Here is a 288,358-nt window from a genome sequence, read left to right on the forward strand (position 1 = left end):
TTGGAATTTTGTCCCAGTTTAAGAAGTATTTGCTTACTCCACAGAGCTGAAGATAATCTCCTACGTTTTTCTCTAAAGGCTTTGTTTTGATACTTTTTACTTTTACTTTTGCAATCCATATCATTTTTATATGAATATTCAATTGACTCACTGTTGTTTATTGAAAAGATTTCAGTGTCATCTTTGATAGAAATTATTTATTCTCTGTTATATTCCACTGGTCAATTTGCTAATCTGTGTGCCGATACTACCTTGTCTTAAGGATTATACTTTTTAATAGATATTAATATCTGTTTTTATGACTTCTCTAATTTCATTCTTCTTCAAAATTGATTTCATATATTTAGCTCTTTGTACCTCTATATGAATTCTGAAACCAGCTTGTCAATTTTTTTTACAAAAAATATGCCTAAAATAAAAAATAGCCTGCTAGGTTTTTGATTCGAACTAAACTAAATGTATAGATTAATTTGAGGAGAATTGGCATCAACATCTTTTCACAATGTAGCTTTCCAATCCATATACATGGTTTATTACTTCTGTTACATATTTCTTCTTTAACTATTTTTAATAATGTTTTGCAGTTTTGAGTTTAGAAATCCTACCTGCTATCTACTAAATCTATTCCTAGACGTTTAGTTTTGATTATATTGTGAATCATGCTATTTTATTTTCTGTTTTTTGTTGCTGATATGTAGAAAAATAATTAAATTTTGTACATTGATCTTGTATCCAGCAACCATCTATATTCATTTATTGATTCTATTGTAGCAAGGATTAAATGAGATGGCGCCTGTAAACCACATAGTATTGTGCCTAGGCAGAGCAAGAGCTCAATAAATGTTAGTGTATTATAGGAAGATATTTGTTAATTAGATTGAGTGTTAGTTATAAGGTCCTTTCAAACTGTAAGACTTTATCATTCCATCACTGGATTAAACTATACTCAATTTATACTTTTCTGGCAGTATACATCATAAACTACTTCTAAGGACATGGTTGTAAGTGATGGGAGAATTGTGAGGATAGTAAATCATATTCTTCCTCAAAAGAATTAGGATATTTTAAAGAAAGAAATCAAGTTTGAATCTTACCAATGGACTATGTAGTCAAATAATATTAATTATAATGTAATTGATGCTAATAGCACTATATAACAGAGCTTAATTATTGGTATACTATTAATTAACCAAGCAATTTTAGTGAAATTACTCATTCTTTTAGATCTTCATGTCCTTCAATTATAAAATAATAATATAATACCTAGCTCAAAATTTGTGATAAAGATTAACTCTGTAATGAATATGACAGCATCTGGCAGAAAGCAGGTATTCTAAAAATATTGTCTTTATTATTTAATCCAAAATGTAAAGCTTGACAGAAAAAATATATGTATGTATATTTTAGAGCCAAAATGGAAATAAAACACATATATTCATTTATAAAGACTATTTTATAATTAGTCTGCATTATGTTATTTCATGCTATAATTTTATATATTCTTTTTATAGTTGGTAATATTTTAGAAAAATCATATTTGAAGAAAAATATTGGAGATTAATTGATAAGCAGAGACTGATAGTAAGGCTGTAATTTAATCAAGGAATTCTAACACAGTGTTATAAACAAAGGTATAAAATAGTTTAAGGTATCATTGGCAACTTGAATAAAATTATCACATAAGTAATCCATTATTTGTTATAAGACAAGGAGAAAGCATCACATTTTATAAAATGATTAATGTGATAATTAATGAAAAAGTTTAGCTGCAATTGTAACCTTCTGGGGAGATTGCATTTGGTATAATGTAGAAATAATAAAGAATTAAAATATTAAATAATTAATATTTTATAGTATAAATACCCATTAAGATGCAAAAGCATAGTTCCTGACACATTCTGTTTATTAGCTTTTATCTCTTAGCTTCAAACCCAGCCTTTTCTACTCTTCTCTATGATCCTGGGCCTGGAACTTTGCACACTGTGTTCTTTGTCACCTCGCTTCCTGCCAAAATGGCGCTCAGGAGCCAGAAGGCAGAACCAGAGGCTGAAAAGACAACTTGCTCCTTCCAGTTTTGTTCCCTGCTCCTGTAGTGTCACCTCGCCAATCGTTCTTCATCCTGGCAGCAGCAGTTTATTTCCTACACTTCCAGAGCCAGCCTCATTTGCCTGCATAGAGATAACAGCACCAGCTTGCAGCTGTCCTCCATGGCCTTCCTTAGACTCCTGAGTCTCAGCTATGCAGAGTCGCTCTTCCAAGCTCCTGAGATACCAGCACCAGCTGGTCAATTTTAATAACTTCAAGCTTTCCCTTTGTCCCTCCAGCCCTAGCGATAGGAGCTGCTTCCTGTAATTCCTGTATCCATTATTCAGTGTTTCCCTTTGCCTTGCCTGTTGTCCAAAAACTCTTTAACCTATTCCTTAAATTAAATTTACTCTGTTAAAATAACTGTGTGGTTTCTGTTTTCATGAATGGACTTTGACCAATAGATTAATTATTTTTATAAGGTAAAGAAAAAATGTACAAATTTTCTAAGTGTATCCATGTGACAGCATACACCAAATATCCAAAATAGAAAAAAAAAAAATGAATTGCAATCCTCAGTTTTGGAAATTGGGAGAGAAATTTACATTTGAAATAAAATAGACATAATAAAAAATTAAAGCATGAAATGGCTAAAATTTTTTTTTTTAGTATGAGTTTCCATTAAGGCATAAAAGCCTAATTACTGAAACTTTCTGTTTGTTTTTCATCCTTTTTGGCAAGCTATCCATGTTCTCAATTTAAATTCTTTGGAAAATCCTCTTGCTTGTAGCAATTATGCTTTACCTTACAGAACCTGTGTTTGTCATTTCTGTAGGTTTGCACGGCCCTCGGCTGTCACTGCAGGGCTGCCCTGGGGGGCTCCTCTTCTGCCTTCTCTCTGCTGATACTCTCCCAAGCCTGGCCCACCATAAACTTGTGGGATATAACCTAAGGGTCTGGCCTCAATTGCTTTTTTTTTCCTAATAAGTAATTTTTACTTTATAGAGCTCAAAAGTTCATGACAGACAGGAATTAGAAGTACACAAAATCATTGACATTCTGCAAAGAGAATGCTCTAATAGATGCCTCTGCATTCAAGTACAATTTGTTACAGCATACTGCTAAAGAAAGAACTAGACTAGATGTTCCCACCTACCCATTAATCCAAATAACATCTTCCTTTGTGAAATATCTATTCTCTCTGTAAAGCCACGTGATCTTTTCACAGTGTTATTATAATAATAGGACCATTCCTCCTTTTGTCACTGGAAACATCCTTCAGAAATTTGAACCATAGTTAAGTTTCAGCAGAAATGTTATCAGAAGACCTCAATGTTTATACATGAAATGCTAATATTTTTCCCTCTCAATTTCATTGGCATCTTTTTACATTGGAGATTTTATATAATATACATATATGTTATATATGTCAAGTTCAAGTCCAATTGATTTTAAGACTAGGTAGCTAATATTAATAGTAATATTGAAAATAACAATTATTTAATGTCCAAAATTTCCAGGAATACAGGCTTCTGGTGGATTATAGATTATTCATTCATTTGGTTAAGCAAAGCACGTAGTGGAGGGATAATCTTGCCCTCAAGGAATTTATGAGTTCCTATGACAAATTAAGTCATGTATATAAATAGCCGTAATGCAAAGTATTACATTAATAGAAAGGTTATGACAAAGAGAAATATATGTGCTTTAAAATAGTGCTATGGAAGTTCAGAATCTAAAGAAAATTACTGCCAATAAAGGCAACAAAGGAAGGCTTTCTGTTGGTACGGTGTTTGACTTGATCCTGGAACACCAACCATGGAGAAAGCACATTCCAGGCAGGGCGAATAGCACCTGAGTAAAGGCATGGGATGAAATTAGAAAGGATGAACGTTTTAGAAGGGACAAGGGAGAAAATAGATTAGCAGGGATGGTTGAAAAAAGAGAACAGAGAAGAAGAAATGAAAAGCAAATTCACAAAATTTTTTTGCCCAACAGTTGTGGATTAGTACTTAGCTGACATCCTGGTTTATATATAACTTTGGTATATAACCCAAAGGTAATCATAGCCATTACCATAGCTATTTATCACAATATAATCATAATCACAATTACACCCATATCCATATCTACTAAATGTTTAGGAAATCACATAGCTCTATGGCTCTCAACTCTATCAAACCAGATGCCCCATTAACTGTTCTTTAATTAAATTTAGAGATATTAAAACCTGAAAATAACATCTTTTAAAGTCAACATAATACCCTAACTCTAATAAAAATTGAAAATGGTTCATAAAATTATATATATTTTTGATATGTAAATATTAAATAAGACTACAATAAAAAATTTAAAGAGGAAGCTAGGTATTTGCACTTTTTTTATAATGAATAAATCTGGATTTTAAAGAAGTTGATCTGACACTTTTAGTACAGGAACACAGAAAAATCATAGAGCAGAGGCACAGGGAACACAAAAATAAAACCTACATAGGGATAAATAACAGCCAGGACTTATCTGTATACAATAAAAGTGAACTAACTTCAATTGATGTGGGGATGACATCAGACAATTATAGACAGTTACCTCTGTCTCCAATGCTGGGAGGCAGGGGAGGGAGGACAGACTGAAACAAACAGAAACACCAGGGGCCACAGAGAGGTTGTGTGGTTGACTCTGGGAACAGGAAACGAGTAAGAGCAACAGATAACCCCAAAATAAATAATTCTATTAATAATATTTAATTTTATAATCTAGATTTATCCTGTACTACAATTTAATATTACATAGGTTAATAATATGAAAATTAAAATAAAACTTTTATTAATAGCTCCAGTAAGATTTCCAAGTGTCATATGTCTCTGCTGATTTAAAAATATTTGGTTCCAAATCTGTTAGAAGGAGTCTCAATCTCCTCTGTTACATATTTGCATAAAAACTAAGCATGAGAATTCAGGCCAATAGAGATATATTGCTTTGTCAACTCCAAAATCCATAAGCAGCATTGCTATCCATAAAGTGATTTCCCAAAATGATTATCAACATCTCAGATGTGCTCTTGAAAAATATTAAAACCATGAGAAAATACTTGGTGACTATATTTTAAAGATTTTTTATATGTTTATATGTAAAATATTGTAAGCTCAGCTAATTATAAATTGTTCTTTCAATTGTGTAAACATCAGGAGAATGTTGAAAAGTTGTGCTCATGTGAGGCAACTCTTCAATGTGTATAACCGTACATTGCATTGCAAGACCCCTAACATTTCTCACTCTGTCCATTAAATGCAAACAGCAAATATTATTGTATTGTCTACTTCTATGAGTTCAGCAATTAGAGATACCTCAACTGCTGCACGCTTCCACTTACATGAGGTATCTATAATTGGCAAACCTATAGAAGCAAAGAATAAAAAAGTGGTGAGGGATGGGGGAAATGGGAAGTTGTTTCATGGGTATAAGCTTTCAGTTATGCTACATGAATAAGTTTTAGTGATCTACTGTACAACATAGTGCCCATAGTTAATGGGGTATTGTGCACTTCAAAATTTGTGAAGAGGGTGGATCTCGTGTTAAGCTTACTTACCACAAAGAACAAAACAACCAAAAACAAAGGGACACAAGGGAACTTTGAGAGGTATTGGGTATGTCTATTACCTTGATCACGAGAATGGTATCTGCATATGTCTGAACTCACCAGATTTTACACATTACATATGAACAGTTCTTTGCAAATCAATTATACTTTAATAAAGCTGTTAAAAATAGATAAATAAATGTAATTAGCACTCCCCAATCACTGTGATGATCCAAAGTGACCCTGCAGATCTACAGAATTCTCCCTAGGTTGTGATAAAAACTTCATTGATCTTATTTATTAGCTTGTCAGTGTCATACTCAAAGAATGAGAACTTTTAGCAATGATCAGAAAGATGGCTAAATGATCTTTAATGTTCAGCATTCACTGAACTTCAAGAAATAAGGCAATCAGGAGAGAATAAACACAAAATCTGAAATTCAGAGATGCAATTATATTCTCATGCAATTGAACACATCGTATTTTAAAAACAGTTTGCCTCTAATTGCTGTACTCATAGGTTTTTGTAAGTAATTTTGTGTATCTTTTTCATAAGCATCATTCTGTGTTGGCATTTTACAAAGGCAATCTTTCAAAAAAACCTGGATTATGTAATTCACAGTTCTGTTTTCTGTAAAATTCAAGGTGGCTTAATATGAACAACTACTCCAATAACTACTACATATTTGAATCACAATTGAGAGCTACAACAATAAATGCATCAGAATAAGCTCAGGAAAAAAACATGAAAATGAATAAATTTGGAAGAAAAATAGAGCATGGTTGGGAAGCTGTCAAATCGCTTGAGAAATTAAAGGAGCGGTGAATGAACCAAGTAAAGAAGTCAGTCTTGGGAGCCCTTGGGCACATGTCAGGCAAGCAGATCATTACAGCAGCAAAGGTAACTTATCAACACTCTCATCCTGGAACAGTGATTGTTTTACATGACCTGTGAACACCTGTTTTATTCACTCATAGAATGAGGAAAACATGATTAATTAGCTGAATGTTTTCCCCAGACATTTACTTCATTAAAAATATTTAATGAATGGTATCAATGATCTAAAAAAGGAATCACATTTTTTCCTATTTAGTAAAGTAATATATGTTATTGCAGATTATTTTGGTATTTGGGATTGGTTAAGGTATTTCCTTAAATGAGGAGAAACTTCAGAAACAGAAAGACTTGACCTTAAAGTATGTTCCAGAATGGAACTATGTGCCCTAATCATGAACTCCTACAGGGCAGAAACTATTGTTGTTTAACCTACTTTTTGACTGTGAACTCTGCTAGAAAAGAAATTGGGTTGGGGACAGCCTGTATTCATTTCTATCATAGCAATTATTTCCCTGTGTTATAATTGGCTGTCTCCTTGCCTGCTCCATTCCTCCATTCCCAGCAACTCTACTAGAAAATAAGCTTCTTTCCTACTAGATTGGACTAATTATTAAAATGGCATATTAAAATCTCCCTCTAAATTTTTTGAGATATTTTTATAGTTATAACAGTTATTACATAGTGTTTTTAGTCATCGTGTTGTTTCATCTTATTACATCTTCTTTGAAAATTGTGTCTTTTATTATTATATAATGGCCTTTTTGTCTCACTAGTGATTGTATTAGGTCAGTAAATATGAAATGTCTGATTTTGAATCAAAAGTTTAGTTTATCATATCTCAAACTAGAAGCAATACAATTAATCAAAGTATGCACCCAAACTGTTAACACAGTTTTGCCATTTTAATGGCAGCTTGTTTATGCCAGTAATGAAGAAGCCTGGAGAGCAAGTGGCTGTGAAATCACAAAAGGTGTTTTCTACAGCTTGTGGAGAATTGAATATTTTTCCTTGTAAAAAGTGGTCCAAAGCCTGGAAGATGTGGTAGTCAGTTGGTGCAAGTTCTGGTGAATACAGCGGATGACAGAGAGTTTCCAAGTCCAGCTGCAGTAGTTTGAGCAGTGTTGTTTGTGGGACATGTAGTTGAACGTTGTCTTGCAAGAGGATTGGCCTGTCTCTATTGACCAATCTCAGCTGCTTAATTGCAAGCATCCTCATCATTTCGCTCAACTGGTTGCAGTAGACATCTGCTGTAATCGATTGACCAGGTTTCATAAAGCTGTAGTAGATAATACCAGCGCTAGACCACCAACAGACACTATTAGCTTTGTTGATGAATATTCGGTTTTGGACTGTGTTTTGACACTTCATTTTTATCCAACCATTGTGCTGAACCCTTGCAATTGTCAAAAAGAATCCACTTTCATCACATATAACAATACAGTGTAGAAATAGTTCACCTTTATGGTATGACAGCAAAGAAAGGCAAGCTTCCAGATGATTTCTCTGCTGACATTCATTTAATTCATACAGTACCCATCTATCCAGCTTCTTTACCTTGCCAATTTGTTTCAAATGGTCCAATATTGTTGGAATAGTAATGTCAAAGTTTGCTGCTAATTCACGTGTAGGTTGACATGGATTCACTTCTACTACCTACAGCTTTCGACTCATCATTATCCACCTTCGTCTCAGGTCACCCGTGTGGCTCATTTTCAGACTAAAATCACCTGAACAAAACTTCTCAAATCATCCATGTACTGTGCGTTCATTAGCTACATCCTTCCCAAACACTTCGTTGGTATTTCGAGCTGTCTGCTCAGCATTGCTTCTAGGACAGAGCTCATATTAGAAAATAACACGAATTTTTGACTTATTTATGGTTTCACAAAAATTTCTCTACAAAAAAATTTAAAAGATAATCACAAGCTAAATTATGCATTTGAAAAAATGAGGATGTACCTACACAATAAAAATAAAACAAGAAGTGTCAAAGTGAAATGTCAGAGATTCAACTGTCTAACTTAGTACTTAAGGAAATTGTACATTTTACACTTAATAACTTTAAATTGCATCTTGTTCAATATATATATTTCCCTCTGATTCTTCCTTTTCACATTTGCCTGGTAATTATGTCTCTATATTTTAAATGTCATTTTTAGTTTGCCACTTTAGTTATATTTCTTATAAATAACATAGTTGGGTTTTGTTTTTTAAAAAAAAATGGGAACAATTTGGCCCATTCATATTTAAAGTAAAAAGTTACATACTTCCTGACATATTATTAAAGTTTATTCATTTTATTTTCTTGTTTCTCTTGGTATAATCAAATTGCTCTTTCTTTTCTTTCTTCCTCTTGTTAAAAGTTCTTTATTGAGCTTTATCCATTGCACTGGGGTTAACTTCTCATTTCAAACACAAATTCTCACTGGCAAAATAGTAACTGTTGCCACTGTGGACTCCTGATTCTCCCTTTCTTCTCTACTATTCAGAATACAGATATTTTTGGAGTCAGAAGGCATTGCAAATTTGCTTGCCCATGCTTCTTTTGATTAGGAGTGGTTAAGGGACCACTCCCTGACTAATGATATACAAGCAGAAATTTATTGGGTGGGGCTCTAGGGGACACTGTAAATGTAGCAGACCAGTCTGGCTTAACCTTTATGTAACAAAGCTGTGAGTTGTTTTCAGTTGCCATGGGCCCCCCAGGTTGACAGTCACATACCCTGACCATGCCCAGATGAACCAGATGTGCAACTACAGGTAGAACCTAAGGGCTTAGACTGAGGAGCAGGGACTGGATGAAGAAGAGGACACTGCATGGCAGGATCCAGGATCCAATCAGATTGAGCCCTGTCATCACCCCATGACAAAATCCAATCAGACTACATTTCCTGGCATCACCACATTGCAAGGTCCTATCAGATCACTTCTCATTGCCCTCTGACTATACAACCAGCCACCCCGCTTTGTTTGGGTACACACTGCTTTGGAAACTATCCATGGTGTGCTCCTTACTTGTGGTAAGTAATAACCCCCCCTTGCTATAACTAGCTTGGTTGTGTCTTTGACTTGATACCTGCCAAGCAAATGAACCCCTCCATCTGGGACGTAACAAAACGATTAATACTTAGCTGACATGTATTTTTGCCCTTTGTCCTTCCTCTCCTTCCCACTTAAAATGCAGATATCATGCCCAAAGTTGGAGTAGCCATCTTGTGATGATGATGACAAAAGCCATAAGAAAGGGGACTGATAGAAAGAAAATGCAGGAGGTTAGGCCCTTGTTGGCACTGTGGAATTGTGCGGGATGGTCTGCTTCCAGACTCCTGTTCTGTGAGAAACACAAGCCCCTCTGTTGAGTCGGATTTCTTGTTCTGTGTAGCTGAACGCAATCCTAATGGATACATTCCCTGCGACTAAAGCACCCCCCTAGTCCCCCACTGCTCCCAACCATCAGATGAATTAGCTGAATGCCCTAGTTCCCTGATCTCTCCAAGCTATGATTGGAATTCTTTTATTTTTCCCTCTTCCCCCTCCTTCTTAACACAGAAGTGTTGGTGAAATTATTTTGTACTTTAATTCTAAACTATTATTTTGTATTATTTTAGAGAATGTCATTTTATTTCAAAGCCCTTTATTATTTCAAGTCACTCCTAACATGTATAGGTATATATCGCAAAGTTCATTTTTTTACCCCCGGTTTCTTTCTTCTTCACCTTTCCTTATGTTAAGATTTCTGTTCTGATTCATTTCTTTGGCTAAAGTTCATTTTTGAGAATTGTCCTCAGATGAGATGTGTGTTGATACTGTCTGATTTCTTGTTTATTGGGTCATGGTTCTTTTCTCTGCCTAGCCTGTGGATGTTATTTAAATGTCATCCAGCTTCCAGGATCACAGATTAAAAAACCTGATGTCAGTCTGTTTCACTTTTCTTCTGTGACTAATTCTAATATTGTTTGTTATTTACCTTTGAGGTGTTGTCTTTTGCAAATCATGCCTGCTCAAATTCAGTGAGTACTTTTAATTTGCAGAACCAAATCCTTCTTGAAGCCACAGAATTTTTCTCTAGTATTCATTTCCTGTCTTCCCTTGTTTCTTTCTCTCTTCGGGATCTACTATCATTTGCTGATTTGGACTCCCAGATACATTTTCCAATTTGCTTTTTTCTTCCCTCAGGATTTCCATCTCTTTTTGTTTTTTGCTCCATATTTTGAAATATTTCTATACTTTGATTTTCTATGACAAAAATTCAATTCTCAGCAGTGCTCATTATGTCCTTCATTTCATCTGCTGCACTGCATTTTTTAAAAAATTAAAAACCATGCCTTTTATTTTCAAAAACTATATTTTAGTACTGTGACTAAATGCCCTAAGTGTTCTTATTATTTTGTTGTTGATGATGACGTTAAATGTGTGGCCTGTCTCCATCAGCAGTTCTTTGTTACTAGGAGCTATCTCTTTCCTAGGAGCTTATTCTTCCTCCATCTGGTTATGGGCCAGTCCCTTTGGACACTGGCTTTTATTGCCTTTAGGGCTTAGATTGACCCAGTTAGGTGCTATGAACACAAACTAACCAAAAAATGGTGGGAGACATGGCACTACGTGCTCTGTGAGTCAGTGATGGACAGACAGTACGGCTCCCTCCCAGTGAAGGCTCTCTTCTCCCCACTCACAACTGCGAGGGTCAGGCTGATGGAATAGAAAGTCAGAAATTTTTGAGCATATTATGTTCCCGGTCCTGTTCTAAGTAATATGTAAAAATCAAAATGTTTTATTATAATAACCCTTTGATCTAGAATCTATTATCCTCATTTTACAAAAGCGGAGTTAAGAAACTTGCTCAAGCTTCCAGTACTAGAAAGTAATAGAGCCAGGACTGAAATTCCAGCAGTCTTTGCTCATAATGCTGCTTCTCAAATACTATGCTATTCGGCCCACATGAGCATTCCAAATATGCAAATATCCAAAATTATTCCAGGGCCAACAAGACCAGCAGCTCCTTCGGTGGGACCAAGGCTCTCCAAGGGCCAGAATCTCATGGCTCACACCCTGTCCACTGACAGTCTTCAGGCTTTTTTGGCCAGAAAAGGAAAACATCCCGCACCCCATCACTACTTCAGCGCCCAGGGAGGGAAGAGGCTTTGCACACACCCCCTACAGACCCTCCATCCCTGGCCAGCCATTTTTCAACTCAGGGGAAAGTATAGTCGGAAGCTGGAGAGTTTGAATAAGCTGGATGCAGGCTTATTCATACTGTACAGTCCTCTGTATGTAATCTTCTTGAGGGTGGCGGCTATTTTCATTGACCTTTCATTCTCCAACACATAGTAGCAGCTCAATAAATATTAACTGAATGAATTATAACAAGGGCTTTGCCATCTGAGAGCCATCACCCCAAAGTATTAATAGTATGTAAGACCTAGGACTCCATCCCCAAACTCTAAACCCCAGGCCAATTCTCTTCTGAGTTTTTGGAAAGGATCTCTGAGGTTGCTATTCTCTTAGAAGAGAAAAAAGCAAACTTCTCTTCATTCTTTTGTTACGAGTTTACAACAGGAAAAAAGACAAGAATTTAAGTTCTTACAGAGAAAATAAATACCAAATACATAGAAGAGTTCTGGAAATTGTGTGTGTGTGTGTGTGTGTGTGTGTATGTGTGTATGATTAGGAGAAAAAGAAGAGAAAGATAAAACTGATGAAAAGTGAGTATAATATGGCACAGAGAATACTCCACAGAGAAGAAGGAAATGTTGCTTAGCAACTAGAAGTTTCAAGAAGGAAAATTCTCAATTCCGGGGGTAAAAAGGGTGGAAGGTAGGTAAATATGTATCTGAAATGAAGGCTTTTGATATGATTGTTGTGGTAAATAATTTGCTTTAAGTAATATGTTGCTCCTTTTCCTCTGTATCCATTGAAAATTTGGCCTTGTCTCAAAGTGTGACTAATAACTAATCAAAATCAACAGAGTGGCCAAACTAGGGGCCAGTTTGTCCGAAACAGACAGAAATGGCTGGCTAGGAACCCAAAAGGAAAATTCTTTGCACCTTCATTGCTGTAATTGCCTTGTCTTTTGATTTACTCTGCTAATGCACAGATATATTCTTTTTGTAAAAGATTTTTAAATGCAGAAGTATTAAAAGCAAACCCTGTAGTATGCCTCTCCTACTTTCCTTTCCCAGATGGTACCACTGTAGAGAGTCTGGTATACATCCTTCTATCCCTTCTCATGTATTTACATACGTTTACATATATGTTCTTAATTTTTAACACAAAGGGAATCATATTCTATTACTTAAACATATAAAAAGTAATATTGTTGGAAATTTTTCCATGTAATATATGTAGGTATAACTTGAACATGCCATATATCATATTTCACCTGCAACTTCCTTATTAATGAAAATTTCAGTGTTTCTAGTTTTATACTAATGCAAATAATAAAGTTCTGAATTGCTTTGAACATACATTATTGTGCACTTGTGAATGTATATCTTGAAAATGTACTGCTAGAGGCAGAATTCTTAGGCCAAAGAAATTTAAGATTTAAAATACATACTTACTATTGCCTTCCCAAAATACTTAACCAAAAAATACTCCTATCTGCTGTGCATGAAGGTGTTGATTTTCCCATATCTATCCAAAATCTGACAATTTATGCTATCTAATAAGTGAAAAATGACACACACACACACACACACACACACACGATTGCCAGTGAGAATAAATATCTTTTACATGTTTATTGCCCATTTTGTTTCTCTTTTTGAGAATTACCATCTGGCATCCCTTACTCATTTTAGTGTTGAGCTGTTTGCCTTTTCCTAAATTATTTATAGCAATCTTTATACATTCTGGTTATTAATACCTTGTCTGCTAAATGTGTTGCAGTAATTTATCTCTGCCACTTGCATTTTAACTTCTCTCTGTTTTCCTGCCCAATTATACAGAAGTTTTTAAGTTTCTTAGGTGAGGCCTGTCATTTATATCTTAATTGTTTCTGGACCGAGGTCTCACTTAAGAATATAATTAATACCCTGTGGCTTTAAAAAGTATTCTGTATTTTCCTTTAACACATTTACATATTTTCCTTCATGTTTATGCTTTGGACCATCTGGAATTTGTTTTGGTAAATGATGTAAGGCATAGATATTATCTTACTTTATTTTTTTATATTGATAACTACTTTTCCTAAAATTTAACGACTATACAACCTTTTCTCACTGATTAGAAGGCCAAATTAATCATAAATTAAAGTCTTACTTATACATGACTCTGCGTATGTACTCTATTCAATTTTACTGACATTTCCCTATTCCTGAACTCCCCGTATTTAATTAGTGTAGCCTCATAACATGTGTTCATATCTAAATAAAAGTCCTCTCTCATTAATAGTCTTTTTCAGATTCTTTGATTCTCTTGTGGTATCTTCTCTTTAAATGAAAGAGAAGATTATATGTAGATATATATAGATATAGGTGTGTAGTCTTTTGAGTTTTATTTTCTAGGTATTTCATATTTCTTAATGAGATCTATTTTCTCACTGGATATTGTTTATAAAAAGAAAAGTGTTAGCTTTGTCTGTTTGCTTCCCATATTGATGTCTCTTTTTTCTTTCTCCCATGGCTTCATTACACTGAGCACTAACATGGCCATAACAGGTATCCCTTTCTTGTTCTTGTCTTTAGTGAGAATGCTTCTCATATTTTGCCATTATCTATGGTATTTTCCATAGATTTCACGTAAGCATCCTTTATTAGAATGGAGATGTTTCCTTTTGGTCTCTGCTTGCTAATTTTTTTGAATAATGAAAGGGCATTGAAATCCAAATGGATTTTCTCCTTTAGTCCACTAAAAATGATATATGCATTTAATTTCTAATGTTCTGGAAAACTTTTTGTTCATTAGGCTCTTCCTTGTAAGTGTACATTTCAAGGTTTTTCCTGTCCGTTTCTTAACAAAGAACAGAGAAGAACTTGACTGTTTAACCAGTGCAAACAAGATAATGGAGCAATCACTGCCAACACAGCTGGATGAGGAGAGGTTAGACAAAGATCTGTTCACCTCTTATAAAGTAAGGTAGAAAGGGGTCGATTAGTTCAGATACATTAAAAAAAAAATCACATAAGCAAAAGGCTGAAACAGTGTAACACTTTCTGAATATTGTGTAATATAATATTGGGTATAAAATTAGTGGTCAGTGCAATAACACTCTATGTCCTGAAATTTCTGCCTATTTGTTTATCATATGTCTGCCCAGAGAAGAGGTCTTCTCTCTTCTTTGCAAATGTCTAAGACAGAGGTAACTTCAACTTGATTATGATGTACAGTATTCTTTAATTTTCTGCTTGGTTTAGTATGTTAATATTTACCTTAGGATTTTAATATTCATGCCCATGAGGAGAAATTTAATTATCTTTCTTTTTTTGTACACTTTTTGTCCTTTGTTGATAGCAGAGTTTTGCTATTCTCATAGAATAATTTAAAAGCTTTTCATATTTTTTTCTGCTCTGGAATAGTTTACGTATAATATTGAAAATATCTGCTGCTTGAAGTTTGATGGAATTCGTCTATGAAACTACCTGGACCTAAGGTCCTTTTAAAGAGTATATTTTTATTGCCTGCTCATTTCTTTATTAATAATACTTTAACTCCCATTTTTGCATTAACTTTTTTTTAGGAAGTGATATACTTCACCTAGTTTTCTAAGTTTGTGGCATAAATATAACCAAATATTTTCTTATAATTCTTGCTCTGTTTAATATAATTTAAATTTTCTTCCCCGCTTATAATGTTTATCCATGTCTTTTCTAATTTTATTTTCATTATAATTGCCAAATCTTGAATTTAATGGCATTTTCCAAGAACAAACTTTTGATTTTATTGCTTGGGGGATCCTGAGAGGGATGTGGGCTGTCCTGCAAAACAGAGGCCTCTCTAGCATCTTCGATCAAACGAGGTGCCACAACCTCTAACAGGGAGGGGTGGGCTGCTTCTTGCAGATGGTTTAAAGAAATCTGGGGTTTCAAGTTTCTCCAGCGCATCAACTGAGATGGTTCCATCCAAGACTCAGGTCCCACTCCTTCCAGTAAAGGCCCTGACCTTGGTATAGCAGATCATCCCAGATTGGATATTCAGTGTTTTTGGCAACTGGCTGTCTTTACAATTAAGTCCTGCACCTGATCCACAACTCCGTCTGCCGTCCAGCTGCAGGAGGCGATAGAGTCTTTGCTCTTCAAAAGTTGCCAAGGAGGCCCTCTGGTTTTCTCACTTTGTCTTAAATTGGTGATTAATCATCCTTAGCCTTTTGTTTTCTTTCTTCAGTGCCTTGGCTGTACTCAGCAAAATCCATCTGATTGCATTGTCTTTGCAATTGTTACTTTCTCCACACCTTTCAAACATTTGAGATATTCCACCCATCGGTGCTTTTCCTTCCACTATTATCCCCTCTGAGTTCACCACGAGGGAAATTTTAACAATTATACCGTGCAGTGGCCAGTCTCCTGGGGTGCCCCAATTTCATCCCACCCTCCCCCTACACGTCACACATCCTATTTCCTCTCCCTTTGAATCTGGCTTATGTTTTTGATTACTTTGATTAGTAGAATATGGTGTAAGTGGCGCTGTACTATGCCTGGTGTTGGCCTGGCCCTTAAATGATCTAGAAGTTTCCACTTCCTCTCTTTTAGAAAACTTGTTCTTGGGATGTCCCCTCTTGGAACCCAGCTGCCATGCTGTGAAAAGCGCACTTACCGGCACATTGGTCACCAGTCCTAGCCAAAACTGAAGCCAGCATCAACTTCCAAATACGTAAGTGAGCCCAGTTAAGTTCCCAAATGCCTGCAACCTCAGCCAACATCACTGAAACTGGAACACTGCCCTGCTGAACCTAATCAACCCGCAGAATCATTAGAGATAATAAAATAGTTGTTTTAAGCCACCAAGCTTTGTAGTCATGTGCCATGCAACAAAATGTAATCGGAATATGTTGCCACAGTATTGTAGGAGCTACCACACTCCATTCACTACCAGTGACCGGATCTTCACTGTTAGACAGCTGGTGGGTGATCCAGCTCCAAAATTCCATTCTTACAGTTCTGCTTTCTTGCATCACTTGGCACCAACTGTTTGAAATCAGGTCCCCTGAGAAATATTTTATTGAGATAGAGAAGGTAGAGATATGCATACGAAAAGATTTTTAAGGAGCAATCAGGAACAATACCTGTGAGGGAGTAAGGGAAAGATTGGGCAGAAAGAGGGGTAGAACTGAAATGCATTTGTCCCAGAGGTCTCAGCCAATCTCACGGGAGGTCTGAAGATGGGATGGACCTTCAGAGTTCCCCAGAATTGAGGCAAAGACGCTGGCATCAGTTATTGGATGCAGGCTGCCCCCGGGTCAGGGCTAACTTTGAATGAAATGTCCTGGACAATGTATCATAGCATCCCACATACTGCCATTTAAAATATTTTTTGATTGTTTTTGTTTGTTGTTTACCCTTCTACCTTTTGTCAATCAAACTTCTTTTGTCCTGTTTCCTCTCCCTTCACCTTATTGTTTGAAAGCTATAAACTCTTCCTATTCTTCTCATTTTTATCCTTACAGTTTTGAAATGTATATTTAGCTGTATAACTTTCTGTCAATGCCCACATTTAATCAGAATATCTCTTCTCTACATGGAAGGGACAGAATTTGTAGCCTACTGTTATGTGTTTTCTGTTCCTAACCTCTCTTGCCTGCTGCCTCTCATACTTCTAGACTGCTATGCTACATACATCCACTTTATCATAAATGCAGTAATAATTTTAAACTTTATTTTGTCTTCACCTAGTACTCTTTCATATTCCAGGTCACTCACTTTCTTGCATATAGGAAAGGTTTTATTGTAGTTCACCCTACAGTGATTATTTCCTAAGAAATAATCCTACCGTGATTATTTCTGAGACAGTGAATGGGTGATAAATTTTCTGAGTCTCTGAATACTTGAAAATGGCTGTTATTTTGCTTCATTTGAAACATCAGTTAACTTGGGCATGTTTCAAAGTTAGTTTTTCTTTTGTTCTTTAAAAGGCCATTGCTTAGTTGCCTTCAAGTATTGAGTGTTACTGATGAGAAGTGTGATAAAATTCTGACTCTTGTTTCTTAGTGGGTAACCTGGCTATTCTGAGAAACTTCAGTATTTTTAAATAGCACCAAAATATATCTCCATGTAGATCTTTTTGCCTTCACTTTGTTCTTCTTAAATGTCATATAAATGGAATCACACAATATGTACTCTTTGGATCTGGCTTTTTTTATTCAGCTTAATGTTTTTGAGACTCATGCATGTTTCTGTTTGCATTAGTAGATTATTTATTTATTTATTTATTTTTTAATTTTTTTTTTTTTGAGACAGAGTCTTGCTTTGTTGCCCGGACTAGAGTGAGTGCCGTGGCGTCAGCCTAGCTGACAGCAACCTCAAACTCCTGGGCTTAAGCGATCCTACTGCCTCAGCCTCCCGAGTAGCTGGGACTACAGGCATGCGCCACCATGCCCAGCTAATTTTTTCTATATATATTTTTAGTTGGCCAGATAATTTCTTTCTATTTTTAGTAGAGACGAGGTCTCGCTCTTGCTCAGGCTGGTCTCGAACTACTGCTTCGAGCGATCCACCCGCCTTGGCCTCCCAGAATGCTAGGATTACAGGCGTGAGCCACCGCGCCCAGCCAGTAGTTTATTTTTGGTTATTCCTGAGTAGTATAGTTTGAAAATTTTGTTCTCTAGTTGTTTGTTACTAATATATAGAAATATAATTTTTATATTGAATTTTGCATTTTGACTTTGTATTTAGTGACTATGAACACATTCATTTATAGATTCTTTTGGATTTTCAACATAAGCAATCATATCATCTGAATAATGGCAAGTTCTTTATTTCTTTTCAATACTATTCCTTTTAGGTTTTTATTTTTGTCTGTGTTTTTTATCTTGCCTATGGCATTGAATGAAACCTCTGTACAATATTGAGTAAAAGTGGAAGCAAAACTACACTTTTGATTCAAAACCAGACATTTCATATTTAATGACCTAATATTTGATCACAGTTTATATAGAGATTTTTGGAGTTCTCCACTGTTTTTCCTTCTTTCTGGAATTTCTTTCTCAATTTCTAACCTCTATGCCAGCCCTGAATTCTGTTTTCTGACACTTCAAGCTAATAAGACTGAAGTTTTCTGCTTGAGTTATAGCTGTCCTGGGCTATCCACAAAGCGAACTCACAGGAAAAGCCAAATAAATACAATCTCATTCGGAAGAGTTCCTTTCTGTCACGGGTTACATCATTTCCAGTTTTCTGATTTGGGTTGTTATTCTGCACATTTAAATAACTGTTTTTATATTTAGTCCAGAGATTATAATTTTTCTGTGCAGGAGGTTTAGTCATACCAGCTACCCTGCCATTACCAGAATGGAACCTTGTCCACTCATCCATGAGTGAGACGCTGAATAGCTCGTTAGAAACTTTGTGTCACTGAGCCTGTTTAATGGTGGGTTTCACTCTAAGGTGATTTATAGAAATTAGGATTTTTGTTGAGAGTATCCCAATTATCAGTATCCACAGGCTTCACCCCTTTTTGGGTTGTTTACTTTTCCAGTGAAGAATCCTCCAATTGCTGCATGGCTGGGAGTAGGACAGATACAAGCCTATTTCTCAGTATTCTAGAAACCTACCGGCCTATGAGTCTCACTGCTTATTGTGCAGTTTCACTTATCACTGTTTTCAATATGGCCTCAGCTCTATCTTCTAACCCAAGCTAAAACATATTTCATTCCCTTTTCAACATTTACAGAGTTAAATCTATTATCTTCTTATATGGTTTGGCAGAAATGTTTTTTAGCTGTGAATTGTTGGAAAAGGGAATCTAGGGGCCTAAGAACTGTTCATAAAAACTTCCAACCAATACCTTGTTCTCTGTTCTGTGTCCCGCCTTGAGAACTATCTAGTACTCTAAAACTCCTGAACATTCCTTGATTTGTAGTAAGAATTAGACTTCCTAGTACTGGCTTTTCCCATTGCAAATCTAGGTTTCAGGTCTATTCACTCTTCTGTGTCAGTTACTGTTTGTTCATGTATTCCAGGTTCAGTTGACACTACTTCTTTCTTTTTGTGGGTTTATGCCTCTGTTCATTTTCTGATCATTTTAGTTGAGGTTTGGTAAGGAGGTATGATAAATTTTATGCATTTAATTCCTATTTTATCTGTTTAAAAATACTATTTATTAATTTTGTCTATTTTTTAAATTAAGTAAGCTCCATGGATTATACAAAATACCCTCTTTTTAAACTTCAATTAATAGCAATTTTACAAAAGTCAGTTATGAAAAGTATAGGTGTCACATGGGTAAACTTATTGAATAAAAATATCAATTCTATAATCACCTCTGTACCATGAAACAGCTCTTTCTCCTGCCATTCTTCCGTAAAATAGCAGGGAAAAAAAGGCTTACCATTTTCTTCAGTGTAATATGGCTGCTTTGGACTTAGGTTGTAAAAGAATTGCTCACAACAGACAAGTATTTATATGCAGTGCTGCCACTGCTGGACTTGCCTCAAAGCAAAATGAATAAAAATGGCCTAGCAACTACTTCATGCCCATCTCTCCAACAGTCAATGCAAGCCAAGGGAAAGTTATTTACTGAGAACTATAATTTGTTTTAGAGAGCTTTATTATTCAGCTTTGCTTGTAAACTTGATTTTTCAACATGAATATTAATAAATTCATTCTCTAAAATGTAACAAGTCATATGAACATTTTCAGTCTTTCACCAAATAATCCAGTATATAAGTGAACTTGTATGAATCTACATATACTTGCTAATTTTCAGAGCATTAGTAAATGGAGCATGTGCTTATCATCATAAAATTACCTGTGAGGAATACTTTTGTACTATCATGTGTCATAAAACGACATTTTGTTCAATGATGGACAACATGTATGATGGTGGTCCCATAAAATTATGATGGAGCTAAAATATTTCTATTACCTAGTGACATCATAGCTGTTCTGACATCATAGCATAATACATTACTCATGTGTTTGTGATGATACTAATGTAAATGAACCTACTATGCTTCCAGTTATATAAAAGTATGCACAATTATGTACAGTGCATAATACTTGATAATAATAAATCACTATGTTACAGGTGTAGGTATTTACTGTACTTTTTATTGTTATCTTAGAGTGTACTCCTTCTACTTATTAAGAAAAAGTTAACTGTAAAACAGCCTCAGGCAGGTCCTTCAGGAAGTATTCCAGAAGAAGGCATTGTTATCATAGGAGGTGACAGTTTCATGCATGTTATTGCTCCTGAAGACCTTCCAGTGGGACAAGATGTGGAGTCGGAAGACAGTGATATTGACAATTCTGACCTTGCGGTGGCGTAGGCTAATGTGTGAGTTTGTGTATTAGTTTTTAACAAAAAAATTTAAAAAAAAATAAAAAATTTGAAAACAGAAAAAAAGCTTATAGAATAAGGATAAAAAGAAAAAATATTTTTGCACAGCTGTATAATGTGTTTTAAGCTAAATGCTATTACAAAACAGTCAAAACGAAAAAAATTTAAGTTTGTAAAGTAAAAAAGTTACATTAAGCTAAATGTATTTATTATTGAAGAAAGTAAGCTATTTTTTAAATAAACTTAGTGTAGCCTAAGTGTACAGTGTTCATAAAGTCTACAGCAGTGCACAGTAATGTCCTAGGCCTTCACATCCACTTACCTTTCACTCACTGACTCACCCAGAGCAACTTCCAGGCCTGCAAGCTCCATTCATGGTAAGTGTCCTATGCAGGTGTACTATTTTTTATTTTTCATACCCTGTTTTTACTGTGCGTTTTCTATGTTTAGATCCACAAATCCCCTTGTGCTATAATTGCCTACAGTATTCCATACAGCATCATGCTGTACAGGTTTTTAGCCTAGGAGCAATGGGCTGTATCATCTAGCCTCGCTGTGTAGTAAGATATAGCACCTATGTTCCTGTAAGTGCACTCTGTGATGTTGACACAATGACTAAATCGTCTAAGGAAGCATTTCTCAGGAAGTGTCCCCCTCATTAAGGGATATATGACTGTATTCATTTTCAATTTCCAATCAACTAGGAATCACATTCCTATAAATATTCGATTGTATTTTTTTTTTGCTTTAGCTCACCAATGAAGGAGAAAAGTTCTTAAAAATAAATCAATAAATTCGATGAAAATATAGGGCCATATTTATGACTGGTGTTATCAGGAATGGAGACTTAATAGGAAGAGTCTAGTGCATGTTGGAGGAAAGTCAGGGGAAAAACAGACTAAAAGTGTGATATTTACCTGCAGCCTTGGGGCCACATGTGGCCTTCTAGGTCCTTGAGTGTGGCCTTTTGACTGAATCCCAATAAACAGAACAAATCCTTTTAATAAAGGGACTAATACTATGAAGTTTGGGGCCACACTTAGGGATCTGGAGGGCCACATGTGGCTTTCAGGCCACAGGTTCCCCATCTCTTATGTAGCCAGAAATGAGCTGCGATGTAATAATTGTCACACATACGTATGTATATATCAGAATGCAATGAATAATTGTTCATCTTCGCTGAAATCTGAAAAGAAAAAAGTTCAAGGACAGAAGTATAAGTGATGTATATTTTACCAATACTTGGAAAAACAGTCATGACAGGTGACGGATGAACGTTAGAATGCTTATGATGGGATACATCCCTTGGGAAGAGAAAAGAGCTTTAAATGTAGCAATCTTCTCTGTCACGAATGATGACAGGTCCTGCCTCAAGGCAGAGGGTTTCACTAGTCGCTCCCAGAGGGCCCTTCCAGACCTGTAATTCTCAGAGCCACTTCTGCTGCCGGCCTTCCGATGCTGAGGCTGAACTCCACGCAGCCAAGTGTCTACCCTTCTAGGAGCTCCAGCAGCGCCAGAGGGGGCAGTGCCACCAGCAGCAGCAACAGCATCTACTCCAACTGAAGACTTCCCTCAAAGGTGAGTCAGGTCAGCGTGGAGCTCGGCGCCTCCTTTCTCTCCAGCTTTCACCGGTCCGGGCACCGGAGCCCTGGGGGATTGGCGACCACAGGACACACTCCCAGCCACCAGCATAAGCTTTGCCAGAGAGACGAGCAAGGCATGGCTGGGTAGCGGGTGCTAGATGGGAGGCACTCGCCGCCGAGACGCGCCCCAGCAGGGATGAGTTGCGGCGACACCACCGGGTCCCTTTCCACTCCCCGCCGGGCCGCCCGGGCTCGTGCGCTCCCCGCGTGCGCCCGGTGCCCGCCACTCCCGGAGCGAGCGTCGCACTGCGCGCGGTCCCCTTCCGGGCTCCCGCGGGAGGGCGCGGGGGACGATGCTCTGGTCCCGGTGTCTTCCCGGAGCTCCGGCATCCGGGGCCGCCCCAGCCCGCGCTGCCGCAGCCCCAGCCCGGGCGGGAGAAAGGGAAGAGGGAGGCGGCTGGGGAGGCCGGGCGCGCGGGGGGGAGGCGGCGGGGAGGGCGGGAGCGGAGGGGGAGGGCGGCTCTCCGCGCCGCGGCGCCTCCGCCTCGCCTCTCGGGCCGGCGGCGCCTCCGGGTCCCCCCACGCCCGCTCGCGGTGGCTCAGCCCCCGTCCGCCCACCGTCCCCCGGAGCCGGGCGCGGGAGCGGAGCCGCAGGCCGGGCGCGGCGGGGGGCGTGTGCGCGCGCGAAGGACGCCGCCTCTCCGGCTCCCGCGTTCGCAGGCGGCGGCGGGCGGCCGCGCTTCTAGCTCCGGCGGCGGCGGCGCACGAGGCGACAGCGGCGGCGGCTTCCGGAGTCCCGCTGCGAAGATGCTCAAAGTCACGGCGCCCTCCTGCTCCGCCTCGTCCTGCTCTTCGGTCACCGCCAGTGCGGCCCCGGGGGCCGGGAGCCTCGTCCCGGATTACTGGATCGACGGCTCCAACAGGGATGCTCTGAGCGACTTCTTCGAGGTGGAGTCGGAGCTGGGACGGTAAGGCGGGGGCGGCGGCGCCCCGGACCCGGGCTGGGGATGGACCCTCTCGCGGTGACAGCCCCCTAGGAGGTGGAAGCCGTCCTCCCTGCCCTTCTATTTCTCCCCGCCTAGTTGGCGCCTGGGAGAGAGCTCACCTCCATTCAGGTGCGACTTGGGTCCCCCCCGGGCGCCCAGGCCAGTGCAGCCACTAGGATCAGCCCGGCTCCCCCGCCCTCCCTCCTGCCCTCGGGCTGCCACTTCCCTCGGGTGGCAGCTCCCGCCGCACGTGGGCCCTGCTCTCCCCGTTGGTGTCTTCGCCCACGATTATAGCTTGCCAGAGGGTCCTGTTTGTCTAGTTATTTTTTGGGGTGGGGGCGGAAGGTGCCCCTCCGAATCATGACAGAATTATTAAATTAGATTCCTCCTCCTTCCCCTCATCAAGCTCTCCAAAGCAAGTGGCACTAGAAATTAAACTTAAATACTAGCTTCCCTGCAGAGTCTGCTCAGGAGGGAAGGGGGAAATGAATCATTTAAGAGAGTTGAAGGCAGAATAATGAACTAGTGTGGCTTTAAAGAGAAGCAGCATATGGATATGGAGTCCAGGCAGTGGTAATTAGTGAGAAGAGTTCTGCTGCTCTTCTTTCATGTGCTAGAGAGATTTATTTAAATTAGGTATGCACAAAACCATCTCCCTAGGGTTGCAGAAATGCCTCTCATCCCTCCTCTGAAGATCCAAACAGGTAGCAGTCTGGCCTTGTAAATGATTCCATATGTTCACATATTTTTATCCATTGAAAATTAGTTTTTTTCCCTTCCTTTTTTTCCTTCTTTTCTTTCTTTCTTTCTCTCATAGTAAAGAGACTTGTTTTCAACACTCATTTTAGATCTAGGCTGTTTCTTATAGGGAATTTGAAGATCTAATTTCAACTGTTGACAAGTTGGAGCTTCTGTACTTACTACTTCTTTGCTATTTCATTTTACATTCTCTTTTTGCTGGAAATAGTTTAACTAACAGCTATTCCTTTTATTGTTTAATACCACTGGAGATCACAGAGAAGGATTCTGGATGTTGGTACTTAGTGCAAAGGTATAAGGATCACTGCCCACCCTCCTCCCCAGTTCACTACTACCATTATAGGTTTGTTGAGTATAGAAGGAGTGTAAAAAAGGCAAAACTTCTGAATGAAAATTTAGTAATTTGTCGCTGTTTAAAAATGTTTCAAAATATTTGAGCATTGAATAATGTATACATAAACATCCATTTTTCATCAAGTTTTTCAATATTCGTTTGAAATCTGTGTTGTATATAGGTTGAAATGAAATGACAGTGATGTCTCCTTTTGTAAGATTCAAAACCTATTATAATTGTATGATGTGCTGCAGTGGAGCAGTGTGAATTTCTGATTAAAGAGATAATCTACTCAAAATCGTTTACTTGGTGTTTTAGAAACTGCCATACATTTGAGGAAGTGCCTGATGCTGCTGCAGAGACTGTCCCAGCAGCAAATCTGCTTTCTGAGTGACATTTACCCCAGATACCTCTAATAGGCTGATTTATCATCAACACATATTGTCTTTATGAATAAGCTTCACCATCAGGAAACTCAAGAATTTTTTTTTTTTAATTTGAGGAATGAGAAAGTGTATAGAAAAAAAATAAACTGCCAATTGTACACACATATGGGATGATAGACTTCATAGGATACAACCTAAGAAATGTGAAGTACTTCTTTAAGTTTGGCGTTACATATTGCAATAAATTTTTGAAGATAAATATGAATCAATTATATAGATGCTTCTCAACTTACGATGGGGGTACATCCCGATAAACCCATCGCAAGTTGAAAATACCATAAGTCAAATATGCGTTCAGTACACCTAACCTAACAAACATCGTGGCTTAGCCTAGCCTACCTTAAATATGCTCAGAACACTTACATTAGCCTACAGATGGACAAAATTATCTAACCAAAAGTTTATTTTTTAATGAAGTTTTAAATACTGTGCACACATAGGCATTTTTTAGACATGAAGAGATTTGAAAACACAAAACACAATATTCAAAAAACGCTGGCAACACAGTATGCTGTAGAGTACTGGTTTTTCACCCTTGCAATTGCATGACTGGGAGCTGAGGTTCACTGCTGCTTCCCAGCACTGGAGAGAGTATCCTACCCTGTATTTCTAGCCCAGGAAAAGATCAAAATTCAAAATGTGACGTGTGGTTTCTACTGAATGTGTATCACTTTTGCACTGGTGTCAAGTAGAAAAATCGTAAGTCGAACCATCCTGAATCGGGACTATTATTACACTACTAAGACTCTTGTTCTACTATCTAGTCTTTTGGTTACTTTAAAAGACCACACAATTAAAATACTTTGTGAAAAAAAAGCTAAAAATTCTTACTTCCACCCCGGTTTTCAGCAGTGATGTGTACTGTTAGGTAGGTTCTTTGTTGATGGCAGCACTGGTGAGGGGCATGCTTACTCTATTTGGCTGAGACTTAGAGAAATAGCATCACTTCATTATCAGAACTGTTTCAACAAAATAAACCTAGGACATAAAGCAACTAGTATTCCAGATATAATCGTTAAGAATTTATAAGGCCAGAGAATACAACAGAATTATCATTGTAGGTATTGACTGAGTGACGGAAGTCCTTTGCCTTCCTACACCAGTGATCAAGTTGAGTACAGTTAATTGGTTTCAAGTCTTTACTCTCAGCCTTGTGAAATCTGCCTGCCAGGGTGACTCTAGGGCTTCATCAGTCACATAGTTGTCATGAACATGCTACGAGAACAGTGCCTCTGGTGTGCCTCTGCTATTGTGGTTAGCTTTAGGGTGTGGACAGTCCCCACCAGATTTAGTGATTTGTTGGTGTCTGCATTACAATTATCTTTTGTAAACTAGTGACTACTGATGGCAAGAATATTGGACAGCCCACTGGGGTAGCGCACCTTGAGCATGTGTTTGGGAACTCGAGGGGAGCTAAATTTCCAAGGCTATACCCACCTGAAGGCCCTGGATGGTGCCCACAAAGGCAGGTGCTGGCAGCAGATGGACATGCTGTCATTCAGACCAGGGCAGATGTGATCACTTTGGGGTTTTTTTTGGGGGGGGAGGGGGAAGAGGTTAGGATGGAGGGACTGTTTAAGAGTATTAGGCAAACTTATGTTTCTAAAATCGCATTTGAAAATACTGTATTATTTACAGAATTTGTCAGAAAGTCTACAAAAATCATGATACACCAACAAGTTCAGCTTTACTTAAACATAGGAGTTGGCCATGATCCTATTCAGGGCTCCATATCCTGGAGAGCAGTTGGTCTTTTGCCCGGCGATTTGAGAAATTGGCATCGTGAAGCCCCTGGGGAGCTCACCTGCCATCCAGATTCTGTCCAGAGGTTTGGCACATGCAATGACAGGAATTGGCCTGGCCTGCTCTGTGGTGCAGATTTGACCCTGTGCCTGCAAACACATGCCCTTTTCTTTAGTTGTGTCCCACCTTTTGTTTCTGCCTATTACACCAGATATAAAGAAAGTTTATAACAAAGCCAGAAGTATCCTCAGACACACAAATCCAGGGAAACCAAGTGAAAGATAATTAGGACAAAAGAAGAGTGTGTTAAACTATTTTGGAATCACTTCTTAAAAAACTTCCACTTCATTTCCTGTAGTTTCTTTAGGCTGGTGACTTTGGGTACCACCCCCAATCTGATTCATAATTTAAAAAATATATTTATGTGGCAAATCAATTGGACCATAATTCTATAGGATCCTTTGCTATATATATTATTGCTTAGGAACCAAATAGATTTAGGTAGTGAGACATGTATGTGTATGTTTGTGTATAAAGCAGAAACAATTTCTTAAAACCATGTCTATTCTTATTACCAACAATATACTCTAATATTTTATGTTATGTTTTTTGACTTTATTCTATTTCATTAAAAAATATTGGCTAAGCCCATTTGATTTCACATCCCATTAACGGGTTGTGACTCAGTTTAAAAAGTGCTGTTTTAGGACATAAATCTGTGTATGACAGATTAAATTATGAGGCAGAGTCTTTTTAAAAAATGCCCTGCAGGCCAATTGGCAACATTGGGTGGTGTCCATTTGGCACAGCTCTGTAGAGGAAAATCCTCCTATCTTTGCCTCCAACTCATTATCGGTTTCCTCTTCTAAACAATCTGGAAAAACTCTGGTATCTCCCAAAAGTTTGCTTGCACACAGTAACCTGAATTGACTGAGGGGGCAATGGGCTCATACTGGGAGCACCTTCAGTGTACAGGGGAGGAACTCAGAGGCCTGAGAAGTGGTATATTCTACACAGTAATTCGTAACTCTGGCACTAGATGATTGTTGGCAATGCTTCCTATAAGGAAACATGAGCGGTGTGCATTTTCTAAGAGAAGGGCTTCAACCAGTGCTCTTGGCTTGTCTTAGTGCTCTTGGCTCTGGTTGATGTAATAAAGTATCACAGACTGGGTGGCTTAAACAAAAAACTTTTATTTCTCACAGCTCTGGAGGCCAGAAAGTCCAAGATCAAGGTACCAGCCAACTCATTCCCTCAGCGAGGGCTCTCTTCCTGTCTTGCAGATGACTGCTTCTTGCTGTGTCCTCACAAGACAGAGAGGGAGAGGAAGAGAGAGAAACCAAGCTATTAGGTTTCTCTTCTTATAAGGACACTAATCCCATCATGGGGCCCCCACCCGCATGACCTCATCCTAAATATATTAATAATTACCTCCCAATGTCCCCACCTACAAATATCATTGCATTTGGGGGTAGGGCTTCAAAATATAAATTTTGAGGGGACACAATTCAGCCCACAGCACAGCTGATGAAGAAGGAGATCCTCCCTTTTTCCTTCCCCCTTCCTTCTCTGTGGTCAACTCCCTTCTTAAGCCATTCTCTTGCACATTACTAAAATAACCTTGGTTTTTCCCTTACCCTGGGCATTAAGGCCCCACAGCTTATCCAGCTGTACTGCCGGCTACTGGTCTCCTACTACACACACTGCACTTAGCAGCTTGCACTCTTTGGGGATAGTATTTTTTTTTATCTGACTAGGAATTAAAAATACACCTGTTCAGTCCCTGTCTTGTTCTCTGTGCATCTGATTCATTTCTTAGGCAGTTGACTCAGGCACAGGGTGGGATTGCAAATGGGAGAATACAAACCCGGGCCGTGCAGGCTGGTCACAGGACCGCTGACTGTAACCTTCCAGAAGGCAGAGTCTGTGGGTTTGGCTTGTTCACTATTATGCGCTCATGCCTAGCACAATGCATAGTACCTCGCAGGTGCTCAACAAATGATTTGAAAGAGAATGAATCAGCAGTAGTTAAGGGGCCAGGCCCAGCAGGTGCACCCCTTCCTCTTCTTGGAGATCTTGGTCCCTCTTGATCTTGACATTGCAGTGATCTTGGTTCTAATGACCTCAGGCTAAGAGAAATATTATAATCTGTTTATCTTCTCCCTAAAACTTGTGTGACCAGAACCCTAATCTCACTCAGTATTGGTTTTCTTTCTTCACTGTGGGGGTATTGATAACTGCCACCTCTGTAGCTTGTAGGTGTTGAAAATAAAGCCACTTTTCTGTTGGCAGAGTGTTTTGTGGTTCTGAAATGAAAGGGATTCAGTTTCACCTTCACTATCACTTTACCACAGGCATCTCAGAATTAGGAGTTAAATCAAGTTGAATTTAAAGACATGAAATGCCTCCAAGCTATACCAACCCCTAAAGTTAACGCATAGTAAATGCTAAATTTGGAAATATTGTAAGGGACCTTAAAGTCAAGTGAAGACTGATATCATCATTGTTTTAAGAACACACAATTTTTCCATGTGAAATACTGTTACAAGGTTAAAAATAAATCCAGATTTTGGAAAAAAAAGCACACAGGTGCTGTCTGCTTCTAAACTGTTCTGGAGAACTTGAGTTGAAAAAAGAGAAGGGAGGGGGAGAGAGAGAGAGAAAGAGAAGAAAAACACTAACCACAAAATAGCTTCAAAGAATTTTCTTGTAAACACTTTACCCTCAGACATATATGTGTGGGTTATGTGTTTGCAGTAATACATTCAAGAACAAAGTACTGAATGTTAGCCAAGTAAACTGTTTCAACTACTGGTAGTTTTTTTTTTTTGTCCTGTCTAGCTGAAAAAATAGTTTGTTGGTTTTTTTTTAAAACTCCCTTTTGGTAAAACTACATATCTAATAAAAAGAATATTGATTTTTTTTAAATTTCAAGGTCAGATTCACTCTGCAAAATATGGTGTTTCATTGAGTCAAAGAACCATCTAACTCAGGCCAAAGAATAACTTTTCATGAAATCAATAGCAGCTAGAGTCAAGGTCTTACTCAAATTATATCAATCTTTACCTTAATTCTTCTTTCATCTATTTGTAGTTCAGGATCATCTGAAGATTTCATAACTCCAGTGGTTTAATTAGGAAGTTGGATCTAAATATTGCCGGCATAGTATTAGCACATAAAGGATGGAGACCCTTCAAAGCAGTTCATTTTCTTTATTCTAATTGCAAATAGAGGGCAGTGGTTGATTAGGTGATGTAAAATAGTGAAAGGTTTAGGTCAGAGGTTTTCCTCAGTCATTATCTTATTAGTGGCAAAGATCAAATAAGGAAAGGAACAGTGCCTGGAGAGAGGGTGACTTATAATGATGGGTAAAGGGTAGATCTTTCTCTTTTCTTAGAGCAGGGTTATTCAGCCTAGGCACTGTAGACATTCTGGGCTGGATAGTTCCTTGTTATGGGGGCTGTCCTGTGCTCTCTGCAGGATGGTTAGCAGTGTCCCTGATCTTTACCCACTAGACACCAGTAGCAAGCCCCCTCACCAAGTTGTGACAACCAAAACTGTCTCTCAACATTGTCAAATGTGGCCCTCCTCCCCTGCTGAGAACCATTCTCTTGAACTAGCCTTTTACATGATTTTCTTTCAGTTATGTAGACAGTGAACAACAGGGAGGTTGATAGATTAAGTTCATTTGGCTTTACTGAGTATCTGCTACAACCAAATGTTTCTCCCATTTCTATATAATGCCATATATGCATATATGATTTCTGTCATATATGCATACCACCTGTGCTATATAGTTTACTTAGTAGTTTTGTGTAAATCTCTTTATTTTTGTTAACATAAATTTACTTACAAAGAATACTTATTTTCACTAAATCGAAAACCACAAATAAAAGCAAATTGTATATGCCATAAATAGAAGCAAATGTAAAAATAAATTGCAATGAAACATAGCATTTTTATTAGACTGTAGCTAGAAATGTTTCCCTGCATAAGGCAGTACGTCTGAGGATTGTTCTCTTTGTTAAAAAGAGAGATTATCAAAGATTAGCAGGGTTAAAACCATAATAGCACAAACTGAGGTTTTCTTCTTGATGCAATCAGAATGATTGAAAGATAATCGAAAGAAGGATGTTCCCTTTTTTTTTATTTCTTGTTATTTAATTCCATGCCTTTGTGTCACATAAAGTCCTCTAGGTTATAGGTCTGACCTTTTAAATAATTATGACCTAGAGGATGTATGTTGGCAGAGTGTGTGTGGCAGGGTGAGGGGCTAGAGCATGGATGAATATGATGAATAAAATGCTCTTTTGCCTCCAACTGTATGGGGTACTGATAATAAGGCATCAACAATAAATCTAATATAAGATAAAGGAATAAATAAATAAAACTAACATGTGACAGAGATATAAGAACCACAGAAGTCTTTATGACAGATGATAATTCATACTGAGAGGACTGGATGTCTTCATGGGGGAGGGGTGGACCTTGAAGTATGGCAGGATTTTGGCAGGTAGGGCTCTGGTAAAGGGCATGCCAGCCAGAGAGTCCATTCTAAGGAGGGACAAAAAATGGCAGAAAAGTACAGGATGTACATTTTATTTTGCAAAATTTACAAATGCAATGGCAGAGAAGGTTAGCAGGGTAAGGTGATACTAGACCAAAGATGGCCTGTAAAAAAAAAAAAAAAAAAAAAAGACTACGTCTATGTCACTTGAAAACCTAAATTGTAGATAAAGTAATTATTGTGAGAGCGATAGGTGGCTACAGAAGCATCTGCATCTTGGGCAGAGTTTGTGGGACACAGAACTTGCCACTAATGTCTAATCTATATAAAACATGGGGCTGGGTAAGAGAAAACTTACTGTGTTGGTTTAAAAACAAAAGAAAGAAAAACCCTCCCATATCCTGTGACTAGATAAGAAAGGGGAAGTGTGGGATTGAGATCAGTTGCTTACACCAGGTAAAGAGCCAGTAAAAGGAGAGCCAGTAAATGTTTTAGGCTTTGGAGGCCACTTTGTCTCTGTTGAAACCCTCAACTCTTCCATGGTTGAGTGAAACCAGTCATATACAACACACGGACAAATGCACGTTGCTGTCTTCCAGTGGAGGATTATTTATGACAGTGAAATTTAAATTTTATATAATTTTTCCATCAAAAATGTTATTCTTCCTTTGATTTTTAAAAACTTTCAAAATTTAAAAATTGTTCTTAGATTGCAGACTGTACTAAATCAAGCAGCTGCTAGATTTGGCCCATAGTATGCTAACCTAGACCAATCGAGCTAAAATTCTATTCCTCCGCAGTTGCATGAGAATTTCAAGTTAAAATGACATCAAAACTTCAATTATTCAAGAAACTACCTTGAATCTCTCTTTCACTTTGAAAATGTCAACCTGATATTAGTTTTCCAGCTGAGCACATGCTTTAAATGCATACTCATTCTTTTTCTAGATCTACTGAAACTGCTACAGTTAACAGTTCTAACCTACGTAGCATGTTGACTAGTTCTGTTCCATTCATCTGTTTTCATTCTTCCTATTTTTTTTAACCTGGTATTGACTGCATGATTGATGTTTACCTCATACAATGTTTTTGAAAATGAAGAAGCTTTATTTGAAGTGTGTTTAAGTTAAATTTTCATACCGTGATCATTGTTCATGTCCAAAGACTATTTATGGGTGGGTAATTTGTTTTGTACATAATAATTAATTAAATAGGTTTCAAGTTGATCTTTATTATACTTGGGGTGAAAATAATATGCTAGATAAAAGATTTACCTCTAGTAAAGTTTAATTTTTCTGTATATTATCTTTGTGTTGAATAATCCTTCTATATGCTGTTCATACATCTCAGATGGACTAATTACGGTCCTTTAAAATGGGACCCTGTTCAAATAAGCAATCTTTTGAACAAATAGAATTATTCCTTTTTTATTGAATAGACTTTAGAGCTAAACAAAATCAGCCACTCATATTTTAACTAAAGCAGAGGTTTCTAAAGTGGGGAGGGTGTGTAATACAATGGGGTGCCAGAAGAAAGCATTATATGATCTATTTTTTTATTATTATTTGCTTTTTATTTTTATTTTTGGATGTTTTAAAAAACACATTATATATTGGTTCAGTAGCACATGTATAGCATTAATAGGTTAGTATACACAATTTAGGAGCATGCATCAAAGAATGGTAGTTATAAGTGGATACTGAATAAACTATTTATATTTAAGTAACATTGTACTTTATGAAAATGAACATAAAGCAGATACATACATCAGAATGCAAACGAAAAAGAAATCATATTGCAAGGTGTGTCTTTGTGCACAAAGGGGAAGTGGGTACATATGTGCACTTGTTATGCATTTCAAGACTGCTTGATGAAAAGTTTTGATAAGAACTTACTGCCGTTGTAACCAAAAAAGTCACACAGAAGAAAATAGAAAAAGAATAAAGGAATACAGCTTGCATGCATCAAGCAGAGGGTTAAATGAATTTCCGAGTTGAACAAGAAAGATCAGTGGTCATGGAGTTTAGAGGAGAACAAAAGAGACAAGTGGACTGTTTTAATATTTATTCACAAGAATCTCAATTTTAATATAACTAATGTACTTTATGACAAATTTTGCCAACTGCTTGCTTAGGCAGCTGGAGGCATTGACCTAAGTGTTTTGGGGGCAGTGCTTGAAGAGTTATGAGCATTAGTGCCAGGATGTTGAATTTAACCCTGTTAATAGATGCATTGTCACCACTTATTTGTTAAGTCATGCCTCAGGGTGATTTGGTTGAAAACTTCACCAGGTACAAAAAGTATTTCTTAGGAAAAAAAGAGACTTAGATTTGAGACCACTCTCTGATTAGAATAGCCTCTAAAAAAGGTAATAGATATGACATGTTCTTACTTGTTTTCTCTACTAGTTTGTGGTAGCGTTCTTTATTCAAAGTGCACTTTCTTTCATTTATGTCATGACTCTAGACAGAACATTACTAGTATTACAAACCAGAACATAGAAGAGGAGGGGATAGCGAATCTGTAAATGTGTTCGCACATTTATTGTTACCTACAATGCAGTATTTGAATGCTTTCTCCCCAGTTTACATCCTTGTAGTCTGTTGGATACAAACCTTTGCTTGCATTTTGCCTTTCATTGTGCAGAATCTTACACTTGTCAGCTTGATCCACCTTATTGTACTATCTTGAAGGGACAATTAGTGACTACTCTAGCTTACTAAGTGACTACCTTCCATTTGGGACATTAACAGACACACAAAGTTGTTCTTTAGTTGTGACGACTGTTCCATGTTTAGTCTTTACCAGGATTTAAATATACTGCTACCTATTCATTCGAGTGAATCTTATATTTTTGGAAAGCTCTCTATCAGGACAACCACTGAGAAAATAAGACTATGCTATTAAATGTGACCAAATTCAAAATATATAATTCAATAAATCAGCCTGGCCTAGAGTGTTTGGCTATAATAGGCCTCTAAAGATTTCTTCTGTGAGTGGAAACATTTTTAGTGGCTCCTTTGGGACTCTAGATCCTTCCTTTCCTTTTCCCCTCAACGTGAACATGTAAGCTAATAAAAATGTTCAATGAGACAAACTTGTGAGCTCTCCGGAGTGCAGCCTGTAACTAAGAACATAATAAACAGAGCTTGTCATATGCATGTGTGCCACGTTAGTGAAGTGGAAACCTGAGCAAATTACCAGGATAATCCCCAGCAAACCACTCCAGGTCTTTACAGTGTTGAGCTGCCAGGCAGTGCAATGTCAGGACCGAGCCGAGGCTGTTGGGGAGCCCAGGCCAGGTGAGGGCAGCAGAGTGCAGTGCCCGGCTGAGCGGGCAGGTGGAGGAGGAGCGTGCCCCTCAGGGAGCTGCCCTGCAAGGGCAGAGGTGGGCAAGACAGCTACTCAGGATGGCTGGGGGGAGGGGGGAGCACCAAGTAGGCTGTTCCGCACAGCTGAGTCAGTGGAGGGGAAGGACAGCTGAGCAGGGCAGGGACTGAGGCCGGAACAGGCAGGATAAAAGTGCTACTTGGCAGCTGGGCGTCTTTGGGCACACACTGAACCTCACTCAGCCTCGCTGGGAAAGCGAAGGCTGTGGTAGTGTGTTCCCCACAGGGTAGCTATGACCATGAAAGGAGATCACATTTGTAAAACACTTAGCTCCATACCTGGCACGTAAATTTAATGTCATTCCCCAGACAGGCCAGAAGGTGGGAGGTAGGGGATGGTGATTCTGAACTGGGTATTGATAGGGTAAATACCTGACTCAGTCCAGCTCATACAGCCTTGTTAGCGATCTGACCTCAACCGGCCTCATTCCCCACCCCTTCTCTCCCTGATCACCGTCCCGGGATGTTTACCAGGAGCTTGATGTGGTTCTACTGTCTTTATGTATATTGCTAATTATTTCAAGAATACTACTGCGTGTTTATCACCAGCACCGTTTCATGGATGAGGAACCTGAGGTTTGGAATGGTGAAGCAGCTTGTCCAAGCACTCCCAGCCAGGTGGAGGGGAGCAGAGCTGAGATTCAAGCCCAGGTTTTTCAGACTCCTGCATCCATGCACTTTCCACTCTCCCTGACCTTGGGCACACGGGGCCCTCAGGGCCCCTCATATCTCTATGGTGGTGTGCACGAAGCTCCCTCGGCCTCAAATGCTCCTTTCCTGCAATCCCTCTAGGGCAGTCTTCCTCTCTCACGTCCCTGCTCTCATATCATTTCATATATGCCCACCTCTAATGTTCATGATATTACAGGTAAATGCCTTGTGGTCTTCAGCACCAGAGCGTTTGCTACTTGGGCAAACCCATCTTTTATCCCCACTACTAAGCCCATCCTTCCAACAATGCCTGCCCCCAATAGGTGCTTAATAAATGTTTGTGGAATATCATGTGAACAAACAAACATCAGAGGTATTAGTTGCAGGATAACAAGCAGGACTTAAATCTCTCTTTTTTTAGGATGTTTTTCCCTATAGCAACCCCCTGCTAAACCAGCATACCGTGAAATTACCTGCTTATGCCTGCCTTCCTCTCACTAGAATGCAAGCTGTTGAGGGTCTGGCCTCTGTCCCTTTGTTCCCTGCTGTGTTCCCAGCACTGAAAGCAATGCCTAGTACATAGTGAGCACTCATTAAATATTTGTTGAGTAGTGAGTCGGCTGCACCAGTGAGGCTTCCACAACTGAGAGTCCTTTTGAACTCAGGGAGCTCTGGTCTTTTATCAGTCTACTCTGTCTTAAAGGGCCCCATCTCTGAATGATCGGGAATACTGTCACCTTCTGTGATTCGATCATCTACTTCTAAGGTCCCTTCTATCCTCAAGCACCTGCACATCTGTGTTTCCTTCCAGTTAAATTCTCTGGGTGGTTACCTTCTTTAGTTGTGTTCAGGAGACATAACAGCTTTTGGAGTGAGTAGGGCTCTAAGCTCCAAAGGCTTTTTTAAATGTGCTGGAGGATCCTTGAATAAATTTTATTCTTATTTTGTGCTTTTAAAATGCTTTTCCTTTTTTTAGAAACATGCACTCATTGTTATATTTGCTCATTTTTACTTCCTTTAGTGGACCATACAAATGCTGGCAATAATCGTGGATATCTAGGACAGAATTTAGCAAGAAGGTGTGTTTTCAGGCTTTCCCCACCCATTGAGTTTTGTTTTTAAAAGCAATCATTCTTTTTAAAATGCGTGACTTATGACCCCTTTGTGGCTGTGTAACCAATTAGCAATATCCTGTCATAGGGTTGTGCAACATCGTCCCAGCCTTGAGCACAGGTGGGGAAGGAGGAGCTAAAGAGAGGGTCATGAGTGAGATAAGAGCAGAAAAAGCCTGTTCTACATCTGTCTTTATTGGGGGGTATTAGTTAAAAGCCATCTACTGAGCTGTTTAATTCTTTGATCAAAAAACTAAATCCCTGCTTGACTTAACTTCCAAGTAGGGTTATTAACTTTATATTTGTGACTTTTATGCACTGTCACAATAATTATTCTGAAAAATTGTATGTTTCCATCTTTATTTTGACAACCAGAGGCCAGGGGAGTATAGTGAAAGGAAACGGTGGATGGGAAGAAGAGGAGCAGAGACAGGGCTAAGGGTGGAAGGAAGCCCACTCCTCACCAGCTCTGCTTCCTGTTTCCCAAGTCCAGTTTACAAGCGCGGCTGCCCCTTCCTGATTTCTTTGTTTCCTTTGTCCCATCAGAGCCTGTGTACCTTCTGTTTTCCTTGTATTGCCCCCTTCTTACGGAGTGAAGGTTTGTGTCTCCCTAAAATTCATATGTTGAAGCCCTAACCCCCAATATGATGATATTTGCAGATGAGCCTTTGGGAAATGATTAAGTTTAGATGAGGGGCCCTCATGATGGGATCAGTGCCCTTATAAGAAGAGATACCAGAGAGCTTGTGCATTCTCTCTCTCTCTCCCCCTGCCATGTAAGGACACAACGAGGCAGCCATCTGCAAGCCAGGAGGCAAGTTCTCACCAGAACCTGTCCATGCTGGCACCAGATCTCAGACTTCCAGCCTCCAGAACTGTAAGAAATAAATGTTTGCTGTCTAAGCCACCCAGTCTATGGCACTGTGATGGCTCTCTTCCCCTGTTTGGCACCTGTCTGACTTCGGAGTTTAAAGAAGGTGGTGTGTTCTTCTTTCCCAGGTGTCCACCATTGTTTTTCTCCCACGTGTTGGGGAATGTAGGGCAGAGACGCACTGCACAGGAGTGTCGCCCTCCCATTTGCTCTGTCTAGGATGGCTGGAGCTGACTCTGAGTTGCTCTTTTCTTTTTCCTTTTTTTAAACAAGAGTAGGGCTCCCTAGCATACTGCCACCTTGCTGGACCCTAGACTGGGACAGTTCTTCTGTGGTCACAGCCCCTCTTCCTGTCTGCCTCCCAGGCACTTGGTGTCTCACTGTGCGTCCATACCTGTTGGCTTTCCCCGGGCCAGCGCCTGCCAGCTCCCAGTGCATTATTTCCTCGGCAGCTGGCACAGGATTTTTTTTGTTGCCAACTCGAAGCTCAGCTATTAAAAAATGAAACTTGGCCCATCTTGAGTGTCATATGTTTGCATCAGGACTTGGATCTGCGTTCTGGCACAGCCCACACGATCATTTTGGGCACCTCTCTCAGGACCGAGAACCCAGTGTTCCTCTGGGTCTCTGACCACATTTTCACCTGCTCATTCCAAATGCAGTCTCCGACTTTGAAAAATGTGCGATGCTTACGATTAGTTGAGGGCTAATCTACCATTGTTTTGCTTGGTTTTATTGATTTTCTAAAAAATCTGTTCAGTGTTTCTTTAGCACTAGGTTGCCTTCTCTGACTGTTGGTGTCAGTTTCATCTCTTAAATTGTAAATTCCCAAGAATAAGTTTCATGTTTCTTAGATTAATGATAGCTAACACACAACACTGAAACGGGGATATTTGTTGCATGACTTTGCATAAGCATGAGCTGATTCAGGAAAGGAGAGTTTTAATTATGGAGATTTTAAAATATTAAATTAAAAGAACAGGCTTTGGGGTTAGAAAGACCTGGAGTAGAGTCCCAGCGCATCCACTTATGAACTGTATCATCTTAGACAAGTTTTCAATGAGCCGCAGCTTCTTCATCTGCAAGAGATGATAATAATAATTAAATGAGGTCAGTGCATTCATTATACATGGTAATTGTCCTGTGAGCATTAGATATTATTGATATTAATTCTGGATTGGCTGTCTGTAAGGAAGGAGAGAGTGTAGGTGATTGGATGTCACTATCTCTCAAAGATGTCTTCAGATTCCAAGACTCTGGACATGTGTTGGCAGTAGGCCTTAGTAATTTCTGCTATTACTATTGAGCAAGTTTTCTGAGATTCTAAGCTTCCCCTTTTCCAAAGGGTAGTAACATTGTGCAATATTTGTACATATTTGACTACTGTTCTTTGTAGTTCACATATTGAAAAGAATGTGTAATATAACCTTAAGATTTTTCACATTTGCTGACAAAAGGACAGTTGGGCTGGTTTAAAATAACTGCTGTAGGTGGCTCTTTCTGTAAAATTTTTACAGTTTTCTTTGCTTCCAAGAAGGGTGTTAAAATTAGAAAATATTAATCTTTTTGTTTGCTTTGAATTCTTATTTGCACTAACTTTAACTCCTTGTCCTAGACTCATTAATTTTTTATTCAGAATAATGCCATCTTCACTGGGAAGTTAAATAACCAGACCCTGAATTATTGTAACATGCCTATGATGCAGAAATAAAGAATAGAGCTCTGGAGATCATTTAAGGATCTGTTAGTCTGTGTACACTAATAAAGAAAAATATATCACATGGAAGAGGCTTCTTATATTTAAAATGTTGTCATTATCCATTAGCCATTCCTAGAAGATATATTTCTCTAACTTGGTACCTAAGTGGAAAAATAAAGTTTGATTTCCAGTTTTATCACACACTTCTTTAGTAGCTGCTTTTAATTGTTTTAGTCTCTCTTCTGGTAAAGGGATTTCTTTGTAGCACCTAAGAAAACAAATTAATAAACTTTGGGAAATCTGTTAATGAGATACCCAACACTAGGGAAAAAAGAGGGGAAAATAGAGACCAGATGATGTAGGAGATGCCTTACCTGAGTGTCATTCAGGGCAGGGGTATTCACTCTGGAATGGCTCTCAGGAAAAAGGAGGGATTGCAAGTGATTGGATATCCAACCTTCTCAAGAAGTCTTCTGATTCCAAGATGCAACACTGAGAATGAAAAGCAAGGCTGCAGCCTACGTAAAATAAACCTATGGGTTTAACAGATATTAATGGAGCCCCCAGTGGCAACCATGGTGTTGTAAAAGTGCATTCCAACCCTGGTACCTATTAGCTATTTATTGCTGATGAATATTTTAGATTGTCACAAACCTTACTTTTCTCATCTGTAAAATGAAATCTTTTTCACAGAATTATTGCAAAGACTGAAAAAAGATAAATTATGTGCTATCTTTGTTAAACAAAAGAGTCTGAACACATACAACATATTTTTAGATAATAATTATGATTTTTTTTTGCTATTAACTAAATTCCAGACTTTATTTGTATTTCACCAGCTTTTCATTAACATCTTCTTTCTCTTCCAGGGTCCGATCTAGGCAACTATGTTGCATTTAGTTGCCATGTCTTCCTTGGCCTGTGACAGTTTCTCAGTCTTTCCTTGCTTTTCCTGACCTTAAAAGTCTTGAACAATACTGGTCAAGTATCCTGTAGAATATCTCCCAATCTGTTTTTTTCTGTTGTTTTTAATGATTAACCAGGGTTCTGGCTTTTTGGTAGGAATACCACAGAAGTGCCCTCCTTGTGAGATCATATCGGAGAGTACATGATGCCATATGAGATTTCTGGTGATGTTAACCTCCATCACTTGTCAGATTTCTCCACCGTACGACTGCTATTTATCCCTTTCCTTACTCTGTATAGTCTCTTGAACTGGGTGACTAAGTCTAACCCACCCTTGGGAGGGAGAGGGCTTAAACTCCACTGCATGGAGTAGGGGATATCTTCATATATTATTTATTGTTTTCTGTTAAGGAAGATTGCTGAGGCATTATTTCATTACTAATAAATTCTTGTATGTATAGAAAATGATTGAATGTCCTAAGTCATTTTCCACAAATCTTGTAAAATAAACTACTGCCAATAAATCATGCAATTGGAAGTGTACTAACTGGTGAGAAGCTTTGAATCTGGTAGGAGAAGCTGTTCCTGGAACCTTGCACTCAGGCACTGGAGTATATTGGAGATGAGGGCTTAAAGAAAGAGCATGAAGTCAGAAAGTCTGTTTCATCTTGACAGAGGTAGATCAACTCTAGGCAATAACTGTGCCTGTGTGTGTCTTGTCAGTGCATGATTCATAGCTGGAATGGCTCTTATTTAAGATGGCCTGCTGGAACTCTCCACTGGAAGATCACACTGGCAACTTTGATGCAGGCTATTCAAAACTAGCTCCATCTTCCACTTACCCCCAAGCCTCAACAAAACCTGCCCTTCTACTTGTGTAGTCCATTTTAGTAAATGTTACCCCTATCCACTTTGGCTCCCTACTAGAATCACTGGAGGTATTCTGGACTTGTCCCTCATCCCCACTAATAAGACGTATTCTCCCCCTTGATGGGTGTATGACCCTGGACAAGTCACTTATCTTTTCTGAGCTTTGGAAGAGGTATAATAATCTAATAATGTTATTATGAGGATTCAGTGAGAGAGTGCATTATAAAGTTCTTGGCATAGTGCCTAATATATTGCACACATTCAATAAAGATTAATAGGTACAATTTCTATCTCTTAAATATATTTTAAATCAGTCCTCTCCTCTGTGTGGCCACTAGTCCTTTTAGTTTAAGTCATTTGGAACTCTTTCCTGGATTATTGCACTGGTATGTTAAATCTTGTCTCTAATCTCATCCATTTCCCATCTGTTCAGATGACCTTCCTAAGGCCAAATTTGATTATGTCACTCCTCTGTCTAAAGTCCTTTAACGTCTTCCATCCCATCCAGGATGTGGAACTCCTTTGCAGGGACAGTAAGTCTTTTCAGAACAGCTCCTGTTGCTTTTCCTATCTTAACCGTGACTATGCCTGCGTTCCCACCTGGGCTTCAGCCCCTCAGCTCTTTTTCCTCACTTGGATGTGTCGTGATGTCCCATATCTGTGTGCAGCACCTCCACAATCCTCCTCCCCAAACTTCATCCCCTTGCTCCACACCCCACTTGTCTACTTCATAAACAAGATGGCACAGGTGTCATCTCAGGGAAGCCCCTCCTGGCTCAAAGGCAGGCAACCTTCCACTCTGCCTTTACTGTTTGGTGCACTGCCGCTAGTGCCTCTCTGCCTCTACACACAGATTGGGAGCTTCTCTAGGATTTTTAAGTTCCCATGTGCTCCACAGTCCCTGGCAGATGTTAAAAATAAATTATTCAATGACATTTGTTAAACACAGTAAAGCAGATTCTTATGTAGGACCGTTGAAACAGGTATAGGAATCACTGCAATGAGGTCTTGCAGTGGAGAAGGGGGAGATTGGGTCCAATTCCAAAGACAGCATGATCAAGTGCAAATTTATAGCCAAGCAGCAGGGACAGTAGTTGGAAAATTACTAAGAGGAAGCATCAGGGTTAAGGGGGATTCTGGCTCAACCAACCTCACAGGATTCTTGCTGAAGGCAGCCAGGGTGATCTGATATTACTTGGGGAATGGTGGAGGGTAAGGAACCTGATCAGATTTCAAGTGTGATCAGATATTGAGGGTGGCGGGTTCTTGCTAAACTGACTTAGCAAGGTCCTTGCAAAAATATTTTATAAAGAAGTGCACAGATGGGCCTAGCAGAAGGTTCAGGAGCCTGACTAAAGTTTGTTCCAGCAAAGAATCTTTGTCACAAGGGGTAGATTTTTGTTTAACTGTTGACTGCCTGGTAGGTTGTAGGTTATATCATGACTGAGTTAACCTAAGTGGGAGTTTTAATAGTCCTGTGATGGTGATGTCTCCTATTCCCCTCTCTGCCAATATTTTTGTTGTTGTTGTTGTTGGTTTTGGGGGGAGTCTTTTTTTTTTCTTTTGGTTTTGGTTTTTGTTGTTGTTGTTTTTTGCACCTTTTGAAGCTTTTTCAGAGAATGAGGCAGGATTCAGGCAGATATCTGAGAGAGATGCACAGACAATATTTCTCTCCTATGTTTAAAACGGGATACTGCTGGGTGTGTCAAGCCTCAAAGTGTGAACACACTGAAGGTATCACGATTGTGTCTTGGGCCTCTATCTACAAGACTGAAGCATGTGTACATCTTCTTCATTCTTTGAGATTCTGACTTAGATTTTGCAGGAATTTAGAGCTGGACAGCTCCCTAGAAATCAACTGTTCCTGGCTCTTTCTCCTATAGGTTTCCTGAATTATATCAGAATACAAAATTTCTTACATCCAAGAAGCAGCTATTACACACTCAGATTTTAACATTTGCACTATTTTCTACCTTATATGTTATGTTTTTTTCTTTGCAGAGGATACATCTTAAAAATGAAAATGCAACAAAAAGTATTAAACATTGGATAATATTTTACACTTGACTTCTTTCCCATTTTGGACAGTGTTCACCTCGTAAAAAACCTTTGCTCCCAAATGTATTGGAATCACAGCTAAGAATTCCAGCCTGCATGTCAGTGTGCATTATGTTCCTGTCTATGAGTGATCTGGGGGCTGAGATACCCATTCTTATACATCTCACTGAAGAAACTAGTCAAATATGCAAGTGTACCATCCACTTTTAAAAGCCAGCCTATATTAAAATATAACATAAAATAAATCCCTTTTTGTTTGTTCTTCCCAACTCCAGGAAAATTGAATGCTTGAGCAGATGGACTGATTATATGTTAACAGAATATTCAGTAGAACTTAGGAGCTGGAAGAAATCACATGGAGATAGTACTTTAATGGGGCTTGCGCATGTCATGGAGCCAAGCTTATTTTCTTACAGTTGGAGACACTATTGATTCCATGAGTTATTTATAAGAGAAATATATTGGATATTTATCCTTAGTTTCAATTAATGCTGTCAGCACTCGATTTGAATTAAATACATATTCTTGTTTTTTCTTCCTTACCCCAGTAATTTTACTGACTACAGTGATAGGCTATCACGTGAAGTTTTAAATTGTTTTAACTGGTAAGAAAAATTATTTTAATTCATTATTGATAACAATGGCAGAAGTTGTTTATCATAATAGGAAAAATTGCAACAATGTCATATTTATTTTCTTCTCATGCCTATATCTAAGCTTGCGATGAAGAATGCACATACTAATATAGTTAATGCCAGATCTTTTCTTCATTTCTTGGTCTACCTTCTGCATCAGTCAGCACCGCCATGTTCTTATTTCTCTCAAACAACTTCTACTCTGACCCCTTCCATTTGGTTTTTATTGTCATAATTTTATTAAATACTGACGATTGAATTCCAGTTGATTTCCACCTCCCAAACTGATTCTTTGATCTAATTTTTTAAAGCTCTCAACTGCTTGTGAATCTGTTGATGACGAATACTCCCTTAGCTTTTTAAAAAGATGGCTGTGCTCTGTGTGCTGTGAAATGTTGAACATTCATAGTCAAAGTTACTGATGTAAATAAAACTTATACTCTGTTGGGTGAGTTTATCATAATCATGTGAGCAAAGTTATCAGACTCAGGAATATGGTTCTCACGAATGCCTATAATTTATATAACCTGTGTTCAGCCAAAGTTTCTATTTTTATCCTTTTATATCTATTTATAAAAAGCATCACTGTTAACAGTTTTTCCTGCCACCTTATAGAGCAGGGATTTCTAACTTTGATTCATAGACTTTTGTGCCTAGGTTTTAGGACTGCATGAAGCTCCTAAATTTTATGTGTGGAAGCATTTTTCTGAGGGAGTGACCACAACTTTTATTACATCCTCAAAGATGTTTAAGAAATGCTGATGTTTGAGGTTCATCCATATAAACATTTCTTACATATAATCAGAATAGCTGGGGAACACCAGACTTGTGTTGACAAACATCTTTTTTCCCTCTTCTGCTGCCCTGGCCAGTCCCTATTGCCAAGAAGTCTTTCTATATTCTTATATCCACAGTTTTTACCTCTTCCATGTTCGCTTTTATTAGTTAGGATTCTTTTCTGTTCACGTGTACTTTAATAGATACATACTGAAGCACCAAAAGAAACCTAGCTCAGGTCGTCTTAAACAGGGGAGTTTAAGATTTATTGGCTCAAATAACTAAAGTCCAGAAATTATTCAGGTTTTACATGTGGTTTGACTTGGACTACAGATTTCTTTCTCTACATTTCTTTCAGCTTTGCTCTCCTAGGTGTGTTCACTCTGCCTTTACACCAGCTTCCCTCGTGGTAGCAAGATGTAGCTGTTTGAGTCCTAATTCTGGCAACCAGCTATCATCATCCAGGACAACAGGGATCTTTACTTCCTTCTGTTATTTAATAAACCAGAACTAACCATCCTGGTCCAAGGGATGTCTGTGCATTAATTGACTTAGGCCTGGATTACCACCATACCTGAACAAATCAGAGATGGAGGGGGAAGGGGATGAGATTACGGCGCTTGATTTATGCCAGTTGAAGTCTACTTTTAGGATTTTGGCAATCCTAACTTTTGCATGTGTGGGAGGGGGTGGGGGGTACTGGTAGAATTATGCTGAGCAGCAACTAATAATATTTATTATATCCCTTAAATTAAGTGGGGTTCCAGCATATAGCTCCTGGTATCTCGTTATAGTTACGCTGTAGAAGATAGGATTTTATTGCTGTAGAAGATGGGAACTTATTGTGTTTCCTAAGGAAGGTTATATGAAACATTAGTTCCTTGGGATGTTTTATCAGAGTTCTACCAGAGAAAAACAGAACCAATTCTATGTATCTATCTGTCTATGTGTGCATGTATATATGATATATATAAAAATATTAGGATATATCCTAGATTTGATATATATGCACATATATACACACAGACACATGCACACACATTATTTAATTAATTTATTTTTATTTATAATATTTGTTATTTATTTAAATATAAAGTATTTGTTTATATTTTACATTTATGAATATGTAATTATATAAATAATCTTTATTATTTCAAAATTTATGAATATAATTTTAAATTTATAAATTTATTATTATAAATAAGTATTATTTTTATATTTATAAATAACATAGAAATAATGCTTATTTATATATTAAAATATAAATATATAAAAATATAAAAATAAATACTATATAAATTTAGAAGTTATATCTATATTTATTTAAAGAATTGGCCTATGTGACTGGGAGGCTGGCAAGCCTGACATCTGTAGAACAGGCCAGCAGACTGGAAAGTCTGGAGTAGAAACTAATGCTGGCATCTTGAGGTAGAATGTCTTCTTCCTCAGGTAAACCTCAGTTTTGTTTTTAATGCCTTTCAACTGATAGGATGAGGCCTACGGAGATTATGGAGGATAATCAATCTCCTTTACGTTACTGTCACCTAATTGTAGATGTCAACTGTATTTACAAACTACCTCCACAGCAATATCAAGACTAGTGTTTACTTGAATAACATGCTACTATGGCTTACCAAGTTGACATACAAAACTAACCAATCCAGACATTAATACTTGTAAGGCCAAAGAAGGGTTGTGAGGTTAAATAAATTTTAGAAATCTTAGACTAGGATTTTTCAGTCTTTAATGTGCTCAAGTACATTGTGGTTTTAAACTATTTCTCAAACTTATTGGATCAAGGACATTTTTTATTCCCCAGAAGAATATCTCACTGAACTGGTGTTTTACAGAATACATTTTGGAAAACACTGGATCAAACTATGATGAAGAAAAGAGAGCCTTTACTATAATTATCTGTTGCCCAGGCTAGAGTGCAGTGGCATCATCATAGCTCACTTCAACCTCAAACTCCTGGATTCAAGTGATCCTCTTGCCTCAGTCTCTCGAGTAGTTGGGACTACAAGCACACAGCACCACACCTGGCTAAGTTTTTTGCTATTTTTTGTAGAGAGAGGGCCTTGCTATGTTGCTCAGGCTGGTCTTGAACTCCTGGCTTCAAACGATCCTACTGCCTCGGCCTCCCAAAGTGCTAGGATTACAGGCGTGATCCACCATATCCAGCCTGTTGTTTGTGTTCTTAGTGTATTTATGTCCGTTTCTCTACCTCTGTTAAATTATAAGCACCTTTGGGATCATACTTTTGTGTCTTCACAAAGTGGAAATTTAATAAATATTGACTGAGAAATATTTTTAGATAAATAAATGGTTGTTAAGTCTTAAGTTAATGATCTTCATAAGCCATTGCTCAGAGCCATCGCTTTCCCTTGGCAGAAATTAAATTGTAATAGCTGTAAAATGTTTGCTGCTCTTTAGGGATTTTCTCACTGTGGGGAACCAGCCAGTAAAATTGAGCAGGTTCTGTGTCCTGGGCATAATAATCCTCATCTTATTACTTTTACTTTTTAATGTGACAGGCTATTAGTTTGTTCCACTTAAGAAATCATTTAAATCCAGAGAAAACAAGTAATGAAAGGAACAGGGCAGGTGAAATTCCTGAAAGTGAGTCTGGTTTTGTTTGTTTTGTTTTGTTTTGCTGTCTTCTCACAATACCCAGCACATTGCTTTACTCTCATTGGTGCTTTGTATATGTTGTGCTTGATTCTTAGAGGAGACAAGTATTTCCTATGGACTCTGCTGAAATCCCTTCTTGTTGTGATGACGTGTCATTAGATCAAATAAGGCTGAGGTTTGTTCTCCTGTAACCTATCAATAATGCCATATGGTCTAGATGTAGCTTAGAATCCTGGCTGAAGACTATAACCAGTAGTCAAATCATGCCGTGGGTAGATCCATTGCCTGGAAGGGAGTGGAGCATGAAAGACAGATGTGGTTGTCATCTGCAGGTCCCTGAGCTGTATCTTGGATCTTTGCCAAATGCGCTGAGCTGCTTCCTATTTGAGGGCCACCCTAATTTGTCTGCATGGATGTTGTAAACATGTTTTTAAAAACCAAATCAAAATGTAAAGTTCGATTTAATTAGAAAGGTACTGGTTGAATCTGAAAAGATTATTGCTTTTAAAGTAACCGTTTTGATTTAATTCAACCATATTATTTATAAGCCAGTTTGTGTGTGTAGGCATGAAAAAGTGGGCATGTTAGTTTTCTATTCCTTTCCTCACCATATAACACAAAGAGTCCTTAAAGCTGCCCTTGGCCAAGGAGTTGGGATAAAACCCAATCACGTAAAACTTGAAAGGTTCCTTCCTTCCAGGAACGCAGATGATCCTGAAATTATCTGCTCTCCTTGAAACAATGGCCTGAAAACTGAAAAAAGTGAGCCTTAAAAACGTTTTTCCTGGAAGACTATAAAATTAATCTAAATATTTTAAATATTATATTTTATGTATATTATATACAAATATATTTATTTTAAAGACATAGGTATAAATATATTAAATACCTAAATAATCTAAGTAATTATAAAATAATAAATTCCTTTTAGAAATTTTGGAAATGATAAATAAACAAAAGACAAATGATAAAAATTACTTTTAATCCAGTTACCTAGAAATACTCATTATTCACATTATTCTCGGCTCTTTTTGTATTTGTATATGTGTATATATATTTGTTTTCACCTAATTATTTATCTCCCCAAATATTTTATCGTAGGGCCTTAAGGTTAATGTTTTATAAATTTAAGAATATATTCATTGTTAATTGCCTTTTAAATATGCTTTTACATGCTTCATATAAAACAAAACATATTTAATATATTATTTCATGGAGTATACAAAATTGCATATAGTGATAGCAGCGGATGTGTACCACGAGCCGCGAGTGTTATTTTCATTGCTCTCAATTCTCACAATCACCTGCTAGATGGGTATCATTGACCTGAAGACGCAGAGGCCTGGGGAGAACAATAACCTGGCTTTGTCACACAGGCAGGAAGTGCCCCAGCCGTGGACTGTCTGATTATCTGACTGACTGCAAAGCCTATACTCTTAAAACTGTCATATTGCCTCTTCTGAAGTGAATTTCATGTTGAATTTACTATGTCCTGGCCAAAATGTCTAAGATATAATGAAATTAAATTTTGAGCAAATTGGCCAGGCACACAAATTTGATGTTCAGGACTTGACAGGCGGTTCAGAGTGCTTTTGCATCTCAGGGTATATGGATACGCCATCAGGCAGCTGCAGAGAGCCACGGGAGAGTCATGTTGCCTGGTCCTACCTGACTGAAGGCGTTGTGCACTTCTTCAAAGAAGGAAGATTTTCTTTGCAGGCTTTTCTTAACAATCAGGTTTGTTTCTGATAATGGGCTCAAAATAATATAAGAGGACTCAAATTGGGGACTTTGAGGTTAGTTGATAACATATTTTGTTATCCTCTGTTAACGTTTATGGGCTCATTATGTGCAGACTTTGTATTTCCAGCGGAATGCTCATGTACTGAAGGTACAACTCCATCGCCTAATATACCACTTCTCCTTCATATAGTGTCTTCATCTCTGCAATATTTGTTTTTCTTTCTCATACTTGCTTCATTCTTCATCCTTACTGCTCTTATCTCTTCTTCCTTTTCCCTTCAGTTTTCCATTCCCCATAACCATTATGTTCTGTCCAAACTTCCATTTTATCTTCTACCCTTCCTGTCAGGCAACACCTAACCCTGTGCCCCTACCCTTAAGTTTACTCAGATTTTTTTTATATATTCTGTATCTAGTACTTCTCAATCTTTCCATGAATATGACTTTTTTCTAGCCCAGCAGCTGCCTTGGCTTTGCAAATTCTTGGACCTTCTTTGCTATGGCCTGCTATGCATACTTAGATAAAACTGTAGATTCAAGAGTGGCAAGTGTTGCTGTATCTTTAAGGAAGGTAGTGTTGGGTTAGCTGTATCATATGTAATCCACTCCTGTTAGCTATTACACTTTCATGAAGTGATTGTTCTGTGACTAGTGGAAAGGCTCTTGGGTTATCAATAATCTAATTGCATTCTACTCTTCCACAATTTGTTGTGCTCCAAACAAATTGACCAAAAGAGTGACATGAAGTTCATTCTTCACTGACCAAGCCACTTTATTCCAGAGAAATGAGTGACTTTTTTTTTTTTAATTCTTTCTCTGTAATTTAGTCTAGAAGAGCCCTTGTCTTTGCGTGTGTCCAGGTAAGTCTTAGAAATATCAAGTGCACTGGTAGTAACAGCCTGGAAAACCTCCAAGACTACAACAGAAGGGAACTATCTGACAAGACATGTTCAGTGTGTTCACCATGCTCACTGCCTCACAAGACTGGATGGAAGGCAGGGCTGGGCCAATTACAGCCTTCTCCTCATTAAGTTTTTATTTTTTTAAAATAAAGAGCAAATAGAGCTGTATGATTCAATTTGAGAGGGCTTTTATTTCTTTCTGTGAGTCTTCTGATGTCTATGCTTGTCTTTACTCCTCTCCCTTTGCTTTTTATTTTCCTCTTTCTGCTTAGTCTTTCCTTTCCTTTAGAGGCTTCTAAATATTGAACCTAAATATGTAAGAATCTGCTATAGAGCTGTGATTGAAGGGAAATTTCAGTATGTATTCACTAATGAAGTTTCCTGCTATGTAAGATGCACTGAGGAAGCCCATGCTGTTCCAGTTCACAGTGTTATGTGTACGTGACTTTGCGGTATTGAGTTTAGGGTTCAATGACTTGTTCCTCAACAGCTCCTCGGTGTTGCTGTCTCATTACCACTAATGAACTCATATAGATTCAATGGAGGAGGGCAGGGAATAATTATGAGTTCAAACTCATGCATCTATGCACATTTTCTCTTTCTTACTAGTGTTATGTCTTGAGTCACGTTAGCATCACAGAAGGCATCTGGGCTAGGGCAGAGTTATGGAATGCCAAGGCATAGTCATAGTCACAGGATGCCAAGGCACTGTCATACTCGTGGCAACTCTGGGAATTACCCCCAAGTCTGCAGTCATACACTTTCCAAGAATGGATCTATTTGGAGAGGTATTTTAAAACTTGTCAAAGTCATTTGTCTTGGCTTCTTCAGCTGATGTATGTGGGGACTCTGACTGTTGGCTGCCGTAGTATAATCTGTGCCTAGAGATATGGGGCTCTTGCTGTAAATAGTATGGCACGCCACAAACCACAAGGAAGTGAGTGGCTTCTTATATATTTTTGTTCAGTGTGGAAAAGTGTGGAAGAGCACACATAAGACTGCCTCCTTATTTGGGCCTTTATGATATGATCAGGAATATATTTTCTTATTTTCTCTGGATCCTTCTATTTAACTAATTTTAAATTGAAATATACTTTTGGGGAACTTGTGGTTACTAGCAGAGTTAATATAATAAAATCCTATGAGTCTTACTTATAGGTCCCCCCAAAAATCTAAACGTAATATTCAATTTTTTAAAACCTATAATGACATTCTTAGCAATAGGCTAGTAACTAATAATAATTATTATTAGTAATAATTATGACTAGCAACCAGTAATAATAATGCTGCAATGGTAAGTTAATCGTAATGTAATGTTAACTAAAAGCCCTTGTAAGAAAAATTTTGACTAAATTATTTGTGATTCACTACACACTTTTTCTTGAGAAATTCTTTTATCTCTGAACCTACTGATTTTCAAAACAAGGCCTAGATAAGGAATTATCTCTAAAAAATGATAGTTATTGATAATGGCTAGATAAACATTGTATAGACTAGAAAAATAATTCCAGTAGTCTACACATTTTCACCAATCTGACAATTACTTAACAACAGCAAGTGATGCTACTTCTGTTGACGACAGTTCTGCATGGACAGTGCAGAAAGACAAATAGGGCTCAAGTTGTCAGTTGCATTTGCATTTGTCTTAGCTTTCTTATTTTCGTCAAGGCTGATTTCTTGTCTACAGAGACTTGTTTTTTTATAGGTCATTTGGCTTCTGCTGATTAATTAACTAATTGAGAGCAACATAGAATATGCACACACACATTCATGTTCTCATTAGAATGTCTTAGTCTTTGACGTGGAGGTGGATTTAATTTAACCAATTTCTACATGGATAGTACTTTGGTGCACCTCTCCTGTCTCACCATTCCCTCCTCTCATCTTCCAAAAGTACCTTTGGGTTCTGGCAGCTGCATATGGAGAAGCTTCAAAGCGCTGTGCTGTTTGCTCCTCTTCTGGGCAGACCTCTCAAACCAACAGCAGGTGCTAGCCGCCCTGCTTGACCTCAGAGCCTGGGAGGAGAGACATTTCCAGTTCTGGACAGGGTCAGGCTGTTCTGCTGCAACAGATGGTCAACATTTGGTCTTCTCAGTCATGTCATCTGGGGGACTCCAATACCACTTTATGTTATCTTTCCTACTTTTCATTTAAAAAGAAACAGGAAGAGAAACACAATGTCATATCAGAAGAGCCAACAGCTTCAATGTTGACAATAATGAAAGACAATATTAAAAAACCAGAAATGAACAAATGAACATGGCACATTTTCTAAAATGCTTAACTATAATTCCATGATCTTGATTTTATTCTATTTTATGGAAGATTAAAAAGATTTAGCTACTAAGAAGATATTAAGTAGATTATATAGAGTCATTTTTTTCATTTTTCAAAATATGACAGACATTTCCATTTTAATTTTCTAACTTGATATTCATATATGCACACTGATACTTCTTCATCTACAACAAGACTTTTGTCATTATCATTCCATCTTGTTACATAGTGGCAAGTCAACTCATTATTTAAATAATTTCCAAGTAAATTCCTGTTATTAATATTTAAATTATAAATTGCTTATTATGTTATATAGAAGCATTTCCTTTTCACCTGGAAAGCATTTCAGAAATCTTATTGTGCTCAGACATGGAACTGTGGTAAAACTGCCATTAGTTTAAGATGTGAACACTTAATCTGGCTCATGAAAAATAGAAGCCTAGAATAAATGATTTTCATCTAGATCAGTGGTCCCCAGCCTTTTTGGCACCATGGACTGGTTTCATGGAAGACAATTTTTCCATGGACCGGGATGGGGGAGACGGGGAGGGTGGTGGTGGAGGCGGAGCTCAGATGGTGATGTGAGTGATGAGGAGCGGCTATAAACACAGATGAAGGATTCCTTTGCTCTCTCACACACCACTGTGTGGCCCTCTTCCCCGATTCCTAAGTTTCAGGGAAAATAATATTTCCACGGATGGAGGGGAGCGGAGTGGGGGGGGTGCGGGCAGCAGAGCTCTGCTGCCTGGTCCCTAAACAGGGGTTAGGGACCTCAGATCTAGATTATTGCGCTGCAAATGGAGATGGCAGCAGGACTCAAATTTTGTTCTAAAACCTGGTCAAGGTCTGTTTTGGAACTTGAGGGCAAGGGCCTTAGTTCTGCCTATTAGGCTATAACTAGCTGTGCTGCTGCTTCATTAATGTCCTGAGTTTGATACAAAGAGAGAAGCTGATAGGAAATGGGGTTGGGGGGGCAATGAAGCCCAAAGGGGAGTCACAGTGAGCAAACCCTCCAGGAAGCTGGCAGAGGTTGCTGCCACATGGCCATGGCAGTGTGGGCTGTGAGATGATCTCAGTCTCTGCACAGAATCCTTTCTTGGCTGTAAGCAGGATTGACACCCTTGATAAAAGGCAGGGAACAGACCTGTTAACCTCATTTAATGCCTTCTCACTCTGCAATGACATGAACTGCCATTAGTATCCCAGTACAAATTTTAAAGTGTGTCAGATGACATTCATGGAAGATGTGAAGAAATTAACATATTGAGAAAGAAAATGAAGAATCAAGAGGTCATTTTCTTTCAGGATTCACAGAAACCCATTCACATAAATCCATCTGCTCATCCCACCTACTTTTCAGTGTGTGAATATTTCACCTATGATTGCCAGCACCTGCAGGCCAAGGCGTCGTCTCTGCTGATCCCTTCTCACTGCTTCTTGCACAGAGCCTTGCATCACTAGGCACCTACATATTTTTGGATGATGGTGGTAAAAGTGAAACTAACCAAGTATATGGATCATGGGGAAGAAAGGTACTACTCTTGAGTCCCTGGGCTTTACCTGGGGATTTTTGTAGTTTTGGGAGGCTATTTCTATACTCTGTGCAAATACTTGTGTTGGCCTTAATGAGGCCCATGTTAGATGCTGGGCAGAAACACAAAGCATCTCATGGCAACAGCATTGCAGTGAGCTCATTCATTTCAAAAGAATCCTACAAAATCCCAGTGCTCCTGAAGCTGAACTTTGTGCAACTTTTAGTTAGAACTATTTTTTTTTTTTTACAAATAGTGAGGTTTTATGTGGCATATAAACAGAGGCTAATTATTGAAATTCCCTGGTTTGATTGAAATACATTTCTGAAGGCCATTATTGAAGGTCTAATATCATAGTTTAATCTTGTCCACACTGCTATCTAACATCATAGTTGAATGTTGTCATTACTACTGTTGATATCCATGGAGCCGGGTTCCTAAGTCTTACAAATAGCCGTGGTCTGCCCATCTCATGTCATCATCACCCCCACAGGATCTGCTCACTTTGGTGAGCTATGAATGGAAAAACTCTTCCCAAGTATCAAGCAATTCTATTTCTCCTTATAAACAGAAAATGTTTGCAGCGGTCTTTATTATAATCTGAGTGGGTTTTCTTGGATTCATGCCCAGCAAGCTTATTTTTGTGTGTAGTAGGCTGATTTTCTAATTTTCTCTACATTTCTTAATAGAGTTTACCAAACTGTTTATCTTTGCTGACAACTTCAGCTAGGTCAGAGTTTGTATAAATGCAGTGGACCCTTAAAAAAAAAAAAAAAAACATTATCTAGACTTCCCTAAGATCTTTACTGCTGGATTTTAGAGTAATGATTTTTGCACGACCTTAGCTGAGCCTGTCTTCCGTGTGGAAACAACAGCTGAATTGTGCATTTGCATTCCCAAAGCCCCATACAGTTCTTGTAACGTCTCTATTATTTGTCTTTGTAGTCTCAAAGCTTTGCATTTATGAATTCAATGTATCATCATTTTATGATCATTTGGGGTCTCTGATGGTGTTCTAATTAAATGCCCATGTCTTAGTTACCACAGCACGGTTTTATAATGCTTAAAATGTCTACCTCCCCCAGTGTATTTTTGGATATGTGGGTAATGGGTTGGAATCACTAGTGTTATAGGAAATAAATTATTTTAAGATAAATTATATAAATATTAAAAACATTTCCCCAAGGTAGGTTTCTTCATACGTAGAACACACACAGACACGCAAATGTATATAACTGTATGCATTTTGATATTGACTAACTGATCACAGAATCCAACTAGATGTCTTACAGAAATGATCCTGTCTTACATCCATACCATGGTTACTGCTCGGTAATCAAAAGTAACAAACTATTGATACATGAAATAACTTGGATGGACCATATGCTAGTGAAAAACGTGAAAAAACCCAATTTCAAAAGGTATGATTCCATTTATATAACAATCTCAAAATGACAAAATTTATAGAAGTAGAGAATAGATTAGTGGTTGTCGGGGTTAGGGATGGTGGTTGTAGGGTGGGGTGGAGTTGGGTGTGATCATAAAGGGGAACATGAGTGGTACCCTTATGGAGACGTAATAATTTTGAATTTTGGTTGTGGTGGTGGTTAGATGAATCAACGCATATGATAAAAGGGCATAGAACTATACACACTCATCATTCCAATGTCAATTTCCTAATTTTAATATTACTACAATTATGTAAAATATAACCATTGGGGGAAACTGGGTGAAGGGTGTGCAGTATCTCTTTATATTATTTTTGCAACTTTCTGTGAATCTATAATTATTTCAAATTTTTTTTCAAATGAGCCAGTATTTATGAAGAGCTCTAAGGAAAACAAACCTTTCCTTTCCACTGTTGGTAATAAATGTAATAATTGACTCTCAGAGCTGGAAAAGACTTATGGTATTCACACATAAATGCCAGAATAATGTGGCAGTCTTAACCTTTTTTTAAAGCTGTTTGTAGTTTCTATTCTTGTCAGCAGTCTTATTATTTGTGAATATTTATTAACTAGCATGAGCACACTTGTAAAATGATGTTCATTGCCCACAACAGTATGTTTGCTCTTCCACATTTTGAAAGTCTACAGCCCATGTGGACAGCAAGAGTTGTGCTGGCAACACTCCAGTAGTCCTTAAGCCAAATCCATTTTTTTAAAAATAGACATGGCTTCACTGGACATTCCAATAGTGCCTAGTCTTGAAGGGGGATATCTTTTTAAGTTTTATTGAGATATCATTGAAATAAAAAAAATTATATATTTAAGATACACAACTTGATTTTTTTGATATAGGTATGCATTGTGAAATGATCACCACAATCAAGCCATTTAACATATCCATAACCTCTAGATAATTACCATTGTGTGTGTGTGTGTGTGTGTGTGTGTGTGTGTAGTCTAAGCCATTTTGTTGTGAAATGTTGTTATCATAATGAAATTTGTTTACTTTCTGATTAACACTTAAAAAAAAATCCAAAATGGGTACAGGCCTTTAAGCTGGCTAAGAAAAGCAAGTGTCTCAAACTATATATGTCAAGGAGAACCTAGGAAAAACACTTAAGGAAGTAAACCTCAACATATGGTATGAAATTATGTAAAACTTTCAGCCCCAAATCCAGGGAAGAAAGAGAAGAGATTTATTATACTTTATTGTTCATCATAATTTGTCTGGTGACAACTCATTTGTGAATTATGCTATTTGTATTTTTTCCAATTCTTCTCTTCCCTTTTCCCCAGTAAAGTAAATGTGCACACAATCATAGAACTAGAGCCCAAGGAAAGAGGCAGAAAGAGTTTGTTTTCTTCATCTTCTTTAAACATACAGAGTATATGCTTCTTGGAGGGTAATGCATTTAATATTAGTGTCTATCTCTCGCTTCTATACACTGGCTTTTGCCGTAGAGTTTACTATTTAGCTACTAACAAGTTAAGGGTCTCTAAATAAACAGAATATTTTTTAAAAACTGAGTGCAGTCCAGGGAAAAGTTGTAATGATAATTTTAAAAAAATGAATAGATTATCTTGGTGTAATTTGATTTGAAGAATAGAAAAGAGAAAAAATGATTTAACACAAGTTTCCTGAAAGATTTTCTTACTGAACTCATGTAAGCATAATCCACAAATGAGTTGGGTTTGAACTCATCATATTCATGGAAAAATTATCAAGAAAGGGTATTTGGGCAAGTTTCCAACAGTCCATTGGAAATGACAGGGATATTCTGTCTTTGGAGGATGGGACGTGGGTAAATGTGCAGTAGCCTGACTTCTCTTCTCCAGGATGTAACTGTGACCCCTCATGTGTTGTCCCCGATTGGAAGATGGCGTCCTTTTGAAAAACCGTATGTCTATATATGATCTCCTAATTGTTCTGGTTTGAACTAAGAAAATGTGACTTACAAAAGATTCCACTGTATAAAACTAATTAAAAGTATTACAAAGGACTCTTCACATTAACAAATGATTTCCTGTGACTCATTTAAAAGTGAACTCCTGTTGGGTTTAAAAATGGATTTTTATAGATCCATTAACAACCTGACAGGTTCTGAGAGTAGAAAAATATAAAACCTATGTGTTAGGAAAAATGCCAATTGAAGATCAATCAAAAATGACAGAGTATTCCTGAATGCCTCAGATGAATTAAGAAGAAAATAACTCAATTGACAAGACATTTTGCAAGAACGTGTCAATTATATGCACTTGTACAAATTCTTTTGTAAATGCCTTCATAAATAAAAGCAGAAAAGAACTTTGAAAGACAAACATTTCTACTCTTTCGTTTATGACTTGCTCTTCTGAAAGACAAGTCAGTCCACTTCCTTCCTCCCCATCTTCATCTCTCTTCATCTTCTCTGTCCAGGTCAATCTTGATTCTGTTTCACCAGGTCACTAAAGCTGCTAATACTAAGTAAGGTTAAATTTAACAAAAATATTTTTCTGTTCATATGTCAGTTGATTTCTTTCTGGCCTTCCATAGTCTTAATTATATAAAACATTTGAAAATTTTTCCTTTGGCTGCACCTCCACGATGTCTGCTGGTGCATACTTCACTGACCCTTCTCTGCCTTCTTCACTGGTGTCTCTCTCTTCATCTACCCTCTAAGTGTGGGCTGTCCCCAAGGCTCTAACCTCAGCCCCCTTGTCCCTTGTCTTCCTATGTTTTTAGTTACAACTCAGTATTCTTGTCTCAAATATATCTCAACAGTCCCCAACTCCCTTCTGAATTGGAGGCCTGATTTTCCAGTCTGAATATTTTATCTTCCTCAAGAAAACTCTGCTTCTCTCCCTTTCTACCTTCTCTTACACCAGCAGTCTCCCACATAGATAGTCTCAATCTCTCCTTTGGCTTTGTTCACTTCTTATTTACCAATTTACTCCCTCATTTCCCAACCCTAAATACCCCTCACATCTAGAACCTTTTCTATATCCCTATTGCCGCAGTCTTTGTTGAAGCCCCCAACATTTCTCACTTAGATTATTTCAGTTGTAACCTACTATGTGTCCTGGTCCCTAAATACTTCACCTTAAAATCCATTCTCCTCATTGATTGTCTTCTATTCTCAGAATTATCTTCCTAACTAAAATCTGAACATCTCACTCATAGTTCTTAAGATGTTTTACAATCTGATCTCACCCTATCTTTCTGAATATATAAAAGGTTTCCGTTCCAACACTCACCTTAATATTTGAGGACTCCATCTTGAGATGGATTGTCACTCTTCCTAGAATGCCCTTCCTCAGATCTTGTCCATCTGATAAGCCAGTTCATCCTGTAAGATACAGTTTGGATGTCATACATGGTGAAGTTTTCCCTGATTATTCCCAAACCCAATTATTGCTTTTTTTAGAGTACTTTTCATACTCCTGTTACCATTGATAATATTGCATTGTTTATTTGCATAATGATAGACCGCACTAGAATGCTGAGACTCTGTCTTCTTCCATCTCAGTAGCTCTAACACTTAGCACAATGTCTGGTACATATTGGGCACCAAATATTGTTTGGTAGGTGTAGCTCACATTACCCAGCCACACCATTCTGGGAATGTAGCTATCACACTATAGCAACTGGGCTCATCTCCTTTGGGTGTACCCCTTCTGAATCTCTAAGGTTTCAAGGGTCACCTCATGTAGCCACAAACAGTCCTAGCAATAATTGTCTTCATTTTCCTCACCTCAATATTCTTGTAATTTCCTCCTCTGACTCTAACAATTTCCTTTCAGGTCATCACAGTGAGGTTTTGTGTGTGTGTGTGTGTGTGTGTGTGTGTGCTTCCAACATTGGAAGAGAGCCATTCTTTCTATTTAATATCACATTTATCATACAAAAGTTAGAGAGAATGCCCTCCACTCCCACTTCTGTTGCATTATTTTCTACTTTGTGCATTGATCAATCACAATCAGAATTTACCTCTTATCCCTTCAAGAATAAGGTCTTGCTCATGATTCATTGTTCCGTACAGCACCTCACTCCTTGTGAACCAGCTTAGGGTTTTCGGGACTGGGACTGTGCTCCTCTTAAAAGCATTTTTTTCCCTTCACATGATTAACCATTGCCTGGAGGCAAAACTTATACAATGAGCCTTCTCCTTTTTTCAAGGTATACAGCCTGGGGCATTAAGGAGAAGTCCTTATCTCTGAGAGTTTAACAGTTTAGAGAGCTTAGATCTGCAGAGTCATCCTTGTGTTCATTCATTAGCACTTTACATGGGTCCCTGGGACCCCCCACCCTAGGCAGTAGAGACATGGTTTAGGTCCTCCTTTCACAACTTTGATGTGTGAAAGAAAAATTACACCACACCAGTTAAATAGGCAAGAAAAATTTTATTCAAGAAAATTGCAATCGGGAAGAGAGATTGAATTTAAACTCCACTGAAACAAAAGGCAGGAGAGTTTTTAAGCCCTGGGTGAGCTGATAGAAAAGTACTGGAGGATGTTAGTGGAGGTTTGATCAATGTGATTGGGCCGGCTGTCTGTGTTTGCTAATTAGTGCTTGTGGAAGTTAGGCCCCTGCCCTCCCACAGAGCCTGGGAGACAGGGGCACTATCTTTCTTGATGATTACCTTTCAAAAGGGATGGCTCCCAGGTCCTTGAGAAAGACATTCCTAGGTTGTAGAAGATTTACATCTCAAAGAACAAAGAAAGACTCTATAATGGCAAGGTTTCTAAAGTAAAAGTGTTAAAAAAAAAAAAAAAAGGGAGGTCAGGGGCTTCTGGTAGAAGCTTGTCTAATGTTTAGTCAAGCTGAGGAGGATTTTATGGACATCTTGTTCAGATGTGTAAGCATAAACTAAAAAGTAAATAATGACCCACTTCACTTGCTTTCATGTGGCTTGTTATATTCCATCAATAACAATGAAACGGGTCATGCAATAGGGCAGTTGCCATTATTAATACAATTTATACATAGACTATAATAATATGCTACAATTGTGAACAATTTCCCTCTCGTGTTATGTCCTTTTGAGGAAAAATGAAGGAAGGAACATTTCAAAATTAAAGCTTTGCAGTTATTACTGCTTCCTTCCTTCTGACTCACTATTTATTAAAGGAGGATGTACTTATGAAGGAAAATGCTTTGGTTTGATTGATATATGCTGTTGCTTTGTCTTTACTGTAGAAGCATTCCTTAGGGTGAGTCTTTTGGCAACATAGAAAATAATAATTTAGCCTCCTAGCTGAGCTGTTTCTAATATAATGAATCATACTTGCCAGAAGGCTTATAAGTTAGGAAGAAAAGGAGGTAGTCTGTAAGAGAGCAAAAAGAGATCATAGTCCATGTTGCCATCTTTCTGAACAGAACACCTTCCGTGGCAGATCTTGAATACATCAGGTGATTTTTCTTTTTTCACTTGGTGGAAAAGAGTTTTCTTTAGTTTTCTATACCTATTATGTAAGATAGATTTCATGAATACAGATAGCGATCTCAAGGCAGTACTGAAATTTTATTATATTACCTACATCATAATTATCATTGTCACTTGGCCTTTTAGATAAAGCAGCATGGAATGGGAAAATGAAGGAAAGATAAGCGTTGGGTCAGGACATTGAATGAGTGGGCAGTGAAGGCTGTTTGGAGACAATCAATAATTTGAGTTCTTTGAGAAATACCATTATTTACTTCTCCACTTTTATTTCCACATTTCTTTTCTGTGGTTATTACTCCCGCAGTATTCTACTTCTCTCAAACTCCATCATCATTGCCATATCCGTTTCCAGCTCTGCCTTAATGTAAGCCAGCATTCCACATCTCCAATGGCCTACTGAAATCATCTCTTTATTAGTCATCCTACTACAATCCCTTCTTTATACAGAGTAAGCTTTAAAAGTGTAAACCAGTCCACATTGCTCTGCTTAATAGCCATAAAACCCTCCCATAGGTTTCCAGTGTACTCAGAATAAATTCTAGACTCCTACCCGTGGCTCTCAAAACCCAATAGGCTCTAGGCTCTGCCTACCCTTCAGCCACCTCACCTCTTACCATTTTTCCCCTGGCTCACTACCTCCCAGGCACCCTGTCTTTTCTGTTTCTTGAAACTGCCAAGCTTACTTCTGCCTGGGGGTCTTTTCCCTTACTGTTCCCTCTTTCCAGACAGCTTTGCTACCAGATTTTTGTGTGACTGGCTTTCTTGGCATTCATATCTACATTAATGTCCCCTCATCAATGAGGATCCCCAGACTATCCATATAGTCTGGTCCCCTTCCCTGAGACATGCTCTAACACCATCTTCCAGGTTTTTTTTTTTTTTTTTTTTGAGTAATGCCTATAATTATAATTAGCTGAGAGTATCTTCTTCATTTGTTTTGCTTGCCCATTGTCATAAGAACATAAGCCCCAGGAGGGCAAGGATCTTGCCTATCATAGACTCCACTATAACCCAATCACTGAAAACACACCCTGGAACACTGATAAGCTTAGTAAATACTTCAATGAAGTAATTAATGAATATACTAAATAAATGTCATTTATTGATGTCCTACTATATCCAGTGCAACATTGCTTTGGGAACCAAAGATGAATGCGGCAAGGTTTCATACCTCTTACAGCTTACTGGCTGGCTGTTATCTTTATCTGGTCATCTGGTTACCAAACCATCTTTTAGGATTTAAATTTAACTTTTGTTTGGGGTATCAAGATAAGTTGATATTTTAACATATTCATGGGTAGTCAGATACTTTGATTCTCTAAGTGTACTCTATGTATACTTTCTAGGAACCTCTAAACATTTAGCTTCTCTCATTTTGCACATATTATTGTTTCACTTTAATGATGCCTTATCCAGCAGGTACCAGATTCAGATTCAAGGCTTTTTACTACTCATCATGAGGTATACACATGAGAGTAATAAGATATTTACCCTGTCTTCAGGGAATGTAAAATTTAGTAGACAGAGATAAACTCTGCATTCTGGTAAACATGAAATAAGATTGTATCTTGTACATTCCGTAAAAGAGGCAGAATGGATAATAGAGGGATTCAGAGAAGGGAGTTATCACAGAGGTGAGATGAATAGGAAATGCTTCATTAAGAGATTAGCTTTATTTTGGGCTTTACTAATCATTAAGATTTTGACCAACAGAGGAAATGTCAGATATAGAGGAAAGGGCAAGGGAAGAAAATGAGTTTTCCAGTTGAGCTGCAATATCAGCATAAAGTTTAGGAAAAGACCTCTATTATGGAGAGCCTTGAAATTTCTGTAATCTGTGGTGGGAGCCATTGTAGTTTTGTTAGCAGGACTGACATTAGCACAGCAAGCAGTGCTTTAGAGAGAATAATTTAGACATCTTTTGGCAGAATGAATTTGAGTGAGGACAAACTGGAAGCAAGGAGGTCAATCAATTAGCAATCTTTACTGATATGACAGTCCAGATACGACAGAATATGGGTTTGAAAAGTAGGGTACGTTTTCATAAAGAAATATTATAACCTGAGCTTTTGTATCCTCATAATAAGCTAAAATAAAAAAAAAAGAAACAATAATTGTTATGGAGACTACTAAAAAAAAAAAAAGGAAAAAAAGAAATATTCAAGACACGCATATATACACACAGAGAGACACAATTGTTTACCCCCAGTGAACTTTTCCCTTGCCATGTTTATCCTGAACTGCAATTACTTCCTTCAAACCCAGGCATTTTCACCTTCACACTCATAAACTCTCTCTTTATGTGGGCTACATTTTGGGGAATAGATTTTTGAGTATTTGTGTATTTTACTAGTCTCAGGTATTTAAAAGCATTTTTGAGATCACTGTGAATTCTCAAAAAGTCCACATGTCTAGCACAGTTGAAACATACAGACTCGAGTTTGGACACCAATGGTCTCTTTATTCTTATGGGTTACTACTTGCCATTTATTTGACTGTCTCAACATATTGACATAGTAGGCCTAATTTTCTTTGTAAACTTTGACTCCTACCTGTTCTTACTGTCACATGCGCACACACACACACACGCCCCAGAGTGAATCATACCTGTGTCAGAGATGTTTCGCCTTACAAATCATATGTCTAGGCCTATGACATTTGGTTTATATATCTCATTCAGATATTTTGGTTGATCCATATGCCATAGCTCCAGCTAAGGGTGCCAAAGTGCTAAATCTGTTGACTGTGTTTCAGTTCTGACCTTATTTTAACTGTCAGCAATATTTGATGTGAATGATCACTCCCTCCTGGAAACACTGGTTTCCATTGGTTTCCATGGTAGAACAGCCTCTCTGTTTTCTTTTCCCCTTGCTTCTCTGTTTTTTCTTTACTTGGCCACTGAAGATGGACATTTTCCAAAGTCCAGGTCTTCTTCTCTTCTAATTCTGCATGCTGTCCCAGCTGTTGCCCTCATTCCACATCTTTGGTTAGTAGGAGCCTCTTCCAGTTGCCTCCTGAATCCTTTTACCATGACCCTGGTAGTGTCTGATCGCTTCCTTATTACCTAGCTTGTTAAGATATTCTGGGCTTGTCTGTACATTTCCTGACCTAGACATAGAATCAGCCATTTCTGAAAGAAGTCTTGTTTCTTTTAGTGGGAAATGGTATTTAAAGATCATAATTTGGGGCCTAGAGGTGCTTACTGTGACAAGATTTGTCATTGTTTCCAGGCTTTTCGTATGTATAAATTCAAGACACGCATATATACACACAGAGAGACACAATTGTTTACCCCCAGTGTCGTATACGTATGTATACGTATTTATACGTATGTATAAATTAACACTAATACTTGTAACTCAAATTCAAGACTATGTGATTTTTATTTCATCTCTGGTATATTACATCTGTGTGTTCCTTCTACATTGAAAACTTTGGTTCCGAAGGACACAGGGGATGACAGAATTAGAACATCCCACATTATAAACCCAATAGCCTCAGAATAATAACACTAATACTGTCACCATCTGTATAATTTACATACTGCTTTTGATACAAGAAATATTAGTGAGAGTGCTGATGAACATGTATGCATATTCTAACTGATTGGAAAAGTTACAGACCTCTGTATTATTTATTTGTCTGGATAGCAAATGGTACTGCTTAGTTAAAATGATTTTTTTTTCAGTGTGCCCTTCTCTATACTTGAGGTCGTCAGTGTTTTCCAAGAGAAGCCTGTGGTCAATTCCACTCAATAGGCAGATTGGTATAATTGGGCCCAGTGCAGTTCACTGTGAGAGGTGCCTGGTGGCATCTTGAAGTAGATGTTCTTTGCCACTCATTATTTTTACTTCTCTTGCAGTAAAAGGAACTTTGAGACCCATGGAACATTAGGTCTATTGAGGATCAGCAATTCTTTTATATGTTTACTTCCAATGGATGTAGTACTGATTTGCTGTTTCCTGATAAAATATATGTTACTGGCTAATCCCTTGAAAGCCACTTTGAGTAGATCTTAATTATTATTCAAATAAGAATAGAGGTGTGGGGCCCAGCACGGTGGCTCACGCCTGTAATCCTAGCACTCTCGGAAGCTGAGGCAGGTGGATCGTTTGAGCTCAGGAATTCGAGACCAGCCTGAGCAAGAGTGAGACTCTGTCTCTACTAAAAAAAAAAAAAAAAAAAAAAAAAGAATAGAGGTGTGTTTGTGAGAAAACCAGGATAGAAAAGGGGTTTAATGAATTCATTTTGGAATAACACAAGTAGGTATTCATCTTTTTGGAAGAAAAGTGAAGCTGAAACAGATTTCGATGGGAATAATGGATACACTGGAGTTTTTACTTTGGCAAGCACCTTGGATTTCCACCCCGAGAATGATCCTTACTCAGTTTTAGTGTGTAAAGTATTACTTTGAACAAAGAGATCTAACATTTGTAAGTTAATGAGAAAAATTAAATGGAAGGTCTTTTGAACTTTTGTGTAGCAGGTTTTGGGGCAGCTAAACTCAAATCTAACTCTGGAAACCTTAAAGTGGAAAGAGAGAAATGATAGTGGAGATCATATTACACACATTGACGGTGTGATTTAATAGCTGAGAAGGTTAATGTGTGGTGTGTGATAGGCCAAGGATAATTTCTTTCTCCTCTATTTTAAAGAGACAGCACTCACCTAGCATTCTTTTCTAGCTACTTCTATACCTGAGAGGTATTAAAAATTTAAAAATGGCAAGTACAGCAAGAGAAAAATAGGATTAAGGGAACATGGGGGTTTATTGAAAAGAAAAGATTATAGAAGCTAAATACATACAACTTGAATTACATCAGTGTAAGAAAGGATTTAACCCACAGATAATGAAAAGCAGCAAAAAAAAAAAATCTGAAAACAGGGAACATTTATTTGATGATGTAGTGGTGTATGACTAGAAGGAATAAAATGAAATCAAGGCATGGGAAATTTGGTTTAAAAGTATTTTAATACTTACCAATAATGATAACTTGTAAAGAATGCTTTTATAGTTGTATGCATTAAAACTGTAAATTTGTACTTTGCATGCATATTTGCCAAGAAAATGGAGGTACTTAATGTTCTATATATGAGCCAATCTTCTGCAATGAGTAGTTGGGGAGGGGCGGAAATTGAGAAGGTAAACATTAAATTTGACATCATGGTATCACATTATCTTCTGATTTCAATAACCTATTTTGGATACTTTGGTCTATTTCAAATGAATATCCAATCTTTTATATTCCTTCCTTTCCCCCTTTTCTACTCCAAGCAGCGTCTGGTTGTATGGGAGAAAGAGGCTTCCATGAACTCTTGGTGGGACAAATGGGGACCATGTAACCAATCCACATCCTCTGGACCTTCCTGGGTGCCTGCTGTGCAGTGGCTGTTTCGTTTGCTTTCGGAACTGGTGACTGCTGAAGTCTTTCTGGCTGTGCAAGCACCTAACGGCTGATGCCCCTGGTGCCAGCTATTTGTCTGAACATCGCACTTATTTTTTCTCACCAGTCCTGTTAGCACCTCCTTACCTTCTGGAAGCTTCTGGATTCCCTGCATGCTCTAACAGAGAGCATGGGGAGCCAGGAGCTCCAGCTCAGTTCACCCATCGAGCTACCTTCTTGTATTTGTGCCTCTGCTGTGTGGCATACAGTGCTGCCCATGGGTGTGGGAAGCAGTTCAGACAATATACAGGGAAGTGTGCCATTACCCAGACTCTGCAGTGTGTTAGAGCTTCCCATATCTACCTGGATATTGCCATAATGCCCTGCTCCTCCTCAGAACCGGAGAGTAAAGGATATATGCACCTGGCCTTTCAGTCCTGCCTGGATCTCTCCTCTACTCCTGTAATCACCAGGACCAGATGTGGCAGCCTCTCGTTTCCTCCTCCAGTTCTACAAGTTTTCCCTCTCCTTTTCCATGATGTTGTACTGTCAAATATCTGCTAGAAAACATGCTTTTCTAGGAGGAGAAGTGAAAACGCATCTTGGCACTTTACAGTAATAAAAATTATCTGATGTAGGTTGTGTTGTAAAAGGTTGTGTAAGAACCCTTCTTCTTAAGGCTCTCATGATCCTATCCCATCTGCTACTCTTCCTCCTTCCATATCTGACTTCACCATAACTCCCCCTCATACATTGAATAATGAAGCATTTAGGTCACATTTTTTCTCTCCCTCTAGTTGCTGCCATCACCCTGGCCTCTGGAATCTTTAGCCTCCTTGCCCCAGTGACTTTCACTTAATTGCAGAATAGCTCCACTCCTAAAACTATTAACTCCTGCATCCCAACCTTGGACCACTGCCTCTCCTTTCAGCTTTTTGACATGATTACTGTCAAAACACTCTTTCTTCTTCAGCCTTTGGCTCCTCTATTCTATTCTTGCCTATCAGTTTCCTCCTGTCGCCTTCCATTTTCACTCCTGTTAATTTCCATGCACCATACCTTCTGTATTCTCTTGAAAGTATCCTCAATTCACCATTATTCTCCATTTCACAAGCTTGGCAAAAACCTGAGTTATGCATAAGTCTAGTTCAAATTCTTTACCCTGCAACCTAGATTTCTGAGTTCCAAGCACGGAGCCTAGCATGTAGTAATTAACCTAATATGTGCAGAATGAATAAAAGTCAGTGGAGTACATATCTGGTAATGTTTAAGATCATGGAATTTGGATAAGACATATATACCACATTTTAAACTGAGGGACCTTGGGCATGTTAAAAAAAACTTTCTCTGGTTTGTTTTTCTTCACTGTTAAGATAAAAGAAAGCAATAGCTTCTCTCTTACATAAGGATTCAAAAGCACATGAGTATAAATCACTTGGTGAGGGGCTGAAACATGATGCCCTTCAAGGCATGTTAGCCAATGTGTGCTTGCTGAAATAGAATGGACTAGACATCTACATCTTCACCATGGTTTATTTGAGTTCCTCTCCAACATGGTCTCACTAGTCCAGGTAGCTGCAGTGGGTTGGCTAGTGTGAAGATATGGGAGCAGGGAGCTGGAAGTCAGATGGATGTGAGCTTGCAGCAAGCAGTACATGGGAGCATCTCTCAGAGGTTAATAAAATGATCTTAGTATAACAATTCAGTGACAGTGTTTTTTGTTCAGTGCCATTTTTTGTGTATGAATTCTTATTCATTACACAAGTAAATTCATAGAAAAGTATAGAATTATTCTAATATTGGCAAGATTATATCTTAGATTTTGCATATTATTTTTTATATTTGCTTTACATTTGCTTCATTTTTTTCCCTTCTCTTAATCACCACATTTTTCTCTCTTGCTTAGTCCCCGAGTTTTCTTTCCAGGACACTTGTCCTCTAAGTGTGCCATAAAAGTTCATATAGGCTGGGCGCAGTGGCTCACGCCTGTAATCCTAGCCCTCTGGGAGGCCGAGGTGGGTGGATCGTTCGAGGTCAGGAGTTCGAGACCAGCCTGAGTGAGACCCCATCTCTACTAAAAATACAAATAAATTATCTGGACAACTAAAAATATGTATATAGAAAAAATTAGCTGGGCATGGTGGCGCATGCCTGTAGTCCCAGCTACTCGGGAGGCTGAGGCAGTAGGATTGCTTAAGCCCAGGAGTTTGAGGTTGCTGTGAGCTAGGCTGACACCACGGCACTCACTCTAGCCCGGGCAACAAAGCAAGACTCTGTCTCAAAAAAAAAAAAAAAGTTCATGTATGTTCTGTATTCAAGGCTTCAGAAAAGATAGAGAAAAAAATGGACACTACAGTCCACATGCCATTGGTGTCTCCGTCCTGCTCATTTTTTTTCCTTTTTTAAATTTCAGTGGATTTAGGGGGTACAAGTGGAATTTTGTCACATGGATATATTTTATAGTGGTGAAGTCTGGGCTTTTAGTGTACCTATCACCTGAACAATGTACATTGTACCCAATAGGTAATTTTCCATCCCTCACCTCCTTTTGAGCCTCCAATGTCCATTATACCATTTTGTATGACCTTGCATAGCCCTAGATTAACACCCACTTGTAAGTGAGAATATGTGGTATTTGTTTTTCTATTCCTGAGTTACATCACTTAGGTTAATAGTCTCCAGTTCCACCTGAGTTGCTGCAAAAGGCATTATTTTATTCTTTTTATACCCGAGTAGTATTCCATGATATATATATACATGTGTGTGTGTGTGTGTACCCCACGTTTTCTTTATCCACTCATCTATTGATGGGCCTGTTCCATTGATTCCATAACTTTGTGATTGTCAATTGTGCTGTGATAAACATGAGTACAGGTATCACTTGATATAATAATTCCTTTTCCTTTGGGTCGATTTCCAGTAGAGAGATCCAGTATCAGATGGTAGATGTACTTTTAGTTCTTTGAGAAATCTCCATACTGATTTCCATAGAGGTTGTACTAATTTACATTCCCACCAACAGTGTATAGGCATTTCCTTTTCATCATATCCATGCCACTATTTATAGTTTCTTGACTTTTTAATAATGGCTTTTCTGATTGGAGTAAGATTGAATCTTATTATGGTTTTAATTTGCATTTGTATGATGATTAGTGATGTTGAGCATCTCTTCATATATTTGTTGGACATTTGTATATCTTTTGAAAAATGCTGTTCATGTTGTTTGTCCACTTTTTTTTTTTTTTTGAGACAGGGTCTCACTCTGTAGCCCATGCTAGAGTGCAGTGTGTCATCATAGCTCACTACAACCTCAAATTGCTGAGCTCAAGTAATCCTCCTCCCTCAGCTTCCTGAGTAGCTGGGGCTACCAGCATGTGTCACCATGCCTGGCTATTTTTAAAATTTTTTTGTAGATACAGGGTCTCACTGTGTTGCCCAGGCTGGTCTCAAACTCCTGGCTTCAAGCAATCTTCCTGCCTCTGCCTCCCAAGTATTGGGATTATAGGCATGAGCCACCATGCCAGGCCTGTTTGTCCACTTTTTAATAGGGTTGTTTGTTTTTTTCTTGCTGAATTGTTTTAGTTCCTTGTAGATTCTGGATATTAGTTCTTTGTTGGATGCATAGTTTGTGAATATTTTCTTCCATTCTTTAGGTTGTCTATTTACTCTTTTGATTATTTCTTTTGCTGTGCAGAAGCTCTTTAGTTAAATTATGTCTTATTTATTTATTTATTTATTTATTTTTGAGACACAGTCTTGCTCTGTCTCCCAGGCTACAATGCAGTGGTGTCATCAGAGCTCTGCAACCTCAAACTCCTGGGATTGAGCAATCTTCCTGCCTCAACCTCCCAACTAGATTGGACTATAGGTATATGCTACCATACCCAGCTAATTTTTCTACTTTTTGTAGAGATGGGGGTCTCGCTCTTGCTCAGGCTGTTCTTAAACTCCTGGCCTCAAGTGATCCTCCTTAAGTGCTAGGATTATAGGTGTGAGCCACTGCACCTGGCCTATTTTTGTCTTTGCTGCATTTGCTTTTGGGGTCTTAGTCATAAATTCTTTGCCTAGGTCAATGTCCAGAAGAGTTTTTTCTAGGTTTTCTTCTAGAATTTTTATTGTTTTAGGTCTTACATTTAAGCCTTTAATCCATCTTGAGTTAATTTTTGTATATGGTGAGAGAAAAAGATGCAGTTAATTCTTCTGTATATGGCTATCCAATTTTCTTAGCACCATTTATTGAATAGAGTATCCTTTCCCCAGTGTATGTTTTTGTCTGCTTTGTTGAGGATCAGTTGGCTGTAGATATATGGCTTTATTTCTGGGTTCTCTATCCTGTTCCATTGATCTAGGTATGTACGTTTTGCCAGTATCATGCTGTTTTGTTTAATGTAGCCTCGTAGTATAATTTGAACTCAGGTAATGTGACCCTTTTATTTTTGTTATTTCTGCACAGGATTGCTTTGGCTATTTGAGCTCTTTTTTTATTACAGATGAATTGTAGGATCTTTTCTTAATGCTGTATAAAATGACATTGGTATTTTGATTGACACTGCATTGGCTCTGTAAATTGCTTTAGGTAATATGTTCATTTTAATAATATTGATTCTCCCAGTCCATGAGCATGGGATGTTTTATCATTTGTTTTTGTCATCTATTTCCTTCATCAATGCTTTGGAGTTTTCCTTGTAAAGATAGTTTACCTCCTTAGATATATTCCTAGTTGGTTATTTTTTGCAGCTATTATAAATGAGATTTGAGTTCTTGATTTGGTTCTCAGCTTGGCTGTTATTGGTGTACAGAATGCTACTGATTTTTGTGCGTTGATTTTATTAATGAGTTAATTTATCAAATCTAGGAGTCTTTTGGAGAAATCTTTTGGGTTTTCTAGGTATAAGATCATATCATCAGCAAATAGGGATAATTTGCCTTTTTTTGCAATTTGGATGCCCTTTCTTTCTCTTGACTGCCATGGCTGGGACTTTCAGTACTATGTTAAATAGAAGTGGCAAAAGTGAACATTCTTGTCTTGTTCCAGTTGTTATGCTTAGGGGGAAAGCTTTCAACTTTCCCCATTCCGTGTGATATTGGCTATATGTTTGTCATATATGGCTTCTATTATTTGGAGATACGGTCCTTCTATGCCAAGTTTGTTGAGGATTTTTATCATGAAAGAATTCTGGACTCTATTGAATGTTTTTTCTGCATCTATTGAGATGATCATATTTATTTGTTTTTAATTTTGTTTGTGTGGTGAATCACATTTATTGACTTGTGTTTGTTGAACCATCCTGGCATCCGTGGAATGCCCACTTGATCTTAGTAAATTATCTTTTTTATGTGCTGTTGGATTTGGTTTGCTCATATTTTTTTTGAGGAATTTTGCATCTGTGTTCATCAGTGATATTAGTCTTTAGTTTTCTTTTTCTGTCGCATCCTTTCCTGGTTTTGGTATCTGGGTGATACTGGCTTCATAGAATGAGTTAGGGAGGATTCCTTCCTTCTTGATCTTTTGGAACAGTTTCAGTAGGATTGGTACCAATTTGTCTTTGTATATCTGGTAGAGTTTGGCTGTTAATCTCTCTGGTCCTGGACTTTTTTTGTTGGGAGATTTTTTTTTTTATTACTGATTCAATCTCACTACTCGATATTGGTCTGTTCCAGATTTCTATTTCTTTATGATTCAAGCATAGGAGGTTATATATTTCCAGGAATTGATCCATTTATTTTAGATTTTCTAGTTTGTAGGAAAAGAGCTGTCTCAGATGATCTTTTGCATTTCTGTGGAATGAGTTGTAATGATTCCTTTTTCATTTCTGATTGACATTTCTCCTGCTTATTTAAAGGAATGTCATCTCTCTGCCCACATACTTCGTTAGTCTTTTTAGATGTCCTGAGAAGTAGTCTCTGGGTATCCCTCAACCCACCAACCCTTAGAAACCATAGGATATATTATTTTTTTTCTTTTTGGTATTGGTCTCAAGCATGGTGTCTGGCCCATAGACACCCCTTCCTTGGTGTGTGTGTGTGTGTGTGTGTGTGTGTGTGTGTGGTTATTGAGTGAACTTAAAAGATGGGTAATTTGCCATGAAGGTCAGATATTCAAAGAGGCATATTGGAAAATTTTGTTCTAACTTATGATTTCTGGATTTCTCTGCTTTAATTCTGCCAAAGAGTTCACTACCAAACCTTTCTTTGAGTCTTTTAAAAGCATTTTATGGATCAATGTTGTTTTCTCCTTTCAATTCCTTCCTTTCCATCTGTGTTGTGCTAAAGGAGAAGAAAACCAACATATAAGTACCATTAATGCTGTTAAGCATTTCATATATATATATATATATGTAAAGTGAATATTTCCCAAGGATGTATACTATTAAGTGGCAGGAACCTAGATTTGAACAATGTATTTTGGATCCATAATATTGAAAGACTACAGTTTAAACTTGATTCAACATATTCATATCATGTACTATGGCAGTGATTACAAATTAGAAATTAGGTAATGTTATGTATTTGGCTTGTAATTAAGATAATTGATTACTTGGAAGCATTATAAATAAAATTATTAAAATATTTCCACAAAGTTGCAAAATGTCTGAGTGCCAGTTTGGAGGAACTAAAATAATTCCTCTAATGGAAATGATATCATAGCTTTGTTAGAAATGGGGAGTCACCAGTATTTCTACAGAGTCTGTAGAAAACTTTTAAAGAAGCTATGGCTTTTAAAAGGTTTTATATCACTTCTATGTATGATCCTTGTCTCTACGCACAGTGTTTATGAACTACTTGGCAATAAGACAATTAATTTGCTAGGGCTATCTATACCCATTCATTAGATTATGTACATTGCCTTTCCCCACTCTGATACACTCAGATATAACTTAGGAGACTGTGATTTCAACTTAATTATCAGCATTCATCTAAAGAATTGCCCTTCCAGGAAGGTATATAAATACCATATCAATTTCTGTGCTTCCCTGAGTCAGGAGTCCTTAGAAAGGGCTGCCTCACTGTGACTCACTTTTCTATAAGTCTAGAAACTTTTGTCATGTTGGACACCTTATTGTGTAAATAAATTATAAAACATATATCCCTGTACCAATAGTCACTTATGATTTTAGTTATGATCTCTCATTCATCACTTTCATATTCATTACCATCTCTTGCTGATGGCCCAACCACAAACACCTTTGATGCAATATTTATTCTTTTATATATAAATACATTTATATGTTTCTGTATTTTTACATAAATGTAGAAATACATATGTATAGGCACATACACAGACACTCATAGAGGCAGATACAGTTGTCCAGAAAAAGTCAGTCTTTATGGTAATTATCATCCTCATGTACCATTTATATAGAAATTTACTTGTAAGATTTCAAAGCATTTACCTGGAGGAGAGTATAGTAACAATACCCAGGCTTTAGGTATATGAAAATTTATTAATCGTTAAAGATTATCTTTGTTTTCTATCTAATTTTAAATTTAATAATACATATATTCATTCTCTTCGTAAAGAAATTCAAAAGTATATGGACAGATTAACCAAAATCCCTCTTTACTTTTCCCCATTCCAGAGCTTTCTCCAGAGAAATTAGTGTTTTATCTTTGAAATGTATCCTTCAACTTTAAAAAAAATATGTTTGTATACGTATATACGCACATGGAACATTTTAGCTTTGTCTCATGTGTGTTTTTAATATAAAAGGTGTTAACAGGTATGTGTCATTCTGCAACTTTGTTAGTCTGTGTGTCCTGCAGACTTTTTATACCAGGGCATATATCCTTACATTATTAATTTTAATAGCTGTATGGTATCCAATAGACTTAGAATAAAATCCAAAATCCTTACCTGATGGAATCCATGGAGTATGGCCAACTCATCTCATGCTCCTCTTTGCTTACTCCTTTCCAGACACATGGGCTGTGCCTGGACGTTTCTAGAACACACTGAACACAATCCCACCTCTGTCTTCTTGACTGAAAAGCTCCACTCCTTGGTGTTTTCTTACCTCATTCCCTTACTTCATTCAAGTTTCCACCCAAATATATCATCATCAGAAGCTCCATGATGTTCCTCTCCATCTCCTGCATCCTCCCATCCATTCAGGATCTCTCTCTCTCTGTCTCACACTGTCTCTCTCTTTCTATTTTTCTCTCTCACCCCTTAACTTGCTTTATTTTTCTTTGTAACGTTTATTACTACCTGACATGTAATAGATATATTTCTTCATTAGAGCTTACTTTTGGAATTTTTTCAATAGTATAATATAGCCTCAGGACCTAGAACAGTGGATGGCACATGATTGATGTTCAATAAATATTTATGAATGAAGGAATGACTAATATCAAAGTTTATTTAATTTATTTAACCATCTACTTTCTGATAGACATTTAAGTTGTTCGCAAAGTTATGCTATGACAATGTAACAATCAATAATAATGTCCCCTTATATGTCTATATGTGTGTGTTTAGGGTGGATTCTGATTTTTAAAAATCCTTGCATAATTGTGAATGCACATTTGAAATTTTAATAGACAATAAAAAGTAGCCCTTCAAAAAGGTGATACCAATTTATACTCTCCAATATGGGAGTCCCTGTTTCCTCACATCCTTGCCAACATTATGTGTAACTTTTTAATGTTTGTCCATCTGTTGGGAAAAACTGAAGTTTGTTATAAGAGAAAAAGTAGGGAGTATGATTGGGTAGGCAACTACCAATTTCTGCCTTAAAATTTGTTCATTTCCTTTTAATTGTGATACCACTCTTTTCTTGTTTCTTGATATTGTTAAGTCAATTTGATAAAAAATGTCCAGTACATTATTGAATAATAGAAGAGATAGAGGTACCCTTTTCTTACATATAACTTTAGTTTTCACCAATAAATACAATGGTTGCTTTCAGTTTTTTTCTTTATTTTATTTTATTTTTAATTGACAAATAATAATTATATATATTTATAGGGCACAATGTGGTGTTATGATATATTATGGAGTGATTATATCAGGTTATTAACATATCCATCACCTCAAATACTCATCATTGCTTTGTAGTAAGAACATTTAAAATCTATCCTTTTAGCACTTTTGAAATATACACTATTATTAACTATAGTCACCATGCCATGAAATTCTTGCAGCTTCCATTTATTGAGTTAAGAATATTTTTTAGTTTGCTATGTATTCTTAGTATGCTATGAGCCATATTCCCCCCAGAACATGACCAGAATCTTAGGGCACTTTAATTTTGGTTTTCCTTCCTTTCCTTGATACTCCTTATGTTGAAAGCACCTGCCATTCAAATTCCAAATTGTTACTGGAATTTCTAAAAATTACAATTCATACTTATTTGCACTTAACCATATATTTTATTGTTTTCTTTGTTCATCCCTACATGTATGTTTGGTCTTCCTCTTTTATTCACTTTTCATTATGCTTCAGTACCTCCTGTAGTGATTCTTTCAGATTGCGTCTGAGAGTGATAAACTTAGAATCTCACATACCTGAAAATGCCTTTATTTTACTTTTAAATATGAATTATAGCTTGAGGGCATAGAGTTTTAAGTTCAGAGTGATGAAGAGAAGTTGGTTAATTGGTACAAAAATACAATTAGATAAAAGGAACAAGTCCTAGTATTTGATAGTACAGTAGGGAAATTATAATTAATAATTTGTTACATATTTCAAAATAGCTAGAAGAGAAGAACTGTAACATTCCAAACATAAAGAAAACATAAATGTTTGAAGTGATGGATATTCCATTTACCTTGACTTGATTATTACACATTCATGTATCAAAATATCACATTTTACCCCCAAAATATGTACACTATTTTATATCAGTTTAAAAAAGGAAAAAAAAAGAATTTTAAGTTCAAAGTAGTATATCTCTTAACTTTAAAGATATAATCCCACTGTCCTCTTATAACAAATATTATTGAGAATTCTAATTCTAATATTAATTGATCTGTGTCTGCTTATTTTCCTCTGAATTCTCTCATACCTTTGATTGTGAGGGCTATTGCTTTTATTTAGATTTGAGAAATAGTCTGTTGTAATTTATTGAAGCATTTTTTCCAGTCTGCTTTATCTATTTTCTGTTTCAGGAACCATTATTACATAAATGTTCATATCCATCCTATAGGTCTCTATATTTTTCTTTTAAGCTCTCTGTTTTTCCCCCATTTTGATGCATTCTGTTACATGACCACCCTTAGCCCCTGGACCACCCCTGGTCCTCTAATTGGCCATGTGTTCCCCTCCGCCTAAAGCTTGGAGCTCTCTTGGAGCTGTCTTCTACTTTTTTTTTTTTTTTTTTAGCATTTTACATTCTGTCATTTAAATATTTCTTGCTGGGCATGGTGGCATGCATGTTTGTAGTCCCAGCTACTTGGGAGGCTGAAGCAGAAGGATCACTTGGGCCCAGGAGTTCAAGTCCATCCTGGGCAACTTAGTGAGACCTCATCTCACTATATTGCCCATATTTATGCATACATATATGTTAACATAACCATCAAAATCTAAAACAATTATAAATTTCTTCTGCACTTAATCACTCCTTGTTTTCCACCAGCTTTGTGAATTTCTATATTTTTCATATATGTTTCTGTAATTTGTATGAGTTTGGGGTAGGAAGGAGGGCTTCGATGAGTTCTTATTCTGTCATCCTGATCTCATCCCTTGCTTAATGGGTTAGCAATAATAAATTTCTCTATTGTAAACATTGGTAAGCATTAGAGATGTTAAGACTGAAGAATCTTTACCAGAATTTTTTTAAAATATGATTCTTGGCCATCTTTCTGTTATCATTTATTTGAGATCCTTCTTGATCACAAAAGTTTAACTCCTTTTAACCTTCAAAGGCTATAAGCAATTTGATCTTAAAATTAAACTTATATGGTGCTATTTGCCATAGACAGTATTTTGCTAGATTGAAATTAGCCATTTTAAATGAAAACCTCTCCACTTGACTGAATTTTCATTTCTCAGGAGGTATGTTCACATAGCTCAAGTGTGCTATTGGAAAAGTTATCTCTTACCTAATTTTCATTAAGGTTTTAGCACATTGATGATAAGTTTTGAGAAACTAGATTTTACAAAGAGACACATGAAGCTCCATGAGTAATGGAGGTATTTGAATCCTAGCTATGTAAACTGTGGTTTTGGAGGCTGCAGGCTTGCAACTACTTAAACAGGAGTCTAGTAGAAGCTAGAATATGTCCTTGGCTTGATCTTGTAGCAGTTGGCTGAAAAATATCCGTTGAATTAAACAGAGGCGTGTGGGTACACTATGTCATAAAGCATTAGAAGCATAATACATCACAGAGACTCCCTGCAACTGATTTTCTGGGATTAAAAGTAATGTTTCACTCAGTCAGTTGCTTGTTGCAATTTCAATAAACTTGAAGCCATTTTATTTTATTTTCTTTTTCACCTCCCTCTCAAATTTTCCCATAATAAAAGTTACAGGGTCTTTAATTTTGAGAAGGGATCATAAATATCAGCAGGTCTGAAAGGGTGAGGATAGTCAATGTTACTTTGCAATCAGTTTAGTTTTTAGATGTTAAAAAATCTAAATTATGAATTTTAAAATGCTGATTATGAAACGAAGTCACATTTTTCTCCTCTGTGCTTGTTACGTAATTATTTGTGTGTCACAACAATAGCTTCTACACTGCATGTACCATTTTATACATTCTATAATGTCACTACTTTGTTTTTCCTTGTCTTCAGTATCCCTTGGATAATCTCACTACTTTTATTGATGCTTAGAGGACCAAATGATTTTAAACTGCTTCTTAGTGGTGAGAATTTAGAATGTGTTATAAGGAGAAATCAGCATATAAATATAAAAACTATGATCCTGGAAGAATGTTCAGTTCAATATTGTTAAAGGTAATGTCTGATCATTTCACAGGCATGAATAATACTTAATTTTAGGATGCAGTGTAACTTGGAGAAAGAGGAAAAGTTAATACGTGGTAAAACTCTGCCATTGTAGAACTTAATCAACTTATTTTGTTACTTTACATTTCAGTAGCTATTAAGTTTTTAGGGCATTCCTGTGTATGCTTTGTTTCTCCAGAGATTATGATGTCCATAAGGGTAGGGATTTTCCTTTTGCTTTCCTCCTATAGGTATAATTCTAGTGCTTTGAACAGTAGTGCTCAGTGGAGAGAATGCTTGGTAACTCTAGAGTCGTTTCATAGCCTTGGACACTTGGAGCGCCTGTCTTCATGTTGGAAGTAGACATTGACTCAAATCCATGTAACTCTTGCATTTCACAGATGGATGCAATAGTTAGTTTCAATATGAAATTAGGAGAACCAGCTTATTTGTTTACAGTTCAGCTTAAATAGTTCAAAATAATTTGAAAAAGGCCATGTACAATCACAAAAACCTTTAACTTAATGAAAAAATTTAAAAATGTGCTTTCACAACATTGAAATGTATGTATATATAAACACAATCTATATGTTGCATCATATTACATTATAAACAGAGATCCTGTTGGGTCTATGTAAATAAATGAATAGTTAAGAGAACTGTATATATAAACATTTATGGAGCAAATGCAATGCACTCTGTAGTGTGTGCAGTTCAAAAGTACCAGACGAGAAGAAATCCCTAATTTCAAGGAGTTCACAGTCTACTATGGTAGCTTTTATTTAGCAATTTAGTTTGTTACAGTGACTCTGAAGGGATTTTACAATTGCTTATTTTCTTAGCAAGGCTTACCAGGCACCTTAAACTGGGTCTTTGCCTCCTGCACACAAAAAACCCCACTCAGTTCTTTCTGAGTGGTTTCCTTTCCAAAGAAATGAGAGAGGGAGAAAAAGGGTGGTCTCAGTGATGACAGGAACTTTTAGAGTATATATAACATAATGGATCTCTCTTTATAGGAAAGGTGACCCTAGAGAGTTCTAGAAAGGATTGTGAAGTGCCTTAAGATTGGTTGACACTGCCGGGCGCGGTGGCTCACGCCTGTAATCCTAGCCCTCTGGGAGGCCGAGGCGGGTGGATCGCTCGAGGTCAGGAGTTCGAGACCAGCCTGAGCGAGACCCCATCTCTACTAAAAATAGATATAAAAATTTGGGGGGGGGAGGGGATGGAGGTATGACTACATGGTAAGTGCCAGGCGCACTGTCTGGAGAATGGACACGCTTGAGGCTCTGACTCAGGGGGATGGGCGGGACATGGTCAATGTATATAACCTGAGCTTTTGTACCCCCATGAAGAGCTGAAATAAAAAAAAAAAAAAAGAAAGGATTGGTTGACACTAACTCAGTGGCAGTAGGGTACCTCGGTGCAGCCTCTGGGGACAACCCTTGGGGAATGTGCTAGTGAACGGCGCCCTCTGGAGCACGGCCGAGGTGTCAATGGCCCCCCGTGGAGTTCTGCAAGACGGGCCTGCTCAGACAGGTGAACTTGTGCCATCTACTTGAAATGAGTCTAGTTTGCATCCTAAATTCCCTTTGTTTGAAGCAAATTTAGTTGTAGGCTTGAACCTATTGTGTATAGTGACCTGGGAAGTCAGGGCAGATAATATTATCATAAATAGGTACTACTGAGGGAAAGGAGTGAGGCCAAGGTAGGGTTCAGAGGAGCCCAGGTTCCCCGCCCAGTGACTGTAGTTCAACTTGAGAAACCCTGACTGAGCCACTTGGAAGAATGAGCTCTGTCACCATAGCAACCCTGGGACACCCCCCCCCTCCTGCAGATCTTAGCTGTTTCTGCCAATTAGCCCCGGCCTGAGCCATCAAATCCATTTACGATAAAGCCAGATGCTACACACTCAAGGATGCACAAACCAAGCGCAGATGTGTCAGAGGGAGAGGGGGAGGAAAATTTCCTCAGAAAGTGATCTCTTTCCTTCATATGACAGATGTAATTAACAATTATAGAACACAGCTATTTTGCTTTGTGTCAAAGTACAGTTAATTCAGCAAATCCTTACTCCCATTGCTAATTAATTGCTTATCTTTAAGAGCTTTTCAAGAACTTTATTTTTTATGTCCAAAGTACAGCACTCATATTTTTGTTTGCAGTGCGCCTACCCATGAGTGTGTGTACACGTGTGCATGTGTGTGGTGTATACGCATATTCCCCAATGGATTTTGAGTGCCCTGAGGGCAGGAATTGTATGATACTTATCCTTGTGTCCTCTGTGCCTGCCTCTGGGTTTGGTGCTTAGTGAGCTAATCCATAAATGCTATTTGCATTGTGCAATGTAATCAGGAATGGCTCAGTTTAATGAACGCTAGAACCACTCCTGACTAGCTTTCATGGGGCGGGTGGAGGGAGGTGGTCATTTGGAAGAAGGGAGTGTTATAGGGCAAGTATTCACAGCAGTATTGAGGACAGAGAGTATTGAAACACTTGTCAATTTTATGTGTGAAGTTTGTAAGCGAAAACATTAGAAGGAAGTTTTCAAAAAGAGCACAAGAATTCTCCCAAAATGTGTTTTAATATACCTGATTGTGATTTACTAATGGAATAAGAATGTTCCCCAGACATCACAGTAAGAGGAACTATTTTGAAACAGAACAATCTTTTAAATGATTCTTCTGATAGAAAAATATCAGGTAATAGTGATAACATCTTAGTTTTAAAAATCAGCTTTAGCAAATTACAGGATTGATATAAAGAAGTATTCTCATGGCACCAGACAAACATTATTGTGCCTTAGAAGGCAGGAAAAAAAATGCAACGGCTCAAATTCTTTAACTTTTTTGGAAACTCAAAATAAGTCTGCCAGTTACATAACCTAGTTATTAATCAGGTTTTAAGTGACCTACCGAAGGTCTTGTCTTTAATACCTATGTTTTCCCCTCTATCAGGCTGCTTTATTATAATTAAAATATATGCAGTTGATCGAGAATTTGGCACAAAAATGGAGCACTTCAAAATTCTAAACATAGTTATTTCTATAGGAAAGCCAACTGTTCGTTAAAAATCTAGGCTGACTGACCTAGATCTCCAAACTGAAAGGTTTGCAGAGACACGTGCAGCAGTGTAAATCTCTGAGATGTGGGTTATTTAAACAGATGGTAACTGTGACACAGTTAGCTCTAACATGCAAATTGGCAGAGACCAGGACCAGAAAGGAAGCAGGCTAGAGCAAGAGGAAGCATAATCTCATTGTGGACCTCTGAGAATTTTAATTAAAACACAGAACAAAATGCAGAGTTCTTGGATATACTTCTTCAGAATATTAATTGAATATTAGTGTTGGTTGAATTCTTGCTATGGTACCAACAGTGGGGAGGGCTGAGGAATTTGGGGAATCTTCTTTAGATTTTGCTAAGCTTTTGGATATGATTTGGCCCTGCCAGTTATATTCACTCAAATAAGATCTGAAAAGAGGAAGTAAGTTCCGGACAGTGTTTCTGCTGTGTTATTAATGTTGGAAAGGCAAGTTGTGGAGTTTTATTTCTTTCTTTGTTTTCTGTAACAATATTCTATAGCCAAGATACTAGTTTGGTAGGTGTGAAGAGACTATTAAAACAGAGGCATAGGTGGCTTCTAGATCCACGGATCTGGAAATCCCAGCATCCCTGATGGTGACAGGCTGGGCAATTCTGGGGTCTTGTCCTAGGACACATTCCTAGGGACTTAGCCTAAAGCCAGCGACTCCTGTCGTGCCAATGATTTTGCAAACTTCTACTTTCCTATATTAACTTTTTAGCTTAAAATGGCTAGAATAATTTTCCTTTCTTGCAACCCAACCTTAATTGATACAGTAGAATATAGTAGAATAAAATGTACCTATTTCCTGCTGCATCCCCTCTCCCCCAGTCTGGTATATCTTACGTAATTCCTATTTCCATGCTGAATTGTAAAGCACAAATCTCATTTATCTTTCTCCAGAAGGAAGAGGAGAATAACATTTCAGGAGAAAGGGGTTAAGCCTATTCATTACATAACCCAGAGAGACCATTTTGAAAAATGAGAAGATTATCAAGAGAGATAAGGATAAAACATTTGATCTGAGAAATCAAATTCATGAGCATTTAAAGCTATGTTTGTAATTCACATATATCAGGATAGAAGATCAAAGACTGGCTGCTTCTCACAAAAAGCTGTTACCTAAAATTGACAAGAAATTTCCTGGAATTGGGTCAGTGAAGTCCCAATTTATTGCATTTTTTTGTTCACTGCATTCTTTCTTCAAAGAGAGAGTCAAAGGACAAGGCAAACACAGGGCTGTTTGGCTAACACTGCTAGAGCACTCTGAATGATGCATAATCAAGTTTATGCTTGATTATTTTAACTGACATTTAAAATACAAGTGTATATGCAATTCCCCAATGTTATTTTTCTTTTGAGTTTGGGGTCTGATGTGGAAATTGAAAAAATTTCAACTAGAAGATACAAAAGACTGATAGACCCATTAACTACTAGTCATTAATCACTGGGTAATATTTGTATATACTTGCTTTTGGCCATCTTTTCTATTATACAGTGCTTGAAAAAATGTCAGTAATGTAAGATATAGTTCTCATTTTAAAAGTAGGAATCTATGAATGATTCAGTTAAATAACATTTTTCTATGGCCCTTAATTCTGATTCCCTTACCTCCTCTTGGCTCAAATTAGCTTCTATAATTAACTTTGTATGTTTCCTTTCAGTTCATTTTTTTATATTTTGACTTCTACGTATATGTATATATAGCCACAAAAATACAGGTTAATATTTTCTGTGGGTTCTTTCTATATGAATAGGATTATACTATGTGTATATTTTTGCAACCTATTTCTTTTTCCTTCAACAATATGATTTTGAGATCTATGCTTGTACAAATGCTCCTTGACTTACCATAGGGTTATACCCTGATAAACCCATCATAAGTTGAAAATATCCTAAGTCAAAAGTGCATTTAATGCATCTGACCTCCACCATACATCATAGCTTAGCCTAGCCTACCTTAAACGCACTCAGAGCAGTTACATTAGCCTATAGTTGGGCAAAATCTTCTGGCAACACAGTGCTCTACTGCAGAGTTAGCTGTTGTTTAGCACGTGGCCCACTGGTTGCTGTGGCTTGCTGTTGCTGCCCAGCATTGGGAGAGTATTGCTAGCCTGGGAAAAGATCAAACTTCAAAATTCAAAGTACAGTTTCTATTGAACGTATATTGCTTTAGCAACATCGCAACGTCAAAATGTAAGTTGAGAAACCGCTGAAAGTTAGAAACCGTCTGTGTTTGCCTATAGATCTACCATATTTGATTTATCAGTAGTTTTGTATCACTGAGATAGAAAAAAAAAACATTGCCAATTAGTGCATATAGAAAGTAAAATGTAACAAAAATTAATCAGTTAAGACATTCCTAAAACGACTTCACATTCAGTGTTAAATTCTTGAATCACTGCCTGATTCAGTTACTGATGCTTGTGTGGTTTCCATATAGTACCATTCTCTGTGCCATCAAAAGTGCTGATGAAAGAGCACTTCTTTAGAGAATGCTCTACTGTTATTTCCGGCAATCTCTTTCCAGCTGCTGATACCCATTGTATGAGTTTTGATGCTCACACTTTCTTGATCTGTCTAAAGGCGTGAATGGAAGGTTTTCATATAACAATCAGAATTCATATTCATTCTTCAAATAGTTCTTAAGTGGCTTGTTGAATGCAGTGTTACAGCGTTGTAGTTGTTCAAATATACCCTCAGGAATAACAGTTTTTTTGCATTTTTAATCAATGGCAACAGAAGCATACCTACTATCTATTTAACAGCAATTATATGATGTTATCAATTGTGAGAAGCAATTATATGATGTTATCAATTGCGAGAAGCAATTCTATTTCATATACAAAAATGTGAAAATATTTATCTTGGAATTGGTGCAATAAAGTAGTTCATTCATTTTAACAGATAAACAGTATTCTGTTTAAAATTATGCAATATTTTAATGAACTATTTCTATCCTTATGAGCATTTAGGTTATTTCCTTTTTTTGCTATTTCACTTGAAAAATCATTTTGTTTATGTGAATTATGTCATAAAGTTTAAAATGGATAATTTGTGAGGCTTTCATAAAATAGGCATAACATTTTAAATATGGTTAAACTTTAATATGTAATTAAACAAATCACTAAATTAAAATAAGGTGACTGTTAAATGAAAATTATAGTCTCTCTTCTTTAAACCTGTTGTTATCACAATAAATTATTAAATGATGAACTTTTTAATCTCTCTTATAACTGTATTAGCCAGAAGAGTTTCAATATTTACCTTGATAGAAGGTGATTGTGGGTAACAACACTTCCTATCAGGCTCTAATATATTTTTAACTTACATATCAAGGTGGATTTATCAAGTAAACATTAATATATTCAATCAAAAGGCCTTTATTGGTAGTCTGATATTGCAAGGCACTGTTTTGGGTAATATGAGAAATATAAAGATGAATTAATGAGAAACTAAAAAGTTATCTAGTCTCCCCATCATGGCTTTTCTCAGAAGCTTTTCCTGTTTCTCAGTTGTCACTTCATATTTGAATTCTGCTAACCTTGAGGGCCAATTTGTGCGAAATCTGTACCAGGTACAAGCAGAAGCCCTCTCTAGATCTGGGCAAAGCACCAACCTCAGTTAGTCTCTCTTGCTCTTCCTCCCCACCCCCACCCTGAGAGGATGCTTAGTTTAGAGCTGCAAGAGCTTCTCTGGAGCACCCCAGAACTGTTGAGGTTTATTAGGCAAAAGGATCCCAAGGAAGGGAGAGACATTCAAGGGCATTGTTGCTTTTTTTCTGATGTTATTTTTGCTAATTTGGAAGTTGAATGTGCTAGTGTCTTTCCAGTATTTCTGACCCCTGTGGGAAATAAGCAAGAGTGTAGTCAGATTTCTGTTGCCCACCTAACTTACATTTTCTTTTGTTCCTGACTTTTTCATATTTTTTAAGCCATGAAAAAGAGATCTCCCCCTAAAAAATTACAACAAAGTTGCTTTCTCACAAAATTGCATAACCTAACTGTATATCAGTAGAAGCTATTACTATGTCATATGCTACACAGCCTGGGAATATTGGATGACTTCTAATTTTTTAACATTTCATGCGTGGTACATATGGAATGTCTGCCACTAAAATAAGAACTGTATCACATACTGTTCTTTTGGCTGGAGCATAAAAATAAAGCCCTACTCCAAGGAATTGAAACAAATGAAAATTGTCTTAAAGTGATCATGATATACCAATAGGAAAAAATAGTACACTATGCAGAATAGGCAGAAAGAAATATACTAATGAATAGCTTATACATGATTTAGTAAATGAAGTATACACACACACATACACCTTGGAGATATCCATATATCTCTACATGCATTATACTGAATGCTACTAAATGTACACTTTTCACAGATTCTGATGTGCCTATTTGTATAAGCACAGTTTGCTAGTGTGATTTTAATGAAAACCAGAAGGCCCTGGTACTTTACTAACTTAATTGTTCCCTAACGTAATGTGTCCTGTGCTATTAGCAAGATGATACCTATTAGCTTTCCTAAATCTTTTGCTATAAACACACTTAAAAGTGTTGCCAAAATTAAGGTTCCTCTGCATATTGATGTCACCCACTGTGCTGTTAGCATAGCTACAATGGATGTAATTTCTTAATTCATTCAAAATCCATGTTTTTTTATGTAGATAATTCTTCATATCTTTTTCACTCATTATTGTAACTCTGCTATGCTCTTAGAATAAAGTGGCATATTTATCTGTTTTTATGGTCATCCTCTTGATGGTGGATTGCTTATGTTCCCTGTCAATGCTATTATGGTCAAATGATAAAATTAGTGTTTTTCATCAGCAGGTAAATCTCTGCTCTCTCGTTGTGTGCGTCCCTCGTGATAGCAAGGGCAGTCTCCGGGGGAATCGCCATTGGCATTTATATGTGGGCATCCATTTTTCTGATAAAGTAAACCCATGTAATGAGTTTCACCAGTCTGTTGAGGAGGACCTTTCATCGCTTACAGACTTGCTATTCGTAGCATTGCTATGATGCTGCCATCGCTCAAACTTGGGATAAATGGAACATTAACCAGGATCTGTCACAGCCTGTGTTGCCATGTGACCAAAATACAAAGTACATGTCATCAAGCTGGGGATAAACTTCTATAGGAAAAAAATGGAGGTATGTAAAATTCAGTGAAACCCATAGTCCAATAATGATAACAGCATTTAAGAGTTAGAGAATTCTAGGTTATGTACAGAGCAGCTTGCATAGCTCTTTTAATCATTATAGGCACCCTTTTGAGGTAATTCTTAGCATCTTCTCTTCTTAAAGATGAAGAAAAGGAGCGCCAGAGAGAGTAAAACCTTTGTCTAGTGTTGTACAACTGTGCCATTTGGGATCTCACAATACTACATAGAGAGTTTTTACTTGATAATGTGTAGTTGACTGATTTTTTTTAATTTCAGCTTATCATGGGGGTACAAAAGTTCAGGTTATATATATCGCCCATGTCCTGCCCATCCCCCCAAGTCAGAGCTTCAAGCGTGTCCATTCCCCAAACAGTACACATCGCACTCATCATGTAGCTATACCCCCATCCCCTCCCCCCACCCCCCAACGCTTGAATGTAGTTGACTGATTTTTGCTTATCTGAATACTTAATATAAAATTAACTTAGGATAATAATGGTGAATATTGATATAGTATTACTGTAAGTTATATAGAAGCTTTTACATACTTTATTCCGTTTAATAGCCCTTTGCTGCCCCTATTACAAATGATGCTCAGAATGTTCCAGAAGTCTGTCCAAGATCACATATCTGTGAAGTTTCAACGCTAGAACTCAAATCCAGTTCTTCTGGTCCCAGATTACATGCTATATGCTATGTATCTAACAGTGATCAAAAAGTTCATTTTATGTAAATTTTGCTGCCATAAAGATTTTGTTAAACCACTAAATTATATGTTTCCTTTTTTAGTAGTATTTCTGATAATCAAGTGTCTAAATATAGAACACTAAAATTTAATCTAATCCTGTTAGGAGCTTGTGAATTGATTCATATGAGAAAGAAAAAACAGAGAACTATCACTAATGCCACTGAAACAAGCTCTTTGATTCCTTAATGAGTGAACCTGTTTGAAGTAGAATTTCCCGTATGTTTAGGCAAGTTCATCCCTTCCTCATGTTTAGATTTCGTTATTCTGTTTTGAGTTTTAATACTGTCAATCCTGATGAAAAGCATTATTAGATATTAAGGCAAGTTTACTTTTCAAACATGTATAACGTTTACTAATATGACAACCATGTTGTTTTGACTTTTTTCGTCATAATGTGGAAATGTTTTTGCATTCTGTTTTGTATTTTAATACTGTTAAAAGTGGTGGAAAGAATGATTAGATGCTTATATAATAGTTGTCCAAACATCTATAACATTTATTGATGTGACTATCAGAGATGATGTATTATTTAAAAGGTGGCCACCTCTCATAAAAGGAAAATTAAAAATTGCACTTTAACCTTTTTATTGCAAAAAACCCATAGATGTAGAAAAGTGTGTAAAATATAGATATACTCTCTAACAAAATATTATAAAGCAAAACCATCATGCAGGAAGAGACATGGGAAATTGCCAGAACTCCAGAAGCCTCCAGCAGGCCCTTTCCTAATTATATCCCTGTCCTTTGCAGTAATCAACTTCCTTGCTTTGCTTTATACTTTTACCATGAAGTTTGCATTTCTAAATAATATAGTTTAGTTTTACCTGTTTTGAATTTTATATAAATGAAATTACACAGTGTGCAATATTTTGGGCTGTTTCTTTTGCACAAATTAAGTTTTTAAAATTTATTCATGTTTTAAGCATGGTTGTAGCTATTTACTTTCATTGCTATATAGTATTCTATTGTAAAAATATTTCACAATTTATTTTTCTGTACTGCTCATGGCCAGTTGGGTTGTGTCCAGGTTTCGGCTGTTACAAGTAATCATGCTCTAAATATCTTGTTTTATAACTTGGCACATGTGTATAAGAGTTTCTCTAGGGTGGGTAATCAGAAGTAGAACTGGTGCTCAGAGGGAATGAATAACTTTATTAGATAATGCATTTTTCTCAAAGAGGTTATACCTATTTACAGTCCCACCAATAGTTTATGAGTCTTCACATCTTTGCCAAATCATGCTATTTTGAGACTATGCCTGACTTATTTTAATTTACATTTTTGTGATTATTAACAGTTGGTCACTGTTTCATATATATACTGCCTATTTAGATTTCCTCTTTTCTGAAGTCTCTATTCAGACATTTTGCTCATATTTCTTTTATGTTGTCTATCTTTTTTGTGTTGATTTGTGAAAATACTTTACATGTTCTAGCCACATGCTCTTTTAGCTTCCTTTGCCCTTATAGCAGTGCATGGGGCGGAGAGTTTATACGCTACTACCCTATTAGGGAGTAAAATCCCAAGGAGCAGCGGTGATTAACAAGAAGAATAAAGCAGAGAGGAGGGAAAGCTGATAAAAGGATGAATTACTGAGCAGGCTGCTACTAGGTTCAACGGATTTTCCAGTCTCAGAGGCTTGTCTCACAGGGCAATAACCTGCCTCTCAAGTCCTTCCACTGTAGGATAGAAGGGAAATATTTATCTGCCAGCTTCTGCCTTTATTGGTCAAAGGCCCATCCACAGAGTACTAAGTGCTCCCCACTTCTGGCTGGCACATGTGTGGGTGCTGAGTAGGGTCTGGTGGTCCAGTGTCGGTGGCAAAACTCACAGTGGGAGAAGAGAGGTTGCAACACAGGCAGGGGCCACGTATGCAGCTTTCGTATGGGACCTTTATTTTTTGTGAACACCAGATGTCCTGCTCACCTCTTGTAATTATCACCGTAACCCCTTCAATGTATTGGGCTGTTGCTGTCTCTAAAAGATTTAAGGCAAGAAGGTTAGTGAAACAAGTAATAGTCTTCCTTGTTTCAGGTAATCTCAAGGCTGTCAGTGATGTTCACTATAAATTTCCCTCACCATCAATTCTAGATTTTTCTTACTCTTGAACAGCAATTGGACACTAATCTTGGTGGTTTGACTGCTGGATAGTTCCATATCTTTATGCCTGAGAGATCAAAACCTTTAGATACCTTATTTTTGTCAGCCTACTATAGCTGCTAAAATTGCCCATCCACCATTATCACAGATGCACCAAGAGATGCGCAGTGAATCACCCTACATTCATACTTTTCCCCACCCCCATTGTGTAGCAGAAACGCTAGCTCTTCTTGATGGTCAAAGTTGATACTCTCATAATAAAGTAAGTTGGCCAGGATTGGTGGCTCACAGCTGTAATCCCAGCACTTTGGGAGGCTGAGGTGGGAGGATCACTTGAAGCCAGGTGTTCATGACCAACCTGGGCAGCATAGTGAGACTCCATCTCTACAAAAATGAAAAAAATTAGCTGGGCATGGTGATGCATGCCTGTAGTCCCAGCTACTCAGGAGGGTGAGGCAGGAAGATCATCTGAGGCCAAGAGTTGGAGGTTGCAGTGAGCTATGATCACACCACTGCACTCTAATATAGATGCCAGAGCAAGACCTCGTCTCTTAAAAAAAAAAAAAAAAATTCCACAGGGGATCATTGTGAATATTGATTGGTAAGAAGCACCAATCCTGCCCCTATCCCTAGATTCCCAGATTTGTGCATTCTAGACCTGTACAGTATTATATATATGCCATTGGTTCAATATATAAACCTTGTTTTGAAGGATAGACACACACACTCAATCCCATAGAATTTTCCATGAGCTTGTACCAAAGATGTTACCCTAACTGGCCATTTTATTGTGCTACTGGGCTACCTGCTTCTGATCTTAGAAATTAGATTCCTATGATCATGCAAACATTTTTTCACCTTCTTGCCATAAACTGGTCCTAGCCTGAAAATCAGACCCTAAAATTTTTTTGAGCTATCACTTAATCAGAGAATTAAATCCCAAGCACTAGGAGTGAGGGACAAGAGAAATGGGCTAGAAAAGGAAGGAGAGCCAACACGTAGAGATGTATGAGCACTGAGTTTAACTGATTGATTGATTCCACGGCACTATCTCCTGAGGAGTCTTATACACTGCTCAGGACTATCCATCAGAGGCAGGGATGGAGGGCAGAGCAAAGGGGAAAACTTTGTCCAGTGACTCTTGAATTGGTCACAGACATGCATGAAGGAGTGTTAACTTTCCCACACTTGTGGGTTGCACTTGTGTGAGTTCCAGGAGGGGCCTAATGATGGTAAGAAGAGGGAGACGTGTTGGGCAGGCATGAGGTAAGGTGCCCAGAGTCCCCTGCTAAAATCACGCTTCTTTTGAAGATTTATGTAAAAGTGAATACATAAAATGTATGCAACTACATATGCAGATTTTGATTCTATCATGAAACTTAGGCTTATTTAGTCCAAATGTTATTTAAATTAAGAATAATCTTCCCTTGTGTTACCATGGGAAATTGTAGGGAAAGAATCTCAGAATCAACGCTCTTGTGATTTGTGTTTATATAAGATCGAAATTATAAGAGAGGTAAGCTCAAAACTTCTAAAGAATCATGAATTTTTTGACAGATTATCTAATATAAATATGCATTGGACTTAATTATTGAACATAGGAGATTAGTTTATTATGTGTTAAAAAAATAATGGCAGTTTGAAAAATCTTGATATTAACAGTGGTTGTCTCCAGTGGTTATATTATTTTCTCCTTTATAATTTCATGGATTTTCTGAGTATTAAGTAAGAAACATGTATTACATTTGTGATGAGAAAAAAATACAATAAATATTTTAGAAATTAAAAAAATGGCAAAAAGGATGAGAAATGGCTGTTGATTTTTTTCCCTGTAAACTCATGGGAACTAGCAGCACACAACACCATGTCTGGCTAATTTTTCTATGTTTTGTAAAGATGGGGTCTCACTCTTGCTCAGGCTGCTCTCAAACTCCTTATCTCAAGCAATCCTCCCATCTTGGCTTCCCAAAGTGCTAGGATTACAGGTGTGAGCCACTGCACCTGGCCAATTTTTGCAGAATTTAATGCTTGAAAGCAGCAATATGCCTTTAAAATTGGGCATTAATGATCTATAGGCTCCCTATATTTGAGATAATTTTATATTGAAAGAGCTGACAGAGGAAGGGCTCAGTTTTTGTTAAAGTCAATATAATCGATATTCAGAATAATATAACCAGTGATTTCTCTTCACCTGAAAAACAGTGAAAGAGACATCATTGACAACCACATTTATTCTTCCCTGCCACAAACACGTATGGGGAATTGGCATGTGTTGTACGTTGTTCTGCATTGTGAGACACACAGAAGACTAAAATACTAATCCTTGTTGACTGGCAGAACACCTTCAGTTAATTATTGAGTGGGTTTCCCTGGGAAAATATTAGTTTCAAGGTTTTTAGACCTTCTAATTTAAGCTTCTATATGCATTTAATTTTTGAAGGAAAACACTATATTTATGGAAGCTTAGATTATATTTGATGCTCTTGTGGTGGTGTTCTGAATTATTTTAATGACTCCCTTTCCTGAAAATGATGGCAAGTTTGTTTATGGGATTGTTAATATTTATTCATTTATTCACTCACTCATATATATGTTCATTCATGTATTCAAACAAATACAGAGAGCTCACCGTTATCTTGATATCATGAATAAAATAAAAATGATAGCCCCTTGCATTAGTAGGAAAGTTAAGAACTGCCCAGATGGTTGATTCAAGGGCCTGCAAAACTACATGTCTTCATGATCTTAAAAATGTTATTTATGTGGTTAAATTTGGAGAAAAAAAATCACCCCTAATCCATCACATTAGTTTTGAACAGGACCTTCTAATTACTTTACACATACATACATGTATAATTTTAAAATAGCTGCATTAGGATATGTAATTTTTGTATTTTGCTTTTTTTTGTTTGTTTTACTAGGCATTAAAGTAAAAGAAACAGCTTAAAAGGTTGAGTATGCTACAAATATTTTATTTCTTTTACTTTTACCCTAAAGTTTCCAGAGTCATGATTGAGACATATATTATTCAGGTCAAAAGCAAGATGGTGATATCTTATAAATACTAGCACTAGCTAAGCTACAGAAATGCAAAAATCCATGCACATGTTATATATTTTGTTGCAAACATTTCTGAATCCTAATTTTTTGTAGAAAATCCAGTGGGTACTGAGAAGAAACATGTATCTGAGTGTTACTGAATAAGCCCTGTAGCAAAGTCCCTTGGTGCTTGAATTCATGTCCTCAACTCAGGGTATTTTTCCTCCTTTTTTAAAAAGCAGTTGCATTTTTCTTAAATTATAAAATGTCAGCCATTATTATCTGAAATAATTATTAAATTGCTACAGATGCTACTAAGCTATGTGCGGTGCATGAAACGGTTGTATTTTCTACTTTAAATACAAAGCAATAAAAAGCTGATTGCCTTAAAGCTCAGATATCTACACAGGGAGGTAATTCTTATAAAACATCAAGAGGCAAATTTTATTTTAGAAATATGTGACTTTAAAAGTCTTACAGATTTAAATTTCAAATTAAATACGTATTGCCAGCTTCTGTGGTTTGGTAGGATTTATTTGCAGTTGTTCTGGCTTTCAAATTTAACTCTTCATGCTAATTCTCCCAAATTGCCTTTTCCCTTATCCTCCTATTTAAGAGCTTAAAATAGAAAAAGAAGTCAGAATATCTGCAGATAAGTAGAACTGTGTGAAAAGGAAATGGTGACAGTAGGGAGTACAACAATAAATATTTCTAAAGTTTGACTATTGTCCATGTCTCTCTATAGTCTTCAAACTTCTCATTTAGATGCAGCACCTGCTCACTTCCCAAACTAAAAATAATTGTCAATAGTCTATTACTGTAAAATCAAAAATGAAGCATATGGGAATTTTTGGCTCCAGTTAGGTTCAAGAACTCTAGACCTAAAATGATTCCTAAGAATTATCAGTTAATCCTTTAGCCTCCAGCTTGGTGTCAGTGAAAACCGTAGTTAGTGGTCGTCAAGCCAGTTCTGCATCTATAAAAGCTCTCTGTAATAAGGCAAATGCATTTTTAAAAGGCTATCATGGAATTGTGGTCCATGAAATGCATAAGAAATGATGCTGTCTTTATTTGCTCTTTAATTCCAAAATATGTTTTGGAATTTTCTTGCTGGAGGAAATCTGAAATATTCTAAAATAGTCAGATGCTGGGCTCATCATTCTTCTCCCTACTGTTGTCTGATGCTTAGGGGAGTAGAAGGAGCAGGAAATGAGAGAGGAGCAAATACAACTCAAACCAACAGGTTTTTTGTTTTCTGTTTTTGATGATATGGTTTTAAAAAAATGAGGTTGAAACATATGACTAAAATTAGTGTTTGGGGATTATCTATGAATTTTGATTCTGTTATCAGTCTTCATTTACTGTGTAGTTGAGCATAGGGACTTCCTTCAAAGAGGATTTATATTTTACTGTTTTAGTGATATAATAATGCTAGATGATGGTATGCCCTCATACTTGTTCTTTTTAATTTTTTTTTTATTTCAGGTAACTATGGGGGTACAAACATTTTGGTTACATGTTAGGACTTTGCCACATCCCAACCATGATTTGAGACGTGCCTTTTCCCCCTGCAATGCTCACTGCGTCCATTAGTTGTGAGTTTACCCATCCCCAACCCCCTACCCACAAAGAATATTACTACCATGTCAGCATCTTAGTGTTGATCAGTCAGTGCCAGTTTGATGGCAAGCACATGTGGTGCTTATTCTTCCATTCTTGTGATACCTCACTTCGGAGGATAGTTTTAAGCTCTATCCAGGAAAATATAAGAGGTGCTAGATCACCATCATTTCTTATAATTGAGTAGTATTCCATTGTATACACATACCACACTTTATTAATCCACTCATGGATTGACAGGCAATTGGATTGTTTCCACATCCTTGCTATAGTGAATTGTGCTCCCATAAACATTCGAATGCAGATGTCTTTATTATTGAATGACTTTTGTTCCTTTGGGTAAATGCCTAATAATGCTATTGCTGGATCAAATGGTAGTTCTACTTGTAGGTCTTTGAGGTATTTCCAAATTCTTTTTCACAAAGGTTGCACTAATTTGCAGTCCCACCAGCAATGTAAGAGTGTTCCTGTCTCTCCACATCCTCACCAGCATTTGTTGTTTTGGGATTTTTTGATAAAGGCCAATCTTACTAGAGTTAAGTGATATCTCATTGTGGTTTTGATTTGCATTTTCCTAATGATTAGAGATGTTGAGCATTTTTTCATATGTTTGCTGGCCATTATTCTGCCTTCTTTTGAAAAGTTTCTGTTCATGTCCTTTGCCCATTTGTTGATGGGGTTGTTTGATTTTTTCTTGTTGATCTTTTTGAGTTCTAGATAGATTCTTGTTATCAGCCCTTTCTTGGATGTGTAGAGAGCAAATATTTTCTCCCATTCTATAGGTTGTCTATTCACTCTAATGATAGTTTCCTTGGCTGTGCAAAAGCTTTTTAATTTGATCAGGTCCCATTTATTTATTTTTGTAGCTGCTGTGATTGCTTTGGGGGCCTTCTTCATAAATTCTTTGCCTAGGCCAATGTCTGAAAGAGTCTTCCCTACATTTTCTTCTAGGATTCTTAAGGTTTCATGCCTTAGGTTTAAGTCTGTTATCCATCTTGAATTTATTTTTATCAGAAGTGAGAGGTGGAGATCCAGTTTCAGTCTTCTGCATGTAGCTATCCAGTTTTCCCAGCACCATTTATTGAAAAGGGATTCTTTTACCCATTGTATATTTTTGTCTGCTTAAGATTAGATGACAATATGCAGATGGTTTCACCTCTCCATTCTCAGTCCTCTTCCAAAGGACTTTTTAAATATTTTATTTTTAATTATAATGGACGCTTAATAGTTGTATATATTTATAGGGTAAATGTGATATTTTGATACAGGCATGCAATATGAATTAATCAAATTAGGATAATTGGGGTGTCCATTACCTCAGGTATTTATCATTTCTTTGTGTTAGGAACATTCCAATTTCACCCTTTTAGTTATTTTAAAGTCTATCCTAACTTATTGTTGACTATGGTCACTTTGTTGTACTATCAAATATTGTTCAGTCTATCTAATTATCTAACTATATTTTTATACCCATTAACCATCCCCACTTTATCCCCCCTCTGCAGTACCCTTCCTATCCTCTGGTAACCATCATTCTACTCTCTGTCTCCGTGAGATCAATTGTTTTAATATTTAGCTCCCACATATGAGTGAGAATGTGGGAGATTTATCTTTCTATTAAGTGAAATAAGTCAGAGCTGTTTTTATTTGGAAAGATAAACCTTATATATTCTTTGAGGAAATTCACCTGCTAAAAGCAAAAATAAGTAACAGCCCACACACCTTCCTCTAGAAAATTAGCAGCTTTTTTGTTACCCTCTCAACATCCCACCTCCACCCCAGCAGGTACGGCAAGTATCAGTATGTGTTCATTGGCTGCGTTGGAGAAAGAAGCATCTGGTAGCTCAACATAAACTTCCTCTAAAAGAAGTGAAGCTTCCCGTCAGGAAATGTGTGGGAATATTTAAGCCTAAGGAAGACAGTTCCGTTAATATCACTCCTACAGTCTATCCCTCAGGAAAATAGTCAGGAAAGTTTCCATGGTTGGCTATTATATATAGAAGTCTTAATCAAGAATTCTCGGTTCAGTGAATCTTTTCTGTCAGTTGCTTTTTAAAAAATTTATTTAAATTTGCATTTGCATTCTGTGATTGTTTTATCAAATAAGTATCTTCTATCAAAAATAATTTGTAAAATAGAGATGTAAATAAGACAACTCTATAAATTATCATAGATAGACTATTAACCCATACATAGCTTTAAAGAAATTAAGCTAGAGTAAAAAGGTATCAGTAACTCACTGAGTGGGAGTTCAAACAAAAACAGAACAAAACCCTCTGAATATTGGTTCTGTTATATTATGCTATTACAAACTCTTGGGAGATTCTGTTGGGTGATGAGCCCAATGCCTGCGGAGCCAGACACTTCTGATTAGTAGCAGCAGTTCTGGGTCTGTGCATAGATTATAGGTCATTCAGTTTTAATCAATACAGTTGAGACACAAATATGGCATGAATCACTGATTTTATGCATTGAAATTGATGTTGATTCGAACCTTTATGAGGTTCTAAAAGGGAAAACCCTAACGAGCCCTTCTGTTCATAGTTATTCTAGGCTTGGCCAAAACCCTGCATTTGGTTGCTTTGACTGGCGGAGCACACAGCTTGCTCTTAACTTTCTTTACTATACAAAAGCTTCAGACACATTTATGACTAAAATACAAACTAGAATTTTGATTTCTTGACAATTTTCTTAGTTAGAATCCTATTGAAAAAAATCAGTTATTTCTAGTAACATTTAAAAATGAATAATAAAAAAAACTATAAAATCCGACTGAAAACAATGAAACATTCTCCTCTTTTCCCAGAAATATTCAACACCCTTATGGACACCATGCAACTTAATTATCAGTAGTACTTCATTGTGTGGACGACTTAATAGCTCATTTGCAGCTTCTAAAATCTTTCCTGGGGCAATGTAGTATTCCAAAGTTAGGCTAAACTGTGGAAAAATAGCTCAGTGCACTCTGTGAAACCCATGTGGAATTGATTTTAATTCTCCTTCAATTGTTACATGAGTGGTTCTCAGTGCCCTGCCAAGCCATATTAGAGCTTGAGGCAAAAGGGAAATTCAACTATACTGATTCTGTTTTTATTTAAAATTCTGATATTTTGTTCAGGATGGATGTTTTGCATTGACTATGATTTATTTAAATATTACATTAAAATATTATGAATCTTAATTATTAAGATTTTTGTGGCCCCTTTAAATTTTGCACCAGAGGTGAGTGCCTCACTCCTATCGCCTGGACCTTGGCCCTAGTGCTTCTAATAAACAGATCTCAGAGGAAGATCTCGTTTTTTCCACTTGTGCCAAAATAAACATCTGAACATTGCATTTGTCACACATCATCCTACTCGTACTAACTCTTCTAGGTTTGGAGCGGTTGTTCCCAGTGCCCTGAATACACTGCTGATTGAATGTGGGGTCTTTTATCTGTAGTTGTGCTAGCTTGTTTAAGAAATACTGTATTTCATTGATAATTATACACACAGGCTTTGTATATTTTAACATTTCGCTGAAATTGGGATATATTTAATGACAAATGGCATCTTATACTTGGCAGCTTTATTTTTTTTCTTTCTGGTGTGCTTTACAATTAGTGGTACCTCTAATTTGATGAAGTGCAGTGCTCACCATAGGATCTAATGTGGGAATATTGCTTAATTTTATCCTAAGCCTCTCTACACTGAGATCATGTTATGATTGCACAATGGTATATATTTCAGTAGACTTTCACTCTTAAAATTTATTATTGGCCATTTAGAAATTACATATATAAGTTCTAAATAAATATAGATTATAAATACGCATTATAAAATTGAGGCCCATATAAAATTAAGAAGAGTAAAAGAAAATAGTTTGTAATAAAACCAGTACACTTTTCATTGAAATACAATTAATGCACAATACACTTAATATATATTACTTCGAATGATCTCTTTTGCAGAATTTTAAGACTAGCTAGGAAGCTCAGCTCTGGTCATACTCTGTCCAGTGAGAGAATTAAACTATGTCTCTTTCTTCTTCCGTTCTGTCTTATTACCACTTACAGGTCCTGGTTAAGCAGGTAGAGCATTGCCATGGAAGCAGAGTGGGGAGAGAAGTTCCAAGGCTGTCCTGGATGGAAGTAGGGTTCACCTGAGGCACCTGAGTTAGCATAAGCAGGTTAAAAATTCCAAGTTATTGTCACAGTGAAGCCAAGGGTTTAAGCTAGGAAAGTCTTGCCAAACGAGAAATCTAAGGATGAGGCAAGAATAAAAATGGGATAATGAAGCCCAAGGTGGAGAGAAAGAGTCTGAGGTCAAGGGCAATCCCTGGGAGAACTGGGTTGCAGACTGCAGTCCAGAGTGAAGGAAACAGGAAACAAGCTTGTGCTAGACCCACCTTTAACACTGCACCCACTGTGCTTTGGCAGGGTGGTGGCTGGCAGGAGCCTTGACAACTAACTTGCTTAAACACTGTAGTTGCCATGTTGGCTCTATTTTTTCAACTTCCCTTTAATCCCCATTCACTTACAACCTTTTTTCCCCTCCCTCTGGGGAAACCATTCTCACTACTACAATCAGTGGTGACTTTGTAAGTGGACTGGTCAGTGAGCAGATTTTAGAGCATGACATTTGGCATTATTGACCCTTCCCTTCTTATATGTGACTAGATTTAAGATCAAATGTGTGTATGATCCTACCGTTGTTCGATGAGGACAAAAAAGTAGTATTGTGGATTGTGAAGAGAATCAGAACTAAGCCAGCTTTCATCACCTCAATCCCTAGTCAGTTCAGGCCTGTGGAAGACACAGTTCCATGTTTTGCTGCTGTCATTCATTTTGTGCAGCCCTTGTGTTTCTCTCTACTAGCAATATTTGAACATATGACAAAGGCAGCTGCAAGTTTTGTAACCAGTTCCATGAACCCCTATATGTTTTTTCCCTTAGCTAACTACTTGGCTCGTTGAGTTGTTTCCCAGAAATGATGGACTCGAACTCCTGGCCTCAAGCAGTCCTCCTGCCTAGGTGTCCCAAAGTGCTGGGATTATAGATGTGAGCTACCACACTTGGCCTGAAATGATGGATTTTATACAATACAAAGGAGTAGAGATCTGAAGGCCCTGGGGCAGACTTCCTGCTGCCAAGATTCACCATGCCCCACAACCTGCTCCCAATGCATGTAGCCCCTCCTGAGGTACACAGAGACCTGCCCCAAGGGACGTGCCCCTCCTTTAAAAGCCCATGATCTCCCTTAGTCTTGGAGATAGATTTGAGGCAGCTTCTCTCATTCTCCTTTCTTTCTTTCTTGGTAATTTCTTTTTTCCTTGGCAATCCTTGTTGTCTCAATAATTGAATCTTTGTGTGATGAGCAACTGGACCTAGACTGAAACCCCCTTGCAGTTTCAAAAATATACACTGTTGTAGTAAAAATGAAGTCACTGATGAAAAGTGTAAATAATCCTTGCATTGGTAGTCTTTTTTGTCCAAGCTTTCTTGCCAAAGAAAAGAAAATGTAAATAAATGTCTTATTTTCTTTGTTTTTGTTAAAATATTTAATTCTGTGTCTGCTTCTTGGTTGTTGATACTATATAGTGGCAGATATCATTGATAAATAGTTGAAGGAAATAATATAATTGACTTTTTCAATGAATAAATGGGTTTTTTCTTCTTTGAATATTTCATAGAAACTGCCATACTTCGACACATCACTTTAAGGAGTTGACCCATTTAAACTTTTGCAACCTATTTTAAATTGGCTGGAGAGAGACATTATGGAAAATATGGAATTGTAAATGTTGGAATCAGAAGGAAATGAATTTTTAATATCATTTTTTAACATGTCCTAAGAATTCTCCTAACAATAAGAATATTGATAATATATTTAAATTAGATTTAGTTGAATGAATATGCATAAAAATTAAGTTAATTTGGTAGGGAACCTTGAGAAACAAAGTGGATCAAAAACATCTCTATCTTTGTGTTAAAAAGTCAGTGACCATAATTTTAGATATGAGATTTTATTTACCATTAAGAAAATTTGCAATTTGAACTGACTCATAATTGAAGTCCACATATTGGAAACAGATTTAAAGGCTTTGTGGCTTACTATTTTTTTAATCAGCCCTATTCAGGTACCATTTATAAAAGCTATGGCTCATCTCCTTAGCCTACTAGGTCTGGCCCTTTTGACTACAAATGTGATTTGCTTCTATATATCTCAGGTAATATCTCTTCCAAGCCACAATTGAAAAGACTATTTACTAGGAAATGGGAACAAAAGACTTTTTGAGAATGACTCAACACACTCTATGGAATGATTTACAGTCACAGTGTATAAAAATATGTACATTTAATTCACTTAAAGATAGGGATGATTTAAAATGGTATTTTAAAATGATAAGAATTGACAACTAAAGAATGATTCTGGAGATGACTGCTGATGTGCTCCCCCATGGATGGTGGTGAGACACTTAGACTGGAATGACTGAGGAGCCGAGTCCTGATCTTCCTTGAAAATATGTCTAGGGTATGAAATGTCTGCAAGGGATCACTCAGTGCATTGACGGTCATATTTTCCTTTGAAGGGGGAATAGGAGAAGACCAAGATAGGAAGATGAATTTTTCTTAATAAATATAGCTCTCATAGGAGTACCTAGGTCTGGAGAACATAAAATAATCAAATAAATTGAGTTTACTCAATTCAGAGAGAATTGTTCCATTCAGGACAAACAACTGCCTTATTGCCCTCCCACCACTACCACCTTGAGAATTCTGTTTTAACTGGACTCTACAACTTACTAATAATAGATACTTTGTTCTGTTTATAGATTTAAATTCATTTTTAGGATTGGACTAAAGTATAAGGCTTTGTTTTTTTCGCATATTCATTCTTCTGTCATTTATTCTTTCTACAATTCTTTCTTGCAATAAGATCAAATTTAGTTGGTTTTGGGGGGAGAAGGAAAACTTCCCCTTCACTCCCAGAAGATTTGCTGAAAGATCAACTCACAATAGGGCAGATTCATAAGAGAAAGAGTTTACAAACTTATTTACTCTGCGCATGGGGAGAATCACAGAGTGATTACCCAATATCCCAGTGGGATCCAGAACTTTTTATACCCTCATTTTAGAGGGGAGGGGGGAATAAAGAATATATGTAATTCTGCTTAAGGCCAATAAATGATTACTAGAGAGGATGAATAGATATTTGGGAGAATGAATGGATGGGGGGAAAATATTGACTTGGAAATGATTCTCTTTGGAAATTAAATTAACCTGAGAGACAGGTATTATCTTTAAGATGGGTTGGGCCAAGTCTGGTTGCATTCTTGATCTTCTTTCCTGCAATATATTGAGATAACAGGGTGGGGGAAGAAAGGAAATTGTTCTTTTTGATAGGTCCCTCTGGTTTTATGCAGCTAGAGGAAAGCCCCTCCCAAGGCCTGTTGATCTCTAACAGTCTTTAATTCAAAATACTCTTTATACCAAGAAGTCATAGTTTGGGGTGAAATTCCCTGATCTCCCTCAGTTTTCATAAGAGAAAGACAGAAATCTCTTTGTTTAATTAAGGAGCATTTATTCTGAAGAGCTTTTGATTTAACTGGCATTTGAATTAGGTGAGGATGCTTACTGAAGGGTAAATATTCTTAAATTATAAAGCCCTGGAATCTTTAACTTTCTAATCTACCATTGAGTTTGAACTGAAAAGATATCTTAAAGATTTTATATTTATGGGCCATATTCTTTCAGTGTCCAAAGCTACTACTTAGCTATGTATTAAACATTTTTGGAAACTGCCTAAAATTCTCAGAGTTCCAAAGTTACCTTATAAATTATCAAAATCAGTTATTATTTCAAAATGTACCTTAATTACTAATAAAATATAGGTGTGCCTTAATTTTAAAAAGCCTAGTGTTTAAAAATCCAATATATAAGACAGAAGGTGATAATAAATATTACTAAAGAACCTTTTGCTTTATTAAGGAATTGATCAATGTTCTCTTTAAAAATATTAATTTCATTTACTGTACTTATTATCATTTATTTACAGATATTTGACTACAGGCCACAAAGTGTGCAGATAAAATTTAAAACTTAATTTTGGTAACAATCCTCTTTGAAAATCAATCCAAAATGATAGCTAAACATCACTGGAATTGATGTTTTGGGGAGGAGGAAAGAGATTACTTTACCAACAAAGGAGGAAGAAAAATGGCAGACCTTCTCATCTCCAAATCCAAATTTCCTTCACATAGGCAGAAACACAGAGCTTTTAAAGGGAGGGCCCCTCAGTTCTAGGCTAATGTGGTTAATTACTCTAATGTCCCATCTCTGCCAAAGACAAAGCCTATGAACTCTGCCAGCCACCCACCTGGGGGACTGGTGCCACCTGGGAGTTATTTCTTTTAATGAAAGACTTAACTTGCCTCAGGGATGCAGGCCAGGCTGCAGTTCCTAAAAAGATTTGGGGAAGTTTTAAAGAGATGGAAAATCTTTTTTTTTTTTTTTTTTCCTTCTTCAGGCCCTTCCCTCTGTTACAACAGCTGTTGATTCAGGGCTTTCTGAGGACATGTAGGTTAAAAATTCCAAGGCTTTGCAGCTGGAGAATATTCTGTTGTCAATAAGCATCCACACCAAATCAAATGCCATCTGAATGGTCTTATCGATTCTGTTTGGGCTGAGGATTGTAGGTAAGGAAAGCCTTTGATCTGGGTCTTAGGAATGTGGGGCCAGGGTGAATGTCAGAGAAGGCAGCTGATCAAAGTTGTGCATTTTGGTGGGTCTCTTCCAGGTCTGCGGTCAACACCTCACTGCCTCTTTGGGAGGCTTTGGGAAGAATATGTGCCTATTTTTTGCTACATTTAACCATCCCTATAAAGTCTTATTGAAGCCAAATCCAGGAGTGAGTTTCGATGTTTGGCCCCTCCTGCAATGACCATGGTTCTGAGCCATTGACGAGCCATTTTCTGCCTGCTTAGCCATGGTCCTTACTTTTCCTCTGAGTTGGCTGTGACATAGGCTATTTCTTCTATTCCAACTTGCTGACCCTACATTGAGTTTTTTAGGTCTGGATCATGGTAAAGTTGTTCCTCCAAAACCACCCTTTAACTTCCATCATCTCATTAAAATGTCTGTAAAACTTTGCTCATTTTTAAAAAGTGAGTTGAAATAAACGTGATTTGGATATGGGACTTGAAACTTGGAATTTATTTCATGTCTAGGACCAGTGGTGTTCTCAATGTCCTTTGGATGTGGGACAGACATTGATTAAGGGACACATGCTGGGCTGTTACCTTGACTTGTAAGAAAATAAATGTGCAATCTCACACATGCTTAGGAATAAATAGACAAATAGTTTCTTAGATTAAGGAAATAAGTAGAGCATGGGGTTGAGTCTTGTGTGTCCTGTTTTCTACAACCTGGGATTTTCTTGAGTATCACTGCATGATGCATAGATTTTATTTAGCCTAACAGGGCATTTCTGACACCATCGTTTTTGGTGCAAAGTTGAGATAACCGTGTTCCTCGGTCATGGCCATTCCATATTCCAGGTTGTAAAAGGTTTCTCTGGTTTTATTGCTTTTTGCCCCCTTTGTATTCCACCTCCCCACCCCAACTCTCCCCCCCAAATCCATTCTAACATGTTTGGTAATTTCTTTGGAAATAAGTGTATATTAATTATAAAATAAAGTGTTTCCTATGTAAATATGCTTTTATTATACATAAATATTATTGTGTTAACATAGTGAGTGGGGTGCTGGGGGCTGCCAGAAATTCAGTAAGGCTTGAAGTTGTTACAGGGATAATAGCAAAGTTGGCATGAGCCAATAGATAGATAGCCTTATAAGTCATGCTAAGGAATCCGGATTTTATCCATTGGGAATAGGAAGTTATTGAAAGGTTTTAAAAAGGGGATGATGACAAAATCAGCTTTAAGATTCAAGCTTCCTTTGACAGCAGCGTGGAAGATGGCTTGGAGGGGTCTCTCTATAAAAGCTAAGCCTGGCATTTAATGCATAGGAACTCCTCAACAATGATAGCTGCTATTGCTTTTCATGCTTCAGCAATCTCTGTCTTATTGAACACAATATAGCTCTAAGATTAAGAATATATTCTGAATATATTCCCTTAAGGAAAATTCTAGTAAATTATAGAAAGTGTATTGGCCTTTTTTCATACTAGGTGAACTATAATAAGCATTTTAAATATGTTTCTGTTCGGGTATGTAACACATTTGTGTTCATTTGAGATGCTTTGTCTAGTTTTCTGGGCTGTGAGTATGGTGAGTCCCCTTAGCTGTGTTCACCTGATGGCAGTGGGACCATGATTCTCAGAGGCACATGATGGATCCGGTACATTCTAAGAATTCCATTATAATACAGTTGAATTTAAATCGTGGAGTTTATGTACAAAGAGAATGTTAGTAAAGAATCTGATTATTGTCAGTCTTTCTACAGTCAGAGCATTACCTGGATAAAGGGAAAAACTTCAAGTCCACCTTCTCATACTCTCCTCCCACCTTCTCTTTTATTGCAAGAGGATGTGGCATCCGTGTAGAAGGCATCAGGTTATGATTATGTCCAAGGCAAAAAAAAAGAAAATATTCTAGTTTCTCTTCCTTAGATTTTCTAAAATTGGCTGGAGGAGGGGGCTACGTGCTGCCGTGTGGCAGTTACCAGGGCATAGCTGCTTGTTTTGAAAAAGACTTGCTGAGAGAGAGTGCTGCTATTAGCACACTATACAACTTGCCTTGGGCCTCTGGGATTTCTGTTTGAAGAATAATTGATCTTTGTATGAAAAACTCTAAATAGGTGGCATATTTATGGGCCCCATTCTCTCTTTGGAAGGAAAGTGGTTCAGGAGAGGGTGCAAAGGCTACCTAATGGACTTGAGGTCAGTTTGTCCTGGATAGTTTGTGACCTCCACAGGCGTATAGGGGAATATCCGGGCTGTACAGAGCTCGTATCGCACCCTCCGTTCATTTGCAGAGCTGTCATCCAAAGGAAAGTGGGGCGAGGGGTGCGGGGAGGATAAAGTGGGGATGGTTAATGGGTGCAAAAATATAGTTAGATAATTATATAGCATTAACAATATTTGATAGCACAACAAAGTTACTATAATCAACAATAAATTAGGGTATACTTTAAAATAACTAAAAGGGTAGAATTGGAATGTTCTCAACACAAAGAAATGATAAATGCCTGGGGTGATGGATACCCTGATTACCTGATTTGATGAATTCACACTGTATGCCTGTATCAAAGCATTACATGTACCCTATAAAGGTATACAACTATTATGGACCCATAATAATTTAAACAAAAAAGGAAAGTTGAAGGATTCTCTGCTTTCCATGGGAGGTTTTCTCAAGCCTTCAGAAATTTCTCAAAGACATTATTTTGCTCAAAGACACCAATTTTTCTCAAATTTCTCAATTTTCTTTTTTTTTTTTTTTTGAGACAGAGTGTCACTTTGTTGCCCGGGCTAGAGTGAGTGCCGTGGCATCAGCCTAGCTCACAGCAACCTCAGACTCCTGGGCTTAAGCGATCCTACTGCCTCAGCCTCCCTAGTAGCTGGGACTACAGGCATGAGCCACCATGCCCGGCTAATTTTTTTGTATATATATTTTTTAGTTGGCCAGATAATTTCTTTCTATTTTTAGTAGAGACGGGGTCTCACTCTTGCTCAGGCTGGTCTCGAACTCCTGACCTCGAGCGATCCACCCGCCTCGGCCTCCCAGAGCTAGGATTACAGGCGTGAGCCACCGCGCCCGGCCCTCAATTTTCTTTAGTTTTTCAAGGACAATCATAAATGTTACATAAAACTTGCTGTGTTTGCTGTGATCTTTGGTCTCATTCCAGCAGAGAATCAATATGGATAATTTGTCAGTCTTCTCAATCTTCAGTAGCAGTGAGATGGGTTTGCGTTGTTGCTGTTTGGTTTTGGGTTTTGTTTCTTTGGTGTTTTTTGGCTGCCAATTCTCTTGGTATATATAGAAAGCCAGATTAAAAGTTATATGCCATTTTTTAGAAAAGTCAAAGAACTAAAAATAGGAGCTGAATTTCTGTTCTAGAAATGTTAGTCCTTTTCTCTTTACAGGAAAGCAAATTTCTTCATTTCGTAGTTATGAGTTTCATATAAAGAACTTGTTTGTTCTAGGAAATACCTCTATTTATTTCATTTCAGGGTTATACACCCTGTAATCTGACACAAATGCTTCTTATGCAGCTGGGTGCTGGACCTTAAGACCATGGTGGAGGACTCTTCATAGATGCCCAGAGGATTTGCATTTGAGGGCTCACCAAATAAGCCACATATCATGGCGATTATAAGCATAGACTCTAATACTAGAGAGAAATGGGTTCAAGTTCCAGATTTACCTCTTAGTAATTATACAACCTTGAGCAAGTAAGTAACCTCACTGGGCTTTACATATTTATGTGGTAATTAAAATAGCTAGCTTATAAAGTTGTTCTGAGAATTAAATGAGATAACATGTAAAGAGCATAACACAATCCCTGGTCAAGAGTAACTGCTTATTAAGTGTTAGATATTGCTGTTTCCAAGAGACCTGGGTTTGTTTATGATTTTTATGATTCCAGTAGACTCAATCAGAATATCTAGAGGCTTCCTTGACTTCTCCTTATGAGATATTCTGGAATTTCTAGGGGCAGCCAGAAATTTCAGGACACAAATGGATGATACTTCAACCACAGATTAAATAGCATTCTTTGGGCTATGCTTTCTAAATCTTCTAGACCAGTCCAAGAAATTTAGAGATGTCTCTAAGTTTAAAATAGTGCAGGAATGAGCTGGGGGTCAGCAACCCATTGGTTAATGTGATTTGTCAGTGGAGGGCCCCCAAACTTATATTGGTGCCTTCAATGGGGCAATCTTTGGAACATTGGCTACAACATACATTTTGGAGACTTCATCTTGTAATGGGGTCTTCCTTTTTTCCCTCATTGAGCAAATATGATTAAAACAAACTTCTTTGCAAACTTAAAAGTTGACTTTAACTTAAAACGTAATTATGAAAGATTTGAGAACTTTCACTAAACCAAATGGATATTCCTTCTAATCTGGGTATTCTGTGTTTCTAAGCAATTTATGATTCTAAATTGGGTAGGTTTCACCTTAATCCGTGGTTTCTCAAACTCAGCAGTACTGACATTCTGGGCTAGTAATTCTTTGTTGTGATGGGGAGGGGGGTCATCCTGTGCATTGTAGGATGTTTAGCAACATCCCTGTCCTCTACTTATGAGATTCCAGTAGCACCGCCTCCCCAGCCCCAGATATGACAACAAAAATGTCTCTATCCCATGAAGCAGCCAAGCTAAGAGTTCACACTGTTCTTTGTGTGGGAATCTCTTCACTAATATAATTAAAACTTGAAATGTTTTTTGCATCTATGGAAAGGTCTGTTAGAAATTCTATCAAGTAGTATGTCATTATACTTAAAAATATGAATATCTATGAAACTTTTCTCAAAAATATCAGTAATGCAAATCAGGGTCTAGATGATAATGGGTAAAGCAGAGTGGCTGAAAACATAAGCAATGGAGCCAGACTGGACCTGAATTCAGGTGCTTCCTCCCCACTGCGTGTAAGCTCTGTGACCTTGCTCATGTTACTTTATTCCTAGAAACCTCAATCTTCCCATCTTCTCATGTAGGTTATTGTCATGAAATGATGTGTGCAAAGTGGTTAATATAGTGCCTAGAATATAAAACTCAATACTTATTGGCTAGCTGTGTTTTTTCATTTGAACCGTCCAAAAAGCCCTCTTTAAGTGAATTTCTTGTGTAAGGATTTCTACAAAATACCCTGAATACAGACATAATTACTTGCTGCTTGCATATTTTACTGTTGTGGAGTCCAAAAGGAAGACAATGAAATTGGACCTAACTTCAATATATACTCTTTTAAATGGTGTGTGAAGTCATGTGAATAAATTGTTCTTTTAGGAATTTCTTGCAGCAATTGTATGGGCATATAAAATGATAGGAGTAGAATCTTCATTGTAGTGAATATTAAAATTCTTAAGTGTGTGCCTTTTCTCCACATTAGGGCAATTTTTTTTTCTTATAGAAGACACTCCCCAAAAGTGTTATAGAAATTAGTGGAAAAGTAATTCATTATTAAACAGCTATGACATTTTTGGGAATGCATCTATTTAATATATAAGATATGGTTGGTGTTTAGAGTAGAATTTGTTTTAAATGTAGGATTTGGTTAGTCTTAGGCTGTGTAATTTTAAGGAGGAGTTAGTGAGATGTTTTGGTGCCCTCGAAACTACTCATGAAGACTCACTTTTCCATCTTTATGCAAATCTAGACAAGATTTGACCAACAGTGCCTCAAAATCCATATAATGGAAGGTCATGTTTTAATTCAGTTCTAACATTTTTACAATCAATCATAGATCTACAAATCCATTTATCAGTAAAAAGCATATCACAACCCAATTTCATAACAATAATGTAAAACACTGCTCTTTATTTGCTCCATAATCTACATTTTACATCCCAAAAGTTTGCTTTATAATTGGCCAATAAATTTAATAGTGCCTTTAATTCAGAAAAGGAAAAAACATATTCCATAATCTTTTATAATATTTTCCTGGTATTTTGAGAACTTTAAAAAGCTGGTAGTTAAAAATATACAGAAGCTAATAAACTAATTAATCAGTTCTTATCAATATAATGATATACCTTGATATAATTTAGTGTTTCATTTCTGTTCTTGAATACTACTGAAAACCATTAATACCATACAATAAGTACCTTGTTAATATATCGAAAATAGTATTTCCATCTTCATAATGAACAAAATACAAATGAACGAAGTTGACATTTACCATAATGGGAGGTTTTATTGTTGTTAAAAAATGATCTAGAAGCAACTACGAATGCTTTCTCAATGTTGACATTTTGAAGAGGATTTAATATCAATTTAGATAATATAATATAAATTTTGGAGATAGATGGATTTTATATCAAAGAAGTACTTTATCAAGGAAAAGATAATGCAACAGCAAAATGATATGAGAAATAGATAACCTATTATGGCTCCACCTGGCTATTTCTGTTTAAGACACTTGGTTTCCTGATAAATAATTTATCTTGTTTATTACTGGATCAACTGGGAAATTCTTCCCTTTATTTGAAATGTATATGCATTGGGGTGAACTTTTGGCCAGAGTTCCTCAAGATGAAAACTGTTAATTGAAAGGTTTCATTTCCTCCTTAAAATTGATCAGCAAAGGGAAAGGCCATTGTTTGCACAGATAATTAGAAACCCTTGCTAGCATTAGCTTTTCAATTGATGAGGGAGAAAATAGCTATTTTAATTTTATGTACTATTGGGCTGGTTTAGTTTAATGAATATTGATTCATTCAGATTAATTTGAAATACTAACATTGTACGTGGTGAACAGAACAGGGCCAAGCTCATTTATTAATGATTTTGTTGTCTATCTGATTAGGTTAGTCTTCACTTAGAACTCTGAAATCAGATAAAGTAAGGAAGAAAGGAGGAAATTAAAATTCATTTAGCTCCATTTATGTGCCTAGCACTGTGCTAGGACCTTTCATATAAAATATCTAATTTAATCATAATGACAATCTTTTTTTTTTTTTGAGATAGAATCTCTCTCTGTTGCCCCGGCAAGAGTGCAGTGGTGTCAGAACTCATGGCAACCTCAAACTCCTGGGCTTAAGTGATTCTCCTGCCTCGGCTTCCCAAAGTGCTAGGATTACAGGTGTGAGCCAGTATCTGGCCCATAATGACAATCTTAGTTGTTGAAAATTATGATCTCCAGTTTTTGCACCTTCTAAACTTCATTCTTAATCTCTTTTCCTTTAAGACTTAAACTCTCTAATTCTTTCCCCTCCCCTCCCCCGGTGTGTAGGAGGAGCTAAATAAATATTAGCTTGGAAAAAGTGATTTTCTGTTTGGCAATATTTAGACAAATGGTACCACGTTTTGTTGAAAAGGCTCATTCTCAGTTTTTCCCAGTCTGCAGCCAGTGGCAGCTTCTGGAACATAATTTTAATTGCCACCTGAATGATTATAAAGGGCTGCAGTGCCACAGCCAGAATCCTTTTTGTATACATTACACATGCCTCTGTTTTCTTCAGGAGGCAGACTGACAGTCTAAGATTACAGTGGGCACAAAAGAGTTTATCATTTTGTTTGGCCCATTAGGCAATAATCTGATGCCATTTCTAATTAATGCAAGAAGCAGAATAGACGTTTTAGCCATTAGAGATTGCATTTTAGGACAACTCAAATTATTTCATGACCTGAATCAAACATTACCGATAATAAAGAGGAAATTGACATTCTCCCAAGGTATTTCCAATAATTTCTAATCACATCAAAGCCCTGATGTGCGATCTCAGACTCCAGTCCTTTTTCCCCAACCTCCCTTGGCCATTCCAGTTCCACAGTAACAGGGCGGGAGGTGTCGCCAGTCCCCTAGGAAAGGCTTGTGACCAGCCTTTGCTGATGCAGTTCGGGGTACCTGTGTGATCACCACTGTCCCACTTAACTGTTCTCAACCATTTAGTCCCACACCACAGACATTTGCCCAGGAGCCTCAGTCTGACGTTTGGGAACACGCTTTGAGTTGTAACCTCCTTTTCCTTCTCTTTTTCTTTGAAGATGAGGACACCCGAGGTGACTTTTTCTTTTAACTCTGAGCTTCTGATAGATGTTGAGTGATTGATCTTCTTACAGCTCTGAGGACTAGACCCTTAGCTTTAAACGGAGGTTGAAGTCAGAGCATGAAGATGCACAGAGAAGTGTCCTCTGTAGCTACAGAGGATTCCATTATTTGTTCAAATTACGTGTTTTAAAAAACAGTTTTCTTATGTTATATTATGATTATATTATTACAATAAAAAAGGGATAGTGCTCATGGGGTCTCAACACTTTACTAGCGTTGACAAATCACTGGGAGCAAGGAATCTATAATTTCAATTAATATTACATTTTCAAGAATAGGAATAGCAATATTCTAATAAGTTTCACCCTATTTAAATATGCCCTGGAAGACTGGTTGAGGACCAAACCAGAACAAAGTGTGAGGACATTTTACCTCCTCACTAAAAACTGAATTTCTCTTGTAATTGAATCCTGATGTGTTTTGAGGATTAAGAACTTACAGGAATTCATTTTGAAATTTCTAGCTGATTCAAGCTTCTCTCCTTTGCTTTTTCTCCAAAAGCAAAATGCAGGAAAATTACTGAAGAGGCATTTAAAAGATAAACAAACAAACCCCTCTTCCCACAAGATAGGAAATCCTGCCAAAAAGACATGAGCTCAGAATTGAAGAGACCTTAGGCTTCACTCTTCATAAACTCCACTATCAGCAAGAAGAAATAAATATTAATGCATTTGATAAGAGAAAAGGCTAGAAGAATTTCTGCCCAGAAACTAGGGAGGGAGAGTTGTGAAATAGTGCAGGCCGATGCAGACACTCTGGATGTTCCAAAAATGAATGTAAAATTTCAGAGTCACATTATATAGTGATTTGAAGCAGGTTAGGTTAGTAAGGCACCCGTTTATGCTTAGGCAGGTGTATATAGTATACCTTGTTTCAAGGAGTATATTATTGTTAACTTCCCTAAGTATACAAATGGTATAAAATCATCATAAAGCTTGTTGTTTTAAGAAAGAATGTGGGTTTTCATAGGGGAATAAGCAATACTCGTTCATTTTAAGCTTTGCCTATAGGAAATGTTTTATAATACAGTATTTGTTAAATAAATGAAAAAAAATCATGTGCATCAGCCAATAATTGTAACACAAATGTCTATTTTTAAAGTGTTTTAGAGCCTACGAAGAGTTTGAACTTATGTGATCCTTGCAATGACTCCATGAGGTGGATACGGCAGATATGATGATGCCACTTTTGCAGAGGAGCAATCTGATGGTCAAGGAGGCCAAATGGTTTGCCTCTGGTCAGGGCTGGCCCCACGGGCAGGTGACCTGTGCAGTCCCACAGGGTCCTGTGCTTGAAAGGACTCCACGCTTGGTTTAATGCTCTGCCATAGCCATGTTGAAATTTTAATAATTCTTGAACCAGGGGCTCTCTATTGCCTAAATGTAAATATTACATTTCCTTTTCAAATAAATCCAGAATCTTAAAAGCAGTGGAATATCTTTTTAAAAAGTATAAAAATATTGAAAGGTTACCTTATAGTAGAGTGTATGAAGACAGATTGCTAAGAAAGAAAGGCAGATTTGTACTAAATGCAGAGAAAACTGAAATACTTGATTCAATTTACACAAGTTGTTTAATTCCTTTATACCTTAGCTTTTCATTTTACGGCAAGAAGGTAGTTATAAATAGTCATGGTTGGTTTATGGAAGTATATTGCATAATTTAGTAAATGCATTAGGAGAAGGTAAATTATTTATCTGTGACACAAATGGCTAAGTAATAGCCCCCAAAAGGTGATCGAACTTTCCATATTTGGATTTAAAGCTGGCAAAACATATGACTAGCTGAATCACGGTTCTTGATGATCCACAAGGCCATGCAATACCCCTGCCACTCCCAGAAATCATCAGATAACAAAACAGTTTTCTGGGATAAGTAAAGTGAGGCTCATTTAATACTGTTTATAAAACATAAAACTCTTCTAGGGCTGATCGCCTTAACATAACCATGCAGGACAATTGTTTTATTTCCATGTGAACTTTATTACCTAAGGGGTGGGAGAAAGAAGACATTATTTGGGGGGGGGGAGACAGCAACAAACTGGAAATACCAAGCTCTGCTTTCAGTTCAAGTCAACTCAACTTAGACAACAATGTCCAGAAAGGCTGTATCACTTAAAATTGTATGATTGACTCTTAAATTGGGATGAAATGTCACTAATGGAACAAATCTTCTGGCCTTAATGAAAGAAACAGATGATTGCATTAAGAAAGAAGGAGCTGGCTATGAGTTGGTGGAAACAAATACAAATATCTGAAAAAGTAAGTATGAGGATAATGTAGGTAGCACCTTAAATCATAAATAGATTAGAAATAGCATGATTTTATCAGTTTTATGATGCCAAATGCTGTAGATAAAGATGGGAAAGAAACAGTAACTAGGTGTGAGTAGAATCTTTCCTGTATTTTTATTTTTCTTCTTTTATAACAGTATTCTTCTTCATTCTCTCCTCCCCTTCCTCCTTTTCATTTCCTTTCATATACGGTTTAAGGCATTGTTCTGATAGAAGTGGTAAGAATTAGAGCGTTATTCATTCAATGTATTTTAATCCTTCAAGCCAATATTGCAAGTCTGCTGTATGAAAGGTACTGGCTGGTCAAAAGCCTTCACCCTCAAATCATCCTAGGGAGACACACGCACACAATTGACTGCAATTTGAGGCAATGTGCAATCAGCTCTGTAATGATGGGGATATAGAGGAGGTAGTGATTAATTTATCAGTTGAAAAATATTGAGGTTTCAAGACCTGTCTGGATAGTCACAAGACACTGGATGCCTTAGTGAGAAATCCTGAGACACAGAACAGAGATTTGGATTCAGTCTTAGCTCTGCCCCTTATCAACTATGTGTTTCTGAACAAGACATTAACTTCCCAAACTGTGGTTTCTTTATCAACTGTGTATCATGATACCTATCTTGCCTTTTTGCTGGACTGTTGTGATTGTCATATCAGATTATGCGATTCAATCTGTACAATATTTCTTCAAGTCCAGCTATAATGTCAGGCCCTGTGCTAGGCATCAGGAGACATAGAACAGTAAGATGCTCCCAGAATTTGAGCAGTTCCCAGTCTGTAATAAAAATGGCTAATTCTAATCCATACGGATTAGAATGAGGCCAGGCTTGTATTGTAAATGAGTTTAAAAAACATTTTAAAATCATGGAGACTGTTGGGTTCCCTGACACACTGTGGAAAGCAAGCCCAATCTTAATGGGGCAGCCTCTGCCACCTTCAGCTGATTGTGGTTATCTAGGAATTCTAGCTAGATTCCAAGATAAATTTTCTTAAAATTTAAAATGCAAAATGTGCCTATTTTTAATGTTGACATCAATTAAAAATTATCTAAACATTTTGTATGCAAATGTAACTGGAGAATGGAATCGACTTATGAGATGGCTATTTGCAAATTCTGGTCCAGATAGGCATGCATGTGAATAAATCACAAAGCAGACATTAGGTGTAGAAGTGGCCCAAGCTAGCTTCCAGTGAGTCTAGGGTGGAAGAAAAAGAATGTGATTCATATACTACAAAAGGTATTTCTTCAGAGGTGGTGATCGTGCTGAATTAAAAAATGACGAAAACTTTGTTCACCAGAAAATTAATTTGAACAAAAAAGGAAGCATGCTTAAAAACTCAGTGAATTTTCCTGGTGATGGACACACTGAAAGCCCTGACTTCAACATTATACAGTGTATCCATGTAATAAAAGCGTTTGTAGCCACTTAATAATTTGAAATAAAAAAAAACTCAGCAAATTTGATGCTGCTAGATACAAAAGGGAGGACAAGAGGAAGTAAGAGGAGAAAAAAGAAGAGCAAGATGGTATGTGGTCTCACGTGACATTCTGAGAAAACTGGATCCTTCTCACTGTCATGGGAATAGTGAGCACAGGGGAGAATCACAGTCAGATTTCTATCCTAGAAAGATCATTCCAATAGCAGAATGGAGGAGGACTGATGAGGAATAAGGCTGGAGGGCTGGAGCCCACTTAAGAGGCTATGGAATAGGAATGGAAACGATAGAAATTGAAATTGATCTGTAACTTAGAAAGCATTAACATGTGGTGCTATTATATTACCATTTTTAATTGATATTAAAATGTGCAGTCTTTCACATTTTAACATCTTTGCAATCAGGGTGCATCCTGCAGTCCATGAGATGTCATAGTTAAATCACTGGCAGTTTTTCTTTTTTTTAAGCGGTCATAGCATAATGACACCTCTGAATATCAACAGTGTCTTTGGTTCAGTGAAATGAAATAATAGTCATGGACTCCTCACCACTAACCTGAAGAAACATGGAATAAGTTCTAGTAAGTAAGAACCCACCTACACCTCTGGAAGGGAGGCTTTAGACATTTCTCTGCTTTGGCTACCAGCCACTCCCCCTTCCTGGGTGTCCATGCAGATGTGCAGTCCCACAGGAGCTGGGAGCTGGTGTAAATGCGTGAAGCTACTCAGGGGCCCACAGGCCCTCTCTACAACACAGTTGCTGTTCAGGTCTCACCCCTGCTGCTGGACACAAGTAAGGAGTTAGTTTTGCCAGACTCAAGGGAAAATGGAAATGTGACTTTTTGGTGAAATCTTTCAATTTTTAAATGTTGGCAAGACATTTAACATAAAAAAAAAAAGAAACAAACAACCCTGTTCAGGCCAAATGAAACACATTTGTGTGCTCAATAACCCACCAGCCTCATCTCTGCCAAGCTCCTTGTTGAAGGAGTGATCCTGCTGACATCTAATCCTTACAGTTTCTTACTATTAAATGCTAGATGTCATTGAATGCCAGTGACAAGCCTAAGTCATAGCTGGGACATATGAAATCTCTTCCTTGTCTGTACCAGCCATCTGGTATAGCTCTCAGACACATGAATCCTTTAGAAGCAGCAGTGGGGGTTATCTTAAGGCTTGTAATCTAAAATGGGTTAGTTATTTTGTCCTAACGTATGCCTGTTTGATCATCTATTCAACAGGAAAAATTCTTGAGCACAGTGTTTTGACATAATATAATTATATCTCATGCCGCAAAATTCTTTTCTTCTCCAGAAACAATAACAGATGCTGTTGATGTTTAGAAAACTGCCGGGAATGCTAAAGGGGAATTTCTTAATTTTGACCTTATAGATTTATCATTTGTTAATCTTATTGAATCATAAGTTTTGTCAACATTTGTAATTTACTCTTAGTAAATGCATAAAGAGTAAACATATTACTTTCCTCTTTCTTTTTTTTTTTTTTTTTTTTTTTGAGACAGGGTCTCACTCTGTCACCCAGGCTACAGTGAAGTGGCATAATCGTAGCTGCTCACTGCAGCCTTCAACTACTGCAGTCAAGCGATCCTACTGCCTCAGCCTCTCGAGTAGCTGGGACTACAGGCACATGCCACCATGCAGGCTTCTTCTTCTTCTTTTTTTCTTTTTAGACAGGGTCTTGCTCTGTTGCCTGGGCTAGGGTGCAGTGGTGTCATCATAGCTCACTGCAACCTCAAACTCCTGGGCTCAAGCGATCCTCCTGCCCCAGCCTCCAGAGTAGCTGGGACTACAGTTGCACACCACCGCACTCAGCTAAATTTATCTATTTTTTGTAGAGACAGGGGTCTCACCATGTTACTCAGGCTGGTCTCAAACTCCTGGCCTCAGGCAATCCTCCAGCCTCAGCCTCCCAAGTGTTGGGATTACAGACACAGGCCACTGTGCCTGGCCTACTTTTCTCTTTTGCAACAATAAAGTCCAATTCTCATTTAATAAGGTGATACAAATTAAGAAAAGAGTTTTGCTGCTGGCAGCGATGGAGTAACAGGTACTACACTCGCCCTTCTTTTATAAGCAGCCTCCACATAATGCATGAGAAAGTTGTTTTCAGGCACTGAACAGTGGGCAATACCGGGCTGTGATCATTGAGAGAAGGAGAACACAGGTGAGCACCACATTCACCTGGGCTCTCTAACTGGGGACAATGTATGGTGAGACTTTATGAGACTAAGCAGAGCAACTGTGGAGGGGCTGGGAGCTAACAGAGATCTCAGAGGGTAGGCAGGTATGCACAATTGGAAGACATTAGATCTCTAGCCAAGCCAGGGTGGAGAGACATAACTGACCACCTCAGAGTGAGACCTTGGGAAGATTATACCTCAGGAGGAAAGACCACATCCTAGAGCAAGGGCCAGTGACATAGGACCAATATCAAAATTCAGAAATCTACCCCAATAACAAATAAAACCAAGCTTGATAGGAACAAAAGAATTTGTCAGCAATTTAACAGTCTGCTACTAAAAAAAAATGCAACTGTATTTAAAAGAAGAAAACATAATCCAGACTCCCTAGTGTGTATCATTTAAAAATGTCTATCACAGAATTTAAAAATTGCTAGACATTCAAAGAAGCAAAAAATTGTGACCTATAATCAGGGAGTCAGGGGGAAGCAGTTAACAAAATAGACTTGGATATGATCTAGATGTTAGAATTAGCAGATAAGGACTATAAAACAACTATTGTAAATACATTCAAGAACATGAAGCAAAATATGACCATAATGAGTAAACATACAGAATATTTCAGCACAGAAATAGAAAATATAAAAAAGAGCCTAATAGAAATTTTCAAATTGAAAAATTCATTATATGAAATTAAAAATTCACAGGCTTAAGATTGGATTGAAGGCTGCAGAAGAAAGTATCAGTGAAGTTGAAGACAGATCAATAGAAATTATCCAATCTGAAGAATAGGACGGAAAACAATTGGTAAAAGTGAACAGAGCCTGAGTAACTTGTGGGAAAATATCAGGAGGCTACCATACATGGAATATATATCTCAGAGGGTGCAGAGATCCAGGTGCTAGGACCGAAGTTACAACTAGCTGCTGTCAGGCAACAATTTAAGGAAATTTTTTAGCAGTCACAATAAAGTTTTGAGAAACTGGAGCCACACAGTGGAGAATACAATGGTTCATGGTTAGACTTGATGAGCAGAGTTGAAATGGAAGTAGTTTGTAATGTAAGCCCTTGAAGAAGGAAATACTGGTCAAGAATTATACCTGCAAACCAGTGAATGTGGAGTAAGCTAACATTAAGGTGAAACAATAAACGAGGAATGTATCTGGAGACAGCCAAGGAGTCAATAGAAGGCACCAGGTAAGAAGGACATGAGGTAACATGAAATGAGGTGCTTATCCTTGCTTCCTGCAGGATTCAGCAAGTGAATGAACCCAAGAAGGGAGAGTGCAGTTATGGACAGATTTTGACCCTAAACTTATTAAATCCTTGGGCTTGGGCACTTCTTAAGATCTGGGGTTCAATATCTTTCCTTAACATGATATTTTTGAGATGTACTTTAGGACTGTAATATTTAACTGACTTGGGAAACTGCCAGGTCTAATGGCAATTTCTAAATTTCGAAGGTTAGCCATTCTTCCAGCTGTAGACTCAAAATGCCAAATCAGTAATTAAATAACCTGAGCAGTTTTCCTACTGTTCTTTGTTGATTTAAGGTTCAGATTTTTTTTTTTTTTTTTTTTTTTTTTGGTCTTTGATGACCACAGAACATCTTGAGGCACTCTAGCATTGAAGAGCATTGAGGAGTTGCAGGGTGACAGAAATGGAGAATGAAACAATGAAAAACTATCTTAGGATAGGGCAAGATGTGTGCTAACATTAAACACTTACAGACTTTGACTTTTTTCAGACATCTGTTCCTGAATATGACTCTACTTTCACCCCTAAGAAGAATCAATTTTGAGATTATAACCAGGCTTCTTTAATAATTCATCTAATCTAAAAATCAATGAAAAGAATAGGCTTCTTAAATAATAGCAAGGCAATTATGTAGGAGAAATGTGATGATATATAGAGTTGCATACTTATTTTCAACCTATGATTGACAGTTCTTTTAAATCACAGTTTTGCTTTTAGACATTTACATAATGAGCATTAGGAAGATTTTTACTGTAAGTACATACATTGAAAATAAAAACTTTAAAAATCAAATGCAGGCCAGGCACAGTGGCTCACGCCTGTAATCCTAGTACTCTGGGAGGCCGAAGCAGAGGATCACTTAAGTTCAGGGGTTCAAGAACAGCCTGAGCAAGAGCGAGACCTTGTCTCTACTATAAATAGAAAAAATTAGCCGGGCATGGCGGTGTGTGCCTATAGTCCCAGTTACTTGGGAGGCTGAGGCAGGAGGATCACTTGAGCCCAGGAGTTTGCGGTTTCAGTGAGCTATGATGATGCCACTACACTCTAGCCAGGGCAACAGAGTGAGACTCTGTCTTAAAAAAAAGAAAATCAAATGCAAAATAAATCAAAAGAACAAAATTAAGTATATTGAAATGTTTAAAAATAATTAATATTTTTACATAACTATATCTATTAACCAAGCACCTTCAAAATTAGAAGAAGATATAATAAGATTCTTTGGTTCCATTTCAAGACCCCTCCCATTTAAAAATTGAAATTATTTAAAGGCTGATGGGACAACCTTAGCAAAGACAATTTTACACGGCTATGAATCATATCATTGTAGAGACACAGCTGAAACCAAAAAACAGAGTAGTCAACAGTACCTCCAGACTTCTAAGTTTTAAGAGATTCAGTATCTGAAGTTCTCTTGCATTTCCAAAGAGCAAGGAAAGCCAAGCTCCATTGCTTTCCTCCAAATGATTGCAAATGTCCCACTAGGTCCTCCCCCAGAAAGGCAATCTCTGAGTTATAACCTCCATTATAGGAAAATGTCCTCGATGGTCAATTGTCTGAATATGGTGTAATCTCATCTTAATTCTGTGAAATATTATTCTGAACCCAGACTTCAGACTTCCTGTTTCCATTTTGAATCAGATTTTATCTCTACTTGGCCCTTTGCATGCATTTGGGTGTCAGTCTCTCAGCTAGTGAGTGACCAGTTATGTCAACATGCCTGGATTTCTTTTGGAGGAAAGAGTAAAGTTAAATCAATTTCTCTTTCTTTCAAACAAGAAGGGAGTGAAGATGGGAAGAGCAAAGGAGTGATATAAAAAAAAAAAAGCAAGAAGAAAAGTCTGTGTTAAGAGAGAGATGGAAAAAAATTGATAGTTGTTCCCTATATATTGGGAATGAGGAACGTGTTTAGGTGAACTGTAGGGTGAAGAGCTTCTTCCTATACTAGGTAGTCCTGAATGTGTTAGCAAAGGACTTTATACTTGAAACATCTTCGTCTTTTTGTTGAAGAATATGTTGTGAATGAATAGACATGAGCGGTGAAGCTTTATTTTTTTTCAGTTGAACAGCTCCCTAAATATAATATCCTCTGATCTATAATCTCCTTGCTTCCTTTGGATCTCAGGCAATTTTATGGTGATTCTCTCTTTATAGATCCTATTTTGAAATGAAGATGCAATGCTGTACAAAATATTCTTTCTGTGTTAGAAATTAACTGTTAATGTGCTTTATGCCAAAATAGTTTCTATTTCTATATAAACATCCTGAAAATATGATTCCTTTCTAAAATTATATTTGCATGCTTAAGTCAACCATATAATTTCAGCAAAGAATGTAGGTTATATTTTTGAGAAATACTGAATTGTTACTTTCACATAAATTTATTTAGGCTGTTCTGTTCTTTTAATTTACTCTTTCCAGCTGTTATAAAGTTATTTCTAGTATACTTGTGTTCTGAGGTTGAGCAATCAAAAATCTATTTTGTTAATTTTTTTAAAAAGCTTTGCTAGGACAGTGATTTATATTTTGAAATTATCAATAGGTTAATTTTTTTTTTTTTTTAGAGACACATTCTGTCACCCAGGCTGGAGTGCAGTGGTGTGTTCATAGCTCACTGCAACCTCAGACTTAATAGGTTAATTTAATGTGATGAGGAAATTAGGGAATGGATGCTACTTAATATATTTTCTTTTACATGCATTGTTGAATAATATCAGTTTTTCAATTTGTATAAAAAATGAAAATTAGATTTTGTTGTCTTCTGTTTGCAAATCACTTTCCTTTGCATTTCTTTTCTCTTTTTTAAAATTTCATCAGTTCCTATTACATGAAAATAGGATAGGTTGAATGCTATATACTACATTTTGATAATAGGGTTTTTAATCTTGTCTTTAAACAATATAGCTTTCCTGGAAAGTTTTTTTAACTGCATTTTTATTAAGGTATAATTTACATATAGTAAATTTCCCCTGTTTTATTGCACAGTTTTGCCTGTTTTGGCAAATATATAAAGTTATGCAAACATTACCACAATCAAGATATAGAACAGTTCCATCATGTGAAAAAATTCCCCCATACTCATTTGTAGTCCATCCTTCCCCAAGCTGTGGGCCTCTGACAACCACTGATACAAATATTCTCTGTCCCAGTAGTTTTGTCTTTGCAAAAATATTATATAAATGGAGTCATACAGGATAAGGCCTTTTGAGCCTGGCTTCTTTTACTTGAGATGTTGTATTAGAGATTCATCCAAGTTGTCATGTGCACCCTCATTCATTCCTTTTCATTTCTAGGTAGAATTTCACTGTATCCATGTATCACAAATTGTTAGTCTGTTTCACAGTTGAGGGATATTGAAACTGTTTCTAGTTTTTTGGCCATTATTAATAAAGATGATGTGAAGATTCATGTTCAAGTTTTTTAGTGAACATAGTTTTTATTTCATTTGAGTAAATTCCTAGAAGCGAGGTAGATGGGCTGTGTGACATGCCTAACTTCATAAGAAACTGCCAAGCTGCTTTCTAAAGTAGCTGTACTGTTAGGCATTCTCACCAGAAATGCATAAGAGTTTCAGCTGCTCTGCATCCTCACCAGACGTTTTTTTAGGGCATCCAAATAAATACTGTTTAAATTAAAATAAAAATGTAGCACTGAATCTCTAAATGAAACGTCTTATTTGGGAAGACAGAATTGCAATTTGGGGCACATACACAGACTGGGTGGTCTTGGTAGATCTGAAGAACTAAGAGGAGGTTGAAGGTTTCATAGAAAAGGAGAACTGTTATGCATTGTTCTTTGAGAAAGTTCATTTGCACTAGTAAAGGTCTGAAGAGCTGGCAAGCTCTGATTGGTGAGTGACTGCAGTGGGCACAATTAGTTCTAGAGTTGTAGCAAGTTATTTCAGCAGCTATAGATAAAACTGGTCTCAGGTTATAACAGGCAGTTTCAGCAGCCAGATTTGCAGCAAATTACATTTTTGGAGCAATGTTACGTGTCCTGAATGCCTTTTCCCTTGGCCTCTTGACTCTACATTGGTTGAGTATGACAATTATGACCTAATTCTAATGACCAGCTTTCACAGTGTGTAGTTCTATCCCCTTGCGATTTTAATTTGCATTTCTGTAATGATTAATGATGTTGCACATCTTTTGATATTATTTGCCATCCATATATTATCTTTGGTGAAGTGTATGTTCAAATATTTTTTAATTGAAAATAAAAATTATGTATTTTTATGGTATACAGCATAATGTTTTGAAATATGTATACATTGTGGAATGACTAAATTGAGCTAATTAACATATGCACTACCTCACATATCGTTTTTTTGTGGTGTGAATACTTAAAATCTACTGTCTTACCAATGTTGAAGTATACAATGCATTGGTATTAGCTATAGTCAACATGTTGTACAATAGGTCTTTTAAACTTATTCCTACTGGCTAACTGAAATTTTGTTTTCTTTGACCAACATCTCATCTCCCCATTCCCTCCACTCCTGAGCCTCTGGTAATCCTTATTCTACTCTCTGGCTTTCATGAGTTTGCCTTTGGAAGATTCCATATATTAGTGAGATCATGCAGTACTTGTCTTTCTGTGCCTGGCTTATTTCACTTGACATAAAGTTCCCCAAGTTCATCCACATTGTCATAACTGACAATATTTCCTTATTTTTAAAGGCTTACTAGTATTTCATTGTGTACATATACCACATTTTCTTTATCCATTCATCTATTGATGAACACCGTGGGTTGATTCCATAGCTTGGGCACTGTGAGCAGTGCTGCAGTGCACACGGGAGTGCAGTTATCTCTTTGACATGCTGATTTCATTCCCTTTGGCTATATATCCAGTAGCTAGATTGCTGGATCATACAGTAGTTTTATTTTTAAATTTTTGAGAAATATCCATACTGTTTTCCATAATGCGTATACTAACTTACATTCCCACCAACAGTGTACAAGGTCTCGTTTTTCCATATCCTCACCAAGACTTATCTTTCAGGTTTTTTTTTTTTTTTTTTTTTTTTGAGACAGAGTCTCACTCTGTTGCCCGGGCTAGAGTGAGTGCTGTAGCGTCAGCCTAGCTCACAGCAACCTCAAACTCCTGGGCTCAAGCAATCCTACTGCCTCAGCCTCCCGAGTAGCTGGGACTACAGGCGTGCACCACCATGCCCGGCTAATTTTTTTGTATATATTTTAGTTGTTTGGCTAATTTCTTTCTATTTTTAGTAGAGACGGGGTCTCGCCCTTGCTCAGGCTGGTCTCGAACTCCTGAGCTCAAACAATCTGCCCACCTCGGCCTCCCAGAGTGTTAGGATTACAGGCGTGAGCCACCGCGCCCGGCCATCTTTCAGTTTTTTAATAGTAGCCATTTTAACAGGTATGAAGTGATATCTCATCATTGTTTTAATTTGCATATTTCTGATGATTAGTGATGTTGAACACTTTTGCATATACCTATTGGCCATTTGTACATTGTCTTTTGAGAAATGGCTATTCAGGCCCTTTGCCGATTTTTTAATTGGGTTATTTGTTTTCTTGCTATTGAGTTGAGTTCATTATATATTTTGGATATTTACCCCTTGTCAGATGTATAGTTTGGAAATATTTTCTTCTCTTCTATAGGTTGTCTCTTCACTGTGTTGATTGTTTTCTTGACTGTGCAGAAGCTTTTTGTTTGATGTAACCCCAATTGTCTATTTTTGCTTTTGTTGTCTGTGCATTTGAGGCCGTATTCAAAAAATTATTGCTCAGACCAATGTTATAAAGCTTTTCTTCTATATTTTCTTCTAGTAGTTATACAGTTTCAGGCCTTCTATTTAAGTCTTCAATACATTTTGAGTTGATCTTTGTATATGGTGTGAGATAAGAGTCTAACTTCATTCTTCTGCATATGGATATCCAGTTTTCCCAACATGGTTTATTAAAGTGACTGTCTTTTCCCCATTGCATGTTCTTGGTATCTTTGCCAAAAATCAATTGACATAAATTTATGGACTTATTTCAGGGCTCTTTATTCTGTTCCATTGCTCTTTGTGTCTCTTTTCATGCCAGTACTATGCTGTTGTGATTACTATAGTAGATTTTTGCAATCAGTGTGATGCCGCCAGCTTTATTCTTTTTGTTTGAGATTGCTTTGGCTGTTTGGGATCTTTTGTGATTCCACAGGAATCTTAGGATTGTTTTCTCTGTCTCTGAGAAAACTGTCATTAAAATTTTGACAGGGGGTGCATTGAATCTGCAGTTCACTTTGGGTACTATGGACATTTTAACAATATTAATTCTTTCAATCCATGAACACAGGATATCCTTCTAGTTATTTGTGTCTTCTTCAATTTCTTTCATAAATGTTTTATAGTTTTCAGTGTACAGATCTTTCACTTCTTTGTTCAAATTTATTCCTAAGTATTTTTTCTTGATATTATAAATGGGATTTTTTTTGGGATAGTTAATTTTCAATATATAGAAACCCATTTGATTTTTGCATGTTGATTTTGTATCTTGCAAGTTTACTGAATTTATTTATTAGTTCTAAGAATTTGGGCGAAGTCTTTAAGGTTCTCTATATGCATACCATTCCTGCAAACAGGGAATTCAATTTTTCCCTTTTGATTTGGATACCTTTTATTTCTTTCTCTTGGCTAATTGCTCTGGCTAGTGCTTCTGGTACTATGTTAAATAGAAATGGTGAGAGTGGGAATCCATGTCTGGTCCCTGATCTACTACCTAATGTGTCATATAAGGACTTAGCAGTATTTTCCCAATTTCTTCCTTCCATCCTGCATGCTATTGCTGTCATATGTTTTACTTTTACACATGCTACAAACACAATGCACTGTTAATATTTTTGCTTTAGTTATTTTTTAGGGAAATTAAAAATAAGGAAAATTAACTTGATATTTACCTTTATTCCATTTCTTTGTGTATATGTCGTATCTTACCAAGGCTTTAAAAAATGTGGTAAATTTTTTCTTAACTATTAGAATTTACAATACACCAGTCTCTGACTTCTCTTGGTAATGTTAAAACTTTGTTGTGCTTAGATAGCCGGGAATGTGATTTTTATAGTTATGTGTGCTCACTTAGAATTTTAGAACTGCATATATCACAAGAGGTCCTTTGGCCTAATCTTTAAAATCTGACAAGTTTACTTCAAACTGATCTTATTATAAAACACTTCTAGAACTTCTCTTCTGAAGTTGAAACTTAAGCCTGTTTGTTCTGGAAGCCTCTTTTTGTCTCTGTCTCTTTCTCTTACTCTCTTCATTCATACGTTGAGTGGGAGCATTTTACCACACTTTCTTGCTTATTTTTTGGAGACAGGGTTTCGCTCTGTCACCCTGGCTACAGTGCAGTGGTGTCAGCCTAGCTCACAGCAACCTCAAACTCCTGGGCTCAACGGATCCTCCTGCCTCAGCCTCCCAAGTAGCTGGGACCACAGGTGCACACCACCATGCCCAGCTAATTTTTCTATTTTTTGTAGAGATGGTGTCTCGCTCTTGCTCAGGCCGATCTCAAACTCCTGATATCAAGCAATCCTCCCGCTTTGGACTCCCAAAATGCTAGGATTTCAGATGTGCGCCACCACACCTGGCCTTGTGCTTTTTAATGCTCTCTTTTTAGTAACCTTGCAGAAATAGGAAGATAGTTACTGAGTCCATTCTTACCATTTTCCTTTACAGGTTTAAAAAAAGAGGAGCTACCAGTTCCCATGCTAAGTAATGGAAGTGCAGACTGTTCTGACCCTCATAACAGAGTGTTGAACTTAAACACTCTCTCCGAAGCCATATGGTTTATTTTACTCTAGATATGTACCATTAGGAAAGCTCTGGGGTTCTGAAATTGGATGGATTTTCTCCACAAACTATGTTGACCTGAGGACCAGCTTTATTCCAGAGCCTACTGAATATAACAGCCCTAGGTTGTTACTTATATGGAGGTGGGGCAGGATGAAAAGAACAGGCTAGAAAACCTAGAATTTCCTGAGAACTATATTCAGTTGTGAGAAAAAAGTACTCTTGACAGCTAGGGCCAATGCTATAGCAGAACTGATACTCACTCATCAGTTATGAGGGTTACTGCAAAAGACACATATTTTCAAGCCTTCCCCTTTGATTCATGTCTGAAGCATAACATTTTCTTTTTGTCTTTTTCCCCCTCAAGGGGTGCTACATCCATTGTGTACAGATGCAAACAGAAGAGGACCCAGAAGCCTTATGCTCTGAAAGTGTTAAAGAAAACAGTAAGTTTATTTCATTATATAATAGCATCTTTAAGGGGCCTGTGACCTGGACAAGTCAGGAACCTGACTCAAAGGGCACAGTGGCCAGAGAGTCGCTATGGGCAGCTGACTCATTTGACTCTTGATGGTGAGAGTGTAACCCAAATAGGTTGTTGTCTCACGGAAACTGTGTGGCTCTTTGAAAGCAACTGGATCTCAGACTGCATGTGGTTGTGGGGATGTGAAGTGTGGACAGGAATAACAGAGTTGGAGAAGACACCTTGCTTTGTATATCAGTGATGTTCTTAGAGAGAGAGAGATATATATATAATTTCATATTTAAATATTAAAATCACATTTTGATATGCTAGAAAAGCTTGATATTTAAAAGAGGTTGAAATGAAACACAAATATATTTGTGAAAGGAGTCATCAGCTTCTAATGCCTAGATTTTCAAAGGTCAGGTTTGCTTTAGTGAAGTACAACTAGACAAATGCTAATGTTTCTGGGACTGAACCTGCTCATCTAGAAGTTTGTACTTGGATAAAAAGGAAGGATTTTGTTTGGGGGTTGCTTCTTTTGCCCCCTAACCCATAGGTAAGTTGAGGAGGCTAAAGTGGTTTAGGTTCATCTCTAATGAGTAAGAAATGCAGCAGGCAGGAGTTTGAAGTATAAGTGCCATAACCTGTGTAATACTGTCTGTGCCCCAGAGAGTATTGTGTCATTTAAATACCCTACTTGCACCTTCTGTCCTTAGATAGTTTCTGCTCATAAAACCACAAAAAGACAAGATATTCTTTTATAGCACATTCTTCCTTTTTCAAATTTTATGTGAACAAATGTGTAAAATACATATACATTTTTAAAAACCCAGTTATAAAATATGCTGAGAAGAATCATAAATTTTGAAGTCAAATAATACCATTTTGAGGCCAAGGGATTTTTTTCTCCTAAAGGCAGCTTAATATCACTAGCTGTTTATGCATTATCTGGCCCAGGGAAATTTTAGAATCTCCCATAATGAAGAATAGCATAATGGCACTGGGTTTTCAGCTGAGTAGAACTAGAATGACATTTTTAAGCACTGTGTTAGAATTTAAAGCAATAGCAAAATAACAAAGACAGTTTAATGGAAACAGGTAATAATTTAAATGGCAATTACCACTAACGAACTCTATATTCTGAATCTCCTGTTTGGTGTAGGCAATGACTTAAGTTATTTGAGAATGTAGAGGAAACTTTTGATTGATAAGGTTGGTAATTTTCCCTTTAAACCAGTTTCTTATAATCATAAAACTTATCTGAACTAAGGATTATGCAAAATTTTATGAAATAGGATTTCCTATTAAACATCTACTTTTTAATGAAAATAAATTGGCACACTTTCACAGCAGTCACACACAAAGTGTTTTAGGACTTAATTGTATCTTTTCTTATGGATAAAAAAAAGCTCAGCAAAATATGTGAGTGGTTATTTTTTTGTTCATAGTTGAGCAAACTTTGAGAGGGACTAGATATATGAAAGTTTAGAAAATAAACATTTAGAAATTACTTGTGAATGCTCAAAAATCCCAAAGGACAAAAGGCTGGTTTAGAGACTATTGATTTCTGTCAAAAGTCTTTGGATGAGTTGGAATAAGAGGTAGGTGAAGACATGTGGTGGGCTCAGGACTCAGACTCATTGGGAAGGCACAGCTCTGGTTCGCCCTCCCTGTCTCCTCTTCCCCACCTCTGCTGCGAAAACGTCTTCCTCGGAAGACAGGCGGGAAGAGGATGTGGATGGGAAGCGTGCATCAGCTGGAGCGGCAGAGCGGTACTGTAAGGCAGATGTTGTCAAACACAGTTACTGCTGTGCCAAACGGAATGAGAGAGAAAGCCCTGGAGAAACCTCGGCTTTGAATGTGAAGTGGATGCAATCCTCAGTATTGTCTCCTAGGATGAACCACAGGCGGAGATGTGTAAATGAGAGCAGGAGCAGGGAAAACCGCACAGAGCAACTGCCCCTGGTGCTTGATTCTATATAGGTCACGGAGACTGAGACTTCCTTATCCACATGAAATGAATGAAGCCTAAGAATCTATTTATAGAGGGAAAGTGATGCAGAAAAAATATTTTCTTAGATAATTCAGCCAAGGATTTACTCCTGAGGGCAAAAGGGGATTTCAAGAAGCTTTGGTTATTTATGAAATCATCTATTAGATTGAAACACATAAAATTGCCTTTATTAACCATTTTGACCTACAAAAATGGCAATTTTATGTGATTCAACTAACAAGTTTTGGGTCACTGTACTACCTCACTGGACAGTTCTCAGGTCTTCATTTTATGACTAGACAGACCTAAGTCTAGGAGGCCTGAAACTTTATTTACCTATCTACCTATCTACCTATCTATCTATCTTAGTCTCGTAGGGCTGGCCTAACAAACTGCCACAAACAGCAGGGCTTAAATCAACAAAAATTTATTCTCTCACAGTTTTGGAGGCCAGAAATCCAAAATCAAGTGCTGGTAGAGTTAGCTCCTTCAGAGAGCTCTGAGGGAGAATCTGCTCCACGCCTCTTTCCTCACTTCTGCTGGCAGCCAGGAATCCTTGGAGTTCCGTGATTTCGAGATCATCACTCTAATCTCTGCCTCCTGTGTCACATGGCCATTTTTTCTTTGTGGGTCTTCACCTCATGTTCTGTGTGTGCGTGTCTGTGTCCAAATTTCTCTCTTCATATAAGGACACCAATCTTGTTGGCTTAGAGGCCCTCCCTACTCCAGTATGACCTCATCATAACTAATTGCATCTGCAACAACACAGTTTCTAAATAAAGTCACATTCTGAGGTGCTGGGAGTTCGGACAGTCTCTCTTTTGAGAGGGGTTGTAATTCGACCCTAACATTATTTATAAGAGAGAACCTCTAAGGTGAATTTCAAAATATTTCATGCAATATTTTGTCTGAATACGAGTAAAACATATCATAAACTAAGGAAATTCATTCAATTTAAATTTATAGATGATCAAATTAATATATAAACATTTTTAAATCCAAGAAAGGTTTCCTATTGTCTTTTACAGTTATTTTTTTGATAACATTAATCCTCTTTCTCAGAGTCTGCTTAAACACTTTTTTGTGAGAGTTTACCCAAATTTCATATTGTGGCAATTTTAAGTTCCTTTCTTGTAGCTTAATATTTTAGGTAGGATTTAGTTCACACTAGCAATAAGGGACTTGTTTCCCCACAAGAAACCGTGATCATCATTGAGAATCCATTGTGCACTCAAATGTCTGGGTGATAGACTAACGCTCTGACTTATCCATGGGAATGAAGACTAAAGCACTGGCTCCCATGGGGCAATTCATGGTCCATTGATGGCCAGGTATAGGACAAAGGCAATACTGATAATGAACATAAAGTAAATTGTCATGTTTAGACAACTGGGTATTTTGGTTAGTAAATTGTCTGTGTGGGAAATTAACATGTAATTATAATAAGAAAAATATTTTTAAGTTAATCTATATTTTACATAAGGATATAGCACCATGTACTTTATATATAGACAACTATATTTCAGAGAATTAGAATACATTAAAATACTTATCAACCAGGGTCATAATGGCTGCAATTTACTTTCAAATGGCTAAATAACAACAAAAAGCTTGTGTGTATGTGTATGCACATAGAGGAAGAGAGAGGAAAAGCAAATATAGCAAAAATCAACCATTATAGAATGCAGGGCAGTATATTAGTGTCCATGCTGGTATTTCAACCTTTCAGATATATGAACATTCTCATCATGAAAAGTTTGGGAAAAATCATAATTCAACATTGAGATCCTGTTCAACATAATTGAACATTTCCTCTGGCTATTCAGAAAGCATTTCAAGATCTTGCAGTCTCTTAATGTTATGATAAACATCAGTGACTCTCTATTGTAGATGTATTGAAGTGCCAGAAAGTGATAATTGAACCAACTTTTTATCGTACAAAAAAAAAACCCTGGACATTTCCTGTAACAACATCATTTTTCTCATTGTGTCATTAATAGGGAAAAGATTTGACAGTAACAAGTCAGTAAACGAGAGAGGAAAATGTATTGAAGTGCTTTTTTGGTTGTTTATCTCTTTGATTTTTTTTCCACTTAGCTATTAGTGATCCTTGTACTAAGGAAGCCATCAAATCACTAGGTGTGGCATTCATCCTCTCCTCTTGGTCGGGGTGGCCTAAGTGCAATTTTTGTTTTCAGTAAATACCTCATTATCTTGTACATATTAACTAATTGGCTTGCAGTTATCAGAGGAACTTTTACTATGAACTTTGTAAATCATGAGTCAAGGGTGAAGGAAACCAGGCTAACCTTTTTCCTTCATGCCTGAGCCCTTCATCGCTCCGTTTTATGTGATGTTTAGAGGACATTGATGCAGAAGAGAAAGATTTTACTAAGCTACTTTGGAGCATTAAAGGATTCTGACAAACATGGCTAGTGGGACAACCAGGGATTTACAAGATGTAACCTTTTTATTGATGTTATATGCTGAACTTAAAACTGTATGAAAGGGAAAAAAAACAGATTCAAGAAAGTGTCAAAATCTGAACAGATTAAGCCCATGGAGCCTTCAGCCTGGACTGAATTTTGCTGAGTTAAATGGAATTCCAACTTTTGAAGAATGACACATGGTGCTAATGGAGTCACTATTTCAGGTGTGATTCACATGAATTATACTTTACCTTTCTTCCTTAGGAGCACATACCTCAGGGTGTATCTAAATGATCACACTTCAGCCTATAAATTTGACTCATTTTCAAGAAGAGCTGATTGAGATTTAAGAAATTTATAGGTATTCTGCCTCTCTTAAGAATAGCTGTGTGGTAGGGGGTGACATCACAGGATCCAGAGCCACTTCTTCCACTTACTAACTGTCTGACTTTTCAAGTTACAGAATGTCTCTCAATCTCAGTTTCTTAGTCTGTAAAAGGGTTTAAGAACATCTAGCTCACAGTTTTTTAGGGAGGATTAAAATACAATAATTTATGTAAGATATTTTCCAGTATACAGGAATAAATGTAATAACGTACAGGTAAGAAAGGGGGAACATTTATTATTAATTGGAATAAGTCTGCACAGATATTTTATAATAGTACCAGTTCATTCTATACAATTCTAATGTTCTCATTAGCTTGAGTTAAAATTGAGCAGTGATTAACACCAGACTATTACTGTGCAATTCTGTATGAATAAAATTAATTATGTTGTTTTTGGGGTGCTTTAAAATTTACTGCTAAAAATAGGCACATACTTTACTATTCTATCAATAAAATTTAATGTGGCACACAATAAAGATTTCTGATCGTATGACCTCCTGCTTAGACAAATCTTGGATTCCTGGCATACCTCGATTTAAAACACTCTCCACCCTATGGCTCTTTCTGATTCTTACCTTTGGAGCAGTGTGCCTAGATGCACAATACAGAAGCAGTTCCAAATCTAATTTTTGTTGTATTTTAGTTATTATAGTATAAAATTATCTATAGATTTCTGGAAAGGATTTCTTGAGTAATTTAAAGAACATTCACCTAAAAAGTGACTCAAAATTTTATAAAATTTTCCATAAGTATCAGTTTGGCCTTTTATCCTCATCTTAGTAAATGGAAGAATCACATACTGTGGTTTGCTATTCATTCTCTGAGTTAATTTTTAACTTCCATTCATTTTTTTCTTACATTCTTATGAGTTAGCATAAGATAATAACTATGATGTTGCAGGGGAATTTGAAGGATTGTTCTAGATTAAATTACAAACCGTACACAGGCTTCCTCCCAAATTCTTGCTAGATGAATCTCCAGGACATCTCCATTAGAGGAGATTTTCAGTTTCCCCAGTTTTAAAATAGGGGTACTACTATTTATACCACTGGGTAGACTGCGGATTACCTGAAATTATACATGAATAAATACATTTACATACCATTGTACTGTCTGCATGTATTAGGCATTCACCAAATGTACACTCTCTTCTCCATTCCAGCCTTCTTTTTCTTTGTAATTTTCATATCTTTTATCAACTTTCCTAGAAGATTATTTTAGGAAAAATACACTACATTTATGTAGAGAACTATTTTTGAAATCCACGTGTGCTGTACTAATTTGCAAAGTGATGGACGTTAGTCAATTGACAGACGTTAGCTGCCCCATCCTCCCATCTTTCCACACACAGGTGCACATGCATGCATAGGTACATTAATATCTCTTTATGAGGAACTGGCAACCTGGAATTTTAAATCATTTCATGATTTTAAAATGATACTCTTACAGATAATATTTCATACTCCATGAGGTAGATGTTATCACCATTTTGTAAATGAGTATCCACAAGATTAAATAACAAAATCTACTTTTGAATGATTCCTGCATAGCCAGCCCAACAGTCATCTACAAATAAATGTCCAGAACAATTGATTTAGACTATATTAACATTTTATTATTGCCCATAGAGTTATACAACTGAGAGAAACATTAGCAAATCATACTTTCTAATTATGCTTTAAGGAAGATAAATAATTCTACCTTAAGAAAGGTAAATATAAAATTATCTGAAATTGTTATATATGTATTTAGATTCTTTTGGAATAAAGGTTTTAATTGTTTCCCTTAGTAACTTTTATCAATATCCATTACAGAGTTCCAGTCCCCATCCCAATGGAATTTTCTTTTTTTTGTTTTCAGGATATTAAGCCTATTTTTTCTTTTTCAGGTTTTCTGGACTAATGGGTAATGCATGCATTATCTAATGTGTAACAAATCATTCACCATTTAGTGGATTAAAAGGACAAGGAATTATTGCTCCTAATCCAACAGGTTGTTTGGGTGACTTTTCTACTGGTCACAACTTAGTTCATGAAAATACATACAGCAGGTTGACTCAGCTGTGGATGGATAGCTGGATGGCTAGGCCTCGTTCTCTATGTGGTCTTTCGTTCTATCAACAGAAAAAACTAGCACATGTTGCCAGGCCCCACTCCTTTGGGATTAGGGATGTTATTTTATTAGGGCCCAGCTCTAATCCCTAGGAGCAGCTTCCTAGACCATTATCTCTGTGGCTCTTGGCTCCATTTTTCTGTGCTTTTGACTCTACTCTATGGTACAACCTTCTTTCTCCACAAGAAAAAGCCCTTGTTTTCAGCTGTGTAGCTTTCTTAGTCTAGTTCCTGCCCATAGAAAGGGACCTCTCTTCTTTTGAAACTACCTCAGTCCCTTTTAGTCCAAGTTTTCATTGATATCATTCTTTTAAAAACTTTGCGAGTTTCTTCTGAATGATATTGAGATTCACTCCATGCCCACAAAGAACATAATTATTTTTCAGACAAACCTCTCTGTACTTTACACATGTCAGACTGCTATGACACAATGTCCTTAAAAAACCCTGTTCTAGCCGAGAGTGTCCACGCAGCACAACCTTAAATATTTCTGAAGTATTAACAAAGCACCTTACAGTTACACCTTTGATTTGATCTTTACCCTGAGGCGATTTCTTAACACTGAGAATCTTTTGGAAAGACTAGAAATGCAAAATAGCCTATTTTCCACCCTGGCAAGTCATGGTTCTTCTATATTTCCTTTAGATTTTGCTTAAAAACTGAATAATGCCTTCTTTAGTTTAGTCATGGAAATTAAACAACCTGCTGCTGAATGATCATTGGGTCAATGATGAAATTACGATGGAAATCAAAAGATTCTTCAAACTGAATGACAAAGGGGACACAAGCTGTCAAAAATCTATGGGATTTGGCAAAAGTAGTCCTAAGGGAAAAATTCATAGCCTTACATGCGTACCTCCGAAAGACAGAAAGATCACAAATTAATAAACTAACATCACATCTCCAGGAACTGGAAAAGGGGAGCAAAACAAACCCAAAGCCAGCAGAAGAAAATAAATAACAATACTCACAGCAGAATTAAATGAAATGGAAACCATAATAATAATAAATAAAGCAATACAAAAGATCAACAAACCAAAAAGTTGTTTCTTTGAAAAGGTAAACCAATGATAGACCACTTGCTAGATTAACCAGAAATAGAATGGAAAGGACCAACATACACTCAATCAGAAATGGTAAAAAGGATATATTACAACTAATACCACAGAAATATAAAATATCATTCATAAATACTGTGAAAATCTCTACACACATAAACTAGAAAATGTAGAGGGTATGGACAAATTCCTGAAACCACAGAATGTCCTAAGACTCAATCAGGAAAAAATAGAAATCCTAAGCAGACCAATAATGAGCAGCAGTTATAAAGAAAGTCTCCCAATTAAAAAAAAGTCCCTGGACCAGATGGATTCACAGCCAAATTCTACCAGAACTACAAAGGAGAACTGGAAACCATCCCACAGAAATTATTTTATAAGACCTCGAAAGAGAGAATCCTCCCTAACTTACTCTATGAAGCCAGTATCACCTTGATACCAAAGCCAGAAAAGGACACAACAAAGAAAGAAAACTACAGAAAAATGTCCCTTGTGAACATAAGTGCATAAATCCTCAACAGAATATCAGCAAATCAAATTCAACAGCAAATCAAAAAAATAATTCACCACGACCAAGTGGGCTTCATCCCAGGATGCAGGAATTGTTCAACATATGCAAATCAATAAATATGATTCACCACATAAGCAGAAGGAATAGCAAAGATCATATAATCATCTCAATAGGTGCAGAAAAATCATTAGACAAAATCCAGCACCCGTTCATGATTTAAAAAAACCTTGAACAAACTAGACATACAAGGAACATATCTCAAAATTATAAAAGCCATATATGACAAACCCACAGAGAACATCATACTGAATGGGGAAAAGTTGAAAGCATTCCCCCGAAGAACTGGACAAGACAAGTGTGCCCACTGTCACACTTCTATTCAGCATAGTACTGGAAGTCCTAGCCAGAACAATCAGGCAAATAAAATAAATAAAGGATATCCAAATCCCTTTATTTAGAAAGAAGAGGTCAAACTATCATTTTTCACTGATGATATGATCTTGTATTTAGAAAATCCCAAAGACTCCACCAAAAGACTCCTAGAATTGATAGATAAATTCACCAAAGTCTCAGGTTACAAAATTAATGTATACAAATCAGTAACATTCATATATACTGATACCAGTCATACTGAGAGTCAAATCAAAGACTCAATACCATTCACAATAGCTACAAAGAAAATTAAATACTTACAAATAAACTTAACCAAGGAGATGAAAGACCTCTACAGTGAGAACTATGAAACACTGATGAAAGAAATTGCAAATAACGCAAACAAATGGAAAAACATATCATGCTCATGGATCAGTAGACTTAACATTGTTAAAATGCCCATACTACCCAAATTGATTTACATATTTAATTCAATTCCCATCAAAATACCAATGGCATATTTAATGACAGGTCTAGAAAAAATAATTCTATGCTTCATTTGGAACCAAAAAAGGGCCTTTATATCCAATGCAATCCTAAACAAAAAGAACACGTCTGGAGATATCACATTACCAGACTTCAAATTATACTACCAGGCTATAATAACCAAATCCACATGGTATTGATATAAAAGTAGAGACATAGACCAATGGAACAAAACAGAGAACCCAGATATAAAACCATCTACCTACAACCAACTGATCTTTGACAAAGCAGACTACAACATAGACTGGGGAATGGAAGCTCTATTCAATAAACAGTGCTAGAAAAACTGGATAGCCACATGCAGAAGAATGAAACAGGACCCCTATCTCTCACCATATACAAAAATTAATTCAAGGTGAATAAAAGACTTAAATGTAAGGCATGAAACCATAAAAATTCTAGAAGAAACTGTAGGAAAAACACTTCTAGACATTGACCTAGGCAAAGAATTTATGTCTAAGACACCAAAGGCAATTATAGCAGTGACTAAAATAAATAAATGGGACTTGATTAAATTAAACTCTTCTGTATGGCAAGAGAAATTATCAACAGAGTAAACAGACAACCTCCAGAATGGGAGAAAATATTCTCAAACTATACATCCAATAAAAGACTCATATTCAGAATATATAAAGAACTCAAATCACCAAACAAACAAACAAAAATAAAAAAAAAACCCTGCCACATTAAAAAGTGAACAAAAAGCATGAACTGAAATTTTTCAAAGAAAAATAGACAAATGGCCAATAAACATATGAAAAAATGCTCAACATCACTAATTATCAGGAAAATGCAAATTAAAACCACAATGAGATATTACCTTATCCCTGTCAGCATGGCTATTACTAAAACGTCAAAAAAAAACCAAAAAAAAAAAACACAATAGTTGCTGGCATGGATGCAGAGAAAAAAGTATGTTTATACACTGTTGGTGGGACTGCAAATTAGTACAACTTCTATGGAAAACATTATGGAGATTCCTCACAGAAATAAATATGGACTGACCATTTGACCCAGCATCCCACTACTGGGTATCTACCAAAAAGAAAAGAAGTCATTTTATCAAGATACCTGGACTTGAATATTTATTGCAGTGCAATTCATAATCAGAAAAATGTGGAATCAACCTTTGTACCCATCAATTTATGAGTGGATTAATAAAATGTGGAATACTACTCAGCCATAAAAAGGAATAAATTCATGTCTTTTGGATGGAACTGGAGACCCATATTCTAAGTGAAGTATCTCAGGGATGGAAAAACAAACACCACATGTACTGTCTAATAATTTGGAACTAGTCAGTGGGTACACATGAGCATAGAGAGATGTAAAAGTCATGGGAAATCAACAGGGGAGAGGCAGAGGAAGGGGAGGGATAAAAACCTACCTATCAGTTACGGTGAACACTATTCTGTTGATGGGTACACTAATAGCCCTGACTTAAACATCATAAAAGCTATCTATGTAACAAAACCATTTGTACCCCCTTAATATTTGAATTTTTAAAAAAAGCTTTAAGTATTGAGTAGCTTTCAGCCTCATAGTGGCTAGTATAAACTCTCCAAAATTCTAATTTTCTCTTGAAAACTTAAATTTTATCTTTGACAACAAATATCTATAGTTTTTTTTTCCTTATTACAGGCTTATTTATTTTTGAAAGGTTAAGAAGCCATGTTTTATATATTGATTGCTCTTTCAAAAGTGTTCCATGAAAAATAAAAATAAAACTGGGCAAAAGACCTGCATAAACATTTTTCCAAAGATGACACACAAATGGCCGAGAAGTATATGAACGCTCAACATCACTGATCATCAGGGAAATGCATCAGACCTTTTAAGATGGCTATAATCAAAAAGTTAAAAGATAACAAGTGTTGTCAAGGCTGTGAAGAAAAGGGAACCTATATAAATTGTTGCTGAGGATGTAAATTGGTACAGCCATTACGAAAAACAGTACGGAGTTGCCTTAAATATTAAAAACAGAACTACCATTTTATCCAGCAATCCCACTTCTGAGTTGAAATCCAAAGGCAATGAAGTCAGTATGTTGAAGAGATATCTGCACTCTCATGTTGTTACAGCATCATTCACAATAGCCAAGATATAGAAACAACCATTGTCTGTTGACAGATGAGTGGATATAGAAAATGTGGTATATATAATGCAATATTATTCAGCCTCAAGAAGGAAGGAGATCATACTATTTGCAACAATATGGATGAACTTGAAGACACTATGCTAAGTGAAAAATGCCAAACACAGAAAGTCAAATGCTGCATGATATCACTTATATGTGGAACCTAAACAGTTGAAGTCATTGAAATAGAGAGTAGAAGGGTGATCACCAGGGGTTGGGGGAGGAGGAAATAGAGGGTTGTAGTTCAAAGGATAGGAACTTTCATGTGGGGAGAATAATTTCTACAGATCTAATGTACAGCATGGGAACTATAGTTCATAATAGCACTGAATTCTATACTTAAAATTTGCTAAAATAGTAAATTTTAAATATTCTCACCACAAAAAAAGGTAACTAGTGAGGTGATGGATATGTTAATTAGCTTGAGTGTGGTAATCATTTTGAAGTGTATCTGTATATCCAAACTTCACATTGTACACCTTAGATATAAATAATTTTTATTTGTCAATTATACCTCAATAAAGTTGGAAAAGATAAAAAAATTGAAATTTATGAAATAAATGAGAGTCCTTTGAGCCAAGAAGAAGAAGAAACCAATCTACCCTTTCCTCTTCGTGAGTGGAAACCACAAAGCTCTCTAGGAAGAGCCTCTACACTTTGTCACTAAGCCCTCAACCAGGCAGACTCAGAGGATAGGTGACAGAGACTCCCTGCTCCGTCTCTTTCTACTTAACCCTTGGGAACATAGAACACTGATCATGAGCCATGCATTTTCTGATTGCTATGATGTACGTAAGAGAGATAAATGGTTCAATCTGGGTTAAAGATACACATTTATTAAACACTGCTATTAGGCACTTTTAATCACTTGCCAGTGTGTTCTGGAAGTGCAGACAAAGTCACCTTGGTCAATGATGGAGAGGAGAATAATAAATCACCAGCTCAAATAGACTTTTTGAGCCCAGTTGAGGTCTCAGAACACATTAAGGAAAGTAGCTTGCAGATAACAAGCCGTGTCAAGTGAAGTGAAACTTCTTCAAGCATTCTGTCAGTTGGAACCTATTGATTTTCATAGGGACTATTAAGGCAGGTTTCCTGGAATAGGAACAGGGTTATTTCTATTCAGTTTGTGACAAGTATATGTCTACAAGAGAGAAAAGGCGGCAGGACGGAATATTAAAATCTGGGCCTGATTTGTAAGCTTTACCATTCAACGATCCATTTCAAAGTCTGAATATTCTTTTAGAGAGTTCATTGTTACATTCTGATTTCTTTTGTTTTTTGACATAAACGTTGCTGAAATTTGTCACAATTCTGTATACTTATCCATCTTCTCATTATATTGATTTTTTACAGGTATTTTGTTGCCTTTTTAAAATAGCACTATAATTCAGTGGCAGGCTAATGCCAGAGAGAGAACCAACAGGCCTGTGTGCTGTTGCCCAGAAGGGGAACACACTTCATCGTTGTGCCATCCGCTCAAATTGTTACATTTAACCCCCTAGGACTTTATAAGCATTGGGTTGTTGGAACTAAAGTGATCTTCACCCTTTGAATGAGATCTATGGAGCAGAAAGAGGATATGTATTACCAGCCAAAGACAGGAAATCTCAGAGGGAGAGCTTGTGTTATCTTATCCTAGTACAAACAGGAGACTAGAAACTTCTCAGAAAGCTGAGTGGGAAATGGCTTGTAACCAAAGGAGAAGGGCTGGTGCAGTGGGAAAGTTGAGGGGAGCTCAGGTCAGAAGAAGTGGCATCTCACAACCAGGAGGTCTGAGAGAGCCAGAAGGAATGACAGCCATCAGCCTGAAGGCAGATTTAGCATTCATACCTTAGTGAGAAGGGGAAAAGCTATAATCCTAGTGTTAACAGGGAAAAATATGTTAATAAATTTGTATTTTTATATTTCTTTATAGTACAAAAATTTGAATGGTGGTCAAAGGTGCATTCATCCAGACAATTTAAGAAAAAGAGAGGAGAGAAAGAAGGCTAAAAATTTATCAAGTCATGGAACTCCAAAACCATTAATTTTCTAAAAGAGAAGAAATGAACCATGTGCAGAGGATACTAATTAGAAGAGATTCACATAGTCTTCAGTATTGAATTAGTTTCAACGTTTTTAAAAAATTAAGCACTAGCAGATTACCCTACTTAGTCACTTCACTAGTTTTAATAGTAAAGGAGCATAATGCTAATAAGAATGGAGCCCACATTTAATTAGTAAACACTATGCAGTATCCCCTTTCACGTGTTAATGTAAAGCTCTCCAAGGGAGTGATTCACTTATTGGAGTTTTAGAAAAGTGACATGGTTAAAGTGCACAATATCATGTACAGTAGAACCTAGGGCTTTTGAGTTCCAAATCTGGGCCTTGTCCATATGTGCCATCTAGGCTCTGATAGGGAAAAAGGCACAAAAGAAGTCAGGAATGATCTCGGTCCAGATCTGGCACTGCAACTAAATGTTGCTCCTTGATAAGCTGAGAAAGGGTGATTAACAGACACAGACACAGAGAAGCTGGGTGCAGCTTCTAAGTCATCCTGTGAAACAAGGGCAGATTATATTCCCTATGCGCAGAGAATGCAAGCAAGATATTTACTTTCCAAATTCTGTTAAAATTTTAGTTGAATAAGTCTCAGTTTACAAGATCCACTGACAAATGAAAAAAGAATAACTGGGGTGTGTGAGGTGTACAAGCAACACACATCACTTGGTGTCCCCTCTTCTTTGTCTTACTGGTAGATGGGACGGAGCGATGTCCACAGGTAGGGCTGGGTGTAGGTTCCAGTTGTCCTCTCTGCTGCAAGCCTCCATCACAGGATACATTCAGTTAAACTTACCATTTATATCTACTCTAGAAATCTAAACAATGTATCGAATGGATAGTTTTAACTAAAATATTTCCCGCTCCCCGCAGCCTACCAAGCTGGCAGAATTTTTCTTTGAGATTTTGGGATCAGAATCATCTACAATTGTTTTTTTCTACCATGGCATCAGGACATATGGGTGTCCTAATCAGTTTAAGGGTGATATACATGATAAAGTACTAGAAGCTTTATATGACACCTTTTATTGATAAGTCAAAGCAGATCCAAGATTACCATCCTTGTCTTTTAAATTTTGATGTATTTTTATGAAGGGGAATATGCATGAGTGTCAAGTCAAAATTTATCTACCACATTTAAATCCACAAAAAAAAAAAAAAACCTGTAAAAGTATCCTCTATTGTCTATGACAATTAAAATTTCTCCTGAATCTGAATTCTCCGTGATACCACTGGGTATCTGAGGAGAAAGAATTAAAATTTCTAGTCAAAGATATCTTCATTTCTTCCAGTTTGAGTCTCTTTTAGTTTAAAAGTGTTTCTTTAGGCTAAAGACTGAGTCTAAGCTCAGCTCTCTCTCAGAGAGCTGTGTCTCCCTAACCCTGTTCTTCCCCCTGACTTCTGGGTTCAAGAGAGTTTAGGTAACCCAGGGCATCATGGTCTTAGCGAGGATGAGGCTGCTACGCACCAGGGCCATTGCCAGATGCTGTCTGCGCTAGAGACCTGTCTAGGTGAGGACACCTGCAGCTACAGATGACTGGGGACAGTTGGTGGGCTTACCAGCTATATGGGAAAGGCTAAGAAATATTGCACAGACATTCAGGGACCAAACAAGCCCATCAGCACGAAATCAGAGACCAGCCCAGTACATGGTCACAGACCCCTTGGCCCCGTATCCTCTGAAACCTGACAGTCTTGGAAAGCATCAGAGACAGAGAGGTAAGAGGGCATTAACGTGGAATGTGTCCATAGCTACCCAGTTACTCTTACAGGAAACTTTAAACTGTGAGCCCTTTAACCCAGAAGAGACTAAGGACATGCTGATGGCAGTGCTTTGAGGATGTGCACATTTTTACGTCATTATATGGAAAAGACACTGAGGAGGACTGAGCTGATACACTTTCATTTATGAATTCTGGAGGTATCTGGTCTCTTCAAGAGAGGTGCAGCTCTGGGGTTCACTCATATTAAAATGCTTCCTCAGAAAATCCAGACTTCCACATCTAGAAAGAAGATATTTTTGTGTGGCAACCTCAACAATTGGAATTTTTTTTTCTCAAACCTCAAATCATTAAGATCTCTAGAATCTCTTTCTTTCTCATTTCAGCTCCAGAGAATGATTATATTACTTTTTTGTTCAACATTATTTGTTTCTGTATTTTTCTGGTAATGAATAATTCCATAAGAACCACTTAAAAGCCTTTTTCTCTACAGCTCATTCTTTTTTAAAAAAAAACAAAACAAAGCAACATTAAGCCTTATTGAGCATTATTAACTGGGGTCTTTGAAAAAGGTCTTAATTGTTCTACAAAGAACAAGCAAGGAGCTGAAGCTTTCTTCTAACAACAACCCAGTTTTTCTATTGAAATCTACCCTCAATAAATGATTCAATCCCAAGATGTAATTGATAAAGCTTAAAATGCTAATACTTCCGGGAGTATTTTTTATTTTTATTATTTAACAGGTAACAAAGTTATATGTTTTTTGAATATAATTAACTGCTTGGTTTTAAAACTAATAGCTAATCACTTAGGTTTAAGATTCAAGAAAAAGATCAAAGGGGTATCTCAAGGCCTCTGAGAGTCTACAATGTTCTGCCCCTTACTTTAGATGGTTTGAAAATTGTTCACCTGAATCATTGTGTTCAACTGAAAAAAATATAAAGTGGAAACTAAATTGTGCTGTTTTCATGCCTTCTTGATAATTTTAAAAACGTTTTGAAAAGTATTATCTTGACCATATAAAAATTACCAAAAGGCACTAAGAAGAAAGGATGGAGTGTGTAACATTTCTATTAGAAAGGGAATATATACAGGAAATGGCTGATACCCAGATTCACAGTCAACTCAGGTGTGACCCTGGTGGTCAACAGTAATTAGTAAACATGAAGTGCTCTTAAAGCCTCCCTGAAGCTTAAATAGGGCATGCAGCTCTTATTCCAGTCTTCAGACAAGGTGAGGGAGGGCATCTATTTAAATGCAAATAAATATCAGTTCCTTCTTTGCTTACTATCAGGCGGGAGATTATGTTAACATATAGTTCAGGATTTTGATGAAGTTGTCTTCTACTCTCAGAAAACTAAAAAAACAACAGAAATCAAATTGTGTTTCATGTTTAGTAGACACTAATCCCCTAGTAGGGGTAGAATATTCTCATAAATCCTAATATTTACAAATTTAGTATGCTTCAATTACGGTGCCTTCTCTGGCAAGAATTAGAAAATTAGAAACAGAAGACTGGAAAATGCTTATCTTGCTTATAAAACTTATTCTAGGGGAGACACTGACATATACTGAACATCTCATATGATCAGGAAATTTCACACGTATTCTCATTCAATCCTTACAATAATACTGCAGAGTAGCAATTATCCCCATTTTACACGTGAAAAAATTGTATTAATACTAATCTCCATACAGATTAAGAGACGTGATAAAGCTCTATAAATGAGCAAGCCAGGATTCAAATTGAATTTTCAAAAAAAGGTACAGCCAAGGATGTTCACTGAAGAGCAATTTATGTTAGTAACAAATTGTAAAGAATCACGTGTGTCTAACATTACAGCTCATTACAGCTCGGCATTGATGACATTGGGCCATCAGGAAGCTGTTTTATATTCTGCTTATGTATATTAGATATCCACAAAATTTTATGATACTTTTAGTGAGAAAATTATATTTTCGTATTTGAAAATATGAAAGGAAATATACGTAGTTTAAAAAGCTGAAAGGAAAAAAACCAAAAGGATAAATGATTTGTTGTGTTACAGGGTGGATATGTTCTTCACTTTTACTTTTTATATTTCACATTTTTAAAACTGTGGCTATGATACTTTTATAAAAATATGTAACATGTGTTTATTTTCTTCTAGCTCTGACAACACGAACCTTAACAGAGAATTTGGGAGGCTTAACATTAATTCTCTTTTTATCACAGGATATCAATTTCTGTTTCTGCAAGGATCTGACCACGCTGGTGTCGGCACGTTCTCAGGGAATATGGGGAATAGGGATCCAGCCAGGCTCGGTGCCCCTGGAGGGACAGTTGCACCCCTAGAATTCTTTTCTGCTTACTGCGGATATGACAGTTTCTTCTTTGGGAATGGATAGTACACTCCAATTCTCACCGTTATCATTTTCTAATTTTTATCTTTTTATTCTCATTTAATCACTTCTGTGGTTGTGTTTGATACAAACCATAGATCAGCCAAATTAAAGGCAAGGTATGCTGTTTGAAGGAAAATAACAGGACTGCTTTCTGGCAGCTTTAAAAGCTGTGCACCTATGGTCGGGGAGAGGTTCAGGCAGGAATATCGGTACCTGCTGCAGTGGATTTAGAAAGTCAGTAACTTCACCTCAGCTCCTGCAAGTTATATTTCTTGGAGTGTCCCTCATTTACCTTGGGAGAACTCAACCTGAAATAAGTAGCCACCGTTTGTGGCTCATAGTTTGGAGATCACAAGCTACTATTCAGGCAGGCTCTAGAGGGTCTGGATACTTAGCTCTTGCTATGACAGAGGCATTCTCCACTCCATTAGTGTCAGTAACATGAAAAAATGTCATGTAAACTTAAATAGCAGGATGAGAACAGACTAACCACTTCTAATGTGATTGGACCAAAACTTAATGTTAAATCAGGATTTTTTTTTTTCCTTTGAGCCACCAACCTTTTGTATTTATCCACCAATTCCAGTCCTTCATACATTCATTTAACAAATTATTATATACCAAGTTTTGGTAAATAATGCTGGTGATACTGATGTGTATAGGCAAGATCCTTTCTGTCATAGAGCTTACGCTCTGATGGAAGAAACAAATAATAAATTAGCAATTACATGCTAATGTAGATTTTGGTAACTGCTATAAATAAAATGGAATGGTATGATTCATGGTATGTGTGTATGTGTGTGTGTGTGTGTGTGTGTGTGTGTGTGTGTGTTTGTATAGCTACTTTCAATGGAGTGGCTAGGAGAGGCCTCTCAGTAGCTTTTAGTGAACTGAGGGAAGAAGAAATTCTGTTGGAAGAAGGAGTAACAAGTGCAAAGTCCTCGAAGCTTGGTCTGTAGGGGTTGAATGGCCTGCAGAGGGAGGAAAATGACATCAGTCCAATAGAGTGAGGCCAAGCTATCCTGAGTTTCATGGTCCATGACAAAGAATTTACATTTATTCCAAGCACAATGGGACTCCAACAAAGGCATTTAGGCTGGGAGTGACATGATCTGATTTACATTTTAAAGATATCATTCTGCTGTATGCAGAGGAAATGATTTTAAAGGATAAGAATCAAAGCAGCGAGACAAATTAGGAAGTATTACAATACTGCTGTAGCTTTTAAAGTAGAAGAAAAGTCAAACCAGAATGTGACATGAAATAATCGATTTTATTTCCCCTACTCCCAGGTGAGGAAGTGAAGAAAGAATGCAGAGGCAATGCTGGAGAGGTTTTCTGTGACGGGGAACAGAGATTGCTTTGGAAGCAGGTGGCAGGGGGCCAGTGACGGACTGACAGAGGAGATCTTTTTAAAGACAGGAGATATTAAATGGAGGTCACACCCATGTATTCTTAATCTCAGGGAGAGATACAAAGATGAAAGATGCAGGAGAAAAAGGTGCTGGGTAAAGACATGAAGGCTTTTCTGCATTACATACCAGCTTCCTTCCCTCTTCTCCCTCTCTGCTAAACCAAACCTGTTTCTAGGGAGAATCTGGCTTTAGCCAAATCCTTTGTATAAACTTTGTTCAGCCTGTTTCCTCTCCCAGGAATATTTTAAGCCTGTTTCATTCATTGCAAAATAAAAGGATGTTCTCTCGGAAAAGAATTTCTGGCATCTGTAAGCAGGAAGGCTTGTATTTAGAATCTAAGAATGAAGAAGCAGAGGTAACCCCTTTTGGAGATGCTGCCCTGTTCTGAAGCTACGTGTGTTACAGAGGCTTTAGGTTATGATATATGGGCGTCTTTCCTTCTGGGTTAGCTTCTCAGAAGCATTCTTGTCTTGCCTAAGCTCTATTCCAATCCTTGGCTTCCTCCCCCATTGGAAAGCTCTGCTTTGCATCTTTTGGCCCACCCCAAAGGGTCTGCAGGAAGTAGGAGGTGGCTAGTAACAGAACTATCAAAAATATTCAGTTTCACATTTTTCAAAACCAAGCTTATTTGATGGAAATGCATTTTTAGAGTCTATCTTCCCATACTGATCAGAATAAGTTTGGCTTTAGGCTAATCAGTGTTAAAGGTAAAATAGAGCATTGGTTCTTTTTTTACAGTTTCATTCTCCTTCCTGCCCTCCCCATTCCCAATGTTCACCACCACCTCCACCTCTAAACTATCACCTGCTCTGTGGAGCTGCCCCTTCCATTCCCCTCTCCTTTGAGCCCAAACTCACAATGAATGATCTGGGAGAACAACATGAGGGACAAAGGACTATCAAGTGCAAGTGGAAGGCCACAAAAATGAAAACTGTCTTGGCTTCCTCAAAGATGATCAGTGAGCTGGGATAAAAGGAAGGGGAAAATGGCAGATGAGTTCAGCACAATGGACAGGGCCAAGGCATGATTAGCATCTTTCTGAAGCTGCTTCCCTCCTGTCTCCCTCATCTCAGTAGATTTCAATTTTATTCTTCCCATTCCTTGGACTGAAAATTTGCAGCCATCCTGTACACTTTTCTTTCTCTTACATCCCATAGCCAGTCCATCTTCAAATACTGATGGTTCTTCCTTAAAAATATCCATCCACTTCTCACCTCCTTCATCACTACCACCTGGACCTAAACTTCCACAATCTCTCACCTGGATAAGTGCCATAGCCTCTTATTGGATCTCCCTGCTTTTATTAATTCCATCGTCCTCACCTCCACAAGAGCCAAAGTATCTTTTTAAAACTTAACTAAGATCATGCCATTCCTCTCTCAAAACCTTTCAGTTGCATCTGATCTCTCTTATGCTAAAACGCAAAGTTCTTACCATAGGCAATTTAGCTCTTCATGACCTGGCTTCTGGCCATGAAGAGGCCCTTTGTCATCACCTACTGCTTTCCTTCTCTGTCAGTTTGCTCTGGTTAAACTGGCCTCTTGACTGTCACACAATTGCTCCAAGGCCCACTCATAGCTGAGGACTTTTGCATGTGCTGTTTCTCTGCCTGGAACACTTCTCCCACAGGTCCAAGTGGCTGTATCCCATGTTACCATATCAGAGAGACCTCCCCTGACAATCCATCTCAAATAAAGCCCTTCATCACTCTACCTCCCTTACCTTGGTTTTGTTTTGTTTTTCTTTCTGCATAGTACTTACCAACTCTGGGCCTTCTGTTTATTTATTTGTTCATTTTCTGTCTCCACTGGAACATAAACCTCTTAGGGCAGAAAGTCTATCTGTTTTGTTCGCTGCTGTATCCTCATTTCCAGAATAGCATCTGTATATAGTGGGTGCTCAAAAATATTTGTAGAATAAATGGATAAAATTTATTGACTACAGAGAACTATAGATCAGTAGATTGGTTGATGAGAAGACGGTGCTCTCTTGGATTTTTTAAAGCCTTGGCAGTGAATTAAAAGCAAGACCATGAGAGGAGAATAAAGGGAGAAAGGAGTATTAGAGGTTGGAGGAGAGAACTCATAAAATGTTCTGTTGCAGAATGAGAAAGCTGAAGGCCCCATAAGAGCTGAGGTTGTAAATTAAAAATGAGACCAGTTATTGTGGTTGTACATTTTCTTCCAGTCACTTCAGTTCAGGCACAGACATAGAGTAAGTAAGAGAAGAGTGGAGTTTAACCAAATTAAGGGTTTTGCTGGACAAGTACAACAGAGGGAGAGAAGAGCAAGGAGTTGGAGGTGTGCAGAGCAGTGCTTATACTAATTGACTGTGGAATCCAAGCTAAATAAGAGCTGTAAGGTAGGAGGTAAGAATCAGAGAGTGTAATGTTTGAAGACAAGATTTTTGAGGTGGTTCAATTGATGATAACGATAAGGCCTGAGATGTGGTCATGTGAGTTGGTTGCTGAGAAGTGGTAGAAGAGATAGGAGGAATTTAGGGAATGGGAAAGTAACTGAGAAGCAAGGATGTTGAGTGAATCATCTACGTGAAAGTTGAAGTTAATAAGAATGATGATAGGAGTAATGGTTGATGCAGAGACATATAAGCTAAAATCTTCAGTATAGAGTGGGTTAGGGACAGGGAGACAGAAAGTTGACTACAATAAGGAGAGGTTGCAGGTTGCATTTGCCAACAGCAGATATTTCAAAGAAGCTGGGATTTTGGAGGGAGAAAGGAGAAGAAATGATTTGGATGTAGCAATTAGGAGCAAGAAGTGCCTGTATTTTATTTTCAGGTCCTGTGGTACATTGCCTATTGGGACAAAAACATGTTACCTCTTGAGAAGACGATGAAAAATGTGAGACAGTTATGAGTTGCCCAGGTTTCTGTTAGAACAAGAAAATAAATAACCAGACTTAGTTAAAATTTTGTAGTTATTGGAGGTACCAGCCTCATACAGGAACACCTTGATATTTATATGTGTCCCACTTTTGATTTTGGGATGTTAAAACAGCACTTCTTAGTTTTCAAATTCTTGTAGATGAAAATTGTCATTCTTGAATTTAACAAAACTGCAGTTGTCAAGTCTTTTCACCAAGCATGTTAGTGCCAACACATACTTGTTGAATGTCAGAAAACAGGATGCTAAATTAAGCAGAAGCTATGCAGAAGGGAATCATTGTGAAAGCTTAAAGACATTTGATTGTTTATTTATTTATCCATTAACAGTTTATATTCTGCCAGTTTCCATAAAGAATTTGAGAAGCACAATTATGTGCTTTGCATCGTGTTCTCTGGACATCATTCAATCCAAAAACGAGCCAAAGAAACCAAAGGAATAATAAAGAGACAAAACAAGATTTATGGTCTTAATCCCTACAGGGAACATGAGATGAAGTTGAGCATTATATGTGAAAATGCTGCTGTACTTGCCCAAATCACTAGGACAAGAAGAGCAGCAGTCTCTAGTTGTATAGGTCACATTAAATTTCCAAGAGTATTTGAAGTTCCAGACTGGATCTGGCCTCACATAAGATAGCCCAGTGGCTCCAGTCCAACAGAAATCTGGTGTTCTATGTCTCTCCTTTTCTTCAGTTTATTCACCACCTCTCTCTCCATCCATCATTCTCACAATGCAGAAACTGGCTTTTCTTTTTTATCTTTAAGTTCTCATTGCTTTCTTTTTCATATGTTTTTTAATCTTTCCTTATCAACCATTTTGGCCTCAGTACAGAAGTATATTTGTCGTATATCTTAATGAGGGGTCCTTATTTAATCAACGCTGTTTCAGTGGTGGAGTCTTTTTCTCTGGTGTCCGTCTATAATCATGCCTCTTGTCTACTTCTTTCTCCCCCTTCATAAAAGCAGACAGCAGAAGTGGGATTTCTTCCACTAATAAGAAATCTTGAGCTCCATGGACTTTTAAAACTGTATAAATCTGTATAATGGCTTTTATTCAATTTTTAAATAATTTTGTTCTGTGTATAATCTTCAAAAAGTATGTTTTATATTGACAGTATATCAAAAGCCATTAGAATGCTTAGAGAACTTTAGAGGAGCTAAAGCAAGGCTTTACAGAAAAACCTCATGTGCCCAAGTCATTTCATGATTATCCATTTCATGTAGGCAACTAGAGCAATGATACAAATAATATAAGTGGAAGACAAAGCTCTTTCTGATGAGCAATAAAACACCACAAATTAGAGAAGCAGGACTGTGATTCTGCTTCCAATTTATTTTACCTAGTGTCTTAGTCTGTTTCTGTTGCTATAACAGAATACCACAGACTGAATAATAAACATAAATGTATTTGGCTCCTGGTCCTGGAAGCTGGGAAGTCCAAGCACGTGATGCCGGCATCTGCTGAAGGTCATCTCATGGTGGACAGGTGGGAGACAGGAGCAAGCACTTGAGTCAGAGAGAAAAATGAGGCTGATCATGTTCTTTTATCAGGAGCCCACTCCCGTGATAACTAACTTGCTCCCAGTATAAAAGCATTAATCTGTTCATGGAGGCAGAGCCTTCATGACCCAATCACCTCTTAAAGGCCCCACCTCTTATTACTGTTACAATGGCAATTAAATTTCCAACATATGAATTTTGGGGAAATGCATTCGAGCCATAGCCCCAACTATGCAAACTCCAGAAGGCACTGTGATTGGACAAAACCAATGGGCATCCTCAGATTCTTTCTGCCCACCTGCTACGCAGGCCAGGGGCACCGAATGCCCTTTGGCCACCTCATGCAGCTGGGTCAATCAGCCACACACCTGAAAATTTTGGCTCTTCCAGCTACTTTTGGATTTGAATGGAATATGACATCTTCTGAGGAGGAATATGCCATCACAAGTGACTGCCACAGAGACAGCACATGCCTCCCAGAAGTATGGAAAAATTAACCCATGGGGCCAAATTTCACCAAAGGGAGATAAAAGAAGGAGCTTCCTGAGCAGGTAAATTTCCCCTCTTTCCATGGACTTCTTCAAGGCGTGGTGGCCTGGTACAGTCTCTCTGGAGAAGGAGCATTTGCCTATTGGGTGCAGCTGCCCTTATGGCCTGCTGTACGTCTTTACTGCTCATTGCGATGCAGTAGCCAGTGTGCTGACTGCATTGTCGCCTCCCACTTTTCCACCCTTCCCTTTCTCCACACTCTCACTGTGTTAGGTTTGCCAAATAAGACACCAGAACAGTGATCGTTGCCTCTTCTCTGTTTTCTAGGGAACCTGGGCTAAAATATATCCCCTAAGTTAGGATTTTAATAAAATATATTTTTATAATTATAGATTGATAGTAATGAAAAACTACCATTCTTCAAAGTATTTTGTAAATGCTAAAGGTATGTCTTAGGGTTTTCAATATTGTCGTCTTCTTGGTTTGTTAAAGCCATCTGTTGATGTTTCTCAAGTTGCTAATTATGGTACCACTTGGAAGCTAATTTCAAGTGGCAATAATGACTGTTCAGATAGCTGCCCATTGACTTCTGTGGCTTGCTTGACAGTTATTTTCTAGGAAAATATTACTCATTCTGAGTGGCAATGTGAGAGCTCAGACTCTCTACTGGGCTCTCCAGGAGTTTGAAGAGGAATTCAGAAGTGAGAGAAAAACACTACTTTCTGGAACGAGAGGAATACTGGGAAAGTTGAGATGAGATAGCTGTTAAGACACACACCTGTGTGACCTTGGAGACACTTTTGGAGAGAACTACCCTTGAGAGCAGGGCTGCTTAGGAAGCTCTCAGACTTCCTTTCAAAAACACAACAAATGGCCCTCAGCTTACCCCTCTGGGAAGTATTTCCTGGCCTCAGCATGGTCTTGTCCTTGGCTTCTCAGCCACTTGTCTGTCCACTTTCCTTTGTCCACTTCTCCCTTTCACCTTCATCCCTGCTGGTTTCCTTGGTCATCATCACTTTGATTCCAGTCCGGGTTTTATCACTCTGTTTGCCCTCTTTGGGTTGATGGAGCTTCTGCTCCACTTTTCCCTAAATTCCTTCCTCTAAGATTCTTGCTTCATCCTCCTCAGCATCCACCAAGCCATGACCTACATGTTATTCAACCTGGGCTCCAGCATCCAAGGGAGCAAGAATGAGACTGTACTCACATTTTTGTCATTTAAATTGTTATTACTAGCATTTTTTCTTTCTTTTTTCCCTTCTTTCTATTCTATTTTGAGATGTACAATGTTAAATTTTCTGGAGTAGTGGTTCTCAAAAGTTTTTGGTGTTAAGAGCCCTTTATACTGGCAAAATTATCGAGAACCCCAAATAACTATGCATATATACTGTACCAGAGATTAAAATTGAGACATTTAAAAATATTTAATTAATTTTTAAAATTACAATAATAAAACCATTTTAACATAAATAACATTTTAATGAAAATACCTACATTTTTCAAAATAAAAAATATTTAGTGAAAAGAGTGGCATTGGTTTGCAGATCTCTTTACTATCTGGCTTCATAGAATGCAGGTTGATTCTCATCTATTTCTGCATTCAATTTATTGTGATTTGTTGTTTTGTTTGAGGTACAGTCCTCCCTCCCTCAGTATCTGTGGGTGATTTGTTCCAGGACTCCTGTGGATACCCAAATCTGAGGACACTCAAGCCCCTTAGATTATAAAATGGTGTAGTATTTGCCTGTAACCTACACACATCCTCCTCTATACTTTAAATATAGTACCTAAAACAATGTGAATGTTATATAAAGTTGCTTACTGCATTTTTTATTTGTATCATTTTTGTTGTATTGTTATTTTTAAAAATATTTTCAATCCATGGTTGATTGAATCTGAGATGCAGAACCCATGGATAAGGAGGGCTGATGTATATGAAAAATCTGGCTTCACTCAGATGTGCAGATGGAAAAGGGAGAACTTCACATAAGCCCTGAGAGTGTCTAAGGGACCTGGAAGGGGTTGAGACCACATTTTGTGTTGAGACAATAATATAGAGTATACTGTAAAAATAATTACTGTTTTAAAAATTGTTTTTAAAGAAAAGTTAATTCTGAATTCAAAGCAAATGATTACACTAGAGGATTGCTAGCCCAGACTTTTTGCAATCTGGTCTGTTCTGGGTATTTTTAGAGTTTGGATAATTTAACTCTCAAAGAACTAAAACGAAAAGGCATCCCAATATGTAATATGTATTACATAACATGGTAAGAAATAAACTTCTACAAAATGTTTATTTATATTAGAAAATATTTGTTTAACATAAATACATCATGTGAAAAAATTAAAGGATCCCACTACCTGTTATCATTTTACATTCATCAGAAATATGTGAAGATGGAGGAAAGACCTATATTACATAAACCCTAAATGTGCAGTGAGAAAAATAAATCCTAATACTAAGAATCTTATTTTAGGGACACCCATGTCCACAAAAATGTTTTAAAGAATTGTGCAATAATGACAAGTATATTAAATACATTCATTTTGTATTAGCAAGGAAACCCTTGTTGATGTGAGGAGAAGATGGTGATAAAAATATTCTGTATCAGAATTTTCTTCAACAGCATCTGCAAAAACTGAAATAGAAAGTGAGGAAGAGCTCTTTAGACGAGATCTGTTCTTGTCATCTGACTGTTCTAGCAATGCCTCTCTTTTTCAAAGTTCTCACATTTGGTACAAGTGGGTATTGAATGTCTTGCTCAATAGCAAATTTTCATGACATTTATAATTTTTTCACTACGTTAAAGAACTTTTTGAGCTTTGTTCTATTACTCCACTACCTCCTGGACTATGCTGTCTATATCCCATGATTCCGTTGCCTGGTATCACTGACCGGCCACTAGCAATCCACATATCACACCATCTTTATGTACCTTGTGCAAAATCCAGCAAATCATTCTTCATTATCAGGCATTTTAAAAATTTGGAATAAGCCCACTGTTTGAATGTGAGCAGTATTTAGACTCAGAAAAATGATCTTCCACTATAACAATGAAACTTTTAAAACAAAACTTGTTCATAACTTGCATTTTTCCTTTACTGTCCTTCATTATATTCTGATAATATTATGTAGATGAGTCTGATCCCCCAAATTAGACTGTAATCTACTTCTGGGAAAGACCATATTTTTTTTATATGTCCCAATTGTTTAATATGGAGCTGAGCACATAAAGCCTATGTCAGACCCTTAGTATGTACTATACATTCATTATATATAAATGTCATTATTCCTTCAGGGATCCTTGAATCTCCAGTTCCATTGAACACATTTTCTTGCTTTTAAATACATTTTTATGTTTTCTCTGCCTCAAGTATTTTGACAATATGATGCAAGTTATATTCACTTCTATCCCACAAAACACATAGATTTCATGAACGTCTTTATCCTAATTTCTACTCCAAACTTTCATATTGGCTAAAGCTATCATTTTCTTAGACTTCTTTGCTTTTCTTCAACTTATATTACTATTAATAGTAAGAGCAAAACAATTACCAAGGTTACTGTAAAGAATTATAGAATAACATAGCAGAATGGAAGTACGTATGCGAGGCAGTCTGCTAGGCTTATTCGCCAGCTAAGCAATTACCCTACTTCAGCTTTTCAGTTTGGATTCAAAAGAGTTTCTAGGAAAAATTCTAAATTACTATTTGATAGGGCCCATTTGGGATACCAGTATGTGGTCAAAACCTTGAATATTAAATCTACTGGTAGCAAGGGTTATTACAAATGAATAATTGTTAATTATTTATTGATTAGTCTGGGACATGGAAGAATCAGAAAAAGTAATACTTCATGATCTTATGCAAATGTGAAAAGGGGGGAACAAATATTAAAAGCAAACAGTAAGGGAGTCTTCAGTGTCTACCCACATCCATTCTTCAGAACCAAGCCTCCCAGTTCCCTCAATGGTGGTCAAAGGAGAGGGCTCCTGACGCATGCTTGGCCTTGTCACAGTTATAGGTCTCCTACATACAAGAGTAGGCACAGAAAACAAGCAAGGCCAAGAAGGACGCTAATTGAGGTTAGATAGATGGAGAGAGAAAGAGTCTCTTCGCTTTGAAATGTGAGCCTGAGGAATATAAGCTTGGAGCTTCTATGGCTTTGTTTCCTGCCATTTGGAAAGGAGAGAGGGAGAGAAAAGAAGAAAGATGAGAAAGAGAGAGAGAAGAAAGAGGAGGAAAATAGGAAGAGGAGAGAGAGAGATTTATTGAGTATGAACCTCTGATTTTGGCTGTGTGTGTAGATAGATCCACTCCGACTTCCCAGTTACATGTGCCAATAAATTACCTTTTTGTCTTAAGTGAGTTTGAGTTGGGTGTTTGTCGCATGCAACTAAAAGAATTTTGGTCAATATGTAGTGTGAATCATTCAAAGTAGCTATAGTTTAGTGTTTGAGGAAGACTGGTAAAACAGCTTCCAAAGTTCTTGAGTCGTAAGCACTGGATGTATCAATATGTGTGTCTTCCTTTAGACCCCGAGCCTATCAACTGGATGTGCAGTCACTTGAGTTAGGTTGTTTCTTACCAACTTGCTTTTCTCTGCTCACAATGAATCTTCTCTCTTATGTAACTACTTAGTATTAGTTGTCAGGTATTGAAATGCACAGATCATATCTTCATCCCCTTCTTAGTCAGAATTTATAGCTGATGCTATATTTTTAATTGGGATGGTTATGAATATTTTAAGAAGTGTGCTGGGTTGCACTGACTGGCATCCGTTTTTGTTTGGTAGTATTGCAAGTTGATTTTAATAGTTTGATTTTCTTTGGCAAAAATCTGTTACAACATCCGGAGCCTCCTAATTGCCTACATCAATGACCAAAACTTTTATTATAGTTTAAGAGGTCTTATAATGACTATATGGCCATTTAATGCTTTATTAGGTACAATGATGAAATAGACTCTTGAGAAATCTCTTATTGGGATAGAAGCTCTTTACCATCTCCTTGTAAACATTTTCTCCTCATAAAAGCTAAAAGCATTTATAAATGGTGACTGCTCTCTTTAATTAAGGTACTCCAGGGTCTGGCAAAATTATATTTGCCAGAGAAAATAAATGTAAAATATATTTATATGTTACAAGCAAGGAAAAGAACATATAAAGTTTGTAAAATTCCTTTTTTGCTTTGAAGAATGTGTCCTTGAAAGTTAATGTTTTCATTAGAGAATAAAAATTAAGTAAATGGATGTTGTTCTTCATCATCTGAAAGTTGTGATTGGTTATTGCCATTGAAATGGGATTGGATTTCTCCTAAGGCCAACTCTTTCTTCCTTTGGATAAGTAACTGAAAGAGTAGAACCCATTCACCATTTGAAGCAGTCTCTTGCCCACAGAGTTTGGCTGTGAATTGCACATAAACTTCTTCATATTCATTTCTAAAATCATACAAACTCTGTTAGTCTAAGGGTTCTGGACAGCTTAGATGGCGGAAACCACAGTAAGAATGTAGGTTTCTATCTGTATATTGTTTTGATGGATTTTGTTGGTAGAAGAGGACACTAAAAATTTTCTGTCTAGTATATGACTCTTAGAGATCTGAAAGGCCAGCTCATTCATTGTGATTAAAAGAGTCAATCATTGGCCTAGAGAGAGGGAGCATCCCTAATTTTGAAATATACTAAACTAAATGGCCATTATCCCAAACAGACCAAGTGGTAAAGGTAAACTAGGGTTTTTTAATGGCAAGTGACAGAAAGTAACTCTAGATAACTTAAGCAGAAAAAGGAAATTTAGTGGCTCATATAATTAGAAAGTTCAAAGGGCAAAACAAGTTATGCATAACTGAATCCAGGCTATTGAATTATATTATATCCACAGTACTTTTTCTTCCTATCCCTGCAGTGTTTTTTTCCTGTGTTGGCTTCATTTTTACTAAAGTGGTCACCACATGGTATAAACAATGGTCACTGGTAGCAGCTGACTCTATCCTCTTTTGTTCTTACAATTTCAGAGAAAAAGAGAATAACTCTTTCTTGATTGTTTGAGCAAAATTTCTGGAGAGGACCCTAATGGGGATGACATGAATCTGGTAGACATCCCTGGTGTTATCACTATGGCCAGGGAACAGGGTACTCCGATTGATTAGGCTGGGTTGTGCATCATCTCTGTGTGAGGAAGGCAGGTGAAGTGATTGACAGCTCCACTGGGGTGGAGACAGAGATTCCATATAAGAAAGGAAGAGAACGAAGAGGGATAGGTTGAGATGAACTTGTGCCTTCGTGGTGATGGTGATGATGATGACTTTTGATGAGAAAGGAGGGAAGACACCATGCAAGGAGCCTGACAAGTTGTGATTCATGCTAGTTGCTGGCTCTACCTCATGCCTGAAGCAAAGAGGAAGGGCATATAGCTGAAAAGGAACGGAGGAAGGAGACACAAGAAAAAAGCGTAGGATTTAGCCTCTGCCAATTATGTGATTCACCCAGGTAGTCATTGCTGTTCTGATTCTCTGCTACAGTGAAGATATTTCTAAGGGAGGAGTTCCTTTCAGTTTATCTCTTTTATTTTGCTTTTTAGGTGGACAAAAAAATCGTAAGAACTGAAATAGGAGTTCTTCTTCGCCTCTCACATCCAAACATTGTAAGTGGTTTTTAACCTACTATTTCAAATAATTTCCAAAGCTGTATGAGATCTTTGTCCTTCACTGTCTATGCTGACAATGAGAAGGGGATTCTGCCACCACTAGTGGCCACCATGGCCTCATCTCATCACATTTTCAATTCCTTGGCTGAATAAATCTTACACATAATAGCCCTGAAGAAGTTCCAAAATGGACAGCTCTGCCATATATACCATCTTCATTTTTATGCTTAAAAGGATAAAAATGGAAGAGCTTTGTTTCACTCTAATAAAACACTGGCTTTTCCCTTCTTTTGTGTGCCTAGCTTATTATTATGCCATTGGTGAAAAAGCCTGTGAAGAAAATGTATTGCTTTCCAGAGTCATTTCAGTCTCCCTTGAGAGAAGATCTGCTTCGAGAACAATGTGAAGATGCAAATAAACGATGTACTTGAATGGGGAAAATAAAATGTCCTCAGAAGCTCCGCTTCAGGCTATGTCCAGACAAAGCCTCTGAGGAAAAGGTCTAGTGAAATGCTTTCTCGAACCAATGAAGTGAAAAAGAACAAAATCATTTTCAGGCTGCGAGTTGTTTTTTTATGAATTAAGCCATCTACTTAAAGAAAATATTTTGCTCATTTCTCTGAGGAAGCTGTGATGTCTAGGAGGATGCTTAGGCTCAAGGCAAAGGGCTTAAAACTGAATATATGAGTTAGGGATGCATTCAGCTATAAATAGCAGAGAACTTGAATATGGTAGTCTAAACAAATATTTTTCTTATGTTACAAGCAACAGAAGGCAGGCAGCTTCTAGCACCAGCTCAGCTCCTCAGTGACGCCACCCAGGACCCAGACACCGTCCTTGGTTCTGCCGTCCTCAGTGCGTTGACTTTCACCCTCACGTTTTTCCCTCCTGGGCCTAAAATGGCTGCTCCACAAGAGTCACAAGATAGACTTCAGGTCTATCTTCAAGACAGGAAGTAGATGCAAAAGTCTCACCAGCAGAGTCTGATGAGAAGAGAAAAAGCTTTCTCAGAAATTGCTACGGCAGAATTCTCTTCAAATTTTTTTGGCCAAGGCTGGTCACAAGATCACCCTTAACTGCATGGAGGCTGGGAAATTAGTGGCTTAGGTCATTCATGATTTATGCCCTGGGGCGAGGCACCTTGCTTCCCTGAACAAAATTTGTGTTCTGTTTTTAATAAAGTAGGAGGAAAGGGCTTTGGGTAATCAATTAATAAAAGTCACTACTTTTACATTACCCATCTCTTTTCTTTCCAAAGAGAAGTCAACATGGAATCTTCCTCAAACATAGTTCAGTCCAGGCGACTAGATTCCCAGATGTATGAAGAAAAATACCCCAATTGGTTGGATTCTCTGAATGTGAAGAAAACCCTGTTATGGTCAATCAAATCACTGCCACCACTATATTTCCGAGGACACTTTATACACCAACAACTTTTTAGTTCTTGAGGGGTATCTTTTACATACAGACTTTAACCTGGTCCTGCCCTCCTCAGACCCCTGATTCCAAGTTCTTCATTTCCAGGAGAAAGAGACATTTTCCATTTCTCTCAATCACGATGGCTTCAAATGGTTTAGGAAGTTTTGTTGTTTTTGTTTTTGATTGGGGAGCAATTCAGAAATTGGGATAATTTAGAAAAGTGAGGAAGTGTTTCTAAGGCAGGGATTTTTTAATTGTCAAAAGAAAAAAAAGTCAAAATTCTATAGGACCTTTGAAAAAAATGAGGTAACTGACAAAATCAACAACCCAGAAAGTGTACCAAATAGCTTCTTAATACTGTTAATAGAATGAGGAACCTTTATTAACAACATATTACTATTGCAGAGTGTTGTTTTAGCCATAGCTTTAGCTATTTCCAAGAAAGATGGAAATAAGAAATTTGTGATTTTTTTTTTTTTATATTTTTCCCCAGATAAAACTTAAAGAGATATTTGAAACCCCTACAGAAATCAGTCTGGTCCTAGAACTCGTCACAGGAGGAGAACTGTTTGATAGGTGAGTTGGTCCTGAAAAATCTAACCACAGAAAGATTTGCTTTTGCCCACCAAAAAATAACCTAAAGGAAATTTCTGCTGAAATTTTTATAATGACAGTTTATACTAGTTGATAAATTCTACTAAAATAAATCTAAAGAAGAATGTCGAAGGAAGGTGGGTAGTATTCAATATGATATAGGTAGATGCAAACTTGGAATGTTTAGTGAGTAAAAAGAAAAACACTACAATATTTACCTTTGCAAACATTAACCTCCTCAATAAAAAATAGAATTTCTAAGATCATATTTATAAAAATTATAGAAAGTTAAACATGTACTATAACAATGTTTTCTATTATGATCCAAAAGCTCATAAAAATCAGTGCTCTTTAAATGATTATTTTTAAACTTTCTTTAGTAATATATATAAAGAGTTCCACATTACAGAGTAAAACATCTTCTGTTTTAGCCAATTATTGCCAATTTTGGTTTTCTGTTCATATGTTCATCACTAGAGGCAGAGGTTTGGGAATGGAAAATCTGGCAGAGTGTAATATAGGCAAACTATTTGTACAAGACACACAAGCTTTGGGTTCGCATAGTTATTCCAACTTCTCCACCTTCTCAGGAGAATTCTATGTTTGCCTTGATGGGCTTTTGGAAACCTTTTGTTGCAGTCGTCAGGTAATCAAGAAAGAATGGAATTGGAAGAAGACAAAGAGACTAAATAGGTGTATATTAGAAATAATAAGATGCTGTGCACTGATAGAAAGGTCTTGGTTAAAGGATGGGATAAAAGTGGGCTGCAGTTTACGGGGAAGACAAAAGAAAGAGAGAACCACTGATAATAGCCCGAAAGCCTGGATCACTGTAAAGGCTCCTTATGTATTTACTGACTGATTGATGAATGAGCAACTGCTGCAATGAATGGACTCTGAGGAGAAAGATTTCTAAAGGGAATGAATTAGTTTTGATTTTGTTGGAAGATGAACACTCCTCCCTTCTGCTATTGTTTGAAAGTTTGTGTTCCCCCTACCCCCAAATTCATATTGAAATTCTACCCGCATGGTGACGGTGTTAGGAGATGAGATGGTTGGGTCATAGGGTGGAGCCCTCATGAATGGGATTAGTGCGCTTGTAAAAGAGGCCCCAGAGAGCTTCCTTCTGCTTTCTACCATGTAAAGACACGGGAGAAGGTGCTCTCTATGAGAAAGTGGGCCCTTGCCAGACACCAAATCCCCTGGTGCCTTGATCTTGGACTTACCAGACTCCAGATCTAAGACAAATAAACGTATGCTGTTTGTAAGCTGTTCAGTTTATGGCATTTTATTATAACAGCCTGCATGGGCTAAAATACCTTCCTTCCTACCCCCACTCCACCTAGTTGAATTTTCTGCATTTTCAAGAGCTTTAAAAAGTATTCATATTGTTTTTCAAAAGTACTGTCTGTTTTTAAAGTTACCTGAAGATTTGGATCTTCAGGTGAGAAGCAGCAAAATGGCCCAGCTTGATTAGAACTACATATGTACCTTTAACAGTTGTATAATTTTGCTCATGTGCATGTTGAAATTTCCTCAGAACAGGTTAAACAAAATATTAGACTTCTAAAATTGTAACATTTTGACTATTTTCATATTTTAAGAATAATGAGAACCTAAAGACATAGTTCTGGTGGCAGTTGTTTGCTAGATAGTTGGACTCACAGTTCTGAATCCTAACTCTACCACCCAAGGATGAATAACTAACCTATTAATAGAATAATTTACTTAAATTCTCTGAATCTCAGAATGAATTTGAAACTATTGTATGCTGCTAAGAAAGCTTAGACAACTATGGTCCACTATAAGGGTAGTCTTGTTCTAAAACCATCATGTTCCTATGTGCTTAGACAAGACTCCTCTGGACCAGCTTATTTGGGTATTGCCAAAATTTGCCTATAATGGCTCTTTTTGTAACACCTCTTCAGCTGACTCTTTTTCATGGACATAATCCTTGTTTTGGTACTTTAATAGAGTCAGTTTATAGTCAAGATCCTGCTGGCTTTGGGGCCATGAAGTCTCTCTAAGGAGACCTTGCATATTTCTCTGCTGATATAGTCTATCAGAGAGAAATCTCTTCTTTTTTAATTGTAAATAATTGCAGGTCAGGAATGTCACATTGAAGTGATCATCTACCAATAGCGCTTACTATTTACTTACCTACCTCTATTTGTTTGAATTAATTTGGAATCAAAGGTCTCTCCTTCCATTCTTCCCAACCTTTCTTCCATGAAAGAATTTGAGATGAAATTTCATTCAGCTCTAGATAAAAATGTAAAACTCAATGCTATTGATAAATTTCATTAGCAGAGGTAAATGGATAAAATATTCAGATGTAACAGAATACATCTAAGGAATGGCAGACAGCTAGTAAGCACTGAACCTCTCTATAAACTCTAGTGGTTTTCTAGACAGACTTTTTTTTTCTCTGAGTGTTGTCATCCATATCATTGACGTAGCTGAAAAGAATTTGGTCTCTCCATTAAGTTACTTAATTCTACAGTTATCTTTAAATTGTAACAAACTGAAAATATATCCTGCATTATTTATTACCCATTGTTTTCTTTGTTGAGAATTAAAAAATCATAATGTGGTCTCTTTTTTTCATACTTAGGTCAAAACCAAATTTATTTAATTGTGATGATAAGAATTTATTTCTGGTCTAATGGTGACTCTAATAGTACATAATGAATGAACTAATAGAATAGTCGTCAAATAAATAACTATATGAGCCCATTATAGTCAAAATGGTTCTATTTAATTAGCAAAAAATCCATTCTATGAGGCTTACAATAAATAAACGTAGTCAAAATCCAATTAAAATCTGCTGTTTCATGTAGAATTTAAATAGTAAAGTATATAGGACAACCAACTAGAAATTCTGAAATAAAATCCATGATTTTTTGTGTCCAAGAGAAGTCCAAAACAAAAATAAATCTATGCAATTATGACATCATGGAAGGAAGAAAACTCCAGAAGTTTTCTGTTTAATCCTTCCCAATCTGGTCATAACTCTTTAAAACTCAACATCATTTAATTGAGCTATTAAAGTGGACAAAGTGTGAAGTGGTTTGCTTTAACAGTAAATTTTCAATTTTTATTTTTCAGAAAATATATTTTAAGACAACTAATTTAGCCATATCTGTAAAGTCTTCTGATTAAAGCAAAAGAATTTTTTCCCTGATACTTACCTGGTCACCTCAGTATCTGAATATCTTGTAAATTTTTAAATTTTTTTCTGCATTCTTTTTGTGCTTTTACTTGCCTGATTTTGCCTGTTACAATGCCAAACATCATATAGAAAAGATTTTAGAATTTGAGGCTTTGAATGCTGTTATTTTCCGAAAGAGCAGATTTTCTTTTGCTCTGACAGTCATTTAAGGTGAGAGAGAGATCACTGTAATACAATCACATACTGAGCTAGTTCAAACCTGGGCTTCCTGGTGGCTGGTCTACTTCTTGTCAAGTCTTTTTGGTTTTTTTCAAAGTATTTATGTTATAGGTATACAAATGTTTTTGGTTACACGGATTGCTTTTGTAATGCTCGAGTCAGGGTTAAAATGTGCCCATTACCCAGATAGTGTTCATTGTGCCCATTAGGTAGGTTTTTGCCCTCTTTCCCTGCCACCCACTCCCCTTGATTTCCTTAGAGATTTACTTCTCTCTATGCACATGTGTGCTCCTCAGTTAGTTTGCTCACAGAGTTTTACTCTTTAAAGGTCCCAACTTTAAGCCAGGGGATTTTACCAGGGCTCTTCTTCCTTGACAGACCTTGAATGCCAGCTTCTGTCCCCTCAACTATGTTATGGCCAGAAACTTTGTTCAGCTTCTCAGCTGTTGTGTTACAATCAGTAAATGCCTTCAGAGAGAAGGCAGAGGCATCAGATGGCAAGTTTTGCTCTGCTGGGTTTTTCTTCTCTCATGAGTCTTTGTTCCTAAAGCCTTTTTTTTTTTCCTGTGGTAACTCTCTGATGTCTTCAAAAAAATTTTTTTAAATATTTTATTTAGTTTGTTTTCCTTGTTCTTGCCTGGAGGCTTGTCTAACCCACCATTGCTGAGAACAAAAATTCACATATGGCCGGACGAGGTGGCTCATGCCTGTCATCCTAGCACTCTGGGAGGCTGAGGCAGGAGGATCGCTTGAGCTCAGGAGTTCAAGACCAGCCTGAGCAAGAGTCAGACCCCGTCTCTACTAAAAATAGAAAAAAATTGGCCAGGCATGGTGGTGCGTGCCTGCAGTCCCAGCTACTCAGGAGGTTGAGGCAGGAGGATCGCTTCAGCCCAGGAGTTTGAGGTTGCTGTGAGCTAGGCTGTTGCTACAGCACTCTAGCCAGGGTGACAGAGTAAGAAATTCTTTTTGTAAAATTTTCAAAAATTTTTTTAATTTTGTTTTTTTAATTTCAAAGTATTATGGGGGTACAAATGTTTTTGGTTATGTGGATCACTTTCATAGTGCTTGCATCAGGGTTAAAAATGTGCCCATCACCCAGATGGTGTTCATTGTACCTGTTAGGCTAGGTAAAATTCTTTCACAGACCCTAGTATATTTCCCTCTTTTAAATTGCCAACGCTTTAGAACAAGCAGAATGAAAAGCAGTATCCACACCACACAGATGTGAAAACTGAGAATTAGTAAAGGTAAATGATCTTCTCCGTTTAGGCAGCTAGACTGTCTTCTGGTCCAACAACCCTTTTCGCCTTGCGTGGTCTCACTTTCTTCCTTATATAATCCAGTTGGTCTTTTTCACATCATTTCCAAGAAAATAAACTACTTTTTATTTATGGAGACCCCATGACATATTTATTGGTCTTTCGCAAAGCTATATATCTGTTTATTATTCGTGGTGCAGCAAACATCATGGGCATCGAGTCTGTGTCACTTCCTCTGCCCTTCCAGCTCCATGGGGGCAGTACACGGGGCCCAGATGGATGCCTGCACATAGAGTGGGGTATGTTATGAGAGAGGACATAATTTAAATGTCATCAGCTGGTGAATGAACAAACAAAAGGTACAATGAAATACCATTCAGCAATGAAAAGGAATGTTCCTTTGATACACACTCCAACATGGGTGAACGTCAAAACATTATGCTAAGTGAAAAAAGCCAGACATGGAAGACTACACATTCAGTGACTCCAAGTATGCAGAATTCCCATCAGGGGAAAAGTCTATAGAGATGGAAGCAAAGCGATGGTTTGCTAGGGCTGGGAGTAGGAATGTATCAGGGTGTAAGAGATTTAGGTAGTTCAGACTTGATAGGCTCTATTTTTCCAGTGTTGTTGGAGAAGGGAAATTTATCTCCTAATAATAGCTGGGAGAGAATGGAATAGGACACTTGAGGAAAGAAGTGGTGAAGTTCGTAAGCAAAACCGTGAGAACAAACAAGGGCAAGAATAAGGACGTTGAGGAGCACTGAGAATCTGCTGATGCTGAAGGGTATGTGTATTTAGACTCTGGTCTGCGGCACTTTATATTATTGGCTACACGCACCCCCACCCCATGTCATTCATGCTGTTTTTGAGAACATCTCCTTTTCCCTTGGTTTTTATCCAGCTCTTTGGTTTTCTCCTTATCTATCTCTCCTCCTCTCCACCTCTTAAGTGTCCCTTAAGCTTCTTCCTACATTCTCTATACATGAATTCAACTCTCACCTGTGGCTTGAGCCACACTGGTAACTTCAGTCCAGCAGAGATGAAAACTGTATTTTCAACACTCTACTAGGCTTTCCACCAAGTCCCATCAGCACCTCTAAATGAGCATGACCTCAAATGAACCCAGCATCCTGTTCTCTATCTTGCTTCCTCTCCCTGCCTCTGTGAGCTGACTCACCAAGTTAATCAACATTAATTTCTCCATCTTCCATTCACTTTTCCCTGTCCCCTCCCCATAATTCTTCCTCTGAGCAGCTTTCAAATGTGTTCCCTTTCCCCTTCCCCATTGCTTCTGCCCTTTTGGGCAACTGCATTCTTCCCCGTTGTAATAGACTCCTAGCAAGTATTATCAATAGTTTCACTTGCTTCCATCCACCTGTGTTTAAAGCACAGATCTGATCAGGTCAGCCCAACCGGCTACTCACTACTTTCAGTTCAAGTCAATAGTTTTAAACATGACAAACAAAACCACTGACAGTCTGATCTCACTCTATGCTGCTAGATTCACCACCTACTTTATTTCCTTCTCAGCCACTGTGTTAATCACAGTACATTGTCTATACCCTCAGGGAGCTCATAGTCTACAAGAGGGAAAGTGAAAATATTATACGGACTCTGATTTTTCCCAATACTACCATTACCTCTCAAATAAAGTACATCGGGGCTTATAATGACAACCACAATATCACAAGATACAAATAAAATAAAACAAAATAAATGAGGGCTAGGAACTAAAAAGAAAATAAAGATAAGAATCAGTACACAAAAGATGTATTATGAGACATTTTGCATTTTCCAGAGATTGGCCCCAAATTTGGCTCTACGTCCTCATGTGGGGATGATAGATGCTATAACTGGGGTATAAACACAGTGCACGGGGCACAAAACAAGGAGTCTTCGAAGTCAGAAATAGCTTCAGGGATGAGTAGAGTCTTTTGAGCTACATCATGTGTGAGAAATTAGAATAGGCAGGTGGAGGCTGGAGGGAATGGCCTTCCAGGAAAAAGTTATGTCCGGAAACTTGGCAGCACACTCTTGGGGTAAAATGTGAGTGTCTTAGTCTCCATTTTAAAAATCTGGTCTCAACTGAAAGCAAGCACTTGCTAGATATTTGTCAAGTGAATGATTAAATAAACAGTGTGCTCCTGGGCCATTTATATAATATCTTTGGGTCAGGCTTTTTATTTATAGTATGAGGGAATTAGGCTGGGAATCCCTTAGACTCATTCCCAGGTTTGCAATTCGATGTGGCCTCTTTCTTGTACACTGTCAGCGCCCTGGCCAGCACCCACATTAATCTGTAATCCCCTGCTCTTTCCCTAGTGTTCAAACATAAAAGATGCTAGTAATACCTTTGAAACTATTTCTTTAAGTATATACATTTAGCACTCTTTGGGTGAGTTCTTACAAAAGCAGTAAAATGTCAAAGATACCATCAATAATAAAGAGAGAACATGAATGAAGCTTATTAAGGAGTGGTGGATTTACACAGGGTACAGCAGAAGTCATTTCTGTATGACTTTGTATGTAACAGCATAATGGTGTCCTGGTAGCCCTTAAGACTTGGTTCCTGAACCTCCATATTATTTAGGGCTTTGACCCCCTGTTGTTTGATCCTTCAGTTCACAGTCTTATCAGACCAATGTCTTTCTTGCATAAACCTACAGTCATCTAATGATGCAGCCATTTGAGAAAAAGCTGTGATCAGTGACAGAGCAGTAGGGCTCCTAATCTACGTGCCAGGAAGTCTGAGGCCTCAGGATATGATCAGATTAGAGCTCTTCAGCTGCTGTGCCTGTGTTAACTGCCTGGATGGAGATGCGCTCAATTCAATTTGCGGCAATTAGTGTGACAGAAGCAAATGCACAAGAGTCATCTATTAAAGCAGATCCATGGAGAGACGTAGGTATTGCCTGTATTTTTTCATCCTGCAATTTTTAGATGAGAAGGAAAACAGACCAACTGGGGAGGAGAGGAGTGCGTGGACCAACACAGCAAGCAGTGGAAGTAAAAAGCACAGTCTCGTAGTAAGAGGCCAGAGCATTGCAGCCCAGGAGCTCAGGAAAACATAACTGCCTTGTGCTTTCTTCCCAAACCTCCAGGTGTCTGCTGGGCCCCTTAGTGGCTGAGGGTCCTGCACAGTATGGAGTGGAGCCCCAGGGCAGCCTTCTGGGTCAGTGTTGTGATGAAAATCCTGGGAGACATTTTGTTTGTAACACTGAGCCTTCTAGCTGAGCCCCCAAATTATGTTGCATAGAGACAAACTACATGGCCCTGGGCTTTGAAAATAATCTTAAAATGCTGGTAGCATCTTAAGTGCTTTCTTATCATTTTACGAAGCCTGAAAAGGAAATTAGTTTACCAAATCTAAAGAGAAGTATAGCAATAACTGTGTTTAAATATAAAAAAATACCAACCAAAATTATCCCTCTACTTTTATGGCTTTAAAAACCCTACAATGATTGAATACTTCATTGCTTCTAAAAATCAAAGTCACTGGTATATTTAGTGGAATGCTATAAACTCTTGACTGTCTATCCGTGGTTCAATTTTATTGGCAGATTTTTTGAAATGCCAGCTGAATCGTATGAAGGAATTGTTATGTGTCACTTCATGAAATAAATACTCCTTTTTGCTGAATTTAAATGATGTTGATTTTGTTTAAAATAAGTTTTTAAAAAGATTCATGTTATTACAGTGATATTTAAAACCACGTAACTCTGGGTTTATTCCTAAGGCCATCAGTAATTTTTCCACTTACTGCATTCTCCTCTGGGAAGCATGGTACAGCTGCTCTCCCTCGGGGGCCACAGCCAGTGTATTGGGTCTGGCCATCACATCTGAGTCCAGTGCTTTTGTTCCCCATGATAATGACCATAGGCAAAAGTATGTCCACAGTGTGAGATTTTTCAGACATCCATTCACTTGTCAATTAGTACTGATTCCACAAATGTTTATTGAGTGCCTACTAGGAGCAAGGCTTGCAGCTAGGCTCTGTGGGTGCCCCAAGCAACAATCTAGTGAGAAGGCTGAGAATTTCACCACAGTGCCCTACAGAAGGCACTGCCCAAACTCATCTACTGTAGTCATGTGACCAAAGTGGAGAGAAAAAAATTGCAAGATTTCATTTTCCTTTGCTTGGTCATTAACATCTTCATTTATTATTACAGTTCTCAGTTACAAAGCTGCAGTTATGACTTGAGAAGTTCACCGTGTTGATCTTTCTAGTCAGCCATGGATGGCCTGGGTCGTAGCTCAACTTATAAAATATTTAAAATCAAATGTCTGAGTTCCAGAAACCTAACGCTGTGACAATCTGATTAACAAGTCATCTGGGAACAGAACTCCTTCTGGCAGGAGCATCTGGAAGAGTAGTGGTTGAGGGTGATGGTGGGCCAAGGGCTGGTGTGCAGAGTTCACCCTCAGATAAGGTGAGGAGATGCTGCATTTTGTGCCTCTGTCCCACATGTCTACCCTGGAGGCGCCGTTCCTCACTACAGAATTAATAAAACCCTTGGCTGTGCAAACCTTAATATAATATGCATTACATCTGTGATAATGGTTTTTGTTTATAACTTCCTTTCCTCCACCATCTGTGGTCTCATCTGGGGCAGAGCCCAAATCTTATTCTATTTATATCCAGTACTTGGCTCACATTAGACAGAAACATGGATGAATATCACCACCCCATCCTCATCCTCCTGCCTGATCCCATGCTCTTCTCCCACACCTATCCCCACCCCCGACTCCCACCCTGCCTGCATCTGGAAAACTTCTATACACCTTTCATGTCTGAGCTGAGAGATAGCTGTTTCTGGAATCCTTTTCTCACCCTACATAGCCTCCAGTATAGATTACCTGTCTTTTCTCAGCGCTCTCAGGCCATTCTCTAATACTTCTACCACAGCGTTTAACACACTGGGTTGAAGGTTGTCTATCTACGTATACCAAGAGAAATGCCGTGAGTGCAGAGGCCATGTCTGGTTCACTGCTGAGTGGCCAGGACAGAATAGTCACTCCGTAATATTTATTGAAAAAATGGATACATCTGTTGGAATGCATCCTCTGATTAATTAGGTGAATTATTTTACTATTTTAATGTATGTTGGGGAAATTTAGTGAAATTTCTATTAACGGTTCTTCATAAAGCTACTACTCTTCCCTCCATCCTACCTGAAAACAGGTCCCAAGAATATTCACTCCTTCATCCAGCCAGGTCTTAGACATTCGTACAAGGATGTGTTCTTAGTCCATTCCAGCTGCTCCGTCTGGAAAGCCCGAGAGCAAGGTGCCAGTAGATTGTCTGGTGAGGGAGTGCTCTTTGGTTCATAGAGAATGCTTTCTCTGTGTCCTGACATGGTGGAAGGGGCAAAGAAACTCTCTAGAGTCTCCTTTATAAGGGCACTAATCTCATCCGTGAGGACTCTGCCTTCACGATTGAATCACATCCTAAAGGCCCCACCTCCTAAGACCATCACATTGGTGATTAGGTTTCAATATGTAAACAATTAGCCCACATCAGGGACTTAACCTTAAATTATACCCAAATGAAAATACTCAAACACCAGATTTAGGCTAAAGCTTGAGACTTCATAATAAACCAAAATATACAGAGGAGGTTCTAGAGGGCACTAAGCACTGTCTCTCCAGGGGATAATGATGCCCATAAGAACTGTGTCTGTTAATAGACAGCTAGGGCAGATGGCTCATGGCTGTGCAGGTTGCCTCTGTTCTACCCCAGGAGTGCCATTTGCAGGACATGAGTAATGCCCTCTGGAGGGGTATTACACAAAGAGGTTGTGGTAAAGATCCAGACTGGGTGAGTGACTATGGGAAAAATCCACACTTTTTTTCACGCTGAGAGGGAATTGATTTTATCCTCTTGGGAGAATGAAAGGTTACAAAGAGAGTTAACTATCAGCCATTCTTTTCCATCATCTTTGTAACAACTCCCTTTAACAAGACTGGAGAAAGCCAAGCTCCTGAGACTGCAGGGGTAGCACACACTTCTACTAGTGTAGAAGACATTAATTACATTTGTGCTGAGCAGTAGATGTAATACAAAATGCAAATTTAGAGCAAAATGTAGAGAATGATGTAATGGTAGCCAAAGTCCTCCACTTACTCTGTCACAGTAACCCATCTTTTCTCCTTTCCTTGTACTTAATTTTAAAATATTCAGAAACTGTAGCTCAAGAAATGATTTCAATTAAATTTTTAGTAAGTAGACTAACCTAATCATGAATTGGAAAAATCTGGAGTCTTGCAAGGAAATACTATAGGAAAATGATTTTCAAGAACTAATTAATAATCATCTCCTGAATATTGTATCTGTTTTCTCATTTTGTTTGACCCTGGTGCTGAACAAGTATCTGAAAAATAAAAATATAAGGAAGGCTATTCCATCCTTTGTCTTTTGAAAAGATAATGAATCTGTGTTTCCTGCCAATGTTCTAAATAACTAAATGGGAAAAATAAGCTAATTGAAATTTTTGCATTAATATAGTTTTCATGAATCTTGATTAACTATAATCATTGAAGTATTTTCTTATATCTTTTCACTTTTGTCATATCTGTTTTGTTCTTTTCCTCCCCTTCTACCCTCTACTTTGGGTAGATTTTAAATTTAACTTTTATAGATTTTAAATTTAACTTTTAATATCAGCTACTTTGAAAACTTACACCTTCCTGTCACTATTTAAAGAAAACAAAAACCAAAGGAAGATACTTTCTGAAAAATATGCAATTGGAGGCACACTCTAAGAAATTTCTATGCAAAAATTACCAAAATTGTTGAAACTCTGTTTCTTTTATATTTTGAATTGACCATTTTCAAACTTTGTGCCAACTGAAAAAATCTTATACGAGTTGGTAATCTACAGTGCTATTAGAAATGTGTTTTTCTTGAAATTCTGGGGAGTTAGACGTAGCAACAAAGTAGTTTTCAGTTTTCCCAAACCTCCTCATAAGAAGAGATCAAGCAAGTAAGTCAGAAAAGCCAAAAACTCACAGATGATGTCTATACCAAAACCAGGTGACAGGGAATCCCCATGAAACCTTTTTAAAATACAAGTGGCCGAGGACCAACTAATGACAATTGAAAGAGCCATGTGGTATTATCGCTTGGGCAAAAGGAAGCAAAGAAGCAAGAAGACAAATGAGAGACACAATAACAGGCAAACACTCAAATCTCCCATATCTCCAAGTTATTGGGAAGGATGGGTCCATGCAAAAGAACAGCTGAAATTGGGAGATATTTTTCCCATCCAAATTTCAAAGAAGAACCAGGGGTGCGTTTGCAGTAAGGTCTGAAAGGCTGATGCATAATCAAGGCCCTGTGAACTCCTGAAACTAATGTCTAAAGCCTTTTGGGGGAAACGTGTTATAATTAGGAAAAACTACTGGGAAGGGTATCTAAATCAGTCAGTGTAGACATGGTAAAAGGCAAGGGGATGAAGTTCCTACAGTAGGGGAGACAAAGTCTCAGAAAGTGTAAGTTCATATTTGTGGAAGCTTCATGAAAATAACCAGAAAGTTGAGGGCCATGAAACTAGAAAAGATATCCTGACCTATCACTCTGTCAAAATGTTAACTAAGCCCATTTGGCTTAAAAATGAGCAGCAACAGAAAAGTAGTCAGTTAATTCCAATACAGAATGATTATAAGAGGACGGAAAATAAGGAACAAAATAAAGTTCCTTCAGGCAGAGAAAACATTTCAGGAAAAAATGCCCACAAAAAAGATAAAAATATAACTTAATATTATAAAATATGCTAAAATTAAGAAAATTATAGAAGAATGAACAATATAAATCAAAGGTGGAAAAACTCTTATAATGCATAATTGTATACCTTTAAGAAAACCAAAATAATGAAAGAGAACAAATTCAAAGCATTCTACTTCAAGAAAATATTCCTGAAATTAAAAAAGAAAAAGCACTCTAAATTGAAAGATCATGTCATAAATCTGGATAACTCAATCCAGAATCTTTAAATTAAAAGAAAAATCCCTTGCCCACATTTATGCAAAAAGAGCAAGTAACTCACTGGGAGAAGAAAAACCAGGTTGTCATCAGATTTTCTGACAGTCACATTTTATATCATGAGAAACTTGAGTCGCATACTTAAGATAATCAAGCTTCTTTTCCTCACCCCTAACAACTAATTTGAAATAACATTGTTTTACTTTATTTTCTGTTAATAATTATATAGCAATCAAGTTTATATTTTTATAAGGTGTCCTTATTTCCTCCCAGTTTTGATAACTATATATTGTATCTATACTGTCAGTTCATACTAGCTGGATTGCTAGTTAATGTCAATATTGCTAAGAGTAGAGAACCCATAGACAAACCAAAAGAAGAGACTAAGATTATTACATGATAGTATTAAAAAAAAATTAAAACAAAAATACAAACATTCCTAAATGCAAAAGAATTAAAATTAAAAAGAAAGAGCACATAAAGTGGACTACATACATAGTGAAAGATTTATTATATAAAACATTTGTGTACATATTAATATAACATAAGACAATATGATTCTTTATAACATGAAGGGATATGAATATATGTATATGTATCTGTTTTTATTTTTTAATTGAAGGATAAAACATAAAAATTTTTAAAATACTGTCTTCTGCTAGAAGGAAATAATGGCTATTCCAAGTCTGGAGCAGCAAGTGTGCAAAATAAGCCTAAAGTACTGTATTTTACCAGATGAAAAAGGAGCCACCAAAGACTTCAAAAGAGAATTTGAATAGCCCACCACTGACCCAAAGTGGGACAATTTCTACATCAATAAGAAAAAGAGCTGGAGTGAATTGAAACGTACCAAATGTGGTTAAACCTATAATTTCAAAATGATACCAAAAAGCAAACAAAAGCACTAATTGGTCACTATTTGAAGATGTGGATGAACCAACACATATTTTGAAAAATAGCAAGCTAAAAAAAGTAAGAATTTATCCTATCTTTCCTATAAAAATTGTAGCAGTAGAAAATTTTCAGCTAATAAAAGAGAAGCAATGATATTAGTAGAATTAGATTTTACCCATTTGAAACCTCTAATGAGCTCATGGATCTAGAAATTGATTATCAACTGCCGTAAACAACACAAAATGGAGAAGGATTGAACATGAAAATACACAATATCAGCTATAAAGTGTACTTGCTAAAAAATCAACCTAAACCTGATTAAGACCGTAGCTCTAACTACCCATTAATAAGAAATAGAGAGGGCAGAGAAATGGCTTCAAAGACACCATGGTGATAGAATCACATTGCTATGCTGTAGGAAACACTAAAGAAAAAGTGACCAGCTTTCAAAATAAAAATTGAAAAAATGAGAAAGGTGTAGGGGGCGGGGGCCGGTGGTGAGAGAGAGAGAGAGAGAGAGAGAGAGAGAGAGAGAGAGAGAGAGAGAGAACAAACCTGCAGATTAAAAGAGAGTAAGAGACATATCAACCAATCAAGTTTCATGAACCTTATTTGGATACTGATTCAAACAAATAAAAAAAATTTAACATGTCTAAGACAATTGGAAATTTGGCACACTGCATTTTGATAATAGTGAGGAATTATTGTAATATATAGTTAAGATATCGACATTATGGTTATGATGAAAAGATCTCTTTTAGAGATAATTCCTTAAATGTTTAGAAATGCAATTATATAATGTCTGGTATTTACCTCAAAATAATAAAGGAGGAGAGCAAGTAGTTAAGCAGATAGATAAACAAGATTGGCCATGATTAATAATTGTTGAAGCTGGGTGACAATTACATGGGAACATTTCATTGTATAATGGCTATTTGGTATATGTTTAAAATGATTCACAATATAAAGTTTAAAAAGGAATGAATCTTTTTTCCTCAAAGGGGATGGACATTTCAAGCCAAGGAGAAGTAAATGTATTTCATTTTCCTAAGTAAACTCAAAGAGTTTTAGAGTACCAGTTTATAGAAGTCTTTGCCCTGGTATTATGGGCAAAGACTATTTAGATGCACCTTTTTTAACATTAATTTAATTAACTTATTTTAACACCTACTCTACTGAATACATGTGTCTGAGAACCATTTTGGTTTTTTTGTTTTTTTTTAGGATTGTGGAAAAGGGGTATTACAGTGAGCGAGATGCTGCTGATGCTGTTAAACAAATCCTGGAGGCAGTCGCTGTAAGTACGAAGTGACAGCAAAATGCTTAGTCACCTTTTCCTTTTACAGAGTCATCATTTAAGAAATGTGCATGTGTGATAAACCATAAAATTTCAACAAAAATGTATGAAATATTTGCTAGAAAATATGTTGAATAAATTGATATTTTCTATTGGTTACTGAAATTCTGAAGGATGCAGTTCTCCCATGTAATACTATCAGTTTATTAAATTAATTTGTATTTTATTACTCTGAAACCAAACCAGACTTTGGTACCTTTAGTTGTTCCTTATCTCTTTCTTTCTCATTTCTTGAGTTTGTTTCTTTATTGCTTTTGTTGTTTTTTAATTTGGCATGGAAGTGCAGGAAAGTTGAATGTGATCCATCTAGAGCTTGGAGCACAGAGATTACACAACTTTGCTTTCAAGACAAGAAATGAATGAATTAGAAGGAAAAATTGTAGCAGTTTTATTTTTTAAGGAAGAATTAATGTAATGTTTTAAACTGGAACACAAGTTTTGTTAATGGTGCAAGTATACACAGATTTACAAAAAATGTATATAATTTTGAGAAGCTCATTTGGATTGCACTAATCGGGAAATATTTGCCTAAATAAAATATTCTCCATTGGTTAATACCTTCCCATATATTTGATGATGTCTAATACATGTTGGGACACTTTGGTGATTCATTTATTGAATATAAACCCTGAACAAATTATTCTCTGAGCAATCAGGACAGGGCCCAAGGGGAGATATTTATCAGGATTAGAGACAAATCTATAAAATATGCCCAAAATTAAGATATATTCTATTAATCAAAGTTAGTTATGTAACTAAAATCATTTTCAATACCTTGAGAAATCAGCCACAGTGACCCAAGCACCTGTCCTGTTAATTTTACCGACGGCAAAAACAAGAAGGAAGGTAGGAAGGAAGGGAGGGAGGGGGGGAGGGATTGAACCTGATATCTAACTAGCTTATATACCAATGATGAAAAGGAAAAACAACCTTCACAATCTTTGGACAGGGATGTTAGAAATAGCTGGTCCATGGTCTAACCAAATCCATTACTAGCTATCAACATCAAGTTCAATAGGCTTTATAGCCCATTCCTTACAAATTGCTCCTTCCTATAAAAGTGTTTTGGTCTTTTTATTACAATAGAGGATAAAAAGTTTGAAATGTGGATGAATAAAACCTAGAGAGGATGCCACAGAATTTTGCTCTATAACACAGCTCCTGATGATAAGAATATTGAATATCAAATTCATCTTCTTGCTGTATCTGACATAGCCAACACATTCAGATTTTTCATCATGCACAAGATATTTACCATTTCTGGTTTCCTAGGCTTGTAAACTTGGGAATAAGTTTCAACTTTTCCATTTTCTTCTCCCCTCACATCTGCCTTTCCAAATTCAGTTGTGTCTTTCTTTAAACGTCCATGAACCTAATCCTGCTCCTCCTCATTATGCTGTTTCTAGCATACTTAAAAAACAACGCTTCTAGTTGTTTCCAATTCCTATTCTTAAATATGTAAGTCTAGAATCATCTCTTGCAATCACTATTTTTTATTTTGTCACCTCTGAGTTCAATAATGGCAATTTTATGCCTTCCTTAAATACACATTTTAAGACCTAATTTCTTATTATTATACACTGTAGATTATCTAGCCAAGTAAACTTGCTGGCAATGACCCACTATCATTTTACCCAAATCAATCAGGCAGCTGGTATAGTAGTTGAGTACTTTGGGAGTAAAACAGACTGGGTTCAATGTCTAGATGTATGAACTTGCACACATTGCTAAACACTTTTGAGCCTCATTTTCCTCTTGTGAAATACGCATAGCAATCAGCCTAACAGGGTTGTGGAAAAGATTAAATGAGATAACATATAGAAGTCATAGCAATGTTCAAAAAACAGGGAAAAAAGGATAAGCAACTTCATATATTCATTTGAATATTTATTAGATGTTGTAAATTTATACAGATATACTACAGCTAAGTACCAAAATCAAAAACAATTGTGTAATGTTGCATTCCTTGACCTGGGTGCTAATTGCACAAATACGTTCAGTTTGTGAAAATTCAGTACACGTATATGTACTTTTCTGTATGTATATGAAACCAATAAAAAGTCTTAAAAAGAGTTGTGCCAAATATTTAGTATGTCTGTATAGTTATAACAGGTAATAAATCCTCAAGTCAGCATGCTGTATACATATGTTTGCAGTTTACCCAACTGGATTCATGTACTTTCGTGTTTCTAGTTCTATCACATTCTGTTGTCTATCAGACATATTTTTTGTTCCCTTCTGGGACAGTAGCACATTATGCACTAATGCCATGTAAGCCAGTGAGTGGAGGATGTGACAGTGAAGGGAGAGGGACATGTGCCTCTCAGGCTACCACCCTCCCGTCCTACACTGTTCTGTTGACAAGAGATTATTTCAAAATGGGGTAATCTTCAAAATAATTGTTCTGAGTGTTTCTTGTTTGCCTTTGGTGCACGTAGCAGAGTGCATACCATCAGAGGGATGTACTGGGAAAAGGATAATCGTTTCTTGTGAACTAGACTGACACACCAAAGGATGTACCTTTTACTACTATCTGATCTGGTACATATTTTTTTTTTTTTTTACTGATACCATTTCTTCATGTCCTCCTCCACTCCTGAATTTTCACTGCGTCCTAGATGCAATTTTGAATGACAGTCTGTTGTTTGCCGTAAAAGCATGATGATTTCACTTTGAATATGATTTCATTTTGGCAGAAGCACTACTTGTTTATCATGTAGGAACTAACTTTTCTATGGCCAGCTTTAGTCATCCCTCACAGTTCCACATTTTCATCTTTGTAATTCAAGCTGTCTGTTTTACAGTACATATATATTCTTGATTGTCTCATTCACTGAAACCAGAAAAGAACTCTTACAAGGCTCCTTCAGTCTTCTTCATCTTGTTAAATGGCACTACCATTCAGCAACTGTTTGCTAAAAACCTGTAGTTGCCCCCTGATTTGTTTGCCTCACATCTTAATAATCCCATGAACAAGTCCTATCAAATCCACCTTCAAATTATAACCTGAATTTGACCATCTTTCATCTTCACTAAGCCATAGCACCAGTTTCAGTCTTCATCATCTCCCACCAGACTGCTGCAGAACCTTCTAGAGGGGAAACCTACTTCCATTACCTAATGTCCACTCCCTTGACATTATCTAGTTATTATTTAAATTAGAAATCAATTATATCATTTCTGTGCTTACACTGCCAATGGTAGGGGTGGGGAAACTTTTCATGTTGGAAGGCTGCATTAATTTAGCTGTAATCAAATAAGGCCACATTCAAGAAACTTCAATTAGATATACTTACAAATGTACATTATTTTGTAAAAATCTAACTACTACATATTAATAATTTCAAAAAATGAAAACTATTTGTTAATTTTAAAGTTAACTAACCTTTTAATGACTTTGTTGTGTCTGCTTTTTGTTGGAAAGCATTTGAATATTTGGTTGCAGCATGGAGGCCCACAGTTTCAGTTGGTCCTCTAGAAGGTTATCAGCCATTTGTGACCTTAAGGGCATCTTGATTTGGGTTAGGTAGGAGAATGTAGATTCGGTGCAATAAGTGGTTGAAAAGGAAGAAAGCATTTTCAGGCATGTTGCCGAAGGTGCAAATATTTTACTGCATTTTTCCGTATTTCAATTGGAACTTCCTTAGCATCAAACAGTGGTTGAGAGCTCAATCAATTCTATCTGTAGTTCTTTAGGTACCTTGGAGATATCAACTAGGTGAGGCTGAAATGCTAATTTGAGTGTGATGTCATGTTTCTCAAAACCAGTAAAACTTTCATTATATTCTGTAATTAATAGGTCTATAACAGCTGCATATTCTTCAAAGGAGTCACATATATCATCCTGCTCACCAATGACCTTAGCTAACAGAGGAAAATGTTCACCTGAAATTTCCTTTTGAAGAAGACGAGTTTTGAAAAAAGATAGCTTTTTTCAAAATGCTTGGATTTTTTTGCCACATTACCTTGCAAAGAAATATTCAAGTTATTTTGATTTGACATTATATCACACAGAAATGCTGCATTCCTATAGAAATCTTTCAGTAATTCACACTGCTGATTCTGTTCTTCACAAAATTTAACTATCTGTTCTCTCAGAGATAAAATTTTGGGTATCACCTATCTCTGTTATAGCCAATGCACTTTAGAATTACTCAGCAAATCCACACTGAATTGTTCAAAATGTTACAAAATTATTCAACTTTAGCATGTTACAAAACTGAGGATGCCATGTTGCATTTGCAAGAATATAGTTAACAATACTTGCAACTTGTTGCAAAATGTCACTTAAAATAGTAGCTTTAGCACAAGATAGTTTGCTAATGCAAGATACAATGAAAAGAAATGAGAGCATCTGGGTCTGTTAATACTTTTTTATCTGTGCAATAAACCTTTCATGTTTTCCTGTCATGGAAGGTGCACTGTCTCTACATACATTCACTAAATTCATCAAATTCAGTCCAACTTCATGATGTTTATCTTGAAAATTGTTGTTCTGTTTGCAAGAGTGCCCAAAGTGAGTAACTCTTTGTAGCAAAGAAAATTTTCTGTTATGACCCGAATGAAGTATAAAACCTATGCTCAGTCAGTAGTATCAGTTGATTCATCCAAAGCAGTTGAATAATATATATTTTCCTTTTGAAGTATTGCATGAAGTTGTTCTGTTAAATTGAAGGCTAATTCATGCTGCCAATTAGTTACGGTTCTTGAAAGAGGCAGTTGTTCCTACTTTGAAATATTATAAGGGTCTAAGCATCCTACAACTTCGACAATGCATTCTTTCACAATTTCTTTAACACTGAATGGCTTCCCCTTTTCCCTGAGTATATAAGCTACTTTATAAGTTTCTTCAGTGGCATTATTTCCAGGTCTTATTGCTGCTTGAAAGAATTATCTTTGCTTTTGCTTTTCTTTTAATTTCTGCAATACAACCTTTTGTGCCTCTCCCTCTAATTTAAAATATTTGTGGTCCTTATGAGTGTTATAATGCTGATGAGAATTGAATTTCTTTACTATTGTTATTACAGTATCACAAAGCAAGCAAATCATCTTATCTTTAGCAGAAACAAGATAATATTGCAATTCCCAATCCTCATTAAAAAATCTATTTTCTTCTTTCAGCATTCTGTTGGTCTTTGACATGATGGGCTGTTAATCACACAGAATTAAAAAATACTGTGGAGCTGCGCAATTATTCACAAATGCCACTTCAGACAGAAACATAGTGCAACATTGTCAAAAGCTGATAACAGACTGTCATACTCAACCCTCATAAACTCTCGCCAACCAGCCTCATGTGGTAGTGGTGCCAGTCAGGCGGAGGAAGTTAGAACTAAATCATGAGCGTTGCAGCTGTCAATTTAGCCCTTATAGCTCACTAATGTTCTAATTGTGCCAGTCAATCTGGGAGGATTATTTCATTGAAACTTATTTTATTCTTTGGTACTTTAAATACATTCACTTTAAAAATAAAATAATACATTTTTGCTCATCTTTTATATTTTTAATAAAAATAAAAGAATTTGTTCTGTAAAATTTGGATTCAGTCAAAAGGACACTGTTAAGGACCTAGAAGACTACTTGTGCCCTTCAGGCCACAGGTTCCCCACCCCTGGCCAATGGCATCCCATTGAAAGTAGAATAAAATCAAAATTCCTTAACACATCCTAGAATGTCCTACATATGCAGGTGCTTCCCCACCATCCCATTCTCACTGCATACCATTTTCATTCTCCTCCACTGTGCTTGAGTGACCCTGAGAAAGATCTAAGCTCTTTCTCATCTCAGGGTACTTGCTGTTTCTCTTCTGGGAATCCTCTTTCATCATATCCTCCTGTGGCTCCATTCCTTACTGCTTTCAGGACTCTGCCGACATGTCACCTCTCCAGAGAGACCTTCCTTGACCACTCCACCTAAAATAGTGCCCCCCACTACTTCTCCAAGCCATCCTCAATTCCATTACCATGTGTTATCACCTTTTTTTTGCATTTATAATTATTTGTAATCACACATTATTTTGTCTGTATGTGCAGTATTTATTGTCTCTTCATAAAGTAGGAACTTTGTGCTGTTTATTTTCATATTCCCAGTGCCTAAAATAGTACCTGGCAATAGTAGGTGCTCAATTAATATTTACTGAATAAGTAAATGAAAATCAATCAAAACATTCAGAGATAGCCACCATTCTATATTTTGTCTTTCTAGATGATGACACCTGTAATGAACAGCTTTACTATCATTTTTCTACTCATGTCCTATGAAACAAAGCTATATAACTTGCTTCCATGCATGAAATTCTTTTTCAGCTCCCTTTCTATCATTTTATTACTTTCCTGTCATTCAAAACTCCCCAACTTCAGTATATTCTTTCCAGTTGCCTCCATCCTTTTAAATCAGCTCTTGACTCTTCTGTCTTAACCACAGTGGGCATGCTTCAATTTAAGGATACCTCAGGCAGCTGACTGGGGAAACTCTATTTTCATTCAATGAATGAGAAATGGATATTCTCAGCATCAGAATTTTCCACCCGTTGGAGTTACACTATTAACGGAAAAAAGAGCTCAAGCAGGGATGCTCCACATAGGGGTGCCCCACATAGAACAGAGTTTCTGGAACTGTGTTTCAGGTCTGCAAAGATAAATTAGTTAATCTACTGCTTATCTTACATTTTTTTAAAAAAATGTTATTTTTTTCTACTCACAAAGTTCCTATTTAGGAGCTAAGCTGCCACATTCAAGTCAAACACTCTTTTGAAAGAAGCTTCATAAAAATCAGATTTTCTCTGATTACTGCAACTAAGGGTTAACTTAGCAGCAAAAAAAAAAAAAAATAATTTCCCTGTTTCACAGGTAGAAAGCAAAGCAATTTAAAACTTGTGAGAAATGGCTGGCATTTATGAAATAGTTTATTGTTAACTACATAGCTATAGATAGCTATAAAAAATAGGACAGTTGGGAACTCAAAGTAATCAGCAATACATCTCACATTTGCTCTGGATCACACAGTTATAAGACTGTATCTATGCTGGTTGTTGAAAGCACAGAAGCAGAAAATTTACAGATTGAAAAGTTCTTGGGAAATAAGTTACAGGTATAATTATACCCCTTATGTAACGTGTCTTGCAATCCTTCCCTCCATCCCCATTCCATCCTAATCCTTGCTCCATGCATTTTACATTATTTCTCTAACTGTAACCTTGCTCCTTCTGCTTTTTTGGCTTTAAATAGCATTTGTGAAGGCTTTTAAAGTGCATCTGAAAGTTGTTTCCCCCTTTGGATTTGAATTCATTCAGAGTAAGACTGTGAAAGCAAATCCTTAAGCCTTCCTGAGTAATTCTCTCTTCTTGAAATGAATTCCAGTTGTCCCAAGTTAAATGGTCCAGGTCAGTCTGGACATTCTGGAAGGGTCATCTTGTCCTAGCACAACGACAAACCATAAGGGCCCCCTTTTCCAACAACTGATAGAGATAACTGGGGAAGAATCCATATCCTCTGACATCTCTTACTGCTGCCACCACCTCCAGCTCTTGCCTTGTCACCACTGGTATCCTGCCGTTCCTCTATTGCCAAAGCGTCATCGTCCCCCGCATTTTCCCACCACGGATGCAGCCTTCCTTCTCTTTTTCTAGCCACAGCTCTCTTTGATATGTCTCAATTTCAAATGACTTCAGAGCCTAGAGAAACTTGTACATATGGAGCGTAGTACTAAATATTTTAAAAACTACAAGGAAATTGTTGAGGGACTATTAGCTCTTCTATCACAGCACATAGCTTTCTGTTTCAGATCATGTTAAAGACTGTGATCATAGTGGTGAAGAATTGCAAATAGAGGCATCTAACCCTTTAAAATCATGAAAATCAATGTGGTATCTGAGCATCAAAGAAAAAAGGAGGTGGACATGATTATAGAGATGAAGGAAAAGATAAAATAGTAAAAGCTACTTTTGTTAAAAAATTAAATCAACAGATTTAGATTATTAGAGAATCAATCGATAAAGAATTGATGACTGGGTATTAAGGAACTGATGGGAAACACTAAATAAGCGATATGGGGGTTATCAACTTCAGCAAACAGGCGCCCCCTGCACTGGGGAAACAAAATGAAGAGGTTGAAATTATTCGAACTTAGAAGATGGAAGGAGGTGCTCTGCGGACCTGTGATGACGGTCACTGGCTGATGTGAGTGTCTCTGAGCCCAGAGGAGTTGCCTGCAAAACTGGAACTCAGGTCTCTGAGGATGATGCTCCAGCAGCTGGTCTGGTGTTTTGACCAGAGGCACTGAGACTGGTTCTATGAGCACAGGAAAAACTATCGACTGGAATAAACTGGTGCCCCCAGAAGAGCCTGCCACTGTAAGGTGAAATAGTGCCTCTAGGGTGACAAAGGTGGGAATAACAGGCAGAAAAAACAGACTCAGAAAGCAAACAGGAAGGTACAATCTCCTTCTTCCTCCCCCAACCTTCCACGCTGTCTCTCTCATGTCCTCCTGTGGCAAAGCCACACAGGGAGCCGGCAGGAGAAGGAACAATGTGGCTTAAAATTCAAATCTCAGCATCATAAAGTGGACTATAGAAAGGTGGATTTAAAGTTGAGAGACAATAGCTTAGTGAATTGTACAGGAATTTATTCAAAAACAAAAAATAAATTCTCAAAGTTCTCATTTCTATTCATAGAGTCTTCTAAAATGTCCATAGTCTACTCAAGTGCATGAAATGGTTCTGTTCCCAAACCCAAAACAGGGTCCAGCCTAGGTCCCGTCACTTGGCACACTAAGAGCCGATTATTGAAACAATGAGGATTGCCAAGAAAGAAAGGAATTTTAATGTGAAAGAAGTCTGTCAGGAGAACAGGAGAAATAGTCTCAAATCTGTCTCTCTGACTGACTAAGGTTGAGGGCTTTTGTAGTGGGTTGCGAATGCTGGTCAGCTTGCATAGGGTTTGAAGTCATAGGGTCTTCAGGTGGTCGGATTCATGAATCAGCTGCTGGTGATGGATGGTGAGTCCTGTGGAGAAGCTCGTTAAGTCTGGTTGTTAAGCTTGACTGGTAAAGCCTGAAGGAACAAAAAATAACCTAGGAAGGGTGTCATTTTGCAAGGCTGATTACAGATCTAGGGATTAATGAAATCAAAGCAAGCAAGGCAACACTAAAATAAATTACTATCTGTGTGAGTCCCCAAGACTATGCTTGATAATGTTTATGCATTTAATGGGCATTATAGACATTATTTGACACATTAAAGCCATCTTCCACTCCAACCTCATTCTTTGTTGGTAGAGCCAGTTTCCCTTTTAGAAAGATGGAAAGTGCCAGAACTTTTTCCCCCAGCCTCCCTTGCAGCTAGAGCAAGGCCATATGACCCGATCCTGCACAATGGGTTCTGAGAGGCAGTCTGCTGGCGAGTTCTGGGAAAAGTATCCCATTAATAAAAGGAGACCCACGGGAGGAAAGGCCTTTTCTCTTTCACCGGCATAGCTGGGTATCTGCGCATGATGCTGGGAACTGGTTTTGTTGTCTTGTAATTATGAAGGGAAACATAGCTAGTCTTGAAGAAGGCAGAGAAGAAAGATGTCATATCGAAATGCTGCATGATTTCTCATAGAGGACAATAACAGTTTCTCAATATTTCTACCACTTTAAATTGTATATCCTATTACTTGAAGCAATAACATAGTGAACTCCTTCTAGAATGGACTTTCGAGTATATATATATGCTAATAATGATTGTGTGGCCAGAGCAAGTTGTATAATTTTCCATCCATTTAAACATAAAACAAAGAGCATACTCCTAGATAAAAAGATTCTGGTCCCACAAAATTCTAAAAACTGAGTTTCACTGAATATCAGACATACACCCACACACTGCTAAATCAGGATTAAGTATGATTTGAAGGGACAATGAGGTTTAAGAGTATTAAAAATAAGCTTGCTTTTCTGACACTTGTTCTTTGTTTCGAATATCATTCCTGCTTGGGTCCGCTTATTGTCAATGAATAGGTTCTGAGAGTTCAATTAAGCAAATGAGAGACTAAAACAGAAAATGTAGATATTTTGTTGTCTGTTTAAAAATCTGTGAGTTCCTATAGTATTTGCACTTTTTTCTCTGGGGAGATTTTGTCTCTTGCTCAGATTTTAACACTGATCTCTGGAGGATGGATTTTAATTAATGTAAGGTTCAAAGCATTGAAACACTATAATGATAATTTTGCCAGTAAAAAGCAAAAGTGTTTTTATATTCTTACTAAGAACTGAGAAATCGTAGTTACCAGAGAAGAAATAACAAACAGTTCTATTAATGTTCTGATATTTTGATTTATGGACATACAATAAATTAGACTAGTAGCTCAGTATAGCTACTAGCTATTGAGCTATATAGCTATTTTATCAGAAAGAAATTTTGGAGCAGAAAAATAATCTACATTCTGAAATTATAGCTCAGCATTGGGAAATTAGAGATCTAAAAACAATTCCTGGGCAGAGGAGACAAGTAACTTTCTCGCTAAGTATTTCTGTATATCATTATCACCAGTGATGATAATGATATCAAAAGTTTGTCACATTCTGCCTGTGTCCCTCTCCCTTTTGATTCCCAGGAGAGCCACAATAAATTCTGGACCATACATCTAGGAATTTTCCAATTATCACATACAAAATATTACATTGATGATTACATTCTCAGTGACTTTTGTTGTTTCAGGGTTTTGTAAATGTTGGATGTTGTCAACAATTTGATTTAGCTGTTACTGATTCCCTGGTATCCCAGACTCTGTTCTAGACTCTGGGAGAGATCAAGAAGCTCACCAACAAACTGGGCAGATAGACACATAAACACATGACTACAAGATGACATAAGTGCACCAAGTGAAGGAAAGGCATCAGAGAGGGAGAAAGCTAGTCCATATATCTAGAGAGAAACTGAGTCAGAAAAATCCTGCCAGAGGAAGTTATATCTGAATTGGAGTTTTAAAGAAAAATTATCATTTAGTAGGCAGCCAATATGAAAGAAAAGGAATTCCAGAAATACTCCTTTTATCCCACAAGTTTTTAAGGAACATAATAAAGGTGCAAAGGCATGAACTCCTTTTTTTTTTTGTTTGTTTTTTGTTTTTTTTAGGAAGTAAAATACATCTTGTGAGAACCGGGGCTTGAGAGAGAGATAGGGAGCCTGTCCTGAGGGGCTTAGGTGACTTACTAAAGAGGTTCGTGTGATTCTGCAGAGGAAGAGGCTCTCAGGGACTTTTCTGTGATCCTGTCACCCCCATGGCCACATGAGATCCAAAAGCAGTTAAGATAACATTAAAATATCCAGGCAAGAGATTAAAAGCTCCCCCCCTCAAAAAAGGACATGGTTTATGAGTCTATGTATGAAATGTACTAACCTAAGACCAGAATTTCCCTTGAATCTTCACTGTCAGTATTTATGAATGTTAAAAATATGAAGACTTAGAGATAATAAAAAGTAATCTAGAGAAGGGAACATGCAGACAACAGGACTTAGAGGATCAGTAAGAACTGCTAAACAAACTTTCCTACATTTATTAACATTTAATACTACATTCTCTTCTCACCTCTCTGCCCACTTCCTCTCTAAGGATTTTATTCCATTCTCTTCTATCTGGTCTCATAGTTCCTCTAATAACCTCTTTTCTTCCATTCCTTTTCCTTCTTTTACATTTTTGTTCTTTTTATGGTCTTCTTTTTTCTCTGCATTAGCTGAGAAATGATGACTAAAACAGCAACAGCAAAAATAACAAACATTTTAAAGACCAACCAAAGCCTCTAGGCCAGGATGACTCTGTGTTTACTATGTATACAACATGCATTGTGTAGGTTCCAAGGAGAACTACTGAAAGTAAACACAAGACACACTCCCAACTTGGAATGATTTAACAATAAAAAGAGGAAAATGACATCTAACTTACTTATCTTTCTTGGAAGGAAATGTCTCAGGATTGGAATGAATGTCTTCACTTTTGCAAAAACTCAGTAAAGTATCATAAATAGGAGGTTACTAAATAGATATAACCTAATTATCACTTGATGTCCTTGGATTATGGTCTTTAGAATTTCATTCATAGCTATTTTGTCAGGTTTTAGTTGATTAGGAAATGGAATTCACAGAATCATTGACTTTGGAGCAGGAGTATTGCATAACCTTAAGTAGGGGTGGGAAATATTGTGTAGTTAACAGGGGTAGAATGAAAGAAAAACACACACAAAAAAAAACCCTAAAATATAATCATAGAGCAGTACTCACAGTGTCATTTTAAAGTCAGGAAAGATATGAAATTTTTTTCTATTTCTGTAGATGATCTATAAAGATTAATGTGAATAAAGAGAAAGAAAAAAGGTGAGGAATCAAGCTATACGGAAATAAGGTTTTAAGGTTAGACATTTTAATTACATTTTTAGAATGCTCACTCCAAGCAGGTATATATAGACCATAATGAGAGGAACGATGTCATAATACTTAAAAAAACAAAACAAAAAAAAAAAAACCTTACCCTAATTGAAAATTTGGCCTATTTTCCATTCCTCTGGCACTATTTTGCACATATATGTATTCTAGTCTTCTGATATTGATTGCTCTGAAAAGCTGAAATTCTGGGCCAAGAATTCTGCCACCACCAATGAGCTCCCTCAGAGAACAGTCTCTTCTTTACATACATAGACTTGGTTTGTGTGAATCAGCATATGCCTACTGTAGGCCACAAGGGAAGGACTCTTAGCTGGAAAGATTCCTTTGACAATGATGCCCTTTTAAGAATGACTTTGTAGGAAATATCAAAGTCTGTAATTTAAAGGTGAACAGTGATTTTTTCTTTGTATGCATGTTTTTCTCCCAGGATGGTAAAGAGTGACTAAGGTTAAACTCTAGTTAACTACTGTATATCTATGTTTTTCTTTCATTGATTATTTATTGGAGGATAGGGGTGGGACCATGAAATTTATTTCTTTGCTTTCTGGTAATGGTCATTTGCCAAAAAGCTGAAGTATTTCTTTTCTTGAGAGAATGAAGTCCCTCAATATTTTGTACTGTATAGAGAGATGTGAATTTACTATTTATGATGGCTTTGACCCATAAAAATGAATTTTTATTTTGGGAATGGGTAATTCAGGAGTAGTATTGAAAAAAAATTAACACTTCTTTGTAATAATCAGGTAGAACATATTTTATTTCTGGGTCAGAAGAAGATCTTTCAGGCAATACTATAATAATATTCTGTTAACGTCAGTCCTTGACCATGGCGTTTTGATTTCATGATTATTAAATAGTAACAGCTTCATACTTCCTAGGTTTAAACAGTATCATGCAAAATGCAGGTATTGACATTTCCAGGTTAAGAAGGAAACTACCTTCTAGGGCTTCATTTTCTTTTCTCAGATTTTTATTTTGTCTAATGAAAACATACAAATTTTCAAAGTTAATGCTTCTAGGAACAAGGCATTTGTCAACAAGCTTCCAAACTCTAAAAGAGATCACTGAAGAACAAAATGAAGACAGGACATAGGCAAGACAGAGGAACAAAGCAGAGGAAGATGAGGGTGTTTTCATCCAAATCTACTGAAATCTTTTACTGCAGAGACGTGAGCCACAGGCAGAGAGCTAGCACCCAGTGACTTATTTTAAGTGAGCCGCTTTCTCTGACAGCCAAGTCTGTTTCAACTTCTTTCTTTGCCACCATAGTGAAGCTTGGACTCCAAGTCTCATAAATGCAAAAGGAGCTAGGAGACCCTGGAATGTGACAGCAGTTGTAGGTTGGGCTAAAGGCAGCAGGGTCTATGGATGAACTAGCTCTCTGAAAGCTGTTGACTTTTATATTATGTTCTAGGCAAGAGAAGAAAACAGATTGTTCCAAATTATTCAGGAATAAATTCTACATTGTAAGGTGGAGGAGCAGATGAGTTTCCTGTGCAGCCAAACCACAACTGATAGAAAATTGCTAGAGGCTATAAATATGACTAGAGCAGCTTCATTGGACCTTCAGCATAGAATTAAGAAGTTGATGGTGATGATCACATGAGAGAATCCACTTGTCTTATCTATTGGCAAAAATTAGGTTTGCATCAACCTCTTTTTAAGCTTGAATAAAGAAGATTTTTATTTTTATTTTTTTTTGGCTCAGAGTATTACAGGGGTAAAACGCTTTGGTTACATAATTGCCTTTGCACCACCCAAGTCAAAGCTACAAGCATGCATTAACTCTTCTAGATATTGGCCTAGGCAAAGAATTTATGACTAAGACCCCAATGGCAATGATAACAACAACAAAAATAGATAAATGGGATTTGATTAAACTAAAAAGCTTCTGCATGGGTAAGTAAATAATCAACAGAGCAAATAGACAACCTACAGAATGGGATAAAATATTCTCAAACTATATATCAGATAAAGGGCTAACATCCAGAATTTATAAAGAACTCAAGCAAATCAGCAAGAAAAAAAAAAATCCCCATTAAAAACTGGGCAAAAGACATGAACAGAAGCTTTTCAAAAGAAGATAGACAAATGGCCAATAAACATTATGAAAAACATGCTCCATGTCACTAATCATCAGGGAAATGCAAATTAAAGCCACATCAAGATACTACCTTACCCCTGTTAGAATGGCTTTTATTAAAAATCCCAAAAACAATAGATTCTAGCATGGATGCAGAGAGAAAGGACCACTTATACATTATTAGTGGGACTGCAAATTAATACAAACTCTATGGAAAACAGTATGGAGATACCTCAAAGAACTAAAAGTAGACTACCATTCAATCCAGCAATCTCACTACTGGGTATTTACCCAACGGAAAAGAAGTCATTTTATCAAAAAAGCACCTGCATTCAAATGTTTATTGCAGCACAATTCACAATTGCAAAGATGTGAAATCAATGCAAGTGCCCATCAATTCACAAGTGGATTAACAAAATGTTGTATACGTATGTCAGGGAGTACTACTCAGCCATGAAAAGGAAGAATTAATGCCTTTTACAATAATTTGGGTAGAACTGGAGACCATTATCCTAAGTTAATTATCTCAAGAATGGAAAAACAAACACCACATGTACTTGGTATTAAATTGGAACTAACCAATGAGCACACATGTGCACAGAGGAGAGTAAAACTCAGTGGAAATCAAGGAGGGGGGAGGGGAGAGGAGAGAAGGGGCAAAAACATACCTAAGGGGTACAATAAACACTATTCAGGTGATGGGCACACTTATAGCAGTGACTCAAGCATTACAAAAGCGATACATGTAACAAAAACATTTGTACCCCCTTAATATTTTGAAATAAATTTTTAAAAAATTCTAAAGTACAAAAGCAGGGAGAAATGTCTTCAAGATGCAGAATAACAGCATACTTTTGGAAAAACATATTAAAGGACATGGAAAACACCTTTAAAATGCATCTGCTTTGTTTTTTCTAAAAGATTTATGTATTTTGACATTGAAACAAGCTTGATGTTGAACAAGTTAATAAATCACCAGCTTGAAATGAAAATAAAGCTCTGTTAAGGTAGCACCATAAATGATAAGGAATTTCAACACAATAACAAAAGGTTGCAGAAACTAAATTAAAAAATTAAGATCTGAATTAAAAACAATGAAGTGCAGAACTGAAGTTATAGATAACTGAATTACTTATTTGGATGCCCAATATGATAAGCTTTCCCAGAATGCAGAAAGAAAAGAAGAAAGATGCTCCAATAAGAAAGTTGATGATAGATATGGAAATAGACATTCAGTCTAAGGAAAGCAGTTTTCCCAAGAGGAGATGAACAATCTATAAAACAAAGACAATAGTCAAGGATTTAATAAGAGATAATATTCTTATGCCAAAAAACAAAAAATGATAAGTCCATAGCTCATTTTGGTCAAAACTGACTAAACTGATAAACACTCAGATTGCCTTTATCTGTTTTGAATATTTTGAAAATAATGGCAACATTTTAAACAGAATGCCAGAAGGAAATAAACAGCATGCTGAAAGGAACAAAATGAAACCAGCCTCAGACCTCAAACCAATATTTAACACTAAAGAACACTAGAACAAGTGAGTATCTATAGGGAAGAATGTGTTATAATGCATGAATTCTGTAACTTGAGCAGGTACTTGCCAGTTTTCCATAGCCCTTTTCCTATGAGGACAGCAGTCGTAGCATTCCCCATGTTACAGTTGTGAGCAAACTGAAGCTCAGAAAGATGGGCCTTCGCATGGTCGCTCACCAGTGGAACCCAAGTGGTCTGAGCTTGACCACACAGCCGACCATCTATACAAGTCTTCCTTGTTGACCTTTGGGATTCTGAGTCTCTTAAATCTCAATCTGTACAAAAGTCCATTCATTCAAGCACTCCTGTAGGCTTTTGATAGTTTTCTGCATTTCTTTCTTTAAATCAAAGCAGATGGAACATTCCAGCTATTTTGGTTTCTATAACCTACTGGCCCATTTATTAGAAAACTTCTGAAAGGAGTCATCCCAAATCTAAGTTCCTACCCACTCCTTCCCTCACCTGTAATAAATTCAGAAGCTAAATGTACTTGTTTGTTTTCATTTTTCTTTCTTTCTCTTCCTGAGAGATATAAATTCAGAATTTCAGCAAATTCACTCTCTCTCCTGAACTGCAATGGCATTTTGTACCACTCAGTGGGTAGCCTTTACCGCACCGTATTGTGTGATCAGTTGTACACAGGCCTGTCTCCTGTGATAGGCTGGGTTATCTGCAGGAGCTATTCATCTGTATCTGTCATCCTTGTCCTCTACCCTCCATGGCCCCTCAAACACTGCCTATACCCCTTTGTATTCATAGCACAGAATAGGCACTCTACATATCCGTTGACTTGAATCTAATTATTCACAAAAACTTGTTTAGGGTCCCAGGATTTTGAGTGCTTGGACTATTTTAGAACTGGCCTTGTATCTATGGTTTCTAAAAGACAATAAGACTCCAAGTATGTTTAATTATTCAATAAGCTGTTAAAACACATGATTTTCAAAAATGATCATGCCAACCTAACTCCACAGGAGAGCACTTTCCATGAAATGTAATGACTTTTAGAAATCTAAAAACAGATACATGGCATCTTCCCCTACATTTTGGAAAAGATATCTAATTTCATAAAACTTGACATGATAGATACAGGGGAAAAATCCAAGTTGAAAAACATAATTTTTCACAAATACACTTTGCGTTCTAGTCTTGGTTTCTACTTCTTGAAATTTAATGTTGAAACACACACATTTCTATGAATAATATCTTGAACATGCTATAGGTTCTGACCATCTGTGTGATTTATCCTTTTAAATGTTCCCTTGAATGTTGGAACCATTCCAGAACCACACTATCTAACTTGAAAATTATCTTCCTAACTTTTGCCTGTGAAATTGCTGTTATAGAAACTTAGCCACACTCAAGAGTTAATAGCTTTGGATCCTGCAGAATCCCAGAAATACCATCTTATTGTAAGTCGAATATCACTGAGGGAGAGCCTCGTTACACGCTGATTCACAGCATTGATATTTTGTTTCTTCATATAATGGGCCATTTAGTAAAGGGGCTAAATGCTTCTGCTCTATTCTCTTAAAACTGAAAGAAGATAGACTCTTTGGAGGAGTATATAATTGGAACACATGTGACCAAGACCTAACAATAACAATCTCAATAGTAAGTACTCTCAGCCATCAATAACATGACTTATTAAGCTCCTACTGTGGATCAAGCTTTAGCTAAAAGCTTGAAGGACATCATTTCATTTAATCCTCACACCTATAAGGCTATTAAGCTCATTATACAGATTCATTTCACAGATGAGGAATCCCAGACTCAGAGAGGTTAAGCCATTTTTCCAAGATCACACAGCTGGGTCATGGCAGAACCAGGATTAAAACCCAAAATAAAGGCTGGTTTCAGAGTTTATACTCTTATTCATTCTGCTGTCGGTGCCACTGTCAATGCCTGCTATACACTATACTGGGCCAAAAGCCAGAGACACAGCAGACAGAGGCCTAAGCATGGCAGGAGTTCAGAGGAAAAGATGGAACAAGACACGTGCAAGAATCGTAGAGCAGGAAAAAAGTCATACATTTTTAAGGACACAGGTGCTTTGCAGCAGGTGTGCCTGTTTACATTTTCCCGTTTTTCTTTACTCCTGGATTTAGTTCTTGAAAACTACTTATTCGATAAATGAGAATCATTTTACATGCTGTAATTAAAAAATCAAATCAGTCTCAAAAAATTAAGAATATGTGCAAATGCATATTCTATTCTTTTTAGGGCAGGAGTAGGTGGGAATAACAATAGCTCCACAGGCGTAAGTCTTCCAGGTGTAGTTAGCTCTGTAACTTGGTCAATATCTGGAATAATAGAAGAATCAAAAGTTGAACATCACTAATGTTAGTCAACAGTAAGAGATCGGATAGATTTATTCGAGTCTTTGTAACCAAATGCAACTTTCATTCAATTACTATATTTCCTTACAAGTAGTTGCCCAGGTATGCCAGCTCTGTGGGGTCATAAAATACAGTGCAGCCCCTGTGGACTGACGATTCAGGTTGGTCTCACCTGGCACAGGTGGCTCCAGAGCCTGCTGATGACCAGGCTGACCCCCAGATATAGCAGCTCCCTGTGCTTTCAAAATGCAAGCACCTGCCAGCCCCTCCTTCAACATTTTGTACCCCAGATCCCTTTTCCCTCAAAGTTAACTCCAACTGCAAATAGACTAACAGCACACAGTTTGGCAGAATTCAGGACTTTCTTCATTCATTCATCCAACTTCTTTTCAGTACAAGGAATGATGAGGAAAAGAAGCTAAAAGGAATTAGCATGGTTTGTTATGACAAGTATAACCAATACAATATGAATATAATCATTTTGGCATTAAAGAGTTTATTAGATAATTTATTTTCTTAGCCTATTATTAAAATCTTATTCCCCATAAACACCATAAACCACATTTATAACATTTATATTAACATGGAATTTTCATGTGATGAACAATATATTAAGATGCATTGAATTTGGTTTTAATATTACATTTCTACCTTAGTATCACCTCAGGAATTTTAACTCTGAACTTTATCACATGAGTTCTAACAGAACAGTTTTTTTTTTACAATGTCATTTAATCTGAATTGGCAATACCAGGCAATTTAAAGAATAGTGTCGTGCTTAATGGAATAATAGAACTTTTTGTATTTTTAATCCCCGAATCCCTGAGATCATTAAAACATCTTATATTCATATGTAAAGTACTTGAAATCCATAACACATTATTTTTTTTAAAGTATGCCAAGTTTTCTCCTGAAAGCTCTAGATAGCCTTTTTTTTTCTGGTTTTATATATCATTGGTCTTATCAAATGATGCAATACTGAAAAGAACTGGCTTGAGATCTCACATAAGCAATGTTAATACCAAACAATTCTGTAATGTTTGTGGTTAAATTAAAATTAAAATTCTATTGTGTAAATATTTGTAAGACAAGGTGGTATGTTTTTATATACCCTAAGTAGAGAATGTAGACTTCACAGATGGTAAATAACATTACAATTATTCTTCACATATGCATTATCCAGAAATTTCACTGTAAAAATAATTTTAAATTACATCACCTGGTAAAGAATACTAGATTGACCATATTTGATATCAGCTATTGATGTGCAGAACAGAGTGAAGCCAAATATTCCCCCTATGATATTCTGGTTCCCAGATTGAGATTTCACAATTTTAGGGCCATAAAAGGGCATTATAAGTTAAAGGTATAAAACAATTTTCAATATTTTAATATATTTTATGTAAACCACAGATGTACCTTTGAGGATGATGCAACAGTTTATGAAAATCCTAACCCTATTTGATTTGGCTTACATTTGTCACCTGAGGGTGGTAATTCTGATGTCTCTTGCTCTTGAAGTTCTGGTTGGCAGCTAGGAAGAGCATGGCATTCTATAGGCTACTGAGTTATATGTTTCTGATTAGCAAAAAGGAGATAGGCCAGTTAATTATTACTTACTAAATGTGTTATAGATATACCCTTTCTAAATATGGCATCCACTGCATAGAAACAAACCAAAAAAAGGTATTATTGGGGGCAAAAATTGTAGGAACTGCAGTTCTATTAAAATGAGCCCAAGTCAAGCCAGGTAAAGTTATTCCTTCTGCATCCCAGAAAGCAGGGTACCAGTAGCTCAGAGGGAATTGGAAAAAGTCTCTGTGTTTGTCTTTTAATGGGAGAAGCAGAATTAGTGGGTGACTGCCAAATTCTTTCTCTGGTGCTTTCTCTTACATGACATTTCCTTTCTCCAGCGTCCATCTTTCTCCCATATGGGAGATCTCTGGGAAGCTGCAGCTGCCCTCACTCCTCAAATCTTCAGTAGAGTCCTGATCAGCACATGAGCGTGAGGAAACTACCCCAGTTTAGGGGAAGAACCACAGATTAGAGGGAACAATGCTTACAGCTGACACAGGGTTTGGGTTCCCAATAGACAAAGTGGACAAATGTAATAAAGCTTAAAAAGCAAGCCTCAAAAAGATCAAACTATTTCCAAGGAACATAATTGCATCCAGAACAAAGTTAAGGAATAGAACAAATGCATTTGTATTTATCCAGCACCCAACAAGATAAAATCTACAATATTTATCATCCAGTCAAAAATTACGATGCATGAAAAAAAGCAGGAAAAAAAATTGATCAATAGAAATGTCACAAATAGAAAATTAGTAGACAGAGACATTAAGACAGTTATTACAACCATATTCCACATATTCAATTAGATAGAGGAAAGATTGAACATATTAAATAAATTTATAAAAGATATTTTTAAAAAGACTAAAATCAGATATCTAAAGATGAAAACTATATTTACAGTATTTAAGGTGAAAAATATACTGGATGAGAATTAACAGCAGATTAGATACTTCAGAAACAAGAGAATATTGAACTTGAAGACATGGCATTAAGAAACTACCCAAGGTAAAACTCAGAGAAAAAAGACTAAAAATAAAATGAACAGAGAATCACTAAGCTACGTAATAACCTCAATATATAAAATTGGAGTCACTGAAAAATGATGGGAGTTAGAATTACTTAAGGAAATAATATTTACAATTTTCACGTATAGAGCCACACATCCAAGAATCTTGACAAATTTCAACATAAGGAACATGAAAAAAATGATACTGAAGTACATCATATTCAACTTTCCTAAAACCAAAGGTGGAGAAAAAAATCATAAAATAAGCTAAAGGAAAAACACATGATAGCAAAGGAAAAAAGATAAGGGTGATGGCAGATTTCTCATCAGGAATGATGCAAATAGGCCAGGTGCGGTGGCTCACACCTGCAATTCCAGCACTTTGGGAGGCCAAAGCGAGAGGATTGCTTGAGGCCAGGACTTCGAGACCAGCCTGAGCAATATAGTGAGACCTTATCTCTACAAAAAAAGAAAAAAAATTAGTCGGGTGCTCATTTGAGGAATTTGAGGTTGCAGTGAGCTATAATGATGCTACTGCACTCTAGCCTAGTGACAGAGCAGGACCCTGTCTCAAAAAATAAAAAAAAGAAAGAAAGGAATGATGCAAATAAGAGACAGTGGAATGCCATCATCAAAGTACTACAAGGAAAAAAAAAAAAAAACCAGGAACCTGGTATTCTAAAGTCAATGAAAATAGCTTTCAAAAACAGAGCCAAAATGCAGACTTCATCAGGTATACACAACCTGATAGAATCCCTCATGAACAGACTTGCAATGCTAGAATAAATTTGGTTGTGCACTACAAAATGGAAATGATTCATTTATGTTGTATTTCACTTCCTGCCTTGCAACCGAAGGAAGATATTGATAGTGCTTTAAACAAACAGCAGGATGAGTTGAATTTATTAAGTTTCTTGAACACAGAGCCACACAAGGCTCTGAACTGGGATGGACATAGGACATCTATTCTTTTCCAAACATATCAGGATCTGTTGTTCTAACCCAGCTCAAGTAGTCCCATCATTTTATTTATTTAATAAACATTTACCGTGCACAAATATGTTCTAGACCTGAGAGTAAATTCTAGCAATTCATTGGTATTTTGTGTCCATTTGTTGATATCTGCATAAAGCCTCATTCAGCCCATAGTTCTAATCACTTATTCACTCCTTCTTTCATGCATTTTTTTATAGACATTTATCAAAAACCTACTATATACCAGGCCCAGTGCCTAGAGTCTGAGAGTACAAAGGTGAATAAAATAAATCCTACTTTCAAGGAATTTATTTTTTAGTTTTATAATTAAGCACACAAATACAATAACAGCATTAAAGTATTATACTAGGGATATAAAGAAATGTTATGGGGCCGGAGAAAATGATTCATTTTGCTTGCAGAACTGGAGGAAGATTTCACAGAGAAGATGGTGTTAATCTAGGTTATAAAGTATTCCGATTACTATTGCTGTGTTAACAAACTATCCTGTTTAGCAGCTTAAAACAACCATTTTATTATGCTCCTCTATTCTCTGGGTCAGGACTTCAGACAGGACATAGTGGGAATGATGGTTATCCCTGTTCAGTCATGTCTGGGGGCTTGACGACCACAGTAGGGAACCGTCTAGAGTTGTATTCATTCACATGTGTGGAGGTTGATGTGTCTGTCACACAAGACCTCAGCAGGGACTATCAGCTGGAACAACTGCACTTGGCTTGTCCATGTTGCCCAGTTTTCTTACAGCATCATGAACTTGGGGATAGACTTCCCTTGACAGCTCAGGGACCCAAAAGTGAGTATCCAGCTGACCAGATAGAAGCTGCATTGACTTTTAAGGTCTAACGTCAGAAATCACGCAGTCATTTCCCCTGCATTCTATGGGTTACCAGCGAGCTGCAATCCCACTCAGATTCAAGGCGAGGAAAATTAGTCTCCACCTCTAGATGGGGGAGAGGCAAGACTCTGGAAGAGTAGGTGTGGTGAGCAGTACTATTTCAAGACTCTTTATAAAGTGTATTTAGAAAGATTATTGTTAAATTAAATACATGGAAGAGTATTACTATCTGAGACCCAAGTGGGAATGTGCCTAGCATGACAGGAATAGTAAGGAAGGCTGTGTGGCTAGTGCATGGCAGGAATTGTCCCAGGACGGTACCCAGCTACAAATTGGGGACAAATTTTGAAGGGCCTTTAATTCTCATATTGAGAAAATTCGACTTTAACTTGTAGGCAATGAAGAGCCCTTAAAGTGACTTGGTTTTGTTTTTAAATCAAAGATTGACATGAGTTTATCTATGATTTAGAAAGGTGAGCTAGGTGTGTGGACAAATATAATAGTGCTAGCAAAGAATATAAGGGAATATATAAGCAGTGACAATGTCAATGAAAAGAATAAATAGATATGAGATGTATTTTGGAGGCAGAATTATGACTGGCCAAGGCTAGTGAGGAAAAAGGAAGCATCAAGGATGACTCCAACGTAGGTAAGAAGGCTTCAGAGACCCCAGAGCTTGGCTACTTTGCCTGAAGTGGATTCCTCTGGTCCTGCGAAGCTCCTTGGATCAAGACTTAGCTCAGATCCCACAGCCAGACAAGTCTAACCAGGCCTGATGGTCTGGGCACGGGAGACAGTGGTAGCTTATTTCCTTTCTCATACATTCTGTTGACAATTCTGAAGACATCATAGAGTAGAGGTTAAGCATAAAGACAATGGTAGTATCAGGTCTCCAAAGCAAATATGACCAAAAAATTAGAGTATTCGCTTACTTAAATTTATATACATTGATTCCAAATTTCTTGAGGAGTAGACAAGAGCAAATTCATATAGTTTAATTTTTCTTCTTAATAGGAAAACTGTAGTCAGAATACTGTTTTCTTTTTTTTAATGACTGGTTCTCCTTTGTCCTGTTAGATATTTAAAGAGATTCAAACTTCCTCCTACCAACTCCTGAGACATTATCAATTAACCACACACAGCCCATTGAACACAGCATAGCTGTAATTAAACTAAATTACCATGCAGTAGCTTTCATTACACAATGAAACAGTTTTTGTTAGGACCATAGAGAGAGCTTAATTACATGTCTAGACATCCCCTGAATTCCGAGCAGCAGTATTATCTTTGTCTCTTTAAAAGAGAGTTGGAGCATTTGGTGATTGCCTTTTCCTGAAAATTAAATGGCAAAATAAGTTTGGGTTTTTTTTTCGTTTTTTAATTCCACATTCTACTTTAATGCATACTTGATTTAGGAATCATTTATACACCTGTGAATGTAAGTGTTTTCCAAGGAAAAAGTACAAATTTTCACTCCTTGTCATCATGTTTAATATACCTGTCACTTGCATCCAAAATATTTTTTCTCTAATACATCCCAGATATCCATTCTTATTTTTAATGTATAAAGGATGTACTGTAGTATAAAGCACAATCAGCTTTCATAATGGTATTTCCAGCTTCCCCATCCCTATGAAGGGGCTCACCTCTTTGCCTGGGGATGGAGTGACTTCATTCAGCCTCAATCCTGTCCAATCTGCTTCTCTGGACAGTGCACAGAGCTCAGCCTCTCTGTAGGGCTAAATTCAAGGGCCGCAGCCCCTGCTCAACCAGAGTATGCGGATATAGGAGCTCCCCTTGTTTCCTGTGTGCACCAACCTGATCTCTTCTTTCCCATTACAGAAACTTGCTTGCTGATTCTCTGTAACTATAGGTCATTTTTTAACCTTTTTCCAAGTTATGCAGTATTTCCTGAATACCATCTCCACTTAATTAGCCTGACCTTTCCATAGCCTCCATTCCTAAAATCTCACCTTTTCAGAAACCTGGCCACATATGTGAGAATGAAATAATCACAAGTTTCAACATTCTCAACATTCCCTCAGATAGTTGCCTCATAACATGCACTTGCTCTAATCTTATATACAAATAAATTTTATATACTCACTTATTGATTGATTACGTGCTCATTACTTCAGTTTTCTTAACATACTTTTATTCTGTTAGCATGAGATATGTCTGTTTAAATCTGGACACATAGCTTTTTCCATTAACGTTTTGCATAATGCCTCATTTAAAATAATAACCATTCACTTAATAATGATTGCTATTGAAAGCAAAGATAAGTGTCTCATTAAAATCTTAATCGAGTGAATGTTTTAGGTTTTGAGTTGAATCTAAGGAAACAGTATAGATAAAATGATATTTTCCACCAGTGCCCTATAGCTCATTCTTAGAAATAACGTACTGAATAGATTTTTATGGCATGTACATACACAAACCCAATGCAAGTCCCTGCTCTTCCACTCTGGCATAGTACACAGGGAGACTCACAGCACAATCAGAAATAAGAATGGGAATCTGGGTGTTCTTTGTGACCTCTTCTCCTATCCACTACCCTTACTTGACACCCCAGGTTTCCCTACCCAGTGGCATTCATAATCATCCTCTCTGCCAGCATCCTGTTCCCTTTCCCCAGGACATTGCTATCTCAGCAAGAATGTTCCAGCAAATGTTTGCTTTTTCCAGACACTTCTAGGCCACACCTAAATCCTAAAGCAACAAAGCACACACTACAAGCCTTAACTGCAGGGCCAGCATCAGGCTCAGCCGTCTTCACTCTCACAGCCATCAGCACACCTTTGCTTACAAACGGAGGCCTTTGGGCTTGCCCACTGCTCACTAGTGTGTTATTGTAGTTGGGCACATCACTGCTCCTTCACCCACTTGACTTTTAATTCATTGCATCAGTTCCATTTTATTATGCTGGCCAGTATAATTTATAAATATTGCAGGCACAAAAGGGACTGAAGAGTAAACTCATAGATGAATTTTTAACAGTCTTTCTCCGAACTCCCCTGAGGCATATACTGTAGTGGATATTCAGATCATCTCTAAACGATGGGAAAAAAATTAATTCAGCCATTGCTACCAACTTAACGCTACTACAGAACAAAAACTAATTATGTAATTATTCAAAACGTCACTTGAAAGATGAAACTCTTCTTCCTACTCTCATAGTTAAAATGTTCTCATTGGCTTTTGGCCTTTCTCAAAGTGACAATGTAAATCTCATTCGTCCAACTAATATTCAATGAGTACCTCTGAGGCAACTAAGTATAATTATCCACCAAGTATAGTGTATGTGTAACAAGCACACGTGCTAAGAGCCTTACTTCAGCCAAAGCTATTAATAAGTGCTGCTGCTGTGGACATACACTGCCACAATGTAAGCATAACATTTTCTATTTGACAACTTTAACTTCTGTTACACATGAATAATAGCACATGAATAAAAGATCCAGATTACCATCATTCTTTAACTATAAGTTAATGACTAAAAAGTAGAACAACATATACATCTATAGGAAAGTCGAGTTATGTATTAATCATTCAGAAGCAGTTGTTGAGTGCACTGTTAGCATCAGGCACTGTGAAGGAAATGAAGTATCTGGGAACCAGATACCAATTTTCCTTGTCTTCATGGAGTTCCCAGTCTGGTGAAGGAGGCGCCCGGAATGGAAAGCCTGCAAAGGAACATATATGGTGTTAAGAAAAACAGGAGGTATCGATAAGAGGATGTAAGTGCAGGCACATATGTTAGTGTGGAGGAACAGGTACAGCCTCTCTTAGGAAGTGACATTATAGATGAGTCCTGAGGGTGAGGACAGCTGGCCAGGTGAAGAAGGATGACAGGATCCAGGTAGGGGAGCAGCTAGCGGTGTGAAAGAGATTGGTTGGAGCTTTTGAAAAACTGAAAGAAAGTCTATATGGAAGAGAAGAGAGAGGGAGAAGATGGCAGAGTGTGAGGCTGGAGAGGGACACAGGAACCAGATCCGCAAGGGTTTGAGGGCCAGGATAAAGTGGTGGGAAACCGTGAACAGTTTCCCAAGGAGAAGAAATGGCCTGCTTCCCTGTGCTTAATGTGGAAAATAGTTTGAAGGAGGGCATGGTGAAAATCAAAGCAGACATTTAAGGGGCTGCCATGGTGATCCAGCTGCGGTCATGGCAATGACGTGGACAGAGGCAGGGCCATTCTGGAGACATTTTGGAATAAATGTTGACAGAACTTAGTGTTGAATTAGATGGAGGTGGTGAGGGAGAGGAGAGAATCAATTTCTGACTTGAACACTTGGCTGATGGACATACCCACATTTTGAGGTGGGGATACTCGAAGAGGACTGGGAAGTCAAGAGTTTGGTTTTGGACACACTGAACTCAAGGTTCCTGTGAGACATCCAACTGGAAATGAGACAAGGCGGATGGATAAATGACACTGGAGCCTAAGAAACAATTTTGAACTGAACATCCTCTTAGGATACTATCATGGAATGATCTTTAATTCTTAAACTTCTAGTGATGTAATACATAGTTTGTTTAGTTAATATGAGACCAGACATAGCTACTAGCTAAAAGAATCCTGTATCCATCATATTCAGATCACGTCATTTGTAGCAGATGCATGGTATTCAGGATAAGCAAATATATGAAATGTGTGCCACTTATAGAAAATTTATTTGGAAAATAAATTTTTAATTTTAGTAATACATAATTGTTATAGTTAAATTTTATTTTAAAAAATTAAAATTATCATAATCCCATCACACAATTACCAAAAAAAAACTCATAAGCACTCTTTTTATGCTGTAAAAAGTGGCAAAAGGGAAGAGAGTAGACAAATGTGCTCAAAGAGAGTTTACAGCAAAAGGGAAGGCTAGGAGACCAACCCCAGTAAACATTCAATTTAAGAAGCAGAATCAGAAAAAAAAATCATCTATTTATTCATACACTTGACAAATGTATATTGGACATCTCCTGAGTGCCAAGGCTGCTTTTAAATTCTAAAGCAAAAATCAGACTGCAGAATGTTTTGTTTGCCCTCTACAAGGTTTAACATTTTTCAACTTAGTTGTCAATATTTAAAATTTGGAATATGTTACATCAAAAAAATCTGAAACTCTATCTTGCCTTGAAAAATCCAAAGAGCTAACAACATGGGGTCTGTATTCCCACCTTATTTCTTATTTTTTCTAGTGCATATATCTATTTATGTTGAATCCCCATGATTAAATAATGTGTATCTAAAATCAACAATATCTTGATAGGTTACTCTATAATTAGATATTTCATTATTACTTCTACTATGTTATTAATACAATGTTATAAAATGTCTTTGCACACTTTCCCATGACCACACAATTTTGTGGAGCATTTTTTTCTCTTAATTTCTTTCTCTCCTCTAAGTGCAGTGATCTTGAAGTGATGAGATTAGTGTCTGATGAGATTGGAGGTGTGTATTTCATTTAAAATCCAGTTTGAAAATAAAGGGAAGCATGCCTATTCATTAATATTATTCAGGTCTTAAACTGTTCCTTTTATGTCTTCAGATGCTCTAAGACAGTAGTTTTCAAAGTATAGTCCAGTTTAGGGAACCCTAGAGACTCCCTGAGACACTGCAGAGGGTCTATAATATCAGATCTATTTCATCAGAATATGAAGGCATTTCTCTTTACTCATGAAAGTAATTTTCCAGAGGCTACATGATGTGTGATTTTACAACAGACTGAATGCAGAAGCAGATATAAGAATCTAGCAGTCTTTTTTTAACCAGAAATTAATGAAATTTGTAAAACTAGGAAAGACTATCTAATCTCTAATTTTTTTGTTTTAGAAAGCATAGTTCCTTTTATTTTAAAATGTTATATATGTTAATATGTCATGAACTTATTGTTTTTTTAATTAATAATTTTTTTAATTTCTCAGTTATAACTACTAATACAGTAAATAGTGTTAGATATAATTCACATAAACAAAAACTCTTTGGGATCCTCAGTAGCTTTTTTGAATATAAAGTGTTCCTGAGACTAAAAAGTTTGAGAACGTGTGCTCTAAAAGAGTGCTGCTATTTCTAACGGTTGTATCTCCTAGAAGATCATATTCTGTTTTCCTTCTTCCTGGCTTTCTGACTTGAGATCATGTAAAGGTTAGAAATAGTGTTGGTTGAAGGTGGATCTAAACAAAAATAAAATAGTGACTCTTGCCATTTTGTCAGTCAAATACTTTCAAATGCCTTCCCCTACGTATGTGTACGATCATAACTTTTGATAATCTTTCTACACCAAGTAATTGATAGTAAACCATCCCGGTATGCCTTTTTAAATGCCAAGATTATGACCTTAGCATTTCATTGCTTTGTTTTGTTTTTAAGTTTCTTCCTCTAGTAACACGTTCTAATTCTATTTTTCTCTAAAACTTTCCTTCTTGTTTCCAGTCTAGCCCTCCTTTAGTGGAGTGTCAAATGATATTTTCTTTTGTTGTTGTCGTTTTTTAATTTGCACTTGGAAAACAACTACTGTTTCTGTTGAAGAAACCCAGAAAAACATTTAGTGAGAATCTTTGTATAATCAGTACATTGAGTTTTAACCTAAAATTTACTAGGTCATTTCATTTGTTACTGTTATTGTGTTGCTATTTTTAGTGCCATTTTCTTCCCAAAGCAATGGCATTTCTAAATTGGGTAAGATTAGGAGGAAAGATCAGTGTTTTCTATTGGTCCCAAACTATGCAAACTTTCGGTATGTTCCAAAGCTACTGTATAAGATATTCTATCTTTGCCTTCAAACTAGGCTTAAATCAAGACAAAACAGTATCTTCCTTGTTGGAGGTATGGAAGATTTTCCCTGAGTATCATTCGTGGCCGAGCATGGTCCGTTATCATTCTCCCATTTCTTCTCCCACTCTCATTACCTTCCCTTTCCATTATTCTCCCCTTGTCTTCTTCATTTTTACTTTCCTCTAATTCCTTCAGCTTAATCAATCAGGTAATAAGTGCATCTCTTTGAAAATCATGCAATAGGCAAGGGTATGGGCTCTACTTCCAAATGCTTGGGTCCGAGTTCCAACTACAGTGTCTAGTTGTGCCATTGTACAAATCTCTTAGCCTCTTTGTGCCTCAGTTTCCTCAATTGCAAAACAACTATTAGATGACTTACCTCACAGAGTTGTGAAGATTAAATGAACAGGTATAAGGTATTTATAATAGAGCGTGGAATATAGTAAGTGCTTAGAACATGCAAAGATACTGTCTATAGATGATTACTACCTACTTCAATGAGGGAGCTAGACCTGGTGAGCCATGAGCAAAAGCAACTTTATTTTTTCTCACTGTTCTGGGAAATCCACTCTGTGAATCCATTCTTCCCCTTCATGAATAAAATTTCAAGCCATGTCCATAGTTTTTCCAATCAGTTTTGAATAAGGAAAAGACCAGAATTTTAGACTCACAATCCCATTTTAAATTTCTACCCTCCCCCACCTTGGACCTTAGAGATCTATAACTCATACGTAAGGGGAGCTAGGGATGCTTGTTAGTTTCTTCTTTTTTTCCTGCTCTTTTCTAACCCCTGGATGCTGTTTGTGCTCCTTCCAAGACTGGGATGTGAAGGTGATGGTGGGAGGGAAGAGGAGGTGGAAGGTAAAGAAAGGTACTTGACTGGTACAATTGTGGTCGGGCATTGGTGATCTCTGGGATTGGCAGGTTGCAAATGCTTGTTGGTCTTTCCCTTTTAAGACACATTTATGGCTTCTACACAGACGCTTCCATTGCAGGTCAGTTCTTTCACCCCAGTTCCAAGGAATCGTGGCTCCTCGGCTGCCTGCTATCACTACCCTCACGTTCTGCTTCCTGTGATGCTGAGGTGGCATCACCTGGCAGGAAACACTCCCACAAAGGGCCTCAGCAAGATGACTCATGTGTAATTCCCTCCTGCAGAGTCCATACTGGGCCCATGAGTAATGTGCATCCTTGTCCAGCTTTTATCTGAGGGTAGCTGCATCTCCCTGAGTCCTTCTCCTCACTCACCTGCTCCCACTGTCCTCTCATCTTTCAGTTTTTCATGAGTGAGCCAGCTATCAGTCCCTGTTTGCCCAAATCACTAAGTGATCTTGAAGCCACATTTCCCTAGCCCCCTTATGTGGCTTGAATATAAAGAAAGAACCTCCTCCCTTCCCCATGACACAGGAAAAGAGAAAGACTACAACACACAGCAATGTTTTCCCTTAACCCGAAAGAAACATGGGCAAAGGATATGAACAGGCAATTCATAGAAGAGGAAAACTGATAGACCAAGAAGCATATGAAGAGAACCTCTACTGTATCCATAAAGAGAGAAAGACAAATTAAACCAAACTTACAACACAATCTTTGCACTCCACCTCAGCAAAAGTTAAAACTATAGATTTAGCTGAGATTTTAACATATACACATATACTGTTTGCATGAGTGAAAATTGATGGAGTCTTTTAGGAGAGTGATTTTGCAGGATGCATTAAAATAAAAGCTCTGTACACCTTTTGACCCCATCTCTGGACTTGCTTCTAGGTATCTGTCCTAGAGAAATCCCAGCAGAAACACACAAATATGCAAGTGCTAGAAAGTTTCTTCCTGTATTACTTGTAATTTTTTAAAAATTGAAAGCAACTGGGAATGCCCATTAAAAAGCTATAATAAAATTAATTATAATACACCAAAAAACATGGGTGCAAGAGTTAAATAGAATAAGCTGAAGTGATATGAAGGAAAGATTTCAAAGGCATATTAAGTGAAAAAAAGACATACTAAATTAAAAAAACTGTGTAAAAGTTCATATTAATAATACATTTAAGCAAGAAAATGGAGAAAACCAGGGATACTGCCTTGCATACATATATTCATGTTTGAAAATGCATAGAAAAAAATTCAAACCAGCATTTTGGGAAAAATGTTTAAAACTGATGAGAGATTATTTTTGAAGTGGAGACTGAAACTGGGAGAAGAGAGGTCAGGTAGGACTTTAGCATTTACAATGAGGATATGTTGTATGTGTGATTATGCATAATTTTACAAAATAATTTAAAATACAAAAACATGAGTGGAGTTGCTAGAGGTGATCTTTAAGATTCATCTCAAGTACAACTGTATTAACAGTTGTATCTGCTAATTCTCAGAAGAGCCTATGAGAGCATTCATCATCATCAAAGAATATTTATCTTATTAAGGATAGTTCTCTATAATAACTACTCACATCTAAATGTCTGTTCAAACAATAATTATGAAGTCTTTGCTACGGTTGTAAGTTTCTAAGACCACACATACAGTTATGCTTTTCAGATAATAAACCAGACAAATTTCAGTACAGAGCACCTTGACTTGATTATAATAATTAGCCAATTCCAGTTGAGATGGTACTAATGCATAAAAAGAACTATAACTAATATTCTCTGAGGAGTAAATGTTTCATTCTGGGAATTGATTCCATACAATTTAAATTGCATCACATTTAGATAACTATAAGGTATTCTTTAATGTATAGTTTAAAACATATTTTCCTTTATGGCACCTATTTTTAAATCATAATGTGTGTGTTCTTGAATCACATAACTTGTAGTTCTTAAAGATTAAGTATAGATGTTAGAACCATCCATAGAATTACACAAATGTTACTTCATTATTTTCCCTATTTAGTACCTACATGAAAATGGAATTGTCCATCGTGATCTCAAACCAGAGAATCTTCTCTATGCAACTCCAGCCCCAGATGCACCACTCAAAATTGGTGAGAACATTTCCTGATGTTTCATAATCCTTTTTCCCAGAGCAGAAGAAATTTATCCCGTGGAATTTTTAAATATTGCTCTATCCAGTTTTGCCTACATTCAATATCTTCGAGTATCTGACATCTGTAAAGGAATATGCACTGTTTTGGAAGTTTGTGCTCTTTTCTAGAATGTTAATCTGGACATTAGTCCCTAGAAGTTGGTGCTTCATTGCTGGGCACACAAAGGAATCATAACTCTTAGAAATGGCAAGGACCTCAGGAGATGACCTTATATTTTATAGATAAATTTATAGCAAAGAAAATCACAGAAAACCTAACACTTGTTTTGGGGATATTAACTTTTATTCCACAAATTATTTGGAGCTTAATTTTAGATAATCAAGAACTTTGACATAAAACAGTTAGTACCTATTAGTGAATCTAGGCTCTGAGTCACTTATTTATATGAACAAAGATAGATTAAGATCTGTATTTCCTAAAATGTACTACACGGAGCACTCATTCCTTAGCAGGGTGAATAAAAGTGAATAACTAAGTCTGTCTTTGGGGAGGTGAGAATGATTTGCAGAGGTACTATGGTTGGTCAAATAAGTTAAAAAATGCCAATCTAAACAAAGTTAAATAAGATTTTTGTTATTGTAGGACTCCCCAGAACCTTAGTAATCCTAATGTGTAGACTGACATATTATATAGTGCACCATAAGGCTTTTCCTAAACCTTATTTGACTCTGGAAACCTATTTTTTCCCCAGTATGCATTTTGAAGAACTGTAATACAAAGATGAACTTGGGAAATTCTGATTTCCTCAAAGAAACCTTTAAATTGGCATCTTGGAAAAAATATATTAAATATTGCTTTCCATGTGTCTTCCAAAGCAAATTTTCATTTATTAAAAAAAATTATAAAACTTATTTTTGATGAATTCTTTTTAGTAGAATCTGTATTAAATCCACTGAAGGGCATTGCTTTTCTGGTGCTGTCCTTTATCATGTTAATCTGACAAGTTCACTGCATTTACAAGTGTTAACACCTTTGAAAATTAAGTTGTTCATATCAGGGGAGAGCTCAGACATAATGTGCTTTATGAATGCAAGAACTCAAAGAAAAAACCCTGAAAGCCCTGCTGGGCAGCCAGCTTGCTCTCATAGTCACTCCTGTAAGGCAGTGGACAGCAGGCAGTTTCCATTTCCTTTGACATCACTTTCAAAGAGTTGATCCTTAAGCAATGTCTTTAAATGGATGGATAGATACTAATTTAGGCAGGAGAGCCTTTCTTTTTAGAAGGGCTTCCTGCTGCTTTCCCTGATAAGAATCAGGCACCTGTGTGGAAATGTGGGTTTATCTTTGAAGTCTAAAATGGAATCCATTCTGTACCTGCTTCTCTTGAAGAATGGCCTTGACCGGTTTCCTGAGGTTTCCTGAATAAGACAGATGTAGCCCAGCAAATAGATCATGATGGTAGCAATTTGCGATAACATTTTACCTAGGTATTATTTTGAGAAATAAATAAAAGGATTAGTCTTCATATGAGAGTAAATTCTTGTAAGTCAAATACATGAAGGACTGACATTATTTATTTTCAAGCAGAATAAACCTTTCGATATTTCTATTTATTCTCATGACATTTATGAAAATATCATTTGTATCTCTCTCAATGAAATAAAGGTTCTGAATTATAGTGCTAATTGTGTATTGTCCCTTAAAGCTACTGTTACATAAATTTCAAAATTAATAGCATTAGACAAAATATAAATATTACTTTAAAAAAGAGCATATTTGCTAAAGGCTGGGAATTATAGAGAAGAGTAAAGATTAAATATAGGTTTACTCATAAATGTATTTGGGAGTCATATTTTTCTCCAGTTTAAAGAAACACTTGAGGCTGGGTGTCCATGGCTCACACCTGTGATCCCAGCACTTTGGGAGGCTGAATGGGGAGGATTCCTTAAGGCCCGGAGTTCAGGATCAGCCTGGGCAAAATATCCAGGCCCTGTTTATACAATGAATTTTAAAAACATAATCCAGGTGTGGTGGTGCATGCTTGTAGTCCTAGCTACTAAGAAGGCTGAGCCAGGAGGATCAATTGAGCCCAGAAGTTTGAGGTTCCAGTGAGTTATGATGATGCCACAGCACTATAGCCAGGGCAACAGAGTTAGACCCTGTCTCAAAAAAATTAAAATAAAATAAATTAAAGAAACACTTGAATTTTTTTTTTTACCTTCCTCAGGTGATTCATCCCACCCACATCTACCCCACCATCAAATACAAAAGCAAACAAACAAATAAATAAATTAGTTTTAGTTTGGAATAGCAAACATTCTGTCATCTTATAAAAGCTGAGAAAAAACTTGCTTCATTAATTTTTTTTTCTTGTGTTGTTAGCCGATTTTGGACTCTCTAAAATTGTGGAACATCAAGTGCTCATGAAGACAGTCTGTGGAACCCCAGGGTACTGCGGTAAGCTCTGTAATACTGACATTTTACCATTACTGTTATTTGACGTCTGTTTTTATTTAACAATCTGATTTTATAAAATTCCTAATGTCTCTATTTATAAATGCTTTACGATTTGGTGTGTCTCTCTCTGAGGAAGGCATATGTAAATGATACTCAGACTACCTCTTGCTCTGTTGGAGGGGTTCAGCAATGTTGGCTTTAGGGCACATTGTTAGAATGCCTTTGGGGTCAGAGCTACTCTTGGATAGACTCAGGAGTAGAAAGACGATCACCAGGGAAGAGGGCAAGGAAAATGGCAGAGTATATAGTTGGAATTAAAGCCATGAGCCCTTTGTCACTTTTCTTATTTGCTTTTCCTTGGGAGGAGAATGTGTACCATCAATTCAGACAGCACATAGGGCAACAGTGAGAATGAGGTAGTCCCTAGTTCTCATACATAGCACCGGCCTAGCCTCACTTAGACAAGGACCTCAGGTGAGATTTCCCCACCAGACTTTGCCCAGTCCCCGCAGATGGGCTATGCTGAGATCCTCGCATTCTCTTGCCTCATCTCCCAGAACGGGCTGATGGTAGCCCTGTCTCTCCAGCTCACAATCGAGGGACAGAACAAATGCTTTTGATCCACACTAGCATGAAACCCACTCTTCTTTTTCCTTGATAGCTGAATTAATCTGGTAACAACCTAAAAGCCAATAAAGTTTGCAAAGATTGTCAAGAATTCCTAGAATTCTTGTGATTAATGAATATGTCACAAATCAATTAAAATCCTAAACTTGATTACAAAGAAAAGAGATAAGATTTCAAGTTATTGGTCACAAGATTGGTCATCTTTTTCCTGTAGAATCAGAATCTTTTTACACAAATCTCCTTTCTCACTAACCTCTTCAGTGAACATTTATTAGTCACTTCCTGTATATTCAGGCCAGTGCATGGCACAAGGGAGATGCATTTCCTGCCATGATACCCACCCCTGGGGCTCACAAACTGCAGAACAGACATGGGAACCAAAAAAGTGTAGCACCTTAAGAATTACTGGGTTATATGTATGGAAAAGCTATTATGGAAACATAGGAGAAGGGTGGTGTTTGGAGTTACCTGCCTTGTTCTTCTATAGCATTTATATTTGGGGTCACCCATCTCAGAAATCAACACAGAAAAACTGTATATCTAACTCATTTTAACAACTTTTGAATTCATAAAAATCAGATTGGAGAAGTGCAATAAAATATTTATTGAAGCAAATGTGCCACTAAATTTACAGAATTTTAGTGCTGGAAGGAACTTTAAAGTTAATTCACTAACATTCTCATTTTACTAAGGTTCAGAGAGTTTAAATGACTTCTCCAAGATTCCACATCTAGTTGTTAGCGGCTCAGGAATGAGAATCCAGGTATCTAAGGGGCTAAAAATATATAGAATTTCCCCTTAAAAAAATCAATATAGATAAATCCTTCACAGAAATATTTATTAATTAAACCTTTTTATTTTAAAATGTCTTCTGTTTTAATTTTTTAAACCTCTAAAGTATTACTTGGTCATTGGAAGAAGTAAAAATCCACATATGTATAATCAATATTAACAGCCCAACGTGCCTCCTTCCACACCTTTCTCTATGTTGCCATGTTCATATATGCATTTTATACTATTGCTTTTAATGAGTTAGTTTCCCTGGTAAATTTAAAACATTATTTCCTTGCAACTTAATTTCTTATAAATTCAATAACTGTGCAGAAATGAATGTACCTATCTTTCTACTAAATCTTTACATTGTGCCAAGTGCGCTTGTTCTGGATCTTAAGCCCTTTGAGGCCAAGAGTAGTTTATTAGGAGTAAATTCAGAAAACACAAAATATGGTAAGTGTGGCATAGACAAGATGGAAGTTGACTTCTCTCCCATTGGAAGTCTAGAGATAGGCGGTCCTGGTGGGCTCCACGGCCGTGGCTCTGCAGGGTTGTTGGATCTCAGTGTCGGGGACCCAGGCTTCCTTCTCCTTGCTGCTCTGCTATCCTTTAGGGTGTTTCCTCATGGTCCAAAATAGCTGCCTGAAATCAGTCAATATTTCTGCATTCTACACAGCAGGAAGGAAACAACTTTTAAAAGGTGTACCTTTCTCATGGTTACATAGACTTGCTGAAGCCCCACATATCACTTCCACTTATGTCTTATTGGACATACTTATCGCAGCCTCTGCCAAGGAAACAAGGTCTCCTTTGACTGGACATATTGCTGTCCCACATGAATTCAGGGTTCTGTTACTAAGTGTCTTAGTCCATTCGGGCTGCTATAACAAAATACCTTAGACTGGGTAACTTAATAAACAACAGAAATGCATTGCTCACAGTCTGGAGGCTGGGAGGTCCAAGATCCAGGTGCAAGCAGACTCAGTGTCTGGTGAGAGTCTGCTTTCTGGTTCATAGATGGTGCCTTCTGGCTCTGTCCTCACATAGTGGAAGGTGTCAGGGTTTCTCTGGGGCCTCTTTTTAAGGGCACTAATCCCATTCATGAAGGCTCCACCCTCATGACCTACTCACCCCAAAGGTCCCACCTCCTAAAACCATCACCTTGGGTGTTAAGATTTCAATATATGAATTGCAGAGGGGCAGGGGGAACAAACATTCAGACCATAGCATTAAGAATGGAGGTGGGATTAAACAATTGACCATCTCTACCATAGACTTATGAAGTAAGATTTCTATGTCTTGAAAAAAATGTGTGAAAATCATTGCACTATAGCATGTTCCCTATAGGCATCCTCTTGTTTTATTTCATTTTTATATTTTTTATAAAATAGATAAAACAGATCTTTAGAACAGATCTCTGACAACCTGCCCATGGCCCTTCCCTCCTAATGGTGCCATATGTACTTTTTATTTCTCTAATTCACATGTCCTTACTTGTCTTCCTTCTGTATTTCTTTCATGCCTCTAGGTCTGCAAGACTATGGGAGGTGGATGGGGTTAACCCTGAATTTAGTATTATGTGCCAAACAATTTATCTTCACTAATTACTGACCAATTGATAGAAGGATTGAAAAGAGAACTGAGAAAAGAATTATAGAACAAATTAAGGATTTCCCACCAGAAGAAAGCTGATGGGCAATTTAATAATTATTATCTAATACCAAACACCAAGTATTCCTGGGAGGTGGGCAGGTGGGAACAATTTGCTGAGCACTGATCAGCCCTGGGAGGATAAGGAAGAGGGCACAGTAGTAGTATCTCACAGTCCCTTCTGTGACTAAGAGACAGCAGCATCCTCACATCAAGGACTACAATAACAGCGATGAGAGCATTTCTTTCTTCCAGCACTGTGAACGAATGATTCAATCATTGATAAAACCAACATTGAATATCTAATAGACTCCACGTTGGGCACTGAGGTTACAAAGGTGAACGCAGTATCATCTTGCTCTTCAAGCATTTCATGGGCTATAAAAGAAAGCCAGATTCAGACTTGATTTGGTAGATGATGGTGATCCAACAAAGGTTTTTAATCAGGGCAATATTTTAAAATCAAGTCTGTATTTTATAAATATCTTGATAATATTATGATGCATTATGACAGATGGATTTGAGGGGGGAAAGAGATGGAAATAAAATAGACAAATTAGAAAACTATTGTAAATGCTCTTTCCTCCCCCTCTAATATCAGAAATCTACACACATTCCTTAAATGGCTTCTCAGTGGATAATACATTCCATCTACCCCTATAATATAATAAATCCAATCATTTGCTTTTTTAAAATGTAATAGGATTGTAAAATACTATTTTAGTCTCTTGTCCTTGCCATAAACAGTCCCCTCCCTCCTTTTCTTAAACAAATAATGCCATCTTATAATGGAGGCTTATTTTCTGTTTATTATTTTTTTCTGCAGATATCCATATCACCCTAGAGGCTCTGTAATGGGGAAAGAGGGAATTGAGAGGTTGAAAGTGATGGAGATAATACTCCTACTCTGTTATAGGTAGTGGCTTACCAGGAAGGAGTAATTTGCCATATTGTAAGAAAAAGAGGTAAAAGTAACAAGGAAGCTGGGGGTCGAGGTAGACTCTGCCTACCTCAGAGGACTACTCTGGGGATTGAGAAGAAAAATAAATGTGCTTTGTGGATTCTAAAGTGCTAAACATATATGTGGAATTACTATTACATAGACTGGGGCTGGCTTGGAATTGAAAAATGAGTAAGTTCAATGTGTTTACATATAGGAGCAAGGTTCAAATTGTATATAAATATATATGTATATTCATACACACTCTTCACCCAGAGGAAATTCACTGAAATATTACCTCATAATGGGAGTAGAGGAGAGGGAAGGATTTTAAGGATACACCTGTGTCTAGTAACACAGGAAATGTTGGAAAACCTAAGTTTGGGGGAAAAGAAGTCACAGTAACATCACAGGAAATGGAGGGCCTAGACCAGAGGCAAGATCCAGGGTTTTGAATTACAAATTTTAATATAGTAATGAATATTTGTATTCATCTGTCATAAAAAATTAGGACATTTACAGATGAGGCTTAAAACCTGCTTTGAGGATCACCCTCAATTCCAGCCCTTTTTCTTGCATCTCATGTAGGGACTGCCATCAGTTTGACATCCATCTTTCTGAGAATAAGTACATGGAGAGGAAACTGTCCATTTATAGAAAGAGCTAGAAATGAGACCCAAATGTAAGACTGATGAGAATCATAATCACGCTATAGAACGCATGACTTTACACAACGACTATTTTGTATTCTTTTATGGTACAGCCAGCTGTGGTCAAAAGAGAAGACAGATGAGAGGCTAAGGAAAAAAACAAGTTTGTTACACTCACAGGTCCTAGAGATAACAGGCATGGCAGGCCACACGGGACCACATGGGAAAGACACCAGGGTGGGCAGGTGGCAGGAGACAGGAAGAAGGGAAGGTTTAGGCCACTGTTTTTATTGGGGTTTCCTTGGGTAGGGCAAGGCAGCACAGGTGAACAGTTTAGGCTTGACTAGTTCAAATAATTTTGGTGGGTTGCTGGGCACCTGGCCCTGGGATGATTAAGGCAGATGAATATTCTCTTGGGGTGTATGGACCAGGTTAGGAAAAATGGCTCTGGATTGGTTAGTTTGTGTATCAAAGTAATTTCCTTTGTTATCTTCAAGAATTAACTAGCCCCAGGAGGGGCAGAATCTCTGCAGCTAAAAAGGGTTTTTTAAGATCTCAAAAACATCATAATATAAAGAAAAATTTTAAATATTAATAATACAGAGACTTTGCATTTAACTTGAAAAGGTGTCTGAGACCCATGTAATTGACAGAGAGGAGGTCTGAGCTTGTTTCATCCCTTGTTGTAAGGGCTATTACTTCCAAGGTCCATTATCCTTACATGCACTGTGTCTAGTTTCCACTTTTAATGGAAAACTTTTCAAATTACATCTTTTGAGAGAGTGGGTGTTTATGTTATACCATCTGTCACTTCTCAGGAAATAAAAAAAGGAAAATCCAGCCATTCTGTCTCTTTCATGGAACCTTTGCCCCAGGACACTAATAACAGAGGGTTCTCCTGTAAGTGAACTGCAAAAAAAAAAAAAAAAAAAAATCACAGATGCTTCCTGTTTCAGCAAATATTCATTATTTCCTGGGAAATGAGCCCAGTCAAAACCAAATTCTAGGCCAGAAAATTAAAATTTGTGGTCCAGATAAATGAAATCAATGACTAATGTTCTAAAATAATCCATGAAGAGTTCAACATTGAAGACATTCTCAACATCTTGTTGTTGGGAAAAGAATGTCTGAAAAGACAAGAAAAGAAAAAAAAGAAAAAGAAAGATCCATTGGGCTATGGCTCCTAATAAATGTGCTACAATGTAACTATAAAATATTCACTGCCAAAATGTCTTAACTGGTCTAGATATTTAAGCCTTGATATCTGTGGCTGTTTCCAACCCATCCATGTCAGTACAAAAGAAGTGCAAGCTGTTAGAGGAAAAAATAAGCCAATATGGTAATAGGCTAGGTAAAAGAATATCTCTGTCTAATATCAATTATCTAATTTATTCATAAGCTTATGTATGTTCTTACTTAGTATTTGTACTTGTCTGTTTATTCAAATTCTATTTTCAGAGTGTAGAAGCTGTTAAGAATTTATTTTCTCTTGGCATTTGCCAAGGTCTCATTATTTTCTGAGACAGCCCTATTGGCATAACTCAGATGAAATAGTAATACATAAAAATGTCCTGTGTGCTAAGCCCCTGAGAGTAACAATGTTTTGCTATTTGCAGGCTTTAGCAATGCGAATATATGTTGTGCTTCTGTTTAAATCAAAATGAAGGCCAATTATTAACAACTGAAGAATGAGCTCCCATTGTATGCAAAAATCTCTGTACTTAAGAGTCTGCAGGTGCCTATTTCTACAAATTTCTGGGAGTTTCCATATACAGAGGAATACATATATTCCATTGACAACCCAAAATAAGTGACTGAGGCAAAGATCTCAATTAGGGGAGGTTATTAAGCCAAAGTTTAAGGACGGGCCCACGAAAAACACAAGCCACAGATGCCTCTGTGACTGTTTTTTCCAGAGAGGAATTTGGGAACTTCAGTATTTAAGGGGCTAGAGCATGCAGAAAGAAAAAGAAAGAGAGACGTATGAAGGGAGAGAAATTGTTACATTTTGTGAGGCCCAGGAAATCTACATTTTACACAAGATAAGGAGAACGTTAGAAGGGAAAAACGGAGTGAAGGAAGAATCAATTATGTAGATGTCCCTGAGTAGGTAGAAGAATGATTGATCCTGGGAAGATAAGCTTGGAATGAGCATTATTGGCATAGAATCAAACAGACTTTAGTTTCAGGAGCCAGACTTAGCCTGTGGTCCCAAAGTTGCAATGTCCATCTCCCTGTTTATGGGAGGCCAGCAAAGAATTTCCTTAGGAATGATCTGTAGAGATAATCCTTTTAGATGCCTAAGGCCTTGTACCTTTCCATGGAGAATCTAGCTAATGCATAATGTTAGTAACAGCTGTTCATTTGGTAGGGGAAAAGGATGTTGCATGACTCAGCCTTCAGGCTTGGCCTTTCCTTTTGCATAAGGAAATGGAGGGTGGTCCTGAGATTTTCATTTTCCTTTACACCATATATACAGACTATGGCTGATTCAGTCTTGACAACTGACACTGCTTGATAACCAATGAATTCTGCCATAATTACGAGTAATTCTAGATGACAGTGGTGTAATAAAAAGATGGTTAAATGTGAAGCATTAACTACTGGCATGTGAAGGGCATGATGAAAGCGTGGGATGGCAGGTAAAAGAGAGATTATCTTACCTTGCAGCCCTGAAAAATATCCCAGAATGATACCTCCTAAAGGATCAGCAAATAGTGATGGGCTAATAAAAGTGAATGTCACTAATCAGATGTTCAATACTAAAATCTCACAGATATTGCCCATCTACACAAAGGTATGTCAGGTATTTTTCTTGGTCTACGTTTACCATGAAGTATAAGGGTGACTAGAGGGATCGGTTGGCCCTATTTTGGCCCTGTTTACCTATTGCTCACAGGCCTAGACTGCTGGTGGTTGTTGCCATTCATGTTTTCACACTCTCCTAGGCTTGGGAGTCAAATGGCTGGACCCCACTCCAGGCTTCACCTTGGGTTGGTTACTGAAACTTTCTAAATCTCCATCTCCTCAACTATACAATAGGAATAATAACAACATTTATTTTGTAGGGCTATTAAAAGGGATAAATAAGATAATTTATGTAAAGTTCTTAGCACAGTACCTGGTACTTAGAAGATGCAATAAATGCTAGACTTTATGAAAGTAATTATAGTAATTATCAGTATCATCATTTTTATTTTTCCCATTAAAATGTATCAGTTCCTTTGATCAAGAACTATGATTTTTTAATTTTGTCTTCATAATAGTAAGTTCTAATACTTGGGGAATTGGGTTTGAGGTCTTTGAAATTATATCATCTCTGCCATAGTTCGTTAGTTTTGAAACAAAAGATTCGTTTTTTAATTCTCCTAAGATTCAATCCACATTGATGTTTTCTGAAATTCATGGCTTTACGGCAGTTTTTAAACAATTTTCTAGATTTTTTAACTTACTGAATATGAATAATAGTTCCTGAGAATGGAGAATAGATTTTAAAAAGGTAAACCATAAAAAAAAGGTAGAGAAAATAAATACAACCTTTTTAAAGACTCTATTGGTTTTCCAAATAATAGTTTTGTTGGTATTTTTAACTAGGTAAATATGATATTACACAAAAACATTTTTTCCTAATAAACTGGAAATGATTGGACAAAAGACAGGATTTGTTTCTTAGTTTTGAAACAGGAAGACAAAGTCTGCTCAACAGTCAGACTCTGAATGGAACAGGAAATGTCACTTTCAGCTTCTATCTGTTGGCCACTTTTGCACTTGGGGTTCCCTGCGCTGCATTTGTCTACGTTAGAGAAGACACTGAGCTGTGGACGGGCTTCATCAAGGGAATGCAAGTTTGTTTGAATAGCTATTGGGACTATGGGTTTCTAAAATTTTTACAGCCAGAGTAAAAAAAAAAAAAAAAATGACAGTTTAGTTTAATACTTTAACAGGTTAAAAAGGGTAAATTGAAAATACTTTATTAAAAATAAGCAGAATAATCTCTTCCCCACACGCATGCATCTTACAGAGCCATTTTCAAGGATCCAGAAACTAAAAGTTTCTGAATAAGAAAAATTTCTTAAAGAGCTTATTGGAATAATATATCAGGTATACCTAACATTTGAGTTATGAATATGAATATTATCTTTTAAAGTATTTCTTAAAATGCTGTTAACAGAACACTTTTCTAAGATTGCACAGCACGATGATTCAAGTCTTATCTTCCATTAGTGCCAGTTCGTGATTACAGGGATGATCCCGTGGAGTTGCCACATTGCTACTTTTTCAGGAAATAACTCATTAGGCTCACTGTGCCAAAATTTAAGACACATTTTCAACAGCTGACAGTTGAACAGAAGAGAACTCTGTTTAACTCTCAACAAAACTGAAAGTTAAGTTAACCAACAAGCTACATTTTCTATAATATGAGCACACACTAATATGAAAACTGTTGGAAAATTTAAATGGAATAAAGAAGTAATTCTAATAATGTAAAATGGAAGCTTTCAGTATAGGTTTCACAAAAGACATAGTGTTTGTGTTCATTTCTGGAAGAAGAAATGGCAAAAGTGAAATAATAAGAGCATCAAATTATACTGGTAATCTAATCAAATAAGGGATAATCTCACTCAAGAATTAATTAAGTAACCAAATTGGTGACTACTTTTTTACAATCACAATGAACTTTTTAAAAATTGAGATTAATTAAATGCATAGTGAAATGTCAACTGCGCTTGCTGTAACTTTCTACTTGACCAGCTGGGGTGTGTGCGCCAGGGTTCCTGTGTGGCTTGTGGACAACAGGAAAGGGAGTGGGGAAGGGAGAGGAAGAGAAGTGCAGGATGCTAAGCAGGTGGGAAAGGGCACCCAGATCCATCTCCCCTTCCTGACCACGCCCCTTCTTCCTCCCTGAGATAGGCTGCATCCCCAAGCCAGCATCTACCCGTCACAGGCATGCATACAGCCTCTGAGCCAGTCAAGCAGTGGCAAGCAAAAGAAAAGTGGGGACAGATACAGGGTGGTGAGGTGAGGTCATCAATAGCTCCTCTTGTTCTTGACCTTGGAGAGGACAAGGACTCTGCAGGATGGGTGTGAGCTTGTCTTACACTGTCTTGGAAGTTTGAAATTTGGAGCAAAATGAGTCTCTTGGGGTGTTTGTATTGGTGTGATACTGCCCTAAACAAAAATGTTTTTGGTGGAACTTTAGTTGTATAGACATTCACTCCTTTTTTAATTTGATAAATATTTATTGAGCTTCTACTATGCCTCAGGCACTGTTGTATGTGCTGGAGATATAGCAGTAAAAACCAAAACAAAATAACTCTTCCTTAAGGATACTGTAGTACATTTTAGTGAGAGAACATAATAAAATAAATATGTAAATTATACAGAAAGAGGTGATCATTTCCATGGAGTAATATAAAGTTGGGAAAGGAGCGTGGGTTGCAACTTAAATAGGGTGATCAGGGAAGGCTTCAGGTGTGAGTGGAATATGTGAGCGAAGATGAGAGAGGGAGAAGGGAGAGGGCAAGCCATGTGGCTGTCTAGGCAAAGAACACTGCAGGTAGACAGAGCACACCAACCCCAAGGCAGGAACGTGCCTGGGTGTCTTTTAGATCAAGCAAGGCGGCTGTTTGGTTGGAGTGCAATGACAGGTAGGAAAGAGGGAAGCTAACAGCTGGAAGAATGGAGCTAACATTTACTGAAATGAGGAAGACTTTTGGAGCATCAGGCTTGGGGCTTGTTCATTCTGAGATGCCTGTTAGATATCCAAGTGGAGGTACCAGGTGGCCAGAAGGGAATATGTGTCTGAAGTTCAGAGGCAAAGACCTGGCTGTTGATATAAATGTGGGCATTATCAGCATTTATTACAGAAGATGTTTAAAGTCATGAGACTCTCAGGCATCCCCAAGGCAGGCAAGGAGACCACCCAGATGATCCCTCAGCAATACCACCATTAGCAGGCCAGAGAGAAGAGGAGGAACCACATTTATTATCTGTGTAACTTCAAGTAGCAGAGGAAGCTCCACAGGACAGAATTAGGAATTGCAAATGATGCTGCAAGGCACAGATTTTTGGCTCAACATACAAAGCAATAGTCTAACAACTAAAGCTGTTAGCAGTAGAAGGGGCTGCCTCCCTAGCCTGGGACATGCTCGCAAAGGCTAATGGACTCATCTCTCAGGACCCAGAGCCAGCAGCAAGGGGAGGAGAGGAAGAGGCTCTTCAATTTTATATCACCCAGTAGATATATGGTATACAGTATTAAAGAATGTCACCACAAAAGCTGTCTATATACCCTATATGTGTAAACTAAGTTGAGGATTATGGCAACCGCTTACTTAAATCAAAGTTAAACAAATATGTTTGGCCTGAGATGGCTGATAAAATTGAGTCTCAAAGATTATCCACAGCATCCTTCTCTGACTTCTCACGTTCTCCTTGAGTTTACAGTCTTTTAATGTAATGATAATCCTGAACTTCAGGAACTCCACATCCTAAATCATTTTTCATGCCCACTTCTATGCAAGAACAGAACCAGCTGTGCCAGGGAAGGCACAGTTCTGTGAGGACTCAACACTATTATTACATGTATGAGGGCGGAGTGATGGGCGGACGAGGTCAAAAGGAAGAGGTGATTGATGGCAAGTGGGTAGAAGACTTGCTTAAAGTGTCTTATTTGGGCCCTGAACACCCACAAAATGTTCCACTTTAGAATGTTATAACAGAAAGGATATGCATAAAATAAAAATAAAAAGTTTCAAAAGGATTATTATTGGTAATCATCAGTGAGAAGGCTTAGAGTTCCTTTAGAGAAAAACCCAATATGTGCCATACTTCATCCATGAGATAATCTAAATTCTATGTCCACTGCTTTATGTTTGCACCTCCAAGTGCAGAAGAGAGTCTTACGTAATGTTGACATTAAGATGAGTTGGGTTTATTTCACTCCATCTCATCCCGCAAAAATTGAAAGGCAGCTTTTCAACAGGTAATACTCTGTTGCCAGCATCTATCACAAGTTTGAAGTGGCCAGGAGACTCAGTCTGATTGAGATTCGGGGAAAATAGCGATTATCTGAAGATGGGAGGGCTCAGTGGAATCATAGAAAAGCACATTTCACAGGGTAATAAAAGTAAGTGGTGTTTGCTTTTTTTCCCCTTATGAAAGCACTAGGTGTTCTCGAATATTTGATTGTCTCTTTGGGGTACTATTAAAAAAATAAAAAGATGAGGAAAATAAACAGGCTATCTTTCTTTACTCATTTATAAGATTTACACAAAGAGAAAAATCACAATTCTTATGGCAAGAGAGACTTTTTGAACAGCTTAGATGAAAACATGAAGTGGGAGTTGGATTGACTGATATGCGCCGTGTGAAAAATCAAGAGCCCTGGAGAAAGGAAAGGATGAGGTAGAACACAAAGTATATCACTTGTGTTTCAAAATGCACTTCTAACTTTTTCTTTTTACACTCTACTTGCAAGTCACAGATAACTAAAGTGACAGAGGCCTTAAATCCTTTCTCACTCCTCAACCTTTCACAGCATGGCCATCACAGAACTGATAGTATTCCCAGGTTCATTGTAGTAAACTGTCAAGGCTGCTCCTAGCCAGAGGCAACCCCCTCTGGAAGTCTCAAGTGTATTCCAGTCTGATCTGAACCTTTGTCCTAGCACTTAGCCCACTTACCTTTCTTATCTGTTGTCAAGGCAAAATTGCACCAAATTTTAAACAGGTTGTGTTCCTTTCTTATCAAATGTAGGTGACAGCCAAACAAAGGGACCGCCCAAGCAAGGTACAGATGCTAAGAAAAGCACCCAGCTTGGAGTCTGCCCAGCTGTCGGCACTGCTGCTGCCCAAAGGCAGCTGCCCTAAGTGCGTAGCTCTCTGCGTTCCTATGTCAAGTCAGGAATGGGAAAAATGGAGAGAATTTTCAAACACTCCTCTCCTGCCTCCCTTAGATACATCCCCTCCTCCCTCCTCCCTCCATCCTCCTCCTTCCACACTGCTCCCTTCACAGAGGCAACGTTTAGAGAGACTTTAGATTCTGGGCTAAAGATGCCTTAGATTTTTGTGACTCCCCAAAAACTCTGAATTCAAGACAAACCTCTACAGTGAAAAATCCTACAGTGTTTTTCCCTCAGCTCTAGGAGGGAGAGTAGTTCTGGAAAGCCAGATTCAGGATTTAATGTGCAATTTTTTTTTCCCAAATGTTTTGAATTGCAAAAAAGAAGCAAAGAAGAGAACTTCAAAAAGACAAACAAAACCCCTGACTTGCTGGACCTCCAGTCTGGCCTCTATCTGCCTCACAGGTGCTGATCATACCTGGGACTTGCTGCACACCTGAGCTCTCCTCCAGCCATGCTGGCAGCTTCTTCTTTTTCTTCTTCTTCTTCTTCTTCTTCTTCTTCTTCTTCTTCTTCTTCTTCCTCTTCTTCTTCTTCTTCTTCTTCCTCTTCCCTCTTCCCTCTTCCCTCTTCCCTCTTCCCTCTTCCCTCTTCCCTCTTCCTCCTCTTCCTCTTCTTCCTCTTCTTCCTTTCCCAAATATTAAAGGGGTACAAATGTTTTTGTTACATACATACCATTTATAATGCTTAAGTCAGGGCTATTACTGTGCCCATCACCTGAATAGTATTCACTGTACCTGTTAGGTAGGTTTTTACCCCTCCCTTAGTCCCCTTTCCCCACTTCTTGATTTACAATGACTTTTACTTTTCTTTGTGCCCAGGTGTGCCCATCAATTAGTTCCAAATTATTAGAGAGTACATGTGGTGGTTGGTTTTCCATTCCTGAGATACTTCATTTAGGATAATGGTCTCCAGTTCCATCCGAATTGCTGCAAAATATATTATTTCATTCCTTTTTATGTCTAAGTAGTACTCCATGGTATATATTAATATGTGCCACATTTTGTTAATCCACTCATGAATTAATGGGCACTTAGATTAATTCTACATCTTTGTGATTGTAAACTGTGCTGCAACAAAAATTCAACTGCAGATATCTTCTGATAAAATGACTTCCCAGTAGTGGGAGTGCTGGGTTGAATGCTAAGTCTGTATTTATTTCTTTGAGGGATCTCCATAATGTTTTCCATACAGGTTGTACTAGTTTGCAATCCCACCAACAGTATGTAAGCATTCCTTTCTCTCTGCATCCATGCCGCATCTATTGTTTTTTGACTTCTTAGTAATAGCCATTCTGACAAGGGTAAGGTGACCTCTCATTGTGGTTTTAATTTGCATTTCCCTGATGATTAGTGATGTTGAGCAATTTTTCATGTTTTTGTTGGCCAGTTGTCTATTTTCTTTTGAAAAACTTCTGTTCAAGTCTTTTGCCCGCTTTTCAATAGGGTTGTTTGTTTGTTTTTTTTTTCTTGCTGATTTGTTTGAATTATTTGTAGATTCTGGGTATTAGCCTTTTATCAGATGTATAGTTTGTGAATATTTTCTCCCACTCTGCAGGTTGTCTATTTGCTCTGTTGATTATTCCTATTGCTCCACAGAAAGTTTTTAATTTAATCAAGCCCCACTTACTTTTTTTTGTCGTTGCTGTAATTGCCTTTGGGCTCTTAGTCATAAATTCTTTGCCTAAGCCAATGTCTAGAAGAGTTTTTACCACATTTTCTTCTAGAATTTTTAGGGTTTCATGTATTACATTTAAGTTGTTTATCCATCTTGAATAAATTTTTGTATATGGTGAGACATACGTCCTGATTCATTCTTCTGCATGTGGCTGTCCAATTTTCCCAGCATCATTTATTGAATAAGGCTTCTTTTCCCCAGTGTATGTTGTTGTATGTTTTGTCAAAGATCACTTGATTGTAGGTAGATGGTTTTATATCTGGGTTCTCTGTTCTATTCCATTGGACTATGTCTCTATTTTTGTACCGCTGCCATGCTGTGGTAGGTTACTAGAGGCTTGTAGTATAGTTTGAAGTCTGGTAATGTGATGCCTCCAAATTTGCTCTTTTTGCTTAAGATTGCTATGGCTATTTGGACTCATTTTTGGTTCCAGATGAAGCATAGAATTATTTTTTCTAGATCTGTGACATATGTCATTGGTATTTTGATGGGAATTGCATTGACCCTGTAAATCACTTTGGGCAGCATTAGCATTTTAACCATGTTGATTCTACCAATCCATGAGCATGATATCTTTTTCCATTTGTTTGTGTCATCTGCAATTTTTTCATCAGTGTTTCATAATTCTCCTTGTAGAGATCTTTCAATTCCATGGTTAAGTATATTCCTAGGTATTTTGTTTTCTTTGTAGCTATTATGAATGATGTTGAGTCTTTGATTTGACTCTCAGCTTGACTGTTCTTGGTATATGGAAATGCTACTGATTTGTGTACATTGATTTTGTAATCTGAGACATTGCTGAATTTATTTATCAATTCCAGGAGTATCTTGGTGGATTGTTTGGGATTTTCTAGATAATAGATGATATCATCAGCAAAAAGTAATAGTATGACCTCCTCTTTCCCAATTTGGAAATCTTTACTTCTTTCTCTTGCCTCTTGCTCTGGCTAGGACTTCTATTACTGTGTTGAATAGAAGTGATGATAGTGGGCACATTTGTCTTCTTCAGTTCTTAGGGAGAATACTTTCAACTTTTCCCCATTCAGAATGATGTTGGCTGTGGGTTTGTCATATATGCCTTTTATAATTTTGAGTTATGTTCTTTCTATACCTAGTTTGTTGACAGTTTTTATCATGAAAAGATGCTGAATTTTCTTGAATGCTTTTTCCGAATCTATTGAGAGGATCATATGATCTTTGTTTTTGCTTCTGCTTATATTGTGAATCACATTTATTGATTTATGTATGTTGAACCATCCTTGCATCCCTGGGATGAAACCAACTTAGTCATGGTGAATTATTTTTTTGATGTGCTGTTAAATTTGGTTGCTAGTATTATGGTGAATATTTTTTATCTATATTCATAAGGGATATTGGTCTATGGTTTTCTATTTTTGTTGTGTCCTTTCCTGGCTTTGGTATTAAGGCTATACTGGCTTCATAGAATGAGATGGGGAGGATTCCATCCTTCTTGATGTTATGGAAAAATGTCTGTAGTATGGATACCAGCTCTTTTTTGGTAGGTCTGGAAGAATTTGGCTGTGGATATATCTGGTCCAGGGTTTTTTTTGTTGGGAGATTTTTTATTACTGCTTCAATCTTGCTGCTTGTTATTGGTCTGTTCAGGATTTCTATTTCTTCCTGACTGCATCTTGGGAGGTTGTGTGTTTCCATAAATGTGTCCATTTCCTCTACATTTTCTAATGTAGAGATTTTTGTAGTATTCATGGATGATATTTGGTATTTCTGTTGTATCAGTTGTAATATCTCCTTTTTCATTTCTGATTGAGCTTATTTGAGTCCTTTCTCTTCTATTCTTGGATAATCTACCAAGAGGCCTATAGATTTTGTTTATCTTTGTGTTTTATTGATCCTTTGTATGGTTTTTTTGTTGTTGTTTATTTTCCATTTCATTTAGTTTTGCTCTGAGTTTTGTTATTTCTTTTCTTCTGCTGGCTTTGGGTTTGGTTTGCTCTTCCTTTTCTAGCTCCTTGAGATGTGATATTAGGTTGTTAATTTGTGATCTGTCTTTTTGATGTAGGCTATGAATTTTTACCTTAGGACTGCTTTTGCTGAATCCTAGATTTTAATAGCTTGCATCCTCTTTGTCATTCAGTTCAAGGAATCTTTTCATTTCCAACTTAATTTCATCATTGACTCAATAATCATTCAGAGGCAAGTTATTTGATTTCCATGTCTTTATATAGATTTGATTTTTGCTCTTGGAATTGATTTCTGTGCTCTCAGAAGATACGTGGTATGATTTTTTTGAATTTGTTAAGACATGTTTTGTGTCCTAATATTTGATCGGTCTTGGTGAATGTCCCATGTGCTAATAAGAATATATATTCAGTAGTTTTGGAGTAGAATGTTCTTACCTGTCTGTTAGTTCTGTTTGTTCTAGAATCCTCTTTAAGTGCAGGATTTATTGATTTTCTGCTTTGGTGATCTATCCACCTATAACAGTGGGATGTTGGAGTCCCTGGCAATTACAATGCTACTATTTATCTCTTTGCTTAGATCTATTAGAATTTGCTTTATGAACATGGGAGTTCCTGTGTTAGGAGCATATATATTTAGGATTATTATGTCTTTTTTTGAATTGCTCGCTTTATTATTATATAATAATCATCTTTGTCTCTCTTTACCATGGTTGGTTTAAAGTCAATCTCTCTGGAGTCTCGCAGATCACCGGGGACCCACTGGACCCCTGTGGCTCCTGCAGGTTGGGCTGGAGTTGGGGAATGTCTGTGCAGTGAAGAGCAAAATGGAACCTGAGGAATAGAGGCCTCCTCAGGAGGGCAAAGGTGCCTGGTGGGTAATGAAGCTTGGGTATGTGGGGCAGGAGGCACAGGGGTGGGGGCAGTGAAAGCCTGGTGCCCTGTTTGCAAGAAGCTCTCCACTCACTGGTGGCAGCAGTCTCTCAGCTCACTTTGGCAGAAGGTCCCTCCAGCAGCTTGGGAGCCCACCAACAGTCCAAGACACAAGAGAGGAGGATGTTAGCCAATCCACCTACCCTTCTCGCTGGTCTCTGAGCCTCTCTGGGCTTAATCCCCATAGATGCCTTTCTCCTTCCAGTTCTGCTCCACATCCTTTTCCTGTGGAGTCTCCCATAGGTTCAGGCACCCTTCCTTCAGATCCTCATCTAATCTATGTTTGTCTATCTGTTTATTTTTTCTGTTTCATCTAAAATTTCTCTTTCTTACAGAGACACTCTGGCTGGTGGTATCCTTGGTCCGCCATCTTGTCCTCACTTACTCTTGCTATAATTCTTCCCAGTGTTCTATAACTATCTTGTATCTGGATGTCTGAATTTTTGGTGATATCATGGAAATTTTCCTCAATAATTCCCTCAAGTAGATTTTCCATGCTTTTTGCTCTTTGTTCTTCTCCCTCAGGGATACCTATAACTCTTATATTAGTTGCTTCATGTAATCCCATATTTATTCATGTGATTGCTCTGTCTTTTTTATTCTCTTTTCTACCTCATTGAATGACTATGTTAGCTTGAGAGCCTTGTCTTCAAGCTCTGAAATTCTTTCTTCTCCTTGGTTTAGCCTGTTGTTGAAGATTTTCTCTGTGTTTTGAAATTCCCTAATTGACTCCTTCATTTCTTCAAGTTCCATTTTATCCTTTCTTATGTTGTGTAGCTCTTTAGTGACTTTTTAATTTTTTTTTATTCATTTCCTGCAATTTTTTTACTTCTTTTTGTTAGCTTTAAATTTTCTCTTCAATTCCATTTATCTTATATGCCATCCATGTTCTGAATTCCATTTCCATGGTTTCGAGACTTTCCTTTGTTTGGAGTTCACTACTGCAGCTCCATTGTGATACCTTGGGGGTATTGAATTGTTTTGTTTTTCTGTTGCCAGGTTTCTTTTGCTAGTTTCTTCTCATCTGTGTCCTCTTCTCTTGGCTCAGGGCTAATAAGTTTGCAGGGCACCTGTCCTCCTTTGCTGGGAACTCTCCTGCTTAGTTAGAAGAAGGGGAGATCTCTAGATGGTGGCTTTTGGGTCATACTCTGGAATGTTAACCTGTCAGGGGAGGGGTGGGTGCACTGTGAGCCTATAGTGCAGCTGTTCTGTTTTGTCCCATTCCCCTGTGATTCCCCAGTTCAACTCAGTGCTGGATGATGTTCATTCAGGGTGGTGCGTTGTTCCCTAGATCATTGTTGGAAATTTTATTTGGGGGCTGGGTGAGACCCTCTCCATGGAGGCTGGCATTGTAGAGGATTGCTCTGCCCAGGGTCTCCCTGTGTGGGTGACAGTGACAGCTGGATGAACCTATCTAGGCTGTGGTTGTGGGTGACCAGGCTGTGGGCATTTGCTTAAACCAGGTCCAAGCAACCCCCACCCATGTGACAAGGCATCTGCAGTCCCCACACTGGTAGAACAACCCCCTGAGTGTGCAGCTCTGCCTCCAAGGTCCCCAGTTCCGGCTCTGAGGCTGTAGTGTAATTGTATATTGGCGGCTCAAGGCTTGGGGTTTTGTGGCAGAGTGTTGGACTTCAGGGCAGTTCCTCTGCCCAGAGGCAGTGGTGGAGACTCAGGGGTGGAGTCTTGGGGTCCAGGCACAACACTGGAATTTTGCCAGCAGGAGCTTTGGAGCCACAGGGGCAGAGCCTCAGGTCCAGGCATAACAAGAGCCTCAGAACTGGAAGTGGGGATCTCGGAGGCAGAGCCACACAGTCAGAGGACTGTTCCACCAGTGTGGGGACTGCAGATGCCATGTCACATGGGCGGGGGTTGTTTGCAGCAGCCCACAGACCATGGAGGTAGGCCAGGGCTGCCAGCTGGCCAGGGTTCTCCCTTCATCTGGGTCTTGCTGAGACCTAAGTCTTCCCAAGTGGTGCCTGTGGTGCTTAGGTACCTCTGCTCAGATCCTGCACTGAGGGGGGAAGGACACTAAGCTCCCAGTCACAGGGCATGGCACAGGGAAGTGTCCGCTCTGCTGGCTCCCTCCCCACCTCAGCTGGGGTGATGCAAAAGCTACTGCTGCAAAGCCAAGCCTGGAGCAGACTTAGGGCCATGCATCTGAGAGCTCAGGATGGCATCAGCTGCAGAAATCCAGGGTTGGCAGCCACCCGACCCCTGCTGCACCTGCTCTCCAGTGCAATGTCTCTGCCCAGACATGGAGCAGCTCCATGATCAGTCCAGAGGTCTGTGGTGGTGAAAGGATTCCCCTCACAGCTTGGGCTGCAGTGTCTGTGGGGTGAGTTAGGCCCCCAGGGCTTTATCCTCCAGCCCTTCCCCATGTGTGGATGCCTCCCCTCAGATCCCTTTGGTCTTGCCAAATGAATTGCCCCGTCACCTTCTCCTTCACTCTGTGTGTCCCACATCACTTCTACGGAGTTTTACAATGTTTCCAAGAAGAGCCATCCATAGGCAGGCACGTGCCTACAACTTTCAGTCCTCTCCTTGAGAGCAGCACACACATGGACTGCTTCTAGTCCACTGTCTACCACTATCTACCCCTCCCACGCTGGGTTCTTTCAGTTCCTCCAGTGCCCCCTGGCCCCTTCCTGCCACAGGGTCTTTGCAGAGGTGCTTTCTCCACTTGAAAGTCTCTTCTTTCTCATTCTTCAGCCATTTCCTCCTCCCCATTGGCTAGTTAACTTCTCCAGATCCTTCACATCTCAGTTCAAACTCTGCTTGCTCTGATCACCCTCCCTGACCTCCATGACCAGGCCAACCCCTACTAAAGATAGCCTCGCTCCAAGCACTTCCAGTCACCACTTTGCTTTTCTTCATTTGATGTTTTTGATTACCATCTGCCCCCCATCACCAAATGTAAGCTCCATGAAGGCAGGGATTTGTTCCCTTTAATGCCCCCTTATTCCCCAGCAGCTCCTACACAGTGCCTATCATACAGCAGGTGCCTACTAAATATTTGGTGAGTTATTGATTGAGTGAATGAAGGAACTTGTTGATTTCATTCACCTTAGTCTTCTTCAGATTTGTCTTCCTTAAAAGAGTGAACAATAGCTTGAAAACGTCTTCTGATAAAGAATGCTGCTCTGCAGTTTTAACTTAATAAGTAGTAGAGAATCATAGAGCTCATCTATAATTCAGAAAAGATGATCCTAAGTCTTTTAAAATGTTTTAAAAAACTGTATTATACCTTAAAATTATTTTTCTTTTACTTTTATTTTGTTTATTTGTTTGTTTGTTTTGGTACTGAAGTGAGAAAATATATGAACGACAGCCAGAAGTACTTATAGCATTAAGTGTGGACTAATTGATGTCTTTTCTTGAACTAAATTGAAGCAGTCAGCTATGTCTCACTCTAAGAAGCTCACAAATTAGTAGAATCACCTGCCAAGGACATTTGATACCTAGGAGATTTCAAAGGCTGGAGTGCCAGCACCTGAACTTTATTCTAGAAAGGATTTTGTTGCCTCTTGGAAAGGGTTCAGCTAGATTACAAGAGTGTGTTCTGCTGGTTCTGAGCAAAGTCAAGGTCATATTAACTAAACTGAAAATATTTAAAGGTGATTGAGAAAGTTATCTAATTGTATCTAGGTGTTTTGACTTGGTTTGACCCCAATTTTACATTACAATTTGAAAATATATTTTAAGTTATTTTTGGGGCCAGGCATGGTGGCTTGTGCCTGAAATCCCAGCACTTTGGGAGGCCAAGGTTGGTGGATCTCTTGAGGCCAGTAGTTTGAGACCAGCCTAGACAACGTAGTGAGACCCCACTCTACTATAATTTCTTTTAAAAAATTAGCTGGGTGTGATGGCGCATGCCTATAGTCCTAGCTACTTAGGAGGCTGAGGCAGGAGGATCACTTGAGCCCAGGACTTCGAGGCTGCCGTGAGCTATGATTGAACCACTGTACCCTGGCCTGGGTGAGAGAGCAAGACCCTGTCTCAAAATATATATATGTTATTTTTTAAAATAATTATTTTTAAGAGAAATTTATTGTGGAGGACAAAAACATTCTATATTCCTTTTGTCTCAGTTATCCTCACTATGGAAGTTAGCTTTTCCCATGAAAAATTTACTCACATTGCTGCATAACGTCTCACAAGGAAATATTAATAAAGTGCCTCAGGAAAGTAAGGTTACACCCGGCACTGTGCAGGGAGATCAGATATTGCCATGTCGGGTATGAAATTCAGCTGCCCTATAGTGGATGCAAAAAGCACTTTGTTCCACAGTATTCACTTTCTCTGGGGCACTTGGGCTGGGAACCACAAGAAATGGCCAGAGAAAACACCTGACCCTTGCCAGGATGTGTCTCTGGCCAGCACAGGATGGGAGGGTTGATTTCACTAGAGCCAACAGACTGAGTCTCCACAGGGCAGCATGCACTAGTCGAAGCAGTGGGAAAGGTAGCATGTTCTGCAGGTTAGAATGTTTGTGTTTGTCCTCTCTTCTTGCTTGAATGGTCAGTAACTAATCCTTTACTAATGGCACAGTGGATAGCAGGTGAAAACTCAAAGTAAACTTGGAAATCAACTAGTTCGATTCATTCAGATTTTAGAGGTTAAAAACCAAGACCCAGAAAATGTAAAAGACTCTCCCCAACATATTGCTGTATTTATGTTTAAATGTCAGCGTCAGGCTTGATAGCATTTCAGACCAGGTAAGAATCGCTGGTGTGAAGACCTGAGTGGAGAAGGACTCAATATGCATGCTCAGTCCGCATGCTCAGTATGCATGGGTTCAGCTCCCTGACTGGAACAGCTCCCAGAGACAAAGACAAGCAGCAGGAGCCCTCCTGCAAGCAGCAGCCTAATCTGAGTTCCCCATACAGTGTGATAAGCAAAGCGCTTGCAAGTGGGAGTTCACTGTTGGGGCTCAAGGCACCTTCTGTGTGGTGCAGATTGCCCTAGGGAGTGAAAGCTACTCCCACAGAGCCAATAATGTTGACACTGAGCATGGGTTTTTCTTAATTTTGTTAATTAAATCTTAAAGGAAAAATTTCTAGGAATAATTCATCTGTACATAAGAAACACTTGGCTGCAGATGCAGTTTCTTAAAGGGTGCATCCTCCTGAATTGCTGTTTGGAGTGATAAAACACACACCCTCATTTTATCACACAGGCTCTTCATCTCCTATGTTTTATGTCACACAGTTTCTACAGGGAAGAGAAAATCCTAATTGGAACGGGGTAAGGGGAAGGGATAGCATGGGAAGAGGTCAGCAGGACATCCACAGTATTTCTCCCTATGAAGTAAATCCAGAGTCCTGGAGGACAGCCTCCTTCCAGAGCTCCCTTAGTGAACACTGCGTATGACATTTCCAGCCCGAGTGGACAGCCCCCAGCCCAGAGAAGGAGTGTGGTGTCCTTGTCCTCAAGCCTCCCTCAAAGAACCCTAGGCATTTATCAAGTAGCTCCTTCCTCAGGGACCCCACCGGCATCTACAGCACTTGTGTTCAAGATCGAAGAAGGCCACCCTGGGCTCTAGGCCTGAACCCTGTTTCTCCGTGGATGGTAGAGCTCTCGTGTCTCTTTTTCTTATGTTGTTCGTTAGGCAAACAAACAACAGTCCCACTCCTCAGGGCAAACCACTGGACCCAGTTAACTCCCCATTTTTACAGATCCGTGGTAATAAAAATATAAAAGTTCTTGCTGTTCTCCATTCCAGGGCCATTTCATGGCTGACAAGATGTTTCCTTTTCACAATGGTGGTCAGGGACATTATAAGCTGCTCATTGTGTGCAGAGAAGTCCCTGTTTCTCAGTTCATGACCCCAGGCTGACTGGGAATAGCTGTTCCCTGGAGACCTACATGTGCCAGGGCCCCTCCTAGCTCCTTTCCCCACCTTCCATCACTAGAGATGTGCCAATCTTCCCCACCATCAGCCCTGACCCTTCCTTTTCTATGTACAAAGCTCCCTTTGAAGTAAGGGGTCTTTGTAACAGAGATATAGCTGTATCATAATGTTCCAAGATAGAATATTAAAGTTAGTAGCTTTACTTTTATGCATCACAAACACTGAGGGCCTATAATTTCTCCCACTAAAATAGACATAAGAATGTTTAGCCTTATACTGTGGTTTGGGGAGAGAAGATCGAATTATATTGTTCTGAAGTTTTGTTGATGAATTTGTTTCTTTCCCATTGCTTGTTATGAAAATGTGAATATTGATTTAGCTCCAATTTAACACAGTTTTCACTTTTTCTGCAGCACCTGAAATTCTTAGAGGCTGTGCCTATGGACCTGAGGTGGACATGTGGTCTGTAGGAATAATCACCTACATTTTGTAAGTTACGAAAAGCAATTTCTATGCAAACTGTTTGCCTTTTTATAACATTTTCTAGGTACCTATAGTGCTCATAAAAACCACGATTATTTTTTGACTTTTTGTAATTTTCTGTTATATACTAAAGTAGTTAGTGATAGAATTTTCTGAAAATGAGTATTCATTTTTATTTTGTAACTTTCTTGGGGCAAGAACTTCTGTCCAGTGCTTTTCTGTGCCTCATCTGCTATGCAATGTTATGACAGATTTGGGGAACAATTCATAATTTCACAGTAGTAATGAATGTGAAACCCAAGTCCACCTATGAAACTTGTTCTTGTTTTACTTATTTGCATCGTATCTAAAATAAGTAGACTATTAGTCTTTTTAAAAGGGCAAGTGGCTATTTAATTTTTTAAGCATCCCAAACTGGTGTTTTTCTTATCAGGAATATTTTAAATGCATTTGACTATCGATTTTGTTTCCCATTTGTTAGGCTTTCAAGGGCCTTGGGTTTAATACCCTACACAGGTTTCTCTGGGAGAAAAAAAAATGAGCTAAATATTTCACTCTCTGGTATCCTCAACTCCATCCCTGAGCTTCTATCTAATATGAAATAAAGAATTTTAGGAAATCCAAAGAGATGATAGAATTGCAGGTGATGAGGAAAATCACCAAACAAATGGAAGAGTGGCTGAAAAGGAAGATTGCTGTGGGGCAACTAAAAAACAAGATATCAATGAGATTGAGAGATTAATTCAAAACAAGCAGATCTGGTTGCCATGTAGAGAATACTGCAGAGTTAGTTATTGGAACCTGTAATATTCAAATCTATAAGATTTTGGAGGGTTAGAAAGAAAGCAAATTAGTCTGCTTGGGCTGCCATAACAAAATATATAGGCGGGTGGTTTAAACAATGGAAATTTATTTTCTCACAGTTCTGGAGGCTGGAAGTTCAAGATCAGGGTGTCAGCATTGCTGGACTCTGGGGAGGGCTCTCTTCCTGGCTTGCAGGTGGCCACCTTCTCACTGTGTCTTCACATGCTGGGAAGAGAGAGAGAGCAAGCTCTTTGGTGTTTCTTCTTAGGAGAGCATGAATCCCATGATGAATCCCACCCTCTTGACTTCATCTAAACCTGATTACTCCCCAAAGGCTGCATGTCCAAATACTACGGCATTAGGGGTTCAGGTTTCAACATATGACTTTGGGGAGGACGTGATTCAGCCCATAGCAGAAAGAGTTGTCTGGAAGTTTTTTTAAATTTGTTTTTAACTTAATAATGATTTTAGAAAGTACAATGTCCAGGTCATATGGACCAGGAATGGGGTAACTGGTGTAAGACCCCCAAGCATGTTAGCAAACTTTAAGTTCACCTGTGTATATATTCTGGTTGGTAGCCAAGACAAAGAGGTTTAACAAACAACCCATAAAATAGCCATCTGCTAATTTTAATGCCAAAAGATATTTTCAATGTTCAATTCCCTGTGCCTCTAGAATGTATTCAAGCTTGAAAACAATTTGGAGAGGTAGAAAACCATGTTTTTTCTTAGGAAAGTGCAAACTCTTAGGTAATTTATGTTCACCACACTAAGCGCTTAATTCATTACAATGACTCCCTCCCTGGCCACGTTGTAGAATTCCTTCTACTTGTGTTTGAGATCATTTTCATACTAGAGAAAGAATGTTGTCTCCTGAATTATGTAAATGACGTATCATGCTTAGTGACACTAAGTGAAAAAGTAAACTATACAGATAAGGATTCAGGTTTGCCCCTAAAACATAAATGTACCCAATTACAATTTTGTGTTGAAATATATGGGGAGGAGTTGAAGTATTAATGGTGTAAAAGAGTTTGGAGAGATGGAAGTCAGAAGTTAATTTACATTCACCCAGAATAACTGGAATACGGAATGAGTAAACCTCCGTGATATGGCCACTGACATGGGAAAATGAAGGGAAAGACAAATATAATCATTTGAGAAACGTTTTATTATAACCCTGAAGATAAATTTAAACATATATCAATGTCCTTACCCCTAGTCCATTACCAAATTGTACAAACTATTTTTTATATTTCTTTTATCTTGATACACTGAAGGTAATTAATCAATAGGTGTTAGCTGAAAACAAGAGTAGCAGCCCCCAAAAATGGAAATAACAATGCTGGATACAACAAACATCCTTTAGTTCTATACTAACTTCTACCAGCCCCTAAGCCTGAGGACTTTTTGCTTAGCCTGCTGTTCATTAATAACTGGTGAAGTCCACCTACAAGGTTCATTGACACATTTTCTCTAGTGCATTGTGCCACTGGATCTATGTATCTCCCTTATTGTACCAGTTTAGCTTTGCTGTGTACTCAGTGGCCTACTGGCGACCTAGCCTTTGACCTCTACACACCCGACTCATTACACCAGAGTGGCTCGGAGCCAGAAAGGAACAGAAGTAACCAAATGAAGAATTAGAACTGAGGGTCCATTTGTTGATCATTCCTGGCAAAGTAAATGTTGCAGTGAAGCTACATTATGAACTTCAGCCAAATCCTTTCTTCTGTGTCCGAAACATTGGGGCACCTGTTTCATAATACTTACACTCACCTATATATACACATAAACTCTGGGGTTTATTTTTGAATAAAACCATGAATAGAAGTATGATTCTTATGATCAGTGTAGAGACCTCTGTTCACTCCTGCCCCTGTTCTTAGGGCTACTGCTGCATTTTAACACTTCATTCTTTCCTTCTTAAAAGTAAAGTTTCCTGGCCAGGCGCGGTGGCTCACGCCTGTAATCCTACACTCTGGGAGGCCGAGGCGGGAGGATTGTTTGAGCTCAGGAGTTCGAGACCAGCCTGAGCAAGAGTGAGACCCCGTCTCTACTAAAAATAGAAATAAATTAGCTGAACAACTAAAATATATAGAAAAAATTAGCCAGGCATGGTGGTGCATGCCTGTAATCCCCAGCTACTTGGGAGGCTGAGGCAGGAGGATCGCTTGAGCCTAGGAGTTTGAGGTTGCTGTGAGCTAGGCTGATGCCACGGCACTCTAGCCAGGGCAAAAGAGTGAGATTCTGTCTTAAAAAAAAAAAAAAAAAGTAAAGTTTCCTCCTTAAAAGTTTAAAAGCTCGTCACCACCAGGCTTTTCATGGTATGGCCTTGCTATTTCTAAAAGTAACATTTGGCTGAAAATGACCATTCTATTGTTTCTCCCAGGAATTCTGGTCTCTCTACCTGTTGCACCTAAACCCTCTGCCCTGTAGACAAAAGCTGCAGGACTGGGCCTCCTGGTCTGAGCAGAATCAGAGAACATCAGCCATTCCAATTCCCTCCTTTAGCTTTCAACATTACAGCTGGGCCCAAAGGCTTGGACTTAGCCTGCATAACACATTCACACTTCAGCCCTGTGTAATCCCAACATGCTCCTAATCTGTCATTGCTGGAGTTAAAATATTACCATTTCTGAAGGGTTTTTGCACAGTGTGTGTGTGTGTGTGTGTGTGTGTGCTTGCTACTCTCACATGTCTTCCATTTTTGGCATTTCAGGCTGACACAACATAAACTTTTTACCTCTGTCACCAAAGCACAAAGTCACTGACATGATTGAAATGAAAGAAAAAGCGTTTGAGCACTATAATTCCCGAATTGTCATTTTTGTCTTGGATTTTCAGAAGAGAAAACATAAGGAGCCTCCTAAATTAAGTCTGGAAAGTTGGCTAATTTCTCCATGACTAATCAGCAACAGGCCATAATTTTTTAGTGTTGTGGAGGGTCAGGGAGGGCCAGGCAAGGCCAGACTCCCTCCTTGTCAAGGCGTGGACATGCGCTCCCGTCTCTCCCCATGCGTCCCTTCCAGTCCCTTCCACGGGTAGGTCTGGAGCAGGATTCTCCGCGCAGACTGCTGCAGTAGGGAGAAGGAGAATGCATCGGCGCAGGCCTCAGCACTTTCAAGACTGGCCTTTTCCCAGCTGTCTCCAAAATATTTGGAAGAGACAAAGACTCTCCCAGTGGGACATTCTGTGAACAAAAGCACATAAGAAACCATTTCTTCCTAAAAGCTCATCATATTAGGATGCATTTGAATTTTCATGCTCTGCACCAGCCTGACAAGCTTGAAGAAAGAACTTACTCATTCCTGCTCCACCACCCCAATTCGTTTCAAATGCAATACCTGTGACACATACCCTGGCACCGGCTCTGTTCCCTTTTGATCCCTGGTGATTTCAGCACCTCCGCCCATTTATCCCCGGTGGAGACTTGGTGGTCCCAGACAAACAACTCGCTTTTCCTCTCTCTCTCTTTAGGATGCCCGAGATGGTTCCCTGTTCCTTGCCCCCCACTTTCCCCATTCATTTAAAGCTGACCCTGTGGTGGAAAATGAAAGTGAACAGAGTAGAACATCTTTAAGATACACAAAAGCGAGGGAGGGTAACATACAAGAATGAGCTAAATCTAGGCTGCTCATCTCTCTGGGCTGTATCCAGTCACTGTATTAATAGATTTTTTTAAGGCTGTTCCCTGTTTTCACTCCTACCTTTGTTTACTCTGAAATCCAAACTGGAATGGGATGGAAATACAATACTTTACTCATTTCTATGGAGGAATTCATCAAATAGGGCAGAACAAAAATGAGCAAAAAATCCTTTCTTTCCATTTTTTAATCACTTTTCTCTCAAAATCCTATCTCTTCCATTTTATACTAAATTGCAACTGAAATCAATCTGTCTGTCTTCTCAATTCCTACGAAAAAAATCTGTGGAAAGTCCTTAGCATAATGCCTATAATAATGTTAGCTATTATTATCCTTATTTCTATGTGCCATAATTTTAATATTATAGCTTTTTGTAGGACTCCCAAGTTGCTTTTATATCAATCCTACTTCCTGAAGACATAATTGTGTGTTTACATTATCAATAGTGAATTGTAACAAGGCAATTACATACTTGTGCTGAGTAGACTTGCTTCCATAGCAGGGAGCTGTGAAAAAGGGTCGTCTTGAGTTTCTGCAGAAATTTGATGAAATATACGTAGGCTTTTAAAGACATTTTATTCCCTATATTTTGTCCCTCTAGACTTTGTGGATTTGAACCATTCTATGATGAAAGAGGTGATCAGTTCATGTTCAGGAGAATTCTGAATTGTGAATATTACTTTATCTCCCCCTGGTGGGATGAAGTATCTCTAAATGCCAAGGACTTGGTAAGTGTGACTAAAGCAAAATGAAACAAAATGAAATAAATTCATTTTAACTAATTGATAGGCAATGTTATTTTTAAAAGTTTGCCCCTTTAATATCATTTTTCTTCTCAACTTTAAAGTACTTTTAGGAAAATAATGCACATTAATACATTTTCCTTTTAGATAGTAAAAATAGATATTTTTTGACTCATCATTAGCTGAATTGTCACAAATTACAATTATTGCAGTGTTAACGAGGTTTTACTACATCTTTAGTACAGAGCCTTGCTTATGAAGAAAACTATGCTATGTGAATCCAAACATAATTTAAACAGAAGAATTCTGTTTTAACGTGGCTTTCTACTGCCTAGATTCAGATGTACTTCAAATAAAGCAATGTTGCTTCTGGAAATTTCATTCAAACTTATGAAAATATCCTCATAGCAATACAGGTTTCATTATAAAAAAGTTCCACTGTATTAACAGTGCATTTTGTTTGCTTGCTTGTTTGACAGTGCACCTCAATATTAGCAACATTGCTAATGGAGTTTATTTGTGTTCAAGAAACACGCACCAGCTGGGGAGGTGGTCCGCCTCTTCTAAAATAAAGAGGATGCTAACATGGGACTGAAACATTTACTATCAATTCTCTAGAGAAAATCCACATAGAAATAATCCAGAACTGACTTTTGGATAACAGAAGGCTAGATCTCCAAGGGATCTTAGGGGTCATCTAGTCGTCCCCTCATTTTAAAGATGAGTGTGGTAAAGACCAGAGAGGTGAAATGACTGCCAAAGCTCACACGGTTTCCAGGAAGGCAGACAGTACTAGGACTGGTTCAGGTTTCCAGACACTCTGTCCAGTGCTCTTTTGCCTTCAAACATTTCTTGCTACTGTCTGCATTTTCTCATGAAACTGATCCCTGAGAGCCCGTGGCTTTTCCAGTGTGACTGCGAAGAGAGGGACAGTGTGTGCGTTGTGTAGATATGTCATCCCAGCTCCTCCCTCAAGACAGACGCCGCACTCCAAAACGTCTCTTGAATCCAGCCACTTCTCTCCACCTCCACCACCTCCGTCCCAGTCCAAGCCACCATCCTCTCCCACCTGGACCACTGCTACAACCTCTTATCTAATCTGCCTGCCTCTTCCCGTGCCCTTCTCAAATACGGCTCCACACAGGCTCCAGAGGGATGGTTTTATAAATAACTCACATCGTGTCACTCCCCTGCCTTGAGGCTCTTAGGATACAACCCGAAATCCATAACAAGATCTGCACGGCACTGCCTGGTCTGGAGCCTGCCGCCGTCTCCCATGCCTTCACTAGCTCCACAGCCCTCTGTTTTGCTACTCCTCACTCGAGTGCATCAGACTTCCACTTCCTCCGCAGTGTGGCTCACGGTATTGGCCACTGATCTTTCTTCTGCTTTGTAATGTTCTCTCTCCCTTCCTCCCCATCACACAGACACACACACACACACACACACACACACACCCTTCTTTGCCTGGGTCACTGTTATCCTCCAGCCCTAGCTGCCACTAGACATCCCCTGGAGGAGGTCACCTCCTCCTCCACTCCCTCCCTCCCACAGTTGGTTCCTTCAGCCACATTATTCCTTTGCCCTCGTACTCCTCCTTTCATAGTAGTCATCACTTCTAGTTACACATTCAATGGTCTTCTTTAATTAGAGTATAAGCTCTGGGAGAGGACAACGCATGTGTGCTCAGATCTTAGTATTATTAGTAGATAGGCATATAGTGCAGGCTCAGTAAATATTCACTGAATCAGAAATAAACCATGGAATTTTAGAGTCTGACACATCTGGATTCAAATGCCCACTTTGTCATGACCTAGAAGTGTGAGCTTGGGCTTATTAGCTAACCCCTCTATGCTTTGTTTTCTCATCTAGGATGATAATGGTACCTATCTCTAGGTTGTTGTGAGAATTAAGGGACTCAATACATGTTAAACTAGCACCAACTAACTTTGCCCTCTAAAAATCCAGTGTCTTTAGCCCAAACACACATTCCTTTGCAAATGCTACAGAAATGACATGAAAGGAGAACCAGGTAATATTAATTCCTTATGCCTGATTTCGTTAGCCTGTGTTCATTTCTTCTTAGAGTTAGACAAGACTTTAGACCTAAAATCATCCAAAATTCCTCATTTTACACAGGAACAGGCCAAAGTCCAGAGAGATTGACTATCTTGGAGGCATCACAGTATAGTGGCCACAAGATGAGCTCTGATATAACACAGAGCTGAGTATGAATACAGGCCCCACCACTTACAAGTCGTCTGACGTTGGGCAAACCACTAAGTCTTTCTGAACTTCCTTCCATCCCTCATTTATGAATTGGTACTAATAGTTCCAAATGACAAGGTTATTAAAAGGATTGCATACATTTTTAGAAACTTTTATATGCATCTAAAATGCATTTGCCAGGAATTAAGGTAGGAATGAGATCTTGCAAGAAAAGGGTCTGGGGAATGTTCACAGGCACTCCTTTCATATGTGTGTCTATGTTGAGGGTCACTAAAGTAGGTAGAGGCATAACCGGGGCTTGTACACAACTGCTGGCTCCAAATAGTCTCCACCTTACACCAGGTCACCCCTACTGAGCCCAGAGCCATGGATTACTTCATTTGTTGACTTTTCTGGCAATTTATAGTCTGCCCATTCTCACCAGCAGGAGTAAACCTCCCAGAACAGGCTGTCAGTTGGTTGGTTTCAGTCCTTTAAGCAAACCATGTCCTCAAGCCACTGACTTCTTTACTTTGATTCTGAAGTGGCTTTTAAGCTCTGAGCTTATTCCTTCAAGTACCCTCGAGGGATTAGAGAGAAAGATCTAGAAACCTCAAGATAGAATAAGATAGCATTCCATAGGGGCTGGGATACTATCCCTTTTGCTTGCCATTTAATCCCACAGAAAGAATGACGATGCATGAATGATTCCATTACTGTGGAGATGTATTTTAAGTTCCGAATTCTAGGTGACGGTGAGGTGCAGCCTAGAATGATCAGATGCTGTTTCTGCCTTCAAAGAACTTCTAGTCCACAGGCAAGCAAGGCCCTGTTTCTTTGCCTTCTGCTGGAAAGCAGTCTGCCAGTTTGGGGTCTCAGGTGGTACACACGACTGTCTTCTTAGACTCCCTCAGCTACTGCTACCTGAAGCTGTTCCTACCCACAGTGACCTCTGAGGGCTTAAACAATTTTTTGATGAATATTTACTGTTATTGAAAATGTATAATTACTGCTAGGGAAATAAAACAAGACCTAGAAGTTCACAAGCTGAGGGCAAGCCCAGGTCACCATAAAAATCTCCCTAAGTCTAATGGTTCTTTATCATTTCAGGTCAGAAAATTAATTGTTTTGGATCCTAAGAAAAGGCTGACTACCTTTCAAGCTCTCCAGCACCCGTGGGTCACAGGTAAAGCAGCCAATTTTGTACACATGGATACCGCTCAAAAGAAGCTCCAAGAGTTCAATGCTCGGCGCAAGCTTAAGGTAAGATAGCATATTTTTGTTTTGTTTTTTAAGGAAAAAAACCCAGAGACTTCTCTATCTCGAGTTCTCAACGATAGCTCTGTCATTCCTTATCTAATACTATTATTCATCTCCTATGGCCCCAGGGGAAAATCCTGCTTTGAAATCCCAAAAATACTGACACAAAGCCACTTACAGTTTTGTTATCCTCTCATAAGAAATTCATTATTAATAAAAAAGAATGTGTTACATGTTGAGATTGACTCACCAAATATATTATTGCTGCTTCTCATCTAATTAAAGTGAACTGCTTGAACAGCATTTTTCAAGAAACTGGTATTTATCCAGAAAGTTGTTTTCTTTTTGAATATGTCAAAATTGGGAAATACTTTTTGAAACTATATTTGGTAATGTAGACAGTTATTATACTTGACAAAAATTAAGATGATTTAAATGATATAGAAAATTATTCATCAAAGTATATCTAGTTTTTTATAATACACATGGGATAGAGATTTGGTGCTTTTCTACTACATAATGGTGTTTAGGACTAGCTGTGTAAGCTGGCAATCTCAGAAAGCAGCTGGGGGTTAAAAATCGACTCCTAGTCAACAGTTGCTCACAGGCTGATCCAGATTGAGTAGATCTGAAGGGATCCATGGTCAAATTAATTTGAAATACCCTGGATTAAATAATGTTGACTTAACCTAGGATTTCTCAAGCTAATTTGACCATGTAACTCTTTAATCCCCATAATAACTGCTAACATCCATGGAACTAATGTTCCATGAAACAAATACTTTGGGAAACACAGTCTAAAATTTTTAAAAACTGATTATCCATGGATAAACACATTTACTTAGGCTTTCAATTGTCCCGATAATTAAATACACTAATCTGAGATTTAAAACGTTTTGCTGTTTGCTCTCCAAACAAGTTTTCATTCAGCAATTTAGCAATAATATACTTTGGAAGATTGAACACTAACCTATAAATCAGACTCCCTAAAAGCGAAGTTGGGGTTGAGCTCTAATCTAGGACTTTAAGTGAAGGCAACACTGACTGACACTTTCCTATTTCCCATCAGGCAGCGGTGAAGGCTGTGGTGGCCTCTTCCCGGTTGGGAAGTGCCAGCAGTAGCCACAGTGGCATCCAGGAGAGCCAGAAGGCTAGCCGAGACCCATCTCCAATCCAACACAGCAACGAGGACATCAAAGCTATTCCAGAAGGAGAGAAAATTCAAGAAGATGGAGCCCAAGCAGCAGTTGAGGAGGCAGAGGCTGAGCTGATGAAGGTGCAGACCTCTGAGGAAGTTAAAGATGCAGATGTAAATGCCGAAAAGGCCCCCAAGATGGTGTCCAAGGCATGGGAGGATGGGGTAAAGGTGGCTGACCCAGAAGTAAAGGAGGGCCATGTAGAGGAGAAGCAGAAGACTTTGGAAGAAGCAGCAGCCCCCAAACAAGGGCAAGAAAACCCTGCTGTGGGATTTGGAATTCCACAGCAAGATGTGATCCTGCCAGAGTACTAAGTCGGCTTCCTTCAGATATGGAAGCCAAACCCCGGCATTTTATGTACTTTGTCCTTCAGCAAGGAAGGTGTGGAAGCATGATATGCACTATAGTGATTCTGTTTTTGAGGTGCAAAAAAAATACATATATACCAGTTGGTAATCCTAACTTCAATGCATGTGACTGCGTTATGAAAATAATAGTGTCTTCTATGGCATGTAATGGATACCTAATACCAATGAGTTAAATTTGAAATTACAAGTAAACACAACATTACACTTAAAAACATACATTTTCAGCAACCAGTGGCACACATTTGAAGTGAATGGTAGCAAATTATTTTTGCTTTGAAAACCTAGCCATCCTACATCCTTTAGATTTCTTCACAAGGCAGTAATTCCTTTGAACTACTAATACCAGGTAGTGCTATAAGACATGGTCCAATGACTTTCTCATTTTATTTTTTATCATTAATGTGTTCAAACTGTTTCTGAGGAGATGACTGTAGATGATAGTTGTACAGTATGTGCAAAAAAAAAAAAATTCCACTTCCAATGGTAAGAAACTGAAGCACACTTTTAAGGGCCATGAAACCATATGCCCCTAAAGCTTGTATGGAGAATGCTTTTTTATTTTATTCTTCCTTATATATACTATATTAATAATAACCAAAATGTTCTATCATAACATTCTGTCATTTTACAATCCTGGAGAAAGTATTTTGCAAACTCATGCTGGGTTTCACCTGCTAAGTGAGACATAGGCCTAGTTGCATTCTTTCCTTCACCTACTGTCCAATAAGATGTCCTTCTAATGGACAAAACTTCGGGGAGAATAAAGAAACTTAGGGAAAAGGAGGCAAGATCGGTATTTAGACTGATGAAGATAAGATTGATGACTTTTCATTTTCCAGATATAATTGTATTTATTTGTGAATTTATACAACCTGACAAATAGGAACACTATAATGGATAATCTCTATAATTACCAAGTTTCAAATATTCAGAAAAATCTATCCTGTAGGTTGGTGCCAAAATATCTGAATAGAGTAGGAATAATATTCCATTATAAGATCATTTATTATCCACTTTACTAGAATAAGAAAACATTATTGTTTATTAAAAAAAACCCTTTTCTCTCCAATTGATGGCTATCTAGATATAGCACTTATGAACTAAAGATATTTATGAAAAGCTATTATATCTTTTTCTCATATTTGGAACGGAAGCGCTCATATTTTACAATGTAGTTTTGGAAATGTCCATGTCAAGAAGTTTAGTACAACGCAACTTTTTATTTACTTTAAAAAGCAAGCAAAAACCAAAATAAAGAAAAAAACACTGACTTTAAATCAGACTCCTCAGAAGCTAGAACATTAGGCCTAATATTTGTTATGATTTTTTCCCCAGAATAAATATAGTTTTTCTTTGACTTTCATAGGAACGCTTTTCCCTTATAGAAATTGCACTAAGTCCAAGTATCTCAAATTTATTTTTAGGTTGGGTTGAATGAACATTTTATCAAGTTAATTATGTATTATTTTTAGTGGATTTTCTTAATTTTAAAAACTAATTATTTTCAAAGACCAAAATAAAGATGATAAATACGACCATCACTTAAAAATCTTCATCACAAAAAAAGAGATCTTAAATTCCTTTGGTTCTTCTTCAAAACTGTTAAATTGGAAAATGAAATTAAATCTCTGATTTCTGGAGGCTGTTGGACCACAGTAAACATTCTGCTTTCCAAGCACAAATCTCCCTTTACTACTATTCTCACGAGAAGAAAACAAGATAGGATTTCTTATCTTCCACAGTGTAGGGATCTGGCGGAGGCCCTGAAGGGGCACATCATCTGGGCTCAGATTATTTTTTGTTTTATTTTATTTCTGCTCTCTAGTAAAGAGCACTTATCCTCTTTTTCCCTCTTTCCTTCCTTCCTCCTTTAATTATTCCCTCTCAAAATTTTGGCTGTTTTAAAGGGCTCACTATTTTTAACCTTTAAAAATCCCTTCTTGATTAAGTATTAATATTAAGATTTCCATTTAAGAAGATTAATATCCTGGTGTACTTTTCCCCATGAGACTTAACAGATGTATGTGATAAATGTCCCATGTATCAGAACAGGGAAGAAGAGGGAAGAAAGAAGAAACGGGTCTTGTTAGAAGGTGGCAATTAGTTGGAAGATCAGAACACAGCATCCCTCCCATCCTACACCCATAGTGTTCCAAGGGCAGTTATATCATTCCACACCAGGGTGGACCGCATTCATTGGCCCTGTGGACTAGAGAGACAGCATTACAAATGCCAGGGCCAAGTGTGTTTTAGAATTTACCCATTTAAATAAGTGCGCATGGCTGTTCTTTGGTGTCTTGGCAATTTCCTCTATCTTTTTTTAACCTGTAAACTATATTCTGTAAAAAATATGGGGTTTTAAAATTTTGACTCCTATGTTAAAGATTAAGTCCGGGTAATGCCTGCATAGTGACTAATTTGGTAGTTTCAGTGGGAAACAAGTCAGACTTTCGCAAAAATTGGTCATTTCAAAGTATTCAAGGATTTCATATGAATACATCCTAAGTTAGGATAATTCTGTTAACATTTTTGAAGGAGTAGCTAATGTTTATATTGCTTGTTAAAATGGGATATATTATCTATCTCAAAGATTACTTAGCTAAATAATGATAGACAAATAGAGACAATCTGAGAAAATATTTTATAACATTAGTCCTAATTGACAATATAGTCCCAATGCAAAGGAATAAAGTAAATTTCAGCAAAGAAGAGTATATTACATTTTGTATTTTAAAGATGACAATTATCACATTACACTATGGGTTTTTATTTTGAGGTAAGTTCAGATATATAGCATAAACTAGTTTTTTTTACTATGAAGGACAATCTTGAATTATTTTCCCCATTAAAAAGTCTAATTGGAATCCTGGTCACTTTTCACAAACGTTAAGAGCTCATTTGTCCCAGGGATGCATAAATAGGGTAAAAATTAGAATAATATGGCTGTAGAAGTTATTGTCCAGAACAAGTTCTGTCTAATATAAATATAATGCAAGCCACATATGTAATTTTAAATTTTCTATTAGCCACATTTTAAAAAATAAAAAAAATAAAATTAATTATAGTATTTTAATACAATACCTTCAAATTATTATGTCAATATGTAGCCATTAATAAAAATTAACAAAATATTTTGAATTCTCTGTTTTTATACTAAATTTTCATAATCAGGAGTGCATGATACACCTTTGGTACATCAAGTGCTCAGTAGCCACATGCAGCTAGTGGCCACCATATTAGACAGCACAGTCTAGAATACTTCTGATTTTAAGCAAAGTGACATTTGAATTTCTATGTTTAGATTTGAGCTGCCTCAGTTTTCACATTGATGAGTTGGTGGGAGGCCAAAAAGAAAATGTTTCAGAAATGTTATAGACTAAATAAAAAGTTATTGGCCACTCCTGACCATTCATGTGCCTCAGAAGAAAAGTGTTGCCCAGCATGACTTCAAAGAACAATACTTTCCTGGGCATTGCTAAGTTATCTAGTGATTCCTCTTTGGGCCGTAGAATCTTGACTGCAGCCCGCAGTCTCCTAAGTACTGCCACAAAGCCATTTCTTTCTTACCAAAATCTACTGTCAGCCAAACAGTGTCTCCATTCAGGAAAGACTGCATATAGAATCCGGTTTTGTAGGCCTTGACTAAGATGGACATCGTCGTTGTGTTACAGGCAATATGTCTTTCTAGAAATCTACTGGACCATACCAAATTTGCATGATGAAGATTGTATGATGATGGTGATATCATGCCAGTTTCCCCCAAGAGGGAATATGATCATGGCCCAGCATTTTTTTAGATTTCCTTAGAAGGATTTAATCAACACTGCCATTACACACCGATTCAAAAAAAGACTTTCAGAAATTTTTTACATACTGATTTTAGAATAATCCTCAAGTTTCTATTGTCATTTTTAGTGGCAGACTTAAAAGGAAAGGAACAGTTTGCCTGTCATTATGACCTCAGTTATCTAGTATTTAAAAAATTTTTGTAATTTAGAATGTTTGGCAACCGCTCTGCCCAGTTGCACATGCAAGGGTGGGGTGCCTAGAGGCTGAAGATAGGGAAAGAGCCATTTAGTTTCATAATTCAGTTTTTATTGCACAGAAGCAGCTGGTTGCATTTCAAATTGGAAAAAGAATAGTAAATGCCAGAAAAGACAAAGGATAAAGTTAGTAAACCATTTATTCTGTTTTAGGATTGTTCTTGCAAAGCAAATTAAAAAAAAAAAAGGTCAGCAAAGTGAATCAGCACTAGAATTTTCTTGATGAAGGTTGACGCAATATATAATTGACAAATATATACAGCAGAGTCAATTATATAATTACAGTGCCATTACGTAATTTATTTGTCATTGCAGAATATTCAGTCTGGTTATCTAAGTCTACTTTAGATGGTGCAAAGTTTCCAGACATTTACCTACATAAAAGGATTTGTAATATTGTAATTACCGCCTATTAGGCCATATTCCAATTTCCTGAATGTTCATCACTGATATGTCCCTGATCAGGGTCATTGCTAATGTTTAAAACTGCTTGATTGTTAGACTGTGTCTGCAGTGTTTTTTTTAAATGTTTATGCACATGTAATTTCAATATTGATATTATAATACTCATAACTACATGATAAGCAGAAATGTGCCCAATGATTTTCTATAAAAATTTTTTTCAAAGTCCTTTTATTCCCCTGACACACTCAGGGTGAGTTTCTGTCTCCTTGACAAATAGGAAAAAAAAAATAGAGTAAGAGAGAAAGACTGCTGGAGTGATGATATCAGGTACCCACCCATGGTAATGAAGCTCAGCATTTCCTCTTTTGACATTTTGACCTACTGATGGCAAGTTTTTGTTATTACTACTCCTTGTGGATATTGCCTGAGATCACATAATAGAACTTCAACTCATAAAGCCCAACCATTTGTATACTTATCTTGGAGAGCAATAACAAACTTAATTAAATTGTTTGTTTAAAATTCCAATTTTCATAAACACTCTGTGATGCACTTGATGATTCGATTGTATAATTGTAACTTCCTTCAAGACTCAGTCTCTTCCCTGTCATCTGGTTCAGAGTTCCACTGAGGACAAGATAGAAGCCTTGCCATGAAAGTGAACCACCTGACTCCTTCACAGGAATCAGACACTGCTCTAGAGAAGATTCCAGGCATCTGACCTGGTTGAGCTCCGATGAGCCAAGTGGGAGATCTCTTCCCATGCTCTGATTGAAAGTGATCGTGTTTGAATATTGGTATATTGTCATTGGTCAGTAATGGAGAAACGAGATATCACCAATCATTTGTTCTTTCCCTGTCTTCGTTTGCCTCTTCTAGATCGATGTTTTGTTTCAGCCCTATGGCCATCAGTCTCACCCTCTAGGACTGTGAGGTCCTCTAACGCCCTGGCAGGAGCATCCCAGACTGAAGAAACACATGGTCCTTGCTGGCCCAGAATTTAGTTGGAAACTCTAAATAGCAATGCTAAGACTGTAAAATCATAATGTTCTTTTAAATAGTTGTATTCAGCTCACTTTGAAGATTGACCTGGAAAACTCATAGATGTGAAATAGTTATATCCATTTAATTTTTGCTGTGATTCATCGTGTCAAAAATGACATTTGATTTTCAATCAGACTGAATAATGATCTTTACTTTCCATTTAAAAGATAATTTGGGGCTACTCAAATACAACAGACTTCATATTAGAATTTTTGAAAGCTGTTGTTTTCCCTAAGCTCTCTCCCAACTCTGTGAATGATAATCAGTTTGTGAATGATAAAAGTTTACTAGGTTTGTCCTTTCTTTGTCCTTTCCTTGATAGCTGAATAGTACTTAATCTGTTTTGTAAAGGATACAATTAAGTATAACTATAAATTGAAAACTATCATTTCATATCATTTCCTTTTAACCTGACATATTTTATATGCCTACAATACAGTTAATACCTAATAGCATAGGGTGCAAATAGCATATTCATAATTTAAGATTTCGTTTTTCTGTTCATGGCACCCTTAGTCTCACTAGTATTTTAACGGTCACCTATAAGCCAAAAGAATGTTCTAACATGTCCATTTATTAAGTAATTAGGTCCAAACAGCATAATAGTAGTCCTTCATTCCATGTCTGACAGACGTTGCTATGTTTCTCTCAAAATTTTAAAATGTTTTGTGAGTTCAGTGAGTGGGAACAGCTGACTTAGGGGTATAAGTAATTCCTTATGACCAATAAATAAGGGTATAGGCAAAAAGGATTATTAATAAACAAGTTAAAGGCTAATATTTATACTCTCACTTGTTTGAATGCCATCATTTTTTTATTTCTGGTCTTTGAGATATACACATAAAACTTAAGTGTGTATTTTTTACAAAAGTAATTCCCATGTAATTCCTCAGGGAACTAAATGTAAATCTCCAAAGACAAGTTTTTAGGAGTCAGGCAAACTACGATTCACAGAGCAAATCTACCAAAGCCCCATTGTTACTGGAACACAGCCATGCTCACTTATTTATGTACTGTTTGTGGCTTTCATGCTACCCAGAGAGAGTTGAGTACTTTCAACAGAGACCATATGGCCTGCAAAGCCTAAAATGTTCATCTGGCCCTTTACAGAAAAAAAAAATGACCCTGAGTTTTCATGGGACCCATGCATTTTTAATGACCTCTAGGAATACAGATTACCATACTCCAGCTTTGTTCTCCTTAGTTTAAGGTTCTTATTCCCATTTACTTCTTAGGAAGTTATGAAAATTTTGTTTTATATTACAGATGGTCTCACAACAAAAATTGTGCTGGAGATACAACTTAGTGAAATTTCCCTACATAACTAAAAATTCAAAATTGCATCATTTTTGAAAAAAGAAATTTAGAGTATGAATTGAGTTGGTTGACAGTGGAATTTAAAAGATTTCTAGCACTTTGAGCATATTTTAGAAATCTGATCCTTGTATTTAGAATCATGTAAATGACATTTTCACTGGCATTTGCTCACATTTAAGTCAATCTGCAGCTGTTTCTTACTAAGAAATAGGAACCCTTTGATTGTGAATCTCTCACAATGTTCTGAAGTAATTCGTATCAATTGGATTTTCATTACTCATTTTTAAGAAATAATGTACTTTATTATGTGGCATTTTATGACAATGACTTTCTCATCAATAGCTCAGGGAACATGCAAACAGCCAACTCTCTTATGCAAGAAAGCTACTTTCCAATCCCAGGCTTTGAGTGTTATGTAATTCATTTCTTTGAAAAGAGAGATCCTTGAGTAAACGCTTTCCTTTACTTTTCTTATATATTTAGAAATCCAAGAAGGGCTCTTCTCTTAGTCTATTTTTGTCACAGAGAAATTGTTCATTCCAAAATATCTGCCTTAAGGGAAGTAGGTGACCCAGATATTGAGAGAAACATAGGCATTCATGACCTTTGTGTTTCAGTTTGACATTCAAAATCTGTAGTCCAAAGGGTTGCAAATGAGATATTGTGTAGAAAACCCATTATAAGCTTATCATTAGGAATACCTAACATTATACCATGACTCTAAATGATATGCTGTTTTCTTTAAATTGTTGCAGCAATCAATAATATGATATAGCTACTGGGATACACTATAGAACACAGGACCAAAAGATATGAATCTTCTGCCAGCTTCTCATGGTTGTATGTAGGAGAAAGACCTTACTGGAATAGAAGAGGGAAAAGATGACAAAACATAGATTAGGATTCCACTTTCCCACCTACACATCATCTTGATTCCTCAGTTTGAAGACAGTCGTTGATGGACTTAAATACCTTAGAAATGAATAGACCAAAGTCAATAGCTAATTTTCCTCCCAGAAACTAAACAGCATAGTTTAGGAGATATGAGGCCTATACCCCAAGCGCACTTAACAGAAATGATCTACTAATTTTTAAGCTTCTCAGGAGTAGCCCATTCCAGGAACCCATTTTCCCAGTTAGCTTTCACTGAGAAACTATTATCTGCAATGGAGGAGTCAGAGATGAATTAAACCCAGTGCTATCCTACAGGAGTGAACTTTGTAGTTGGAGAGAAAAGCCAAGTGTACACATACAGGCTGTGCTAAATCTAGGCAGATGATAAGCTCTAGGGATGGACAGAGAGAAAAGCTTCCTTATACCAGGAATAATCAAGGAAGCTTCATGGAAACACAGGCTGTACGTGAAGGATGAGGAGAATCTTTGCAGGTAGGGAGGGGGTAGCGGGTATGTCTGGCTGAGAACTGGCCTGAGCATAGAGAGTGGAGAAATGCAAGGCAGAAGTGAGGGAACAGTACTGAGTGTGAAAGGCTGAAAATGCACAGGGAAGTGTTGCTAAATGTGCAGCAGAATCTCAGATTTTGTGAAAAGTTGAATTAGACAGACCTCCTTGCTCCTTTCTTATTCTGGGTAGATGCATGTGCAGCCTTTCCTCAGAGCATCTAGCCCTATTAGCCCTGTGCTCTACATACTTGGCTAATCTGGTGTACTTTTTTTTTTTTAAGAGACAAGAGTGTTGCTCTGTTGCCCAGGCTAGTGTGTAGTGGCACAATCATAGCTCACTGCAACCTCGAACTCCTGGGCTTGAACAATCCTCCTGCCTTAGCCTCCTGAGTAGCTGGGCCCATAGGCATGTGTCAACATGCCCAGCTAATTTTTTAATTTTTGGTAGAGATGAGGCCTCTCTATATTGCCCACGCTGGTCTCGAACTCCTGGACTCCAGCGGTCATCCCTCCTCAGGCTCCCAAAGTGCTAGGATTACAGCGTGAGCCACCATGTCCAGCCTGGTGTGTTTCTAAATAGAATAAAAATCATCCAACACATCAAAGATATTTTTGCAATTCACCAGGTTAAAGCAAAGCCTCAGTCACTGAAAGCAAAAACTGCATTGGCCAGATCTCAACTGACAAAACCATAAATGACAATAGTGATTATCCTATTTCTGAAAAACTCCCTGTGACACCAGAAAATCACCTGCTTGCTAAAGCTTTGCCAATGGAGTCCCAAATCAAGGTTACTGCTGTCATAGTTATTTCAACCCTTTAAGTTATCTGACCTGAAAGGGCAATCCCCACAGGATTTGTGGTATAATTCTGCCTCGAAGTTGAGATTTCAAAAGGCAACCTGTACAATGCTAAGTCTCAGACAACAAAATTTAAAATTATCAGAACCTATTTCCCCAGACAACAAGCTGGTCCTGTCAAGTCCTTCCTTCTTCATCCATTCTTTTTGTCCTTTTACGTACCCTTCTGTAAATTCCTTTTTATATCACTCATTGCAGGCAGAATTATTACATCCATCTGCAAGAAACATTTTTTTTCGAAACATTTACCCATTAGAATCAGATTGCAGTATGTATACTTTTAGTTTTCTTGACACTTTGCTTGTTTTAGATAATGTCTGTGATTAGTGAATGGCTGCATTATTCCTCAGGACAAATAAAATGAAGGAAGATAGGGACAAAGACTACCATCTGATTGATGGAAGAGAAGCTAAGAAGTAGAGACACTGCGAGGGCACAGAAAACATAGACTAGCGGGCACTGGGAAAGGAAAACTTCCCAGGAGGGCTTTTCAGGCCATGTGACATTATCTGGGATGTCTTTTCTTGTCATTCTTAGAGGAGAAATTTGTAACCCTGGATTGTGGAAAGCTTGCTGGACTACGAGATATAAGTGGCTCAATAGCAACATCGAAATTTAGATTAATGGGATACCACTGCATATAGGAAACCTACATCTCCAGTAGTTTAGACTGCAAGTCATTAGCCAAAAGCAAGAGCATGTAGGATCTGGAGGACAAAGTATAAATATTTTAGTTTACACAGCCAAGATTATAGGCTACCTTCCGAACTTCTAATTGAAAGGCACTGACAAAGGAGCTGTGAACATTTCATTTTAAAACCTGTCAAAATGGTGCTATTGACTCCTTAATATAAAGACATATTACAATATTTTTTAGGTAAACATATTAAGTCTGGCCAGACCATAAATGTAAATACAGAAAATGTTTATAGAGAATTCATCAAAATCATGCCCATTTTTGTAGAGATGGAGTCTTGCTATGTTGCCCAGGCTGGTCTCAAACTCCTGGCCTCAAGCGAGCCCCCCACATCAGCCTCCTAAAATGCTGGGATGACAAGCTGGGATTACAGGTCAATAGTGGTGACCGACCAGTGAGTTCCCATTTCCTACAGATGGGACACAACAATCACTGGCTCTCTTAGCTGCCCAAAGCCTAAGGCAGACAACATGAGAGCTCACTGTGGTTTCTTCCTGGATTCAGGTTGGACAATCCAATTAAATGATAAAGGATGTTTGTTTTTTTTCTTGGTATTTCCCAGGAACTTGAAGAATATGTGACATTAGCAAAAATGGATGTTGGTAGATTAAATGTGGAAATCAATCTTAGTGAGGGCCGATGTTACTTAGTGTAAATTCACTCAGACGTGTCAGTACATGCCAAAATAAGTCTATACCTTGCTGCTGGGAAATTTGTAAAGCAATTTGCATGTACAATATAATAAATCATCTGAGAACCCACCAAAACTTTGCATTCTGTGATTTGAAATGTCACAATTTAAGAGAGACACAATGGACATTTTTTTAATATCTGAAATCATTCCTTGACTCATTCCTTTAGTGTTTTCCTATTCTCTCAGATAAAATTAGACTTTGAGTTTCATAGCATTAACAGTGAGTGCTCAAATATTTATTTTCTATAGAGTAAAATTCCAAAATCACTAAGTTAAACGGTGACACTAGTAATCATTTAATCCAATAAATTCACTTTATTAATTAGAGTTATTACACTCAGAGAGATAGTAGCTTACCCTAAGGTCATAGTAGCTGAGAAAGGACTAGAACCAGGTTGCCCAGGTTGCCCATCTCCCAATCCAGTGCTCTCACCACCATTCAGGCTGCTATAACAAAATACCATAAACTGGGTGGCCTATCAACAACAATTTATTTCTGAAATTTCTAGAAGTCCAAGATCAAGGCACCTGCAGATTTGGTATCTGAGGAGGGGCTGCTTCCTCACAGAGGGTGCCTTGGCGCTGTGTCCTCACTTGGCCTCTTTTATAAGGGCACTAATCTCATTTATTAGGGTAAACTAATCATCTCCCAAAGACCCCACCATCACCTTGGGGGTTAGGATTTCAACATATACATTTTAGGGGAACACACACATTCAGACTATAGCACCATATTTTTTTACAAAATGAGGAAAATAACTCCCTATTTGTTTAAGCCACTCTGAAGTCATATTTTCTATTACATACTACCCACAGCATCCCCAGCTGCTTTCTTGTAAAATAGATGATGAGTGTCCTTGTAATTACGTACATTTTTTTTCAACTCTAAAGGAAACTATCATAATTCCTAATCAAGTTAACATAATTATTTGAATATTACTACAAGGGCAGAATACATTCATCATTTGTTCTGGATATATAATAGCAAAGATTCAGCAGTATTGTAGCTAATATTATATAAGACACTGGCAGGAGATTAGCATGTGCATTGTTTATTTTTCAAGTTTTTTTTTTTTTTCGTAAGAGGTCAGGAAGTTAAATTACATACTTTAAATTCTGACATATGAAACCAAATATTCACTCAGTACTTAAGGTTAAAGTAATTTACACAGACAATATCAATGATCAATTACAAGAGTGTCTAGAAATTTTTATTCTGATATATTTCACAGCAATTTAAAAATACACATTTATGCTAATACATACTCATTAGTTTTATAAATATTCTAGTTTTACATATTGGTTCAAAAAAGAATTATAAACCTCTTAAAAAATAAAATCTCTATATAGTATAGCATTTATTCAATTGCCAGAGATGAATTTTAATATTTATACATGTAAAATCTTTGGAAACAATATAACAATGAAAAAACTTATAATTCCAACTTCTTGTTCTGGAATTAATCTAATGTTTATTCTATGCTCATGTCCCACTATCCCCAACTTCTAGAAGTTGAATAAGAAAGACATGGAAGATACACTGGACAAGCAATTACACAACACAGGTTCTAATGGAAACCTGGTCAAGTCCCTTAGCTTCTCTGGTTCTGTTAATTTATCTGTAGGGTTGGGATAGCCACACTATCCAGTTACTTAAAAGAAACTGGATTTTAACACCGACTCTAAGGATATTGGCATGTTCTTGAGTAAAGAGGTAAAACTTTCATCTACATCAAACGGAATTACTTAGACCTAAAAGCTCAATAGATAATTAGGAGCTTAAATTGTGCAATGTTTTCCTATCTTCTTCAGAGGCAACCTCAATTATACAGTTTTTTAGCTTGAGATGTTAAATGAATTCAACCTGATTGTTGATAAAATGCCCTTTAGTTAGAAAAGAAAGAGGGAGGAGGGAGAGAAAGAAAAAAAATTATATTAACTGAGAGATATTTTACACATAGAAATCCACAATTTCAAATATATCCCACCTCAATGATCACTGAAATGAAGAGATTTTTAACCTTTACAATCACTCTAATACTCTAGCAATTTATATCATAGATAACTACAAGAACACTAGATACTCATTTTTGCTGAGTATTGGTTTGAACTTCAAGAATTAAACAAGAGTTATCAATACAAACTAATATTTCATGCAAAAGTATCACTTATAATATTTTTTCTTATACTAATTTGCTTAAAAATTGCTACTATGTATTGAAAATAGTACTATGCCAAATATTTCCTAAATACACAAGTTTCTAATACATATTACCTATAAAATACAGAAAATAATCAACCACATAACAAGGAAGATTCTATTCATTTCAATAGCTGCCCTATCAAAAGTTAATTATATCTGAAGAAAAATATCTTTTGGCAATAATTTTTATTTTATTGACAACTATTAACCAATTTATTTCTAAAGTTCAGACATCCTACTGAAAGCTCTAGAGACTGGAAAAGATTTCTAGTCAAGATAATAATTCCATGAAATTGTCTGTTTCACTTACAGCAAGACAAATAATACATATTCTATAGAACTGTGCTATTCAATACAGTAGTCACTGGTCTCAAGTGACTAAAGAGTATTCAAAATGTGACTAGTCAAAATTAGTAAGATACATACTGGATTTCAAAGAAATAGTCTAAAAGAAGAATATTAGCTATCTCGATTTTTTTATATTGATTACATTTTGAAATGATAACTTTTTGGATATCTTGAAATTAAATAAAATATATTATTAAAATTAATTTCAGCTGTTTATTTTTTTTTAAAGTGGCTGCTAGAAAATTTAAAATTACACATATGGCTTACATTATGTTTCTATTCTACAGCACCGCTATAGAATTAGCAGACTCAATTATATGTTAATATCTATCCAAATCCACATTGTTAAATTTTTGTATCATATGGTATTTGAGGTAACATATTTAATACATTATCACAAGATTCCTGAGCTTAGAAGTATGTACACTTCTACTCTGAAAAACAAAACCAAACAAAACCTGCTATAATCTTTTTCATCTTCTTTATACTGACAACCGCAATAAACTTTGGTTAGATACGATACTGCAAAAAAACAAATGGATCTTTAGGGGGAGGGAAATGTTCTAAAATTGTATTGCAGTTATGGGTGCACAACTCTATAAATGTACATAAAAATCACTGAATTATATACTTAAAATGGGTAAATTGTATATCACATAAATTATACCTCAATAAAGCTGTTTTTTAAAAAAAGTATGCAGCTAGAGCCCAGTAGATCTAAACTGCCAACTGCAAACTGCACATAAATTTCAGGTACATTCAAATATAATTTTTTAATTCATCATATGACTCAATTTTGCAACAAAAATTTTTCCATGAGGGTCATTTTACCTGCAGTGGCTCCACATTCAACAGTGAATTACACTATCACTTATTGGAGGTATACGTCAATAAGGACAAACAGAACACTAGAGTAGCAAGAGCTGACAGTTTATTTGGCCTTAGGGGCACCCAGCTCAGGAAATAATAGCCCTTAGAGTAATGTATACAGTCTTGTCACAAGTCCCTTACTCAAGTTGGGCACCCTTGGAATTTCACCATCCTCGACAGAATAATGGAGTATGGGACCTTCTACTCTATACTAATAAAAATAAATGAAGGAAAATAGACGAAGTCAAAACTAACATTTAACAATTTCCATAGGAAACTGAAGACTGAGTTTTCTTTCCCTATTGCAGAAGAAAAAGAGTATCAGAGAAATCCAGTTATTCAAAAGTTAAAGTCAATTTAGAAAAGTATATTGGTAATTAATAAACTTTACTTAATACAGAATCTTTTGTGCATTGCTTCTCTCAAATCTTGAGACAAATAATTTTTTGAGACAAAGTATGAGATTATTTATTCATCATGAACACTGTGTTGCTGCCACCTTTTGTTTTTTGAAACCTATCATCTTCAGTAGCAAAAGCATAAAAACAAAAACAAAAAACATCTTCACTTTCCCACCTTGTCAAAATGAGTATGAAGAACTATGACTTAATCTTTCTTTACACTTTAGAAAACACAATAAAGTAAAACACAGATCAAACTTTCCTGCACTGAACCACTATATACTTCTGTGCATTTTGGGGTCTGTCTAACTCATAAGTATTTCCAGAGCTCACTTTACCCCATATTAACGAAAAAAAAAAAAAAAAAAGAAAGAAAAGAAACAGAAAAGAAACAAAGCAGTAGAAATAGTAACACATAAAGAACTGACGCTGAACACTGAAATAGATTTCAAGATGTGCACATGTACACAAACATATACATATATACAAAGATGTGCCCAGACACAATGAGTTGTCTCAAGTTCTCATTTTAGAAGTAAACTATTAATAGATGGATAGTTCAAAAGCCAGAATCACTTGGAATGTTAAAATCATTTATAAATGTTCACTTAAGGCAGCCACAGGATCAAGGGACCTACTATAGTCATTCTAATCATTATAAAATGACATCTAGGCATTTGGGTAAATCTAAGAATGCATTTGTTATAGTTCCAGACTGAAGTCATATCATAAATGCAAATGTTTATGAAGTTTATAATGCTTTATGAGTTAAGTGATACTTTTAAAACTGAAATATATATAAAACATTCAATGAATTTAACTTTCTAGAGAGAAGACTGTCTGTTGGTGGTTACAGGATACCACCAGCCATTTCACACAACCCAGACTATTGCTTACAAAATAGGTGTCCCCAGTGTATATTTTGCAGTTTTTTGTACTATCATATTTGTGCATATAGATTTGTAGACTCTCAAAATAAATGTACAAATGTATTTTCAAAGATACAAAAGAATGCTACCTAGATATCAAAACTAAACTGTATTTGAAATGTACCCGTAGTTACTATGATTCAGTTTTTCAATAAACTTAGTAAAACTGTAGATATCTATTTTTTGTTTCTCATATCTGGTCTTTTCAAAACTTACAGCTCTGCAAGTCAATTGACAATGAAGTTCATCTCTATAAAATATAGAGAAGGAAGCACTTTCTTTTTGTCCAAAATATTGGCAAACTCATAGAAGATAACAAAAGTAAAACACTAATGTTTAACTTTAAAAAAATTAAAATTTTATAAAATGTTTGTAAAGTTCTAAAATAGGTGATTTTAATCTAACAACATGAAGCTTGTGATTTTACTAATTTCCAAGCAGCCAAAATATTCATACTGAGGCACTACTTAATTCCTTAAGAGTTTGGGTCAAAGAACTGTATCTACTTCTTTGTGGATTTCTGTCATATTCTCCATTCCTAGACACACTGCCATAGCCATACCAAACAATGCGCAAATTACTGTCTAAGAAAACTCAAATGCCCTCTTAGATAGGCATTTACTATAGTAATAAAATAAAACATTGTACTACTAAACCAAAAACATGTCAAATTTTTCTACAGGCTATGCAGAAAAGTGGAATCAATGATTTTCACAGGCTATGCAGAGGAGAGAGAGTTGATCCAGGGAGGTCATAGTACTAAAAGTCTGAACATATTAGGCCTTTTATAAAGCTTTTCGTAAATCACCATAGAAGTTGGCTAAAGTGCTCGCCATAGCTGTATCTACCGCAGACTGAGGAATCATCCCACGCAGATCTGTCTGAATATAACCAGTCAAAAGACTCTGGTTTGGATTGTCTTTGAGGGGAACGCAAAACCAACCACAAGGATGGTTATATCCTCGAACAAATTCTGGTCTCTTTTCACTCCAATCAAGACTTACCCCTACAAGACAATTTAAAAATAACACTTTTAATAGCAATGACTGACATTTGCCTAAAACACTCATTAAAAAAATATTACTAGAGTTCTTATTTAAATATTTTTCTTCTTTTCATACAGATGAAAATTAAGCCCCAAGAGTGACTATGGCAGAATGAAAAAGATAATTACCAAGGAGCATTCTGATAGGGGGTTGGTAGATAGGTAATGGGGAAAGTTCTAATCCCTTCAGAATAGATGACATCGTGTCATCTTGGTAACTCTTCACAAACTATAAATCTTGGTTTGTGGCAGCAAGGCCTCAAGGTGCCAATCATCAAATCTATGGTACCATACCTATTCTCCACAGGTGCTCCCATATTCAACTTTTGTATTGGCTAGGTAAGAATAAACAAGTAGATGTTTATGTACAACTACCAATTCAAGTACATACTATACTTAAATAGATATTAATTTATCTATAGGCATATTTTAGAAAACAAGACCCTCCCAATGGCAGTATTTTTACTTCAAAAGAAAAATACAACATAGCTCAAGGAAGGAAAAATATCCTAAAACATAACGAGTCTATTTTTTCTATAATATGACCAAAAGGCTGTTTTCTGAGAGTGGCTTAGAAGAAAACCCACTTGCTAGAACCCTTTTTTAGAGGCAGTTCCATTTGCTACCTGTCACCTACAGGATACTATGTAACTGGGAACAAAAACTTATCTGAAAGACTTCAAAACCCTTTCTGATATTGTTATTTTACCCCCCATGGGTTAGTATTTGCAAAAAAAAAAAAAAATCTTGGTGATTACAAAGTGACTATGAGGGTTAGAAACATATCTCATATAGAAAGAAACACCCAGCCTAGAAAACTGAAATATTTAAACCAAACTGAAAGAAAGTATAAGGATTTGAGATTATTACCACAGGATAAAAGCCCTTCTTTATAGTCCACAGTATAGGAAAAATCAATGAACTCTCTTGGGGAAATTATATTCCAAAGCTGACCAGCGGTAGTGTAACGCATCACACAGCAATTCTGCAAAAGAAAAGAGGTAAGACAAGTGCTATGATAGGAAACATATACCAATTCATATATCATAAATGAATCTCGGGAAAAAACTAATACTCATTTAAAATGTTTTATAATTATTATAATAATTCTTACAGTGATTCCGACAGGTCTAGATCTCTATTCTAAATCTCACTGTTTTTATATTAACATGAAGGGGATATATAATCAAAATACAGAGGTACAAGTTACCCAGTATCCAAAATTCTAATACAATCACCTTTTATTCTGTATAATATTCCACATGGAATTAGTGGGCATAGATTGTTTTAGAATGTTTAAGATAAAATGCTCAAGTACTTTGATTACAATATCAAATATTTTAATAAAAAAGTCAAACATTAAGAAATTAACTAATAAAAATAGAGAGTGAGCCATTTGGGCTACATAATTCTATAATGCTTAAGGTGGTGTTTTTATCTTTGGTCTCTGACTTTGGCTTGGTATTAATGGAAAAGCTACACATATTAACCAAGAAATCTAAATATGATGGTGGTGTTTTCAAAATTTTAGATTTCAGAGCCTCAACTAAAGTTTTACAATTAAAGATGCTGAAGATTTTCTTAAGCATCAAGGGTAGAGTGCTGTGTAAAAAAAATTCAGTTCTAACAATCGTTAGTTAATGTGAGGAAACTCAAGCTTTTTAAGAGGCAGCACAGGATTCCCCTGTGACATTTTTGCCATGACTACTGTTCTCAAAGCAATGAATACAATGAACATAAGTGTGTACAAATGTTCATGCTCACATGCTCTGGCTTACTGTGCATGCACTCACATTCTCTCTTACTCTCTCTTTCTCACACACACACAGTCTAAAGTAATATTTCTAAACAGATACCTCTTCCAAGTGCTCCAAAATATCCAGTGAAGTCATTAAGCTGTCCCAATCCAAACGACAAGGCCCTGGGCGTATATGGTCTATTACACTATTGACAATGTCATCTATAACACCTTGAGCTTTGTAGCTGAAGAAAAATAATTAAAGTCAAATGCTATTAGAATCAGAATTTTCAGCATGCCCTCATAGTTCAGAGGTAACTTTGAAAGTAGGAAGCAGAATTTAATGAAGGCTTTCTTAAAGGGAATAATCCCAACAGCTTTTCTAATAAACTAAGTTCTACCAATTATTTTATCAGAATATACCCTTTGTCCTCAAATCTAATAAAAGAATTGAAGGCTTTGTGTCATAATGACAATAATAAAGTCCCTTTATGTTATAGTGTAGCCAAAAATAGTCTATAGTTTTGGCATAATGCTTCTATTTATTTTTATATTCTCTTCTCAGTTATCCTCTAGCGTATCAACACATGCACATTTTTACTCTGACTTTTAAAAACTTATTTATTAAGAACAGAAGAATAGGCCAATGGAATAGAACACTAAGGAACTGACTGATGAATATAGTGGAACAACATATTTCAAAAGTGGCATTACATATCAGTGCGAAAAACATGTACAACTCCATAAATCGTCCTTAGATTCAAAGTTAACCTTACAAAGAAAATAAACCCTGGATCTCTACTTCACACTATTCAAAACAATTAATTCCCGATAGATTAAATATCTGTGTAAAATGTAAAACTTTGAGAAAAATATACAAAGATCTTTGTGACCTTTGTTACCTCAAAATACAGGCGGATTTCCTGAATACATAAAACACACAAAAAAACTACAAATAATACAAAAGGTTGATTAAAATTAAAAACATGCATACCACACATGAAAAAATATTTTTTAAACTAGCCGCAACCTGGGAAAAGATAAGTGCAACACAAATAAACAGATATAGAACTACTAGAGAGAATATAATTCCTATAAACCAATGAGAAAAAGACAATCCGAAGAAAAGATGGGCCAAGGACATGGTAAGATTGATCTGAAATGTCAATAAATATACAAAAGATGCTCAACTTCACTGGTAATCAAGTAAATGCTAACAAAGATACAATCGTATTCATGTCCCTCAGATTGGAAGAGATTAAAAACTTAGTAACAAGTATTGAACTGAGGGGGATGAGAATTCAAACTGCTACTTTAGAGAGCAAGTTGGTAATGTCTAGTAAAGTTGGATGACATACATCCCTAAGAGCCAAAGAAAATCACATGTGTATAAGGACACATGTACCAAGAGATTTATTACAGAATTGTACTCTACAGAGAAGAATTGACAACAGCCTAAAAATCTATCAACAGGCAAATTTGTACACATAAATAAACACTGTGGTATATTCATATGGAAATTAAAGAACAGATTTACATGTAACAATATGGCTAAATATTTGCTGAAAAAAATTAAAGGCAAATTATGAATTGAAAGACACACAAACATACACATGTGAATATAAAAATACACTAGATAATTCTTTTGTTGTTTATAAATATATAAATCTATGGTCAAGGTATGAAATGGGAATAATATACACAACTTCAGGACAGTAGTTACCTGTGAGGAAGAAAGCAAGTCTATGAAAGAGGAGACTGGCTTTAGTTCTTATTAGTATCTTATTTTTTTTAAGCATCTGAAGCTGTTTAATCATCTAATAAATATCTCAAGCCAATCTTACATTATCTCCCCTATCCTAAATCTGCTCTTTCCTCTTGTCTTCTCTAACTTGAGGTGGGGGAGAGGGGTAGGTGGTGGTAACACAAATTAATCCTGTCACACAAATTAGAAATTCTGGGATTCAACTTTGACTCTTCTTTTTCTCTTAACTTCATTCGAAATAATCAGACATCATGTTTTTATCAAGATGATTTCCCAAATGTAAGTCCTTACAACAGTATCTGGCTCTCAATAAATGTTAGTTAGCATTGCCCCCACCACCACTAAGTCTTTTATGTTCATTTGTCCTTTCAGCTCCTGTGCTTACTGCCTTAGTTTGGGCATTCAGTGTCCAAACACTTCATCAGTTCCTATCTCTTTTAATCACATAACTCTTTAATAATGTAAAAAAGCCACCAATGTTTCTCATCTTTGTTTGTGTCGTAGATGCAATTCCCTCTGCCTAGAATATGAAGCCCTCCATTCCATAAGAAACACTTGTTCTTTCCTTAAGTCTCAGCTCTAATATTAGCTCCTCTATGAAATTTTTTCAGATTTCCAAGTACAGTGCTCCCTTGCCACTTTTTGTACTTTTCGGTCCCCACTGGGAATTTGCTGATCTAAAAGGACTAACTTCCACACTTGCTTATAATGCTTGATCTAAGTCCAGTTTCCCTGTCCTTGTCAGAAATATTGTACAACTCATCTTTCTGTAAATGTAATCTTTGGCATTACCCTTCAGAACATTCTGTAATACCAAGACAGTCCAACAGTTTCATTTTTAAAAATGGCTCAGTCCTAAGGATGTGAATATGCTACTCCAAGTACACAAGGTGATTGTCTCCACTGGCTTTAAGAAACTACATTTTTTCTGGTTATAGGCATAATTCATGTTCAACTATAAGTAAATACCAAAAAAGGAATAAAAAAAATCATCCATAATACTACTATCTAGAGGTGAATATTTGGTGTTAAGTAAAAACATTTTAATAATAAAAATATATATTTAAAATAAACCCACAATTGTGCTACATACAATTTAGTATTCTGCTTCATTCACTTTTCATTATACTATAAGCACTTCCTTACATAATCTTCCTTAAATAATCTTTAAAAATGTGGTTTTAAAGGCTACATAATATTCTATCACAGATGTTTCATAATTGAATCATTCTCCTGCTATTGATTATTCAGGTTGTACATAATTTTTAGTATTATAAATAATAATGTGATAAAAAAGCAAGTACTTCAATCACTATTATCTTTCTGATGATTGCTTTAAAATAAATTCTTAGAAAATATACTACAGCACTGAGTAAATGTAGAATACTAGAAGGGTCATGTACAGCATACTAAGAAATTCAGACTTTATCAGCCATTTGATATCATATCATTATTTATAACCTCCTCACCACTAACTCAGTCCACAAAGGACATGGACATTCTTAAGGCTCTGAATTTATAAGGCCAATTTGCTTTTCACAAAGTTTAAAATTTTAAAAGCAAAAGTCAAATCTTACTAGCAATGATCATTTAGGGATCATGTGTACACACATATATACTACACACACATGTGTACACACACACACACGTGTGTGTGTGTGCACATATATGAAATTTAGCAGTGTCTTAAGAACTACATAAAACTACAAGAATTTACTTACAGATACCCGTTAAATTCTTCTGAGGGTTTTCTCCAAACTGTTACATCTTTCTAGAAAAATAAAAACATTATATGGTAATAATTACATAGGTGGAACCCTAGATACAAAACTGACAATTTTATAAGTCTAGAGCATTTGTCTTTGCATTGAAAAAAAGGTAAGTTCATTTTCAGAGTTACATAAAAGTCACCTATACCATGAGATGACCCATATTTGAATTGCTTCTATATCCTAAAGTTCTTTACATTGTACTTAAGTTACAGACTTTCAAAAAAGATTTGTAGTAGCATTTCATGAGACCCAAACACTGCGAGATTCAGTGAGGACACAATGGTGGCCATTATCATTTGCCTCATTCCAATCTCATTTACCATTACTGATGCACTCAGACTATGACATCAGGAACACCAAATATTTCATTCTGAAATTGTTCATACCTTCTTAAATATTACACAATTCACATTTATTATGACAGTGGACAATGGTACACTGAATTAGTACCTACATTTTCTCCTGATCATTTTTCAAATAATTCTGAGTATCAGAATAGCTAGAGCACTAAACTAGAAGAGTCCTGGGTTCTAGGGTTGGCTCTATCAACATTCAGCCATGTTGAGCAAGTCATATTGATATATTTGAAACTTTTCCAAACTATGCATTACTATACTTCCTTAAATCGATAATGACACATTTTATTTGTTGACTTAAGAGGCTACTCTTTAGGCTATAGCAGCTATGAGCCTAGTCTCATGCCTAATACCTAAAGAACTAATAAAGGCAGTGCAGGATTACTACTGATAGGTTCCTTCCTTTGTATGACATTAGACCACCAACTCTATTAGCACAATTATGTATCTGGCACATCCATCCAAAGTAGGGTCTCCTGTCTATATTTTTGTATATCATTTCAAAAGTCACCAACCAATTCACTGGGCAGAAGATATACCCCAAATATGAGTAAAAAGTAATTGAACTAACTTACTGTTTTCTTAGCAACTTGCCACTTATCATCTTCAATGTTATGGTACTGTATGAGAGTGTTTTTAAGTTTAGTCGCAAAAGAAGTAACATCAGGCAGGCCTTCCATTTTGTCTTTCTGTTACAGAGACCAAGATTAGCATCAGCAAATAAGACAGTTTGGTGCAACAGAACAGTGGGTCTCAAATCTGGCTTCACAATATAATCACCTGGGGGATCTGTAAAAGACACCTATATCTGGACTCCACTCCAAATTAACTCATTAGAATCACTAAGAATAGGACCTGGGCATAAGTTTTTTTAACAGCTCCCAAGGTAACTAACACATAACCAGATATAAGAACCCCACATTTTGAGTTATTAAAATCCCTAATACTAAAAAAGGGAAGACGGGAGGAGAGGGGAGTGGTTGTATCTCTCTTATCTATATGCTGCTACTCTCAAATATTTACCTCCAATCCCCATCTCTCCAATGAGCTTCAAATTTCCAGAGCCTACTTAAAGTTTCAAGCCTAAGTTGTCATCTCTTGCCTTCCCTGGTTTCTCTCAATTTGCCTCAGTCTTCCTCATTTTAACAATTTACTATTAAAATAGTAATCGAGCCCAGGTTCTCAAGTAAAAATACTTGGAGTTATCCTTATTAGGAATAAAGAGATTCCTATTCACATCACCATACCTCACTGGCTACAGCATACTAGTCCGCTACTTTTCCTTCTGTCCCTCAAAAAGGCCAAGCTTGACACTGACTTGGAGCCTTTGCACTTGCTATTTCTCTGCTTGAACTGTTAGATCTCAAATCTTAGCATGACTAATAACAATTTGTAATGCCAATTTCGGTTTAATCCTCCTATCCTTAATATAGCTTTCTTTGAGTTACTATTATATCTTTCTTTCATTTTCTTCATAGTATTTATCACTACATGATAATAACTTGTTTATTTATTGGAGTACTATTCTGCTCTTTGACTGCCTCATCCTTGACTAATAGTGCAGAGGCCTTTTCTTATTCACCACTATATCCCCACCACCTAGAACACTGCCTGGCACTCAGCAGGCCCTTAATTATATTGTTCAAGTGTTTTTGCTTCAAAACAAGAATTACTTGTTCTTACTTTGTGTTTTTTGGTACCAGGGCACCAATTTCCTAGCACAATTCCTACTTTTCCCTATTCTATCTCTACTCCTTTCACTCTTCAGTAAAAGGCTAAAGGAGTTTTGGGAAAAGGCTGCCTATTACAGAACCATCAATTTACCAAAAAGGGATCAAGAAAAGATGTAAATGAAATCTCAAGCCTCAAACCTCTATGAAAATAAGGCTTCAACTGTCAACTACACCTGTCAACTAATCAGAATCACCTATGTTATACTTTGTAGTAGTTGCTGTTTTCAAATGTTAGATTTCAATGCCCACTGCTAAATAATCTGATTCAGTGGGTCTGTTCTGGAGTAGTCCCCAGAAATCTAGGTCCTTTAAAAAAGTCTCACTGATCATTCTATTATCTAGCCAGGATTGAGAACCACTGATCTCAAATCAAGGTTTCCAAGTATTTAAATAGCACTTTCTTAAAAGTAAAATATACAAGCCATTAAAATTGATAAATACTAAAATTATGCAGAAACATAGGTAAGTATAAATCAAAATTCAATAACATAGCATTTAGAATCTATGCATGTGATACAAAATATATAAGAATAGACCTTACCCATATATGGAAAATGAATGAGATTGTAGGGTCTCAGAAAATGATACGCCAAAATGAAGGCCTCAGAAGGAGCTGTCTTTGAACTTCTCCTGCCCTCCTGTCTCTGGTCTCTTATTCTCTCCTGAGCTAGCCATAGAAACTATAATCCCTTATTTCTCAAGGTGGTTCATAGAAACCAGAACTCCTTTTCCCCAAAGCCAGCCATAAAACCTAAAAATATTACCCCAACTTCCCCCAGGTACCTTTCTGCATAAACTATAAAAAATAATCTTACTGTTTGATTATAGGTCATAAGACCCCCATACCAGAAGGGGTCCTGCCCTATACCCAGAAGGAAGGAATGCTGCACAGAGACGTCAAGAAGTATCTCACCAGACAGGCCTTGTTGGGTTTTCCCACTCAGTCTATTAGCTTTAGATCACACCCATTTGTCCAATCATATTTCTACATGGCTGTCCATACTTTATTGAACCTAAGCATAAAAATGGACACTTTCCCCTGTATCTTTGGGTCCTTATTCTGAAGACTCCCAGGTCAGTAAAACTGTGATCAAAGAAATTTGTATGCCTTTTCTCCTATTAATCTGCCTTTTATCAGTGATTTTCAGTGAACCTTCAAAGGACAAAGGGGAAGTTTTCTCTTGGCCCCAACAAGCTCATTCAAAAAGTCTACCAGTCAGAAATATACTCCATTTCCATTCAAGAGGCTGCCAACTTGATAGCCAGTACAATGACCTTATTCAAGGATATGTCATAAATAAGCACAAGTTCTTACAGAGGGAGCGTAAAAGAAATTTAATTTACCTATTACTGAGATCATTATGATTAAACAATTATTCTTTAAACCCCAAAGGTCACTTGCCAAGTTCCTGTGGTTGGCAGATAAGAGCATTTTTTCAAAACTCTGTGATAAAAATCAAAGATGAAATGGAAAGCTACTATTATCATAAGCAAATATTATCTTTGTGCAAATCCAGCACAGAAAAAGCTACCTAGAAAACCTAAGATGAAAATCTGAAACTCTAAGGAGCTTGTCTTAGTAATCATTCACTACTACGGATCAGTATAAAGTTTAAACTCCTTGATATGGCTGATGGGCCCTTTTATGATATGGCTGAGCTTCATTGCCTAATTTCTACTCTTCTTTCCTGAACTCTCCTGAAGACTGGGTTGGCTCCCCCTCCAATATTTTCTCACAGCAACTCTCTACTGTAATTATTCACTTGTTATCTTCTCCCATTTAACTGTAAAATCTTTTAACAAAAGGATATTCAACTTTGTACTCCTTATGTCTAGCATACAGTAGGAACCCAGTGAATGAAAAAGGGAAAAATATATAGACAATAAGCTACTATTCTCACTTACGTAATACCTCAAGATTTCTAAGGTATGCCCAATGACATTAATCATCCCAGAGCTTTTGAGTAACTAAAACTTCCATTACCATAATTAAAGATAACAGTTTCCCAAGGAGGTCAACCATTAAATATTTACCAAGCATCTAGTATGCATACCAGGTCCTAGAACTATAGAAACAGATAGGATCCAGTTTTTGCTCTCTAAGTTGACTTATTCTACCCTTTAAATAAGCTTTAACAACAACAAAAACTAAAACATTAAAGACTTATATTAATAGCCCTTTAAGGGTAGTAGAGTAGGAAGTAGGAAGAGAACAAAGTATAAAATCAGAAAGCTTTCTTTTAGTCCAACAAAGTATTTAACCAGGCAGTTAATTCTTGCATGGATTTATTTTCATCAAGATTAAGTTTAAAACAGAATAACTGTTACTGTTAAAACTGCTATCTGTGTGTGAACAGGCATAACTGAGCATCTCTCAAAATATATTCTAGAGCCAAAGAGGTGGGGGGTGGGGGATGATACTGGGGTTATCAAGGTCTTGGCTCTTTCCTAATATAATAGAGCACTTACATTAACTGAAAGGAAAGTACACAATTTGCCTTCCTACAATCTTCCAACTGTGGGGAATTTCAGGAAAATGTTTTAAATACCATTCTGAACTCCCTCTTACTAATTCAATCTTTTACTTCCTTTCTTGACCTTGTATCAGGAAATTCTCCACTCTAACACTTACATGTCAGAGAGAACAGGCACCACTTAACCTTAGCAGAATCTACCAGCTCCATCTAAAAGATTATATACTCTTGTTAGTCCTATACCCAAGTGCTGAGTAATGTTCACCTCCATATTTTCCCTACTTTAACCGTTTAGTTCATGTGTTCTATGTCCATGCTTCTGAAGTGATCACTAGTGGTAACAGTGGCTGCCATCATAGAATCGGCAGCCCTCTCAAGTTAAAAATTTTCTTGAAGCCATCTATCAGCACCATAGTCTTGACCAATCCAACTCAAATCATCCTCAATATATGTCACAGTGAAATAAATGGCCCTAAGTTCTATTTTATATATGGAACATAATAAAACATTTTTACTTCTAATAAAAATTGAATGCCATAAAAATCTGTTTTATATCTATGTAGTATAACTAAAGCAAAATTCACTTGTTAAAAAAGCTCAAGTATCGAACTCTTTCACTTTCCATTGCCCGATTAGTATAGTTTTCACTTACGTAAACGGCTTCAGTCTAACATGCCATAGACTCCCCAACATGTAGTATAAACTCAGGTCTTATAATTTAAACTATCTATGTAACGTAAAAATTTCAGCATATACTTGATTTCTAATCAATCTTGAACTGCTAGTTTAATTTTTCTAGCTCAGTCAGGTACAGTAATTTCTCACTTTTTGAGACTGGCCATTGAAGGAGCTCACTGTGGAAAGAAATGCAACGTGGAAGCATACTTCCGCAACGTGAATAATAATCCCTGTCTTAAGTGCTCACTTTGGTGTATCAGCTTTACAAAAAATGGTGAGACTTTTTATAACACTTAAGGCAATATTTAAATTCTAATGATATCATAGCTTTAATTTTGAGTCTAAGTTAGTGTTTAAACCCCTAATGCCCCAATATTTTATTTAAAAAAAAGAATAGCTAACATTTATTGACCACTTACTATGTGGTCAGTCCTGGCTGCTTCACATTGTATTACTTCATTTAATCCTCATAAACAACCTTAAGGGTTTAATCTCTATTTTAAAGGGAAAATAGCAACAGGAAGGTTAAGTCACTTGTCCAAAATCACACAGCTAATAAGCGATGGAGCCAGAATTCCAAGCAGGGCGTCTGACTTCAGAGCCTGAGGTCTCTCTCTCTGGAAGCTGATAAAAGGCTGCAAGAAACTTTACATGAAAAAAACCTGACCCCACTTTGAACTTGTCATATTTTGTCCTGGCTCCTGAACCCAAGAATCTCAGGTAATCTTTCTTGAGTGCAAATTAAACAGTTACACTAATTTACTGTGGAATTATATGAATTAACACATTTAGCACTGAACTTGGAAGACACTAAGCACTCGGAAAAGTTTATCTCCTGTCATCAACACCATCCCCATCAGAGCTTGGTGCGGGGGGATGGACCCTGCCTTTGTCCGTGCTTCTACTAAGAACCAGGAAGCGCCGCGCTCTTCACCGAACACATCAATCAATTTTCACCCCGGCCCGAGAAGCGGGTTATTGCCGCCCTGGCCCCATTTCACAGATGAAGAAACTGAGGCCTAATCGGCGCCAAAGTACTTCAATTGGTGAGCGCAGTGCAGAGGCGCAGGGCAAGCCCTGGGCTCCTTCCGGCTCCCCTTCCCCTGCCGGGGCCTCAGTTTTCTCGCTCACCCGCGGGGGCAACACCCGCCCGGCGCCCGCCACCCCCCACCTCCGCCGCGGCCTCCCTCATCCCACCGCCAGGAGCAGCTCCGGGAAGACGCACCTGGCCAGGCGCCGCACACGCCACAGTCGTCGTCTCCGCGGCCGCCCCACTCTCACCGGGACTCCGTGGCCCTCCCCACCGACACCTGGGACGAAGCGAGGGCCGGAAGCCGCCCGGGCCGGCGGAACTCGAACCCGACGCCCCTTCGCCAACACGGCTTTCTTTAACCTCACCCGGGCCCCGCCCCCTCGGCCGACCCCGGCGCACGGGGAGGCGGGGGGCATGGCCGGAGCGCTGTGTGTTGGCTCGGATTGGCTGGCGCGGCAGCGTGGGCAGCGCTGATTGGCCACGGGGAAATGGAATGATGCCGCGAGCGCGTGGGCTTGCTGGAGGCGGGCCGGGTTTCCCCGGGTGTCTCGGGTTGCCGGTGGGTTCGGGTCAGTGGGGGTGTCCTGTGGCCAATTAACCGTGAACAAATTTTGCAAGGCAGTAAACCGCTTCTGAGAAATAAGAACACAAGGCGAAGTGAAGGATGACAATGAGGGATAAGGCTGGCCCAAATTCTCGGTTGAGAAGAACCCGGTGTCGCGCGCGGCAGCTCTGTTCTTCCCAGGACCAGAAGTCAAGTTAGAAAAGGCGTCCAAGGCGAGGATGATGGGCCCTTCTGCCTCCTGCGCAGTCTGATTTAGAGTTGATGGTGCGGGGGAGTTAAACGCATGTAAACAAAGTCACTGCCACTGTGGGAACTGGCCTTTCGCCAAACGTCCCCACCTCACCCCCACCGCAGATAAAAGAGTTGAGAGGACAACCTTCGAAGTAGAGAAGTGGGGGTGCGGCAGGTGGATTTAGCAACTGCACAGTGTTCGGGTTTCCACCTTCTGGAAGAAAAGCAACATTTCCTCCAGTGTCTGGGAAGACATCCATCTGATGTGATGCTTGGCAAACGGCGATTTATTGCTTTGCCAGGGTAGCTGTGATGAACTGATTAGCCAGATTTGGGTTGTTCGCAACTTATATTGTAGTTTGAGAACCAAGAGTAGGGAGGGATGCAATGCAACACATTAGTCATTTTTGATAGACTTGCAATGAGAATAATACTCCATAAATCTTTAAATTGGCCTCACTAAAAGAATCACCAAATACCACTTACTAGTTATTATTGGCCAATTTTTTTTACCTTATTTCATTGTTTATATGTAAAATGAATAATAATTTGTTTTATAATTTCACATGAGATAATAGTGGAAAAGTTCTTTTTGCGCCTTGTAAAGCAACATTCACTTGCTAGTTATTATTGGTCAATTATTGAGGTTCCTTGTCTGGATGGATGGATGGATAGATAGATAATTTGAGATGCTTGAGGAAAAGTACTTTGTATGAAGTTTCACATACTTTATATCTCATTGAATGCTCTTAACAGCCCCCTAAGGTGAGTGTGTTTTACAGGTGAAGGGTGCAGACATAGATCTTAAGACAGGTGACTTCATTACTGAGTGGCTGAGCTGGAATTTGGTCAAGGTCTACTAGACTCTAAAACTGGGGCTCTTAATCCCCACAAAATTCATACTGTGCTTCATAGCTCTTTGTCAGGCATGTGTGCACAGAAGTGGGGACCAGAAATGAAAGACTTAATCTCTTCCTTGAAGGTTTACATGGCTTAATGGTGGAGAGCAACAAGTCCTTATATCTATTTCAGAAAAGTAAAAAAATTGTATCTCTCATTATTAGGATTCAGCTCTGGATACATTGCTCAGCAGCTCTGAATATTCTCTCAGAGAATTCTGTGTAACATATATATTTATATAACAAAATTAACTTGACTTTTTCCTTCTTCTTTTTGTGTTTTTTTCTGGGGCGGGGGACAGGGTCATTACATCACACTTATGCCCCAACTGATTTCCTGTCTTCTGTGGATTTTCTGTTTCTTTTGCTTTTCTTCTTCTCTTGTTGCCCTGTTTTTCTTGGTTACAATGAAATCGAGCTAATTGAAAACCATCCTATCTCTATCAAAGTGGAATGCTACTGATAGCAAAACTGTAGGTTCAGAAAAAAGAAAACATCATCTGGCGCTGTTATTGAGGGTTTTCTATGGTCCAAGCACAGTGATAAGCATTTTACATGCATCAACTAGCAATGCCTGGTAACAGGCATGCACTATTAGTATTTTCACTGAACACATGAGAGAACTGTAGTGTGTGGGGCAACAAACAGATCTCCCCTCTAACTAGTCTGAAAATTGGAAAACAAGGTTTCCTCTTAGAGATCAAGTATAAAAGAGGCCATATAATGTGTTTAACCAGCTATGTGGGCAGTTATCCTAATGGGACAAAACAGCTTTCCTGCCAAGCCTTGACTATTATCTAACTGAATATATTAACACATCTAAAGAAAGAATTTTCAAGAACAAAAAATCTAAAACACAGAAATAATATATCCACAATTTCTGACCAGGGAACAACAAATCTAGAAATAAAAAAATAAAAACACATTTACAAATATCCCCAACTACTTGAAATTTAAAAAAAAAACCTGCCCCCCAAGCTCTTAGGTTGAAGAGAAAATCAAATATTATATACTGAAGAATATTAATGAAAATGTTTTAAAATATTAATATTAATAGAAATAAATTAATAAAAATAAAAACCCTATAATTCAAAGCCAAGGAATATGACAAATTCTATACTTGGAGAACTTAAACTCAGGAAAACTCATGGCCATAATTCAATTTAAAGAATATTTATTAAATGCCTACTACCTGTACTAAGGACTGAAGGAATATTGTGTCTTAACTGAGAAGTATTTATTTTCAAGTAACAGAAACTCAACCTGGATTAAGCCAAAAACAAATTAGAAAGATATAAAAATATCGTATAAAAATTTGCTACTCAAAGTGTGGACCACAGACCAGAAGCATTGGCATCAACTGGGAGCTTATTAGAAATGCAGAATCTCAGGCCCTGACCTACTGAATCAGAATCTACATTCAAAAAGAAACTTGGATGATTTGTATGCACATGAAATTTTGAGAAGTACTATTGTAGAGCACAAGGGCTTGATTTACAGCCAAGCCTTACAAAATAGAAACCAGAACTTAAAAGCCACAAAGAACTGAGACTGTACAAATTTATATATTTAAGATATGTGCACTTCATGTGTGTAAGTTAAACCTCAATTAAAAAGAAAAAAAAATCAATCAACCAATAAGTTAGGAAAAATCAGAAGGGATGAATTAACAAATATACAAGCGGAAAAAAAGGGGGGAGGAAGTTGGAAAGCAAAGGAACAATAGCATTAATTTTAGAAATATATAACATGATTTTTTTGGTGAGGGGTGGTTTGAGCATAATAAAATAGGTAAATAAACAGCTAGTCTAATAAAGAAGGAAAAAGACAAAAAGAAAACAAAAAGTCAAGTAATTATGACTAAGAAGGGAAGGAATCATAAGTAAGGAGTAAATTAAAATAGTAAGTCTTTGTTAATTACTAAATTAAATCCAGGTGAAATGGATACTACTTCTAAGGAAATATAAATTATCAAAATTGACACAAGAAGAATTTGAAAGAGTTAGGAAGTCTAATAAACTTGTAAAAATAAGAACTTTGAGAATATTATAAAAAAAACTACCACTCAGAATAGGACCAGAGGATTTCACATAATAATTTTCAACTCCTAAAGAAACTGTAATTCTGATGCTATTAAAATTGTCCTTAGACAATAGATTTTAAAAAAATCTATTCTTTCATGAATTGTGTATTTTACATTACTCTTATACGTACATATGATGCTTAAAAATCTTAGTTATTTCTCTTCCCGTAAGGTGGTAACTGGTATCAGAGTTGCCTTCTTGTGTCCTAAACTAAATGTATGAAATAACTGTTTTCAGATATTGAGAAACGAGCAACACAAGGGTCTGATCACTGAAGAAGGGAAATAAATGAATAGTTATATATCTGAACCAGGAAGGGCTTGAAGTGTGTTAATCATTGAAGCTTTGCAAAATGATCAAATGGGGGGGGGGGAATGAGTCTCTTGCTGTCCTTGAAACAAAGGAGAAGTGGTCAGCTCAGGGAAATATGCCTCCAGACCTCAGAGGCCAAGGACTAAATAAACAGTTTGTAACTGGACACAGGCCTAGAATAAAAAGTGAAAAATCTTTATTTTTTGAAATAGTATCAATACTTTAATGTTAGACTAGTAAATATGCTTTTGACAAGCCAAATAGGACAGAGATAGAGGACACAGGAGTAAGAGTTAGCTTGAGGACAAAAGATGCATTTTAAAGTGAATGGATATAAGCTGGATTTCAGCCACTAAAAAGACAACTTAGATTCGGTCAGAATCTAAATCCTGCCTTTTTCTCTTTGGGCACCAAAGGTATCTGGAGAGTAATCAAAGGCCCGGGAGAGACTGCAGAGGTGAAGACCCACACACCAAGAAGCAAAGAGGGGCAATTTACCGTCCAAAATCAAGAGATAACACCCTGGAGAAAATTCTAGAAAGGACTAAAAATCCCTATTAGGCCTAACACTGAAACCAAGATGAAATTTACTTGGTTGGGATTTCCCCAGCAAACTGAGAAAGGGATTTGGGCGTGAGAACTTGACAAACTACCATCCCGATATACATTCTCTCTTAGGTTCTATAACACTGCCTAGTTTTTCTTCTGCCTAATCCAGTTCTACTACAGCCATTGTAGTCCCTCTTCCCTTTGTTCTTAAGCAGCTTTGTTACACTTCCAGCAGCCAGACCAGAGGATCAGGATTCTGCTGATGCACTGAAGTTCAGGGATCCCTACAGGACAATTGTTTTGGAAGGTCCAAGATCCATTTCCCTTTATTTTGTTAATAGCAGGCTAGTTCACCTTTGGAAACCACTACTTTCCCAACTACAATTCCCAGTGAGTTGAGTGCGCTGACTGCTCTCTCATGTCCAGGGCTAAGCACAAGACCCAGGTCTAGCTAATCAGTGCATCACAGCTAGTCTGGCAAAGGAATACATTCACCAGTGGCCAGATGACCCATTGGTTCAGTGAGTTTCACTCCCTGAACTATTTCTGTCACTGTTAAGAAAGTAAATTCCTCTTTCGGATGCAAGTGCTGGCCAAAAGTGTGCAAGAAGCCTTAAGTTTCTGGGAACTGCCACCCTGTCCCATTCAGCATTAGTCCCATTCATTCTTAGTTTTATTGAGCAATGTCCTAGGGCTAGTGAAAAAAGGGAGGAGGTGGGGTTTTGGGAGGAGACATCTTAGCTACTATAGGAAGGAAGGCCTGAAATTTTTTATCTATGAATGGAGAAAATAAGGGCAGTATCTGCATTCCTGGATAGCTCCTACACCTGCCTGGAGCAACTTTTTGGGTAGAGCCATTTATTCATATACCAGGAGAATACATATATGAGAACTATCTATTACTTGTGTTGTTATAAGTATCTCAAATACTCAAGGCTGTGTTTAATCCAGTTTCCATAGGCCAAGCTTACTTTTCTACATTCAGCTTTAATGAAATTCTCCTAGACCTCCTCAATATGCTTTTTTCATCCTTTTGAGTGGGTTTCTGGTTTCTGTTCCTTGTAATCAATCCCTGACTCTCATAGAATACAAGACTTGGCTCATCTTTTCAAAGAAGTTTTTCCATACTTAAGCCAATGAACTAATAGCCACTATGGTGTTAACTACATGCTCTTGTGAATGAATATGGCAGAGATTGATGGAGGAAAAGATTGTCCATGAAACCTTCAGATCCACAAATATTCACAGAATCCCCGCCACATTGTATATACTGTGCCAGGCATTGATTCATTTTCCTTCTCCAAGACTTTGGTCAAATTATGTACTGTAGCTGAGCCTTCATTTCATCGCCTATAATTTGTGAATAAGAATATCTTCTCTGCAAGGTTGTTGGAAGTGTTCAAGGCAGTGGCTGCAGAGAGGCTGGCATAGTTTTTGGCACTGAGTGAGCACAAAGAAAATGGTAATGGGAGCAGGGGAGGGACAATGGGGTAAAAACAGGAGTGAGAGTGTACAGCAAAGGTCCTCAAAGCTCCCATACATCTCTCTGCCCCAGGAGAGGAATTTAAACACACAGACTTCAAGGCCCTATCCTAAAACTACCAAATGAGAATCATAGATTCAAAGGAGAGGGTGAGGGTCTAAGGAATGTGAATTCTAAGAAGTTTCCCTGGGTGATACTATATGAATAGCTAGCCTACGACCCATCTGACCAGTGTTAAAGAACCACCAGAAGAGAAAGGGAAGCAAGATTTGTGTGAGGAGTGAGTAGGCCAGAGGAACAGGTGACCAAAGAATCAGTAGGCCAAATACTGAATTGTCTATGGCACTTATTTCTGCTACTTACTTTTTTTGTGCTTTACTCTTTCGTTCTATCTGTACTATTTTTTAATGCTTATGCTCAATTTTTTTTTTTTTTAAAATAAGTATACGTTCAAGAAAATGTAGGGCAACTAAATAGTAAAATACACCGGATTTTAAAATACATACGGATTTATAGAAAATATTCATGTTAGGAGACCACAATTAAAACAAATAAAAACAAAAACAAGTAAACAAAAACTCAAAATTTACCTATGCATATTCCAAAATATTCTGATGGAAATGAAGGCCAACTAACAATATTATAATCATAAGTCATATAAGTAGCTAATATAAAATTCTCCATTATAGATAACATCTATCAAGTGCTTGATGCATAGTCCAAGCGTTGTTCTAAGTAGATACTATCATGATCCCTATGTTACATATTAGGAAAATGCAGCATAGAAAGCTTAAGGGCCTATGTTGAGGTCATACAGCTCATGAGTGGCAGAGATCTTGCTCTCCGTCTCAGTACAACAGCTGATGCCCTGTCAGGGCAGGGCAGCAATAGAATAAGCTGGGCTAGGGCTGACTGGAATTTCCAGCTGGGTGTGGGAGGTCAGGCTAGCTCACAAGTGCTCGAGGTATCTAGAAGGATATCAAAAGCCTACCTGTAAGTCCAGCCCACAGTGAGGCTGACAGAAAAACATATGTCACTTCATGTATAGCTGAGCACTGTTAGTAGCAACCTCCTGCCTCCATTATGAACATGATTACTGAAGTTAAAAGAAATTCATGTGCTTATGCTTACAAATGGTCAGAACTGAAAGTGAAACCAGGCAGAGCGAAGTCTAACTTCTCAGTCTGATTTCCGGTCTCCTACACCAGAAGTTAGACTGAGTGTAGTGAAAGAAACAACTCCACAAGCAGAGAGAGGGGAAAGAGCCAACTAGAGTCCACATTTTAAGAGATCCGCAAGGTACCGCTGATGAAGGTTTTTTAAAAAATTTATTTCATGCAATTATCTAAAACAGGAGTCAGCAAACTACAGTCCATGTATGAAATTAGCCCCCCCCCTTTGTTGTAAATAAAGTTTTATTGGGATGTAGATATGCTCATTCATTTATGTATTGTCTATGACAGCTTTCATGCTACAATGTCATGATTGAGAAACTTCATAGACACTGTATGGCCTGCAGAACTGAAAATATTACTATCTGACCCTTTATAGAAAAGCTTTGCTTACCTCCTTTCTGAAATATATTTCACAAATCTAAATTTAGCATTTAAATTTAAAGAGATTGTTAGGTAGGGATGAGGGTATGCAGGTGGCAGGGCAGGTGGTTAGACATGCAAGTAGCAGGCAGGCAATAGAGGAATGTGGTCAAGGACCAAGGGCCGAGACCAATAAAAACAAAGAAAAGAAATCACAACAGCAAAAACTTGAGGAACCCCTAATCACACCTGACAAGATAAAACCAGGCTTGATACACATCTGAGAGTTCTTTCTCCTTGGATCATGAGTGTCAGAAAACTTAAGGAGGTAAAATCCCTTGAGAAAGAACAAGCTACAGAGAATTCAATTGGACCAGGATCTTTAGCTCGTAAACTAATTTAACCCAGAGGATGAACTTTGTTAACCATTAGATTATGTTTGGAAATACTCCAACTCAGAGAACACTGTACTGCACCTTGATATGAAAAAGCTCAAAGGGATTGTGACATAATTTTTCTTTTACATATTTGATCTCATATTTCTGATTTGACATTTTCTTCTCTAAAAGAGGGCATTTGTATTATTTTCCATAAATCTGTCAATTATTAAGGGCCCACTCTGTGCCAAAAATAATCCTAAATTGTTATATTCACAATATGACTACTTCTTGTTCTTCAATATCTCCTTTCCCCTTTTCTGTCACAGAAATAGAACCCTTGATTTTTACCTGGGCACATCATTGTCCAGAAAATAGACATTTCCCAGATACTCTTAAGGCTGCAGTGCTGCACTGACTTAGATTCTGCTAATCAGATGCACTCATGAAAGACTTGTATGGTAGAAGTCATGCTTTCACTGCTTCTGAAGTTCTGCAGGTTTCTTTGTCCCCATCCCTGCCCTGGTTCAAGATTTGTTTATGACCATGGTAGTTTTCCAACAGCTATAGGTTGCATTGGTGGCCCAACCCTGTTGTACTGTTCTCAAAGCATTTTTTGAGTGTTCCTTCAGTCCTCCAAATGATTCTCTAGAACAAAACCTGTACTAAATCCCTTTCCAATTACTCCAGCTAAAATGGATGATTCTGTTCTCTGCAACTGAACTCTGAGCAATACAAAATTTAGCATTTAGAAGTGGGGTGCTGCTCTAAAAGGGACTAATGTATGCCTCATTGGCTTAGCAGTCCAGGCAGCAGATGATGAAGACAGGTATAAGCAGTCTGGAAAACTGGGGACTCTTGTTATTCAGTGGCAAAGTATTTGACAAATTGTTGCCTAAAATGCCCTGGAAGGGAGATTACATGGTGATCAAACCTGTAGCTATAGGCTAGAATGTTGGAAAAATTCAAAATTGGTGTTGATTTGTTGCTTCTGCTACTTTCAGCAAAAGATTTACAAGAAAGAATTGAACTCACTAGATCTATCCAGGCTACAAGGATGATGAAGAGAATACATATCTCTGCTAAGGAAAGGTCAGAGAATCTCCATCTGTAGCAAAGAATCTAAAATATTTGTGAATCTAATAATTCAGTGGTTCACAGTGTTCAGAAAGTCAATTGTGTCTGCACTTCCACACTGAAGCAATACTCAGAGGTTGCTCTGAAGGAGCATTGTGACCCCAACTATTTGTAAGCACCTCTCCAAAGCATTTTGGGTTAAACAATGAGCACAGATCAGATTAAGGGTGTTGTCCTACCATTCAATCCCTCATTTTAGGGTATTATGAATACAAACCTGTATTAGTTTGCTAGGGCTGTCATACCAAAATACTTAAAACCGGGGTGGCTTAAACAACAGAAATGTATTGTTTTTAGTTCTATAGGTTAGAAATTCAAGATCAAGGTGTCTGCAAGGTTAGCTCCTTTTGATAGCTATGAGAGTGAATCTGTTTCATGCCTCTCCCCTAGCTTTCGGTGAGTCTCTGGCAACCTTTGGTATTGCTTGACTTGTAAATACATCACCCTGACCTCTGCCTTCATCTTCACCTGGCGTTCTCCCTGTGTGCCGTGCCTGTGTCCAAGTTTCTCCTTTTTTATAAGGACACCAGTCATATTAGGTTAGGGCTCCACCTAATGACCTCATTTTAACTTGATTACCTCTATATAAGACCTTGTCTCCAAATAAGGTCACATTCTAAGGTACTGGGAGTGAGGACTCAAACATATCTTTTTTGAGGGGACAAAATTCAACCCATAATGCCACCATTAGGTTGAAAAGAGAGGCTGTGCAGAACATAACAGCCAGTAATTAAAACCAGATCTTCAGACTTAACTATATACAAAATGTCTAGATGAGTTCTTTGGGTATAATTCTCACATTGGAACTCATGAGAAGAAAGACTGGAAGCCTCTTATGTTTATGAGGCAATTCTTTATCAAAGAAAACATAAGCCTGGCCTGCCCAAGTACCAATGCAAACTCAAGTACCCAGCAAAAAGCACTATGTGGAAATTTTGCAGCCCCAAGAATGGCAGACTCCCCATTGCCCAATTCAGATGTGGCCAAGAAGGCTAATGGACAAGGAAGAACCTTTAAGAAGAAGAAGCCAGAAGTCACAGCGATGAGAGAGCAATCAGAGGCAGTTGGATGGGCTCAACCAGAAAATTACAGTACGCTACTGTCAAGGCAGGGATCTCTATAATTCTTTCCCAGCACAATACTTCTTCTGAAGGGAAACTTTTATTCTAGTTATCCTGTTCCTACTTCACTATTGAGTAGCAAGTGTGTGTGTGTGTTTGGGGCATGGGAGGATAACTCACCTCTATCTCCCTAGACCACCTGTTAACAGGTAGCCACAACTGGATCTTGTGGTAAGGACTTTGTGTCACTCAGAGATCCTGGCCTTTGAGCTGGATTCAAGGTCTAGATGGGACTTGGAAGTCATATCTCTTGGGCAGAATATGAATTGCTCTCTGTTTGAGAAAAAAAGGCTCTCAAAGATTTTGGGGATGGGAATGGGTTGTCTATGGCAGAGACTGCTAGATTATCTTCCAATAACTGTTTTTCCTTTTTTGCTAATCTAGACTAGCAGAATCCCTGATTTTTACCTGGACACAAGACCACTTCAAATAAAGACTGTATTTCTGAGCCTTCCGTGCTGCTACAGTTCCTATTGCGGTTTAGTTCCTGCCAATCAGATGCTCTTTTGAAATATCTGGAAGGTAAGAGGGAGGCAGAGGCAGAGTGCCGGTCTGGTTTGTCTGTGGTAGCTTCTTGATCAGGGAGGCTTTCCTGATTATGTTAGGGGCAAAGCAGTCCTAGAACTGGCAACAGCTTCCTAAATGGGTAGGCAGCTTCCTGAACATAAAGGAGGCAGTAGTTCCCTCAGTAGCCACCCAGTTTGATGGTGTTACTCTCACATTTGTTTTTGAGAGGTCAATCTATAACCTATTTCATCAGTCTTCACTACAATTCAATAGGACATTTAAGAGCCTATAGAAATTTTCTATTTAAACTGGAAGAAAGACTCTGCTTTCTGAAATTGAATCTATCTAATACATGTTGAAATTATTATTCTCATTTTATGGATGAGGAAACTAAGGCTTGAGACAGTAGTGAGATGGTAAACCAGTTCTCTGGGGGAAAAAACGTGCCCTCATTTGTCACACTCGTTCCATCTCTGGTAAACACTCCCACCATCACTGAGTTCAAAGCTTTAACAACTTGTAGGCAAAACTCTTGAATATGGGCTCTTGCAAGCTGGCTCCTGCTCCAATACACCACTGCTTAGAGAGTTTACATAACCTTCCCATGGTCACCAAGCCAATAAGTACTTCATATAAAGATTGAAAGTAGAATTATTTATTCTTCCTGAAAAAAACATTATATTTTATCAAGAGAGTTTCTGACTGCCAACATAACACTAAGCAGAAATTTACAACACATGGTATAAATGCCTTCAACGTCTTCACTTTAGAGAATTAGCTAATGAGTGTTGAGGCAGAAATGGGAAGGTTTTTAGTATCTTAAAAGCTTTACCTAAGACTTGGATGGGTATTCATTGCCAATATTATTACATGCACATGACAGAAAAGGAATTTAAACAGCTTCAGACCATAAAAGTTGCAGATGGGACTTAAGGAGTGTGAGAAATAATCCATAAATTAATAAATTTAATATCAGTGCTTTTTGACTTCTGATACGGTTTGAATGGGTTCCTCTAAAATTCAGGTGTTACCAATGGATGCTATTAAGAGTTGGAGGCTTTGAGAGGTAATTAGGTCATGAGGGCTCCTTCCCTCATGAATGGGATTAAACGCCCATATAAAAAGAGTTTGACAGAGGGAGTTTGTCCGTTTTGTCCTTCTGTGCCCATTGCATGAGAGGACACAGTGTCCCTCCCCTCTGAACGATACAGAATCAAGGTGCCGTCTTGCAAGCAGAGGGCAGCCCTCACCAGACAGTGAAACCTGCAGCACCTTGATCTGGAATTTCTTATCTTCTAGAACTGTTAGAAAATAAATTTCTGTTCTTCATAAGTTACCCGGTCTCAAGTATTCTTTTATAGCAGCACAAATCGGACTAAGACAAATTCTGTGGAACTGAGTTCATGGTTGAGGTAATTGTGCAACTGACCTCCTAGAAAATTCCTGAAGACCATAGGAGAATGGAAACTGGGCTTTCCTCAACCATTCTTACATAGGGTAGTCATAATATCATTTTCTAACATTGAATGAGTGATAAAGATGGTGACAGTGTGTCTCCAATTTTCTTGGAGTTTGTGAGGAAATTTAGTGCTTGGCCTAATGAGTTGGGCTTGACCATTTGATTGAGCCTCCTGAGAACAACGAAGCCAGGCACCTCGCTGTGGCTGTGGTGACCTGCTCAAGGCCAAGGCTTATAGGTCAATGCTCAGAAGAGACCTTAAAAATGACATGACAGATTTTACTTTCAGAATTTTGAACAAAGAGCTTGCTGCCAAAATAAGAGATAAATTACAAAAATACATATAATGATGAACATTTCATAGGTCTTGCCGTTGAAAAATTATACAGTGAAAGTGGTAGGAAAGAGAACTACAAAAAGAAGAAAATGAGTGGAGACAGATACGAGTGGAAGGTTTAGACACAGGTCTTCTCCCCTCATCAAACACACCCAACAAGCCCCTGACATGCTCCAGGCACCTGTGAGGCACTGCGGGAGTCAGGTATGGACTGAGTCCTGTCCGGGATCTATTGACAGGGAGACACGATGAGTTCTCTTTCCCTGGGTCAAGGAATTAAATATGTTTTGCTTTTAAATATTACAAGACAATGATAAAGAAAAGTGTAATAAGATTAGAGGAAATTCTCAAATTTGTTCAGTCTTTATATGATAAATACATAATTCAATAGTATAAAACGTTTTGAGATGAAGAGAATTACTTATAAAGTAATGTGAGTTGTATAAATCGTATTCTTCCTTAGATATAATTCTCTAGAAAACATTTCCCCTGGTTTCCTTCCATCATCTATGAAGAAACCCTTCTGAGTAGTTAGAAAGCATTACTGCTTGACGAGTGAGTGCCAATTCTGAGAAAATAGATATTAAAGATGCATGTGAAGATACAATTTTATCTAAAAATGCTACTGCTTTAAAGATAGAGACTGATTTTCATTCCCACAAAATCAGTTGCTAAGTGTGATAGATTCTTTCATTTTAATATTTTTTCCATCCATCCTGACATCTCTGTTCATCTGCCACTTCGGCAGCCTCATGTTTGAAGTGTTATATTAGAATCCTCATAGTATGGAACAGATTTCCCTAATTCCAGTCCTTCTCAGCCCAAATCTATCCTCTATGGTAGTTCTGACAAATTTGCCTAAATCACTGTCTTCATGAAGCCAGTTTTCTCCAACAGATTAATGATCCACAATGTGATTAATTAAAGCATTACACAAATTTGCCCCAAATTACAAAGAGCCAAGATGTACAACAATAGAGAATTGTTAAAATAATTTGGTATATCAATAAAGTGGAATACTATACAGTCATTAAGGACATGTTATAGAAAAAAATTGTTAATCTGAAGAAAATAGTTGTGCATTATTAAATATACACATGAAACAAGCCACATAACAATATGTATAAATTCTATAAAAGAAGATAAATATTCTTTGATTTAAAACTTTTGTCTCTGGTACTTTAAGAAAATAATAAAGAATGGGTGCACAGATTCCAAATTCATCTTGATCCAAGAATTGTTTGTAATAGCGTAAAAATTAGAAACAACTTACAAATCCAAAAATATGACATTAAATTTTTGTTTCAAATTAAGACAGGGTAGCAAAAGACATAAAAAGTGTGTCCTCTGACCACAATGGAATTAAATTAGAAATTAGTAAAAGAAAATTATCTGGACAAACTCCAAGTATTTAGAAATTAAATTACTTCTAAATAAACTATGGGTCATAAAATAGATCAAAAGAAAAATTAGGATTTTTTAACTGAATGAAAACGGAGACAGCACATAAAAATGTATGGTATAAAGCTAAAGCAGTAATTAGAGGAGACATTTTTGTGCCCTAAATATCTCAAGTAAATAGGAAGAAAGATTTTGAGTCAATGATATCAGCTTCCACCTTAAGAAACAAGAAATATTTCAAATTTCCTAAAAGATACAAACTACCAAGTTTATTCAAGAAGAAATAGATTGCCTGAAAACATCACATCTATTAAACAAATTGAATTTAGAGTTTTAAACCTTCCCCCACACAAAAAATTCCACTTTCACTGGTAAATTCTACCGAACATTTAGAGAAGAAATAACATCATTTCAACACAAACTCTTCCAGAAAATTGAAGTCTTCCCAACTCATTCCATGAGAACAGTATTACCATGATATTAAAGCCAGAAAAAAATATTATAAGAGAACTATAGGATAATATTCCTCATGAATATAGAGACAGCAATTCTTATCAACTAACAACAAATCTAACAATTTATTAAAAGGATAGTATGTCATGACCAAGTGGAGTTTATCTCAGGAATTCAAGGTTAGTTTAACATTTGAAAACCAATATAATTCACCACGTTAACAGTCCAAAAAAGAAAAACAATATGATCATCTCAATAGACAAAGAAAAAGCATTTGATGAATATCCAACATCTGGTCTCACTCAGCAAACTAGGAATAAAAGGAACATCCTCACCCTAATAAAGGTTGAGTATGAAAACCGTACTGCTGACATCATACTTAATGATGAAAGATGAAATGCTTTCCCCTGAGATGAGGGATCAGGCAAGAATGTTTCCTCTCAGCCCTTCTATTCAACGTTGTACCAGGTGTTTCAGCCAGTCCAACCACTCAAGAAAAAGAAATAAAATACATCCACATTGGAAATTAAGAAGTAATATTGTCTTTATTCACAGGTGAAATGATTCCCTATGTAGAAAAACCCTAGGGAATTATAAATACTTACTACATCTAAGAAGTAAGTTTAACAAGATTGGAAGATGCAAGATCAATATAAAAAATCAATTGTATTTCAATATGCTAGCAATATACAATTGGAAAGTAAAATCAACATAACAATACAATTTTTGATAGCATAAAAATATAAACTATTAGGGATAAATATGAGAAAAAATGTGCATGACCTGTACACTGAAAACTAAAAAAAAATATTGAGAGAAATTAAAGTCCTAAATAAATAGAAATGAATGCTATGTTTATGGATATAATATCAATTTGATCTATAGAGATAATACAATCCCAATTAAAATCTCAGCAGGCTCATTTATAGATGTTATCAGATTATTCTAAAATTCACATGGAAATATAAAGGACACAGACTAGCCAAAACAACTTTGAAAATTAAGAAAAAAGTTATCTAACTTTTACTATCTCACTTCAAGTCTTGGTAAAAAGAAACATTGATCAAGATTATGATGTTGGAATCAAGATAGACAAATAGACCAATAAAACAGATAGAGAGTCCAACAATGGACCCATCAATGGCTAATTGATTTTCAATAAAACACAAAGGTAATTTATAAATATGCACTTGGGTAAATTATTTTGTATACAATGTTGCCATTAAATTTTACTGTAAAAATGCACATGCCAATATGTCAAAAATTTCATGATATATTAAGAGAAAACTGCAGGGTCTAAAACAGTTTTTAAATTATTATTCTATTTTTTTCATGGTATCTATGTTTTCTCCAAAAGAATACACACATACACACACAATAAAAATAGTTGTTAATCTTAGGAGCTTGGAATTGTTTATTGTTTAGTTTAGTTTTGCTTTAGTATTTCTATTTCTATTTTTTTTTATAATAGACATGTACTATAATAAAAGAGAAAATTACATCATTAAAATACTGTATAATGATTATGTAAAGTGCAAAAGATTATTTTGGGGGAAAATGTATGTGGGTAGTATAAAAACTGAAAGATATATTCCAAATATTAACAAAGAACAGTAGAGTTACAGGTACTCTTTTAGCTTTGTATCTTTCTTAGTTTCCAGATATTCCTCATTGGCCATGCCTTGGTTTTGAAACTTATACAAGCAATAAATATTATTTTTTAAACTCTCAGTAGTTCTCCATAATCTTTCGGCTAAAGATCTAACTTCTTAATCCAACATCAAGATCCTACATGAGTAATATGGCCCAAACTGACCTTCCTGACTTTTCTCTCTTCGCCGGTGGCCGTTCTCAGCCTCATCTGCATCTCTCTCTACACTCACCCACATCCCTCACCCACATACAAGGCGTTGCTTCCTCCAGTGATCCTGCTGCTCCCTCGCACTGGGGCCATACCTCCCCCTCTGTGCCCGTCCATTTCATGCCAACTTTTAAAGTCAAGTTCCTGTTGTCTGAAATGTCTCTGAGAAATGCCTTTATCAAGTTCTATCTCTACATTCCTAGGGCACTTCTGTCTTTCCCACGTGTTTGAAACCCATCCACATACGAGTGACAGCTTTAAATTGGTGGGAAGCCCTTTGGATTTCACTGTCCCAAGTGTACCTCATGCACATATCTATCCTATGCTAAAAAATCTTGAGGTTCTGGAGCTAGGATGTTGGGCTTTGAATCTTGGCTCCATTAGGTGACAGCTGGTTGACCTTGGGGCAAATTATTTCACTTCTCGGTATCTCAGTTTTCTCCTTTAAGAATTGGGTATAAGAGAATTTACCTCATAGAGTTGTTTGGGGATTAAATGAGCAGTACTGAGAAGCATTCAGAATATTTTCTGCCACACAGTAAGCACTCAAATGATGTTAGCTATTCTAATGTAATGACTGTTACCATCATCACACCCTCAGAACCAAGTTTTAGTCAAATGTGTCCATTTGGAGAGCCCAGAAGTTTAAAGGCTCTTTAGGACACATTCTGAAATGACTCTACATTAAACTTCCTGAATGTTTAATCTCCTCAGTTAATCTAAGATTTCTCATACATTATCGATCTCGAGGCAGTTTTTAGATAACAAATAAAGTTAGAACAGAGCTAATATGTTTGAGAGAAAATAAAATTTCCAACTGCAAAGCCCAATTTCAGCCACTAGGTGGCTATAAAACACCAGCTATGATTTTTTTAAGTCAACTACAAGACATTTTTACAACTTAATGTTCAATCTTGCACATTTACTTCATAATTTCTATTTTCTGCCTTATCTAATAGGGAGACAGGAGAGAAAGGGAACTTGTAGTAACAACTCTTCCCCTTGGAGCCCAGGGGGCTTGTCAGAGGAGACAGGCAGTGATTTGCAGGACCTCCATGGTCAGAATGCACACCCAGAGGCACTGCTTACCCAACAGGTGCACTCCAGACATGGGGCATCTAGGTCTTTCCACCACATTGCTAGCTAGTGATAGGTAACTGCAGCCTCCCTCTGGCTAACTGTTCTCTGTGTGACAGGCAATGCCATGGACTGACATGACTGGGGCACAAGCAATGGCAGAAACATGGAGGCAGAAGAGAGGCTGGATGCTGGGGAGATTATCAGTGACTCATCTCATCTAGCAGCCTGTGCAAGTTTAATGGTACTCCTGACTGCCTAGGGGGTCAGCGCTTAATTTATAAATACAAAATATTTTGGTCTTTGTATCTGCAGGTCCTAAACATATATATGTATTTGAAATACAGGGTTGTCCACTGTTGATCAATGGGATATGTACAGAACATTGAGTTATTTCTGAGCTTGCAAATGTTTTCTCCTATGATTAGTCCACCTGTGCTTGCTAATTGGTTTCCATGGAAGTTAGGCTCCTGTTCTCCCACAGAGACTGGGAGACAGGGCTCTGTTTTCCTTGATGACTACATTTCAAAGGAATGGCTTCACGGTCCTTGAGAAAGACAGTCCTGAGCTGTAGAACTGGCAAGAGACTTTTAAAAAGATTTATATCCCAAAGAAGGTAGGGAAAGAATTTGCAATAACAAGTTTTCTAAAGTAAATCCTCTAGCAAAGGGCAGTCAAGGGCCTAGAAGGAGAAAGCAGCCTGTGTAAAATTTAGTCAAGCTGAGGGGAATATTCAAGCCATCTTGGTCAGTATTTATCTTTAAATTCCATCTTTGGTCACAGAAAATGTGACACATTTTCTGATTCTCTTTTTTCCCCCATGCTCAATTTTTTAACTCCAACAGCTATGGAAATTCTAATTTTTGTTCATATGTTCACCACCAATGTATGGAGCTAAACTGCAAGTATCAATTTGTATGTTTAAGACATTTAAGGCAGGGACAATGTCTTATTCTATCGCTTAGGACAATGATGATCACATGGTTGGAAATGCAGAATAAATATTTGTTAAACTGGACTAAATCTTAACAACTCATAGAGGCTATTTTGACTACTCTCACTGACTTGCCCTTTGCATCAAACTGACCAATTGCATGAATCAATGCACTTACTTTCCCCCCCCGCCCAACCCATCCACCACATATAACTTCTTTTTCTATTTGTTTGCTTTGTCTTTTGTTAATTTAAATAGCTTACATGTGTTCTTAATTTAAGTGATTAAATTAAGTTCTAATATGATACACTAATATTCAGTTTAAACCAAGTGCAAAGACTGGGCAATTTTTTACAAAACTTTTGCAGTTTGGGCAGTAAAATTTTCTACTTTCTCTTTTAGGAACACTCATGGATGGTAAGAACAAAGCAGAACCTTCGTGGGTGCTTTGATCATAGCTCCTGGAAAAGGAATTCAAGTAATAAAATGATTCCCACTGCTCATCAGCAAAATCCTGACTGCTCTTCAAATAGTTGCATCATTGATTCTATACAGGGCAGAGCTTTTGCCTTCACACAGTGAAGGGAATCCTTGAAGACATGATTTGCATTGATTTCAAATTCCCTCCTAAAATTACTCTCAAGAGAGTAATATTCTAGTTAGAGAGG

General features: G+C 37.3%; 2 protein-coding genes across 7 annotated transcripts; one reads left to right on the forward strand and one right to left on the reverse strand.

Annotated features, from left to right (window-relative positions):
• Positions 1-23,145: 23,145 nt before the first annotated feature.
• On the forward strand, positions 23,146-241,656 carry CAMK4 (calcium/calmodulin dependent protein kinase IV). Of its 5 annotated transcripts, none has more exons than XM_045566341.1 (11): positions 23,146-23,421; positions 125,259-125,337; positions 155,941-156,003; positions 157,919-158,001; positions 172,772-172,844; positions 205,355-205,445; positions 207,831-207,905; positions 231,267-231,342; positions 236,389-236,515; positions 239,849-240,001; positions 241,068-241,656. In XM_045566341.1, the coding sequence occupies exons 1-11, from the start codon at positions 23,261-23,263 to the stop codon at positions 241,506-241,508; spliced, it is 1,422 nt and encodes a 473-aa protein (XP_045422297.1). In that variant the 5' UTR covers positions 23,146-23,260; the 3' UTR covers positions 241,509-241,656. The 5 variants fall into 5 exon arrangements, with proteins under 5 accessions (XP_045422297.1, XP_045422301.1, XP_045422298.1 ...); XM_045566345.1 differs by lacking the exon at positions 23,146-23,421 and adding an exon at positions 112,159-112,168; XM_045566344.1 differs by lacking the exons at positions 23,146-23,421; positions 125,259-125,337; positions 155,941-156,003; positions 157,919-158,001 and adding exons at positions 165,398-165,577; positions 166,842-167,102; positions 171,389-171,625.
• Positions 241,657-257,148: 15,492 nt separating this feature from the next.
• STARD4 (StAR related lipid transfer domain containing 4) lies at positions 257,149-269,754 on the reverse strand. Of its 2 annotated transcripts, XM_045565942.1 has the most exons (6): positions 269,561-269,754; positions 264,026-264,139; positions 263,044-263,093; positions 259,676-259,802; positions 258,690-258,804; positions 257,149-257,780 (listed from the first exon to the last, which is right to left on the reverse strand). In XM_045565942.1, the coding sequence occupies exons 2-6, from the start codon at positions 264,128-264,130 to the stop codon at positions 257,560-257,562; spliced, it is 618 nt and encodes a 205-aa protein (XP_045421898.1). In that variant the 5' UTR covers positions 264,131-264,139; positions 269,561-269,754; the 3' UTR covers positions 257,149-257,559. The 2 variants fall into 2 exon arrangements, with proteins under 2 accessions (XP_045421898.1, XP_045421899.1); XM_045565943.1 differs by lacking the exon at positions 264,026-264,139.
• Between the last annotated feature and the right edge of the window lie 18,604 nt (positions 269,755-288,358).

Source organism: Lemur catta, chromosome 12 (genome assembly GCF_020740605.2).
Source record: "Lemur catta isolate mLemCat1 chromosome 12, mLemCat1.pri, whole genome shotgun sequence".
Lineage (NCBI taxonomy): Eukaryota > Metazoa > Chordata > Mammalia > Primates > Lemuridae > Lemur > Lemur catta.

Bases quoted from the DNA above. Each gene is read 5' to 3' on its own strand.
- CAMK4 (XM_045566341.1), top strand. From the start codon at position 23,261: ATGCTCAAAGTCACGGCGCCCTCCTGCTCCGCCTCGTCCTGCTCTTCG. The intron at 23,422-125,258 runs GTAAGGCGGGGG...TTCCCCCTCAAG, and splicing joins GTGGAGTCGGAGCTGGGACG to GGGTGCTACATCCATTGTGT. The intron at 236,516-239,848 runs GTAAGTGTGACT...TTATCATTTCAG, and splicing joins CTCTAAATGCCAAGGACTTG to GTCAGAAAATTAATTGTTTT.
- STARD4 (XM_045565942.1), bottom strand. From the start codon at position 264,130: ATGGAAGGCCTGCCTGATGTTACTTCTTTTGCGACTAAACTTAAAAAC. The intron at 263,094-264,025 runs GTAAGTTAGTTC...TTATTTTTCTAG, and splicing joins GGCAAGTTGCTAAGAAAACA to AAAGATGTAACAGTTTGGAG. The intron at 259,803-263,043 runs GTAAGTAAATTC...ATTTTTCTTCAG, and splicing joins GAAGAATTTAACGGGTATCT to CTACAAAGCTCAAGGTGTTA.